The sequence below is a fragment of the Schistocerca nitens genome, chromosome 8, assembly GCF_023898315.1.
Source record: "Schistocerca nitens isolate TAMUIC-IGC-003100 chromosome 8, iqSchNite1.1, whole genome shotgun sequence".
Lineage (NCBI taxonomy): Eukaryota > Metazoa > Arthropoda > Insecta > Orthoptera > Acrididae > Schistocerca > Schistocerca nitens.
The window spans coordinates 367873602-368117394 of record NC_064621.1 but is presented as its reverse complement, the minus strand read 5'-3'; the positions used below and the strand labels follow the sequence as shown (position 1 = coordinate 368117394).

Here is a 243793-nt window from a genome sequence, read left to right as displayed (position 1 = left end):
TGCAAGCCTTTACAAGGTTTTCAGTTATCTATTTTCATTATTCATTACATTGTTACTAATCAAATTTACTGATACAATACACAATATACTTTAACTTCATAGCCTTAAAAAGATTGCATAGAGACACATGGAAATAACCAGTACCTTCTTCTTTATGTCAGCATCATAAGACACACTTTTAAGAGCATCTCATTGCATTCCCACAGAGAAACATATGTATTTCACTCAGTTTCATTCTGTGTTGTTGGATGGAGTTAATACATGGGGAAACTCATCTTTAAGAAAAAAGATTTCATTGTGCAAAAGCTTTCCATATGAATAATATACACTGCTCACCCATTACTGTTTTGTAGCCAAGTGTTCAAGAAGTTTAGTTTCTTAACAACAGCATCAGACTACATTTATTCTGTTGTAAGTCTGCTTCTGCAACAACACAGGTTTTACTGAACCACCAACAAGTCTAGATAAATCACATAAAATGATAAACCCTGACTCTTCTTGAACCAAACCGAAAACAAAGACTTCTAGAGATGGAATCTTCTTGGCCACTTAAGTACTTTAGAGATTTACTGACTACCTCAAACATTAGTGCTGGATAACACTGTAACTTTGTCAGGCTTGGCAGCACTATAATACCAACTGCTCTGTCAACATGCACACATGCTGTAGGCGCACTCATAGCAAGTACAACATTCTGTCACACACAATATAGAGACCACACTGCATTAGGAGAATAGAAATGTCCACGTGCAAAAGAAATATTAACAGAGATTAAATCAGTCCTAAGAAAATAGCGAAGTATTACAGTGTCTTTGTTAATAAGTCCCCTGGAAAGAATATAGTACACATCAGTTACCTGAGGAAAGTGAGATCAAGATGGTCCACACCAGTTGTTAAATCGGCCATGTGGCCTGGTGCTAGCCACACCATGCCTAGTGACCTCACTGAAAGTATACATAGCCATATTGCTTGACCCAATGATATGTCCAGTGGGATTACATGACATTCACTGCATAGGTCCCATGAAGATAAAGAATCCTTAGGGATATGTTACAGGCCGAGGTACACGTTAACAAAAGACTAGAAACTCATACAATCTTAATCTTTAGTCTATATTAACAATAAGCTAGCAGTATGCTGTCTAATGATACTCATTTTTATGTTCATTAACAACAAACAAATAAATTATAAAGAAATCTGCTGCTTTGCAAAAAGTTGCAACTTCTTCAAATATATTATGTAGCTGCTTTTTACATTCCACTGTTAACTTAATATGTACTTGATTACACTGGTATTTTTCAAAGAACATTATTACCTGTGTCTGTAAATACAGAGTCCTGTTTACAGTGCTTAATCCCATGTTATGTAATTTTGCAGTGAACACTGCTAATTGTCATGTAGCTAATAAACTATTCATTTCTTGAATCTACATGTTTCTTCATATCTTAAAATCAGAGTACATAACTCCACTCCAAATACAAAACAAAGAGGAAAGTTCTACATGAAAATTATTTTCATGTTGCATATTGTAATTGTGTAGATCTCTTTGAAAATAATTATAACAGTCTAGATCACAAAGCACATTTATTGAAAAGTGACTGGTTTCGATTATCACATGATCATCTTCAGCTCTACAGCCATTTTGATGGACAATGGCTGTGTATGGAGCAGGAACCACTGAATGGCAATATTGACCTGGAGCAGTTGTTTATCATCATTCAACAGTTCCTGCCCTGTACATAGCCATTGTGCATCAGAATGGGTCTAAGTCTGAAGATGATCATTTGATGATCATAGCCAGTCATCTTTCATTAAATGTGCCTTGTGATCTAGCCTGTTATAATTACTTTCAAGGTTTGTATTTGGATTGCTGATATCTTCGGTAATGCTTTCAAAAATAAAGTGTAGATCTCTGTTCAGCTTAAAATTATTTTTGTTGTCAGCAGCACAAGGTATTGATGAGGAAGTGTATTGGGAATTTTAAAAAAAGTTTTCGCAAGATGTACAGTTATCTGCTTTACATAACATTCTTACTACTCACTTCTGCTGAATAAACTTCTTATTTACTTTAGGTGCATTGCCAAAGAAGTTAATTCAATAAGACAACAGGGAGTAGTAATAAATGAAGTAAGTAGTCTTTTTTCCCACATTTGTTTTCAGTTTTTGCAAACAGACTTCTGGATTTTATTATATTTTTGGTAAGATTAGATTAGATTAGATTTACTTTCATTCCAATTGATCCATAGTGGGGAGGTCCTCCAGGATTTGGAACATGTCAGAAAAACAACAATATATGACAAATATTTACAACTAAAACAAATAAGCTAATGTACCATTCCACAGGTCCCAAGTGGAATGATCGTCATTTTTTAATGAACACCAAGAGACATTTTACAAAAACTAATGCACTGAATTTAAAATAAAAAAGTTTTTTATTTATTTATAAGGTAATAAACATGTAATACAACTACTGTAATACTTATTTACAATTAACACATTACTGCACTGAAATGGTGCAGAAGTTAGATTATACTTACACACACACACACACACACAAATTTTCAATGAACACATTACTGAACTGAAATTGTGCAGAAGTTATGTTGTACTTATATACAAATCAGTTGGTTTTACTCAGAAATTCATCAATGGAGTAGAAGGAGTTGGCCACCAATAAATCCTTTAGGCTTCTCTTAAACTGAATTTCATTGGTTGTTAAGCTTTTTATGGCTGCTGGCAAGTTATTGAAAATGTGTGTTCCTGAATAATGCACGCCTTTTTGTACAAGACTAAGTGACTTTAAATCCTTGTGAAGATTATTCTTACTTCTAGTATTGATTCCATGAATTGAGCTGTTGGTTTGAAAAAGTGATATATTTTTAATGACAAATTTCATTTGTAGTTTTCACTCTGCACTATACCTTATCCAGTTAGATAGAGAGAAGATAGTTTAATCTCTGGTGTTATCCAAGGTTTCCCCCTTGCTTTTGCCCAATTCCTCTCTCATCTGTTGTGAAGACATTGGAGTAGAAGTGGTAAAGAATTATGAGTGTGAATGAATACAATATACGCTGCATGTTCTCACAATCCCTCCTCCCCACCTACCATCCCCTCATGTACCATATTTGTTTAAACATTGTTAATGAGCCATGTCGTAAATCTGTTACATAATACTTTTCTTTTATGAGGTTGATTGGCATGTTTTACTGTCACTTTATGGCAATCATGTTCAAGTGGCATTTTTTTAATCAGTTTCACATCTAAATCACTAACGGTATGATATACAGATAAGTATTCTGCCAATATTGCACTTTTCCTTTCAATCCTTGTTGGAAACTTGACTGTGGTAAGTAATCCAGTGATGAACATAAACAACCTTAGGTGTCCCCAATCAATACTTTTTGACAGAACATTAGGATGAAATTTACATCACCTCTACTGCTAGCTTGTGTGTTTACAGATTCAGTGTTATGGTAAACATTTGAAGAGCTATCCAGTATAATACTCCTTAATCTGCAGGCCCTGAGACAGCCAGTTTCCCATTATCTTTGAATGGTATACCATATATAATGTAAACAAAAATGCATGTGCTGTTAAAGTATTTTTCATCGCTATATACAGACCTATGTAGCTATGAATTGGCAGCAGGTAATACTCTATATGGAATCATAATTAAATAAAAAGGAATGATGCATCATACTAAAATATAAAATGACTCATTCCACTTCATTACACCATTTGTACAAATGAAATATGCAAGATGTAGCTAATTAATATCCTCACCTTCTAACTTGTGAAGGAGATCCTACATGGTGGTGTATCTATTTCATGAAACTCCTCTAACCTCAGACACTTCTCTACATTAAATTACCAATATCATGCCTTCAGTACTAACCACTGAATACATGTCTTTAAGACAAGTGTAGATACTTGCTAACCCGTTATTTTTTGTCCAGCACACTGATGTCTCTCATGATGACTACCTTAATTCCTTAAACTTGATATTGACACTACTGCAATATTAGTAATTTACTTGGCATTTTCCTGAAACATTTCATAGCTCTTTTTATTCTTGGCATGTAAATGGATCATACATGTTTCTCCTTGATTCCATATAGAACTGTAACGACCCAGATGATATCTAATCAGGTGACAGTGCAGTTGTTCTTTCATTTGTTCTGAACAGCACTCCAAAGTGGCACAAAAACAGAAATCTTACTTTAGATATACAGAAATCTGAGACTGTGAATTATATACCTGTATGTAACAAATTTCATAATGGAAGGATCACATAGGCTCAAGCATATGGAAAGCAGGTAATGGACTTCAGATCTTTGGTAAGATACTGGGAAAATGCATTCGGTGTACAAACAAGATTGCTTACAACACATTCAAGTGACCCATTCTAGAATATTGCTCAAATGTGTTGGACCAGTACCAAACATAACAAACAAGGAATGTTGAATGCATAAAAAGAAAGGCAATCTAAATGGTCACAGATTTGTTTGGCTCACAGGAGAGAATCACAGATGTGCTGATGCCACTTACAAAGGTTCAAGAACCAGTATTATGTGAGGGAGCTGTAAATATACTAAAGCTCCTTATATGTTACTCTAATATGGTCTTGAAAAACGAGATTAGACAAGTACAATGTGCACAAAGCTATTTAAGCAGTTACTCTTTCCACCCTCCACATGGGAAGAAAAACCTTAATATATGATACAATGGGAAGTGCGGTACCCTCTGCCATGCACTTCACATTGGTTTGGAGAGTATGGCTGTATATCTTTAATTACTTTCTTTGATTTAGAGTATGTTCACCAGACAGGAATTCTACAATATAGTTTACTGCAAAATATCATGCCTAAATAGCCTACTGCAAGAATGTGTAGACTTGCAATCTAGGTCCAATAACTTAGTTAAATACAGCCTTGGAACTTTACTTGCAGAAGCCTAATAGCCTTGCCACATTTCATTAACCTCATTTTCAATCCCACATATCTCTGGTATAGTAAGGCTATCATGACACACTGCAGTTACAAGTATAATTCCATGATAAGCCATTACATTTAGTATTGGTAATGTAGTTTGCACACTGCCCTACAGCTTATCCTCTGAGTTAGAGAGAAGATAGTTTAATCTCTGATGTTATAACTTAAGTTCTAATACTAGTCTGACTACCACTGGTGAGTCATTTATATACAGAAGTAGTAACAGTAACACGCTTCAGCACTTGTGACAAGAATTTGTGTTTTATCCTCAGGCTGAATAACACCATATGAACCAAAGCACCTTGGTCATGGAACAAATCAGCAAAAGAATGCAAAGGACCCTAAAAAACAAACAGAAAAAATCCAGATTTGTTAAAATATGTAAAATAATGCTTAAGTGCGAAACTCCCTAAACTGCAAGAAAGAGCTCTTGTACAGAATAAAGAGACAATGTCACAAGGAAGTCTCAGTCGCAAGATTTGATAATTTGGTTTTCTTAAAGGAAAATTCAATTGAAAACCTAATAAATTCAGGTTCTTAAATACTGACCAGCAATTCTGTCTTCTAATTTATTTAATAATTTGGGGATAATCACTTAAATTTTTCAGCTTTGCTGTACCCTATTGGAAATGGAAATTGTAAAAAAAGTACACATTGTTCTGTATTATTATTTGGTTGTTACTTCTCTATGCTTACCCTCTGTGCAGCAGGAACACCTATCCACAAGCTATCACTTTTTCTCCTGTTGCAGTAGCTTGTTGTTTCTAAATTACAGATCATGGTTTATTCTACCAAACACTTTTCACAAGTACACAGTGGTACGCTTGGTGACCCATTGATCTCATGTGCCTGTTTCATATAGAAGATTTCAGTGGAGTATTTTAACTCGATACTTCTCCATTACAGATAATATGCTGAATCATCTATATTATGTCTTTCTTCAGGTGGATCTTCTGCTTCAAGGAAAGATACCACTATGGGTTGTGGGCACTCAGCACTAATCGAGCTTAGCCCAAAAAATGCACAAATGCTGATTCATCCATTTTAGTAGATCTGTCAACATAGTGTCAGTTCCACATGTCTTCCCTTACTACCATTTCCATGTATCACACTTCATTTCTTGATTTATATTTGGAAGCACAGGAGTGCATGTAAACAAAACTACATAGGATTTTTACATATCTTCTGTTTTCCAATTTGGTGAAAAAAAAGTACCAAAAAAATTCCATCACATCAATTTTATTGACACACTGAAGTTTTTGTTTGTATTTATCATAACATTCTTAATCGACTTAAAATTTAGTACTCTCTTTTATTTAAATATGACCTTAAAGCTAATACTTTTCACATTAATTCTGTCAATTAAAACTGGACTTGGCAATTAATGAAAAAAACTTTTAATGGTTGAAGAGAGTGGTGGTAGGTGGAGGTGGGTAAAATAGTTTTTGTTAGGAGGAAGGACACATCATTGTTAGTTTATAGTAAGTAATATTATTGGTGAGGTTGAACATGTTTCAACATGTTATCTGTGATACTAGGAATAAAGATAGACACCCTGCTGCTGGATCAGATCACATTTCAACAAGCTAAATAATTTCAGTAGCTCACTGGCCTTCTAATGCCATATTCAGCTTATATCCAGCATTATAACATTATTGTGCCTACCTTTTTATTTCTGGAATATTGCTCACAGAAGTTGTGTAATTTCTTCTGACTGCTGTTGTTATGTTTGTGGTGAATAAACAGTGAAAGATCAACAAATAAATGTGAGTGAGTTTGTGAAGAAAGTTTGTTTTGTGTATTTCAAATTGAAACCTGGAGAATGAGACAAAACATGGGCTCCACGTAAGGTGTGCGGAAGGTGTGAAGCAGATCTTTGTGGTTTAAGGGTAAGAAAAACTCATTTCATTTTGGCATTACTATCACATAGTGTGAACAGAAAAATCATGCAGCCAACTGCTGCTTCTATTCAGTAAATGTGAAAGGATGTAATACAAAAAATAAAAAGAAAGTGTCTTACTACAATCTTGACTCACCTATTTGTCAAGTGTCACATGGCTCTCAAATACCAATTGCACAGCCACCTTCTAATTTAGATAACATTCTGAGTTAGTCTGAGGACTCGGGACACATTAGTTTCCCTGGACAAATCTGGTTCAGTTTTTCCTGTTGATGAGCGACCTTGACTTTTTCTCAGAAGGAGCTCAATCACCTAGTAAGAGATTTGGGTTTTTCAGAAGATAAAACCAAATTGCTGGAATCAAGGCTAAAAGGCAAAAAACCTACTATCATCAAGGACCTCATTTTCATGGTACAGGCATCGAGAGAGAGAATTTACTCAGTTTTTTCTCCAAAGAGAGATATCTGATTTATTGTAATGATGTTCTTGGGCTCATGAAGTGTTCTGAAGTAGAATGTAATTCATCAGAATGGCACATATTCATTGATTCCCTGGAAGCTAGCCTCAAAGCAGTCTTGTTGGATAATGGACATTTATTTGCATCTCTTCCTATAGGTTACTTGGTTCACATGCACAAAAACTGTAATGACTTGTCTAAAATTCTTGAGAAAATCAAATATCAAGAGCATGATGGTTTGTGGGGGTTTCAACCTACTAACCATGTTGTTGGGTCAGCAGGGAGGTAATATGAAATATTCTTGATTTGTTTGCATATGTGTAGTAGAGCCTGACAACGGTACTAGACAAAAACGAACTGGCCACAATAAGAAAGCATAATCAATATTACCATGTTTCCAGCAGAAAAAGTTTTATTGTCACCTCTTCATATTAAACTAGGGCTTATAAAGCAATCTGTCAAATCACTGCAAGGGATGGGGGTTGTTTCAGACATCTCTTTTCCAAGTTCTCAAAACTATCTAAAGTCAAGTAAAAGAGGGAGTTTTGGGTGACTCTGACAAGAAATATTTTATCTGATTCTCTCTTTTTGGAAACAATGGGTGAAAAGCAAAAAGAAGCATGAGACTCTTTCAAGAATGTGGTGCACAACTTTGTGGGGAATACTAATGACCCTGACAACAAAACCGTTGTACCTTCAGTGTACAATGCTCAAGGATGCAAGATGAGCTTAAAAGTTCATTTCTCATACTGCCACACTGACTATTTTCCTGAGAACTTGGGGGCTTACAGTGAAGAACAAGGTGAAAGGTTTCACCATTGTATCCATGATGTCAAGAGACATTACCAATGAAGATGGGATGTTAAGATGTTATCTGTTTACTGTTGGACACTTGATCAAGGAACTAGAGAAGGAATTAAGAATGAGTTTGGAGAAGCACCAAAGAGACGAAGAAAGAGCTTCACAAGAAAAAAGAGAAGATCTAAAATTGTGTATGATTCAGTAATAATTCTTTGCTTAGTTATAATAAAATATGATATGTTTACTTCACTGTAGTAAATAAGTGTTTTTGTCAAAAATTTGTTTTCATTTTGCAAAAAACCTATACCTGATATGATTTTATGGAAGTCATTTTTAGAATCTGTGACTTTTATGACATATAATTCAACATATACATACCACACAACAAGAAAAAAATTGCAGATCTCTGAGAGACACACCAATTGCCATTCACATACATTGATTACTGCAAATATTGCTTTCACTTTTATATTTCATAGCCCCTACAATCTAATAACAGTATGTAGAACCAACTGGGTGGTTATCATCATGTAACTTTAACATGCTGAAAATTGTAAGTTACTTGTTCTTGACAGAATTTTTGTACAATATAATGTAAAAGATCATTTAATATGGCACTGGCTATAGGTACGACATTCTCTTTCAACATTTGAATGCCCAAACTTGAAATTGGTTCTTGGAGTAACAAAGAACATAAACATATGAGGGTCACTCCAAAAGAAATGCACACTATTTTTTTTAAATCCATCTTTTATTCTACATGTTTCAAATTTTTACAGTGTATAGATACATCCTTTAGGAACAATATTTTCATTTCTCCATATAATTTCCATCTCTTTCAACTGCCTTACACCATCTTGGAACCAGCGCCTGTATACGCGCATGGTAAAATTCCAGACCAACCTGTTGGAACCACTGTTTGGCAAAGCCCACAAGGGAGTCATCATCTTCAAACCTTGTTCCATGAAGAGTCATTCAGTTTCCCAAAGAGATGATAGTTACATGGAGCCAGGTCAGGGCTGTAAGACGCTGTTTCAGTGCTGTCCATCTGAGTTTTGTGATCGCTTCCATGGTTTTTTGACTGACATGTGGCCGCGCATTGTCATGCAACAGCAAAACATCCTGCTTTTGCCGATATGGTCGAACATGACTCAGTCGACCTTGAAGTTTCTTCAGTGTTGTCACATATGCATCAGAATTTATGGTGGTTCCACTTGGCATGATGACCACAAGCAAGAGACCTTCGGAATCGAAAAACACCATAGCCATAACTTTTCCAGCAGAAGGTGTGGTTTTGAATTTTTTTTCCTTGGGTGAATTTGCATGATGCCACTCCACTGATTGCCTCTTCATCTCTGTTGAAAAATGATGATGCCATGTTTCATCACCTGTCACAATTCTTCCAAGAAATTCATCTCCACCATTCTTGTACTGTTCCAAAAGTTTCCTGTATACTGTTTTTCTTGTTTCTTTGTGAGTCACTGTCAACATCCTGGGAACCCACCTGGCACAGACCTTTTATAACACCAACACTTTCAGTATTCTGCAAACACTTCCTTCCCCTGTCCCAATGTAGCGTCTGTCAGCAGTCACCAATTTGTTAACTCTCTGCACATTGTTTGGAGTGTGTACAGTATGAGGCCTGCCGCTGTGAGGACAATCCTCAATATTGCCATGCCCGCTTTCATGACGTAACCTGCTTGCCCACCAACTAAATGTACTGCGATCGACAGCAGCATCTCCATACACCTTTTTCAACCTCTTGTGGATGTTTCCCACTGTCTCATTTTCACAACACAGGAATTCTATGACAGCATGTTGCTTCTGGCAAATGTCAAGTGTAGCAGCCATCTTGGAGACATGCTGTGATGGCAGCACTCTCGGGAGGAGGTTGAACTAAGTTTGAAAACAAGCGGGAATGATGTATCTACACTCTGTAAAACATACGCACATGCAGAATGAAAACTGTATTTTTACAAAAATAGTGTGCATTTCTTTTGGAGTGACCCTCGTATATGCCCTTTCAGTGATAAAGATTGCTGTCCACCTCATCATTTCTTTCATTTTATTTTAGTACCTGTCTGGCCTGGAAGATAGATCAGCCCTTTCACAATTCACACTAACATACTCAGTATCATATGTTTTCTTCTAAATATTATACATAAGCCCCAATAGTGAACAGTGATTCGTTCAGATCATAAAATACACTTATTAGTCTACTGCTTATGGCACACGAGAGGTATAAAAAAATTAGTAATATAGTTCACTTGTGTAAAACTGCAGCTAATGAGAAGGACCAATATTCTAAGATTAGCACTTTGTTTCCTGGGAATGAAGAGTTATGTTTACAGAATAAGTGTTAGTACACCTTCCACGAACTCTTTTAATGAATAGTAACATTTCTATATCAGAGTACTGCAGTCTAATCTTTTTAGTTTGTTGATGATTTTCATTCCTATATATTTTATTTTTTCCATTTTTATTACTACACATTCCACTGTGAAATTCATGGACTAGCAGAAAGCCTTCTTCCCTGCCACCCTGGGTCTTCCATAACAAAATATCTGAAGTGAATTTTATACTTACTTCCTTACTAGTTGTATTTCCTTCAAGAGAGCAAGATGGCACAGTGATAAGACATGAGATGTACATTCACAAGAACAGTTGCTCCAATCCCTGACTGAATATCCAGATTAATCTTGTCTGCAGTTTACCTAAATCGCTTAAAACAAATTTCAGGATTGGTTCTTTGAAAAAAAAAAAAAAAAAAAAAAAAGCCCCAGCCAGTTTCCTTCCACATCTGCTTCCAATTCAAGCTAGTGCTCTGTGTCCATCGATGTCATCATCAGTGATGCAATATACACATATGTATTTTGTGACTACTTACTAGGTTCATTTTATCCTTAGTTGATTTCAGTTTCAAATGAATCAAATGACACTGAACTTGTATGGAAACAAATGAATAAAAAAGCATATTCAGTGGCAGTTGAAAATCTGTGTCAGATCATTGTCAAAAAGTGAATTTCCTGCTTATCATGACAGCTGTTTCACAAGAATTCCACACATTTTCAATCATACTGTACATAAATTGCCATGTGTGGATTAAACTACTTAGGTAGGAAGGAAAGGTGGAATGTTAGATTGCAACACATTTTCTATTCTCTGAACAATTCTAACTACTCATTTCATATGAGATCAGTTTATCATAAATTGGCAAAAACTAACGTACCATTATAATACTAATAAGAGACGCCTGTAACTGCAATGAAGGCATGAGGATGGCAGATTTCTTCAGCTTCAACTGTATACCTCAGTACTTTCCATTGGTACACTAGCTTGGCACAAATATTACATTACCAATGTGAATACAGTTTCCAGGGCTCTCGGGTGTCCAGATCAGAACTGCCTGATGATGGTAGAAAGGTTATTCACTGAAATAATGTGGGACTTCAACGTTCGCATCTGGCTGGACACCTGAGAGCACTGGAAACAACACATATGCTGCGAAAGCCCTTGATCACAATGTGAATGCTGTATCACCTTACATTTTTACTGACAACACTTTTATACTTTGCCAGTTACTGCAATAATGACTAGAATCAGTACTTCACTAACAAAAGAAAGGAAGGAAAAGGAATACACAAGATGAATCTCTTAATATAACTGAAGTGTCACATTCATTTTTTCTGTTAGTTACGTAATGTGTTCTGTGAATTCTATGATAAGGGAGAACAATCAGAGATGAAGAATTAGTCAATGTACACATACAAGTAAGACATGAGGTTGTAGCTATGGTGACTTGCTTCTACAATATATGTCAGTGTCTATTATTAAAAGCAGGTATTGCATAGTTGTCAAAGATATTTAGACATGTTAAATGGTCACTAATTGGGCCTTACATAATTCATACATTAGAATGATCCTTTCAAGATGTTGCACATTTTTCAAGCATGCATTCCACTTGCTGTAATCTCATTCCACTTGCTGTAATCTCATTCTACTTATTTAATGAGTAAATGAGTACATTGAAAAAACATGTTGCAATGCTTAATTTTATCCATTGTTTGCACTGCTTCTTCTGTGACTGTATTACTTTTGTAATAATAAAGAACAATTGCCTTCAGTCACAAATCGTGCTTTTTATAAAATCAGTTTGTGCGGGGAACTATGAATGTCGAACAGGCAGCAATATAAGTGTCTGAACTAGCATATTATGTTATGTGGCCTTATTGTTTGTGATGCTTCTTGTAGTTTAGTGTTTCATCCAATTCATTATTATTTGAATCTTTTTTAAAGTATAAGTTATATGATTTAGTGCCTGTAATACCAGTTTTTAAAAAGCCTTTAAATGTAAGTTCAATGAAAATTACAACCCCAGTGTTTGAAAAACTAAAGAGCAAAAGTGAATACAACACATGAAAGTTTGTCATGAAATTTGTTCTAGAGGATGAAATATTATGGGTGCAAGTGCTGCTATGAATGCAAAGGATATAAATGCTACTTATTATTTTGAATGTGAATAAATTCCTTTATGAACATGTGGAAAACATAACAAATGCGAAGGAAGCTTTGGATATCCTGGAAAACGAGCTCATTGTTAAGAATAAAATTAGGTGATGAATCTCTAGGATGTCCTGGACACCATGTTGTTCAGATTTGAAGGTAGTATTCAGAATTACATAACTCATATTGTGCATTTAGTTAACAAACTGCAGACCATGGGCAAACCAGCTGATGGACTAATTGCACCCATTATCCTCAGAGGTTTAACAGATGTTTATCTGCCTTACTGTCATACTCGACTTATTGTGTTAAACTCTTAGCGTAAGATTAGACCTCCTTCGGAAGGCATTTGTCTGGAGCGTAAACCTGTGGATGTGATACGTGGATGATAAATACACTTCACAGTTATTAAAATAATCCGGGCTATAATGCCGCGGTCGAATTGATTTCAAGTTAAAACGTAACGTTTCGTCCCCACGTACGGAGGACATTTTCAAGACGGATCGTAGCTTTTTGAAGTGTCCGATTCACACCATGGCTCACTACTAACTGAAACAAAACTCCGTTTACACTTACTCCTGTGCAGCGGCGTGACGTTACATGCCGTCGTCCGCTGTTGGTATCACCTAACGTTGCCTTATCGCTCTGAGATGGAGGTGTAGAAATTAAGTAAATACTTTATTTAATAGAATTACTTTCTATTTAGACCACAATTACATGGAACTTGTTGTGGCAGAAGTAGTTGGTAATTATATTTTTCGGAAGATTTCACCTTTTTCAGCAAGTCTTTCTTTCAAATGCGAACTGCCCGATTCTTTTGCGTGGCGCTCCTTAAATGGTTCCAGCCCCCAGCCCCGTACTACTGAAGAGGACAAGAACGTGCTTCATCGTCGATACATGATACGCAACATGCAACGCCATCTGTGAGGCGACCTTGTCAACATAGACGTTGACATAAATAAAACTAACTGAGGCTGAATTTACATGTTGCGCTAATAACTGGTGTTACTTCAGTACTTGAGCCAAGCTCGTAACAGTATTTTGTGAAATTGGAACAAAATTGGGTGTTGTTGGGATGTCGGGATAAGAAGACCCATAACGGTGATGGTCCTGATATATCGGGATCGATGGCGCAATTCTACCATCACCCCATGGTAGAAGACCAGTACACATCTTCTTCAACACAGATGTCATTCAGCTTCACGCCCTTCTCCCTCCTCCGGAAAAGTCCTGGGACGTTTAAAAATCTCTTTGGCCTCTCTGTATACCCTTTCATTGTACGCGCTTGTCGATGCCAGTACTTGCTTCCTATCAAAATGATCTTGGTTGTCTTCTGGCTCCCTGGAAGATTGTAGAAGGGAGGGGATCAGCAGTTGCGGAACATGCTTTGCATCTAGATCACCACTTTTATTGTGACAATACCCAAGAATTGGCGGCCAAAGCGGATACCATGAAAGGCTACATAAGAGAGGCCACAGAGATTGTTAAACACCTCAGGAATTTCAATAGGAAAGAGGTGGTCGTGAAACTGAATGACATCCGGATCCCGGGGATGAAGAAAACGTGTACTAGTTTCCACAATGGGGTGATAGCAACAGTGGACGACTGCAACTGATAGTTACACTCTGGTATTCAAAGCATATGACGTCACACCACTGTGCTGTATAGAACACGCATAAACGGAATTTTGCTACAGTCAGTAGCGAGCCAACGAGTGAATCGACATTCAAAGAAGCTACGATCAAGCTTGGAAATGTCCTCCGCGGGTGGGGACGAAACCTTGGGTTTTAATGTGAAATCCATTCGACCACGGCATTATGGGCCGGAATATTTTATTAATTGTGACATACCCAGCCATAAAAGTTTACATTTTGGACGTACATCTCAGACTAGAAGACAGCAGAAGTTTTGAAAAAGTGATGCTGCAGAAGAATTATGAAGATTAGATTAGTAGACCGATAACTGATGAGGAGGTACTGAGTTCCCTTTGGGAGAAAAGAAATTTATGACTCAACCTGACTAAAAGAAAGGATCAGTTGACAGGACACATCCAGAGGCATAAAGGAATTATCATTATGATAATGTGGGGAAGTGTAGAGGATGAAGGGGGGTCTGTAGAAGGAGACTAAGACTTGACTACAGTAAGCTGGTTCAAATGGGTGTAAGTAGGAGTATAGTCCGATTAAAATTACTTGATAGTTGAGGTCTGTCCCTTGCCGCTGGAGTGCTGTCACATCCACTGCCGGCTGCTGCTCGGTTATAGGCGATACACAAACACAACGAGTCACTTTCACAAATATTGTTAATGTGAAACGCAGAGCAATCTTGGTAACGGATGTCGTGAGGTGTGCCGGAAGTTGGAGATACTGTGTCGACAGCTGATTTTTATTGACCAATTACTGAACAGCAGTAGCTCTGAATTTAAACTCGCGTCTGCGACACTACCTAAGCGTTACTGCTGCTGAGTAACTCTTCTAAACAGCAACCCATACGAACAAATCAGTTGCGACTTTACCTGTGGTTAGTCGTCCTTTAGGTACTTAGATTGTTCACGGCTCTGTTTAAAAAGAATAGCTCGATGCTAACATAAGGTCGAGCCGCGAACATCTGCTTCCTTCCCTGCAGCTAATTCGCTCCAAATGGTGACCGTAGCTGATTCTGCTGTCAAATCGTCTATGCATTGGCTAGATTTGCAAATTAATAAAGTACACAGAAATATAAAATAAAAGATAAATGAATAATTAATAAAAAGGTTTCTATTCTAACGTCTGTAATTGACGTTAGATTACAGAGAATTATGTTGAATATCTTTTATCAAGGAAGAACATCTCGAATAAACGAAAAGTGGTCTACAACATTCAGTTAAAATACAGATAGAAAATATCCTTATCATGTGCAGTAAAGTTAACGTTGAGAGCGTTACGAGAATGGTAGCAAAATCTCCAAAGTAAATAATTATCAAAGATATGTGGAAACTGAGTCCATTTTTGATCACAATACATGAAATATTCACCAGCTTTAAATAGTTTAGACTTCAACTCAAAACAGTTCAGACTTCAACTCAAAACACTTCAGACTTCAGCATAATGATTCACAAACTAACACACGTGATACAAAGAATAGTAACTCATATTTGATCTATCCTCAGTCTATTTCAGCTTGTCTGACACTCCACCATGTCTTTGAGCATTGTCTCGCTGCACAGAGGCCATGCGAACGACAGCTCTCTGGGACCTGAGCCCCATAGCGTTCAGCCATGCAATAAATTCATGCAGGCCGCTGGTGGCCGAGCGGTTCTGGCGCTACAGTCTGGAACCGCGCGATCGCTACGGTCGCAGGTTCGAATCCTGCCTCGGGCATGGATGTGTGTGTTGTCCTTAGGTTAGTTAGGTTTAAGTAGTTCTAAGTTCTAGGGGACTTATGACCTCAGCAGTTGAGTCCCATAGTGCTCAGAGCCATTTGAACCATTTTGAATAAATTCATATTACCTCGTGTCAATACTGGGAAACAGAGTTGCTCGTATAAATACGCGTAACGTCACATTTCCTAACCCAACCAAAACATCGTCATATGCAATGTATCCGAGAAAACGGCGATCAGCAATCTGCAGCAGAACTAAAATCACGACCACTTTGTTCACAGCGTTTAATGCTAACCTCTATGAACAAACTCAAGACAGAAACATTTCATATTACGTCTGTTTGCATAGCCATCTTCCGCAGCAAGATTTCAGTCGCTAGCAGTAAAAGCAGATTTTAGTATCTTGCTGTTATTGGTCACCTGAAACCATTCTCACACTGCCTACTCGGGGTGCCGCGTTACCCACGCATCAGCAGTCCTGGTTGGCACTTGGCTGCTGATTACAGGCGATACAAGCAAATCCCAAACGAAAAAAGAATGATAGGAAGAATAATAATAGCCGATACGATGATGAATCCGGCGCGACAAAGTATTAGAAATAAAAAAGTTACGTTTAAACCAATTATCTGAATAAAAAAAAATAAACTGTCTCTTTCGACTAAATTTAGAAACATAAAACGTTTTTCTACATTTGACGAAATTCGAACCTTCGACCTTCTATACACCAATTTATTCACTAACAACTATGCTTTGCCATTACCGTGGGAAACACTCGCGTATTATCTTTATGACTGATGTCTCAGACACAACGAATTAATTAACAACGTTCAAAAAGTATGTTTCAGGCAATGTCGTGCGAAGCCGACGTCTGTGATTATGGTAACTCTATAAATGACGCTGAATCTCGTTTTGCGTGGAATGATTCAGTAGTGTTTGGTTAGTACGGAGTATGAAACGCTTGTATTTCGTTAGCATCGTTCTGTGTAATTATCATACGTGATGAAAGACGAAATAAAAGGTTCAGAACCAGTATTCGGAATCCAAACACATCAAGAAAGAAATCCGCACAGGGAACTGGAAGTCTGTTAATTGTTGTGGCAGTTTGGCAACCGCGAACGGTTTGGGTGTGACACTGAGCGCTCTGATTGGAGGAAACCTACCACAAAGCGCGAAGTGTCAACTATCAAATAATTTTAATGACACCATAGGTACGCAGAGAAGACGAGACTTGCACAAGGTTGTCTAAACGCAACGGGCCACGAACTGTAACCAACAGTTCGACAACGCCACAATGAACGAATTTAAAAATTTATCTTTACTAAGCACTGTAACTGTTTGCAGTAAAATGTGAAACACTGTTACCAGTGACTGGTAACAGCGATTGGTTACAGTTCTTCATCTTCTACTACACAACAATGTTAACACTGTTGTCGTAAGTGAGGGACAAGGTTAAAAATCACGAAAAACATTTTTCCAGATCATTAAACGAGGCTCAAAAACGTACCCGACCCCTTGTTTTGGAAACCTTGCTCTTTCAGGCATAGGAGCAATGTTATAGAAGTCGGTAGAGAGCACCAGCTGTTGACCAGATTTTTTGGTATTTGAGTTGCAGTACAGCACCTGTTCAGACAACCAAAAGATGTGTTTGCCATTCTTTTCTTTCTCGCAGAAGGGATGGCACCAAGTCAATGTGATGTAGGTGTTTCCTCGTACGTATAGCAGTCGTTAAACGTGAGACGTGCTGTAGTGTTCACGAATCGTCTGGAGCAATGATGTTTTTATGTCTGTTTCGGTACAATATGTGGCTTTGTATATAGGTGAATCTCGTCATTCCATGTTCCACTTCTGTCTGATTATTATTTTGAGAACATTGAAAGAATTCTGCAGCTGGTCCATCTTTCTTTGACGCGTTTGTACACTGTTTCATTTCCACAATGTTTTACCCGCACATGTTAAAACTCTGATTCCGAGTTTTGAGATTTAATATCAAGTTCATTATGTCGTGTGCCACTGGATGATTGTTTCGTCCACTGAAGAGGCTTCTTAGTAATTCAAGCGCTAAACTGGAATAAGAGAGAATAATGATCTGACCGTTAAGATGTTCCTCTGCATACTGAAGCGTTTGTTATGTGACCCTAAGCTCAGCTGTCATATCCGTTACTTGCTTGGGCAGCATGAATTTCTCACACCTGTGACAGCACTTATTCCAATAAGAACAACCATCATTTTTCTTTGACGAATGACTATAGATAAGCCTTGGGTTTCGTTTAGGTAGCGAAAGCCTAACTTTGGGTCTAATACTACTTGTGGCTCTAATACACGAATCTGGTAATCTGAATCCTAGTAGAACAGCTTTTGTGCTGACAAATTTCTGTTGTTAAATAGACTATTTTCCATAGGGTCGACAATAAGAGGAGGAAGATTTTTGTTGAGCTAGTATCTTGGCGTGGAATACGAGCCCCTTGGTATTAATGTCTTGCAGTATCTAATACCTTACGAACTGCTACCGTTTTAGTGAATACCTCGCACTGTAGTACAAATATGCGGCCTAGATGTAGGGATGGCTCCTTTGCCTCGACTACGTGAGCAATACGCGGAATATACCATTGTCCACAGATGCTTTGTAGTTGCTTTGTACTGATATTTACTCAGTCAGACCTATGTCCAGAGCTGAGAAAAATAAAATAAACATGCAGAACCGCTTCCAAGCTCACGCACACCATAGCACGAAATATATTTATGGACTTCGCAGTTACGGCAGACTCTGCGGTAAGTGTCTTCGTTCAGGGTTTGCTATCAATGTGAAGTTCGAGTCAGACTCTCACAATGCAGGCAAGAGTCACAAAACAGGCATTTATGACACGAATATTTTATGCTTAGAGAAAACGTATCACCAATGCTTCGAGCTTCAGCTAATCGTGAAGTAATCACTCTCATGCTAATATCGTGATTGGTACCATCGTTGTGAAAGCTTGATATTCACTGTAAAGTGATGCACTCTCCGTTGTCTGATACGCAATCAGATTTTCTAAAGTTACAGTGTTTGCTAATTTGATAGTCCAAATTACAAATCCGTCGACAAAGCGTAACAAAACTAAAAGCAAACTGTTAGTTACTACAATGACCCAGTCCTATGACGGACTTTGCAAAAGTAATATACAAATTCAAGACTTGAATTGAAAGTGCCCACAAATACTAAATACAGTACGAGTATATAGTACTAACATGTTCGTAAGGATTATATTTATTAGTTAATAAGTTTTTACCATATCCTACTCTTATACTGAATAATTACAAAAATGTATGATAATGTTTGAATAGAATGAAATTTAAAATAACACAATGAAAGAGAGCTTCATCGGCGGAACGAGTGTCATACCCCGTGACAACACCTAAGTAAAAAAATAAAAATAAAAATAAAAATAAATGATGTCCTGAAGCTCTTTTCCAGTGTTCGTGAGGGATACATATACAGGGTGTTACAAAAAGGTACAGCCAAACTTTCAGGAAACATTCCTCACACACAAATAAAGAAAAGATGTTATGTGGACATGTGTCCGGAAACGCTTAATTTCCATGTTAGAGCTCATTTTAGTTTCGTCCACCTACGCTCAACGGAGCACGTTATCATGATTTCATACTGGATACTCTACCTGTGCTGCTAGAACATGTGCCTTTACAAGTACGAACAACATGTGGTTCATGCACGATGGAGCTCCTGCACATTTCAGTCGAAGTGTTCGTACACTTCTCAACAACAGATTCGGTGACCGATGGATTGGTAGAGGCGGACCAATTCTATGGCCTCCACGCTCTCCTGACCTCAGCCCTCTTGACTTTCATTTATGGTGGCATTTGAAAGCTCTTGTCTACGCAACCCCAGTACCAAATGTAGAGACTCTTCGTGCTCGTATTGTGGACGGCTGTGATACAATACGCCATTCTCCAGGGCTGCATCAGCGCATCAGGGATTCCATGCGACGGAGGGTGGATGCATGTATCCTCGCTAACGGAGGGCATATTGAACATTTCCTGTAACAAAGTGTTTGAAGTCAAGCTGGTACGTTCTGTTGCTGTGTGTTTCCATTCCATGATTAATGTGATTTGAAGAGAAGTAATAAAATGAGCTTTAACATGGAAAGTAAGCGTTTCCGGACACACGTCCACATAACGTATTTTCTTTCTTTGTGTGTGAGGAATTTTCCTGAAAGTTTGGCCGTACCTTTTTGTAACACCCTGTATACTGTATTTCTATGGGAATAGCCGTAGTGTGAATATTCGCTGTTTTCTCTTCAGTTCTCCAAACTTGCTGCTGCATAAGGAAACTGAGTGGCAGCCACTTGTTGATTCATTTCATCGTCAAATGGTTCAAATGGCTCTGAGCACTATGGGACTTAACATCTATGGTCATCAGTCCCCTAAAACTTAGAACTACTTAAACCTAACTAACCTAAGGACATCACACAACACCCAGTCATCACGGGGCAGAGAAAATCCCTGACCCCGCCGGGAATCGAACCCGGGAACCCGGGCGTGGGAAGCGAGAACGCTACCGCATGACCACGAGATGCGGACAAATTTCACCGTCGTAAAGAAGGGCGCAATCAAACTAGAAAACGTTGTCATTCATTTTTTTAACGTTTATGTGGATACTAAGTTTTTTTATGAATACCAGCAGCTTATTGATTTTTATGTCGGAATACAAGGCCCTAGTCTAAGGCCCTGACTCTCCCATAATCATCTTGTCTAGCATTACTCTATGTCAACCCTCTTACATTTCGTAGCAATGAATATTAGTAAAGGTCATTTCTGTTCGGTTGTGGTCTTTCCGAGGCTTCTACGTGACGTTTAGTTGTGAGCTCTGCGCAGTAATTTTATTCCTCGGTTTCATAACACGAACTCTTGATAAGCTATAGATATGATTCGAGAGAAGGTTGTCTGACGAAGCAGTATGACAAGCACAAATTGTGGGTATTTAGACAACGAACGTGGCCGTTAAAACTGATAGCGTCTTCGATGTACTTAATCAACAAGTTTTCGATTCTAGATAGACCTCTTTTATATCGGTAACAAATCATAAGCATATGCGCGCAGTGATGTACCTGTTCGAATTTTAAAGTTCGAAATCGGAGTATTAAATACTGTGGAAGCTCGCTAATAGATATTCCCGTGCTCTTTTTCGCATCGTATGTACGTTTGAAGTAAAATAGGAGCTGTGAAAGATTTCAGCTTATGACATTCAATTCAACACAGTAACATGTTCGAAATTGGTTTGTGTGAACGTTTCAACACAGATTTAGATATATGAGTCTACTCGCAAGTCCACATTTGAAGTCGATCGCAAAGGACTAACTTGAGAAGAAGTCTGCAATAGAGACGACTTGAACGACAAATGTAACAGTTTCGTTCAGATCTTTATCACATCCTTTAATACCTCTTTCCCAGCACAGAAAAAGTTCAGACACAGATGCAGTACTAATAAACCAAGTACCTGAATAACTAATGGCTTTACAATATCATGTAGGTGGAAGCGGGAGCTGTATCATAATGTAAAGGAAAAGGCAGAACCCGGTAACAGAACTGAACTACAGATAATGCAAAATGCTGGCGAATGTCATCAAAAACGCCGAAACAAGAGAATAGAAAGATTTAAGATTAAAATTAAAACTATTTGATCCATTGTGAAAGAGGTATCACGCCAGAATGTTAGTGCTCAACGTACTACACCAGTCTTGTGAGAGAATGAAACTGTTAGTGATGCACCAGTGTCGTTCAAAATACTTAATAATCACTTCTTGTCATCAGTCGGTAAGTTAAATAAAAGTTCTGTTGGTACAGCAAAATATGTGGAATTCTTGACAGCTGGTATTCTGAGACAGCTACATCACTTGCAGCTACAGAAAATAAACAAAGATGAACTTACATCAATTATTACATCAGCAAAGAGTAAGGGTTCCCATGGCTATGATTGGATTTCGAGTAAGATTATGGTATGTGCACCATAAATTAGTTATCTACTCACCGTATCACTTATGCAACGTATCTTTCAGTTGTGTTGAGTTTATTGAGGGTTTGAAACACTCGTTAGTGAAACCACTTAATAAAAGGGGCGAGAGAGATAGCATAGTTCACTACCAGCGAATTTCTTTGCTACCAATGTTTTCAAACGTTTTTGAGAAAGTAATGTATAGGAGAGTAGTGGAAAAACTAAATAACATAATTTGCTGTCAGTCTCCCAGTTTCGCTTCAGGAAGAGATTTCCGACAGAAAATGCTACTTATTTGTTTGCATGTGAGTCACTAGCATTAAAATAGGAGCAGGGCAGATGGTAGGCGCTTTCTTTGATTTAACGAAAGAATTTTATTTAGTTGATAATACAATATTTTTGCAGAAGCTGGATACTTATGGGGTTACGGATAAGACTAAACAATGTTTCATTTTATATATGGAAAGTAGGAAGCAGTTGGCTGTCTTCCTGTGTCAATAAGCAGGTAAGAGGTTTGAAGCGGACTCCCATGGTTTCTGATAAATAAATAAATCTGTATACTCTTATGCAATACTCTAGAGTTATAGAAACGTATAGTATGGTCAGAAATGTTTATTCTCACAGCATAAAATATAAAAGTCTTCTGTTGTCAAAATTGAGCATTTTTGTAACTACATTAAAAATTTCCATGTCATTTTGATTGTTAGTTAATGTCTCTGTGGAATTTCACTGCATGGACAGCATGCTAATTTTGACATTTCCATAGATGACATAGACCTAAAATGATGGATTTTGCGTATCTTTACATATGTTTAATACGCATCTAGGGTGACACAAGTGGAATAGTTAGTATTTAGGGATATAACATGAACGCTCATTTGAAACATAAAACTTTATATTGACATGTACCCTATTCTGAATGGGTTCAAAATAGAACACATTCAGTGTACATTTGATTTTGGGTTAGTGATGCACATATGTGTGTCTTACCCACCCAACCTCTTTGACGTTTTATTTTTCCTGAAGCTGACTCGTTGCTTTGAACCTCTTTTCTCGGGATGTCCTTGTGCCATAAAGTAGTCCGCTTAATTCTCATTTGTCCATAGTGTGTTGTGAGTGAATTAATGCGAGGAACTGAGTGTATCAGACAGCTGAAATGCCACACACCTACGCTAAAGAAGAATACGTAGACATGGTGTATCCTTACGGCTTCTGCGATGGCAGTGCTCCAGCTGTTATCAAAGAATACAGTTCACACTTTACCGATGGTAGATTGTTTATCAGAGTTTCACCACACTGCGTGAAGCAGGTATTCTTCGAAGTTGTCATTTTTCTTCTGAACATTTAGTTCAACAACTTTGGTGGAAAAGTAACATATTTTAAAACTGGCACAGTTATAATGTGGCGTGTACGATAAGAATGCACACGTGACCCAGAAGTCTGTTGACCTTGGAAAATACACTAATTCACGGAATAACATTTAGAGAGGTAAATGAACTGGTATAGGATTTTTATTGAAACGAAAAGTGAATGTAAAACAGGCTAACAGATGGCGCTGGACAACAACACGTCAGTGAGAAACGTGTATAAAATGAGCAGTAGCGAGACAGGAAGTTAGTTGCTCTAGCGATCGCGGCATGTTGACGTTACGATAACAGGCACTATTAGTGAAGCCTTACTATCAGAATGGAGAATCCGGTACACCAGCTTTACGATCCTGTCGCCATAAGAAGCGTATTCAAACAGATAAGGGTCCTGTGACAAGTGTCGCTTTGAAGAAAGTGATCACGAAGTTCAAAGTCACGTTTGTTTAGACGATTGGCTCCATAGTGTTTGACCAGACACAAGTGATACTGCTGCTGGGACAGCCCGGAAAGAAATGGAGCCTTCAGCGAGTTCATCTCCAGATGGTGAAATCAGCACTTGTGAAGTCGCACGTCGCACCAGCATTCCTAGAACCCTAGAACTGTCATGAACTCCCACCTACAAGCCGACAAAGACGCAATGCGGTGTGGATTTACCACATCATTCGTGATCGAGCCCTTTTTCTTCGAGAAAATGCGGGGTGTTGCTTTTCAAAGTGTCAGAGAGATGGGTGCGAGGTACGACGATATGCTTCAGAATCGCACCGTCCCTAGCCTGCCCAATAAACACCTGCTGGACGTTACGACTTTTATGCAAGGTGGTGCTGCACCGCATATCGCTACACGTGTAAAAGATCTCTTGCGCACATCATCTGATAATAGAGTCGCACTTGCGTCGTGCTTGGCCTCCCAGATCCCCAGACCTCAGTCCATGTGATTGCTGGTTGTGGGGCTGTCTGAAGTCTCAGGTCTGTCGCAACAGTCCGACCTCATTAGCAATGCTAAAAGACAACAACTGAGGTAAATTTCTCAAGATAAGTACTGGCAAGCTGTGCAATACTGTTTACAACATTGTCCCTCATCTACAGGTATTGTTGATAAATAACAACCACCATGCTGAGTATTTGTTACAAAAAACATCGCTTTTGGTAAAAAATCAATTTTTATGCTAATTATGGCGTTTGTGTCATATGAAGGGCCATCTGTTGGTCACTTTGTGCACTTCTTTGGTTTCAATAACACCCCATGTCATTTCATGAATGTGTGTCTCTCTACCTACATTATTCAGTAAGTACTGAATTTTCAAATGTTAAGGGGGGTAGGACGTCAAACGGGCCGACTTGGAGCAGGAGAGTCACCACAGGACATTTTAATTTCTACTGTCTATACTTTTACAAATAAATTCATAAAACTTTGTAACCATGACCAGGAAGGATTGAGGACTCACACTCGTGGCTGTGGAAGTTGAAAAACGTAGCAAAACACCTTTTTTTACATGTGAAATTTCATCATTTTTTCACTTATTACTGGCTGCATTTGTTGCTATAGGTACACTTTTCTTCCTAAGTAAGAGTGATTCTTCGATGAATTTTTCATAGCATACAAACAGTAGTTACAGGTGTATGAAACTCTAGAATTTTCCAAATCTATTAAAAAACTGTGGAAAAAATTAAGATAGTTAACTATAAAACTTGAGTTTTTTTCTAAACATCAAGTTTAAAATGTAACAGCTCATTCATTTTTTCATAAATTAAATAACTTCTAGAGTTTCATAGACCTGTAACTATGGTTTGTATGCTGTGCAAAAGTCATCGAAGAATCTCTCTTACTTAGGAAGAAAAGTGTCCCTATAGCAACAAATGCAGCCAGTAGTAAGTGAAAAAAATGATGAAATTTCACATGTAAAAAGAATGTCTTTTGTTACGTTTTTGAGCTTGCACTGCTATGAGTATGAATCCTGAATCCTTCTTCGTCATGCTGTTAAAGTTTTATGAATTTATTTGTAAAAGTATAGACAGTGGAAATTAAAATGTTATATGGTGCCTCTCCTGCTCCAAGTCGGCCGGTTTGACGTCCTACCCCCCTTAACGGGCTTGTGGGTCAACCTGTGCATTAAATGTCTTCTATCTCAGAAACGTAAGAAGGTTTTTGCTCCTAATGATCGTTCTTGTCGTATCCTCAGATGTTGACCATTCCATTCCCGCTGGGGCACACTGAATAACAGGCAGTTATTTTTGACCAGGCACGATTGGTGTATTTGTGGTGGAAGCAGTCTAGCACGCTGCCTGTCGAATGCCAACTACTTTGAATAAGACTACTAGGACAGACGCGTTACGCGTCAGCAGAGCTCGACACGCGTGGGTTGTCGACCGCGTCAGGTTGACTCCTCGCCTGGTGAACGCTGGCGGGCTCGTGCCAGACGTGGGTCGCGCTGTCTGCCTGCCCGTCACAGTTGGAGTTGGGAGTGACGGTGACGGTGAGACTGTCCTCGTAGGTGGGTGGGTAGGGGTACGGGGGCGGCAGGTCGCCGCTGCGGGGCTTCCCCGCCTCCGACCAGGAGGTCTCCGTGTCCCACCAGAAGAAGTCGCCGTCGTCCGGGCTCTGCTGGGGCGGGCGCCCGCGGTCGCGACCCGCCCTGAAGCAGGCGTCGAGCCGGCAGCGCCGCCGGCCGCGAGCTGCCCTGGCGCCGTCCACCGCCCTCTGCACGGCCGCCAGCAGGAAGCACAGCACGGCGAGCGCCGCCAGCACCAGCAGCGTGTCCTTCAGGTTCTTCAGGTCCGCCGCGTACACCACGGTCACCTCGCCCGTCGCCTGGAACGGAGCCCCTTTGAAGAGGTTAGAGTCGGCCGCGTCCTGGGGCACCGGTCCGAACAGAGAGGAGAAATCGTTGAAGACCGGGGTGTCTTTCTGCCAGCCCACTGCGCTATTTGAAGCCCTATCGGTGTAGGCGGCGGTTTCCGGATCGTCATACACAGAGGGAGGATCTTCCACGAGAAGATCACCTTGATGTAGCTGCTGCTCCGGCGCGAAATCTTCTTGCGTGGTCGCACCTATCCTGAAGCAAGAATAGTAATCTGTAACACACTCATGAAAAAAATCACAACAACGAAAAATAATTCATGTAGAGTTTTGAAATTTCGGGAATACACTGGTCTATGTGACATATTTACACTACTGGCCATTAAAATTGCTACACCAATAAGAAATGCAGATGAGAAACGGGTATTCATTGGACAAATATATTATACTAGAAGTGACATGTGATTACAATTCACGCAATTTGGGTGCACACATCCTGAGAAATCAGTACCAAGAACAACAACCTCTGGACGTAATAACGGCCTTGACACGCCTGGGCATTGAGTCAAACAGAGCTTGGATGGCGTGTACAGCTTCAACACGATACCACAGTTCATCAAGAGTAGTGACTGGCGTGTTGTGACGAGCCAGTTGCTTGGCCAACATTGACCAGACGTTTTCTAATGGTGAGAGATCTGGAGAATGTGCTGGCCAGGGCAGCAGTCGAACATTTTCTGTATCCAGAAAGGCCAGTACAGATGCGGTCGAACATTATCCTGCTGAAATGTGGGGTTTCGCAAGAATCGAATGAAGGGTAAAGCCACGGGTCGTAACATATCTGAAATGTAACGTCCGCTGTTCAAAGTGCCGTCAGTGCGAACAAGAGGTGACCGAGACGTGCAATCAGTGACACCCCATATCATCATTCCGGGTGATACGCCAGTATGGCGATGACGAATACACGCTTCCAATGTCCGTTCACCGCAATGTCGGCAAACACGGATGCGACCACTATGATGCTGTCTGTACACAGAACCTGGAGTCATCCGAAAAAATGACGTTTTGCCATTCGTGCATCCAGGTTCGTCGTTGAGTACACCATCGCAGGCGCTCCTGTCTGTGATGCAGCGTCAAGGGTAACCGCAGCCATGGTCTCCGAGCTGATAGTCCATCCTGCTGCAAACGTCGTCGAACTGTTCGTGCAGATGGTTGTTGTCTTGCAAACCTCCCCATCTATTGACTCAGGGATCGAGACGTGGCTGCACGACCCGTTAACAGCCATGCGGATAAGACACCTGTCATCTCGACTGCTAGTGATACGAGGCCGCTAGGACCCAGCACGGCGTTCCGTATTACCCTCCTGAACCCACCGATTCCATATTCTGCTAACAGTCATTGGATCTCGACCAAAGCGAGCAGCAATGTCGCGATACGATAAACCGCAATCACAATAGACTACAATCCGACCTTATCAAAGTCGGAAACGTGATGGTACGCATTTCTCCTCCTTACACGAGGCATCACAACAACGTTTCACCAGGCAAAACCGGTCAACTGCTGTTTGTGTATGAGAAATCGGTTGGAAACTTTCCTCATGTCAGCACGTTGTAGGTGTCGCCACCGGCGCCAACCTTGTGTGAATGCTCTGAAAAGCTAATCATTTGCGTATCACAGAATCTTTCTCCTGTCGATTAAATTTCGCGTCTGTAGCACGTCATCTTCGTGGTGTAGCAATTTTAATGGCCAGTAGTGTAAATGGTTAACACTGAAAGATTATAGGTTAATGTAAACGCCAGATAAGACATTGCAAATGTGAAATACTGGCACATTATTAACCGATACTAAGATAAAGGAAAGGAAAAGTAAAGGCACCATAGAGGCACTTCTGACGTTGAGGTTGATAATAGAAATAAGACTAGAGAAAAATCGACACACATCCACAGGATTTATCGACCTGGAAAACGCGTTCGACAATGTCAAATGGTGCAAGATGTTCGAAATTCTGAGAGAATTAGGGGTAAGTTACAGGGAAAGAAGGGTAATACAGAAAATGTACAAGTACCAAGAGGAAACAATATGAGTGGAAGACCAAGAACGAAATACTCGGATTAAAAAGGATGTAGTATTTCGTCCCTACTGTTCAATATATACGTCGAAGATGCAATGGCGGAAATAAAGATTCCGGAGTGGGATTAAAATTCAAGGTGAAAGGGCATCAATGATACGATTCGCTGATGATATTGCTATCCTCAGCGTAAGTAAAGAAGAATTACAGGATTAGCCGGTTGGAATGAACATTCCAATAAATACAATATATGGTCTGAGAGTAAACCGAAGATAAAGGAACTAATGATAAGCAGCAGAAATGAGAACAGCGAGAAACTTAACATCCGAATTGATGATCACAAAGTAGAAGAAGTTAAGGAATTCTGCTATCTAGGCAGCAAAATAACCAATGAGGAACGGAGCGAGGAGGACATAAAAAGGAGACTAGCATTGGCAAAAAGGGCTTTCATGGCCAAGAGATGTCTACTAGTCTCAAACATAGATGTTAATCTGAGGAAGACATTTCTGAGAATGTACGTTTGGAGCACAGCATTGTATGACAGTGAAATGTGGACTGTGGGAAAACCGGAAAAGAAGAAAATCGAAGCATTTGACATGTGATGGTAGAGAAGAATGTTGAAAATTAGGTAGACTGATAAGGTAAGGAATGAGGACGTTCTTCGGAGAATCGTCGAGGAAAAGGATATCAGCAAAACACTGACAAGAAGAAGAGACAGGGAGGGAGCTGCAGAGGGTGAAAACTGTAGAGGAAGATAGAGAGTGGAACACGTCCAGCAAATAATTGAGGACGTAGATTAGAAGTCCTGCTCTGAGATGAAGAGCAGAGTAATTCGTGGCGGGCCGCATCAAACCATAAAGCAGTCAGAAGAATGACGAAAAAAAAAAAAAGCTGAATGCCTGTTGCACTTCGTCGGACAATACAGCGACGGTTAATGCTGATCGTGGATGATGCCAGAGTTGTCGTCCGATGATGTCCCATATGTGATCGATTGCAGACAGATCTGGTGATCGAATAGGCCATTGCAACATGTCGGCATTCTATAAAGCACGTTCGGATACAACAGCGGTATGTGGACGAGCGCTATCCTGTCGAAGAACACCCCCTGTAACGCTGCTCATGAATTGTAGCACAACAGGTCGAATCACTAGACTGAGGTACACATTTGCACTTAGGATGCATGTGATCTACATTTACATCTACGTGGTTACTCTGCTATTCATAATTAAATACCTGGCAGAGGGTACAATGAACCACCTCCAAGCTGTCTCTCTACCGTTCCATTATAGGACGGCGCGCGGAAAAAGCGAGCATTAAATTTTTCTGTGCGAGCCCTGATTTCTCTTATTTTATCGTGATGATCATTGCTCACTCCGTAGGTTGGTGCCAACATAATGTTTTCGCAATCGGAGGAGAAACATTATCTACGTGATCGCTCCAGTTGAGGTTATTTGTAATTGTAATCCCTAAGTATTTAGTTGAATTTACAGCCTTCAGATTTGTGTGACTTATCGCGTAATCGAAATTTAGTGGATTTCTTTTAGTACTCGTGTTAATAACTTCACACTTTTATTTATTCAGGGTCAATTGCCACTTTTCGCACCATACAGATATCTTATCTAAATCGATTTGCAATTCGTTTTGGTCATCTGATGACTTTACAAGACAGCAAATGACAGTATCATCTGCAAACAATCTAAGACGGCTACTGAGATTGTCTCCTTTATCGTTAATATGGATCAGGAACAAAAGAGGTCCTATGACACTTCCTTGGGTAGCGCCGGACATTGCTTTTGTTCTAATCGATGACTTTCCGCCTATTATTACGAACTGTGACCTTTCTGACAGGAAATCACGAATCGAGTCGCACAACTGAGTCGATATTCCATAGGCACGCAGTTTGTTTAGAAGACGCTTGTGAGGAACGGTGTCGAGAGCTTTCTGGAAATCTAAAAATATGTAATCAATTTGACCTCCCCTGTCGATAGCACTCTTTACTTCATGAGTATAAAGAGCTAGTTGTGTTTCGCAAGCAGGATATTTTCTGAATCCGTGCTGACTATGTGTCAATAAATCGTTTTCTTCGAGGTAATTTATAATGTTCGAACACAGTATATGTTCCAGAACTCTACTTCAGATCGACGCTAGTGATATGGGCCTGTAATTCAATGGATTACTCCTACTTCTCTTTTTGCGTATTGGTGTACTTGAGCAATTTTCTAGTCTTTAGGTACGGATCTTCCTGTGAGCGAGAGGTTGTATATAATTGCTAAATATGGAGCTATTGTATCAGCATACTCCGAGAGGAACCTGCCTGGTATACAATCTGGACCAGAAGCCTTGCCTTTATGAAGTGATTTAAGCTGCTTTGCAACACCGAGGATATCTACTCCTATGTTTTTCATCCTGGCAGTTGTTCTTGATTGGAATTCAGGAATATTTTCTTCGTCTTCTTTGATGAAGAAGTTTCGGAAAACCGTGTTTAATAACTCTGCTTTGTGGTACTGTCATCAGTGAGTGACTTCACCGTTGTTATCGCGCAGTGAAGGTACTGATTGCGTCTTGCCACTGATGTGCTTTATATACGACCAGAATCTCTCTGGGTTTTCTGACAGATTTCGAGACAGAGTTTCGGCATGGAAATTATTTAAAACATCTCGCATTGAAGTTGGTTGGTTGGTTGGTTGGTTTGGGGAAGGAGACCAGACAACGAGGTCATCGGTCTCATCGGATTAGGGAAGGATGGGGAAGGAAGTCGGCCGTGCCCTTTGAAAGGAACCATCCCGGCATTTGCCTGGAGCGATTTAGGGAAATCACGGAAAACCTAAATCAGGATGGCCGGACGCGGGATTGAACCGTCGTCCTCCCGAATGCGAGTCCAGTGTCTAACCACTGCGGCACCTCGCTCGGTGGTCGCATTGAAGTACGCGGCATATTTCTAATTTCTGTAAAACTATGCCAGTCTTGGGGATTTTGCGTTCTTTTAAATTTGACATGCTTTTTTCGCTGCTTCTGCAACAGAGATCTGACCCGTTTTGTGTGCCATGGGGGATCAGTACCACCACTTATTAATTCATGTGGTATATATCTCTCAATTGCTGTCGATACTATCTCTTTGAAATCATTCCACAACTTTTCTACGTTTACATGATCAGATCGGAAGGAGTGAAGACTGTCTCTTGAAAAGGCGTTAGGAGCGTTTTTATCAGTTTTTTTTTAAATACATATATTTTGCGTTTGTTTTTGATGGCTGTAGGTGTTACGGCATTCAGCCTAGCAGCAACTGCCTTGTGGTCGGTAATACCTGTATTCGTAACGATACTCACTGTTTGTCTAGGAGGTCAAGTATGCTTTCGCAACCATTTACGCTTCAAGTGGGTTGTTCAAATGTGTGTGAAATCTTATGGGACTTAACTGCTAAGGTCATGAGTCCCTAAGATTACACACTACTTAACCTAAATTATCCTAGGGACAAACACTCAGACCAATGCCCATGCCCGAGGGAGGACTCGAACCTCCGCTGGGACCAGCAGGCTTCGAGTGAGCTAATTGTTCAAAATAATTTTCTGAGAAAGCATTCACTACAATTTGGATGACGTTTTATGCCTGCCGCCGGCTTCAAAAGTATAATTTTTCCAGCATATCGAGGGTAGACTGAAGTCACCACCGACTGTAATTGTATGAGTGGGGTACCAATTTGAAATGAGACTCAAGTTTTCTTTGAACTGTTCAGCAACTATATCTTCTAAATTGGGAGGTCGATAAACGATCCAATTGATAGATTAGTCCGATTGTCAAGTATAACCTCTACCCATACTATTTCGGAGGAAATATCTACTTCAATTTCACTACAAGACAAACTACTTCTGACAGCAATAAATACTCCACCACCAACTGTGTTTAATCTATCCTTTCTGAACACTGGTAGATCGTTTGAAAAAAATTCGGCTGAACTTATTTCCGGCTTTAATCGACTTTTTGTTCCTATAACTATTTGAGCTCCGGTGCTTTCTAATAGGGCTTGGAGCTCTGGTTCTTTCCCTACATAGCTATGACAATTTACACCTACAATACCAATAGTTTCTACAATACAACTAATTTACTGTGTTTTACCTGTACCCTTTTAGACGAACGGCCTTTCTGTGGTTCCTTGGGACTCTCTAACCTAAAAAACATCCCAGTCCCTTCCACACAGCCCCCCGCTACCCGTGTAGCTGCTTCCTGTGTGTAGTGGACTCCTGACCTATTAAGCGGAACCCAGAAACCCACCACCCTATGGCGCAAGTCAAGGAATCTGCAGCCTACACGGTCACAGAACCGCCTGAGCCTCTGATTCAGACCCCCCACTCGGCTCTGCACCAAGGGACCACAGTCGGTTCTATCGACGATGCTGCAGATGGTGAGCTCCACCTTAATCTCGCAAGCAAGACTGGCAGTCTTTACCATTTCCGCTAGCCGCCTGAAACCAGACAGAATCTCCTCCGATCCAAAGTGAGACACGTCATTGGTACCGACATGAGCCACCACCTGCAATTGGCTGCACCCTGTACTCTTCATGGCATCCGGAAGCACCATTTCCACATCTGGAATGACTCCCCCCGATATGCACACGGAGTGCACACTGGCTTCCTTCCCCTCCATGGCAGTCATGTTCCTAAGGGGCCCCATTGTGCACCTGACGCTGGAGCTCCCAACTACCAGCAAACCCACCCTCTGTGAATGCCCAGATCTTGCGGGCCAAGAAGCTTCCTCTGGAACAGGGTGGACGACTGCATCCGGCTCAGAGACATTGTCAGCCACAGATAACGTCCAAAACCTGTTCGTCAAACGAACCAGGGAGGCTCAACGATCGGCCTCTCAGAAAGTTTTTCGCTGCCTGCCAGGCTTTGGAATGATCTCCCACTCGACCACAGGTGAGGGGTCAACCTCAGTGCCGGCAATACCCGGGGCGGCCTCAGCACTGGACTGATCAGGGGACACGTGGAACGTCCTCAACGTCCCTCACAGTCCCGTGTCCGACGCCCCACAGTGACGCCCCTTGGCAGCAGCCTCAAGCTGTGTGACGGAAGCCAACACAGCCTGGAGCTGTGAGCGAAGGGTCGCTAACTCAGCTCGCATCTGCACACAGCAATCACAGTTCCTATCCATTACTGCAGTCGCTCCTGTTCGAAGCTCGTAAAAATATGTAAATAACAAATGGTGTACTCAGCTAATTAGCTGCAGGTATTCGAAGTGCTCTCTCACCTACGGTTTAAATGACACTGAGTTACACTAACCTATATGATACGAGGGTCGATAACAATGGCCATACTGTGCACTACGCTGCTATTAAAAAAAGCTTGTGCCTAGTAAGCACTCGAACACACAAGAAATTACAAAAATAATCTAGTAACTACACATGTATTTCTAAATAAGTCGCTCCTGTTGGAAGTTCGTAAAAATATATAACAAACGAATGGTGCACTCGCCTTATTAGCAGCAGGAACATGAGGTGCTCTGCCTCTGGCGGTCTATCCAACACACAGAGACAACGAGAGTGCTCCTGATGCCATACAAAATCGCACCCCAGACTGTGACTCTAGATGTAGACGCAGTGTGTCTAGCATGCAGACAGGGTAGCTGCAGGACCTCAACTGGCCTCCTTCTAGCCAACAAACGACCATCACTGGTACTGAGTCAAAAAAAGCTTTCATCAGAAAACAGAACAGATTTCCACCCTGACCTCCAATGAGCTCTCAATTGACACCACTGAAGTCGCAAATGGTGGTGGTTCGGGGTCAGTGGGATCCACGCTACAGCGCATATGGCTAGGAGCTGTCCATGAAGTAACAGATTTGTAACAGTTCGTTGTGTCACTGTCGTGTCAACTGCTGCTCAAGTTACTGCTGCAGATGCAGTATGATGTGCCAGAGTCGTAAGCCAAACACGATGGTCTTCTCTCTCGGTAGTACCATGTGGTCGTCTCGAACCCGGTCTTCTTGCTACTGTATATCCCTGTGACCACAGCAGTCATGTACAGTGGCTACATTCCTGCCAAGTCTTTCTGCATTGTCGCCGACGGAACCTCCAACTTCGCATAGCCTAACGCAAAACCCTGTTGAAACTCACTGAACTGCTGATATTGGCGTCTTTATCATCTCAAAGGCATTCTTGATTAACATCAACTTACCACGTCCAATCTCAAATGTAACTGACAGTCACGACAGTTACAACGTTTATTTAATGCAAACCTAATTTGTGTCCTCATAGAGGCGCTACCAGCGCCACTCATATGCGACTGGCGCGAAGTTTGAATAGACATCATCTTTCAGATGTAGAAACACGTCTACCAACTTCCATTTGCGTTGATTAACTCCTTCTTGGTACTGCGATTTTTTCCGTCAATGTATAAGAAAGGAAGAGGGAGTACAAAAGGTCAGACGGGAGATACAGGAGTTGGACGAATATATGGAAACACAGTGAGAAATGGCTCAAAATGCTCTGAGCACCTAACTAACCTAAGGACATTACACACGTCCATGCCCTAGGCAGGATTCGAACCTGCGACCGTAGCGGTCGCGCGGTTCCACGCTGATGAGCCTAGAACCACTCGGCCACACCGAGAAACGCGAGGGCTATTTGGAAAGTAAGGAACGATAGGTCACGAAGTGGAAACAACAGTGAAAATCAAAACTGTTCTATTTGCAACAGTTAGCTACATCTTCCAGCTATTTATCTCCACAGTCGGCGATCCGACTTAGACATTGGTCATAGCGTTGTACCAACTTCCCAATACCCTCGTTATAGAAGGGAGTCGCCATTGCTTTCTGCCAATTCTCTACGCTGGCCTACAGCTCGTTGTCTGTGCGAAAATGTTGTCTTCATAGGCAGAGGTTCATGTGAGCAGAGATGAGACTCAGAGGGAGACAATTACGAGCTGTATTGAGGGTAATCAAACATTTCCAACTGAAAAAGATGAAGGAGCATCTTCATTGCCCCTGCAGAATGCGGCTGAGAATTGTCTTGAAGAAGAAAACGCACGACAGTTATGTAATGTTGGCTGCATAGCTTCAGGCGAAATTTCTCACCAGGCCCTCATACTTGGCGGGAGACACTACTGTTCTAGGTATCTTTATGTGCTCTTTCTGTGCTCAGAACTAAAAAGAACGATGTAATGCGATCGACGGGCATACTAGAGACACTGCCAAACACACCAGTGCAAAACTTCATCGGATTTTTACTGTGATTTCCATTTCACGACCGATCGTTCCTTACTTTCCGAATAACCCTCATACATGCTTGAACGTAAATGTAGAAGCTAGCAAAGCCTGCAAACTAAGCTGCTGTATTTGAGCACGACCAGCACCTCTGCAAAGTCCTCAACGTGTTGCAAGTGTCAGTGGTAGACAGAACAGTGTTCTGTGTAATTGTGAGTGCATTATACTGGAGATAAGTGAACTCCAACGTGGGCAAATTGTTGGGACACATATGGCGAATGCTTCCGTAACAAAGGTAGCCGAAGTGTTTGGCGTTCAAGAGGCATCTATCGAAGGTTTATAACACATGCAAGGAAAGCGGGAAAATATCATCACTAAGTCGCAACGTGGATTAAAGTGTGTGTTGAGCTATCGTGACGGACGATCATTGAAGAGGATTGTGACGCACTCGCGAACCCTGTCAGCGGGGAATTACAGGGCGAGCTGGAATTTCAAGATCAGTCCCCAGTGATGCAATGCACAGCAATAGTAACAGTAAATCTGGCCATGGAGCAATGGAGAAAGTAATTTGGTCGGATGCGTCTTGCTTCACACTGTTTGCAACCTCTACCCGAGCTTTTGTCCCAAGGATGAAACATGGTGGGGATTCGTTCATGATTTTGGCAGCCATATCGTAGTTTTCATGGGACCCATGAGTCCTCTGCAAGTTCGCATTATTGCCGAGGATTACGCGACCATTTGGCTGATCAGACCCATACCATGGTACAGTTTTTGTTCCCCTATGATGACGATGTCTTAGAATACGAGGGCCCCCCCTTCACACGGCTCGCATTGTCCAGTACTGCTTTTATTGGCACCACGATGAATTGTTGCCCTGGCTACCACAGTCACCAGCTATCAATATTATTGAGTCTTTGTGGTACACTTTGGAGAGAAGCATGCGTGATAGCTGTCCAACTCCATGATACTTCCCGGAACGTGCTATTATTTTGCATGAAGAATGGTGTAGGATTCTCTTGAAAACTATACAAGACCTATATTTATCCATTTGAGACGACTGTAAGCTGTTTTGAAATCCTGTGGATTCCCTACACTGTATTTTGCATGGTAATGTGATGTGTTTTTGGTGTTTCCGTATTTTTGTCCAACCCCTGTAAGATACTGCCAGAATAGTTTGACAGAGCACTGGAAGACCTAAAGAAAAAAGATGCCTGGAGTAGACGACATATCTTCATAATCAGGGAGATCGTTGGGGTAGCCAGCAATGACAAAGTTAATATGAGACAGGAAAAATAGCCTCTGCACACTGTAATAACTACATTTCCAATGGAAGCAGGTGTGAACATTATCGAATTATCAGTTCAATAAGTAGGAAAATACTGACTCTGATTAATTACAGATGAATGACGAAACTCTTAGAAGCCGACGTAGGGGAAGATCAGTTTTGTTTTCGGAGACATATAGTAACAAGCAAGGCCCTACGACTTATCTTAGCAGATAGGTTAAAGAAAGTGTAACCTACGTTTATAATATTTGTAGACTTAGAAGAAGTTTCTCTCAGCTTTGACTCAAATATGCTCTTTGAAATTTTGAAAGTAGCAGGCGTAAAAGACAGGAAGCTAAAGGTTATATACAGCTTGTACAGAAACCATACTGCAGTTACCAGAGACGAAGGACATGAAAGAGATGAAGTAGTTGAGAATAGAGTGAGACAGGGTTAAAGCCCCTCCCAGTTGTTGTTCAATCAGTATACTGAGCAAGCAGTAACGGAAACCAGGCAGAACTAAGGAAATGGAATTGAACTTCAGGGAGAATAATTAAAAACAATGAGGTTCGGCGGTGACATTATAATTCTGAGACAGCAAAGGACTTGGAAGAGCAGTTTAACGGAAAATGGGCAGTGTCCTGAAACGAGGATGTAAGATTCAAATGGTTCAAATGGCTCTAAACACTATGGGACTTAACATATGAGGTCATCAGTCCCCTAAACTTAAAACTACTTAAACCTAACTAACCTAAGGACATCACACACACCCATGCCCGAGGCAGGATTCGAACCTGCGACCGTAGCAGCAGCACGGTTCCGGACTGCAGCGCCTAGAACCGCACGGCCACTGCGGCCGGCGAGGATGTAAGATGAACATAAAAAAACGATAATGGAATATAGTCGAATTAAGTCACGCTATATTGAGGGAATTAGAGAGGAAATGAGACACTAAACGTAGTAGATTAGTTTTGCTATTTGAGTAGTAGGTAAATGACTGATGATGGGCGAAGTAGATAGGATGCAGACTGGTTTGAGCAGGGAAATCATTTCTGCAAAAGAAGAAACTGTTAAACTGGAGTATAGACTGAAATGTTAGGAAATATTTTCTGAAGGTATGGAGTGCAGCCTTGTACGAAAGTAGAACGTGGATGATAAGTGGTTCAGCCAAGGAGAAATATATGCTTTTAAAGTGGGTGATTTACAAGAATGCTGAAGATTAGATGGGTAGATCGCGTAACTAATAAGAATGTACCGAATCGATGAGGGGAGGAAACATATTTATGGCACAATGGACTAAAAGAAGGATCGGTTTACAGGGCATAGTTTGAGGCATCATGGAATCGTCCGTTTGGTATTGGAAGGAAGTGTGAAAGTGTATTTGGTAAGGGGGGGGGGGGAGGCACTAAAATTGTTGTAAAAATTTAGATGAATACAGTAAGCATATTCAAATTCAGTAGTTATTCGGAGATGAAGAGGCTTGCACAGGATAGACTAACATCGAGAGTTGCATCAAAACATCCTTCGGACTAAAGACTATAAGAACAAGAACAGCGTAAAAATGCAGATTATCACGTTGCAGCGCTGAATGAAATGTTCAACGACTGCCTCCATCTTTCTACAAAGTACTCCTTATCCATTGTCAAGCGGATTGATTGCTACTGGGCTGCTGATACGCCCTTGTAGATTTTAGCTGCCGGCTGTGAAGTCACTGGTGCTCATCGTATCGCCATGTTTAGGCATACGTTGACTCTGTGTTCGATGCGCCCACTTCATCCTTCCGATTGCTGGATCCTACATTGCGCTGAGCTTAAGGCCGCTGTCTCTGTTAAGGGTGTTCTCAGTGATTTTCATTTCCATGGGTTCTTTAATTACACTGGTCAGAAGTCGTCAATGCGAGACCCGTCAGAGGTTTCGTCACATTTGATACGGTGACCGTTTTCTAGAGCAGGCTCGGCTAAAGCGAATTTTTCGGGTATCCTGGGCGATAAAACCCTTTACGCTCCTTCCTAAATTGTTCTACTGTGCACACTGGTTGTCTGACGTGAGAATGGTCACATTCGCAAAGTATTTTGTAGACCTCATAAAACGTGCCGCATCTTTAACTGGTCTCAGTAATAGCTGTCGTGGCCCACAATGTCGGCTTCTGGATTTGACTATAACAGATCCTCTAGAGTCTCCATTCTTTGACATCACTTTCATAATTACGTCTTAAAGGCATATATTGGTCTTGTGTTTACCTGGTTTTGGCTGACTTTCTCTGATATGATGTGCTTCAGGCCGGCCGGAGTGGCCGTGCGGTTCTAGGCGCTACAGTCTGGAACCGCGTAACCGCTGCGGTCGCAGGTTCGAATCCTGCCTCGGGCATGAATGTGTGTGATGTCCTTAGGTTAGTTAGGTTTGAGTAGTTCTAAGTTCTAGGGGACTGATGACCACAGCAGTTAAGTCTCATAGTGCTCAGAGCCATTTGAACCATTTTTTTGATGTGCTTCTGGGATAATGTGCTGTACTCCTAGAAGACGTTAAATTTGTGCTATTTATATGATGTTAAGCAAATGTGTTGAACTATGCATTTGACATCGTGCACAGTACACAGCAAAATGATGTTAATGGCCTAAGAAATAAGAGCATACAGGTATCTCATAATTTTGTATCAGCAGGCATCTAACGTTTTTAAAAAAATTTCGAATTTTTACTATGTCTCTTACTATTTGCATATTTCTGCTTTTGGCATTGTACTCCATAATGGTGTGAAGGCAGAAATTTGAGTTGTAAACAAGAAATGTACGAAAAATGTAACCCCTATTTTTCTCATAGGAAGCTATGCGTCTCTGCAATGTCAAATTTTTTCTCTCCTCTATGGATGTGCAGTTGCGTCAGCCAGGGTAGTCTTTTTCCAGCAGAGCTGGAAAGTAATTTATTGGTTGATCTTAAGAAACTAGGAGAGAATGCGACTCAGGCTGGCAGTTTCTCACAGTTGTACACGTGCAAGGCAGTCCATTGGCTGCAGTACTGCATTAAACTTTTCTTATGAGGGGACTGTACCAGTTTTACAAATACAGATTGCGGCAAATAAAAGTGCCCCGCAGAATAGAGTCCTAGGGTGCAAAGAAACACAGCAGTGGAAAGGAAATACAGTACTAATGTGACTATAGCAGATGTTGAAAGTAACTACCATTCACGTCGCGGCACTTTTTGGCCCTGGTTGCAAGTTGTTGACTGCTGGAATCGCTGCAGTCTCATCTGAAATGTTCTGCTGCAGTTCTTGAAGACTGTGAGCGTTGTTGCGATATACACACAAAGTAATCGCACACTGGGTGGCAAGCTAGGACAGCGACCAGACTGACGTCTGCTAACAACTCTCTCACTCGTGAAAATTATGTAAATGTGCTCCAAGATTCGGCCAGCTGTATGGGCAGTTGCTGCATCCTGTTGGAAGTAACTGTGGTGTGTGGTAATATGCATACCTCCATGACCAGGCGAATCCACTCGTCCGGGCCACTTTTGCTTGCCCCACCCCGTATAATCTCACTGGACAACGCTTAGCGTAGGCCGGCCGCCGTGGCCGAGCGGTTCTAGGCGCTTCAGTCTGGAACCGCGCGACCGATACGGTCGCAGGTTCCAATCCTGCCTCGGGCATGGATGTGTATGATGTCCTCAGGTTAGTTAGGTTTAAGTCGTTCTAAGTTCTAGGGGACTGATGACCTCAGATGGTAAGTCCCGTAGTGCTCAGAGCCACTTGAACCATTTGAGCTTAGCGTAGCCTTCTGATTCGCGAAACTGGTTTAACATGGATTTTGCTGGGAACAGAGAGGAGGTAGCAAATTTTAGAGCACTTACATTTCGGCTTCACTTAAGATTTGTCTGCTCTTCATTGTAGACTTTGGATTGGGACGAGAAATCTGCCTTTTGCTGCTGGTCAGCTGACAATCCTGCACGCAGTGTTCGACTCTGCAACTCTCAATGTCCGTGAGAACTTGCAACCAAGGGTGCCTATATCTGGAGTAAGTCTCCACTACCTCTCTCCTAGCTCTCAGGGAAAGGAAAATATGCAGTCCGACAATTTTCTTTCAAGAAAACGATTGAAAAATTGGTATTAATTTAACAGGGTTGGAACTGGATCTTTTTAATACTGCTTAAAGTCGCCATTTATCTTCCACAATATTAAAAGCATTCCATGCCCCGGGTCGCACGAGTGTCCCACATGCGGTCTCCTATACGGATGAACCACACTTACTTAAAATTTCCACAATAAACCGAAGTCGACTCTTAGCCTTCCCTACTACCATCCTTACGTGCTTGTTGAATTTCATATCGCTTTGCAACGTTGCGCCGACATATTCAATCGGCGTGACTTCGTCAAACAGTACGGTACTAATGCTGTATTCAAGCATCATGGGATTTTTGTTCTATCCCTCTGCATTAACTTACATTTTTTCTGCAGTTGCTGGCCGGAGAGGCCGTGCGGTTTAGGCGCTACAGTTTGGAACCGAGCGACCGCTACAGTCACAGGTTCGAATCCTGCCTCGGGCATGGATGTGTGTGATGTCCTTAGGTTAGTTAGGTTTAATTAGTTCTAAGTTCTAGGCGACTGATGACCTCAGAAGTTAAGTCGCATAGTGCTCAGAGCCATTTGAACCATTTTTTTCTACAGTTAGAGCTACCTGCCATTCATCACACCAACTACAAATTTTGTCAAAAGTCATCTTGCATCCTCCCACTGTCACTCAACGACGACACTCTCCCATACACTGCAGCAACGTCAGCAAACAGTCGCTTAATGCTGCTCAACCTGTCTGCCACGTCATTTATGTGTACAGGGAAAAAGAGTTTGTGCTATCACAGTTCCTGGGAAACTCCTGATGATACCGTTGTATATGATGAATGCTCGCCGTCGAGAAAGAGGGATTGGGTTCTGTTGCTTAAGAAGTCTTTGATTCGCAGGATAATGAATATAACATATAGTTGAACAGGGAAAAAAATCGTACTCAAAGATCAGGAAAGGGCGTTACCTGGGAACTTCGACCACATCCTGGACAACTTGCTTGACAGCATAGGCATGGACGCCCAAAGAGCCCTCGTCCACAAAGAGCTGGCGCAGACCAAGGAAGGCCAACGGCGACAGCTGGTTCAGGGGGTTACCCCTTAGATCGAGCTGGACGAGCGACGGCATCTGCGAGAAGACGTCGTCGCCCACGGAGGTGACGGCACAGTGCGACAGGTTGAGTGTGGTGATGCCCTCCGCCCTCAGGAAGGGCCCAGCCGTGGGCAGCGACAGTGGGTTGCTCGACAGGTCCAGCTCCAGCAGGCTGGCTGGGAACGCGTCCACCGGCACAGATGTCAGCCAGTTGTCCGACAGCACAAGCTGGTGGAGTCGCGCCAGCCCGTGGAATGCGCCATCTGAAACCTGCATCACCTCGCCATACTTAACTGGTCTGTCACGCTACATAATAAGCAAGCGTGGCAAATGAAGGGTTCATTCTCAAATGAAGGGCAAGTCCTGACCACATGTAATGAGTCATGAAAGGATGGCAACAGCATGACTATACGCAAATGTTACAAGTATCAGGTACAGTAGGATGACATTGGCGTACTAGACATGACTGTACGAACGGCGTTCAATAAGTAATGCAACACATTTTTATTGTTTTTTTATTTTTTATTTTATTTATTTATTTATTTATTTTTTTGCAGAAAGCAGGTTGGTTTTATTCATGATTCCAATACACCATATTATTCTCCACGTTCTGGCGAAAAACACTTTTTTTCAACATAATCTCCGTTCGTTGCAGCGACCTTACGGCACCTAGGAGGGCCTGTACGCCCGCATGGTACTACTGTAATGGTCGGAGTCGGAGCCATCGTCTTGCGGCATCAATAATCTCACCATCATCCACGTTCTGCTTCCTGCTAAGTGCATCTTTCATTGGGCCAGACACATGGAAGCGGGAAGATGACAGATGCGAGCTGTAGGGTGGGTGAAGAATAACAGTCCAAGGAATTTTTTTGAGCTTGTCTCTGGTGCGCAGACTTGTGCGAGGCCTTGCGGTGTTATGGACAAGAAGTTCGTTTGCATTTTTTTGGCGACGAACACGTTGAAGGCGGTTCTTCAATTTACCGATGGTAACACAGCTGTGTGCGCGACTCGTTGCGATAATGACAGATTCCTCGCCCAACGACTGACCGTGCTTTTGTTCACTACCATGAATCTGTCTGGAACACTGACTACACATTTTACAAGCACCTGTTAATATCTGCGATGCCCTGGTTTTCCACCAAAAGAAACTCAATGACAGCTCCCTGCTTGGAACACACCTCCGTTACAAACACTTTGAAGGCTATGGACAGCGACACCACCTGTCGGAACTTCTTGGAACTGTAGGATTTGAAGCGGGAATAACTCCCGCCGGAGGTTCGAGTCCTCCCTCGGGCATTGGTGTGTGTGTTGTCCTTCGCGGAAGTTAGTTTAAATAGTATGTAAGTCTAGCGACCGATGACCTCAGCAGTTTGGTCCCATAGGAATTCACACACATTTGAACATTTGAAGCGGGAATATTCTACGATATCCCACAACAAATTCCGCATTTTTTCAAGCGAAACTGGTCGACAAAAAGCATTGCATTATTTATGGAACACCTCTCGTACAATATTATCAGAACCAAAATATTAATAAAGAAAATAAATTGTGCGTATCAGTCCATTATCATTGTGAATATTTCGCAAATGAAGTAGTTTGGATCACTTACTGAAAGTGCTTAAGCGATTAAGACTGTTTTATTTACAAAAATCAAAATACATTAATATAGGATTTGAAACTTCCTGGCAGATTAAAACTGTGTGCCCGACCGAGTTCGAGTCTCGGTCGGGCACACAGTTTTAATCTGCCAGGAAGTTTCATATCAGCGCACACTCCGCTGCAGAGTGAAAATTTCATTCTGGAATATAGGATTTCCTCAGGGTAGCATCTTGGGACCAATGCTGTTCGTGATATACACGAATGACTTCCCAAATAGTGTCAATCATCGAAAATATATCTTCGATTCTAACAGCAATACTGTATTCGCAGACAGAACTGGAAAACTTCTTCTAGAAAAAGCAAATGAATCGTCAAATATATTTACAGTTGGTCAATCTCTGTATCTAAAAGGTAATGTCCTGTCTGACTGACTGACTGACTCATCATAGCCCAGTCCAAACAGCTTGCGGTAGAAACCTGAAACTTGGAGTAGCTGTGGATCTTATACTATAGGCGTCATTTAGAAAGGGATTTTTCGAAATTCCAAGCAAGGGAGTGAAACAAGGGAAGAAGGTGCTTCTTTTAAATGTCGCTATTAAGGAAATTTTGAAGCTAAAACTACGATGATTGGTATATGGCTTCTTGGTCAGAAATAAAGAAACTCGTGTTTCAGCATTTTTGGAAATATAATCCTATAGGGATGAAAGAGGGCTGAAATCATTTTTTGAAGATATGTCATTATTAAAGAACTAATGAGGTATTTTTAAAGCTACATCCATGAACATTGTTATTTGACTTCTCTGTTATAGATGAAAAAATTCTTGTTTCAGTGTTTTTGGAAACTGAACACCTAAGGGGGTGAAATATGGGATGAAATTTTATGCGAAAATATTTTATTATATAAGCGTTTTAAAAGTAAATCTAGAACATTTAAATTTGGCTTCTCAATTAGAAATAAAAAATACATGTGTCAACCACTCTGGGGGTGAAACGAGGGATGAAAGTTTTTATCAAAATATTTCATTGTGCAAGCACTTTTGAAGCTAAATCTATGAAAATTTGTGTTTGGTTTCTCTGCTTGAAACAAAACATACGCAAGTCACTGTTTTTGGAAACTCAACCGCTAAGGGTGTGAAATAGAGGGTGAAACGTTTTATGAAAATATTTCATTGCGAAAGCATTTTTAAAACTAAATCTTTGAAAATTGGTGTTTGGCGTCTCGATTAGAGATGAAAACACAAATGTTCCACTGTTTTCCAAAATTCAACCCCAATGGGGTGAAAGAGGGTCAGACTGATTCACTGACTCTTGATCGCCCAGCCTAAACCACTAAGGATAGAAACTGAAGTTTGGAGAAGGTGTGGACCTTATACTGTAGGCATCGTTCAATAAGTAATTGTCTGAAATTCCACTCCTAAGGGTGTGAAATAAGGGATGAAATGCTTTTTGTAAGTATGTCGCTGTTTGAAATATCTGTTTCATGTCACATCACATTTTAGAACTATAATTTTCTTTTCTTTTCTGGAAACCTTTAGTTCAGTGGATAATACTAACGTCTTACCATCTTTCTGAGCTCCAAACCTCACTCGTCATGGAGGTGTGTTGATTCACATTTTCGGAGTAGCAAATGGAAGTTGCAGTAAGCTAAATATTGTTGTCAATGTCTTGAAGTCAGCTGATAATGTATGTACTGTTACATCATGGTGTGTAGTGTTTGCAGTGATCGGCATTAAGAATCGAACGAACCGAGTCTGATTAGCTTCGTACATTAGTTAATTAAATTCTTCGTGAAACAGCATTTTACTAGGGATGAAACGAATGAGGTTGCGCTGTTTTAAACGGACTGGGTTAGCATCATTTAGTAAAATGCAACTGCCGTATGACATTGTTGGCTGGCATATCCCACAGGGTGAGTTCAGCCACCTGTCGGAAAGGGTGCTCTTCCTCAGCGCACATTGACCCCACTCCCTGGGGATATGTGAGAGTTGTGTCGCATGTCTATTGGGATAGTGTAGGCGAGTGTACTGGATGTGTGTATAGCATAGTGTTATGTTTGTGCGGTGTAATGATTAAAGAGGGGGTAGGGTGAAAACCCAGTGCCGGCACATATCCTACTCCTCTCGAATAACAACAAGTAGGCTGCCGGACCTAACGGCTCCATCCTATGGCTGGATCACCATGAACAGTTTCACAAGCCCTCACTTCAAGTGACACTGTAAAAAGATTTGTAATTTAACCCTGGGTACTGGCGCTAAGACTGTTGACAACTTTTCGCCGTCAGCTCTCCTCCCCTTGCCGGCCAAATATTGGAGTGAAAATTTCATTGGACTCGCCTTACCTACGAGTCCTGCGCTGTCGCACAATCACGCGTTAGTGACCTTGGGTACGGGGGCTGGTATCTAGTTACAAGATAATATTGTGATCAAGACCATTATAATGTGTAATATACGAATTTTTATTCTACTGGCGCTATTCGAGTAAGTTATGTGGCACAGCTTTCGTCGTGTATTGAGATTTAAGACAGACTTGACATATGTCTGGATAATGCTAGCAATGGGACGTAGTCTTCAGCTCTAAGAATCTTTCACACTCGTGTCATTCATAAGTGCCGAGGAGCATGTGAATTTCTCAACAGATATTTGGATATTTCTGCGTCACTCAAAGGGATGTGACAGATGGTATAACCTCACCTGTGTCCCCAGCCTGAAGTCGTTCGGTCATTTATGGCATATGAACTGAAATTGACTCCCCTCTTGTCGGTGATATGTTGACGATGAAAATTGGTACTAGCTCTGGAATTCAAACTAGCAACTACCGGGCCGTGTCCGCATGCGTTGCCACTCTTGTCTGTAGTCGGGTGTCTAAAATTTTCTTACTGGAGCGTTTTCCTAACGACCCATTCGATGTCGGGATGTGTAACCGCAGCCTTCCTCAAACTTACGTTATGCACTTGCCGCGGAAGCTGGTGGACACTGTGCCACAAACAATTCTTTCTTTCCTGTTCTACGCTGGCTAGTTATGAAGTTTTAATGATCACCTCAGAAAAATCGGGTTCCTATCATTAGAGCGGATGATGAAGTTAATCCTTTTGTACATATTCACCCTTCAGTGCGACACATTTGTCAAAGATGGATGACTTAGCAGAGTCTGAATTTCGGCTGTGCAGCCGGCCGCTATGACCGAGCGGTTCTAGGCGCTTCAGTCCGGAACCGCGCGACTGCTACGGTCGTAGGTTCGAATCCCTGCCTCGGGCATTGATGTGTGTGATGTCCTTAGGTTAGTTAGGTTTAAGTAGTTCCAAGGCTAGGGGACTGATGACCTCAGATGATAAATCTCATAGTGCTTAGAGCTTTTGAACTATTTTTTCGTCTGTGCAGGAAAATAATGTTACTTTTATTCTGGAAATGCCTGCCAAGACATGGTTTCTTCATCCCAGGAAAGAAGTAGAAGTAACTGGAACCCATGTCAAGAGAAAAAGGGGCTGAAGAAAAATTTGATAGCCCAAATATGCAGCATGTGTGACTACGTTCCATGCGAAATAAGCTGGGGCGTTTTTGTGGAGCAGAAGGGCCCCCTTGGACTGCTTCCCACGATGCTCCGTCCTGACAGCCTCTCACAATCTCATTATGAGTTTACAATAGTACTCTCCTGTGACGATTTGTCCCTTACGATCATATTCTGTCGGCCATCTCAAAAATTACCCAGCAGATACACCCACTGATTGGTCTGCTCCTTTGTCTCAGGATCAGACTGATACATCCCCAGTACTCTTCCATGGTGATTAGTCCGCTGAAGATGTCAACTTGACTGGTCAGACGCAGCTACAACATTTCTGCTGCTACCTTGGTTCGCTGGGCCTTTTGAATGGGTGTGAGAAGTAGCGGCCCCCAGCCGGCGGTGACTTACATCTTCTTCTGAATAGCCAGCAAAATGTTGAAAATTGCTTCACCAATCCATTTTCACTTTCTCCACTACCGAGACGGTTGTGATAAGCTGGTCTTCGACCACCGAGGCCTCCACTTCTCTTGCGATCCTCTGTTCTTGACAGATGAATGATTCAGCACTTCGTTCTTCATCATTCAGAGTTGTTTGACCACAATGGAAGTCTCCGTCACGTAACCGCTGTGTCATGTAATGGAGCATTGTTGCCGTACACTTACACCTACTCAGCATGGCTTGTTGCAGCGTTGTTCTCCTTGAAATGCAGAAAACGAATCATCGCACGATACTCATCTTTAACGATGGGCTGCACCCTCTTGTTCTGCCTCCTCTAGCAGTGTGCTACGGTACTGTGCCGCGAGGGTTTGAATGTGTACCTGCAAAAAATTTAATTACGTAACTTTATTTTTGACTATTTACGAGTAATCTTCGCTTATACTCATGCAAAGAGAAATCCAGCAAAAAAAAAAAAGAGTAGGCTTCTTCAAAATACAATCATTACAATGTAACTCCACATTTAATATGTATTGTATTACTACTCTTACTTTACAGCAGAAATTGTGGTATGTATTGTCCGTGCTACATGATGAAAACGGAAAAGACATACATAAGCAAATAACAGTTAAAAGTAATATTATAAGCTTTGATTTTCTCCTTAAACTGCCTCAGGATCTATACAGAAACCGATTTTAATTTCTTACAGAAACTGCAAGTCTATTTCTTTTAACTGCCTCAGGATCTATACAGAAATCGATTTTAATTTCTTACAGAAACTGCAAGTCTATTTCTTTTCTGATTCTAGGGATCGCACTGAGATATTAAGTTTAAATATTTCCGTAGCTGATAAATTGATGGAATCCTGCATGCATTCCTAATGGATGGCACGTTTATGCAAGTACGAGGGCATGCTGAAAAGTAATGCCTCAGAATTTTTCACGTGAAAAGTCTTATAGCTCTTTAAATATCACAAACATTATTAACAGTCTCCCTCTTTATTCTTCGTGCCGACCACGGTGGCCACGCGGTTCTAGGCGCTGCAGTCCGGAACCGCGCGACTGATACGGTCGCAGGTTCGAAACCTGCCTCGGGCGTGGATGTGTGTGATGTCCTTAGGTTAGTTAGGTTTAAGTAGTTCTAAGTTCTAGGGGACTGATGACCTCAGATGTTAAGTCCCATAGTGCTCAGAGCCATTTGAACCATTTTTTTATTCTTCGTGTCTACATATTTGCAGCCTTCTGCCACTGGAGGGTTCCGAATTGTGGCGAATAACATTCCGGCACGCAACGTAATCGAGTTTCGAATTCGAAGAGTTCGTCCACACATGGAGTAGATTCACCTTCAGCATGACAATACCTGACCACACACGAGTGCTGCGACGTCTGCAGCAATCTAACCCCTTGAGTTCCCTGTCTTTGATCTTCCTCCTTATAATCCCGACTTGCCCCCATCTGCTTTTCATCAGTTTCCAAAGCTTAAATAACACTTTCGAGTACTTCTCTTTGATAGTGATGAAGCGGTGCAAGCGGAGGGGAATTTGTGGCTCCGTCGACAAAGTCAGACATTCTCCAGTCACGGTATTAACAAACTGGTCAATCGTTGGGAGAAGTGTGTTCGTCGCCAGGACGACTATGTTGAGAAATAAATATGTAGAGTTAAAAATTAAAGGTGTAAAATGTTAATAACGCTTTTTAATTAAAAAGTTTTAAGAGTATTCATATAAGAAATTCGGAAGGATTACTTTTCAGGACGTCGTCGTATAAACTGCATAGCTAGGCACGTATTTTTGCAAAAGCATATTACATCAAGTGTAGCCCACGGAAGTCTGATAGAAGCACCCGAAAACTTACGTAGGGTCAGTGTAATGTCAATATTGTTTGATTAGTTTTGCAATTGTGTCAGAAAGTATATTCGTTGAAGGACTGTAAGGAAATGCAGAAATGAGCAGTATTTCTTTTAATACAGTCATATTGAAGTTAGCGCCAATAATGAAGAGAAATAACCTCAAAGTGTCTCGTTTCAACATTAGTTGTAAATTCTGGAGTATATCATGTCCTTTCAATATCTAGGTCTAGTAATGACATGTACACTTGAACTCAGAAGAATTTAATTTGTTGGGAGAAAGCGCAGTGCATCTGTAAAATAACCTAGTTAGAAGACGCTAGGGCTACTAATTGAGCGTACTGCTGCTAGACTCTTGGAGTCCATCTCAAATCTCCCCAACAAGAATACGTCGAACAAAGCCAGAGACGGGCTTCTACGATCGTAACTATTGAGAAGACTGCTACAATTGTGATGTCTCGACGTTTATACATCAGTAGAGATTGCAATAACCTCATAATCATCGCATGCAACATGTCAAATATAATCTGCTACCTGATCGAAGATTAACGATGGGTCCTGTGGCTACTGAATTTCTTCATGTCGACGCGTCACGGAAATGCTAGGGTACTGAAAACTGCGTGCAAGATGGGCACCGAAAATGTTTTTCAACCATCGCAAAGAGGAAATAATGTCAATCGGATGAGCATCTCTGGGCTGAAATCGAATATATGAAGATGATTTCTTTTACGACATTGTTACTGGTGACGAGACGCTGATATGCCAACAATGGCTTGTGGACCATGAGGATCTCAAAACCACAGTTGTCAACTGGTTCACTTTCCAGATGGAGAACCTCTATGCATATGGGTTGCTGAGAATAGTGCAGTTGTACAAGGCGCTGAATGGTGAGTATGCGGAAAAGTGTAGTAGGTTGGTGAGGATCTGAAATTCCCAACAAAACTAATCCTCAATATAATGAGGACGACGGGCAGCAATTTTTTTATTTTCTTTTTATCAGTCTTGTGACTGGTTTGATGCTGCCAGCCACGAATTCCTCTCCTGTGCCAACCTCTTCATCTCAGAGGAGTACTTGCAACCACGTCCTCAATTATTTCGTGGATGTATTCCAATCTCTCTCTTCCTCTACAGTTTTTACTCTCTACATTTCCCTCTAGTACCATGGAAGTCATTCCCTCATGTCTTAACAGATGTCATATCATCCTAACCCTTCTCTTTATCAGTGTTTTCCACATATTACTTTCCTCTCTTATTCTGCTTAGAACCTCCTCATTCCTTACCTTTTCAGTCCACCTAATTTTCAAAATTCGTCTGTAGCACCACATCTCAAATGCTTCGATTCTCGTCTGCTCCGGTTTTCCCACAGTCCATGTTTCACTATAATACAATGCTGTACTCCATACGTACATTCTTAGAAATTTCTTCCTCAAATTAAGGCTTATGTTTGATACTAGTAGACTTCTCTTAGCCAGGAATGCTGCCCTTTTTGCCATTGCTTGTCCGCTTTTGATGTCCTCCTTGCTCAGTCCCGTCACTGTAATTTTAACTGCCTAAGTAGCAGAATTCCTTAACTTCATCTACTTCGTGACCATCAATCCTGACGTTAAGTTTCTCGCTGTTATTTCCGCTGTATCTCATTACTTTCTTCTTTCTTCGATTTACTCTCAGTTCATATTCTGTACTCATTAGATTTTTCATCGTGTTTAGCAGATCATGCAACTCTTCTTCACTTTCATTCAGGATAGCAATGTCATCATTAATATCGTTTTAACTTGAATTTTAATTCCAGTCCTGAAACTTTCTTTTATTTCCATCACTGCTTCTTCGATGTATAGATTGAACAGTACCGGGGAAAACTACATTCCTGTCTTACACCCTTTTTAATCCGAGCACTTTGTTCTTGGTCGACCACTCTTATTATTCTCTCTTGGCTCTTGTACATACTGTATATTACCCGTCTCTCCCTATATCTCACCTCTATTTTTCCAAGAATTTGGAACATCTTGCACCATTTTACTTTGTTGAAGGCTTTTTCCAGGTCGACAATCCTGTGAAAGCGTCTTGATTTTTCTTTAGTCGTGCTTCCATTATCAACCGCAACGTCAGAATTGCCTCTCTAGAGCCTTAACCTTTTCCAAACCCAAACTTATCGTCATCTAGCACATTCTCAATTTTCTATTCCATTCTTCTGTACATTATTCTTGTCAGCAACTTGGATGCATGAGCTGTTAAGCTGATTGTGCGATAATTCTCGTACTTGTCAGCTCTTTCAGTCTTCGGAATTGTGTGGATGATATTTTTCCGAAAGTCAGATGGTATGTCGCGAGACTCATACATTCTAGACACCAACGTGCATAGTCGTTTTGTTGCCACTAACCCCAATGATTTAAGAAATTCTGATGGAATGTTATCTATCCCTTCTGCCTTAGTTGATCTTAAGTCCTCCAAAGCCCTTTTCAATTCTGATTCCAGTACTGGATCCCCTATTTCTTCTAAATCGACTCTCGTTTCCTGTTCTATCACATCATACAAATCTTCCCCCTCATAGAGGCTTTCAATGTATTCTTTCCACCTATCCGCTCTCTCCTCTGCATTTAGCATTGGAATTCCCATTGCACTCTTAATGTTACCACACTTGCTTTTAATGTCACCGAAGGTTGTTTTGACTTTCCTGTATGCAGAGTCTGTCCTTCCGACAATAATTTCTTTTTCGGTTTCTTCAAATTTTTCATGGAGCCATTTCATTTTAGCTTCGCTGCATTTCCTATTGATTTCATTCCTCAGCAACTTGTATTTCTGTATTCCTGAATTTCCCGTAGCATTTTTGTACTTCCTCCTTTCATCGATCAAATTAAGTATATCTTCTGTTGTGCATTTTCAACTTCTCGCGGCGTAATGAATAGTCCATTAAATTTCGGGCATGCAGCTGCGCAAATAAAATTTCCTCCACTGATATTTCGGCCGCGTATCGTCCGGCCATCTTCGGAGTGACTGCCTCTTCATCTGTACTGCCTATTGGACTATTCTTTATTACTGTATCTACAGCGTTAGAGAACTTCAAACGGATCTCGTCATTCCTTAGTATCTTCGCATCCCACTTCTTTGAGTATGGATTCTTCCTGACGAATCTATTAAACTTCAGCCTACTCTTCATCATTACTGCATTGTGATCGGAGTCTATAACTGCTGTTGGGTACGCCTTAAAATCCAGTATCTGATTTCGGAATCTCTGTCTTGCCATGATGTAATCTTACTGAAATCTTCCCGTATTACCCGGCCTTTTGCAAGTATACCTCCTCATTCTTGAGCAGAGTACTCGCTATTACTAGCTGAAACTTGTTACAGAACTCAATTAGTCTTTCTCCTTTCTCATTCCTTGTCCCAGGCCCACATTCTCCTGTAACCTTTTCTTCTACTCCTTCCCCTACAACTGCATTCCACTCTTCCATGACTATTAGATTTTCGTCTCCCTTTATGTACTGTATTACCCTTTCAATATCCTCATATACTTTCTCATTCTCTTCATCTTCAGCTTGCGACGTCGGCATATATACTTGAACTATCGTTGTCGGTGTTGGTTTGCTGTCGATTCTGATAAGAACAACCGTATCACTGAACTGTTCACAGTAACACACTCTCTGCCCTGCCTTCCTATTCATAACGAATCCTACTCCCGTTATACCACTTTCTGCTGCTGTTGATATTAACCTATACTCATCTAAGCAGAAATCCTTGTTTTCTTTCCATTTCACTTCACTGAACCCTGCTATATCTAGATTGAGCCTTTGTATTTCCCTTTTATGATTTTCTGCTTTCCCGACTACGTTCAAGCTTCTGACATTCCATGCCCCAATTCGTAGAACGTTATCCTTTCGTTGATTATTCAATCTTTTTCCCATGTCAGATCCCCCTTGGCAGTCCCCTCCGGGATTTCCGAATGGGGACTATTCCGAAATCTCTCGCCAATGGAGCGATCATCATGACACTTTTCAATTACAGGCCACATGTCCTCTGGATACACGTTACGTGTCTTTAATGCAGTGGTTTCCATTCCCTTCTGCATCCTCATGCCGTTGATCACTGCTGATTCATCGGCCTTTAGGGACAGTTTCCCACCCCTAGGACAAGAAAGTGCCCCGAATCTCTGTCCGCTCCTCCGCCATTTTTTAAAAGACCGTTGGCAGGACGAGGGTAAGTTCTTATGCCGGAAGACTTTGGCCACCAATGCTGATTATTAATCAAAGTTTATGCAGTGGCGGGATTCGAATACTGGACAGAGGATATTTTGATTACTAATCGAAGACGCTAGCCCCCTTTTTAAAATTAATCAGACTATGTTTTGTAGTTTGCTAGTGTGGCCCACCTGGAATCCGACCCATGGACAGCACGGGGGTTCCCGCATGCTCTACGTGCCAGGGAAGAGGTGAAGGCCAGGGACCCTTAGACCACGGGTAGCCATACAGTTTTAATCATCACCTCTCAAAAATCATGTTGCAACCTTCTCTACATGTTCCTCCTTCAGCGCTAAACATTTCAATATTTTTGCTGTAAAACACGTTCATTTTACGCTGAACATCACATACAAGATGTCAAGTGGATAAAATTCAGCACATTATAAACGTTTATGGTTCGTAAAGTATTTAAAAACATAAAGCACCTTGTCCAAAAGGTCATGTCCATAAACATATTGCTCACAGATGCTTGTTACATCATACAAACACGTTACACAATAGCATATCTGTTTACGTATGCTAGAAAAATACCTGTCCCCAGCATATCTAAACGGATGTTTTATTGTGTACCGTGTTTCTATGGTGTCAGACTCTCAATCATATTTGGTAAGTTAACGTATCCTATTGTAAGTACATGTCTTAAAAAATTACTAAATATAAAGACAACTAAAAATTGGCTTTTTAGAATTTTAGAATTTTTAACACATGGAAATGTTTAATTGTATTTCCCAAAGCAAGCAAAATAATGATAAAATGAAATTTTTTTAATAATTTGATGACTAATTTGTTTTTTATTGATTATTTACTAAAAATTATTTACAAGCTTCCATATCTCGAGATTGATCCATTTATTAGAAAACGTTAAAATTCCAATTTTACATGAGTAAAATAGCTAAATCGTTGTACAAAGGTAGATAAGATCTTCCACCAAATTTACATTCCGATGGTCTTCAATCGCCAAGAAACTTGTTCTTCTTTGTTGAAGGAAGCAGCCCTTTTATTCCTTCTTTCTGATGCCTGCTTTAAATGTTATCTGGATGAACACTACTTATGGACGGTTGCTCGATTCCAGGTGTGCGCCATAAGTCTGGTAGCAGCACTCCTGTTTCTGTGTCTTCGGCCGATCACTTTCAAAGTACATACATGGCGATCCTGTACGTAACCAGTTGCGAATCGAACATGCAGCTTGCACAGTGAGATAAACTGCGCTTAAGCTGACTTAAATGTCTTTTCGTAATACTCTAAATCTAGTTGCTAATATATCGAATACGCTGTCAACAACTCTTTGCGCTCTTGCTTGACGACCAGTAGCTGAATATGTGTTCTTCTAAGGACAAGTTTCTTCTTGAGAATGGTTTCATCAAATCTCTAAACAGGGGAAACGCGCCATTTGCTACAACAATGTATTCAAGATGGAAATTCAGGCTGTTTTCGCCAATGGCTGTTTTCAAAGTAGATAGCCTAAACACACTTCTCTCATTAGCCCTTCATTTGTGCCCACATCTGCATAAATGAATTTACAGTCGGCATCAATTACAGCCAACATTCTTATGCCGTAAACCCCTCTGTAACTGTAAATTTCTGCACGACTTCCAGTTGGCGTTTAATGGCTATATGTTTACCATCCAATGCACCACAAAAGGATGGTGAAACTTCCCCTTTGTATGTCAAGAATGACAGTGCTCGAAAAACTCTTCGTTATTTTATTTTCAAACAGCTGAGCAAAAGTCAACGTGCTCAGACAGTTTTCTCTTTACTTATTCTGATCATCACTAAGCTGGCACACAATATTTTAGTGCACCGCAATCTGACTTTCGTTAATCTCTACAAAAGAATAGCCCTGACTAACCATAACCTATACCTTTCATGAATCACTTACCTCACAAAAATCTTCGTTACTCGAACTACTGCAATACAGCGAGTGCCAATACTGCCAGCTAAATAAAAGATTCTAACTACTGAAGGCGTTAACTACTGATAGGCATAGTTAGCAAATGAAAGATTTTGATAGAGAACAAACAATGTATTTACCTTAACAGTGTTCAAAAGTCATAGTACATACATCAGTTCGTGACATCCAATTTTACAAATTTCCTTTTTCTGACGGACACACGTCCAGATCGTTCGCTCATAGTAAACTCTCAAAACTCTGGCATCTCTCTCCCCACATCAACCACTGCTGGCGGCTCACCTCCAACTGCCCAGTACCTCCATCACTGCCGGCGACTAGCTTCATACTGCCCAACATTACGCGCTGTTCACATCCAACCGCTCAACACTACACTAGCGAATATTTCAACAATGAGTCCAACCAGCCACAGACTGCACACAACACAGTCAGTGATTTTCATACAGGGCGCTACGTGGCGTTACCAAAATAAAAACCTAAACAGCCTACTTACAATGGGAAGTTCCATTCGATCTCAAAACTATCTTGTATTTGTCTCCACTTATTGAAACTTTTCGGAACCTTGTCAATCTATATAAAAACCGAACGCTATACTATTTAAATCTGCAAATCCGTGTAAAATTTCTGTAACGACGCGTTTGTATTTTTCAGAAATGCCCCACTGAAGAAGACAATGTTGGACAATAGGAAGTCATTAGCATCCTTACTGAACGTCGAGAAAATGAAGAACAAGGTACTCAACACATGGATGATGACAGCCTTCTTATTGCTAAGAGCACAGTAAAAGCAACAGGAATGTCGGAGCAAGAGAACCAGTTTGCGACGCCAATAGCAAAGAAACGACGTATCTGAAAACTTTTCAAAGCTGAGAGTGCTATTAAGAAATCACAAAAAATTGCTATGGATAGATCATCGTCTTCAAAAAAAAGTAATGGACAAGCATGAGCTGCATGGCAAACATATTGCTCGCCGACTGAGAACGCTTCCTGCCAGAAGCTCTGCAAACTTGCAAGAAAAATGCCAGAGTGTTATCACCAAAGTAAATCTAAAACACTTGCCGCTGGCTTCACCATTTACCTGTGCATCAGTGTACGGAGGTACATCTTCGCACCTGTAGATGAAGTGGAAGATCTTACCAGTTTGAACCCGTACCTATTCGCGGTTGATGATATGGTATACAGACAACTACAGTAGCTCCTCCAGAAATAAAGACAGAGTTAAGGTTTATAGCAAGTAATGTTTCGTTTACAGAAAACTCTGAGTCAGTTATAAAAACTAAAAGAAAATCTGACGAATCTTTTATTTGCCTTGTCTAAGTTTCATAATAGTAGGTTATGCATAAAGATTTTTTGTTTCTAAATAATAGTGATTAAATAATCAGCCCAAAACTTACATAATTAATTGGGTAGCTCCAAGATACGAAACAGTGAAGGCAGCAGAGCATCAAATAGGTAAAATGATAAGGCCTAGTAGAAATCCTTAAATAACATAAGAGATATTGAACTTAATTGATGAAACGAGAAAATATAAACATGCAGCGCATAAAGCAGGCGGAAGGGAATACAAGCGTCTAAGAAACGAGATTGACAAGAAGTGCAAAATGGCTAATGAGAAATAACAAGGATATAGAAGCACTAAAGGAAAGATACATAGTACCCACAGGAAAATTAAAGAAGCCTTTGAAGAAAAGAGAAGAGCTCAGATGGAAAACTAGTCCTAAGCAACGAAGAGAAAGCTGAAAGGTGGAAGGAGTATACAGAGTGCCTATACAAGGGAGGTGAACTTAAAGCAATATTATAGAAGGGTAAGTGGACGTGAATTAAGATAAGAGGGGAGATATGATACGGTGAGAAGAATTTGACAAGGTTCTGAAAGATCTAAGTCGAGAGAAGGCGACATTCCTTCAGAAGTACTGATAGCTTTGGGAGAACCAGCCACGACAAAACTCTTCCATCTGGTGTACAAGGCGAAATTCCCTCAGACTTCAAGAAGACCGCAGTAATTTCGCTTCCAAAGAAAGCACTTGCTGAAGGTGCGAAAACTGCCGAACTATCAGTTTCATAAGACATGGTTGCAAAATACGAACACGAATTCCTTACAGAAGAACGGAAAAACTGATTGAAGACCTCGAGGAAGGTCAATTTAGATTCTGGAGAGATGTAAGAACACGCGAGGCAATACTGATCCTATGACTTATCCTAGATGATAGGTTAACGAAAGGCAAACGTACTTTTACAGCATTTGTAGACTTAGAAAAAGTCTTTGATATATTGATTGGAATACGAAAGATTATTTACGACATGTACAGAAAACAGACGGCAGTTATAAGTGTCGAGGGGCATGAAAGGGGGCAGTGGTTGAAAAGGGAGTGAGACAGGATTGTAGACTTTCCCCAATGTTATTGAATATATACACTAAACAAGCAGTAAAGAGAACCAAAGTAAAATGTGGAGTAGCAATTGGAGTTCAGAAAGAAGAAATAAAAACTCTGAGGTTTGCCGATGACAGTGTAATTCTCTCAGAGACAGCAAAGGACTTGGAAGAGCAGTTGAGCGAAATGAACAGTGATCTGAAAGGAGGATATAACACAAATATCAAAAAAAGCAAAACAAGTATAACGAAATGTAATTGAATTAAATCAGGCAATGCTAAGGGACTCATAAGGAAACGAGACACTTTAAGTAATAGATGAGTTTTGCTCTTTGGGCAGCAAAATAACTGATAATGGTAGAAGTAGACACGATATAAAATGTAGACTAGCAATGGCAATAAAAGTATTTCTGAAGAAGAGAATTTTTTTAACATCGAATATAGATTTAAGTTTTAGGAAGTTTTTTCTGGAGGTATTTGTGTGGAGTATAGCCATGTATGAAAGTGAAACATGGACGACCAACGGTTTAAAAAAGAGGAGAACAGAAGCTTCCGAAATGTGGTGATACAGAAGAATGCTGAAGATTAGATGGATCGATCACATAACTAATGAATAAGTACTTGCGGGAGCAAGAAATTTGTGGTACAATCTGATCAAAAGAAGGGATCGGTTGATCGGACACATTCTGAGACATCAAGGGATTACCAATTTAGCGTTGGGGGGGGGGGGGGGGGGAGTATGCGGGGGTGGGGGCTAGAAATCGTAATGGCAGGCCAAGAGATGAATACAATAAGCAGATTTAGGAAAATATAGGCTGCAGTAGTTGTTCGAAGTTGAAGAGGCTCACCCAGGATAGAGCAGCATGGAGAGCTGCATCAAACCAGTCTTCGGACTGAAGATCATAATGTCAACAAAACTCACCATTAAGTAGTGTTCTAATCCACTTATAATTGTTTGGAGAACTTCGGGAAAGAATATTGAAATTTTGGTGGCTGCCAAGTGAAATAATAATGCTAGAGACTGAAATCACTCACCGCTTGGTAAATACCGCAGCGTAACCTCTAGTTTTGGTTTGGGAGTTATTGCATTTCTTATAATAGTGTCTCTCAACGTTCATTCGCAGTTGCCTCTTATATTCTGAAAGGTCCCCCATTGACAGTTCATGGAACAAAGTGGTTGATGCACAAACGGCTTCTCTACGACCTACCCAGTCATTTACCCGCACTCTATGTTGGTTTAAAATGGTTCTAACCTCCTCACTTAAAACTACAATAATTTCAGCCACCACTTCATCAAAAGCCCCCTCAGACTGACTATCACATTCCATATTTTTCACCAAGCAACATTTAACACTGTATACTCTACTACATCTAACGACAAACTGGCGGCCAAAGATGAGAAAAAGTTGAATACTATTATTGGCTTCATTTACAAGGTAAGTGGCTGGTAAAATTGGTGGCATCCACTATTGAGCGCCAGAACTGACTACCACTACTGGTCCTATGAACGGCAGCCTAATGATAATGGGTTTGGGGAAGAAGATAATAGAAGGTTTTGAAATGTTATGCTCTAGAAGTTTGCTGAGGATTAGATGGATAGATCGAGTAATTAATGAGGAGGCACTGAATCGCTACTTGAGAGAGCCTCCTTGAAATACGAGTGATCGTAGGACAATGAAATTTTGTGGAAACATTTTTATGTACATTGGGAAAAGAAAGAACGAATAAAGCATTGAAAGAAATACATTTTAATTTCCACATGGGGAGGAAACATTCCCTAATTACGTACGATGTTTACGTTCCAGGTTACAAACTTGTTCAATGCGACGACCATCTGCATCCACAACAGCCTGTAATTGCACTAGCGATTGCTGTACTGCTACCCGAAACAACGGTGGACCATCATCTGTCGTAACACAGCCCGTGCACTGTCTTAACATCGCACATTGCCTCCAGCATTCTCACCCATGGCAACCGTAAATTCTTCAACAACTTGTGGCGCCATTGGCCGTCGGCCTTTCAGGGGCAGTTTCCAAATCACCAGTTAATTCGAACTTTCTAATCATGTTCTTCAATTCCGGTGTCGAAAGAGGACCTACCCATATTCCTTTAATGCGCTGATACTCGAGAAATGCAGCAGCAGTATTGCTGTATTTTTGATAAATCAGCTCTATGAAGAAAGCTCTGCACGCTTTATTCAGACTCATGTTGGCTGTCTTAAACTGTAGTACTCATAGATGCTTGTGTTTCAACCCTACGTCGCCGCACGGCAAGGGCAAGTCATGACACTAACAATACTAACAAGACAACTTCTGCAGCGCACTAGCTGAACATCATTCCTATAACGATGTGTACCCATACCATAAATAGTTTTCTGTCTAAGGTGGCTTCGTTAGTGAAAGATTAATTATTTCCAACCTGTAATTGAGGGAAAATACAGTTACGACATAACTGGACTAAAAGAAAGGCTCGGTTGATAGGATGCATCCTGGAGAATAGGAATAGTAGTTTTGTTGATGGAAGGAGTGTGTGAGGGAGAAATTTGTAGAGGGAGACCTAGGTACGAATACAGTTAGCAGATTCAAATGAATGTAAGTTGCAGTAGTTATTCAGAGATAAAGAGGCTTGGACAGGATACAGTAGCTTGGAGAGCTGCAACAAACTAGTCTTCGGAGTGGAGACCACAAGAAATACAGAGCGTGATTTTTCCCACCGTGTAAAAACTCTAGGGATTCATCAATGAGAAGACACAAAACAAAAAAGGTCTAATGAAGGTCTATTCAATCATACATTGTTACAGAAATTGTGCTGTACCACGCAGCTACAGTTACAGCAGATGTTGAAAATGTTTTCCATGTGCCTCAATGCATGTATGTACGCACTATGGCATGTTTAGTCGCACACATTCACATCAGCCAGGCTGTATCCAAACAGTTTCAAAGGCAGCATTAATAGACTGCTCCAGTGTCTCCACATCTGGAGTGGGCTCCGCTTACAATATACTTTTTGAGATGGCGCCATAACCACAAATCGCACGGGTTGAGATCTGGTGAACGAGGAGGCCATGCAACTAGACCCCTCGTCCGGTCCATTGATCAGGGAGGACACGACTGAGATGTGTCCGGGCGTTAACGGCAAAGTGGTCTGGGGCCAACAGGGAAGGCAAAGTCACCTGCAAGAAACGCCGATAGTTCCGGCCTGTTAGACGACGTGGAAGGAAGACTGGTCCCAAAATACCGTTGTCAATTATCCCTGTCCACATTCCGGTTGCACCGATGCTGATGGTCTGCTGTCACCGTACCGTAGGAGTTCTGTATACTATCCCACGGATGACTGTTATGAAAGTTGAAGATACTAGTCCATGTAAGAGTGGCCTCATGTGTGAATAGGATGGATGACACAAATCACAGAATCGTGGTTCTCTGGTGAAGAAACCAGTGATAAAACTGTTCCCGATGTGGAAAGTCTGTCGCTAGTAAGCCCTCCACACAGTGTAAGTGATAAGGGTAATAACAGACGTCTTGGGAATGTTGCACACGTTCGTCTGGCTTATCCTGCACTGGCGAGCCAACTGCATCATACTGGCACGGTGGTCGCCTTCCACAGTGTTAGCCATATTTTCCTCCAGGTCTTGTGCTCCGAACATTTCGGGTATGTCCTTCGGGATTTTCTGCTTACTGAAACAACCCTGTCTCAAACGGCGAAACATTAATGCAAACATTAAATGCTGTTGTTGTCTTCGGCGGCGATAGGTCTGCTGATACAACCTTGCTAACCGCCGCCTGTTGTCATTTGCCTTTCCATTAAGTAAACACCATGTCGGCAAACTTTCGATTGGATTACTGAACCATTGTGTACAACGCTATATCACATCCACTACAAGGTGTGTCAGCAAGAGAAATGACTCAGACACAACATTACCAATCACTACGGCAGGAGAGGTTGCTAGGGCATGACGTTTGAGGAACAGTACCATACTCTAAGAGGAATCCATGCATAGTATAACTGTGACTGCATGGTACAGCGTGAATTAGACCGCAGTCCCTGTAACAAATTATGACTGAATAAACGTTCTCTAGCATGGAAACTATGCATATCTGGTCATAAGTTCGTTAGACCTATTTTGTTCCGTATCCTCTCATCGATCAACCCTTAGAGTTTGTACACGGTGGAAAACATCCCCTGTGTAGGACACTTCAGTCCTTAGTTTTCGCAGATGTGTAAGTCTCGGCACGAGGGTGGTAGAGGGCACTCTAGTTCGTAAGTTAAGGGGGGGGGGGGGGGGGTAGGACGTCAAACGGGCCCATGGAGCAGGAGAGGCACCACAGGACATTTTAATTTCCACTGTCTATACTTTTCCAAGTAAATTCATAAAACTTTGTCAGCATGACCAGGAAGGATTCAGGATTCACACTCGTAGCAGCAGAAGTTCAAAAACATAACAAAACATTTTTTTTACATGTGAAATTTCATCATTTTTTCACTTACTATTGGCTGCATTTGTTGCTATAGGTACACTTTTCTTCATAAGTAAGAGAGACTGTTCGGTGAATTTTGCACAGCAAACAAACCATACTTACAAGTGTCTGAAACTCTAGAATCTATTTAATTTATGAAAAAATGAATGAGCTGTTACGTTTTATACTTTATGTTTAGAAAAAAATCAAATTTTATAATTAGGTTCCTCAATTTTTGCCACAGTTTTTAATAGATTTGGAAAATTCTAGAGTTTCATACACCTGTAAGTATGGTCTGTATGCTGTGCAAAATTCATCAAAGAATGTCTCTTACTTGTGAAGAAAAATGTACCTATAACAACAAATGCAGCCAATAGTAAGCGAAAAAATGATGAAATCTCACATGTAAAAAAATTTATTTTGTTATGTTTTTAAACTTCCACTGATATGAGTGTGAATCCCGAATGCTTCCTGGTCATGCTGACTAAGTTTCATGAATTTATTTGTAAAAGTATAGACAGTGGAAATTAAAATGTCCTGTGGTGCCTCTCGCCTCTCCTGCTCCAAGTCCGCCCGTTTGACGTCCTACCCCCCTTAATGGAATGGGCTATTGTATGGAGGAATGAGATAGGGAATGGTAACGATTCTGTCAGACATGAGCAAATAAGTGTGAATAGTGAGGTTGTAAGGCGAGGTACCTGCGTGATGCGTCCGCGCGAAACGTCGAGCGTCTGCAGCTGCGGCAGGTCGGCGAAGGTGCGGCTGTCGACGGCGCGCAGCCGGTGGTGGGAGACGTCGAGCGTGGAGAGCGTGGGCGCCAAGCCCTGGGGCAGGCGGTCCGCCAGCAGGTCTGCGCAGGACGCCGACAGCCCGTCCGGCGAGCAGCGGCAGCCCGGCGGGCAGAGGCCGGCGCCGGCAGCCGCGCACACCCACGCCGCCAGCAGCGCCGCCACAAGCCTGCAACGCAGCGCGCGCCCGCTCTTAAAGAGTAAACAAGGTAAGAACAGGTAGGACATTGAATCCAGTCTCATGAACCATATATTAAATTCTCTTTAGTGCTCGAGCGCCAATTGAGTAGTGGTGAACGTCAAAAGTCAAACGATGTAGCTGTAAACATTCTACGAATTGCGCTACAGACCAACAATGGGAAAGACAGAGTGAAAGCTAATTGTATAAGGACACCGTCTGACATGAGAGATGTATGTGGTTGTCTTTATCTTCTGATCATACATGAAAAAAAAACTTTCTGAATTTCTCATTACTGGAATTGTTGCAAAATGTCTAACTACTGATTAGTAGACAGTTATGGATTGTACTCGACCGAAACCTTGCAAATTATACACTGGAGCGCCAGAGACACTGGTATAGGCATCCGTATTCAAATACAGAGATACGTAAACAGGCAGAATATGGCGCTGTGGTCGACAACGCCTATATAAGGCAGCAAGTGTCTGGCGCAGTTCTGAGATCGGTTACTGCTGCTACAATGGCAGGTTATCAATATTTAAGTGAGTTTAAACGTGGGCGCACGAGCGATGGGACACAGCATTTCTGAGGTAGCGATGAAATGGGGTTTTTCCCGTACGACCATTTCACGAGTGTACCGTGAATATCAGGAATCCGGTAAAACATCAAATCTCCGGCATCGCTGCGGCTGGAAAAATATCCTGGAAGAACGGGACCAATGACGACTGAAGAGAATCGCTCAACGTGACGGAAGTGCAACCCTTCCACAAATTGGTGCAGATTTCAATGCTGGAGCATCAACAAGAGTAAGTTTGCGAACTATTCAACGAAACACTATCGATATGGGCTTTCGGAGCCGGGGGATCACTCGTGTACCCTTGATGACTGCATGACACAAAGCTTTACGCCTCGCCTGGGCCCGTCAGCACCGACATTGGACTGTTACTGACTGGAAACATGTTGCCAGGTCGTACGAGTCTCGTTTCATATTGTGTTGAGCGGATGGAGAGCCAGCCGTTATGGCCCAGCGATTCTAGGCGCTTCTGCCTGGAACCGCGCGACCGCTACGTCGCAGGTTCGAATCCTGCCTTTGGCATGGATGTGTGTGATGTCTTTAGGTTAGTTACGTTTAAGTAGTTCTAAGTTCTAGGGGACTGATGACCTCAGATGTGAAGTCCCATAGTGCTCAGAGCCATTTGAACCATTTTTGATCGAATGGACGTGTACAGGAATGGACACAACATCAACATCATGAATCTATGGACCCTGCATGTCAGCAGGGGACTGTTCAAGCTGTTGGAGGCTCTGTAGTGGTGTGGCGAGTTTGCGGTTGGACTGATGTGGGACCCCTGATACCTCTAGATACAACTTTAGCAAGTGACACGAACGTAAGCATCGTGTCTGATTACCTGCATCCATTCATGCCAATTGTTCATTCCCACGGTCTTGGGCAATTTCAACAGGATAATGCGACACCCCACACCTCCAGAATTGGTACTGAGTGGCTCAAGGAACACTCTTCTGTGTTTAGACAGTTCCGCTGGTCACAAAATTCCCCAGATATGAACATTATTGAGCATATCTGGGATGCCTTACAACGTGCTGTTCAGAAGTGATCTTCATCCTCTCGTACTCTTATGGATTTTGGCCAGGCCTGCAGGGTTCATGCCCTCATCTCGTGGTCGTGCGGTAGCGTTCTCGCTTCCCACGCCCGGGTTCCCGGGTTCGATTCCCGGCGGGGTCAGGGATTTTCTCTGCCTCGTGATGGCTGGGTGTTGTGTGCTGTCCTTAGGTTAGTTAGGTTTAAGTAGTTCTAAGTTCTAGGGGACTTATGACCACATCAGTTGAGTCCCATAGTGCTCAGAGCCATTTTTTTGCAGGGTTCATGGTGTCAGTTCCCTCCAGCACTACAACAGACGTTAGTCAAGTTCATGCCACGTCGTGTTGCCACACTTCTTTGTGCACGCGGGGGCCCCACGATATAAGGCAGGTGTACCAGTTGCTTTCGCTCTTCAGTGCAAATTTATGTTAGGGCGCATGAGGAAAGCCTCTTGAAACTGGAGCTCATTATGCGATGTTTGGATACAATTGTTCAGCTCAGCAGTTCCGTTAACGCTATTGGCGGGAAGCAGGCTAAGCGTCGGCACCAGGGCTAAATTCTTTGTTCACCATCGCACTATCACCAAAAACACATACGAGTAAATATCACAGACTACACATTTATACTCAGAACACAATTCTCATACATAGCGAGGAAAAGATGCCAAACCGTCCAACGAACGAAAGCAACGCACACACACACATTTATACATACACAGAGAACAAATACCACACCCATTCGACAACTGGAACAATAGTTACTATTTGGCAACACAATTCAAAAAGCAACAGAAGATAAGGTGTGTTCATATACTCAGTACTGTGCTAGCGAAATTCGAAGTCTGGAAGCAGAAGAATAGCAGTAAAAAGTAGCAAAGCAAGCACACATCTAGAGCAGCAATCACAAATCTTGTAAGATAAAATTTGGACTATCATTACGTTATTTAAAATCAGAAAATGTAAAAACTCTTTCTAACTTGAAAGAACAGTGTCTAGAACACAAAGCAAAACACTACACTCATTAAAATGTATATACTGGAGGCTACTGATGATACTTTTCAAAAAATTTAAGCATAACGCGTATGGCACGATGAAATTGGTTTTATTCAGTTCCGCATAGACCTGCAGCCTCAAACGTTTTTCCTCTGGGGCTCCCTTCTCGAGGAAAAATAGTATCAGGCCCGACTACCTAATTTATTAACAAAAATAATTTTTCCATATTTCCTTTGCCTTATTCTCTGTTTTACCAAATTCAGTTCAGAAGGATTTTACACAACAGCAGCCAAAACTACATGAATTATTATAACGAAGATACGGAACAAACTGTCAATCTTTATTATGTTTTCATTTCTTCAGGAACTATGAAATGAACAATGGTTACAATTCAGCAAACAAGGATCACAAGCTGAATAAAAATTTAAATCACGAAGTTCAGTGTGATGGATGAACCTGGTTTTGAGACGGAAGTTTCTTAAGGCATGGTGTAATAGGAGAAAGAGCCACTCGAATTTGTTGGCTTACATTTAGCTTTGAATGGTAATTCGACCTTATAACTACCAAAGCTGAAAAGCCACTCACGCACAAGTATGTTGTTGCAAAAGGAACAAGATCTTCCTTGCACTCTGGCTCATCATTGGGAATTCTTTGCCAACACGTATCTAAAACTCTAATAAAGACACTTCATTAAATTTACTGCCAATGAAGTATCACAAGTGAGATCAGTATACTGTTCTCGCTCTTTTATACTCTATTTAGACGTGACTGTCCTGGAGAATTTCTGAATGGATTTCTAATCCAACGGAATGTATCAAAAGCGTCGCTGAAATACTTTCCGAAGTGAACTTTTAGTGTCGCAAGGTGATGTAGAAGGCAGGCTTTTATCTCCGTTGGGAATATCGAATTTTCCGTGTCCTCTAATAGTGACACTACAGTGGGAAACATATCTAGCATTCCATTTTGTATTCGGTTTTGTCACAGCTCGAATGCTTTATGAACTTTTTCATTCCAACATAGTACAGTTGCTTGATTACCTTGAAGTGAACTGTCCTTAACACTTAATATTTGGTTTCTCGAAATTATAAGCCAGGTAAGCCATTTTCAATAGAAAATACCCGTTGCCGAAACAGTCTCGTTTAAGGCACAGAATTCCTCATTCCTCAGTTAAAATATTCTTTTTAGTTCTTTATCCCTTGAAGGCCATCGAGCACTACTAAAAAAGAGCAATGAAGTGTGTTCACCACCTATCTCCTCACATAGCAGTTTAATGAGTGTTGAATTCATAGGTTTTTCCTTAGTAATATTGTCAGATCTTACAGGAGAAATGCTGCCCAACCCTTCTGAGTGTTCTTTAGGTAGGAATAATAAATTCATGAACAGAAAAACAGGTTTCATTAATTACAACACATAAGGCTACTCTCCACTTATAGCTCAAGGATTCAACTGAAGCGTTAGCCTCCTTACACAATTACAGTTTGTAATAAGAAAGGACGTTGGAAAACTTCGTAGCACGGCGTCAGAGAGTTGTCGAATAGAACAACAGAAAATCAGTTTTAAATGTGAGAGTAAATGTGGGGTTGGAGAAACGAATTGCACGTGGAACGCAGCGCTCCTGGTGGCCAGGTGCTGAACTACTCGAGAGCGATTGACTTCCACGACACTACACCGTCATTACGCAGCACTGCACATCGCGCGAGCGCGTGGCGGCTAATGCGTAGTGTGCTATAATATTAACTGTTTCTATAACCGTTTGCAGCATTTCATGAAGGAGCGGGTTAAGTTCTTTAGCGGGCGGAGCCTCACGATGTATTATGCCATGAGTCCGTGCTGCATCATGAGCTACTGCTTCGACTCTCGCTTGCAATCCACCACGAATTCCAGACACTGAACGAACTCCATCTGTGTATACTCCAATGCACTTATTGTATGACGTTCCGTTTCGATTGAAAAAAGTAGTGGAACCGATGACCTCAGAAGTTTGGTCCCTTAGGAATTCATACACACTTGAACATTTAAAAAAAAGTATTGATCATGTCAGAAAGTCTTCGAGCTGTAGCTGTTTTCAGTATCAGCTCACAGAAAAGCAATTACTCTCCAATGTTAAACTCATTAACGAAACGAACGTAAGCAATCAAATGAGTATCTTTATCATTTTATGAATATCAGTCGCTTCGTCTACTTGAAGTGCAAAGCAGTTGTTACGCAGTTTATCGATTAACTGCTCGAGTAAATCATCAGAAGTCTAAAATTCTTCTACGCTTTGTTTAATTAGACATTGGAATACTTTTCAACTTTTGAGCATTTGAATCAATCACTGCTATTAAAACCAGAGTTTCTACAACCGTGTGTGGTTTCTTGCATTTAGCAAACCTATGCTAAAGCTGTTAAGAGACTAAAAGGCCTTAGAAGTCATATTTGTAGTTTTAGCAGAATTCTTGTGGGTAGACAAAAAAACATTTAATTGCTGACAAAAACTGTTTTCCCGTTAATTCAGGATGTTTGGTTTCAAGATCTCTCTTTAACTTGCAAGGTTTCATGTTGTCAGCATTTAATGTAGTTGAACAAATTATAAACTACTAACGATCTTCACAACTGATTGTAGTTCTCATGAAGTCTACAAATAAACAGTGCCCATCTCGTTTTCGACTTTAAAGTATCTCTCTCTCCCCTCCGCCAGTTGATTGACCACTGTCAGCTTCATGTCTGACACTAACCAGTCATACTGCACTCAAGTCTTTCTCAGGAAATCTGAAAGACTGTGTGGTACTACGCGCGATAGTTAAACGACGTCTACATTATAAGGTTCACACCTTCTTCTAATGTCAAGTTTCTATACTTAGCGGTTTGGGCTGGACGAGGATAAGTCAGTCAGTCAGTCAGTCAGGACACTGCCATTTATACATAGAGATGTACTTACGAACATATTTTAAATACAAATTATAAGAGACGAAGGATTTTATTTTTTGTATGTTGGGTTTTTTAGCCATAATGTTTCACGATGTTACATATTTATAAGATCACGACAAATATTACTTATTTCAAATACTTTGTAGTAGAAGAAATAAAAAGTTGTATTCTTATGTCTGAGTAGCAAAATATTTCTTGCTATTTTTCTCTCGTTTTTACCTTTGTAGCTTATCACTGTGTATCTAGATTTTAACATTTAAAATAAGTAAAAGGTAAGACTGAAAAATTTCACGCTGTTAGAAAATCAGAACTTCAAACCTTATGGGGTCTACAAATTTTTTATTGGGCAGCAGTTTCTTTGGCATTATTGGCAGCTGTTTCTAAATTTTCATCAGTTCGACAGCTGACCAATTTTTTTTAAAAATCTGTTATAGCAGCTAATATCGACCTGCATGTTCACATTAATTGACTCAAAAATTTTACTTACAAAGATTACATCTCTCAATATATCATTATATAAATAAATTGAGCAAATAGATGACAATGTACATATTTTGTCTGTTGGACAGTGTGCATCGTATTTTGTTTTGATCAGAACTATAAATATTGGTTATTTCACATAAAGCATCATAAACCTCTGGTGAATTATTATGCAACGTTCTTATGGATCTATTTACTTGTCTATAATATCCAAGAGAATGGTTTTTAAAGTTAAAATGGTAGATTTAGCTTCAACAATCGCTTTTGCAAACTATAGTTTTTACCATACATGTGTGAATCTTTGTTGTAGACCTGCCCACTTATATTATGTGCATAAGAATTGTGTTTTGGTAGTTCTTCTGTAATAAAAGAAGTCGAAACCGGCGCCAGTAGCATCAAAAGTTGGACAAAAGCTAAGAAATGCTCCCTTATTTCCAAGTGTCGTAATTGTTTGGTGAGATTAATGATTCCAATAACAACACTAATTCTTTCGATATGTGAATAATCAGGAATACAGTAAAGTATAACTGGAAACTAGTTTTTGGCATAATTTTAAAATGTGGTTTTGGATTTGTGTTGCAAGTACAGAAAATATTTCATTTTCTATTTTGTCTCTGAGATATGTCGGCACAGTCGTGAGACTTGTACCATTCAACACAAGTCTTATGTTTTTGGTAATACTTGATTGAATTTTTCTACCAGTTCCAACGCATTTAAAAAAAATTGCCATTGTTCTAGTCATACAATTTTTTGTTCTTTCCACAAAGCGCCATGTTTTGTGGACTCAAAAACTGAATCACTTATGTAATCCTTTTAATAAAATTCTCAGCATATACACGTATTTGATGCGCGTTGTCGACATTGGTTTTCGTTTTTTAAAGACTTATTCACCTAAATCCATTTTTTATAATCACTGAAATACACCGAACTTCTGTCATGTCTGTTTAAAATTAAATGCTGCCAGACACTAATTCCCTCACAAAATTTGTTGTATTTTGTTTCGAAAAGATTACAACGTAAGCAGAAAACACCGTTTTTCGAATCTGACTAGAGTAGCCATTCTCGTGATACTTCTCGCCATGTCCTAAATGCATTTCATAATGGTAAGCTGAAAACCTTCGATCTGAAGTGTCACACGGATAAAAATGCTTTCTAACTTGTTTGGGTAGCTTTTCTATCAAATACCGCACCACTTCGGGATTGAAAACTGCAGGCCAAAGTCCTGGATCATCTTTAGAAATATTTGGCTTCGATCTTGGTATCCTTGGTGACGGTGGTGTTGGCGGTGACGCTTGTATGCTTATACAAGCTGCAGACATCATTTCAATGTCGTCGACTTCTAATTTGTCATCTTCGTCAATAGACAGGAAGCCTGCAATACTAAAAAAACAATTTTTCTCTTTACTCTTTAAATGAATCTGTGTTCTGAAATTGATAGAACGAGAAAATAGTGGCTCAATACGAAGTGGCATCGTGGGACGGCGGGTGAATTATCGTCGCCTTTTACAAGAGCCCGAAAACTATATTTGCGGTCAGCCAGAAAGCGATGGGGAACATACCGATCACAGTCTGCAAGTCAACGTTACTCCTGTGCTCACTGAGAGAAAATGTTCTCACTTGATATTTACTCAGTGGGATCAGGGACTAGGACTATAAATAAACGCTTTGACTTCTAACTGACAGATACATTCAGTAATAGTTCACATGCACAATATAAAATAATATTCCTCATAATAATAATAATGCCCCTATCAGAAACAGCACTACTAACAGTTCGGAGGTGACCTCTACGGTAACTTCCAAGTAAAATGGTCTATCATCCTGACTTCTAATCATCAAATTTTATCGCTCGCTTTAAAACTGGAAAATAATCTCGCTACTTGCCATGCGAGTTTGTCAGTATTACGGGTGGCACACAAACAGTTACCTCCATGAAATCTAAGCGATCCAGGACGTTGTATAGTCCTCGCGCGTTTTACCGACAACGCGTTTGGTACCTATCCATCTGTGACGTCATCCGAATCACAGAGCGCACAAGCGTTTGACTGACGAGGACAGACTGATATCTCGCTGTAAAGTCTCTCTTCTTACTGCCTCTCTGGCTGTATTTATACACTATGTAATCAAAAGTACCCGGACACTCCCCAAATCATACGTTTTCCATATTAGGTGCATTGTGCTGTCACCTGCTGCCAGGTACTCCACATCAGCGATCTTGTGAGAGAGCATAAGGGGGCGCTCCGGCGAAAGTCATGGACTTCGAAGTGGTCAGGTGATTGGCTGTCACTTGTGTGATACGTCTGTACGCGAGACTGCCGCACTCCTAAACAGTCCGATGTGAAAGTGAAGTGGAACGTGTAGGGATACGTACAGCACAAAGGCGTATAGGCCGACCTCGTGTGTTGACTGACAGAAACCGCCGACAGTTGAAGGTCGTGATGTGTAATAGGCAGACACCTAATCACACCTTCACATATCCACACCAACACACAGGAATTCAAAACTGCATCAGGATCCACTGCAAGTATTATGACAGTTAGGCGGGAGGTGAGATAATTTGGATTTCATGGTCCACACATAAGCCACACATCACGGTGTAAGGAGCGTAAACATTGGACGATTGAACAGTAGAAAAACGTTGTGTGGAGTGACGGATCACGGTAAACAATGTAGCGATCCAATGGCAGAGTGTGGGTATGGCGAATGCCCGGTGAATGTTATCTTCCAGCGTGCGCAGTGCCAACAGTAAAATTCGTAGCCGGTAGTGTTATCGTGTGGTCGTGTTTTTCGTGGAGAGGGCCTGCACCCCTTGTTGTTTAGCATGACACTATAACAGCACAGGCCTACATTGATGTTTTAAGCACCTTCTTGCTTCCCACTGTTGAAGATCAATTCGGGGATAGCGCCTGCATCTTTCAATACGATCGAGCACCTATTCATATTGCACGGCCCTTGGTGACGTGGTTACACGACAATAACATCCCTGTAATGGACTGACCTGCACAAAGTCCTGATCTGAATCCTACAGAACACCTTTTGGATGTTTTAGAACGCCGGCTTCGTGCCAGGCCTCACCGACAGACATCGATACCTCTCCTCAGCGCAACACTCAGTGGAGAATGGGCTGCCATTCGCCAAGAAACCTTGCAGCACCTGATTGAACGTATGCCTGCGAGAGTGGAAGCTGTAATCAAGGCTATGGGTGAGCCAACACTATAGTGAATTCCAGCGTTACCAATGGAGGGCACCACGAGCTTGTAAGTCATTTTCAGCCAGGTGTCCGGATACTTTTGATCATATAGTGTATATGGGCGCAGCGGAGCACCGAACGGAACAAATGCTCCAAGCTGAGGTAGCAGCATGTAAATGGATCTTTTGTGGACACGTATTAATTTATATCACTGTCGTTTAAAAGTTCAAAATCTTCTTAATTTTTGTGTAATTAGATTTAAGTTTGCTTTAGTCACTGAAAAAGTTTTAGCTGGACTGCATTTAAACTTTACCGGCTGGAATATTTAGAACGAAACCGACAGTGGAACATGACCTCTGAACTGCCTCTTTAAGATTCCTTGTAATGATTGTTACTGACAGTAAAGTACTGAAACTTTGTAAAGACGTGTTATTTCACCAATGTAGTTGAGTGTTATAATTAGAACTTCCTATAACAAATACAAATGATAGTTAATCTATTATGAATGGGGATGTTTTCGTTCCAAATTGAGATTTTAGTAAAAAACTTGAAAACTAATAGAGGTAGCTTAATGCAGTCACATAATTAATGTTTTTATATCAAACTGAGGCTACATATGAATTTTCATCTAATATTCAGCGCATTCAATACATCGTAAAAACATTGATTTTGATCAAAATATTGCCTCGATCAAGTTGAAACTTGTAACTTTTCCTTGTGATGTACAACTACACATTCTGAACAATTTTCAACTTTTTAGCCACAATATCTAGCGTCTCTTACTTTTTCTTAAAATAATATATTTAGCGAAACACATTCATTTGATCATTGTGAGACTTCACAGTGTTAAAATTAATATGCGTTGAAGTATACACTTACAAAGTTTCGAGAAGTTATTTTAATTTTTAATTTCTCTCTTGGTTTATGGCGCAACATTTCGCATGATAAGCACAGGCGCGTTATGATGACATGGCGCCAGTAGTAACGAACCCCGGGTAAGCCCCGGCACACTCGCTCGCCCCTGCATCTCTCACAATGATATAGCGCTTGTTCCGTCACAAAACATTCTAGTACAATTTACGAAAAAACCACTATAGCTCCTATCTGAAATTTAATACAGCGATATAAATTGTTAGATAAATTATCAGTGAGTATTTTAAGAGAGGCAAAGAAAACGTCAATAACGAACGGCACCCATAACTGTATGCGTGACCGACCGAGGTTGACCTATTGGAAAAAGGACTCCACTTGCATTTGAGAGACCTGGGTTCATTCCCCGGGCCAGCCACCAAATTTTGGTTTTCCGTGGTTTTCTATGCCATTTTAAGCAAATGTCGGGATGAGTCAATGAAACGCCTACGCACATTCCCTTCTCTTTCAATGAACAAAACTTCGTTTCTAATGACCTTCGTTGTCGACCGGATGTAAAAATTCCTTCCTTCCTTCGTTCGGTATGCTACACTGGATAGTGGTTTTTGCACTCCATTATAACTTTTGATAATTCATTTGCAAGAAATTAGCTCTCAACATTAAATTTTAATCTCTAAAATGACAGTACATCCTTAACGGAATCGGGTAGGATACACAAACTTGCATTTTCAGCTTGGAACATAAATTGTTATACCTCACGACGTTCTCAGTGCATTTTAGTGAATATTTTACTATACATGTATATACATCTCAAGCAACGTAGGTGCGATTTTTCATGGTTCTATGGTTCCAACTTCAAAATCTAAAAAATAATTAGTTAATAAATGAAGACTACCGAAAACAACGAGCTTTGTCATTCTTTTGTTTTTTTGTTTTTTTTTCAAAAATTAGTTCCGTATCCCATGAGATGTAGGATTTTATGATGTTCAATATTGTTAATCGACCACTGTGATAACGTGAATGGTCCACTGTCTGTAATCCAATTTCGATTAGGCATGCAGAGAAATAACTTTTGATGTCTCTCGCTACAGGGAATAAATGTGCTCTGTCCAATATTTTGTATTAAGTTTTAGATTCCTTGTGGATTGACAAACAATGTTGAAGCAAGCAACATTCCGTTTAGTAATACAGGCGCCGTAAGTGATCCATTTCAGTATTAATACTTTATTGTTTATTTTCAATGATGAGTACTTCCGCTGAGGATGAAAGGTAGATACCTTCAGATTCTAGCAGTTTTAAGAAAAGGCAAGTATGAGGGCGAATGAGTACAGTCATAAAGAAACTAAGAACTCAGTCGCACGAACTGGAAAAAGACTGGAACTGTAATTATACTTTTTTTGAGTAATAAGTGCTGAAGAAAAATTTAATTTTAAACAAAAATTTTGTGGTATGGTAGACTGGAATGAGCGATCGTTCTAACTGACAGGGTTCATTACAACACGTCTACTTCACAGAAGGCGATCAAGGAACAATGAAGATGAAGCATAGCTCTTAAACAGTTTTCTTCAGCTACTGAATAAGAGCGAAAAATAACGGCATTGTACATGAAATTCCTACACGTATAAAAGTCTTCATGGCAGTACATGGAATAACAAGGCGACGACTAATGACAGTCCAGAAAAAGAAAGTTCAGGAAGAACTACGAATGGCAGTTTACGATCACATTCATTCATTTAAGGAAAGATCAATTCATTACTCCAATGACGCCTCCAAGAAGTTGTATCTCTCAGAGAAACTTTTGGCGAAAAAATTGCATGAAATGTTACATGAAAGATAACTCATTTTTGACACTTGGTATGAAATGCATTGAACAGTATTCAACACCAAGTTCAGTACAGCTTTTGGATATCCAAGGAATGATACTTTCTCATTCTGTGATAAGTATGTTGCAGAGATGAAAGTGCTCAGTGCAATGTTATCTGAAAATTGATATGATGACATAAAGAAACAAGTTTTGAAAGAAATTAATAAGATCCCCATTGACCAGAAACTACACAAATCCTAGGCTGAAACATTTTATTCTAGAAAGGGAAATGCTCGTTTAAGAATCCAGGAGTCAAATTAAACAAAATCAATCTACAGTGATTACCAAGAAGTCGTAAGCTTAGAAACCATTAGTACTAATGGCGTATATTACAAAAAGCAGTTGTTTGTTTAGTCTTTCAATATACATCAGTTTTCAAATACAATTTCATTGTTCTACACTTAGGCTGAAGATATTGGAAGAAAAGGGGCCAAAAGATTGTTTCCCGAAATCACTTACATAATTATTTCACAAGAAAGTCAAACATCTTGAACTTATTTGTGAATCGTTTTAAGACAGAAAAGAATTACACTGCACCAAGGTATCTTAATTATCTTGTGAATGAACTGAAATTTTGGAGACAATGGAATTAACTTCTCTTATCAGAGGACTGTTTTCATGGAGTGTGGATAGAATATGGGACAGACTAACACGTAAGCAGTAGGAGAGCTTCCAATGGACTGGATGTGGATCATGGTTTAAGCTAGATGTAAATTTAAGCCTTTTGATGTAATGGTGATCAGTCAAGATATGATACAAAATTGGGGATCATTTCTGAAGACAAAATATTCCCTAATAATGTCCATCAGAGAGGTAGTCACCACAATGAATAGTGATAGGAGCTTAAGAGTTTCACGGCGACTTCAAGAGCAGCAGAGGTAAAATAAAAATATATAATAAAATATTATTTTAGAGTAATTTTGAATAATGCTAATAATAATAATAATTTGTCATTACAGGTCCTCAAGCAACATCAAAACAACTTTAACACATAAAGTTAAAATAGCAAAGAGAACTGCTTACCAAGCAGTATCTATATTGTGAAACTACCTGGCAGATTAAAACTGTGTGCCAGACCGACACTCGAACTCGGGACCTTTGCTTTTCGCGGGCAAGCGCTCTACCAACTGAGCTACCCAAGCACAACTGAGGACCGCTCCCCACAGCTTCACTTCCACCACTATTGTTTCCAAATCACACACACACACACACAGCCAGAGACTGTGGGAATGCGTATTTGAGCTGCGTTTGTGTGAGTGTCTGAGTGGATGTTGTCTAATGCTGATTTGGCCGAAAGCTTTGTTTGACAGTCTTTTTGTTGTGCCTATCTGCGACAAAGAATTTACGCTTTATTATTTCAAACACTGTTTACATTACAAAATAACTTGACACAATGTATAACAAAAATAAAGATTAAGTCGCAGTCCCTTCTATTTTGATACATACAAACAGAACGTTTTTGCCTTGTAACGCATGACATTACTTAAAATATTATCACAATAAAATTACAATTTAAAATTTTAAGGAATCAGTTTATACTAAATTTAATGTACACTAAAGAGCCAAAGAAACTTGTACACTTGCCTGATATAGTATAGGGCTCCCGCGAGCACGCAGAAGTGTGGCAACATGAAGTGCCATAGACTCGACTACTGTCTGATGTAGTGCTGGAGGGAATTGATACCATGAATCCTGTAGGGCTGTCCATAAATCCGTAACAGTACGAGGGAACGAAGATCACTTCTGAACAGCACGTTGCAAGGCAAAGGCATCCCAGATATACTCTATAATGTTCATGTCTGGGGAGTCTGGTGGCCAGCGGAAGTGTTCAAACTCAGAAGAGTGTTCCTGGAGCGACTCAGTACCAATTCTGGAGGTGTTGGGTGTCGCATTGTCCTGATGGAATTCCCCAAGTCCGTCGGAATGCACAATGGACATGAATGGATGCATGTGATCAGGCACGATGCTTACGTACGACTCATTTGTCAGAGTCGTTTCTAGACGTATCAGCAGTCCCACATCACTCCAACCGCACACGCCCCACACCACTACAGAGATTCCAACAGCTTGAATAGTCCCCTGCTGACATGCAGGGTCCACGGATTCGCGAGATTGTCTCTCCACACGTCCATTCACTCGGTACAGTTTGAAACGAGACTCGTCCGACCAGGCATCCTGTTTCCAATTATCAACTGTCCAGTGTCGGTGTTGACGGGTCCAGGCGAGGCGTAAAGCTTTGCGTCGTGCGCTCATCAAGGGTACACGAGTAGGCCTTCGGTTCCGAAAGCCCATACCGATGATGTTTCGTTGAATGGTTCGCACGCTGACACTTGTTGATGGCCCAACACCGAAATCTGTAGCAATTTGTGGAAGGGTTACACATCTGTCACGTTGGACGATTCTCTTCAGTCGACGTTGGTCCCGTTCTTGCAGGATCTTTTTCCAGCCGCAGCGATGTCGGAGATCTGATGTTTCATTGGAAGAATCCTAAGGAAATGCAATCAGAACACAAAGGAAGTAGGTTACAGTACACTTGTTCGTCCATTGCTTGAATATTGCTCAGCAGTGTGGGATCCGTACCAGATAGTGTTGACAGAAGAGATAGAGAAGATCCAACGGAGAGCAGCGCGCTTCGTTACAGGATCATTTAGTAATCGCGAAAGCGTTATGAAGATGATAGATAAATTCCAGTGGAAGACTTTGCAGGAGAGACGCTCAGTAGCTCGGCACGGGCTTTTGTTGAAGTTTCGAGAACATACCTTCACCGAGGAGTCAAGCAGTATATTGCTCCCCCCCCCCCTACGTATATCTCGCGAAGAGACCACGAGGATAAAATCAGAGAGATTAGAGCCCACACAGAGGCATACCGACAATCTTTCTTTTCACGAACAATACGAGACTGGAATAGAAGGGAGAACCGATAGAGGTACTCAAAGTACCCTCCGCCACACACCGTCAGGTGGCTTGCGGTGTATGGATGTAGATGTAGATGTTTTACCAGATCCCTAATATTCATGGTACACTCATGAAACGACCCTACGGGAAAATCCCCACTTCATCGCTATGTCGGAAATTCTGTGTCCGATCGCTCGAGCGCCGACTACAACACGACGTTCTAGCTCTTTTAAATCTTGACAACGTGCCATTGGAGCAGCAACAACCGATCTAACAACTGCACCCGACTCGTCTTATAAAGGCGTTGCCGACCGCAGCGCCGTATTCTGCCTGTTTATATATCTCTGTATTTGAATAAGGATGCCTATACCAGTTTCTATGGCGCTTCAGTATATGTAACATGTCCTTTCAAATTCATTGATGTTGTTTATTAGTATCCATTAAAATCGGTTTCAAACTTAAAAATTGCTCTCCTGAACAACTTGATAATATGGACAAAGCACGGTCCCTTCTTGTGCTTTTCAAATATTAATCATAAAAATCTATTCTTCTTTACGTCCCATTTTCTCAAAACGTATAAAAGTTATTTTTATGAACGTTTAATGTGGTTTTTATGGTATATTCCTCAGAAGTGACGGACGAATTGTGTGTTATGCTCATATAGTTAATCTGTTACAATATTTATTATTTAATAAAAAATTATTTGAAAATTTTATACTATTTATCTGTCTGAAACACGTAATAATACCTAAGTATGAACTTCGGGATTACGCTTTAAAAAACGCAGTACGGTGTATAGGCCAATTTGTAAGCGATAAAGTGTCTTACTAACTCATTAAATTCAGTTTAAAGCTTTTAGGCCTAAGGCTTTCAGACAGAAATCTTCTACGTTGCTTTGCAGATGACATAATGAATCTGAATAAAGTTAGTAATTAAAACGTTCTCGTACACAAAGGGAACAATGGTTTAAGGCTTTACTCATAAAGTACTCAAATGTAAACAGACGTAAGAAGCAGATTTATCCACAACGCGTAATGTAAGCACGTGAAAAGTCGGCCTACTACATCACGGGAGTGTCTGGATGCAGAATTACAATAGCTAAGTCGCTACGGGTGGGGGAGGGGGGGGGGGGGAGAACGTAGAAACACCGATGATTAGGGGTTTCTTGTTGAGCACTGCCAACTAACAGGCACACGTTACTGATCAACTGCTACAAATTTCAGTCGGTAACACATTTTTGTATAACGTTCATTGTAGAGCCGATCGCTTTCAAGTACGGTTCACATTTGTAGTGAAGAACGTGAAATTAAATTAATGTTGTTGTGCAACGCAATAAATAGGAGAAAAATGGTTACTAGTGATCGCTGAGGCCTCGCAATGGGGCCGACATGAAGAGATGGTTCGACGGGATTTTGCAGCCCCGTGCGATAATTTCCAGCACAGCTGGAGAAGCTCCTCACAAACACAGACATCAACTTTATAGTATTTTATTCGCATTATCATTCCTCAAAGAAGTCTTACTTTCACATACAGTAGCCCATTATCTCACTCTGAGCATTTGTTTTTATACGTCTGAATACGCCCAAGTACATGAAACGGAAGTGAAGTGTGTAACACATCTCGAGTTCTCCAGAATTATTGTTGCAACAAGTAAAGCGATATCGCCTGAGATATAATACACCCAACAATGGATTTTCACAGGGAAGTGGACACGTTTGGTGATAAATTCCAGCGTCTCCTATGATTTTTGATGAATTTGAAGAAGAGAGTTCCGAGACTGTTGAGAATGATTTTGTTAATTTACTTCCCAAAAGTTTCGATTCATACATGAAGTAAGAAATTCGGCTTGTGGAAATTTTTAATGGATGCAATAGCACAAAAGTATGACATAACACTACCATTACAATAATTGTAGCAGATTTCCAGTTGTTCCTAAAGTCATATACAGAAAAATTCTTTGCATTCGTGCCCTGCATACGACGAAGATCCAATTGCTGTGTAGAACGCGTATTTTCGAGAAATGAAGTTTAGATGCTATGATTTGACAAATGCTCTGAATTTCATGAAACCAGAATTGCTAATCCGATTCAATTTAGAGCTCTCCTCAAAATTTTGCAACTACATTAAAGAAACCTACCACTTTGATTATGGTAGTAGAAATGATTTGCACGTTATGAAAGTACTAAATGTTCAGTGCGGACTTTCGCGAGGGAAAATGCTCCGATTAACGATACTTCAAAGCACCAGGCTGTCGCGGGGTGTGAAAAACTGATTTCTCATAGAATACTGCCATAAGGCCCAGTAGACCACCAGCTATAGTATTTTTTTTTAAACCTTATGGGACTTAACTGCTAAGGTCATCAGTCCCTAAGCTTACACACTACTTAACCTAAATTACCCTAAGGACAAACACACACACCCATACCCGAGGGAGGACTCGAGCCTCTGCCGGGACCAGCCGCACAGTCCACGATTGCAGCCCCCCAGACCGCACGGCTAATCCCGTGCGGCTGCTATAGTATAAATTGCACACAAAGTAACAGGGTTTTGTGAAAGCACATATAGATCGTTCTTATTCAGGTGTATTGCTTGCTATTAATTTATATCTCAACTGACATTCACACAACAGAATAAGACTTCACCATACTGTTATAACGCCGCAACTGTCATATCTCTGAAGTTGCTAGCAGTGGCAAATATATCAAAACTAAAGAGGCTGAAGCTTATATTCCCATAGACAAGCAATTAAACTGCGCGAGTCACCACAAAGTCATTCTATTAATCAGTAAATAACTAACCTTTCACACACTGCATACAATAACAAACTAACAAGTACAAAGTATTTCCCCAATTTTCTTTAGTAAAAAAATGTATCATCAGTACCGTCCACATAATGAAAGTGTAAACCGCCATTGTTCCTATGTTTTAATTGAGAAAAATCACACTAGAGATGCCTATAAAATCAACAGGATCCAGATAATTTGGTTTTGTAGTTTCTATCTGCCTGAATATTTGTGTCGACAGGCACTAACAGAAAACTATTAAACCAAAACTAAGCACGGCAGTGCTTCGAGGCCAACTTAAGAAACAGCGTTTATTTAGTCAAATTCCGATGGTTGCAAGCTGAGACCTAAAATCTGACTCAAGAAACAGTGTTCGTTTAGTCAAATTTCGATAGTTGCAAGCTGAGATCTAAAATTGTCGGTGCATGTGAACTTGTCAAGTTGAAAGTGGTTTTCATACAACAAAATAACATGAATTAAGTCGCACACACAGTTCCCATCGAAACCTTCGTAAATTTGAAGAAAGTGGTCAAAGCGATGTATATCGATCGGGGTGTGGCGAGTTATGTTTCCGCGATTTTTACTAAGTTTGGGAATTTTTTGGTTTTAAATTAAAAGCTGTGGTTACCGTACCACTGGTGAAAAACAATACAGGTCTTAACAGTGATCAGAAAAAACCACAATTCTCGTACACTTTGTTCAGGTTTAGTCAGTCCGGCGGCGACTGTATTTACACAGAGTGCAACTTCACTCTTTCATCACATTTTACTGAATAATACGATCTGATTGTTGTGACTGGCTATCAAAGCTGTGCGCATTGTAAACGTACAAAACAGGCGACCAGCAGGTCCAGTGTCGGAAACTTTGCGCCGACTATAAGTGTTGCTACCGTGTTAAATTTATAGTGCAGCAGCCGATCAGTGCAAGGCGGATACATTCGTGATTTATCAGCACAGGAAGACAGACAAGAAAGCATTCCCAACAAATAGATCATCACCTTCTCGTGTTGCACACTAATATATATATAGGTGGCGCAAGAGAAGATGTCTGATTACTCTGGGGAGTGCTGGGGTGAAGGGAGTAACTAGATGGGCGCCTGTGACCTGCAAGTAAAGAAGTGCCACGAGGAGGTGCTGACGTAATCCAGGTTCAGCGCTGTCAACTCACACTAGGGGCCGGAGTGGCCGAGCGGTTCTAGGCGCTACAGTCTGGAACCGCGCGACCGCTACGGTCGCAGGTTCGAATCCTGACTCAGGCATGGATGTGTGTGAGTCCTTAGGTTAGTTAGGTTTAAGTATGTCTAAGTCTAGGGGACTGATGATCTCAGATATTAAGTCCCATAGTGCTTATAGCCATTTGAACCCTTTTTTGATCTAAAGAGTTTTCAATTAGGCTGTTGAACATAACCCCCGGAGTCTCTCAGTCAACAAAGCTATGACGAACACTTTCTATAAGTTAGCTAATACGTAATGTCGAAAGAGAGTTAAGGAAGCGTTTTTAGGAGTTTTTACAGTAAATAGTATGTATGAAACACTTTGAAAGAGACATTGAAAACTATTACAAACCAGCAAAACGTGGTTGTAGGTTTCGTGGACGTCCATCTCTTGTGCTATGTATTTATTTCCATTCTTCACGCGCACTTAGTGTATTACCTTCTCCTCTTATCATTCTTTCAAAGGCAATCACATAATACGAACAAGTTGCTTTCGCAACTAAAGTAACCATCTACATCTACTGTGATAATTACGCTTTCTTCAATGTAAATTGTGGATCAGTCACAACATTATGTCTACCTACATCATAACCGGTATGTCCACCATTGGCACGGATAACAGCGTCGTGACATGGAAGCAATGAGCCCTCGGAAGGTCACTGGAGGGAGTTCGCACAACATCTGCGCATACAAATCACGTAATTCTCGACCCCACCTCCAATTACATCCCAGATCTATTCGATCGGGTTCAGGTCTGGAGAGCTGGGAGAGGGTGGGGGGAGGAGGGGGGGGGGCAACAGTTCAGTTGGAACTCGCCACAGTGTTCCTCAAACCACTCCATTACGCTCCTGACCTTGTGACATAGCGCGTCACATGCCATTGTCATCGGAAAAACATGATGGTCATGAAAGTGTGTACGTGGTCTGCGACCAGTGTACGATACCCCTTCGCCGTCATGGTGTCTTGCACAATACTGAGTGTTCCCCAGAACATAATGGAGCCGCAGCCAGCTCTTGTCTCCGTACTGTAGTACAGGTGAGAAGGATCTTTCCTCTGGAAGACGACGGATTCACACCATCCCGGGGGCAAGATGAAGAAGGTATAGGGGATCACCAGATCTGCAACGCTCTGCCACTGCGCCAACGCCCAGTGCCGATGGTCACGTGCCCATTTCAGTCGTAGTTGCCGATATCGTGGTGTTAACATAGGCATATGCACTAGTCGTCGGCTGCGCGTTTCCATCGTTACTATGCACTGTGTGTTGAGACGCGCTGGTACTCTACCCAGCATTAATGTCTGATGTCAGGTCAGCCGCAGTTCACCGCCTGTCCTGTTTTACGAGTCTGCCCAGCCTACGACTTCTGGTCTCTGTAATGAGGGTGGCCGCCCAACCCCACGACATCTGGATGTGGTTTCACCTTGGTTTCGCCACGTGTTGAAGACACTCGCCTCAGCACTCCTCGAACACCCGATAAATCGTGCAGTTTCCGAAATGCTCGGGCCGAGCCTCTGGGCCGTCACAATCTGCCCTCGGTCAAACTCAGATAGATGGCGCACCTTCCCCATTCTGCACAAGGATAGCACGTTCACTGATACTACATGCGCCGTGTGTGTCTGACTAGCAAACATTCCTCGCCAGGTGACACTGCTATCGCCTGCATGGGTTTATATGGATAGTAGGTCGGTGGTTATAGTGTTCTGGCTGATCAGTGTGTAGCTACAGAGGAACTGAATTGCACTGCAAGATTCTTATTGAAGAATAAACAGCAATCAAAAAATGTCGCAGAGTTTATTTTAAGTGCCTTCGAAAATTTCGAGGGTCAGTGAATGAGGACTTTCTCCAATCGATGGAAAGGAATATCAAATGTGTGTTTAAATCCGTGTTAGAACGATCATCATCGAGCAATATGCACGCAAGGTGTAATGTCGTTCGGCTAATTCCTAATGGAGTGTTCTTCAAGTCTTTGGAATTAGCCCTTGTTCTTTGGCAGGTCGCATTTGTTGTAGTATCACGTACTAGATAATGGTGAACATCTGTGTTGTGTCCTGGCACTAGTTATAAATGACCACCATGACTGCAGAAACTCCTGTGTAGCACTCCCTATGTCTCCACGCTAATTTCGAAACAGCGATGATATCAGCAGACGAATAGTTGCTAATAAAAGGAGAGTCTTTTGAGTGACCCAATTTGTAGTTGAACTGCAATCTAGCGTTTGCCTTTAATGCTATATATCATACTTTGTGGGTGTAAACCATAGACGTCAATCGTCAGTGGTCGACAACCGACATAGTTTATTATACAAATACGATTAAAATCGATGTAATAATGACTAATTCACCTTCTGAGTGAGGCAAACGGCTACTTGTTAATCTAGAAAGATGGGAAAAGGAAGTTCCATGCCAACACCCGTCAATGACACTTCGTTCAATGTGGAATACTAAGATGTAAGTTATAGTTACGGTTTTCTTAATTGTTCAGAATTACAGGAAACCATTGACTAAAACAAAATAAACAGATAAATACTATTTTGCTAAATGTTAGCTTGATGATGGAATGATGTATGTCAGTGTGTTAACACATTGTATGTTTCGTAAAAACAAGTATATTGATCAGCGACATATAAGCTTAACGTTGATGTAGTTTCATCAAATGAGTAGTACGAATAAGATAAATTAGTGGTAAAATATTAAATACGGGATTTTAGCGTCTTGTACAAGGTCTACCCGGGATAATTTTTTTGAATCCTCCACTATGGACGGTTGTCACCGAGATGGTCATTCACATGTCATGGCGTATGTTTGTATTTCTCTCGTGCAAGTAAATCGGTTCCACCTAATGTTTTAGGACAATGCACCCGATTTTTCTGGATGTGATGTCGAGCTGGGCCAAACTGTGGTGGGTTCCTAGGCTTTTCCGGGCCTGTCAAGCCTTCTTAGAATTCCTTAATAATACGTGGACGATGAGATGGTATTAATCCGTTTTCCAGCTGAGATTCCATTCCTAAAGGCTACGATAGGTTGCTTTTTCCTTTTATCTGGTGTCCGCATCAACGAAGGCAAATTCCGGTTGATGAAATTACAAGGTTTTGATAACGCTGTCATTTCGTGGGCGACGTTGGTCGATAGATAAAAATCTTTTGCAATCATAATTGATCGTTTCCCGCTCCAAATGGCTACACTTAATTGAAAGTCGGTTACGGAAGAGGTACAAGGTACAATCCTGGAACGTGAACGGCGTTCCCTTAACATCCTTCAGAAGGTTTCGATCTACGTGATGTGCAATGCATACTACATCGCTCAGTTCTTTCCCCTTCCCGCGATGATGGCTAGGAAAGCATCACATTTTTTCGATTGCGGTGCGAGGTGGTTGCGCCTGCGCGTTCTCTCGGGTGTCTGGGACTTTCCGATATTCAAAGAAAAGCGTTTGTTTTATTTGTTAGGAGCATCGCGTTGACTAGCTCTCATGCAACCCACGCATTCACGCCTCGGTTACTTTACTGTCTGTGCCCGACCGGTCTTGATCCACCTGTCGATGTTGGTCGACTGAATTTCCAATTTATATTGCCGTCAGTTATTTGGGGTCTGATGTCCTACAGAGGCAGCATCTCACTACCACATTTTTAGTAAGTCGCCTGTTGAACAGGCATCGCCGCAAACTTGTTGTAAGACGGTGTGATTGCGTCTTAGCCTTCCTCTCCTACCAGTGGCGGTGGTGTCCTCGTGGTAGCAAGTGGTAATTAATCTGTTATGCACCAATGGCAGCCTATTTCGACCGTACTATGTCACAGATCAGTGCAGTCGCTGTCCCGCCACTGAGACGCTACAAAGCAGATTCACCTGGCTTGGTCACTAAGCGAACTGCCATTGGCTTAAAAATCAATTAGCTATTCTAAATCGCTGAGACTGCCTTTTCGGCTGATATCCTGTTGCGTCCTGACTCATCCTACTCTTCGAGAGAAAAGTAAAATACCATTGCATGGTTGTGGGCCACTATGTCCATTAAATTGTAGAGGGAGGGGACGATACGGACCCATTCGCGTTCCACCAATATATGGCCACTGCATATTGGAAGTGTTTACGACTGTCTCGGACTTATACGCTAGTATGTTGAACCTTGTATTTCGTCGCAAGATATCGGTTGAGTTAGCTGGTCCCTGTGGTAATTCTTCTAATGGTCGTTTTTTGGGTATAATGTTTCACAATTTATTTCATTTTATGATCCCTTTGGCATCCGTACCATGATCTTAAGCCTTTCTTCTGCTAATAAAGTTATTTTATCTTTTCATCCATTGAGTAGGAACAGCTATACCGCAGAGTACCACAACATTATCTCAAAATAGAAACCCTCATCGGCGAAGATCCTGCAACATGCTATCAGTAGCAATACTGTGTGATAAGAATATAATTTCTTTCTTCTCCAGTGCAAAGACTACATGTTATTTATAACCAAGCTTTGTGATAAGCGTAAAATCTGTTCTCAGAGCGTTTTGAGAGCTTGTTGCAGATAAGGCGTATTCCATTTTAGGTCAGTGGCAAGGGAAAAAATTTTAACATTATTTATTAGTGTTAATGGAAACTCTAGTTATTCTTCGCGTTTCTTTCTAAGTAAGTACGGTTAAGCATTCCAGTCTTTGTGGTGACCATGTAAGCATATCTCACCGATTGACATAGCTCTAATAGAATGTCCAACTATATCTTATTTTCTGTTTCAACAATTTCTTACCTTTTAAGTAACCATCACAGTTTCATAATACATGTGAACGGCCTTTAGCAGGAATCTGTATCCAGAAGATAGGCCATTTATGATAGATATCTGCATTACAAGAAGGCGATCCGACAATAAGGTCACGTTGGAACATATCTTAAACCGCAGCCTTATGAGCAGGCGAAAGTCTCCGATCCAGAGCCCGAACAGACAAATCGGATGACTTATCGACAGGAACGGGTACCTCATACAACCCCACGTAGAACTGATGTAGTGTTTGCAATATGTCCTCTTGCGCCGTCACAACACTGCCGTCCTCGGTCTTGGGAGACATGATTCACGCACGTCGACGAGTCTGATGTAGTGTCAGATGGCGTAGAGAAGTCAATTCATTCGCTGCCAAAGAAATGGTTTGGATCTCATCCTTAACACTCCCATTTCACGCTGCTTCAACCGTAACAACTGCGCTTTTAAAAGCCTGTTGTCTACAATCTGTAGGGGAGCCTGATGAGCACTTTCATAAAGGGCACGTAAGATAGAGTAGTCCTCCGAAATTGCCGCGTTCTATCAGCGCAGAATCGTATCATCGTTTGTCAGTGCCTCGGATTTGTCAACTGAACCCAACATTCCTAAATGAAGGCGTATCCCGCAGTTGAACAGGGACTACGGCCCCACACTTCCTGGTTCACCTCATCTAGAAAGAGATCCTCTAAATTCACACATTCGGCATCCAAGGCGATCGAAACGATTTGACCACATGACGTGTGTGATTTAAACTGTCTCTGCACAGAGGTCCGTGAAGCTGGCGGGAACGACATCGACAGCTAAAATCCTATCACGCATCCAAACAGATAAATAAAATCTATCAAGCTATAGCAGAAAAATAGGTAAATTTTACAAGAATCAGGTATTTACAGATCCAAACATCTTGCAGACTCAGGGAACGAACTAAATCTTGCAATTTCCGACAGAAATTAAAATTGGAAGACTGGTCTACACAACGCAACACAGTTAAAATCACCACCTATCAAAATACTCTGCGGACTGTTCCGTAACAGGTAAACCACCTCTCCCTTATTAAATGGTGAATGGTTCAACGTGCGTTCGGCACCGCACGGTGCACAAAAGAGACTCAAAGTCAGGTGAAGAAAAGTACATCCTATTCTTCTACCATTATCAAGAAATACATTGACTTCATAGGGAACGGCCTCACTAAATAAATAATTTAGTCCACGTAGAATAATCGGGAGCCTCACTAAACACAATGCAAAAACAAGGTAGAGGAAAACGAGTGAAATGAACTTCTTCTAGGAATATAGTATTGTAGTAGTACATCATAGAGAAACTGACGCAACTAAGTGAGCCGCAGATCCGGATCCATCCTATTAACGCTCAAAGAAAGAAATGTATAAGCCTGCATACTTAAACAAGTAACAAAATTCGATCTGCTGATCAACTTAATTACGTCTTCGATGTGTATCAAGATTCATTGCCAAGTCCACTGAAGAGTCAGAGTATGTAGGGCTTGCATCGCAGCTCATGGAATCTTCATGTCTCTTCTTTTTAGGAGCCACCACGCGCTGAAGTTGGACGCTTTGTTTACAGTAATCACAAGGCAATACAGTAACGGCAGTCGGGGAATTAGGTTGTTCTTGAACATTAACCAAAGTAGGTGACAAACAGGGAGCCTCGAAGGCCTACTCAGCAGGAGGGGATCAATGCAATCCAGATCGACGAACAAGAGAGTAGTCTATCACAACATCTGCGACTATAGATAGGATTTCCTGGCCACCAATCGCCTGCATGGTGGTAACAACAGTTGATCGTTGATGGGTGACATCAATGGAACAGGAAATTTTAGGCACGCCTCAGTTTGCTACTGTTGAATCATTGGAACATCAGAAGGTTCAACGGCTTTTCCAACCTTGGGTGGTTCTGGAGGGGTTACCTCAATTGCGGGAGGTATACTAATAGAAACACTAGAAACTTCAGCAGTTGTTTCGCCCCATAGACCCTATCAGGAATGTAAGACTCAGTACACGGTACATTAATCGGCGATGTTACTTCAGCGAAGGGGCCGGCCGCGGTGGTCTAGCGGTTCTAGGCGCTCAGTCAGGAACCGCGCGACTGCTACGGTCGCAGGTTCGAATCCTGCCTCGGGCATGGATGTGTGTGATGTCCATAGGTTAGTTAGGTTTAAGTAGTTCTAAGTTATAGGGGACTTATGACCACAGATGTTGAGTCCCATAGTGCTCAGAGCCATTTGAATTTTTCAGCGAAGGGTGGATAAGGAGTAGACGTATCCGACTTCTCATGATCCTGCGTACGATGTCTCTTATGTTGGACTGCAGACACTGTCGGCTTGGCTTGGCAACAACAATTTCAAGATAAAGGCAGGAAGTCGGGAGCAGTAAGCTGCGCGTCCCTCTACTATTCCATTGCACCCGGAGAAGACATGACACCAACCTGTTGAGCAATACAAACGCGAACAACTAACATCAGTTTTCGATTCTGTTCAAATGAGGACTTCAATACTTATACTCGACATGGGTAATTAGACCTAAGGTGGACATTTTCACTGCATAGAAAGCACGTCCTGATTTGCCAACTATACGTTATATGAATTCAGTAACCACAGACTTGTAGATGAGAACGAATATTACGTATGTTAATGATAATGATGATGGTGATGATGATTGGTTTGTGGGGCGCTCAACTGCGCGGTTATCAGCGGCTGTGCAAATTCCCAATCCTTATTCATTCCAGTCTCCGTGAATGATGATGATGGAATGATGAGAACAACACAAACACCCAGTCCCCGGGCGGAGAAAATCCCCAACCCCGCCGGGAATCGAATCCGGGACCCTGTGATCCAGAGGCAGCAACGCCAGACACTAGACCACGAGCCGCGGACTTTAACGTTTGACTACCATCTCTACTGAACGTATTCCACTATAACATTGCAACCAGTGTTGACTGGACTACCCCTACATCACCACAATAGATCAAACCTCCTTAGTCGGCCGGGTGGCCGAGCGGTTCTAAGCGCTACAGTCTGGAACCGCGCGACTGCTACGGTCGCAGGTTCGAATCCTGCCTCGGGCATGGATGTGTGTCATGTCCTTAGGTTAGTTAGGTTTAAGTAGTTCTAAGTTTTAGGGGACTGATAACCATAGAAGTCAAGTCCCATAGTGCTCAGAGCCATTTGAACCAAACCTCCTTAAGTAAACTCTCGTCAACTTCTGGTGGGAGACTGAACTCACGGACATTGATATAATCCAGTTCCACATTAGCAACAAGCACCATACTAATGGAATCATCACGATGGTAGGGAGCCTGAGAACTATAACGCAAAAGCAATCTATCTACTTGCAGAGGATCGCAAAAGGTAGTGAAAAAGGCATCTTTATTAGAATCAAAATAGGCAGTATGAACCTGATCAGGTGTTACAAGAATACATCAACGAGCCAGGCATGAATCTTCAAAGATGCGGACTGCACCGATGGCGTGGATTTGTCAAAACTAAAGTTGACTGTACCTTTTCTTGGAACCCATGGCCGACATTATGAGTGACTTCGATGCTAACACCGGACACATACAGTAACTGACGCTATGGACCAAATCACTGTGAGACATACTCGAAGACAAAAACAAGACTGAAGGAAAGCTGTCCAGGCGCGCGCAACGCTGTGCTGAGGCGATAATCTAAAAACTTTCCCGCTCGGCGCTCGAGGTGGCTATAGCAATTTGACCACGAGCAGCGGACAGTTTGAAGAATGTGATGTAAGAAATCCATCACCTTCAATTGCTTTTTACTGTTTGGCTTGTTATCACAGTTCTTGAATATTGTACCCACTAATGCAAATGTATGTAATCACAATATGAATAACAGTACTAAGAGCAGATAGCATTAACACTGTCAGTGTTGCTACAGCTGCTAATAATAATAACAATAAAAATAAAAATAGAAGACACAAAATATATTTATGGGTATATAAAGTGATATTTTCTGACATAGTGAGCTTTGAGAGACAAACGTTTGGACAAACTGCTCTGGTTAAGGGCTTTCGGAAATGAGGGAGACCGTTATTTCAGTAGATGTCATCAACTGCCTTTTGAAGTCAGAGACGTTATTCATTTCTCTGATATAGGGAAGGACTTCATTCCACAGTCTGATTCCTGTTACTGAAAACAAGATACAGAAGACACCTGAATGATAGAGTGAGACAGAGTAGTTTTTACTTTAATAAGAACGAATGGTTCCGCTGCGTTTTTCAGACTGCAGAAATTTCTCTTTCTCAGAACTCGCTTTGTCAGAAATTATCACTTCTGTATATCATAAATTCACTTTGTCATAGTCAGCATGCTTATTCACATAAACTCTCAGGAATTATCCGAATGGGATTCAAATCGGTAGATGTGATGTACATCTACAGAAAAACCAAAATGATTACAATTCCAGGAAAAATGGGTGAGTTATTCAGTGGAAAAAGCTTCACAAACAGAGCAAGTCAATGTGTTGGTCCACCTCTGGCTCTTAGCAAGTAGTTATTGGGCTTGGCACTGACTGACAGAGTTGTTGAATGGCCTCCTGAGGGATACCGCGTCAAATTCTGTCAAATTGCTGCCTTAGATCGTCAAAGTCCCGAAATGGCAGGAGGGGCCATGACCATAGCACTCCAAACTTTTCCAGTTGGGAGAGATCCGGCAACCTTACTGGTCGAGGTAGGGTCTGGCAAGCACGAAGCAGCAGAAATTCTCGCCATGTGCGGGCGGGCATTATTTTTCTGAAATGTAAGCCCTGGATGACTTGCCATGAAGAGCAACAAAACGGAGCGTAGAATATCGTCGACCTACATCTGTGTTGTAATAGTGCGATGGATGACAACCGCAGGGATCCTGCTATGAAAAAAAAAACGCTACCCCAAACCACCACTCCTGATTGTCGGGTCATATGATGGACGACCAACAGGACTGGAATCTCACTGACTGGAGTATAACTGTCTTCAGTGATGAGTCCCGCTGCGATCTGAAACTCGACGACATCACTGAAGCCAGTTCTATTCCAGCCAATGAGATTCCAGGCCTTTACTGAAGACAATTCTACTCGAGTCAATGACATTCCAGGCTGAAGACATGTTTGCAGACGCCCCAGACAGCGATGGGGTACCAACCTGACTGTCACCTGCTGTACGGCACGACAACCAGGAGTTATGGTCTAGGGTGCCATTTCTTTCATTAGCAGAAGTCCTTTTGGTTGTCATCCGCAGCACCTTTACAGCACAGCCGTATGTCGAAGATATTCTACGCCCCGTTTCGTTGCCCTTCACGGCAAGCGATTGTAGGCTTATATTTTAGCAAGATAATGCCCGCCCACACACGGCGAAAGTTTCTACTACTTGTCTTTGTGCTTGTCAAAGCATTCCTTGGCCAGCAAGGTTGCCGAATCTCTCACTAATGAGAACGTTTGGAACATTATGGGCAGATGGTTCAAAAATGGCTCTAAGCACTATGGGACTCAACATCTTAGGTCATCAGTCCCCTAGAACTTAGAACTAATTAAACCTAACTAACCTAAGCACATCACACACATCCATGCCCGAGGCAGGATTCGAACTGCGACCGTAGCAGTCACGCGGTTCCAGACTGAAGCGCCTAGAATCGCACGGCCACCGCGGCCGGCTATGTGCAGATGGGCAGGGCCCTTGAAGCAGCTCGAGATTTTGACGATCTAAGATGCCAATACACAGAATTTGGCACGATAACCCACAGGAGCATATCCAACAACCCTATCAATCAATACTAAGCCGAACAACTGCTTTCACAAGGGCCAGAGTTGGACCGTGATACTGACTTTCTCAATTTGCGAAGCCTTTTCTCTTGAACAAAATTTCCAATTTTTCTGAGATTGTAATCACTTGTTTGTCTGTACATGTACATCACATCTACAGATATACGTCCCAGTTAGGTAATTCCTTCGTGTTTTTTTTTTTTTTTTTTTTTTTTTTTTTTTTGTCTTAGGGCAGGAGGGATGACCAAGAATGCCACTGCGCTCAACACGATACGCGGTCTGACCGCGAGGAGGTGAAAGAGAGGGAAGCTGCGAAAGCGCCGCATTTGAATGGCAGTGCAGTCGCGTTGGTTTTATATTTCACATTTCTCAACAATAGAGACCATAACAGTGTTATTTAATTATATTTGGCGCTCTTAAAACATACTATAATTTTTTTCTGATGTAAACCGTCGACCTACGGACATACAAAGATCATTTCACCGATTTTCGCACTCAGTTTGCTACTTGATCGTGACCTATATAGTTTCATAAACCAAAAATGACCTTTTTTTACACACATTTGTTGATTGAAATGTCGTAGCACTTTTGCAACCCTGCTGTGGAGACGTGCAAATGTAGATGTTCTAGACAGTTTTAATGTTAAAGTTATTTGACTTTAAAACGGGAATTACCTTTCAGATCAGTTACAGCTGCACATGTACAGGGGCGCTTTCGACTGTAACGGCAAACGGCCCCGAAAACAGCTTGGAAACACATGTAACATAGTCGGTGTCCTCGAAACGTTTATAGCACTATCCTCGTAATTCTTTCGCGGCCACAATGAATTCTTCAAGCCTCGCGTTTTCTTTAACTCCAGTGAGCGTAGTGAACTGGACTGTCTTTGTCAGAACGTGTCCCTTCTACTACGCGAGTTTCTCTTTAAATGCATCCCCATCAAATCAGAAAGAAGTTACCTTGCAATGTCTTACTGCGAACAGTGTGTCCTTTTAAAATGCGAAGTTTGCAATCAATTTTGGAAGTTCTGATTTTCGTTCCTGCACGCCTTTTTCCTGCATAAACTCAAAAATAGCGCTACGTACTTTGCAATCATGTATGAAGTCTCGTTCAGTTTCTTTGAAAACTGTTGCAACTGACAATTGAATAATGCGTGCGACCTGAGAAATTTTAACACCAATTTCTTCACGTGCTCCACGCCTACAAATTTAGTACAGAATGTTTTCTTGATGTTCAGAACAGTGATCTGTCAACCATTGTAAATTTTTGCTCTTTGATTACCAACTAAATCTTTTAATTCATTCTGCATGGTATTGTAATGTTTCATTGCAAATATGCAGTACCCGTCGCTTATGCAAATTGAGAATTCTCATCCCTCTCTTCTTTCTTTCCCATTCATTTTAAAGAACTGCGACTGTAGATCTCTAGATTGATTCTTTTTGTGCAAACAGCCTCATATGCAACATCAAGGAGATTGTAGCACAAAGAGCGCGGTGGTCCCGTGGTTAGCGTGAGTGGCTGCGGAACGAGAGGTCCTTGGTTCAAGTCTTGCCTCGAGTGAGAATTTTACTTTCTTTATTTTCGCAAAGTTATGATCTGTCCGTTCGTTCATTGACGTCTCTGTTCACTGTAAGAAGTTTACTGTCTGTGTTTTGCGACCGCACCGCAAAACCGTGCGATTAGTAGACGAAAGGACGTGCCTCTCCAATGGGAACCGAAAACATTTGATCGCAAGGTCATAGCTCAACCGATTCCTCCACAGGAAAACATCTGATATATTCTATACGACACTGGTGACGGCATGTGCGTCACATGACAGGAATATGTTGTCGACCCACCTAACTTGTACACTTAGCGAATGGGTAAAAAGATTCTTCTACCTTGCCCGATTTAGGTTTTCTTGTGGATGTGATAATCACTCCGAAAAAAGTGATGAAAACATAAGAGTTTGTCACATAAACTGAAAATAAAAATTTAAACTTTTCATTCGAGGGAAGACTTGAACCTAGGACCTCTCGTCAGGTAGCTACTCTCGCTAACCACGGGACCACGGCGCTCCGTGACACCCATTGTCCTTGATGTTGCCTATCTTCGCATGGACTACTCAGTTTGTATATTTTACTAATTTTTTTCATAGTTCCACACAACTTCTTCCGGTTTTCTCGATTGATCTCTGTTCAGTTTCTCAAGGCCTATCCACTGTGCCAACTTATAACTAAATCTGAGGGGGGTGCGATGGGGAGGTTCCCTTGTTAGCGCATGGCCACAGCAGCTAACACATGCGCTGACACGTGAGTCAATCTATAACGCACCCGTCGCTAAGTCTCGTCAACACCTAAACACAGCCTGAAATCATTTCTAATGAAAATTCATCGCATTTCACGACGCAGTTTGTGTTTGCACCTCTCTCTTCCTCCCTTTCTCTCCCCCACATCTCTCCTCTCTCTGCCCCCTCTCTCTTTCTCTCTCTCTCTCTCTCTCTCTCTCTCTCTGTGTGTGTGTGTGTGTGTGTGTGTGTGTGTGTGTGTGTGTGTGTGTGTCTGTGTGTGTGCGCGTGTGTGTTTCTCTCTTTCTCTCTCTCTCTCCCTCTCTCTCTCTCTCTCTGTGTGTGTGTGTTTCAGTAACGAGGATTGTCTTCTGTTTTTTCTGTCATTTACCAACGCATTTTACTGCATGGCTATGACTAATAAGTCCTCACAGAACAAACCGAACAGAGATATGCTCAAAACACTCGTTCAGTTGGCAAAAAATGATAAACAACCAGCGGTAATTGACAAGACGTGAAACAATGAACATGGGAAAGCTGGTGTAATGTTTATAAATGATCTTACAGATAACGAGAAATAATAGCGTGCGATGAAAAAATTACATTTGTTTCTTTGAAGTCGAAATTAGAGAGAGGGGATCAACTGCGTTGTATTGAGAAATCGAGGAACAACTTGGAGGCCCTTTTGGGTGATCTTATAAAAGAATATAAACATAGTATTGGATGAATTACAATTCTCATAGAGACATGATGCCAGTAGGACCCGTCGTGTTATTGTAGGAGACAATATGTGGAGTGCCTGCAGTTATCAAGCTGTATCTCAAAAAAGATTTGCTAGTATCTCACAAAAATGTGTGATAGTTCTGACTGATGTCAAGGTACACGAGATATTTCCCATCGACCTACCACAGTTCAGGGTCTACATTCAGACCTTAACTCTCACAGTTCTGGTTTAGAGTACCTTCGGTACCGTTTAACGGTATGTTGTTACTTGCAGCCTATTTTGATGTAATTATGAGGTGAAACATATTTTGGTATATATGTTGGAACACTTTGGCCACGTGTCGGTATTGCAAAACCTCGTTTTCCCGCAGTCTGCCTTCCGTCGGTGCATCTACCCATTGGCCTCTACCTATTTGAGTCTTTGGACACTGTTGAACACTCCACGATAATTAGAAGAAATTGTCTTTATTCTATTGCCAAAAGACCACCGTTTATGCTATATCTAAACCATGTGGCCACATATTATAACAAGTAGTTATCTTCGATTATTATTATTATCATCATTATTATTACGAGGGCTGTTTGGAAGTAAGTTCCGATAGGGTGCGAAATAGATACCATAGTGATAATTCGATGAAGCTCTGTACAAATGTATTGGGCAATGTCTCTAGCATGCCTGTCGACCGCAGCATGTCGCTCTTTTTAGCTCGCCAAGTACGAGGGCCTGGTGAGAGATTTCGCCTGATGTGATGCACCCCCTTAACACAACTGTCATGTATTTCCTTTCTCGTGACTCTGCAGGGGCAATGAAGCTGTTCCTATAGTGTCTTCGATGCGAAGTGTTTCATTACCCACGATACAATCCGTAATTGGCTCCGCTTCACTTTCATCTCTGCTCACATGAACCGTTGACCACGAAGACGACATTTTGGCGCGGACAACGACCTGCAGACCAACGTAGAGAATCGGTGGAAAGCGCAGGCGGCTGCTTTTCGTGACGAGGACATGGGAAAGATGCTACAACGCTACGATAAATGTCTAATACGGGGCGGCGACTATGTGGAGAAGTAGCTGGAAGCTGCAGATGACTGTCAAAAGTAAAACGTTTTTGATTTTCACAACAGTTTCTGTTTCGTGATTGATCAGAACTTACTTTCCGAACGGCCCTCGTATTTGTTAAGATAGTGGAACGATGACATGTTAAGTTTATGTTATTATACTGGAAACTGTACTTGTTAAAATGGCATTCTCCATGGAAAGATATTACGAGTAAGTAGCGCAACCCATTTTTTTCTGCTAGGAGGTTGGATTTATTCAGGATTCCAATACATCATATTATTCTCTACTCTTTTGGATACAAAACCATATTTTTTCAACATACTATCCGTTCAATGCGATGACTTACGCCACCTTACTGTATGCCCGCATGGTACCACTCTACTGGTCGATGTCGGAGCCAACGTCTTGCTGCATGAGTAATCTCCCCATCAGCCACGTACTGCTTCCCGTGGAGTCACTCTGAAGTCGTTTCTTCAGTTTCCTGAGGGTAGTACAGTACACTTCAGAGCTGATCGTTTCACCATGAGGGGGGATATCAAACAGAATATGCCCTTCATTGTCCCAGAAGACCATCGCCATGACTTTATCAGTTAAGGATGCGGCTTTCAATTTTTCGGCGGAGGAGAGGTGGTGTGGTGCCAACCCATGGACTGCCGTTTCGTTCCAAGATCCAGGTAGCGAACCCATGTTTCATTGCTTGTAACAATGTTCAACAGAAAATTGTCACGGTCAACCACGTAATGACAAAGCATTCCGCACAGATGATCCTGCGTTGCTCTTTATGGTCTTCTGTTAGGCAGTGAGGAACCCAGCGGGCAAACATCTTTGACTACCCCAACTGATGGACGAGTGTGCCAGCACTACCAACAGTGACGTCCTGTTGTGCAGAGAGGTGCTGGACTGTGGACTGTCGATCACCTCGAATGAGAGTGTGCACACGTTCCAACATTGCAGGAGTGACAGCTGAATGCGGCCGGCCCGCACGGCGGGAGATCGGACGGATTGCGAGACTTTGTTGCGATGGCAGTCTCTTCGGCCAACGACTCAACGCACATTTGTTCACTGCCGTGTCTCCGTAGACATTTTGCTAGCACCTATGGATATCTGCGGTGTGCTGGTTTTCCGGCAAAGAAATTCGATGCAGGTCTCTCCTTAGAACGCACCTCCATTGCAGAGACCAATTTCAAACTATAGGGCCCAAAGCAGAAATATTCCACAATTTCCTACAACAAATTTCGAATTTTTTTAACTTAAATCGGCCGAGAAAAAGAACATCTTGCTATCCGGGTTCATGGTTAAATATCGCAGTTGCAAGTTGCCCCCATATGGCTATGACAGGTAACAAAAATTTGATTTTCCGTGTTTTGTGTAAATTAAAAGTTTAAAATGTTGTCATAACGTACTGTTAAGAACGTTTGATCTTATTCGAACGGTTTAACACAATAAGACAAGTATTACAGTTGGAAACTGTGCATATGTCTTTAGGCAGCATAACTCACTGTGCGAACATCGCCAGGTTATAGTCATTTAGTGTTTGAGAATGAGAGAATTTACTTATAGTTACTTGCAATTAACTTTACACGTAATTCCAAATCTTTACGAAACTTTTTCTCGCGGGCACCCTCGTTGCCCCCCAGCAAATTATGAAAGGACAAAAGTTTATCGCTCACTACATTTTCGCTATTCGCGCAGTAAAAACTGTCGCATCTCGCTTGCCGATTTAGTTTATCACTTCTTTACTAGTAACTGTAATCGTAACACATCTTGCAAACAGCATACAGCTATGCTACTGAATGTACGTGGAACATTGCATAATTCTACGACCCAGGAGATATGACGTCATAAACATTGAGAAGCGTCAAAATCTAGCTTTTGCCTCAAACGGAAAGCAAAGTACCAACACTGTACTTATCCAGTGTTTTATATAATTAGTGCACTTAGAGACTTTCAACAAACTTTAAAGATAATTTCTAACTTTTTCTCGCCCATATCCGTAAAATCAAATATTTACCACTTTACGTCACTTGTAAAGTAATCAGACATTTAAAGTCGTTTCATACATATGGAAATTTGATTCTTTAAAGAATCTGGGGGGTTACTGGTTAATCCCTAATAAGTTTTTCTTCATTTCAATAATAAGTTCTTATCCAGTCTATATAAGGTTAGGCTTTTCAAACTTAAGTCCTCCGAGTAAAACATGTAGCATCCCGCATCAAAGTTTATGCAACACCTCGATGAAACTCTACTGCTGATTGTTCAGATCACAAATTGCACACTGTATCTTCAACTTTATCACCTATTTCTGTCATTCTACTTCGTAAGTTTGAGCAGTGCACTGGTAAACAGTGAGTACTGTCAGCTATATAGTGATGAGCTAAAATATTACGCCGGCCGGGGTGACCGAGCGGCTCTAGGTGCTCCAGTCTGGAACCGCGCGACCGCTACGGTCGCAGGTTCGAATCCTGCCTCGAGCATGGATGTGTGTGATGTCCTTAGGTTAGTTAGGTTTCAGTAGTTCTAAGTTCTAGGGGACTGATGACCTCAGAAGTTTAGTCCCATAGTGCTCAGAGCCATTGGAACCAATATATTACGAAGACCTACTTAATAGCTTGTTTGTCCGTCGATAGAATGAAACACATCATAGACACTGTGTTTCAGGAATCCGACAATTTGTTGGTAGGTTTGAGGGGATATGTGGCATTGGATGTCTATACACAGGTCATGTAATTCGCGTAAATAACCAGCCGCTGATTTGAGGAAGCGGTGATGGCACCCGACAGCGACCCGTATGGGTACAGTAGCATTTACATGAGGCGAATTTTGTTGCTAGGACGTCAACCTGAGTTCACTGCAATGCTCCTCAAACCACTGCAACAGGGTTCTGACTCAGAGGCACCCCCAATTATACTGATGAAAGATGACACCGCCGTCGGTGTTGGCATCAAGAATGAAGGGATGAAGGTAAATCGCAGCTGTCAGCGTGTTTTGGATTGCTACCACAGGTCCCATGCAAGCGCAGGAGAAGGTCTCCACAGCGTAATACTGCTCCCACCAACGTGCGTCCGTGCCGAGCAGCAAGTTTTGAGCCGCCGTTCACATCGACGACAGCGTTTCTGAAGACGACCATCGACCTAGTGTAGCAAAACTGTGATTCCTCCGAAGAGTCGACACGTTTCCATCGATAGACGGTTGAATCCCGATGGTCCTGTGCCCATTGTAACCGTAAATGATGACGTCGGGTCAACATGTGAACACGTATGGGTAGTTTCCTGCGGAGCTCAACAATGTTCAAGCTCAACAATGTACGACGAACAGTATGCTCCGAAACAATTATACGTGCACCAGCATTGTGCTGTTTCGGCAGAGATGTCACAGATTATCATCTATTCTACCCAACGTTCAGTGAAGAGTCGTGGACAACTGCGTAACAAAAATTTGACATTTGTCAAACTTGCTTATCTCAATGGATTTCTCGATTTGCAGCCCATATCTTCGCTATGGTGATCCCCCGTCAGAGGGCGGCATCCAAAATGTCGTGATGGGCGGTGGTCATAATGTTTTGGCTCATCGGTGTGTACTTAACAGGTGCTTTCTACTTTTCCCTCCCCCACTACATGATATGTGTAGCCGTTCTATGTTGCGTTTCCGGATGTCACCCCTGTACCTGGATCAGACTAACAGAGTGACTTGATAGTTAGCTGTCCACAGGGCAGATATCATAGCAACAACGAATCAGAGCACGAGTTTGGTCACACCTTCTGTCTTGTGGAGAGTTGTCATATCGCTCTGCTACCTCAACTCCCGGTTACCGGTCTCATGCGGACAACAGCGGCCTGTTACATAATTTTTCACGTGTTTTCCAATACATTTTGCTTCTCAGTGCGGTATGCTTGAGCACAACACTGCACATTAACTGGGAACGTATCAAGGTACTTAATGCAGAACTGCTGCTACCGGAGCCATATTGCGCTCACACGTAACGGCAAACCGACAACATCCCCCTTCAACTGTCAGTTCAAAATGTTCAAATGTGTGTGAAATCTTATGGGACTTAACTGCTAAGGTCATCAGTCCCTAAGCTCACACACTTCTTAACCTAAATTATCCGAAGGGTAAACACACACACCCATGCCCGAGGGTGGACTCCAACCTCCGCCGGGACCGACTGTCAGTCACTTTCTTATTCTGATCCAGGTATACATTTGTGGCCAGAGTAACTGGTTACACTGGCTTATCTCTCACGTAATGTACGGGCGAAATGGGGGCTTTTTGTCTGCTAAACTGCAGTATTTTACATTAACTGAATGCATATTTAGCCGTATGTAGCTAATAAAATTGAGCGTCTGGTCTCACGCCATTTACTGGACATCACACCATTCTTTTGGAGATATTTTTACACTGTGTGTAGTTTGAAATGGTTACGATTCATTACGACATAGCATGGGTGTGTGTGTTGTTCTTAGCACAGTTTAGTTTAAATTACTTTAAGTAGTGTGTAAGTATAGGGAGCGATGACCTCTGCAGTTTGGTCCCGTAAGAACTCACACACATTTTCATTCATTACGACATCCACGTCATTACGTGCGAATGACGAGATTCAGTTGAACGAAGATACATATAGGGTACTGCAATGTTAAGAAAGCGTCCCAGCATTCGTTGAAGCGAATCAAGGAAACTACAAAAAACACATAACACGGCGAGAATTTGAGTCACGGATTTCTCAAACGTAGCATGAATGTCTTAACCACTCGAACTTTTCACTACAAGCAATATGGTCTGAAAGATGTCCAAGAAACTTAAGTGCTGTTGCGTCATATAACCGTGTAGCGAACACAAAATGCAGAGATGAGGTCCAGGTTTAATTCCCACTCTGTGCTAGTAGGTTATAATGTTGTACATAAATCTTCGGAACAACCAAATACAAGGTCAGATACTGATAAAAGCACATTTGTTTACTATAAATCAGTGGTTACTCTGATGGTACAGTTTGAGAGCCCTGGAACTTTCATGGAACACCTTGTTTATTTCGAAGGTTAAACAAATTTTTAAAACTCAGAAAAACTTGTTTTATTCAGTGAAAATCTCAATTTTAAATCAGAACTAATAACATAGAAATCATAACAAAATATTTAAAAAATTATATCGTCAAAATGTCCGAAAAACACCACGTTATTTATAGTTTTCCACGATGCAGTTATTCACTTCCGGCGGAACGCCGCAGAACCAAGTTTGACAAAATCTGTTGTTAATGAATCGAAGAGCGAAATAAAAACTTTTTATATAATCAAAACATGTTGAATCGTGGTCGGAATATCACAGCAGTTCACTATGGATTTTACAAAGCAGAAACCTCAGCGCTGACTAAAATATTTTATGGAAGTCATGCAGTCGTACGGAAAGGAGTTCTTCAGTAAATATTAAATAATATGGCCCCCTTAAGCGCTGTTTCTTTGCTCTCACATTTCGCTAGATGCGGTGTCAACGTGAGATTGATTTTTGCTGGCAATTGTGACATCGTAAATAAATTCTCGGACAAGGAAAGTGTATAAAAGACGGTCTCTTACCTTGCTGTGGCAGTCCTCAGAACCATTCTACGATTCGCAGCCTCGGCTAAGCATCAAACAACTGGTGCGCTCAAGACAAAGCTGCGTTATCTCCCGTTATCGCCTCAGGATACTCCCAGGTGCGAAGCCGGCTTCTTGCGTGGACCCGGGCTCCACTCGTTCCTGGCACAGATTTCACCGAGCCTAGGAATCAGAATTTTCGTACAATAATGCGTTCCTTCGCACTACAATTGCCAACCTGAAAAATTGAAAACCACCACGTATGATAGTGCGTCTGACATAACTCGCAAACCACGACTGCACCCACTTTACTTTTGTCCCATCTAATGAAAATCTTGCTAAACTTATTCGGCAAATGGACTACCTATTTCACGTCCGTAACAGAAAAACATACAAACCAGAGTTAAGTAAACTCGTAAACACCAATCAGTCGCGATGGAAATGTGTAATATTAAGCTTATCACATCTCATACAATTCAGTTTTGACAACACAGGCGCCATCCTTCGGTAAACGTATCAACTACTTGCTCTTTGTACAGCGTACACTTTCATTGATTAGATGTATCTTCTCTGCGTTTATTAACTGAAAACGACGATAGATTTTAACTTGTCACAGTAGGTGTTAACTTTTTATCTCGCAACTTAGTTATCTTATGAAATTCACATTCGAAATTATCCAGTAAATTGCTACCATTTGACCCTATATTCAGTAGAAATACTTTGACTGTCACAGACACTATGGTGCAGACAAACCGTAGAATTCACGTTTCTCCAACGAAACAGTCGCCTTCACATAATTTCTGTGTGAGTTGGAACCCGAAGTGGAAAGCAGAAAAATTTTCAATGACTGTGAAAATTGGAGAATAGTGCTGTGAACTTAAGATATGAATAGATGAGAAAAGGTTGTGTTATTTTGTCACCCTAGGAGATCTCCATAGATAAGAATCGTTAACTGACTCCAACCGACATTCCGCATCTGTTATTTTGTTACGAATTTTAAACAGTCATTTAAATGTACCTCTTCCTCTACCCTTCCGTATTTCCATAATTTACACGATTGTGAGTAACTCGAATGTTTGATCATTTGTACAGTAATAATGCGTATTTCGAATTTTCATATGTCAGACTTCCACACGTGCTGTTACAATTAATACAGGTTAATGCGGTCTTTTGTGGCTGTAATAGAAGTCATACGGAGACCAGACGCGTTTCCCTTAATTTTTTATCATTACTCACGGATTTTTGTTTCTTACTTGTACGTCATTCATAGTGTTGTTCTACACGTATGTGGTAGACTTTATCGTACTGCACTTTCACTACCACTAAATACATTCACGTTTGCTTGTTGTGAAGCTCCTGTGCAATCTCGTCATATCGCGTAGATCGTGTACTTTGTTTGGATATTGGTGGATGCGTTGTGTGTGTGTGTGTGTGTGTGTGTGTGTGTGTGTGAATATAGTGTTAGCGAAAGTGCTGTGTGCTAAAATGTACTAAAACGTGATGAACTACGTAAGAAACAAAAAACTGCGAGTAACGGTAACAATTAAATACTGTTTATAGTAGTGACAGCGCAGGAACTGTTCATGATCCTGACAAACAGTGTTGTAAGAAAAGCCATAATTTAAAGTGACCACTGAAGATGTTTTAACATAAAGCGAAACGCATTTGGTCTTAAGAGACTTTTATTACAGTCGTAAAAGACGGTATTAACCTATATAACCTGTGTAACTGCAACTGCGAAAAAGAGGCTGTAAAACAAAGGAGACGACATATACGTGCTGTTTTTTTCTGCACGGTGTCGATACTTTCATTAAGTGATAGACACAAAATTTGATAGCGGCAAGACCCTAAGTGAGACCAAGTGAGTTTGTCTTGTATTATTCCACATTTTCTAAGATGATAAATTACAAAAACTCCATAACGAGGGACGTGGAAATATTAAAACCCACCGAGCAGTTGAATTTTCTTAATTTTGAGTCATAATCTTATGAAACGGATCAAACGAATCCTCAATCATAACATCCTCCTAGATGTTTTGTTTTCAAAGGGAAAACTCATCATTTCGTCACAAAACTGGGAGTACGGAACTATTCAGTGAGCAATGGTTAATTAGAGTGTTAAAGTAAAAAAAAAAAAAACGAGTTTTCATGAAACTTGCTGGAGAAAGAAAATCTGCGAATCACTAGCGAACTGACGAACTGTCAGTTCTGTTATAAGAAAGACTGAAATATAGATGATGTACTTCGTGGAGACTTACATGTTTCTCAAGTATCTTTGTCTGCCTATGAAATCTTTACGTTCAGAAATCAGGAAGGTTAACACAAAAAGTAACGTCTCATTATTTCTCTGTGTAATCGTAACTGAAAAGTACAAGCTAACCCTTCTTTTAATGAGGAGACGTAAATAGCCTTGATTCAAGTTCTTCAGGTGTCGTGCCACTCTAATCCGTAGTGTATCCGTGATGTTTCGATAGGCATGTTTTCTCCTTCCACTTTCTGCCGAAGGTTTGAAGTCCGTCTCATTATACAGAGTATTATGTCCAGTAAACATGGCTCTTAAAGGCATGCCTTAAGAGTTATGAACACTCGTTGATCTTCACTACTGTAGAGCACATATCTTTTACTGCAAGATATTTGCTATTACGAACGACCTACAGAATTCACTAAACAAATGAAGAAACATTCCTCTATTATTGTACTTGGATACTACAAGCAGCAAAGATCAACCTGTCAGAATTCAATTCTGCCCATCACTTGAAAAAGTGTGGTGAAGATGCAGTTTTCACAACAAATATACTGTTTATACAAGAGGGTCGTTTTACGCGATATGCGGTTGTCAATCTTCATAATCAACATGTGTGGACTGATGCAGATCCACACGCAGATGAAGAAGCAAGGCTTGAGTGCCGATTTTCATTTAATATGTGGGCAGGAACTATTGGCGATAGACTAATAGGAGTTTGCATACTGCCAAAAAGTTTGACTGTGGAAGGTATCTTCAGTTCTATCAAACGACTTGCTTCTCCTGCTGGTGGGGGGTACCATCCCAAGAACAGCTTGAGATGTGGTTCAGCCCATTTTCTCCGAAATGTCTTCTCACAGACATTAAATAGGCTATGGAGTGATCGGCGAGGTCCAGTAGGTTGGCCGGCGCGCTCATCCTATCTCAACCCTTGTGGCAACACTTTAAATCTTTGGTGTGTGCAAGCCACATTGGTGATATACAAACAATACAGGAACTCGTCATCAGTGTTGGCCAGCGCATTCGTGACCAACCCGGAGTTTCTCGGAGAGTGCGTGATTCCCTAAGGCGTCGAACAAAAGTATGCCTTACTATGAATGAGCAGAATGTTGAGCACCTCCTTTAGAGATGGTTCACAAGTTCAGGTCGTATATACGAGGTGCATTCAAGTTCTAAGGCCTCCGATTTTTTTTCTAATTAACTACTCACCCGAAATCGATGAAACTGGCGTTACTTCTCGACGTAATCGCCCTGACGTACACATTTTTCACAACGCTGACGCCATGATTCCATGGCAGCGGCGAAGGCTTCTTTAGGAGTATGTTTCGACCACTAGAAAATCGCTGAGGCAATAGCAGCACGGCTGGTGAATGTGCGGCCACGGAGAGTGTCTTTCATTGTTGGAAAAAGCCAAAAGTCACTAGGAGCCAGGTCAGGTGAGTAGGGAGCATGAGGAATCACTTCAAAGTTGTTATCACGAAGAAACTGTTGCGTAACGTTAGCTCGATGTGCGGGTACGTTGTCTTGGTGAAACAGCATACGTGCAGCCCTTCCCGGACGTTTTTGTTGCAGTGCAGGAAGGAATTTGTTCTTCAAAACATTTTCGTAGGATGCACCTGTTACCGTAGTGCCCTTTGGAACGCAATGGGTAAGGATTACGCCCTCGCTGTCCCAGAACATGGACACCATCATTTTTTCAACACTGGCAGTAACCCGAAATTTTTTTGGTGGCGGTGAATCTGTGTGCTTCCATTGAGCTGACTGGCGCTTTGTTTCTGGATTGAAAAATGGCATCCACGTCTCATCCATTGTCACAACCGACGAAAAGAAAGTCCCATTCGTGCTGTCGCTGCGCGTCAACATTGCTTGGCAACATGCCACACGGGCAGCCATGTGGTCGTCCGTCAGCATTCGTGGCACCCACCTGGATGACACTTTTCGCAATTTCAGGTCGTCATGCAGGATTGTGTGCACAGAACCCACAGAAATGCCAACTCTGGAGGCGATCTGTTCAACAGTCATTCGGCGATCCCCCAAAACAATTCTCTCCACTTTCTCGATCATGTCGTCAGACCGGCTTGTGCGAGCCCGAGGTTGTTTCGGTTTGTTGTCACACGATGTTCTGCCTTCATTAAACTGTCGCACCCACGAACGCACTTTCGACACATCCATAACTCCATCACCACATGTCTCCTTCAACTGTCGATGAATTTCAAATGGTTTCACACCACGCAAATTCAGAAAACGAATGACTGCACGCTGTTCAAGTAAGGAACACGACGCCATTTTAAGTATTTAAAACAGTTCTCATTCTCGCCGCTGGCGGTAAAATTCCATCTGCCGTACGGTGCTGCCATTTCTGGGACGTATTGACAATGAACGCGGCCTCATTTTGAAACAATGCGCACGTTTCTATCTCTTTCCAATCCGGAGAAAAAAAATCGGAGGCCTTAGAACGTGAATGCACCTCGTAGTAGCAACCAGTTTATATTGGAAATCCTGCTGTTTCACAGTAACAGAATATGTGTTCTCATTTGTTTACTACGTTCTATACGTCTTTCGTAACAGCAGAAAGCTTGCGGTAGAAGAGATGTGTTTCACAGTGTCGAAGATGTACAACTGCTCATAGTTCTGAAGGTTGGCATTTTAGAGCCCATTTTTACTGGTCATATTTTCTTAGTTTGGTCCGTACTACAGATTCTCGAAATATGGAATTCTTTTTAAGAGCGACAGGGGTAGATAGTGTCCCACAACATGCTCTCGGTAACCATCTAACCTCGCCCGCTGTTTACGTGGCGAGCAACTCGCACGCGCTCTCCGCCACGGCCTCACGTTACGCAGAATTTTGTCGTTCCGATTTATATAACATCCAGTCACATTATATGACGACACTCTACGGTCGACGTCAACGTGCAATAACCACTCACAGACGGCAGGTAGCAGCACTAGCAGATGAGGGTATATAAAGCACGCCGGGGACGTTTCTTCAATGCGAAAACTGAGCCATTTATCTGACATCGAAATGGGCATGATAACTTCTTTCGGCCCAAGGATGGAAGCATTTATGAAACGGCTAAGTTTGTAAATTGTTCGCGTGCCACCGTAGTTAAAGTACATCGTACACGGCAAAATGGTGCTGTTCAAAAAAATGGTTCAAATGACTCTGAGAACTATGGGACTTAACATTTGAGGTCATCAGTCCCCTAGAACTTAGAAGTACTTAAACCTAACTAACCTAAGGACATCACACACATCCATGCCCGAGGCAGGATTCGAACCTGCGACCGTAGTGGTCGCGCGGTTCCAGACTGAAGCGCCTAGAACCGCTCGGCCACAGTGGCCGGCGCTCTGTTCAAAACCAGCGTCGAGGCACTATGGTGCAGCACGGGTCATAGATGGCAGGGGTAAACGAAGGCTGCGGACATGTGTAAGGGCGAATACACATGCAACTGTTGAACGTCTGACAGCCCGGTTGAACCCAGTTGATACCAGTAATGCCACATTAACGAACGTCAGCGAATGTTCGTGCGTATGGGCCTTCGCAGCGGGCGCCTGGTTCATGCACCCATGCTGGCTGCTGTCATCTGTGACGAAGGCTGGAATTTACGCGCCATTATCGCAACTGGACGTCCACTGAGTGGTGACACGTGGTCTTTGCAGATGAATCACGTTTTATGCTCCATCGGATAGATACCTATTGACGCGTACGGTGTGGAGGGAGAGAGGGAGGGAGCGTTACGTTCGAGGGATATTTTCGTGGTATTTCCTGGATGATCACGTTATTCTGGGAGGCACAATGGATCAAAACAAGTACGCGTCTATCTTTGTGGAGCACATCCATTCCTGCATGCTGTTTGTTTTTCCTCAGCACGATGGCATCTACCAGCAGGGCAATGCAACATGTCACCCAGCTTGCAGTATGCGTGCGCGGTTTGAAGAGCACTAGGATGAGTTAACTGTACTCGTCTAGCCATCAAGTCCTCCGGATTAAAACCCAAGCATGAATCTGTGGGATCACCTTAGTCTGACTGGTCGCGTCATGGTTCCTCAACCGAGAAACCTAGCACAGATGGCCATAGCGCTGGAGTCGTCATGGCTCCACATCCCTGTCAACAACTTCCAGTACTTCACTGACTCCCTTCCTGCACGCCTCGCAGCGGTACGTGCCGCTAATGTTGGCTGTTAAGGCTATTGACAGGTGGTCAGATAAATGTGACCGGGCAGTGTTGCTCTCTATAACTGCTGCCAAGTACCAATGATAGCGAATCCTCTACCCAGATTAGATAGATCCAGTGTAACACCTGCATCAGTTGTCTCTTTAAGAATGTGTAACACAGACTTTTCTAAGAAGTTATGAGCATGTCGTGTAGTCTCAACAACTGTCCACTCCAGTCCCATCACAAAGAGACGGAGCAAGGTAAAATTATAACCAAGTTACAATCACGGGTTCGGCCTGTTCATGCAAGTGTGGTAGGCGGCAAGAACCGGAGCCAATTGATTAAAAATGGAAGAACTTAATCTGCTCGCTTATACATTAAAAATGAAATGAAATGATCGTATGGCATTGTTGGCCGGGAGACCTCGTGCGGGGTGTTCGGCCGCCGAAATTGCTGACGCCACTTCGGCGACTTGCTAGTCAATGATGCTAAAAGACACACAACACCCACTCATCTCGAGGCAGAGAAAATCGCTGGCCCCGGTGGGAATCGAACCCGGGACCCCGTGCGCGGAGAGCGAGAACGCTACCGCAAGACCACAAGCCACGGACACTTCAAAAATAATTTTCCCAAACTAACTGGAGCCAAAGATAGCTTGTCTTAAGTAGAGGTCTATCGAATGACTGGGGTGAAGCAATTTTCGTGATTACCAATTATGTGGCTCCCATGTTTCTCCTCTATACCGCCGGATTCGACTGCCAAAAGTCCACGAAATTTCGGCGGACCACCGTTCTGTCATCATAAGGTGGCACTGACGCTGAACTTCCGACGGTCAGATCCGGCAGCAAAGCCGAGAACTCTGAAAGTACCACATACGCATGGAAAGCCTCAGATCACATATTAACAATCATTTAATCCATAAAATTCTCAAAATGGAGTAAATACGCGCCACGGGTCGTTAGTTTCAAATTCAATCCAAGACAACGGCGGCACTGAGGGACCCTAACGCTTCCCGCGGTCACAGAGTTCGTACCACCCCTATGACCACCATCCTCCACATAGGTAGATCAAACTTCCCCTCAGCAGAAAGCGTAGTGAGCATCCGCATAACCGCCCTTAGTTAAGTTGGCTACAAGCCGATTACTCTCGAAGGAAGCACACAGTTGTACGGCATCAGAGATACCAGAACTGCTGAGAGAAGTCCTCTCGGAATCAGTTCGTTGCTGTTCTTGGTAGGCATCACTTCCTGACTAGCGCTGGTATAGCAGTTGCCGCGTTTTTGGCGACGTATGTGTTAGTTTCCAGCATATTGGAAGTAACCAAGCGCAGTGTGCTTCAGCTTTAGCGAAGACGTTCGCGGTAGAAAGCTCGTAGCCGTAGCACATCCGTCGGTAATTAAACTGCACTTGCGCAGTTTCCACCTCGAGGATTAGCTTGACACGGTATCTACCAAGCTATAGCGGTAAACTTGGTCGCGTTGACGCTGTCTGCGTGCTCGAAACTCATGATTACTCATCTCTCATTACTTTTGTTCTGGAATCAAAATTCTCAAGGTTCTTCTCTCTTATTCTGATCAGTACTCGCTCTATCTAGAGCATGCACAAGTGATTAATATTTCCAATGTGCCTTTATGTCTTTTCGTGTACATTTGGCTTGCCCACGGGAAACGCGCTGTTCGCTGTCAATCCGAAATTGTGGGTTGGCTAATTCTTAGTTTATATGACGAGACTGTCTCGCATTTCCTTGTTCCGTTAATAATATGTCAGAATTAATTACTATTGTCCGTCTGTTACAGGTCTGTAGTCTCCCATTGCTCCCTTCATTAGCCAGTTCATTTATTTATTTCAGAAGTTGAATTCCCTGCAATAAAAGAAGAGAGCTAAAAATTTCACGGACCAGAGAGGAGAAAATTATCCCTTGACGTCAGTTGAATGTGATGGCAGGAGAAGTAGCAATAGTGGGCAGAACTCCTTTGTTTCTTGCACTTCATTTTCGCCAAATTCCTAAACTTCTACAAATACTGTCCGTAAACCACTCAATGTGCAGATAAAAGACGTCTTTTCTAAATGGAAAGTGCGTTCTTTCGCTAAGATGGCCTTATCCAGAGGTGATTTTTCTTCCCGGCCCAGTATTACACTACGTACATGTTCAACGCAACATACTGGCATGCAGCGCTTCTGTCCAATGTATGACTTGCTGTACTCGCTAATAATTCGATATACGTCAGATGCTCTGAGGTCTAAGCTATCCTTCAGGCTTCCCAGAAGATTTCTTATTTTTGCAGGTGTCCAGAAGGCAGTTGACTCCCTTTTCCTTCTTTTTGCCCTCCATCTCTGTGTCCTCAGTGACTTCTTAACGTCTTCCCTCTTATAGTAACTAGAAGGAGAGACTATTTCCTTGCCATCAAGCTCCATAGGTAAGTTACCTTCCTCAAATCTAGTCTTCCCCCTGCGTATCTGCTACATCAGAAAAAATAGTACAAATGGTACAAATGGCTCTGAGCACTACGGGACTTAACTTCTGAGGTCATCAGTCCCCTAGAACTTAGGACTTCTTAAACCTAACCAACCTAAGGACATCACACACACCAATACCCGATGCAGGATTTGAACCTGCGACCGTAGCGGTCGAGCGGTTCCAGACTGTAGCGCCTAGAACCGCTCGGCCATCCGGGCCGGCAGAAAAAATAGTCACTGTCCTTGGTGCTGACGGATAGTCGCTGGTAGACACACAGGAGGTGGCCAAAAATGTGGAAACACTACAAACACAACTTATTACAATGCGTAATACGGTATAGAAAAATCGTTGGCATTCAGAAGAGCTTCCAGATTTCTCGGAAAGTATAAACGTATGTGCTGTCTGGTTTATAAGGGTTGCAAAACATTGACAAGGTCAGGTAATGATGATGGAGGTGGATAGCAATCATACACAAAGGCTCAATAATATTGAGGTCTGGCGATTCTGGTGGCCAGGATAGATGTGATAACTCATCCTCGTGTTCACAAAGCCAGTCCTGGACGATGCGAGCAATGTGAACAGGGGCCCTGCCCTCTTCTAACACAGCATAATCACTAGGGGGACAAACATTGTACTGTGGGATAAACAATATCAGCCAAATGTTAACATAATGCTTAGTAGTAATGCGACCTAGCGCAGTCACCATGGGGCCTATGGAATACCACGATATGATTACCCAAATCATCACTGAACTCCCGCCGCATCACTCTTGGGATTTAAACTCGTTTAGGAATTGGGTACAGTGTGCTACAAGTCTCATCCAACATACTGCTATTGCTCCATAGTCCAGGTTTCATGGCTTCGGCACCACGTTTTACTGTTGAGGGAATTTACATCACTGATGACTGATTTTGGACTCCTAGCTCGCTCTATGATCCCCTTATTACGGAGCTACCTCCGAGTTTTTGATGCAGAAATTGTTGGCGAGTGCGAAGTTCAGTTCTGTAACGAATTTTGCAACTGTTGTCCTCCTATTTTTCATCACAATCCTCTTCAGTTATCTCCTGTCACTATCACCCAACACAACTTTCGTCCGGGTCGTGACTTATCGGCTGATATTTTTCCGTTTTCCGTGTATACGGTATAGATCCTCGATACGGTGGCTCTTGAAACACTAAAGTCTTCGGCTCCCCTGGGTTGCGGAAGCACCCACCAAAATCACACCAACAATTTGCCAACGTTCGAATTTACTTAGTTCCGACAAATAACAATCAAGAACTCAGTGCCCAAAGTGACATCTCTGTTGGTAAGACTAGTCCACAGATAGCGTATTCACTCACGACTACACTGAACATTGCTGTGACCACGACTGACCATTGCGGACATAGCACAGGTGCCGTTCGTGGTTAAATGGAGCAACGCAACCTGCAGACTTGGCTAGCATCTGCGTTCTTGTTCAAGCACGGATTTCTCGTGGTGTTTCGATATTGTCGTCCAACCCCGATAGATATGTGTCAAAAGGTCACCGATGTGCAAAACTACGTTATTTTCAGCACACACATGCGACAGCAAAGACCTTGCCGCAATGGATAGACCGGTTCCCGTGAAATCACCGAAGTCAAGCGCTGTTGGGCGTGGTCGGCGGTTGGATGGGTGACCATCCAGGCCGCCATGCGCTGTTGCCATTTTTCGGGGTGCACTCAGCGACGTGATGCCAATTGAGGAGTTACTCGATCGAATAGTAGCGGCTTCGTTCAAGAATACCATCATAACGACCGGGAGAGCGGTGTGCTGACCTCACGCCCTCCTGTCCGCACCCACCACTGAGGATGACACGGCGGTCGGATGGTCCCGGTAGGCCACTCGTGGCCATAAGACTGAGTGTACACACACGCTACACGACCCGCGGAGTAACCGCGTGGTCTTGGGCGCCTTGCCAAGGTTCGCGCGGCTCCCTACGTCAGAGGTTCCAGTCCTCCCTCGGGCATGAGTGTATGTGTTGTCCTTAACATTAGTTTAAGTTAGATTAAGTAGTGTGTAACCCTAGGGACCGATGACCTCAGCAGTTTGGTTCCATAGGAATTTACCACCACCACCATCACGTGCTACACGTGTAAGGAAAACAAGCAACAGACTGATCAGTATAAATATTGGTGAGCCAAAACATTATGACCACTTCTTTAATAGCTCCTTTTCTCTATCTTTGGAACGAAATACATCACTGATTCTGAGTATCAGGGATCCAACAGTTTGTCGGTAAGTTTGTGGAGGTATATGGCTTTAGATTTCTACGCATGGGTCATATAATTCGTGTAAATAACGGACAGATCATTTGCATACTATAATGACTCCTCTTCTTACTAGGCTAATTACTGTTTAGCTCTACAGGGCCATTATACTGAAATGTTTCCCCACACCACCTAGTATTGTCTTTCTATGTGTGTGAGTAACTGTATGTTCACTGTTGTGGGTAAATACATACAGCGTACACAGGGCGGTGTGTGAAACTGATGGCGATTACACGCTTCCGCTGTTAAAGAAATCTGCTCCAGATGCTGCAGATACCGTGTTGAGCTGAAAGTGGTAACCAAAGTACGGAGCAATATTCTTCAGGGCTCTGTTGCATAGCAATCAGATTGCTTTCAGTTCTGAGAAATGTCCAGTTACTTTTGTGGATTTGAATGATCCATGAAGTGACTTCTTTTCCGAAGAAAACATCGAACTATTTCACTAGAACTGAACGCTCCCGTCGGAACTGTTCTCAACTGGTGTTTATTAGTAAATCACAATAGCAGTACATCGCTGGGTGTATAATAAGACGTACCTTCTTGAAATGAACAATATTTTATTGTTCTATTAACTGATTTCCTTCCATATGTACTTATATTTTACAATGTGAATCAAAAAACTCGCAATGGCGTCGATTTTTTACATCACAAGAATGGCTCTCCTCCCCTAAAAAATTACTCTTAACAAGAACAAAAGAACTCTATATCCTAAGAATAATTATGTGAGCGCTGACCGCCACAGAGTAATAAACAATATCTTTGCCTCTCTCTCGCACTGTCACAGCAAGTTACGCTGCATGATACATCATAATACGCTAGGATGGCGCCGAATAGCTACCCAGATGGGTTCCACAGAATTTACTTCAGGTGAATTTGGTCGCAGAGACATCAACATGAATTCACTATAATGCTCCTCAAACTACTGCCGCACGGTTCTGGCTCAGAGACAGGGACAATAATACTGCTGAAAGGCATAAAGTACGAAGGGATGCAGATGGTTCGCAGCTGTCAGCGTGTCTTCGATTCTACCGCAGGTCCCAAGCAAGCGCGTAGCACAATACTGCTCCCATCAGCCTGCGTCCGTGCTGCTCTGCACGTTTACAGCCGCCGTTCACCTCGGTGACGGCGTTCCTGGAGACCACCATCGACCTAATGTAGCAAAAATGTGATTCACCCGAAGAGCCGACACGTTTCCATTGATGGATGGGCGAATGCCGATGGTCTCGTGCCCACTGCAGTCGTAATTGACGATGTCGTAGGGTCAACTTGTCAACACGTAGCGGGGGTCTGCTGCAGAGCTCCATGTTCAACAATGTACGATGAACAGTGTGCTCCAAAACACTTTTGCGTGCACCAGCACTGTGCTCTTTCTGCAGAGATGACACGGATCACTATCTATCCTATTTTACAGAAAAGATATGCCTCCGAGCCCCACGTTTGTGAAGAGCCGTGGACCTCCAACCATTTAGCACTTAGTGCTAATTTCACTGTCTTTCTACCTCTTTCCGTAGATGCTCACGACAGTAGTATGTGGACATTTGATCAGTTTCGTCGTTTTCGAGATACTCGTTCACAGGCTCTGCGTAATAATAATTTGCCCTTTCTTATAATTGCTTATCTCAATGGAATTCCGAAACTGCAGGTCATATCTTCGCTAGGGTGATCCCGACGTCCGTGTCTGCTCTGCTTATATACTTTCGTTACCGTCTCACGTACCTGCAACGCCACCAGGCGGCATCAAAAATAACGCGATGGGAATTGGTCATTATATACCTTACAAAAAAGCAGATAAAAATTCACTTGACGCCTTCCTGAGAGACAATCTCCACTCATTCCAAATTAATTATATAAGTGTAGACCAGATGTGGCTTATATTCGAATAAATAGTATCAGCAGCAAATGAGAGATTTATACCAAATAAACTAACAAACGAGGGAACTGATCCACCTTGGTACACAAAATGGGTTAGAAGACTGTTTCAGAAACAACGAAACAAACATGCCAAATTTAAACAGACGCAAAATCCCTATGATTTGCGATCCTTTACAGAAGCTCGAAATTTAGCGCTGAGTTCAATGCGAGACGCCTATAACAGTTTCCACAACGAAACTTTGTCTCGAAACCTGGCAGAAAGTCCAAAGAGATTCTGGTAGTATGTGAAGTATATTAGCGGCAACAAACAATCAATGCCTTCTCTGCGCGATAACAACGGAGATACTACCGAAGATAGTGCAGCCAAAGCAGAGTTACTAAACACAGCCTTCCGAAATGTCTTCACAAAAGAAGACGAAGTAAATATTCCAGAATTCGAATCGAGAACAGCTGCCAACGTGAGTAAAGTAGAAGTAAATATCCTCGGAGTAGTGAAGCAACTCAAATCACGTAATAAAAGCAAATCTTCTGGTCCAGACTGTATACCTTAGGTTCGTTTCCGAGTATGCTGATGCATTAGCTCCATACTTAACACTCATATACAACCGTTCGCTCGACGAAAGATCCGTATCCAAAGACTGGAAAGTTGCACAGGTCACACCAATATTCAAGAAAGGTAGTAGGAGCAATCCACTAAATTACAGGCCCATATCGTTAACGTCGATATGCAGCCGGATTTTAGAACATACATTGTGTTCGAACATTATGAATTCTCTCGAAGGAAACGGTCTATTGACACACAGTCAACATGGATTTAGAAAACATCGTTCCTGTGAAACACAACTAGCTCTTTATTCACATGAAGTGCTGAGTGCTATTGACAAGGGATTTCAGATCGATTCCGTATTCCCGGATTTCCGGAACGCTTTTGACACTGTTCCACACAAGCGGCTCGTAGTGAAATTGCGTGCTTATGGAATATCGTCTCAGTTATGTGACTGGATTTGCAATTTCCTGTCAGAGAGGTCACAGTTCGCAGTAACTGGCGTAAAGTCATCGAATAAAACAGAAGTGATTTCAGGCGTTCCCCAAGGTAGTGTTATAGGCCCTTGGCTGTTCCTTATCTATATAAACGATTTGGGAGACAATCTGAGCAGCCGTCTTCGGTTGTTTGCAGATGACGCTGTCGTTTATCGATTACTAAAGCCACCAGAAGATCACAAAAAACTACAAAACGATTTAGAAAAAAAATATCTGAATGGTGCGAAAAGTGGCAGTTGACCCTAAATAACGAAAAGTGTGAGGTCATCCACATGAGTGCTAAAAGGAATCCATTAAACGTCGGTTACACGATAAATCAGTCTAATCTAAAAGCCGTAAATTCAACTAAATACCTTGGTATTACAATTACGAACAACTTAAATTGGAAAGAACGCATAGAAAATGTTGTGGGGAAAGCTAACCAAAGGCTGCGTTTTATTGGCAGAACACGTAGAAAATGTAACAGACCTAATAAGGAGCCTGCCTACACTACACATTCCGTCCTGTTTTAGAATATTGCTGCATGGTGTGGGATCCTTGCCAGATAGTACTGACGAAGTGCATCGAAAAAGTTCAAAGGAAGGCAGCACGTTTTGTATTATAGCGAAATATGGGAGAGAGTGTCACAGAAATGATACAGGATTTGGGCTCGAAATCATTAAAAGAAAGGCGTTTTTCGTTGCGACTGAATCTTCTCACGAAATTCCAATCACCAACTTTCTCCTCCGAATGCGAAAATATTTTGTTGACACCGACCTACATAGGGAGGAACGATCACTACGATAAAATAAGGGAAATCAGAGCTCGTACGGAAAGATATAGGTGGTCATTCTTTCCGCGCGCTATACGAGATTGCAGTAATAGGGAATTGTGAAGGTGGTTCGATGAAATCTCTGCCAGGCACTTAAATGTGATTTGCAGAGTATCCATGTATATGTAGATGTAGATTATATTTGGCTTATCAGCGTATGTCTTCGAGGTCAGACCGATGCTAGCGCGGGGTTCAATACAAGTAAGTACTTTATCGAAACTGCAGCTTCCTGTGCGATGTTTCTGCCAGAGCAGTTCTGCAGTGGCGTCAGTACAGACTGTGCGTATGCGGTAGGACGGATTTACGACGTTCCACAGAGAATCATTCATATGACATTTCTGCTTAGGGTAAAAGCTTTCTCCATGTCATCTGCCCACGTTGCAATAGGACGAAGTGCGGCCGTCTCCTATCTCTTAGAATCCAGTAAACAGCTGCCGATTGGCCTGGATACATATCCCGCCGACGTTCACATTTCACGAGAGGCGTTCAATAAGTAATGAAACTCATATTTTTCTCGGCCATTTTTGTTTAAAACAAGTTATAATATTATTTGCAACATACTTCGACATTCTCGCATCATCTCACATACCGGGTGATCAAAAAGTCAGTATAAATTTGAAAACTTAATAAACCACGGAATAATGTAGATGGAGAGGTAAAAATTGACACACATGCTTGGAATGACATGGGGTTTTATTATAACCGAAAAAAGAAAACACCTCATATTGCTAGACGCGTGAAAGATCTCTTGCTCGCGTCATTTGGTGGTGATTGAGTGCTCAGCCGCCACTTTCATCATGCTTGGCCTCCCAGGTCCCCAGACCTCAGTCCGTGCAATTATTGGCTTTGGGGTTACCTGAAGTCGCAAGTGTATCGTGATCGACCGACATCTCTATGGATGCTGAAAGACAACATCCGGACATGCTTTACAGTGCTGTTCACATCATTATTCGTCGACTACAGCTATTGTTGAGGAATAATGGTGGACATATTGAGCATTTCATGTAAAGTACATCATCTTTGCTTTGTCTTACCTTCTTATGCTAATTATTACTATTCTGATCAGATGAAGCGCCATCTGTCGGACATTTTTTGAACGTTTGTATTCTTTTGGTTCTAATAAAACCCCATGTCAAACCAAGCATGTGTGTCAATTTGTAAATCTGTATCTTCATTATTCCATGATTTATTCAGTTTTCAAATTTATACTGACTTTTTGATCACCCGCTATATATATATATATATATATATATATATATATATATATATATCCATTATCCCTGTAATGACAGTGCTACGAACAGTGTTCAAAATGGCGTCTGCAAATGAGGGGCGTTCGAAGCAAACAAATGCAAGTGAATTTATTTTGGCGGAAAAATAGACCATCGCAAAAATTCACAGTCGTTTACAGAATGCCTAGTATACGGAACTGTGAATTAAAGCACGGTAAGTCACTTGGCGAAGCTTCCGTCATCGACAGAACAAGGAAAAGAAAAACTGTTTGATCACACACGCAGAGATTGGCCGCACACAGCTGTGACGCCTTCATTGTTTCGAAGACTAGACACTCTCGTTCGAGGTACAGACAAATAACAGTCAAGCAACTCAGTGTTCGCATCTCTGGTGGTAATTCTGACACACTAATCCATCAGTCAGCGTATCGAAAATTTGTGTCCACTGGGTTCCTCGAAGCCCTCCCACGCACAGACCGGCCGCACTCAGCTCTGACGCATTCATTGTTTCGAAGACTGAAGCTCTTGTTTGAGGTGACATACAAATAAGAATCAAGCTACGCATTGCTCATTTTGGCACCTCTGTTGGTAATTCTGACACACTAATCAATTAGTTAGCGTATCCTTGAAGCCAAATTGTAGAGCCTAAAGAGTACGGAACATCTGTAGTGAATTGCTTGCAAGTTATGAGGCTTATGGTGACACTTACTGTCAAACAGTCACAGGTGATGAAACATGGATTCACCAGTTTGATCGTGAAACATAACGACAACCCATAGAGTCGCATCAAACAACATCTCCTTCCTTACTTTCTTACTCACTGGTCATACCGGCCTCGAGAGTCCATTACCGCAGCAACGTATTTTCGCCATCTGTTCCTGTCTTGGGCTATTTCCTTCCATTCACCTTCAATACCTAGGCTCCTCAAATCAGCCTTCACATTGTCCTCCCATCTACGCCTCGGTCTCCCCACGGGACGTTTTCCCTCTAAGTGCCCTACCAGTACTCTGCGCGCTGCCCTGCCCTCATCCATTCGAGCTACGTGACCCACCCATCGTACCCTACGTGATTTAATAATATTATGTCAGGGCTTGAATAGAGTTCGTGAACCTCTTCGTTATGCAGTTTTCGCCACTCTCCGCTAACGTCATCCCTTTTTGCTCCGAAAATTTTCCTCAAAATTTTGCTTTCAAATACTCGAAACGGCTTTTCATTTTGCACAGTGAGGGACCAAGTCTCACACCCATACAGCATAACTGGTAGAATAATAGTTTTGTATATTCTAATCTTTAATTTCCTAGACAATATCCGTGATGAAAGTAATCTATTCAGTGAGAAGTAGCACGCATTTCCCGCCCGTAATCTCTTCTTCAGTTCGGATTCAATCTCATTTCTCGAAGTGGTGTCCACGCCTAGATACTTAAATGTGTTCACTTTTTCAAACTGCATGTCTCCAACTCTTAACATTTCCTGATCTACTGCTGTTGGCACTCTAGTAGTAACCAGGTATTTAATTTTGTCTTCACTTATCCTTAAACCTACATCTTCACTAGCCTTGATTAACGCATTCGCACTTGCTGTTACAGATTCTTTCCCATCGCTAATGATGTTTAGATCATCTGCATACCCTAATATCTTAATATTTCCATTTAACTCCACACCCTCTGAATTTTCTGGTGCCATTCGTACAATATATTCTAGGACTAAATTAAAAAGTAGCGGAGACAGGGCATCTCCCTGCTTAAGTCCGTTCCTTATTACAAATTCTTCTGACTCCAATTTCCCCACGCGTACTCTACCTTTTGTGTTTTTCAAACTCGCTTCTAAAAGTCTAACATACTTGTTTGGTATTCCAACTTCCAAAAGAATTCCGTACAATTTTGACTGCAATACTGAATCATATGCTTTGTAAAATCTATGAAAAGATTATGAACTGATTTATTGTATTCCCATTTCTTTTCCAAAATTTGACGCAGGGTGAATATTTGGTCTATGGTTGATCTGTTCCTCCGAAAGCCGGCTTGGTAATCCCCCACAATTTCCTCTGCATATGGTGTAAGCTTGCTTAGCAGAATATTCGAGAAAATTTTGGAACATACTGGTAATAGCGATATCCCTCTATAATTACTACAATCCATTTTGTCGCCTTTCTTAAAAATTGGGGTCAGAATCGACTCCTGCCACTCTTCAGGTATCATCTCTGAGTTCCATACTTTAGTTATCACTTAGTGAACTACTTCCACCAATTTCTGTCCCACATTTTTAACTAATTCTGCAGTTATGCAATCTGATCCTGGTGCTTTATGGTTTTTCAATTTGTTGATTGCATCTCTTACTTCCTTTAACGTTGGCTCAGGTATCTGGGATTCAGCTGTATGTATTTCGTACGCCTGCTCATTTCCTGCTTCCTGGTGTACATTTAATAGATGCTCAAAATACGCCCTCCATTTAATATAGCACTGGGGTCTGTCAGTATTCCCCCAGCACCATCTCCTTCCAGGAAGATATTCAAAACAGTACCCTTAGCTGGTAAAGTCATGGCTCCAGTCATATAGGGCTGTGAAGCGGTTATTATGTTCGATGTAATTCCCCATGGCCAGACAATCAACTCCAAAGAATCTTATGAGATTCTTAGAAAAGTGAAGAAACGATACAGCGTGTTCGGGCCACAGAAAAGGGAATGAACTCTTTCTTCTTGACAATAACGCAAGGCCACACACAAGCCCGCACACCGGAAACGTCTATGGACTATTCTTCCTCATCTGCTCTACTGCCGGGGTCACACACCCGCTGGATTCCATTTCTTTAGCCCACTGAAGGATGGATCCCATGGGAAGCTCTACATCATTGCTTTTCAACTGTGGGTTGCGACAAAGTCATGCTCTGGGGATCAAGGACACAGGAGTGACTTCAGTTTAACCACTGTAAATGGTGCAAACAGAATTTGCAGCGTGGCTGACAAGAAACGGTTCGTGGCGATCATCCGGTCACGCGGAAGTGACAACGTTTCGTGAGAGTACATCGCAAAGTCGTTCACGTTCAGTTGTGGTACTTACTTACTTACTTGTGATAATGAATATGAATTCAGTTTAAGCCTTTTCAACTTTTCAAACACGCATAGGCTTGCAGCGGTGAGAAGTAACACAAGTCTACCGAACTCTTCCGACATCTGCGGAACGGAAGTAGGGTGGCGATGCTCACCAAGACCTACTGTATTCATCAGTTCACCTCTTAAAGGTGTGCGAAGAGAGGGAAGGACCACGCCAATTTCCAGCTGGGGACGTCAATGTGGAGGCAGCATCTTCTGCAGTACTGACAACTTACAAAATTAGAATTAAAAACTTCAAACAGTCAGGATCGCTGTAGTACAGCATTTTATTTTGATTACCGGTTTCAGCAAATTATGTTGCCATCTTCGGATCTTTCAGCACCATAATTTACTGAAAGCGATAACCAAAATAAATGCTCTACTGCAGCTATCTTGTCTGTTTGAAATTTTTGCTTCAATTTCCATATTAATCTAGATGGTTCCCATAGTTGAAAAGTGTGAAGAATAGACACTGACAACTTAGTTTGCGTGCCGAACATCTCCTACGGTGAAAATATCACACAGAACTAGAACAAACCGTGAAACCGCATTTAAAAGATACTGTAAGTAGACTGTTTAGGTTTTTATGTTGTTAACGTCACCTTACGCTCTGTATGAAAATCACTGGCTGTGTTGTGTGCAGTCAGTGGCTGGTTGGCATTGTTGGAATATTAGCCATTGTAGTGTTGAGCAGTTGGATGTGAACAGCGCGTAGCGTTGCGCAGTTGGAGGTGAGCCGCCAGCAGTGGTGGATGTGGAGAGAGAGATGACAGAATTTTGAGAGCGGACGATCTGGACGTGTGTCCATCAGAAAGAGTAAATTTGTAATACTGGATATCATGAACTGATGTATTTAGATGATGACTTTTGACCATTATTAAGGTAAATACATTGTTTGTTCTCTATCAAAATCTTTCATTTGCTAACTATGCCTATCAGTAGTTAGTGCCTTCAGTAGTTAGAATTTTTTATTTAGCTGGCAGTATTGGCGCTCGCTGTATTGCAGTAGTTCGAGTAACGATGATTTTTGTGAGGTAAGTGATTCATGAAAGGTATAGGTATTGTTAGTCAGGGCCATTCTTTTCGTAGGGATTATTGAAAGTCAGATTGCGTTGCGCTAAAAATGTTGTGTGTCGGTTTAGTGTTGATCAGAATAAGTAAAGAGAGAAATGTCTGAGTACGTTCAGTTTTGCTTAGCTGTTTGAAAATCATGATGCTATATGAGGAATTTGATTATGCTACATATTTATTATGATGAAATATTGAAGAAGTGTCGACGAATATGTATATGTGTAATAAAGTAAGGAATAATGAGTAGTGATTAGGGACTGTGGTTTGTGAAAAAGGATGTTGGAAACCAAGAATCGTACTTTAAGAGTTATGAAATGTGTGTACATGCGCGAATGTATCAAAATGCCGCCGAAATTTTTTTGGACACTATTATATTTATAGGATTTTGTTTCTACACATTTGTAACCCAAATTCTCGACCTGTGAGATTTTTTTATGAGACTGTCACTGTAGCGCAAACTGCTGTCGTAAATATTTCGGTAAGGAATCTAAGTGAGCTTGACGTAATGCGTTATGGGCGCCCAGCTGTGCCAGTCGCCTGGAGAAAAAGCCATTAGGTGAAAAAAAAGAGGCCATAAACCTCGTTATTGACATTTCTTTGTAGCAAGCATTTCAAATAAGACACGCTCATACTTGAAACATATGATTACAGTTTTGAGCACATACTTTCTGATTTTTACTGAAATGCCTAATGAAATGATGAGAAATATTTTATGTCTATACACTTGATTATGACTACTGTCTTTCTAGTTGAGAGATTTCTTTACTGCCTTATGAAATGCCATATGGCTAGTGAATGTTGTTTTATGCTTTGCTTTGTATATATATTTGCCTATTTTGTTTAATATCTAGTTTCTAGCTGCACTGCAGCAATGGTTAACATAAAATTTAATAGATGTACTAATGTAAATATTTTCTGTCTACAGATCCATTAAACAATAATTTTAGGATCTACTTTCTTAAAAAAAGGGAACACAAACAGACATTTCCCTTCACAGGAATTGCACAAATAATTTTTTAACGATCTGGTAACTTTGTCTGCTAGAGTAAGTTATCTTGATGCATCACTCTAGTGTTAAGATGTGACTTAGGTATTAGACATTTCCTATCTTTACTGTAATATTTTTTCTGCTTGAGCTATGTCATATTTAGGTATAAGTTATTGCATTTGCTGCTGCTGTTTGCCTGGCATAGTGCTACTGAATTTCACTTTGTATTACTCTGTTAAGCCAGTTTTACTATTGATTTATTTTTCTTGTTGCTGCACATTGGCTCATATTAGTTGTAATGTTGCATTTGCTTTGCTAATTTAGATATACTGCTGCTAGCTTTGCCAATTTGCATTTTTTTGTCATTGCTGTTTGTGTTAATTGTTTTGTGCTGCTGCATTGCCTCATCCCTTAGTTTATACATCTGAGCTCAGTACATTTAAGTTAGCTTAAGAGCAGTAGACTATATAAGAGAATGAGTTGCGATGAATTGGAAGAAATGCATTGAGAAGTTATACGAAAAAGGTTTTTTTTTTAAAAAAAAGGGGGGGGTACTGTACAATGGAGCATAATTATTTTGGAACAGGATATGAATAAATTACAGAAAGGAGGTATAGATAGTACTTTTTGGAAATAATGATGAACGAAGGGAGATCTCCAAGAAGTAAAGAAAGTTTTGTTTGCAAATTACTGCAGTAAAACAAACCCTGTCCTTTCCTTTTGTGTTATTCCACTATGTGTTTGTGTACCCTTGTGTATTTGTCTTCTTTCTGTCTTTATGTGTTTAGCTGATAAGAGTTATGTTGTAGAATTTTTCTGATAATATGTTATTTACTTCGTAAAGATGTTTACACATTATTTATTCTGTTTTGTTTTAATGCTCATGTGTGAAGTTGATGTTCCGAAAGTTATTCTGATCTTTTATGTATTTACTTATGTCACAATTCCTGTAACACTGATGTATATGTCTATTTCTATTCATTTGTAAATCCTGTATTACTACAAATGTTATCTGTATTATTATGTTTTGATGACGTTTTCTGTATCTTTGCAATTGTATTCTACTGTTATAAAATTGTAATGGACACCAGTTCATCAAATTAAGTAACTTGTAAGCATTCATTTCACTGCACACATCTCTGTTGGTCATAGTATATGCATAATATGTGAGAAGTTGGGACTGTTAGTGTTTGCACATGTGTTAATAATTCAGCAAGGGACTGGTTAACAGCACTGCCCGGTTCTAAAGACAATTCCAAAAACTTTGTGAGTGCACAAGTGGTGGTTTATGGACTTGCTATATTGTCTGAAAGACTCTTCGATGGTGATTGGGCAGCTGCACAGTCGCAACAGATGGCTGCTGGCCATCTCTACAAGGACTGCAGTGGGTCTGCACCTTCGATGGCCCACCAATACCATTATTTCTACCAGGACTACAGTGGGTCTGCTCTGTAATAGCCTACCTACCAATATTCTTCAAAACTTCGACTGACTCTGCTGTGGGTTTGCTCTGTTGTGGCCCATTACCTGTCTGCATGTCAAGAGTCAGCACTGTCTTTCCGTCGGAAGGACAACACTAATTCTTCAAGGCTGCATGGAAATCCACTACTTTGTGTGTATTTTCTTTTACTAATGAGACTTTGTGAAAAAAACTGTAATTACTATTGTGATAAATGATCAGGACTGTCTCTATGAGAACAATTTTTGCTTTTGATCAACAGTGTATCAATAAGTGTGTACATTTGATATCTTTGTTATTGTAATTATGAAAAATTGTATCAAATCATTATTGACCACTGCCCAAAACAATTTGTAAAATTTTTTTCTGTGGAGCATGGGGGCTATGTAAGTAAGCTGTTTAGGTTTTTATGTTGGTAACGTCACCTAACGCTCTGTAAGAAAATCACTGGCTGTGCTGTGTGCAGTCCGTGGCTGGTTGACATTGTTGGAATATTAGCCATTGTAGAGTTGGGCAGTTGGATGTGAACAGCGCATAGCTTTGCGTTGTTGGAGGTGAGCCGCCAACAGGGGTGGATGTGGAGAGAGAGATGACAGAATTTTGAGAGCGGACGATCTGGACGTGTGTCCATCAGAAAGAGTAAATTTGTAATACTGGATATCATGAACTGATGTATTTAGATGATGACTTTTGACCATTATTAAGGTAAATACATTGTTTGTTCTCTATCAAAATCTTTCATTTGCTAACTATGACTATCAGTAGTTAGTGCCTTCAGTAGTTAGAATTTTTTATTTAGCTGGCAGTATTGGTGCTCGCTGTATTGCAGTAGTTCGAGTAACGATGATTTTTGTGAGATAAGTGATTCATGAAAGGTATAGGTTATTGTTGGTCAGAGCCATTCTTTTTGTAGGTATTATTGAAAGTCAGATTGCGTTGCGCTAAAATTGTTGTGCGTCAGTTTAATGTTGATCAGAATAAGTAAAGAAAGAAATGTCTGAGTACGTTCAGTTTCGCTCAGTTGTTTGAAAATCAAATAACGTAAGGGGTTTATCAGCACAGTCATTCAGAAGTTTTTCTAAGGGGACGTTTCAATGCTCGCGTTGAAAAGTCATACAGAATGGCTTTAACAACAGACACAGATACACAGAGATCACGTGCAAGACTGCGCACCACAGTTACTAGAATGCATTTCAGTAACCTTCCTTGAACCAATCAATAGATTGCTAGGACTGGCAGCAGCGAAGGAAGGCTCGAAATACAGCAATTTTTACCCGAGCACGTCTAGGACACGCGGGCACATCTCAGATTGAACTGACGCAATGTGTTGACGTTGTTCCCGTTTTCGTAGCTCTGTGGCTTGATCGTGATTTTAACTAAATCGTCGTTGCTTATCGCCTGGTCCATTTCTCGTTTCTTTCGTGTCGTTAATTGTGTTTCCCGTGGAGTGAATCATTGTTATTTTGATAACGCCTTGTAAAACTGCTGAAAAATATCTTCTAAAAAACTAGTATAGTAATTTGGAATAAAATATACCAATTCAGCAGCAGTAGTATTAGTGCTTGCTACGACGAGAGTAACAGCTTGAGAGGCATCACATGACGTATTTCGAAGGCATCAAACACACATGGTCCGCAGTGTCCTTTTGTAAGGAGCTGGTCTTGTAGCGGTTCTAAAAAAAAAAAAAAAAGCAGCTTTTTCTATAAAAATATAGTTTTTAATCTATTTTTACAATTTCATATAAAAACTGTACATCCTTATTCTCCTCCTCCCCCTCTTACTAGATGCATTAAGTACGTTGGTTGTTCCTGTGGTGGTAGTGGCGATGACTATGCTGAGCTATCTGGTAACGCTTCTGTAAAATAACGAAAATGAATTAGCTCTACGCATCACACGCACACATACACACGCACGCACGCACGCACGCGCACACACACACACACACACACACACACACACACACAAGGTATCAGCTATGTACTCAAATCCACCACCAATTTTCTGCGTATTAGCAAACCCCGCCACATATATCTCGTCACAACTAGTCAGACAATATCAGTTTTATAATGAAACTCACATTGTAATCGGTGCTCTTAACTGTGAAAAGCACTAACCAGTACCGCAAATAAGCGGTATAGAACAAGGGGTACGCAGAATCTGTGTGTGCGCGCGTGCGCACGCGCGTACACGTGCGCGCGTCCGCCCGCGAGCGTGTGTTGATAGGGATCTAAAATGCACTGAGAAGTGCTAAAGCGCTGTTTACTAAATTCGACTGGAACGATCACACACACATTTACTGTACCTATCTGACTATTTATTCAAATTCCGTCTGCGACTCAAAGCCCTCCGCTTATAAACACTGTAACGCACTTACCATCGGTAGACTCCATCTCCATCTCCTCCTACCCCTCTTCCATCTCAAGCTCTTCAATTATCTCCGCTCAGAGCTCCTCATCTGTGGTAATATCAAAAAGGATGTATATATAGTTAAATTTATTGAAACAATTGCGTGAATCGAAATGCCTAGAAGTATTTTTAACTTCATGGAAAGCATGCGAGATCAAATTGCATTGGTAACATTAAGAGGGCGACGGGGATTCCACTGTTAAGAGGAGAGACCAGATAGGTGGAAAGAGTACACTGAAGGCCTCTATGAGGGGGAAGATTTGTCTGATATGATAGAAGAAAAAACAGGAGTCGATTTAGAAGAGGTATCGGGTCCAGTATTAGAATCAGAATTTAAGAGAGTTTTGGAGACCTTAAGATCAAATGAGGCAGAGGGGTTAGATAACATTCCACTAGAATTTCCAAAACAATTGCCAGAAGTGGCAACAAATCGAATATTCACTTTGGTGTGTAGAAGTTATGAATGTGGCGACATTACCATTTAACTTTCGGAAAAATATCGTCCTTATAATTCCGAAGACTGTAGGAGCTGTAAAGTGCGAGAATTATTGCACAAGCAGCTTAACAGCTCTTGCATCCAAGTTTCTGACAAGAATAATATACAGAAGAATGGAAAAGAGAATTGAGACTGTGTTAAATGACAATCATTTCCGCTCTAGGACAGGTAAAGGCCCCAGAGAGGAAAATTCTGACGTTGCGATTCATAATGGAGGCAAGACTAAAGAAAAATCAAGGCACTTTCATAGGATCTGTCGATCTGTAAAAAGCGTTAGACAGTGTCAACTGATATGACGAGGCTATATCTTCTACAGTGAATGAAAGCAGAAAGTTGTAACAAATCTTACTTTACTTTCCGAAACTAAAAGTTTACCATGACGTCAGTTGTAAGTTGCCGGTTCAAGTTGTTGCCGGTTGGGTCTCCCTGGGCAGATAGACCGCTCGCTTCCTCGTTCGTTTCCTGAAGTGAGGTGAAATACCGATAAGAAAGTAACAAAATGCGCTTTCCGTTTCAACAGGTGCAATTCATTTACAGTTGCGCGACACGATTTTTCATCGAGAATACCACCATTACGAAGGATATCGATTACAACATTTCCCTCCAAGATCGCCGGAGCCCCCGGTCATCATCAGACATTACAATGCAATGAATTGCTGATCGAGCTATCCATCTCTGTCTCTCGCCACCTTTGCACTTGCTTGTACTAGATGCTGTTCGTTCTCCTGATAGCACTTTCTAATACGAATGTTCTGACAATGCGTCTTGAGTATTTTCCAGGATATCCTTTCTGAGATGTTTTTTTATAAAATTCTTATATTGAATTAGGTACCCAGTTAATTTAGTTTCTCTACTCTGTAGGATGTGAATCTATGTGCCTTTCTCTTCAAATTCTTCTCCATATACGCATCTCTATTGATTCAAATACACTGTAAGAGGAAAAAAGACACCCCCCGAAGGAATTACCCGAAAGGGGGCAGAAATAGGTGGATATGATGCTCATGTACAGACAAGCGACTGATTACAATTTCAGAAAAATTAGATGGCTTCTTCAAGGGAAGGAGCTTCACAAATTGAGACAGTCAGCATTCGTCGATCCACCTCTGGTCTTTATGCAAGTCGCTATTCATCTTAACATTGATTGACAGAGCTGTAGGACGTACTCCTCAGCGATAAAGTGCTAAATTCTATCCAACTGGCGCATTAGATCGTCAAAACCCCGAGCTCGTTAGAGGGTCCTGCCCATAATGCTCCAGACGTTCTCAACTGGCGAGAGATTCGACGAACTTGCTGGCCAAGGTATTGTTTGGCAAGCACGAAGACTCCCAGTAGAACTTTCACCGTGTGTGGGCGGAGATTATCTTGCTGAAACGCAAGCCCAGGATGGCTTGCCATGAAGAGCAACAGAACGGGGCATAAAATATCGTCGACTCACCGCAGTGCTGTAAGGGTGCCTCGTATGATAACCAAAGGGATCCTACCATGAAAAAAATGACACCCCAGACCATCACTCCTGGTTTTCGGGCCTAATGGCAGCCGACAGTTAGGTTGGTATCCCATCGCTTTCCTTGGCGTCTCCAGACACCTCTTCGTTGATCATTGGGGCTCATTTCGAAGTAGAACTCATCACTACTCTGCTCCATAAGATGAGATTCCAGGCCCAAGACGTGTCTGGAGACACCCGGACAGCGGTGGGATACCAACCTGACCGTTGCCAGCAATACGACCCGACAACCACAGTGAAGGTCCGGTATGCAATTTGTTTTGATAGCAGGACCCCTTTTAATGTTACATTTCAGCAAGATAATGCCCGCCCGCACATGGCGAGAGTCGCTACTGCTTGTCTTCGTGCCTGCTAAAGCCTACCTTGGTCCGCAAGATCGCCGGATTTCTCCCCAACTGAGAACGTATGAAGCTTTATACGCAGGGCCCTCCAACCATTTCGGGATTTTGAAGATCTAACGCTTCAGTTCGACAGGATTTGACACGATGTCCCTCAGCAGGACATCTAACAACTCTGTGTATCAATGCCAAGCCGAATAACTGTTTGCATAAGGGCCAAAGATGGACCGACACGTGGTTGACTTGCTCTATTTGTGAAGTTCTTTCTCTTGAATAAATCGCCCAATTTTTCTGAACTTATGTAATCATTTTTTTTCTGAACTTACATCGTATCTACTGATTTCCGTCGCATTCGGATAATTCGAGATGCGTCGTTTTTTGTCTCAGAGTGTGTTTTCTCTGCTTGCTTCCTCAGAGCGCACCATTCACAACCATTGTTTAAAGCGCTAAAAATAATTTCTGTCTTGTTACTTTATTAAGGTGGTTCTTTGTTCATAAATTAAACTTATTCCTGAAGGCTTGTTTGGTCATTGCAATAACTTTTTTTAATATCCATTACATTTGTGCTGCCATCTTTTATTCGTACTCCCCAAGTAGTAAAATTCATTTACTTGGGTTAGTATTGTATTTTCTATCTTAATGTAGCCCTTACTTGGGTGTTAAAATTATTTTAGTCTTGTTAGTGCTTATTTTCAATTCGTGGTGCTTCAAGGTATCAGCCAATTTTTTTAAACATATAGTTTATGGCTTTATCAGAATCTGCTAAGACTGCAATGTCACCACCAAATGAATACGATAAATTTATTTACCTTTAGGTTGGATCACTTTGATGCCGTTTTTCGTGATTTGAATTGCACTATTAGGAATTTTTGGTAAGGTGTTACGGGATCAAACTGCTGAGGGTATCGGTCCCTAAGCTTACAGACTACTTAATCTAAGTTAACCTAACTTACGCTAAGGACAGGCTACGCAGCGCGACATTGCACTATTAAATAAACGTGAAGAGAGGGAATTTATTTTGTGGAGGTTTGTGAACGACTCTTGCTGTGTGCCTCACCCATTCACAACTTGTCTGAACTGCGACGCAGCAAAACTGCAGCAGAGGGTATAGTAATTAACTCTTTAAATGTCGCAGAAGTTCAGGAGGAGTTTGACTATCGCCTGCTGGTTTGTTACGCGCCCGGTAGAGTGCGCATCGATCATTTCTTAGAGGTAAGTGAAACATAGGTCCTAATTGTATTTGCAAAAAGTACTCCAAGTTTATATGAGCATGAAAATTCGGACGGTTCTTTTGAAAATAAAAGCTCCGTGGTCCTATGCATAAGTTAAAATTCACCCCATATTTTTGTCTTCATTCGTGCAGAAGAGACGCCCTATAACATACTCGGATGGCACTTAAAGGTAATGAACAAACGAAGCTGTGGTTTAAAAAGGCTTACTAATGGCAGATTTTTTTGTCTTCTTAGAAAAAGAAAAACCAGCATATGTATCCGGAATGCGGATATATTGAACGACACAGTCAAGTCTCATAATGATATGAAACAATAGATTGCTTTCTGGTTGCTCAAGAACATCTTTGCTGCAGTCACCTGGAAGTTGCGTCCATGGAGGTATAAGGAGGGGAGATGCCCTGACGTCACAAACTTGAAGCCGACAGAAACCGAGCTCCGCCATTGCAGTTTGGTCAGAAGACATGTTTCCGATTGTGCTACTGTCTAGAGCTGCTGAAGGTTTTTTCATTTTAAAATGCCCGTTTGCGTTGTTTACGGGTGTACTAACCGTTGGAATAGTGCTACCAAGTCAAAAGGAATCACGTTCCATGCGTAAGTGGCCCCGTTCGTAAAATATTGTCGTTTATATTCGTGAGATGTGCGGCCTTGTTTACGTTTTGTGAAACTGTTTTCTTCTTATTTTATTTCCGATTTCCGATCAATGAAGCTCGTAGGGCTCTGTGCGTTCATATGCTTATTTTTCTTGACAAAGCACAAACGATGTTTGTATTTACAAATGAAATTTTGTATAAGTGTGTAAACGAGTAAGAAATATCATCCGGTATGTAAACTAGCATAGCTTTCGGGTTCTGCTTTCAGTTTACATCGACACAAATACAGTAAAAGGTGATTTGAGTTTGAAAAGAGCTTTGTGCACTGTTATTTTTCATCATTCGAAGTTCGTATCCAAAAGAAACACTTAAGTTAACGAGACCAAATCAGTTGTATTGCTGGGGCAAAAACGCATTAAAAACAAAACGAAAACACCTGAAAAATCTATTCTGACGTTGTGTTATGCATGTAAACGTTGTAACACTCATCATCTGAAATTATTTCGCAGACATAACGTTAAATGTGGTGCTACAGAAGAATGCTGAAGATAAGGTGGGTAGATCACGTAACTAATGAGGAGGTATTGAATAGGATTGGGGAGAAGAGAAGTTTGTGGCACAACTTGACTAGAAGAAGGGATCGGTTGGTAGGACATGTTTTGAGGTATCAAGGGATCACAAATTTAGCATTGGAGGGCAGCGTGGAGGGTAAAAATCGTAGAGGGAGACCAAGAGATGAATACACTTAGCAGATTCAGAAGGATGTAGGTTGCAGTAGGTACTGGGAGATGAAGAAGCTTGCACAGGATAGAGTAGCATGGAGAGCTGCATCAAACCAGTCTCAGGACTGAAGACAACAACAACAACAACGTTAAATATGAAGAACACGCAATTCTAACAAGAGCTCTGTCACTGTTTTGACCAATCAAACATGGCGGCCCACCGGCTTCAAACAGACGTACAGCAGACGGCCATAGTGCCATCTCCCCTCCTTATACCTCCATGGTTGCGTCACTGGATGATAATTTACGTTATCTGTGAGACACGTCAGCAGTGACTAACTGTTTTCTCTCTGTCAAAGGCTATGTATAATGAAGTATTGCACTAGAGAAGAAATGTCATTGCAGTTAGGTGAAATAATAATGAAAATAACGCAAGTTAATGTCATTTTTTTGTCATCTAGAATGAAGTAGAAAAAACATTTTGCTTTTAAATGAAGTAACTGACTGAAACGTCGAATGTTTAAAAGATGTAACCGTGGAGCCATTGCTTCCTAGTCACCATTTAATGTGTACAACTTAGTGTGCAATTTGTCTGACATTCTTTGAGTTTAGTGGTATCTTTGCAGTTTTGCATCGGAGTTCAGTTCGTTCTTAGCTGTTCAGTAGTGTGAATGCCTTCTGTATTTGTTCTGTAATTCTGTGAATGAACAGTGGCGGCAATTCACGTGCTACCAACGCGAATGTCATTCCTGCTACCTACCTGTCTGGAATCCGCATACCTTTGGAGAGATATTTAAACGATACGTAGATTTCTCGTTGCTCAAGAAGATCTTTGCTACTGTCACTTGCAATCCGCGTCACTGGGTGATAATATACATTATCTGCGAACACGTCAGCAGTGACAAACTGCTTTTCTTCTGTTCCAGGTTATGAATAATGAAGCATTGTAGCAGTGATGAAATGCCATTGCAGTTAGCTCCAATAATAATGAAAATAGTACAACTTAATGGCAATTGTTTTGTATTCTAGAAAGGGAGCAGAACAAAAATTGAATCTATCATTTCAAAAAGGTCACGAGTTACAAAAGCAAAATTTTACTGAGAAGGCGAAAACCTCCTACAGCATAAACGATACGTGTGTTTATCGTTATTTCGACGTCAATGGTCATTGAGTCTTCATCGACAGTGTAGCACTGTGTATTTTTGTTTTAAATTTATAGCTCGATATGAAAGTAAATATAGAAAATGATGACTCATGACCTTTTTTGCAACGCAATGCAATTCGTCATAATAAATGAAAATTATTCTTTAAAACACATGTTGATTTTATTAAAAAATCAGTAAATATGGTAAACTACAAACTCAAGTAAAGCTATTATTATTTTATTCACATTTTGTCCTATAACTGCGCTTCTGATGACAATCCTGAAGCATGACACAATAAAACAAGTTAATCCTGAAAAAATATATATTTTAGTTAATAGTCGCAATTTATTTATTTTGGCTACTGGCTATCGGTTACCATCACGACACACCTACTTGTGAAGCTGCGAGCCAGGCGATGTTATGTAGGTGGTACTGTGTACAGAAACCTGCAGCCATGAGGCAAAATAAATAAACTGGGACTATAGACTAAAATATGTTTTTTCATTATTGCACTGTTTCACTGGCAATATGTCGGGAATATGTAACAAATTAATCTTCTTGATCAACATTTTCATTGTTTATTGTCTCCGGTGTTCGCCATTCTTGCAATTGCTTACAAAATACTATGTTCATGTCAGTAATCCCTATCTTGTGTATGTTATACAGGCTGTTTCAAAAAGGACTTTACGACTTTGAAAATTGATATAAATTAATTCATAGTACCAATTGAGGTGAATGAAGTGTCGATTTGTAGGGAAATACATCAAGTTTTGTCTCGCGTAATTCGCTAGTGCCGAATCGCACCGTAAGGAGCGCTAGCGGCAGATGCCTTAAAGATGGCTGCCTTCACTAGACGCGACCGTGCTATCTGTGTGTTTTGGTTTGAAGAATGGAAGTCGGCGACAACAGTTCAGCGTTTTTTCCGTACCAAGTACGCTAAAGATCCGTCTAGTAGGGCTACAATTTATGAGTGGCATACATGTTTTGTAGAAACAGTGTGCTTCGTAAGATATGGAAAATCATCATGTCCTCCAAGTACATCTGACGCCGACGTTGAGCGAGCGAGACAACGTTTTGTCAACAGCCCTACGAAATCGATCCAGCGTGCATCTCGCGAACTGCAAATTCAACTTATGACTGTTTAACGTGTGTTGAGAAATTGTTTGCGTTTGAAACTGTACGGATTGGCGGTCGTACGAGCAGTAAAACACGCTGATAAAGTTGCTCGCAAAAACGTCTGTGCGGATATGTTAAATCGATTACATGAGGATGAACATTTCTTGGACATCATCTTTTCTGACGAGACGAATTTTGGCAAGGTTAACACACATAGCTGTAGGATTTTGGGCAGTAAAAATCCACATCAAACATGTTCGTGATAGCCCTAAACTGAACTTTTTTGTGCATTGAGCAAGAACGAAGTGTACGACCTCTTTTTTTTTGTGAGAGAACCATCAATGGGATAGTGTACCAGGATATGTTACAGCAATTTTTGATGGCTCAGATCGGTGAGGATGACCAAGAAAGAAATGTTTATTTCATGCAAGATGGTGCACCACCCCACTACCTGGCTCACATCCGAGATTTGCTCAGTGACCGCTTTCCAGATCAAGGGATGTGATGCGCCAGTTGCATGGCCCCCCATGTTCCTCGACCTGACACCATTCGATTTTTTAATGCGAATTCATCAAAGATATTGTGTTCGCACCTCCTGTGACGGCTTCTCTACCTGAACTTAGAGCAAGAATTTACGCCGCCATTGAGCAAGTTACACCTGCAATGCTACAGCGAGTTTGGGATAAAACTGACTTCCGATTGGATGTGTACAGGATAAGTGACGGAAGCTGCGTACAGCATCTTTAGTTCAAGGTTAAAAAACATGATGTCTTCCCCTACAAAATAACACTAAACCCAGCTCTGTATCGTCTTTCAATAAATTTATATGAATTTTTAAAGTTGTAAAGTATTTTTTGGAACCCTGTACAGTGTAATGTATGATTTTGAATCATCAGTGCAGGGAAACCTATAGGAATTGATTAATTGGTAGGGTCATCTGAAATTGTCACATTCTGTTGTAATTAGCAGATAATGGAATCGTGTTTTAACGAGTTGCTCATTTTCAGTTATCAGCCACAATACTTCAAAGATTAGCCTATCTTATGTACAGCTATTGTTCATCCGTATGATCTATGTATGTAACGATATTAACTAATTTTCGGAATAGTTGTGAAATTTTTCTGGATTATCGTTAGTCAGAAACTATAAGCAAACGACTAAAACTTATTTTCTATTTAAATGTCAGTACTTCTGTTAGTACTGATATAAATGTGTTTATTTAAACGTCAAAAACATGACAGGAATGCTGTACCTAACTTATTTATTTTGTAATTAACGAAACTGTTAAAAGCCTTGTTTGATTTAGATATATGATGTGAATTCCTGAAGTAACACTGTAATCTGGTGGAACTGTAAGAGCCGGCCGAGGTGGCCGTGCGGTTAAAGGCGCTGCAGTCTGGAACCGCAAGACCGCTACGGTCGCAGGTTCGAATCCTGCCTCGGGCATGGATGTTTGTGATGTCCTTAGGTTAGTTAGGTTTAACTAGTTCTAAGTTCTAGGGGACTAATGACCTCAGCAGTTGAGTCCCATAGTGCTCAGAGCCATTTGAACCATTTTTTTGGAACTGTAAGTCTAAAAAGGATATTCTACGTATGTCTAATCAACAGGATTTTATGTAATATCGAAAATCTACAGTCACAACAAAGAGAACATTGTTAAGAATTATATAAAAGAATGCATGCTAGCTCACTGGCGCCTCAATGTTGGTTTTGGAGGTTTTGTGACGCAACATCCATGTCACTGGGTGCAATAAATCTATGGCGAGAAGTATTTAGGTGGACCTGTTTCTTTTTTCGCTTTACATGCTGATTATACCTGAAATGTAAATCTAGTTTTCGGCAATATCTCTGGGAGAACGAGCAGATCTCAACTGAACTATTCTACATTACTGAGTCACACCACCCAAAAAGATTGCTCCAGTTGCATCGAGATTCTAACTGTAATAACTTATCACAATGACATTTTAGTTTAGAGAAGAATGGATTACTTTGGAAAGTTATTGGAATATTTAAAGAGATTTGACAGGCCACACTCGATGCAATTCCACACGCTATGTGGAGTTATGGCTCGTGTTTCGTTTTCATATTACAGAGGCCACCAGAAATATGTATACACTTTTTGTCAGGCTGTATCGAGATACCGATATTGTCGTTCGATTTGAGTTACGAGTGTACTGTAGTATGATCTTTAACTCAACAGATGTTAGTACTTCCTTTTCAGTATTGAGAACACAAGGTGGCTGGAGCACCCTTGAGTTTCGAGCAACGAAAATGTATTGTGAAGTGGTTTTTCTAGTTTGATAATGCCGTTGAACTACAACGTCAGTGGAGGCGGGAATTTAAAACCGAACCGCAAACCCGCCTAATCATTAAAGTCATCACTGACAAGTTTGAATTACATAGAACGATTTGTGATATTCACAAAGGAAGATCAGGAAGACAGCGAACAGCTACAACTCCTGCTTCGTCGGCTCTCATGTTGGAAACGTTTGTTAATTCCTCACAGAAGTCTGCTACGCAATGTCCACGTGAAGTGGGGGTCAGCAGAACAAGTGTACGAAGAATTCTGAAAGCTGTAAAGTGGAAAGCTTACATTCCACGATTACTGCACGTGATTAATGATGATGATCCTGATCGCGCAATGCAATTTTGGGAATGATATCAGCAAATGGTAACCAATGAAGAACAATTTGCGATGAAGGTGGTATGAAATGACGAGGCACAATTTCAACCCAATGGAACCGTGAATCGGCATAACAGTGTGTACTGGGCACTGGAAAATCTACATGTTTATGTGGATAAAGCGGTCAATCTATCAGGGGTTCATGTGAGGTGTGGAGTATTATCTAGGGGCTTAGTAGGTCCCTTTTTCTTTGATGCTACTGTCACTGGAGACGTGTACCTGGAAATGCTACGTACGTCAATTTTGGTGTGCTTTATGGAACTGGTGAAGAGGTCTTCTACCAACAGGACGGGTCGCCACCACACTACCACCTAGCCGTACTAGCTTTCCTAGATGACAATTTTCCGGGCGTTGGATTTGACGAAAAGTACCCATTTAGTTCCCTCCACGGTCGCCTATTGACTTTTACTTGACGGGAACTGTGAAAGATAACATCTATCGACGTAAGCCGCGCTCGTTGGAGGAACTTCGCCAGGAGATTACAGCGACATGTGCGGCGATTTCCACAGTAACATTGACTGACGTGTATAGCCGCCAACAGTGAACATTTTGAACATTTTAAGTAACCATGTGTTATACTGAAGGTTGTACAACAGGTGTGATCAATTATTAAATGTAAAATAAACACAGAAGTAATACTTTTCGTTCCTTGAAGTGTGTATACATTTTTCTGCCGGACTCTGTAGTTTATGAAGTCGGTTACAGTTACATTTTAAGTTATCATTGCATCAGTTGTTACTTTCACTTTAAACCTAGAGACAATCGCAAACCCAGTGCCAGAGTTAGCCGTATAATATATGCATCACTTTTTCTTATCGTCATTAATAGTTTCATTCACGAAACATTCAATTATTGGTTTTGTTCATACATTGTCGAAAAATAGCGTGTATCTTAGCAAGTAGTGAATGTGAAATGGGATTTTGATGTTGATATAACTATAATGAGTGAGACAGGGTTGTAGCCTCTCCCCGATGTTATTCAATCTGTATATTGAGCAAGCAGTAAAGGAAACAAAAGAAAAATTCGGAGTAGGTATTAAAATTCATGGAGAAGAAGTAAAAACTTTGAGGTTCGCCGATGACATTGTAATTCTGTCAGAGACAGCAAAGGACTTGGAAGAGCAGTTGAACGGAATGGACAGTGTCTTGAAAGGAGGATATAAGATGAACATCAACAAAAGCAAAACGAGGATAATGGAATGTAGTCAAATTAAATCGGGTGATGCTGAGGGGCTAGAGTAGGAAATGAGACACTTAAAGTAGTAAAGGAGTTTTGCTATTTAGGGAGTAAAATAACTGATGATGGTCGAAGTAGAGAGGATATAAAATGTAGACTGGCAATGGCAAAGAAAGCGTTTCTGAAGAAGACAAATTTTTTAACATCTAGTGTAGATTTAAGTGTCAGGAAGTCGTTTCTGAAAGTATTTGTATGGAGTGTAGCCATGTATGGAAGTGAAACATGGACGATAACCAGTTTGGACAAGAAGAGAATAGAAGCTTTCGAAATGTGGTGCTACAGAAGAATGCTGAAGATAAAATGGGTAGATCACGTAACTAATGAGGAGGTATTGAATAGGATTGGGGAGAAGAGAAGTTTGTGGCACAACTTGACTAGAAGAAGGGATCAGTTGGTAGGACATGTTTTTAGGCATCAAGGGATCACAAATTTAGCATTGGAGGGCAGCGTGGAGGGTAAAAATCGTAGAGGGAGACCAAGAGATCAATACACTAAGCAGATTCAGAAGGATGTAGGTTGCAGTAGGTACTGGGAGATGAAGAAGCTTGCACAGGATAGAGTAGCATGGAGAGCTGCATCAAACCAGTCTCAGGACTGAAGACCACAACAACAACAACAACATAACTATAATATACTGTGTTCCAAATATCACCAATCTGAAGACATTTACTACGAAACGATTTGAATCTGCCTCAGAAATGGAAGAAAGAAGAAGAAATGTGCCAGCAATAAGGAACAGAGATGTAACAGCTAATATTTTGTGAGGCTGCCAAAGTGCCTTGGCAGGACAGCAAAATCCGAGGTCTCACATAAAGCAGAACATGAGCAGTCATATGCATTTCGCTTTACACGTACAAATTTGTAAATTTCATTGTTCTCCCTATTGTTATTTTTGCAAATTCTTCTGAAACAAAAGGAAACAAACTAATCTGTTGCTGATGACTCTTCCTCACCCTATCATGCATTTTGTTTTAGAGCAGTGTTTAATTAACGTGGTTTGCTGACTGTTCTATTTTTATTGATGTAAGCATCACTATTTCCAATAACGTAACTGTCCAAGGCTATAATGTGGCTTAATTCATGTGATGCAAAAGAAACGATGCCACTATTGTCGTTTGCTCACGAAACGAACGGTGGAGCAGTACCCTTGTTACACGTTATAAGAAATTCTGATGAATGCTGTCACCGATGCCTTCGTGCTTTCTTGTTGCTTCGTCGTATCGCACCAGTAGGAACACGGGTGTCGCACTGATAACCGTTGCGCCGCACGTAGCGTATCGCTTACCTTATCGCCTCAGTGGGAGCGGTGCCTAAGTAGGCATTGCGTGGCTGTTTCACGTGGCAACCACAGCCAACCACTTAAGGCGATTTTGTGTACATCTCTATGGCAACGCATCAGTGTTGCTACAGCTCTACAGAAGACGATTGTTTCTGTCCCGTAGTGTTGGTAACACCAGCAGCTTTTCGCGCTTCGCGGATCAAAACTGGTCAACAGCTGTGACAGGGCTCTTATTCCGCCATATGACGTATCCCGCCAGTAGGGAGGAAAACGCTACAGATGTCGTCGCCGATCCACAATGCTTATACGGTAGTCAATTATTAGCTAAAGCCGATGACAATATAAAATAGAGACCTCAGATAATCTTTATTCATTTATTAACTACACAGTGACACATAAACTATCTTATTTTAATTTCGACTGAAACAAATGACGCTCGTACTGCGAAACGATCATTTCCGGACGAAAAAGAAGGTGTACGAACTGTTATTCGAAGTGCATCGTATGGTCACGGCTAGGACAAATTTATCTACTGCTGAGGCGTCTTGCCAAAATGTCCGTGTCGGGTAGAGCTTTGTCCGACGGCAGTACGTACTGTATTCTCGACAAAGCGATCCGTGGACCCGGACGTAACAGAAACTGATGTAATCATTTGACTGGGTAAGCGACATTCCGGTTGAGAGTAGTGTGCATTCTTCCCTTGCAGTCAAACCACAGAAAGTAATCACGAAACATGCCTATGAGATCAGCCACGGCGATTTGCTTGTAATATCATTAAATTTTCTGACACTGAACAGGAGAAAGGAGTTATCATCATAACCATCATTTTCTTTGGGCCTTTGTCCTGCTTCTACGCGAGGTTCGTCTTGTTCCTATAGATTTGGCTGTGTGAGTGTCAGAGGGTGGCCGGATGCCCTTCCTATCGCCACCCTGAACCCCCTGGGACGGAATTGGTGTACCCCAGCTGTCTGTGTCTAGTATAGGCCATGGAATAGTGCGAACGTTTTACGTATGTCAGCGAGTCGTGTAACTGAGCCGACACGTGGGGACCAACCCGGTATTCATGTAGCGGGATGTGGAAAACCGCCTAAAAACCTCATCCAGACTGGCCAGAATACCGGACCTCGTCGTTAATCCGCCGGTCGGATTCGATCTGGGGCCTGCGCGCCTACCCGAGTCCAGGAAGCAGCGCATTAGCGCTCTCGGTTAACCTGGCGGGTTTATCATAGGTCACAAATAAAAAAAAAAACACATTGTACACTGAATGCTACCCCGTTTGCCCCGTTACTTACCTTCTTTTCTGAGAAACAAGGGATAGAAGGTCGATTTGTAAATCTCACTGTGATTGGTGAACAGGTAGATATTGTTCGCAGAAATAATTTATTATAGAAAAAATTATCTTTGGTAAGGGGAATATCTACTCTATGTAGAATGTTATTGTACTAACTTCAAAGCGGAACTCCGCATAAATTCGTCTGACTAAAGAAAGTAGTGGCGGGTAAATTTGATTGATTTAGAAAATATTTCAGTAGAATAGCTTATAATTACTTCCGAATTTTAGCTAGAATATGATAGCACACACAACATTACTGCTCAAAACACGCGGTACAAGAAATAACAACACATGAGAACTTGAAACGAAAGAAAGTCTAGATTCCTCTAAATACATTGATTTTGTCATCTGGCTGGGGATGTGACGAATTTAAATGCTCTACCATTCAGATGTATCAGTAGCCGTACCGAGCTGCGAAGCCTACTCTTCACGAAGGTACAGAGGTAGTATCTTCACATGGTAGACACGATTTATGAAGTCATGAAACATTCCGTGAAACCTCCACCTCAAACCTCGCAATACGAACCAGAAAAACTGGACTATACGGCATCCGTCAATAACCGACGCAACCGGATTGCGAACGTGCACACCCTTTACTCAGCCACGTGGCACCTTACCAAATCGTGGCGTACCATTCACTGACCAGCGCACCGAGCGAGGTGGCGCAGTGGTTAAACACTGGACTCGCTTTCGGGAGGACGACGGTTCAATCCCGCGTCCGGCCATCCTGATTTAGGTTTTCCGAGATTTTCTTTAATCGCTCCAGGCAAATGCCGGGATGGTTCCTTTCAAAGGGCACGGCCGACTTCCTTCCCCGTCCTTCCCTAATCCGATGAGACCGATGACCTCGCTGTCTGGTCTCCTTCCCCAAAAAACAAAAAAAAAAAAACAAAAAAAAAACTGACCAACGCGAGCAACAGCCAATACTACACTCGACTCGCTGTTGTGTCTTTCAAACACGTCGTTCCACAGTTCGCCTCGAAATGAACTGTAATCCGATTTGTTCGTGGGACCGGTGGTCTGAGAGTCCTTCCGAAAGTTTGCAGGTGTGCCAAAGATAACTATTTTTGCAGAAATCACTCATAGTTTAGTACAGAAAGTATCTTCCACAATTAATAAAAAGTTGCGGTATGTTATGCCATGGTTGAATAGATTTCACATTATTGTATCTTTGCAGTGAACCTGGGAGTTAATAACGCGCGAAGTAATTTCAGCACTGAAAGATGCAACTGTGACAGACAACTTTCAGTTCATTCTGACGAAACATGGTTTACAATACACTGCACTGCGATTAAATGTTGTTACGTGATAGTTCACGAGCAGTCGGTATGAATGTGTACCTTACACGTTTTAAAACGCCGCGTATAAAAACGGGATTTTCCACTGCTCACACTTCGGGTTCTATTGGTCATAAAAAATGTAGGGTCAAGAGTTTTGGATAGCCGTTGGGCTAGGGAGCATTTGTATACCCAACAGAAGGGTCGTCTTAGTGTCACTGTCCTACAGAACAGGGCAAGTATTAATATTACACATTTCCTCCTGCTTAGGCAAATGGAACAAATCGACTGGATGTTTTTGCATTTGATGTAGTCTGCGGTGGGCCTGGTGAGACTTATGGAGGCATCATTATTCCGCGGGCAATTGCTCGGAAAACCACACAAAAAGATTTTTCTACTATCTTTTCTCCTTCAGCAACGGACCAAAACCTAGAAAAGATTCCAAGACGGCTACGCACAGTAAATGGCTGAAATTTTTGCGCTATATTTCTAAGACGCCGATCTCAAATAACCATGAAAATTTTCTCGATATGTTAATCGATTTCCAGGACATAGAGGTTCATAGTTACCCTACATGGACAAATAAAACACGCACATAAAATCCGGTGCAAGGCGAAAACGTAGTCTATACACTGAAGAGCCAAAGAGACTGCACACCTGCCTAATATCGTCTAGGGCTCCCGCGGACATGCAGAAGTGTCGCAACACGACGCGGCATGGACTCGAATGATGTCTGAAGTAGTGCTGGAGGGAACTGACACCATGAATCCTGCAGGGTTGTCCATAAATCGTAAGAGTACGAGGGGATGAAGATCTCTTCTGAACAGCACGTTGCAAGGCATCCCAGATATGTTCTATAATGTTCATGTCTCGGGAGTTTGGTGGGCAGCGGAAGTGTTTAAACTCAGAAGAGTGTTCCTGGAGTCACTCTGTAGCAATTCGGGACTCGTGAGGTGTCGCAGTGTCCTGCTGGAATTGTCCAAGTCCGTCGGAATGCACAATGGACATGAATGGATGCAAGGGATCAGACAGGATGTTTACGTACGTGTCACCTGCCAAAGTCGTATCTAGACGTACCAGGGGTCCCATATAACTCCAACTGTACACGTCCCACACTATTACAGAGCCCCCACCAGCTTCAACAGTCTCCTGCTGACACGCAGGGCCCATGGATTCACAAGCTCGTCTCCATACCCACACACGTCCAACCGCTCGATACAATTTGCAACGAGACTCGTCCGACCAGGCAACACGTTTCCAGTCACCAACAGTCCAATATCGGTGTTGACGGACCCAGGCAAGGCGTAAAGCTTTGCGTCGTACAGTCATCAAGGGAACACGAGTGGGCCTTTCCTCCGAAAGCCCATATCGAGATGTTTCGGAGAATGGTTCGCACGTTGACACTTGTTGATGGTCCAGCATTGAAAACTGCAGTTATTTGCGGAAGGGTTGCACTTCTGTCACACTGAACGATTCTCTTCAGTCGTTGTTTTCCCCGTTGTTGCAGGATCTTTTTCCCGCCCCAGCGATGTCGGAGATATGATGTTTTACCGGATTCCTGATATTCAAGGTACGCTCGTTATATGGTCGTACGGACAAATCCCCACTTCATCGCTACTTCGGAGATGCTGTATTGCATCGCTGGTGTGCCGACTATAACACCAGGTTCAGACTCACTTAAATCTTGATAACCTGCCATTGTAGCAGCAGTAACTGATATAACAACTGCGCCAGACACTTGTTGTCATATCTAGGCGTTGCGTACTGCAGCGTCGTATTTTGTCTGTTTCCATACCTCTGTGTTTGAATACGCATATCCATATCAGTTTCTTTGGCGCTTCAGTGTAAAATGATGTAGGACGGAGAAATAAGCTGCAAAGTGTCTCCATTACCATCTGGGAACCACACGTTGCATACAGCAGTACACATGCAAAATTTTTTTGCACGTAAAATCTGGTCTGAGATGTAAAATTAGTTTTGCATTAGTTCAATTACACAAAGGAAAACTAAACTTCACTGACCAATACATTTTTTTCACATGAGCTACATGCCTTGCTGCATGAGGGAAAAGAAGGGAACTAGCGGAAAAATGCTCTTACCGGAGCATAAAAAATGCTAATAAGTTCCTGTTTATTTAAAAGACTCTGACTGGAAATTGGGCTACCAGTTGCCTCATTCTGCCTGCCTCAGCAACTTTAAGAATTTTCCGAAAAAGTTGACTTAGGAATGTATTCGTGCTTTCTTCTGCTGAGATAGAAGAAGACAGTGGTAATGGCAAAGCGACAGAAAAGTAATAAATGCTGGAAGGAGATCGAGACAGTGACGTTGAGAGGAGGCTGTAGAACTAGGACAGAAAATGGGAACTGTGTATGTGACACAGTATTTAATGACAGAGAGACACAAAGGGATAGTGACAATCAGTTGGGTTGAATGAGTGAGTCGGAAAGGGCACCTGGGAATGGTCGGATATGTGCGACTTACAGTGGTGGGTCTGAGTGAATTACAGTTCGGAGAGCTTGTGGGAGTTTGGGGTGAGTCGCATGTTAAAAAAAGCGCGAATATGTTCGCATAATAAAATTTTTGGAAAAAATCTTTAAAGGTGCAGAGGAAGGAAGAATGAGACAGATGGTACCTCACTTTTCAGTCCGAGTTTTGTAAATAAACGGGTACATATTCGCATTTATCGGAGCGTTTTTCCGATGGTATTTGCATTGGTCATTGTTTAACTGTGGTAGGTGGAGCACTGAATATTGATAGATGAAATACAGAAGCTGCAAAGAAAAGCAACGTGTATTTCAAAGGTCTAGTTAGTAAACGCCAAACCGTTAAGGAGATTATTATCCAAGCCCAGTGGCAGACGCTGCAAGAGAGGCTTTACTGCTAACGTTCCGAGAGTGTACGTTCCTAGAAGAATCAACCAATGTACTTGTCCTCCTGTATCTCGCGAAAATACCATGAATATGAAATTAGAGATGCGATCACACACGATTTACAACCAACCGTTCTTCCCGGCGGACCGTTTGGAGCTGGAAGAGGAAAGGAGGCACGAAGTAACCTTCATAACACACCGTAAGGTACATTGCGTTGCGTAGGCGCAAATAGAGATGATTATGGAGACTGTCGTGCGATAGCAATCCACTTGTCAGATACATGATTATACACTGTTACAGTTCGCCCCAGACACGAGTTATATGACTGAAACAATCGATCTTCAATTATACCGGTTTTTCTCATCTCCTTTGTAACCTGTCTATTAAAACCGCACAAAACAGTCGGTTTCAAAATAACCGATTTCCGGTCTTTTATTGCTATTATTTTGGGCAATAAAAGATTCCCTCACACTTTGCCTTGTGCCATCAAGGCACCTATAATCAAGCTCTCAAATAAAATAGGCGAATAAAAGCAAACTTAGTGCGTCCACCGTTCGGGATATGTAAATAGGAAAAATATTTCTAGCTGTCAATGTGCGTGTCCAAATCGCTGATCGGAAGTGTGATCCGTTATTAGAAATTACGAGTACCTTATATATGTGACCAACATGTGGCGAAAAATCTTTAGTAAATACGGCTGCTACGATTTTGGCGGTTGCTTCGTGTATAGGTGACAAATTTCGGCATAAGTTCAACTGCAACAAAAATGTAACAAAATCCTCTGATCGTCCTTGGAGTGGATCCAAAAATATCAACAGCGGCCATGCGGCGTAATTTAATGGAAGAGTAGGCCGCAAAACTTGACGTAAGCGTTTCTCCATATTATCGAAATAGCAATTCTACCTGAGAGTAACAAAGCATTTTCGGGAGCGTTATCGAGTGCGTGAGGGTGTTGCAGTAAGATATCTTGTAATTGTTGTCTATCGTCATGCTTAGAAGCTCGGCTTTGACTTACCTTTTCATTAATTGTTGTGCTGCATCGAAGCTGAAATCATCTAGTGGATCATTAATACTGTGAAAATACGTATCCGTTAAAAATGTTGTTTGCCAAAGGGTGTTTTTGAATGCAGAAATAAGCTAAATACCGATAATGTCTTGTTCTCCTGACAAAATCGTGTTTTTAAACTCCATAGAGAGTTTTTGTTTGCCATTCTTAAGCATTAGATATGAGTTCTTAAACTCAATAATCGCATCATATGTAACAAGGAAATCCATGCCTATTATTAATCAGTGGTGGGGAGGGGAACAATCCAGATGATGTTCCAATAGAATGTGATACCTGCAACTGAAAGTGATAAATGCGCTTGGCGCTTGACATCGACTCCTTTGCTGGAAACGGCTCATCTTACTTTAGTTTTGCTTAGCGGAAATGTTGCGCAAGAATCATCATGGCTGCATTTATTAAAGACTGTTTCATTAATCACCGAGACAGGTGAACCTGAATCAATAACTGCTGTAACAAGTGAGTTCCTATTAGAATCTCGATTACAGGATGAGAAATGGTTTTCTACGTTTGGTGTTCTTCCTGTAACAACGTGTCTCTTATGTGTCAAATGTTATTACGTTTTCACTAATTGTATGAAGAGGTTGTGAATTGTGTCCTGTTTTGCTAGAAGACGCAACGGGTGTATTTTTTAGTCATGCTCTGTTCGGCTGTAAATTACAGTTGGTATCGGTGTAGTTTTCTTGCGGATAAAGTGAACATCGGGTTTATTTAAAACAAATTGCTGTTGCTGAGGTTGACTCTGGTTTTGAAAGATTATTGTTTCCATAACTGCGTTGAAAATTATGATTATAATTTTTACGTTTATTATTATGAGAGTTGTTCTGATACTTCGCATCTCGGTGCGAGTGCCACGAGTGGTTTCTCTGCACGAAATCAGTGCTTTGCGTTGACATATTAATAGCAGTGGTGTGGCCACAAGATTCGGCGGTGGAACGCTGAACTCAGGTTGACCTTGGATGCCGTATTGTTGATACGTGTGTTCGAGCGCTTGGTTATGTTGGTGGACATGAGGCTGCAAACCTTGATTGTTATTACTATGTTGGTACTGTTACTGGTATGGCTGGAATAGATCGCCGTGAGGCCGCTGTTTCTGGAAATTTCCTTTATAATTACTGTCATTACGAAAACGCTTATTACCTCTATTATTAAAGTGGTCTGGTTGGACATTACTTCGGTTCATACTGTTATTCTGATTACCCTAAGAAAAATTCTTATTAACGAATGAATAATCAGACTGCTGAATTTCAAGTAGTTGTAGCAAACCGCGAAACACGGAAATACTTTCCTTTTGTTGGCTAGTTAAAAGTGATACTCTGGGAGATCGCGGCAAGTTAAGAGATGCAAAGTGGTACTAATGCAGATTGGCTGTAAGATTCTGTATGGTGCTGAATTTGTTGAAACATATGTTCAAAGAATTGCGTTATTGTCGAAAAGTTGGAATTTTCAAAATTCAATAGGCTAATTAATTGGTCTTTTATGCCTCCTTGCGTTGTCTCAGACCAATAGGCGGATAAAAACGCATTCTAGAACTTTTCTACCAAACAACTTTGACTAGAAATCGACCTCATACGAGTAGCCGGCTCGCTTTTAAAAAAAATTGCAGATAAATTATAATTTATGGGTGACTAGCCAATCACGCGGTAATGAAAATAAGAACTGCTATAACCAGTATAAGGGATGTATTTCTGATTTATTGTTTCTAAAGAATTAAATTTGCGAAGTGAGAGAAAATGCTCATAGTCAAAACCACCTCTTCTTACATGTACAGATTCTCTACGGTTTAAATGCGTACTTGTTGATGAGTGTTCAGTGTTTACCTCTCTGACACGCTGTAATCTACCGATATTATGTGCCAAAGAGGAATTGTCAAAATGTGTTTCTTCTGGCTGAATTACTGTTCCTTTTATTCAACGTCGAGAAATTCTTAATAGAAGCAACGTCTTGATGTCAACTGTTCATTTTCTCATGTAACTGGTTGTGTGTGCCAAGCTGCTTAATGGCGTGTCGAATTGATTGATATTTTATTGAATGGTTAAATGGTATATGTGATGTGTCATTAGATTAAGTATCATTGTGATTTTCCGTAGCTTCCACTCTTGTAGCCATGTCATCATATTTCTCAGTGAGCGATTACATTTGAGCTGTACTGTTGGAATCAACAGTGTCAATATGTTTTTGTAACTTACGTGTGCTTTTTGTAAGTTTCTTAATGTCAGATTTAAATGCGTCGGAATCATTTTCGAGTTCTAGCTGCTGATTCTATTTGTGATGGTCTGTAAATCTTTTGAGTGTTCGTTTTCCGTGATTTGAAGACGAGTATTTGTTTCTGTTTTGTGTACACTCAGATCGGCTTGGATCTCTGTATTCGTATCTTGCACGGTTTTAATTTCACTGGATACTGCGTTTATGTTGTTATCTACATAAGATTTAATCTGACGAAGAAAGTTCGTACAATCTTCCTTTCGTTCTGAATTTAATATTTGACGAATCTGACTGTTTCGTCCTGTTGTTGTGTAAACTGCTGGTAACGAGTGTTACATGCTTCAGTGTGTTGCGTGGACGCTCACTAAGTTTCTTTTCTTATTCTGTGAAACGTTCATTCATTTGTTGTGAGACTGATTGAATATCGTCACGTAACTGTTTGAGGGTGTCACTGCATTGCTGAGGGACTGATTTAATCCAGTCACGTAACTGTTTTACTATGCTGTCTTGTTTCTTAGTTAACTATTCTGCTGTGGTTCCTTGTTTCTCAGCTATTTGAGTAAAACGTTGATTATTCTGAACATCACTGTGTGATGTACTTTGAATATTTTTTTGCACGAGATTGCATAGTCATAGAAACATCATTGCTTAGCTTCGGAGTAGAATAGGATGTAATGTTGTAATGTTATGTGAGCCTCACTGCCCCTTTTTTTTAACTAATTTGTGTCTGATTTTATTCTGAGAAGCTCAGTAATATATGTAAATGCCGTAAATGTAAATTTGATTCAAAAAGTACTTGAAGTGAAGTGAAGCGCAGCTGGACAGCAACAAACTCTTTAGCGCGCAATTCCCGCAACGATAGTAGTTGTGAATCTTTGAGTATGGACTCTGAATAAAACAATTGATTTATTAGAAAAAAAGAGAACTGTTAATCTGTATCTTGTGGAAAGAGGACGTGTAGCTAGACCGTCGCTCAGAACGTATTGTTACATTTAATGAAAATTTATATTTTAGTGATAAAACCGAGTAAAGTATGCGTAAGAGTTGCCAAACATTTATGTATACAAATTTTCTGGTACTTAAAAATATAAATATCTTGTTTTTGGAAAAGGAGGTGAACTTCATTGTCGTCGCCGTATATCAATCGACAGAATTGTAAGTGTACAAAGTTCACTAAAATACAGGAAAAGAAATGCATTCTCTACAGTTTTCATTCAATAAATAACAACCTCTCATAATTTCTTAATTACAGTAACTGGATTATGTTCGTGTACTATAGTATGGTGCTGAACTCCAGTAACCAGTTTTGATGTAGCAGGACGTGTAGTTTGAAGGAAGTTTGTGTGCTAAGCAATCTCCTTTTCTCACGAAAAGCAGATTGCTGTTTGATCTTATTTACTTACAACAGTGGTCCCTTAGGTATGTAAAGCTACGAAAACTTGGGCTCAAAGCTATCCGCAATACGGCCAAGTAACTAACAGAGTCGTATTTTAAACCTTAAAGAACAATAACTTCGTCCAAATTGCAATACGTCAACAACTGGTGCAGAAGCTGATCATTCAAGGAGGCAGCAACCAAAATTCAGGTACCAGTTGCGACTTAAAGTGAAAATCTCAATCAAAAATCGATTTCTCTTTCACTCTCTCCCTCCAAACACATATATAAATATTCAATTATTATTATTTAAAAAAAGAATATTTTATAATGTGTCCGGAATCTTAAGTTGTGTGCGCCACTGTGTCGTCTGTGGGTACCTCTGTTGCAGTTTCATTACTATTGCAATTTACACTGTTTGTGTGTGTTTGTTCAGCATCTAGGTTTTGCACACTTAAAGTGTGTGTTTTAGCGGCTTCCGATTAAGCGGAATGTGCCGTCTGATCTTACGCATAACTGGGCAGTGTCACATTTGAGAAAATCTGTTCATTAGGCACTAATGATGGGCGTTCATTGTCTGCTGTACGCTGAACAACAGGCAATGAAGTATTATCAGTTTCTGTTTCCATGGCAGTAAAGTTATTCTGTGCATTCGACATATTATTAGTTTTTGTTACATTAGCACGCGACTGACCGTTCACAGTTTTGCGCGACATACTTAGTCAACAAATTCAGTGGACAAACAATCACCAAGACACAGACAATACAATAGAGCATAAAATGTGTCGTTGATCTGTTGAAAAAAAAATAGTGCAAATTAGTAAATGCGTAGCGCCAAAATTTCTAACTACACTTATTGCTATGCAAGTGAGAGCAGGACCTAAGTCTGACTATTTTATAACCAAAAGGTTCTCAGACAGTTACGATTCTGACAATGTTCTACATCTACATCTACATGGATACTCTGAAAATCACATTTAAGTGCCTGGCAGAGGGTTCATCGAATGTTAGCGCCGAGTGTAACGTTTATGTGTGAAGTGATGTTTATGTCTAAAAATGAACAGTTATATCAAGTGGTGTGCTGACTGCTTATCTGATTACATGTATCTGTATATTTACCTGACTTTGTTTGAAACAATCTGTGTACTAGCAAGAAAGCAATACCAGTAAACCCAAATTAATTAAAACCTGTGTGCGATTATGACACATTATAGATAAGTACATTCAGATCTACTCGATCTTACTACGGCCCTGTAAATCTGAACAAGTGCAAAAGTGGTCCCTGTGTGAAAATCCATAAACTGTGTGAAATAAATTTCTTACGTCGTATTGGTGTCGCCTAGGATAGCGCGTTGTTCTGCTCTCAGTACTACTAAACTAACTACAGTTGCAAAAGCCAAAATTCAGTCCGGAACCGCGCTGCTGCTACGGTCGCAGGTTCGAATCCTGCCTCGGGCATGGATGTGTGTGATGTTCTTAGGTTAGTTAGGTTTAAGTAGTTCTATGTCTAAGGGACTGATGACCTCAGATGTTATGCCCCATAGTGCTTGGAGTCATTTGAACCATTTCTGAAAAGCCAAAATGCAAGATTTTTGACTGAGACAAGTTTTGAATCTGTTTAAATAAAAACGACTTGGAATTGGGAGACGGAACATGACTGAGGAGAATGACTGAGTTATCTTACTTGAAAATCTTACTATATTGTGAAACTGACGAGCCATAATTAATCTATATCATAAAAATTACCTTTACGGAAACAAATTATCTTTACAAAAAATACAACAAAAAACTTGGGGTTGTATACAAAACTGGACTCATTCAAATTCGTTCTACAGCAAAAGCGCATAAATACATGAATGTTGATTACTTATTGTAGATCGATGTAACAATATGTCGAAAGATTCTTCATCAAAATTTCATAATAATATTTGTAGCATTTTGTTAATTAATTTTGCTTCAAATCTTATTCCTTCCGTAAATCATTAATACACAACACTGAATTTATTACGCTGGATATTTAATACTAAGCGACTGCCTACTCCAGAGCATCGCAACAGACACTGTCAGCCTCGGGCAATGTTTGAAATAGGGACATAAACTGAAAATCTTTCCGAAACTTTTCGTCGCCGAAACCCCTAAAAAAATAATGTGAAGTGAAATATTTATCTCTTACTACATTTTCTCTATTCATGCAGTCAAACTTTAGCATTAAGCATGAAGTTTTAATTTGTTAATTCTTTATTACTAACACTGTTCGCAATAAATTCTACAGACAGTATCAATACTGCAAAATTATATCACTGTACGACACGTAATTCAGGAAGGATGACGTCATAAACTTTGACAGACGTAATAAACTAGTTTTCCTTACAACGGGGCGGCTCGAGTCATAAGAGGCACAGGTGGTGGGGTTTTGAAAGGGGGGCGTTAGTAACGATTATTCCCCGAGTCTCTAAGTACCGATTCGTTTTCGGCTTTGCCATTGCAGAGATCGATCGCCGTCCACCAAAACTGCCGTGTGTTCTTGTAGTGGCTGATGTGACCCTATACAGTGCCGATCCGATTTGGAATTACTTTGATATGACAAAGAGTTAAATTCGTGCAATCTCAGCCGTTACCGTTAACGCCAGTGTGGCCATGATGATTGTTCATCAGTACGTAGAAGAGAAAAATCCGTTCAGGAAAAGCGCAGTCATTGACGTGGTTGTGTCTACAACTTTCCCAGATAACAAAAGAAGTATTTTTGTTTATTGGCTACGTCAGGAACGACGCTCAGTAAAGAAAGTATTGAGTTACGAATGCACTATAACGATTACGCTTCGCGACGATACAAAATTTAGTCGTTACTTTTACAGACCTATCTCACGCAAATTTCTAACTGGCGAGAAACTGTTTGTGGTCGACTGCCTAAAGACCCCCGTAAACGATCAAACAAATTGCACAAATTCATTAGTGTGTCAAATTATTTGACAGTGTGTGGCTTTATCTGACCTATTTGTCAGACATAGGCCGTGTCTGACGTGTTCAAAACACCTTTTGACTGAAGGCTGATTTGACAATATGGCGGACGTTGGCTGGCGAGAAATTTTTCTTATTACAAATTGTCTTGGTGTCTCGTGGGTTTCCGCAATTGTGGAAAGTACAATCGAAGTTAAAAACAAAAGAATACTTGCAGTTACCAAGCGGGAGTGCAATTAAAAAATAAAAATAAAAACGAATCTCTCTCCCGTAATTTTACAAGCGACTTATATTTTCCCACGCTGTGGTATATTAATGAAGTTCATTAGATGACCAAGCAAAAGAGAATAGTATTTCACATAGCTGTGTTTTCTTTTTCCAAGTGAGTGTAAAACAACTGTAATAAGTTACTGAAAGTTTGACCGTCCATTCGGAGAAAATTGATGCAGTCATCAGGTTCTGACTATAATACTTACTTTCGCATGTTTTCATGGGTGTATTTATTTCTTTATTTGAACCATTACCAGGATCAACGTTTTTTTATATAAGTATACAGTACTAAAGTTAATGCAAGAAATGCTGTCTCTGCCTTCGCAGCCATTCCCAGTGTCCAAGTTAAATTTACGAGAGCTATTCGGAAAGTAGGGTCCGATCGTCGCGAAATAGAAGCCACTGTGAAAATCAAAAATGTTTTATTTGCAACTCTTAGCTACACCTTCCAGCTACTTCTCTACATAGTTGCCGCTCCGACTTATCTCTCGCAGCATTGTAACAACTTTCCAATACCCTCGTCATAGAAAGCAGCCGTTTGTGGTTTCTGCCAATACTCTGCGCTTGTCTACAGCTCGTTGTCTATGCCAATACGTCTTCATAGCCAGCGGTTCGCGTGGGCAAAGATGAAATGCAGGGGGAGCCAATTACGGGCTGTGTTATGGGTGATCAATCACTTCGCATCGCAATCGCCGCAGGAGCATCTTCATTTCTCGGAGGCATGCGGTCGAGAATTATCATGAAGAAGGAAACGCATGACAGTTATATGGGCTGCATACTATCAGGCGAAACGTCTCACCAGCCTTCATACTTCCCTAGGCATCTTGAAGTGCTCACTGTGCGGTCGGAACTGAAAAGAGGGACATGGAGCAATCGACGGGCATACTAGAGACACGGTCCAACACCTCTGTGCAGAGCTTAACAGTGGTTTCCATTTTGCGCACGATCGGACCTAACTTTCCGAATATCCCTCGTAAGAAGTTTTGTTGATACTTCTTATTTGACAAATCTGTGAATATCAAACAGTGAATTTGACAAAAAAGTTTGATAGTTTACAGGTTCCTTAAGAACAAGTCGGAGAGTTCGCTCTTAACGGAAACTCTCACTGTACCACTGGTTTATCCAGTCTAGTTTGTACACTGAAGTGAGTGCAAAAAAATGGTTCAAATGGCTCTGAGCACTATGGGACTTAACTGCTGAGGTCATCAGTCCCCTAGAACTTAGAACTACTTAAACCTAACTAACCTAAGGACATCACACACATCCATGCCCGAGGCAGGATTCGAACCTGCGACCGTAGCGGTCGCGCGGTTCCAGACTGTAGCGCTAGAACCGCTCGGCCACCCCGGCCGGCGAAGTGAGTGCAGTCACGCTGTTACCCTGGCAGCAGGTTTTTGAAGGAGGGTCCAACAGAACAGCTGAAATTAATCAGCTCCAGCAATCTCATTAGCACAGCTGTCGATGCCAGGCAGTGATAAAGTACTGCCGATAACTACTTGTACGTGGTACATATTAGATGTATTCACAACTGCAAATATGGACAACCATCAGCTGCGGGATGGGATGACGAGAATGAAAATTTGTGCCGGACCGGAACTCGAACCTGGATTTCTTGCTTATCACGAACAGTCGCGTAACCTTTTGGCTATCCGGGAATGACTCACGTAAAGACCCAAACTTCCGTATGTCGTAAACCATGCGTCTGCAACCTGTACTCGTCGATGCGTTGCGTATATTCCCGTACAGGTCGCTAGCCCGGTATCGGCGGATAAATGCGACATTGCGGTGCCAATGTTATTCTGAATTTCGATGCAAAGTTTCTTTGGACATGCATGCATGTCCAAAGGAACTTTGAATTGTAATTCTGAGTAAGACAGGAACTGAAATATCGTAACTACGCACAGTATGGGCTCTGCAATAGAGGAGATAGATACCGCATTAAACTGTTACCAGCCAACGTACTTACAGATAATAGAAAGGTAATTAAAGTATCACAATAATGTGAAGTGGAACCACATCACAAAATCAATCATCCGGCAGAATGCTGCAGTATTATTTGAAGGTGATTGCCCGATTCTAGCTTCGCGAAGTCCGAGTTATCGGATGGAAACTGCGAATCTCAAGATTCTACAGCTATTTCTAAAATTCCGACTTGGCGGTATGATAAGAGGTCAGTCTGTTTCCCGTTTACACGCATGAAGTGAAGCTGAAAGGCGACGGTCTGTAGGGTGTGCCTAATGGTCTCTATACGAATATTGTTCCAGTTTTTTCGAGTGTCCTCTATAAATAATGCTGAATGGGTGGCAATAGTAGAGGCTTTAATGGTTATACAATCACGGCTGGATAAAATTGTGTTCCTTAAAGATTCGATTCGTGGAGTGAAACTTCTGAAAGGCGAGAACTCGAGCAAGAGTGGCAATTACTCCTTCACTGAAACAACAGAGAAGAATGATAATAAAGTAATATATTAAAATCCATTTCATTATAACTAAATAGATAAGGTTGATCAGTTGGCAAAAGGAGCAGTTAAAATCTGAATTTTCCTTATGATTAATCTTATAACTAGCTGCAGTGCCTGGCATTTTAATATCTGCCACAGAATGTGATTGGCCCTTTGACTTGTTGTAACTCATAGCGAATGCAAGCCGCATAGGAAACTGCAATGGCTTTAAATCGAAGGGCATATTTGAATCACTGGGTGTCAACAGTATGTGACGAAGGAATATGTCTTCAATTATATCAATGCTTGGTGTCTGTTCTTTTGGATATATGCAAATGAACAACACACATTCATAAACTGATTTTCCTCGATGACAAAGAATCCACAACCTTCAGCGCGGATGCACATTTACATTCGACCTCCAGTGGAAATCTAAAATGCGAGTCGGCTTAGGAGCGGACCGAAATACACCGCGCATTTACGGTAAACGATGTGTACGTGTGGAGCAGTGGTTAACGCAACTGCCCACTAAGGAGGAGATCCCTGGTTCGATTTCCACTGTGGCATGAATTTTCAATCGTCACCTCTGATACCGCATAAAGTCCCGGTGTAGCTGATATTCGTTCCTTCTACATCTACATCTACATCTCCATGGTCACTCCGCAATTCACACTTAAGTGCCTGCCAGAGGGTTCATCGAACCATTTTCATACTCCGTCTCTACCATTTCACTCTCGAATGGCGCGTGGGAAAAAGGAACACCCAAATCTTTCCGTTCGAGCTCTGATTTCTCTTTTTTTTTTATTTAATGATCATTTCTCCCTACGTAGGTGGGTGTCAAGAAAATATTTACGCATTCGGAAGAGAAAGTTGGTGATGGAAATTTCGTAAATAGATCTCGCCGCAAAGAAAACCGCCTTTGTTTCAGTGACTGCCACCGCAACTCGCGTATCATATCAATGACACCCTCACCCCTAGCTGCCCATCCTCGCACTTTTTCGATGCTCTCCGTCAATCATACCTGGATAGGATCCCATACCGCGCAGCAATATTCCAGCAGAGGACGGATAAGTGTAAAGTAGGCTCTCTCTTTAGTGGGTTTGTCGCATCTTCTAAGTGTTCTGCCAACAAAGCGCAGTCTTTGTTTCGCCTTCCCCACAATATTATCTATGTGGTCTTTCCAATTTAAGTTGCTCGTAACTGTAATTCCCTCTTCTTTTCTTTTTTCGCCCTCCACCTTCAATTTGCACAATATGTCATCATCTGTATGAAAAGATGATAATTTGCGCCATCTGTTGTTACAGTTTGCAACAAACATCTTTATGTTTTTCGATAATTCGTCTTCTATTGTTTTAGCTCAGTTTTCGCTGTTTCGCCTAGGACTGCGTCTGAGCACGACTTGATCATTTTACGTTACACAGTTCGGGAAATCATGGGTTCTGTTCGATCTTTTAACCTGCCCGTGATCTAGCGACGTTTGTTGGGACTATATCTAAGACCTGCCTTAATAATATAAATAACAGTGAAAAACAGACTAAAATATCTTGTAGGGAATATGTCATATGCAAAACGGGAACTAATCAATGAATAAGAGTTTACAGTCATGTTCCTGTCAAATTCTCGACGTTTCGCTTGTTCCGCAATGTAGAGACTGCTGATGGTACTATCTGCAAGACGGGTATTGCCGCTGTAATTTATCCTCGCAATAGGAATTAGTCAGTTTACCACGATATATTTCGTTTGTTAGGTATTTAATTTTCCATTTATTTTCTTCATTGTTTCATCTGACTATAGAAATTTGGATTAAGTGACCAATAACTTCGAAGTAAATCGGTCAAGTACTTTTCGAGATGTTTGCCAACAACATTTCTCCTTTATATAGTTTATACATTTATTTATATATTTTGTTTATTAAAAATATGTATAGCATACGTCCGGCCAAAGGTTCATTACGGGTTCGTATAGAAATCTGAAATAATTGGCCAAGAACTTTAAGAGATTTTTGATAACAACTTTTCCCCTTTATATATGACACACATCTACTGTATGTTTAAAGTCAGATTACAAAATCTTACGTAGCCTGTGGTCTTCCTCTTGTCTTGAAGGTAAAGTGTGCAAACTTTCACCATGATCGGAATAAAACTCTAATTTGTATGAATTAGAACAAACAAACAAACGGTCACTCTTCTTTGTCTATACAGAATCACCACTGGAATGCACTGGGTTTCGACAGGTGAGGGCAACATGTGAAGATGTAATCTGCTGTTTTATCAGCAACCTGATTTAAAGGCTGTAACTTACCTCCACTATCTGAGTAATGAACTTTGACAGTTTCGTCATCACAGACTAAGCGTTTGGTAAATTCCACTGTGAGATTGAGATAACAAGTCGGTGGCAGATACAAATCATCTATTGTTCTCCTACAACAAGAACAAAGCGGTGATAGAAGAATAGATGACACCACTGAGAATTATTGCAGATCTGCTTCCCTGAGAACATTGGTTTAGTCTTCAAAATGGGCAATCTGCGAATTCTTTCGGAAATTATCAAGTTCTTATTGAGAAGTAATACGTGTACATGAATTAGCCCAAGTAACAACTGCTGACTTAACGGCATTGAGCTGTAAATCTGTTAAAATGTTATACAGTCAATAAATGGTTTTTAAGTACAATTATGAAAATTTCTCATACATGCCAGATGTAATTTATTATAAGATTTACAGTTTCGTATCCGTCTGCGGTATTTAGGGAATGTCAGGACTTCGAATCACTGAATATTAATTTAACTTTTGGCAGAAGTGAATTTTCGTAGTGATATACATCCGACCCATGAGCCAATGGTTATAATTTACCGATGATATTCGCAGGTAAAGAAGTGATTTTCATATCAGTGTTAGTCAATTCGAATGAGCAGAGCAGTTCTCGATTTAAAGAATGATGTTTGTTCGTCGGTTGTTCAGCTTTTCTTAATTTCCTTCAGCCATCTCGTAAATATTTCCATTCTCGTCCAAACCTTCGCAGTAGTGCCGTAGCATGTTTTGGAATTTAAAACTGTTTCTAAGTGTAAGCTTTTCTCTACCTCGTATATACAGGGTGATAATTATTGAACTACACGATAAAAAACGTAAAACAGTTACAAAATACGGCTTACATGCGCTTTGGTTCAAATGGCTCTGAGCACTATGAGACTGAGGTCATCAGTCCCCGAGAACTTAGAACTACTTAAACCCAACTAACCTATGGACATCACACACATCCATGCCCGAGGCAGGATTCGAACCTGCGACCGTAGCCGTCGCGCGGTTCCAAACTGAAGCGCCTAGAACCACATGGCCACACCGGTCAGCCTTACATACGCTTTATTCAACATGTAAACGCCACTAAGATATTCGAATTTAGGTTATGACATGTTCGATATGCCTCCCAACATTGGCGATGATGTGGCGCAGACGAATAGCGAAATTGTGCATGTCCCGCTGAAATGTTGGAACATTGATGCTGTCGATGAGCTTCTGAGTGGCTGTTTTCAGCTCAGTATTGGTTTCGGATTTACTGTTGTAAACATTGTCTTTAAAGTAGCCCCACAAAAAGGAGCAGACGTGTTCAGAACCGGAGAATACGGTGGCCAATCGAGGCCTATGCCACTGGTTCTGCGTACCACAGAACCAGAATAGGATCTCCATAATGCTCCTCCAGGACGTCAACCACTCTCCTGTTTCGATGGGGTCAAGCTCCGTCTTTCATGAACCACATCTTGTCGAAATCAGGGCTACTTTGGACAATGGGGATGAAATCATGTTCCAGAATCTTCGTGTACCGTCCGATAATCACGTAACTCAGAATACGTCTGTACCGTGAGAGAGAACACTTGCTTTACGTGTGCAGCTGTTTATAGTGGACATAAAAGACAGGAAATGGAACTTAAGTGAACATGAGTAACCTTATCAGCTATCTCAGGAGGGGTAAAAGTGTTTAAACTACGTGCCTCATAGCCTGTTGCGCTGTAATGAAATATTCTGCATCAAACGCAGACACTTTTTGTAGAACAAATCTCTGCTGCCTACATCAGCATCAAGACACCCTATTTGCTGAAAATTTCGGAAAGAAGAGTGATATTAACTTCGACGCGAATTTCAGTAAGAAACTACACGCATACTGATAAATTAAGGATAATTACAACATGCGGTGCCACGCAACGTGGCACTAAACAAAACTGGCGCTAGTAGCTTAGACACATAGGGAACACACACGACACAGATCTGTAAGTCCACGTATTGGTGATAAGTTGAGAAAACCGTCCCGAAACACATGTGCTACAAAACGCCACTGTTTCCTGAGCATGTACCCCGACATCAATATGGGATATGATCACCGTGCACACGTACACAGGTCGCCAAACGGGTTGGCATACTCTGGATCAGGTGGTCGAGCAGCTGCTGCGGTATAGCCTCCCATTCTTGCACCAGTGCCTGTCGAAGCTTCTGAAGTGTGGTAGTGGTTTGAAGACGTGCAGCGATACGTCGATCGAGAGTATCCCGGACGTGCTCGATGGAGTTTAGGTCTGGAGAACAGGCAGGCCACTCCATTTGCCTGATATCTTCTGTTTCAAGGTACCCATCCACGACGGCAGCTCTGTGGGGCCGTGCGTTATCATCCATCAGGAGGAAGGTGGGACCCACTGCACCCCTGAAAAGGCGGACATACTGGTGCAAAATGATGTCCCGATACACCTGACCTGTTACAGTTCCTCTGTCAAAGACTTGCAGGGGTGTACGTGCAAGAATCATAATACCACCCCACACCATCAAACCACAACCTCCATACAGGTCCCTTTCAAGGTCATTAAGGGGTTGGTATCTGGTTCCTGGTTCACGCCAGATGAAAACCTAGCCAGAATTGTTGTTCAGACTATACCTGGACTCGTTCGCGAACATAACCTAGGACCACTGTTCCAATGACCATATACTGTGTTCTTCACACCAGGCTTTACGGACTCTGCTGTGACCAGAGGTCAGTGGAATGAACCTTGCAGGTCTCCGGGCCAATAAACCATGTCTGTTCAGTGGTCTGTAGACTGTGTGTCTGGAGACAACTGTTCCAATGGCTGCTGTAAGATCCCGAGCAAGGCTACCTGCAGTACTCCGTGGTCGCCTGCGGGCACTGATGGTGAGATATCGGTCTTCTTGTGGTGTTGTACACTGTGGACATCCCGTACTGTAGCACCTGGACACGTTTCCCGTCTGCTGTAATCGTTGCCATAATCTTGAGATCACACTTTGTGGCAAACGGAGGGCCCGTGCTACGACCTGCTGTGTTTGACCAGCCTCCAGTCGCCCTAGTATTTTACCCCTCATAACGTCATTTTCAACACACAGTCACCATTAGCACGTCTGAAAACGTCTGCACACTTACTCGCTGCACCGAACTCTGACATGCACCAACAGACCTCTGCGTATGTGGACTGCTGCCAGCGGCAACGTGCGACGACCGCAGGTCAAATGCACGGCATGGTCATATCCCGAGGCGATTCAAACCCGAAAACCGCCCTCCAGAGCGTTGTTTCACCATGTGCATTGTCCTTAATTTATGAGCATGAGTGTAGTTGAAATGTTACCAGTTGGTGAAAGCATCATAGGATCGTATACTGACCAGCAGAGCAAAAGTCACACTAGTTCGTTCACCCAGAAAAATGCCTGGGAAGGAATTGAACAGCAAACTCACATAACTGTATTCAGAAAGGCAAGTGAATCACAGCAATACAGAAGAAGCCCACGGCACGCAAAGTTCAAAAATGTAAATAAATCAACCAAACAAAAAATTCAGAATAATTTGTAAGGCATTTACAGTGATGTGACAAAACTCATGGAGTAGTGATGTGCACATATATGGATGGCGGTAGTATCACGTGCACAAGGTATAAAAGGGCAGTCTATTGGCGGAGCTACCATTTGTACTCAGGTGATTTGTATGTAAAGGTTTCTGATGTCATTATGGCCGGACGATGGGAATTGGCAGACTCAGAACGTGGCGTGGTAAAGGGAGCAAGACGCATTGGACATTCCACTTTGGAAATCTCCCACCGTCGCACGTTCGAGTCCTCCCTCTGGCGTGGATGTGTGTGTTGTCCTTAGCGTATGTCAGTTTAAGTTGGGTTAAGTGGCGTGTAAGCCTAGGGGGCGATGACCTCAGCAGTTCTGTCCCAAAGGAACTTACCACAAATTTCCAGTTTTTTTTCAGTTTTGTCAGCTCGTATTAAGGAAAGCACTGGATTCCGAAAACGGGCTTGTCATCTTACGTAATTTTCTTCCTGCTTTCTTCTAAACGTATACCAAAAACAAAGTTACATCAACGACTCGCGTTATATTACAGGACTAAACACGCATTTAGGACCAGAAAAAGTCTGAAAATGCCTTCCGGGGACAGTACTATTCACGAAAGCACTGCAACATTTACTATTTAAAACTGTTGCTTGCAAATGACAGAAGTTAGGAACAAGGAGCAATCGTTTAGTAAGGTTTGGTGCATCCAATATGGCGGCGGCGGCTTCAAAACAACGGACAGCGTAAGTCTGTAGCGCCATCTCCCTTATTATACCTTCACGGAAACTAGGTATGAAATAGAATGTTGTAGTGAGTCTGCAGCGACTAGTACTCAAGGTAATTGGGATGTAGAAGCTGTAAACTGAAATAAGGACGTTTGCAAGGTAGCAGCCAACTTTCCGTATGTTTGAAAAAAAGCCTTGATTCTCTTGCATCATCCTTTCATCCTTTGCACTCCACTTCACTGTATATGTGCGCCTTGAGTCCGCCCGTTTAGCTGGGTGGAAACGTGCTCGCCTTCCAAGCAAGTGGGCCCGGGTTCGATTCCCGGCCTGGTTGGAGATTTTCTCCGCTCGGGGACTGGCTGTTGTGTTGTCCTCATCATCATTTCATCCTCATCACCGGCGCGCAGGTCGCCCAATGTGGCGTCGAATGAAATAAGACTTGCATTTGGCGGCCGAACTTCCCCGAATAGGGGCCTTCCGGTCAACGATGCCATACGCCCATTTCCATTTTTGCTGCTTCAACATTCACGCCATATGATCAGCTATCGACTGACATATTTATAAATAGATGAAGCTGTCACCGTGGAGGACCGATTTCAACATAACGGGGTCCATATATCACTTACAGTCTAGAAAGAATCGCTGCGGAGGTAACAGACACCTACCTATCAAAGCGGTGGGAGTATAAAGACAGTGTAGTCCTCGACACGACTGTACCCATACTTAATTCATCCAGTATTTGAGAATGAGAGCACTTAGTGACTTCCAACAAAAATTAAACATAATTTGAAACCCTTACGATACTCTTTCTCTCTGACAAGCCCTTCAAACTAATGAAAGGAAAAAAAGCTAATCTCCCCCCACATTCTCGATGTTCAGGCAGTAAAACTGTCACACGAAGCACGACGCTTTAATTTCTTAATTCTTTACTACTAACTCTATTCGCAACACCTTTCTTAGACATTATCGACATACACTATGTGATCAAAAGTATCCGTACGCCCCCAAAAACATACGTTTTTCATATTAGGCGCATTGTACTGCCACCTACTGCCAGGTACTCCATATCAGCGACCTCAGCGGTCATTAGACATCGTGAGGGGGCAGAATGGGGCGCTCCGCGGAACTCACAGACTTTGGATGTGGTCAAGTGATTGGGGGTCACTTGTGTCATATGTCTGCACACAAGATTTACACACTCCTAAACATCCCTAGGTTCACTGGTTCCGATGTGATAGTGAAGTGGAAACGTGAAGGGACAAAAGCGTACAGGCCGACCTCGTCTGTTGACTGACAGAGCCCGCTGACAGTTGAAGAGGGTCGTAATGTGTAACAGGCAGACATCTATCGAGGCCATAACACAGGAATTTCGAACTGGATCAAGATCCACTGCATCTGCTATAACAGTCAGGAGGGAGGTGACAAAACTTGGATTTCATGGTTAAGCGGCTGCTCATAAGCCGCACATCACGCAGGTAAACGCCAAACGACGCCTCGCTGGTGTAGGGAGCGTAAACATTGGACGATTGAACGGCGAAAAAAACGTTATGTGGAGTGACAAATCACGATACACAATGTTGCGATACGATGGCAGGGAGTGGATATGGCGAATGCCCGGTGAACGTCATCTGCCAACGTGTGTATTGCCAACAGTAAAATTCGGAGGTGGTGGTGTTATTGTGTGGTCGTATTCTTCATGGAGGGGGCTTGCACCCAATGTTGTTTTGCGTGGCACTACCACACCACAGGCCTACATTGATGTTTTGAGCATCTTGTTGCTTCCCACTGTTGAAGAGCAATTCAGGGATGGTGATTACATCTTTCAACTCTATCGAGCACCTGTTCATAATGCACAGCCTGTGGCGGAGTGGTTCCACGACAGTAACATCCCTGTAATGGACTGACCTGCACCGAGTCCTGGCCTGAATCGTATAAATCACCTTTGGGGTGTTTTGGAACGGCGACATCGTGCCAGGCCTCACCGACCGACATCGATACCTCTGCTCAGAGCAACACTCCGTGAAGAATGGGCTGCCATTCCCGAGAAACTATCCAGCACCTGATTGAATGTTTGCCTGCGAGGTGGAATCTGTCATCAAGTCTAGGGTGAGCCAACATCATATTGCATTCCAGCGTTACCGATGGAGGGGGTCAAGGACTTGTCAGTCATTTTCAGCCAGGTGTCCGATTACTTTTGATCACTTAGTGTAAGTCGCTGAATGTAGTTACAAAAATATGTTGTACGACACATATTTCACGAGATACGACCTCATAAACAATGAGCTGCGTGAAAATGAAACCACAGGTCGAAACTCCCTAGAGATACATGTAAAATGTTGTTGTTGTGGTCTTCAGTCCAGAGACTGGTTTGTTGCAGCTCTCCATGCTCCTCTATCGTGTGCAAGCTTCTTCATCTCCCAGTACCTACTGCAACCTACATCCTTCTGAATCTGCTTAGTATATTCATCTCTAGGCCTCTCTCTACGATTTTTACCCTCCACGCTGCCCTCCTATACTAAATTGGTGATCCCATGATGCCTCACAATATGTCCTACCAAGCGATCCCTTCTTCTAGTCAAGTTGTGCCACAAATTTCCCTTCTCCACATTTTTGTTCAATACTTACTCATTAGTTATGTGATCTACCCATCTAATCTTCAGCATTCTTCTGTAGCACCACATTTCGAAAGCTTCTATTCTCTTCTTGTCCAAACTATATACGTCCACGTTTCAATTCCATACATGGCCACACTCAGTGCAAATACTTTCAGAAACGATTTCCTTACGCTTAAATCTATACTCGATGTTAACAAATTTCTCTTCTTCAGAAACGCTTTTCTTGCCATTGCTAGTCTACATTTTATGTCCTCTCTACTTCGACCATCATCAGTTATTTTGCTCCCCAAATAGCAAAACTCATTTACCACTTTAAGCGTCTCATTTCCTAATCTAATACCCTCAGCATCACCCGATTTAAATCGACTACATTCCATTATTCTTGTTTTGCTTTTGTTGACGTTCATCTTATATCAACCTTTCAAGACACTGTCCATTCCGTTCAACTGCTCTTCCAAGTCCTTTGCTGTCTCTGACAGAATTACAATGTCATCGGCGAACCTCAAAGTTTTTATTTCTTCTCCACGGATTTTAATTCCAACTCCGATTTTTTCTTTTGTTTCCTTTACTGCTTGCTCAATATACAGATCTAATAACATCGGGGATAGGCTACAACCCTGTCTCACTCCATCCCAACTACTTCCCTTTCATGCCCCTCAACTCTTATAACTGCCATCTGGTTTCTGTACAAACTATAAATAGCTTTTCGCTCCCTATATTTTACCCCTGCCAGCTTCAGAATTTGAGAGAGAGTATTCCAGTCAGAGTTGTCAAAAGCTTTCACTAAGTCTGCAAATGCTAGAAATGTTGGTTTGCCTTTCCTTAATCTATTTTCTAAGATACGTCGAAGGGTCAGTATTGCCTCACGTGTTTCAACATTTCTACGGAATCGAAACCGATCTTCCCCGAGGTCGGCTCCTACCAATTTTTCCATTCGTCTGTAAAGAATTCGTATTAGTACACTACTGGCCATTAAAATTGCTACACCACGAAGATGACGTGCTGCAGACGCGAAATTTAACCGACAGGAAGAAGATTCTGTGATATGCAAATGATTAGCTTTTCAGAGCATTCACACAAGGTTGGCAAATGTGGCGACATCTACAACGTGCTGACATGAGGAAAGTTTCCAACCGATTTCTCATACACAAACAGCAGTTGACCAGCGTTGCCTGGTGAAACGTTGTTGTGATGCCTTTGTAAGGAGGAGAAATGCGTACCATCACGTTTCCGACTTTGATAAAGGTTGGATCGTAGCCTATCGTGATTGCGGTTTATCGTATTGCGACATTGCTGCTCGCGTTGGTCGAGATCCAATGAGTGTTAGCAGAATATGGAATCGGTGGGTTCAGAAGGGTAATACCGAACGCCGTGTGGGTCCCAACGGCATTGTATCACTATCAGTCGAGATGACAGGCATCTTATCCTCCTGGCTGTAACGGATCGTGCAGCCACGTCTCGATCCCTGAGTCAACAGATGGAGACGTTTGCAAGACAACAACCATCTGCACGAACAGTTCGACGACGTTTGCAGCAGCATGGACTATCGGCTCGGAGACCATGGCTGCGGTTACCCTTGACGCTGCATGACAGACAGGAGCACCTGCGTCGGTGTACGACTGGGTGCACGAATGGCTAAACGTCATTTTTTCGGATGAATCCAGGTTCTGTTTACAGCATCATCATGGTCGCATCCGTGTTTTGGCGACATTGCGGTGAGCGCACGTTGGAAGCGTGTATTCGTCATCGCCATACTGGCGTATCACCCGGCTTGATGGTATGGGGAGCCATTGGTTACACGTCTCGGTCACCTCTTGTTCGCATTGACGGCACTTTGAACAGTGGACATTACATTTCAGATGTGTGACGACCTGTGGCTCTACCCTTCATTCGATCCCTGCGAAACCCTTACATTTCAGCAGGATAATACACGACCGCATGTTGCAGGTCTTGTAGGGCCTTTCTGGATACAGAAAATGTTCGACTGATGCCCTGACCAGCACATTCTCCTGATCTCTCACCAATTTAAAACGTCTGGTCAATGGTGGCCGAGCAACTGGCTCGTCACAATACGCCAGTCACTACTCGTGATGAACTGTGGTATCGTGTTGAAGCTGCATGGGCAGATGTACCTGTACACGCCATCCAATCTCTGTTTGACTCAATGCCGAGGCGCATCAAGGCCGTAATTACGGCCAGAGGTGGTTGTTCTGGGTACTGATGTCTCAGGATCTATGCACCCAAATTGCGTGCAAATGTAATCACATGTCAGTTCTAGTATAATATATTTGTCCAATGAATACCCGTTTATCATCTGCAATTCTTCTTGGTGTAGCAATTTTAATGGCCAGTAGTGTATTTTGCAGCCGTGGCTTATTAAACTGATAGTTCGGTAATTTTCACATCTGTCGACCCCTGCTTTCTTTGGGATTGGAATTATTATATTCTTCTTGAAGTCTGAGGGTATTTCGCCTGTCTCATACATCTTGCTCTCCAGATGGTTGAGTTTTGTCAGGACTGGCTCTCCCAAGGCTATCAGTAGTTCTAATGGAATGTTGTCTACTCCCGGGGCCTTGTTTCGGCTTAGGTCTTTCAGTGCTCTGTCAAAGTCTTCGCGCAGTATCATACCTCCCATTTCATCTTCATCTACATCCTCTTCCATTTACATAATGTTGCCCTCAAGTACATCACCCTTGTACAGACCCTCTATATACTCCTTCCACAATTCTTTGCTGAGAACTGGGTTTCCATCTGAGCTCTTGATATTCATACAAGTGGTTCTCATTTCTCCAAAAGTCTCTTAAATTTTCTGTAGGCAGTATCTGTCTTACCCCTAGTGAGATATGCCTCTACATCCTTACATTTACCCTCTAGCCATCCTTGCTTAGGCATTTTGCACTTCCTGTCGATCTCATGTTTGAGACGTTTGTATTCCTTTTTCCCTGCCTCATTTACTGCATTTTTATATTTTCTCCTTTCATCAATTTAATTCAATATATATTCTGTTACCCACGGATTTCTACTAACCCTCGTCTTTTTACCTACATGATCCTCTGCTGCCTTCACTATTTCATCCCTCAAAGCTACCCATTCTTCTTCTACTGTATTTCTTTTCCCCATTCCTGTCAATCGCTCCCTAATGCCCTCCCTCAAACTCTCTACAATCTCTGGTTCTTTCAGATTATCCAGATCCCATCTCCTTAAATTCCCACCTTTTTGCAGTTTCTTCAGTTTTAATCTACAGTTCATAACCAATAGATTGTGGTCAGAGTCCACATCTGCCCATGGAAATGTCTTACAATTTAAAATCTGGTTTCTAAATCTCTGTCTTACCATTATATAATCTATCTGAAACCTTCGAGTATCTCCAAGCCTCTTCCATGTAACAACCTTCTTTTATGATTCTTGAACCAAGTGTTAGCTATGATTAAGTTATGCTCTGTGCAAAATTCTACCAGGCGGCTTCCTCTTTCATTTCTTGCCCCCATTCCACATTCACCTACTACGTTTCCTTCTCTTCCTTTTCCTACTATCGATTTCCAGTCACCCATGACTATTAAATTTTCGTCTCCCTTCACTATCTGAATAATTTCTTTTATTTCATCAAACATTTCATCAATCTCTTCATCATCTGGGGACCTAGTTGGCAAATAAAATTGTACTACCGTGGTAGGAGTGGGCTTTGTGTCTATCTTGGCCACAACAATGCGTTCACTATGCTGTTTGTAGTAACTTAAGCGCACTCCTATTTTTTTTATTCATTATTATACCTACTCCTGCATTACCCCTGCTTGATTTCGTATTTATAATCCTGTAATCGCCTGGCCAGAAGACTTGTTCCTCCTGCCACCGAACTCCACTAATTCACACTGTATCTAATTTTATCCCATCCATTTCCCTTTTTAAATTTCTTAACCTACCTGCACGATTAAGGGACCTGACATTCCACGCTCCCATCCATAGAACGCCAGTTTTCTTTCTTCTGATAACGATGTCCTCTTGAGTAGTCCCCGCCCGGATATCCGAATGGGGGATTATTTTGCCTTCCGAATATTTTACCCAAGAGGACGCCATCATCATTTAACCATACAGTAAAGCTACATGCCCTCAGGAAAAATTACGGCTGTAGTTTCCCCTTGCTTTCAGCCGTTCGCAGAACCAGCACAGAAAGGCGGTTTTGGTTAGTGTTTCAAGGCCAGATCAGTCAATCATCCATACTGTTGCCCCTGCAACTGTTGAAAAGGCTGCTGCCCCTCTTCAGGAACCACACGTTTATCTGGCCTCTCAACAGATACCCCTCCGTTGTGGTTGCACCTACGGTACGGATATCTGTATATCGCTGAGGCACGCAAGCCTTCTAACCAACGGCAAGGTCCATGGTTCATGGGGATGACATGTAAAATATGTGTGCAAATATCTGTGAAATATTTTAAATATATACGTGAAATAAATTCACTTGTGCATACGCGGCAAAGCATCGGGTGAAACGTTCATTCCAAACACCTGGAACGACTTGAGTCAAGTTTGATACACATATTGGTTACGATCTGCAAAGAAACACTGTTTGTGTAAGAACCACCAGCCTCCTATTGATGGGGGTGATAACAGGGAGAGAGATTAGAGAGGAGGAAATTGTCAGAGATGGAGAAGATTCACACAGATATGTGGAGGAGGAGATGAACAAAGAGAGGGCAGGAGGAAATGGACAGCGAAAGGAAAGAGAAAAGAATGACAGAGAGGGGAGAAGGAGATGAACAGTAAAAGGAAAAAGGAAAGAGGAGGAGCCGGGCATACAGAGGAGTGACGAGGAGGTGAACAGTGAGAGGCTGGAGGAGGAGACGACAGGGACAGGAGAACGAGGGGAGAGATTGGGAGGGGGGAGAAGGAGTTGACAAAGACACGGGGACGAGGATATGGAATTAGAGGGAGTGGGGAGATGGATAGAGGGGGAAGGAGCGGTTTGACAAAGGGAGTGGGGGGGAGGGGGAGAGCAGACAGACAGACAGGTGGACTAATAGAAGAGAATAATAAGTAAATACTCGGGCAACGCCTGGTACTCAGCTAGTATGAAAAAAAAACCTCTGTTGTATACATGTAAACGCCTTAAAATACAAGTTTCTCCATTGATTATGTAACGACGTGTTTCGGTTTTATTTCGGATGTTGTTTGTTTCATACTTGCATTAACGATAACGACACTGTTATCGTGGAGTACTTACTAAGGTAATCTGAGGACACTTCATCTTTTCCGTCGTAGCTGCGTCAAGTTTTTCCTGCTGTTTCTGCGGTTCTGAGAATTGATAAATATACTTCTCGCGAGTGTACGTCCAATAGTTACAGATAAGGATATCGCAGAAGATAACAGTTCTCGATTTCTTGCAGTGAGGCACCTTCTGGGTAATAAAACGAGAAAACGTCCCACAGTCTCCATCCGTTTCACTACCGAGACAAGGGGGAAGGAGGAGTAGGAATTACCGTCGCTTCGACGATGAGAAACGACGCAGAAGCTCGGGTTGCGGAAGAAAATCAGTATATCATTAGCGAAGGAAACGTCCCGACATTCAACTTAATCGAATAGGAAAACTACGGTAAACATTGTATCAGTATGGTCAGAAGAGGATCGGAACCGCTGTCCTCCAGAATGCTAGTCTAAATTCTTATCACTATGTTGTTTCCCCCGACCTTTATCGAAGACTAATAACTTTCCCATTTACAAATAAAATCACACACGTCATTTCTAGCAGAGCAATGAACGAACATGCCGCTAACACACTGTTCGGCTTTTGCAGGTAGTGACAGAATGAAGCCTACAAAGGGAGCAACGTTTATGTGTAGTGTACCGTCAACTATAGTGTCATTAGAGACAAACTAATGCACGATCTGGACCAAAAAATGTGCAAGTAATTGGCTGTGAGTTTTGAAAGGAATATAGTGTCATCTGCCCCAATTAATTTAGGAAACCCATGGAAAATCTAATACAGAGCCACTATCCAAGAATTTTAGTTGCTCACTCCAACACACTTTCGGTCTATGCTCCTTGTCCCACTATCCAAGAATTTTAGTTGCTCACTCCAACACACTTTCGGTCTATGCTCCTTGTCCTCAATGGGGTCCGGCAAAAAGATGTCATATCAGAAATAAGACAACGCACGCTCTTTCTGTTCCACATACGACTATGTTTGCCAGCAGGTCCATTCAGCTTGACTACTCTCAGTTTTAATCTGTGTGCAGGTAATTGTTATTGCAACATCTGCTAATATACTGATACTACTTGCGGAGTTATTCACGATTGTTTGAGATCATGTTAAGTTTGTGACTTCACACTGTTACGCAACATTTCTTCTTGCTTCCACGCAATTGTTGTTGTTGTGTACCGAGTTTCGATGAATTCGGCTCATTGGGTTAGGAGGAGATGTGGAACACACACACACACACACACACACACACACACACACACACACACACACACACACTCACACATCCATCCCGGCTGAGCATATCAGAATATAATTACTTTGTTTACAAGCACCGATGTAATATTTTGTATGATTGGTGTGTGTGTGTGTGTGTGTGTGTGTGTGTGTCTGTGTGTTACTGTATAAGAGGCGATTAAAAAGTTTACGTTTGGAGGCCGTACAGTCCCCTTGGCTACATGTCGGTGCTTGTATACCCGAATCGGAGTCGCTCTGGGTTACATATACGCTGCAGCAACGCACTCAAACGGCAGCTTTTTAATCGGTTCTTACATATGTCGTTTTATTTGTAGCATTTCTTGTATCAAAGGCTGGCTGAATGTATCATTTGCGAAGGCCGCAAAAGAAAGGAAAGGTATGTGTACCATTCTTTATATTGTGAATTAGTGAGAAAAGTCTGATAAGATATACGAAACGGACTGAAGACCGTAAACTTGTCTGATGAAATCTATGTTATTGTAAATCCTAAACAAACCATTCTTTCTGTGCTGGGTGAAACAATCGACACAGAAAATTTGTTTAAATGATAGTATTAACTTTCAATATGTAATTGTATAGCATACGTGCAGACCTGAAAATAATTGCTAAGCCATTGATTGAAGCTGTTCTGTTTGCTTGGGAATGCCGTGTTTGAGAAATATAGCTTAGTAAAGGAGGAGTCTCACTGAGGACGGAAACATTTCGTTAGATAAATAGTTTTTGTTCATTTTCTATAGTTTATTAGATATTCCAGTATCTCTGAGTTCACACTGATTGAATGTTCATTTATAATTTATGGCAGTGTCCAATAATTGTGGCTATTGGTGGTGTGTAACATGTGATACACCTCTTGATGTGTCCTGCGCGCGCTACATGTAAAATCAGTCTTCTACTCAGTGTGTACTTGAAGAAAAAAGTCTTAATGTTAAAACATTCTAAAATGTTTTATTGTCGTTTTTTATTAGTAAGTGCTTGTTGTATCTCGAGTAGACCAGAAAGTAATACAGATTTTTTACGGCTTTATCCAAGCTCCAATCGGAGAAACAGACACAACTGTACAGATCTAACAAGGAACGGAATCACCTACAGGGTGTTCGGAAATTCCCGTTACAAACTTCTAGGCCTTGTAGAGAGGACTGAGTTAACAATATTTTTAATGGGAACCTATATCCGGTTCTGCAGCCGTTTGGAAACACGTTTGCAACAGCGTAGTTACGGTGAGGGATGCTTACGTCGGATCGGCTGATGTCATTTGACGTCTGTCCTACCTCTCTGACCTAGGTCGAACTTCATTCACGTGTGCGTGAATGTTAGAGCAACACGGTTAAGTACACGATTGTAGAACACACCGACATGACGCTTCTGTATGTCGAAGCTGACGGTAATGGAAGAGCTGCTCACTGCCTTCAGCAAGGTCGTTATCTACAACGTCCGACTCGATCGCATACCCTTTCCGCCATAATTACGCAACGGCTTTGAGAAAGCGGTAACTTACCTTCAGTAGGCGTGACTGAGCCTCTCCAAGGAGAGGCCGCACACCCGAATCGTAAGAGGCTGTACTGTAAACAACAGTGTTTCTGACAACTGATTAAATTTCAGTTTGTTTTCTTTGGTTATTAACGAGTGGCATTGTAGACCAAGTGATGTACTGGTTCATGCCTAATAAATTATTTGTAAGAGTGGTCGCGTTACCAGCACGTTTTCAAACGGCTATAGTCCTGTTTCGGACATGTGTTCCACTTTAAAAACGGTATCTACTCAGTCCTCGAATTTGTAACGAGAATTTCCGAACACACTGTGTAAATCGGGACTGACACTTAAGAGGAGTTTTAGTCTACCTCGAAGGCACGTAACACAGCACTTACCGCGGCGGAGTGGCGTATTTTGTTTTATGGATTCCTCTTTATTGTGTCTATTTTAATTCTTCGTTTGATTCTTTTTATACTGCTGCCCAACTAGATTTACGCACTGCTCCCTAAATTCACCCAGGTTAACGAAAGTGTAATGGCGAGGCTTATATTTGTCTGTGTATTGCAGTTTGGGAACTGTAATGGGGTGTGTGTATCACAAGTGGATGGGCAGGATAGCGAATTTCGTGACCCACAGCGGTGTTAAATTGGAAGCAGGGAGGCGCACGTCTGGTCTACGCCCAAGAGTTTGCCAGTGGTCAGCCGGTTGGGGGGTGTTCACTGGATGTGCGTAGCGTAGAGCGTGTAGTACTGGCTGGGCACGGCCCCGTGCACGGGGGCCGGCCGCTCGTAGAAGCGGATGCACGGCTGCGTGGGCACCGGCTCCGAGCACGAGAGGCACGTGCAGCGCTCGGGCTGGGCGGCGCGCGGCGGCAGCGACGCCGGCGACTCGTCCTCGTCGTACAGCCTGCGGTAGCCCTGGCTGCTGCCACTGGGAGCTTTTGCCGGCTGGCGCTGCAGCTGCTGGTAGGCGGGCAGGCTCGCCACGTGCCGGAAGGCCCTGTCCAGCGTGTCGCGCGGACCCTGCGCCGCCTTGGTGGCAGACCGCCGCCGCACCACCAGCACGGTCGCCCAGTACGCCAGCGCCGCCGTCAGGCACGCGGTGCAGCCCAGCACCACCGAGTACAGCACCAGCTTCCAGGACGGGTGGCCCACCCAGCGAGGGGGCACTTCCACCTCTGAGGCACCTGCGGGCAGGCAGCAGCAGCCAATAAGACAGGTCGTCTTTTCACGACATTGATTTGTCCCTATATGGTGTTAGGGGTGTTGACTGAGGACTGAGCACTGAAATTACATCGAAATTTACTTCATTTGCAAACTAATAACTATAGCTACTAGGAGTACTATGTTTTTAAGTTCATTAGTATCTCCAGATACATGTGGCAAGAGCAAGCCGTTAATGCTCATTTTCACCTGGTCGTGTTGCCAGGTATTGAAGTGTAGATGCGTGGGCGCAAGGCGATTAACCTATCCTGACAGTTTGAAAGCTTACCGTCTTACCTCCTTGCCTAGGTACGCCAGACGAAAGTTGATGTCAAGCCCTGAATCAAAATTGCGCAACGGATAACTGGGGAGACGAGCTTGAGAGCGCTACCTAGAGAGCGTGTCCTTTCTGTATGTTACTAGGCAAGGGGCTGGAGGGCTCACACGCTGATATGCGGGTCCCTGCAGTCTATAGCTTTTATTTTAAATAAATTCCTTTAACTTGACTTCTTTGTGATTTTTAAGGTATGTTAAAGATTGATGACAGTTGATTTCCTATTTATTTTAAGCATTATCACACGACTTTACACCGATAGCAGCAATTGTTTCAGTTTAGAGATATTACAAATTTTCAACTTATAGCTCGGGTATATTATATAATAATCTGCACGCACATTTCTACAGGTAAGACGGAATTGCGTTGGCCAAATGTATATCAGCAAAGTCTCCCAACATTTTACATAGGACATCCACTATGTGAGGAGGATAACGGGCAAACTGGGGACCAGATACATTAACACAGGGGGTCAAATTTCCTAAATTAACGAGATCATTCATTTCCTTACACAATTCGAAGCTGGAAATAAAAGAACAAGTACAAATATTGAAATACCTCCCTTCCATGCGTGAACATTGAGACATACGCACTGAGGGCACGTCTGCTCACTTCCCCGTCTTCTGTAACACTCTTCGAATATGGCGGGCACCCGGAGGTCTTCCTGAGTCCCGGTGGAGGGGGTGGTCGACTCACTTGGTCGTGACCAACCTCTCCACCCCAAATCTTGTGACACTGGAAAGTCTTTGACTTTTACCTGCCTGTGTTGTCTCTCTGATCCCATAGCCAGGAGTAATGTTGGCACTACTATACTACAGAACTACTTCCCAACAAATATTTGGCCACGCTTTACGGAAAGGTGTGAGGAGGATTAGGAAAGTTCATGTGCAGATTCACATCCACGTACAAGAAATGCGTAATACACGACACATATAAATACGTATTTTGAAGCCTGACACATTTCTTTCCACCCGTCCACATGGGTTCTGTTGCACCCGCGGCCGGCCGCGCCGTGTAATAAAATTGGCTGCGGAGCCGCCTCTGTTTCTATTTCCCGGTGCGAGCGAGCAGCGAAACCTGCTGCTTATAGAGCGGAAACTACTGTACTGTTTCAAGTTAAGACCGTGCAAAAAACATCAGACAGTAAATTATGGACCGTGTTTGTGGTAAGACAGTTCGATGCAGAGAAAAAACTAGCAACAAACTGATATGTGGGCATATTAAGGTACCAATGGTCCGAGTATGTGAATTTATACCCCTAGCACGCTTACACATGATATATACTGAGGTGACAAAAGTCATAGGACACCTAATATCGTGTCGGACCTCGTTTTGCCCGACATAGAACACCATCTCGGTGTCGCACGGACACACCAAGTCGTTAGAGCTCCCCTGCAGAAATTTTGAGCCATGCTGCCTCTATAGCAGTCCATAATCGCGAAAGTGTTGTAAGTAGGCTGTTTAGGTTTTTATGTTGGTAACGCCACGTAGTGTATGAAAATCACTGACTGTGCTGTGTGCAGTCTGTGGCTGATTTGCATTCTTGGAATATTTGCTATTGTAGTGTTGGGCAGCTGGATATGAACAGCCCGTAGCGTTGCGCAGTTGGAGGTGAGCCGCCAGCAGTGGTGGATGTGGGGAGTGAGATGGCGGAGTTTTGAGAGCGGACGATCTGGACGTGTGTCCGCCAGAAAAAGGAAATTTGTAAGACTGGATGTCATGAACTGATATATATATATATATATATAATGACTTTTGAACATTATTAAGGTAAATACATGGTTTGTTCTCTATCAAAATCTTTCATTTGCTGACTATGCCTATCAGTAGTCAGTGCCTTCCGTAGTTAGAATACTTTATTTAGTTGGCAGTATTGGCGCTCGCTGCATTGCAGTAGTTCGAATAACGAAGATTTTTGTGAGGTAAGTGATTCATGAAAGGTTTAGGTTATTGTTAGCCAGGGCCATTGTTTTGTAGGGATTATTGAAAGTCAGATTGCGTTGCGCTAAAAATATTGTGTGTCAGTTTATTGATGATCAGAATAAGTAAAGAGAGAAATGTCTGAGCACGTTTAGTTTTGCTCATCTGTTAGAAAATCAAATAACGTAGAGGTTTACCAGCAGAGTAATTTATAATTTTCAAAAGGGGACGTTTCAGTGTTGTCGGTACAGGATTTTGTGCATTAACCTACCCCTCGATTATGTCTCATAAATGTTCGATGGGACCCATGTTTGGAGGTCTTTGTGGCCACATCATACGCTCGAACTGTCCAGAATATTCCTCAAACCAGTCACGAATAATTCTCGAACAATGACACGGCGCAATGTTATCAATAAAAATTCTGTCGTTGTTTGGTAATATGAAGACTATGAACGGCTGCAAATGGTCTCCAAGAGGCCGAAGATAGCCATTTCCAGTCAATGATCGGTTCAGTTTGACCAGAGGATCCAGTCCGTTCCATGTAGTCCCGCTCCACACCATGACGGGCTGCCACCGGCTTGTGCAGTGCCTTGTTGACAACTTGTGTCTATGCTTTCGTGAGGTCAGTGCCACATACGAAGCCTACCATCAACTCTTATCGGGACTCGTCTGACCAGGCCACAGTTCTCTAGTCGTCTAGGGTCCAATCGATATGGTCACGAGCGCAGGGGAGGGGGGAGGGGGGGGGCGCTGCAGGCGAAGTTGTGCTGTTAGTGAAGGCACTCGCGTCGCTCCTCTACTGCAAGCGCCCATTAAAACCAAATTTCCTACCGCATATGTTCATCGTAAATTGCCACATTGATTTCTGCAGTTATTTCGCGCAGTATTGCTCGTCTGTTAGCACTGACAACTCTACGTATACGCCTGTGCTCTCGGTCGTTACGTGAAGGTCGTCGACCACTGCGTTGACCGTAGTGAGAAGTAATGCCCGAAATATGGTATTCTCGATACACTCTTGACGCTATTGATCTCGGACTATTGATTAGCCTAAGGATATCCGAAATGTAATGTTCCATAGGTCTAGCTCCAACTACCATTCTGCGTTCAAAGTCTGTTAATTCGCGTCGTGCGGCCATAATCACGTGGGAAGCCTTTTCACATGAATCCCACCTGAGTACAAATGACAACTTCGACAACGCGCTGCCTTTTTATACCTTGTGTATATGATATTACTGCTATCTGATATGTGCATATCGCTGTCCCTAGACTTTCCTCGCCGCAGTATAAAGTTCACTTAATATCCTATCATTCTAAAGAAGTTTAAATCCTATTAAACTTAGGAAATAGAAAATCTTAAAATTAACAACATATATGTGATAATAACATAAATATAACATGATAGTAAAGAGTTTAGATTTATAGAATGCCACCATCGTCTATCTAATTGAGCCTCTCTGTTCTGAGCAGCCACTGCCTGATACGTTACTGCTCGCCATCTGCCGTATCTGTCTGTCAGAATACCGGGACGAAAAAGCGCTATTTTACACTAGTTCCCGGTTGTAAATAGAGTATCTAATTGTGTACAGTCATAGCGAGTAATAGCTGATATTTTCAGTTTGACAAAATATAGTGAGGAACAACTAGTTTTTCGCTCTTGTCTCCAGTTGTGGTTATGGTGTTTGACTGTGTATTGTGGGAACGAGTTCCAGGACACTCGTCTCTGATAGCCAAAGACAGGACGCAGGAATCGGGTGATACTTGAAAGGAAAATAATCTAGTGCTAGGGAATACTTGTTGATTCGGCAAGGTAAGAAGCTTAAGTTATTCGGAAAATAAATGAGCTCTGAGTTTAATTTTGAAGTTATTGCACCCCTAGTCACTTTCTAAAATCACAACTTCTCCTTTTCGTTCCAGAGTCATCTCTAAGCGTCTTAGGATACTTTCTCCTCGTCACTCTGCTGAAGTTTACTTAGTGGTCCCCACCTGACGCTAAAAATATTGTCGTCAACGTCCTGATTACGCCTTACAGGCCACACATTTACCCAAGCGGTGATAGGCTCTGTACTGGGCCGCGACAATATCTGTCTGACACAGTATCTGTCTGTCTACTCTCTCGCTGTCATCTTATCTGCTAACATTACTAGTGCCATCTGTATCTGTCTAGGATTCTCTGTGGATTGGTTTGTTTTCTGTTCTCGCTGCCGCTTTTTACTTTCGTCGCTTCAAGTAGTCGTTATGCAGCCCCGTCTACAAAGCCTGATCGCTAAGTGATTGTATTATGTCGTTGTGTGACGATACTTATAGTGCTTCCTGTCACCAACGGTCTCAGTACAGATGTGAGTGCTCTTAGGTCCCTCTCTCTCCACAAGCACAATCAGCCTCTTGACCAAAGTTTGTACGGTGCAAAATCGTTAAAAAATTAACTATGCACTGGCTGGGACTGTCATGTTTCAGCCTCAGTCACTCGCTGATGGGAAGGAGTACATATACCCTGCGGGCCTTTACACTGTTGCCCCACTCCCTTTGCCAATAATTCATTTTCCAGGTGTTTAGCTCTCTCAGGTCTTTATTTCCTCCCCTAAGAGGTCTCTCAGTGTGTCTGGTCTGCTCGTTTGCAGTCAATATGTTGCCGCACCTTACTTAATAGTTATATCTATCATGTCCTTTCCTTCTCCCGGTGGTTACCATCGAACTACAGCACGCCCAGTCGGGGAACAATACCTAGCAATATCAAAAGAATGTAGCGACTACAAATGACTATATTTACGATGGTGTGCTGCAAAATAATTCCTCTGAATTTTCTATGTGGAAACTATTGAAGTTTTTTAAATAAAACAAACGTTATTAACATTCTACATCTTTATTCTTCTAATCTGCATACTTATTTCTCGACGTAGCCACTCTGGTGACCAACACATTTCTCCCAACAACTGACCAGTTGGTTGATACTGTCACTGTACAATGTCTGATTTTGTTGACGGAGCCACAGCTACATCTTTGTTTACACCACTTCATCACCGCTATAGTCAAACCCTCGAAGGTGATCAGTGCCAGTGGAAACAGGCGTCGGATTGTTGCAGTTATCGCGGCACTCGCCTGTGTTCTGGCCTTCTCTTGCTGAAGCAGAGGGTGCTCTGTGTGTGGACTAACTCTTCGAACTCAAAACTCGATTACAGAACGCTGTTTCCCACACGCCGCACAGCGATATATCAGTAATAATTACAGAATGCGTAAAAGAAACTACAAACTTTAGGTCGTTGCGCAAAGGCAGCGAATCGGAAGCCGGTGCATGCGTCATGATGTGTAAGTGAAAGGTTTTGTGTCATAAGCGAATATCGTGACCCCATGCAGTAGACAGTTTGTGTTCGAGTCCTCCCTCGGGCATGGGTGTGTGTCCAGAATGAGATTTTCACTCTGCAGCGGAGTGTGCGCTGATATGAAACTCCCCGGCAGATTAAAACTGTGTGCCCGACCGAGACTCGAACTCGGGACCTTTGCCTTTCGCGGGCAAGTGCTCTACCAACTTTTTTTTTATTTTTTATTTTTTTTTTTTTTTGTTTTTAGCGCCTTTAACCGCACGGCCACTTTTTTTTTTTTTAATAAAGTAAGAAAATTACCTCTTCCACTTCAGGCGTTGGCCCCTATCACCCATACTACCCCCAAAAACCTATCTAGCCTAAAAACAAAAACAAAGCTAGTGCCACCGCCACTTTCATCCTAAAGCTAACTAGGACGGCCGTTCGCCGCCACTTCAGGTTCCGCCAACGAAACAAAAATTAAATATGCCTCTGAACTTTGTATAAAAAAATAAAATAAAAGAAGAAAGGAAAGGGTATAATGCTTTATTAAATTTTATTTGTTGTTCATTTTGTTCTTATTTTGTTCTTGTGTATTTATTTGGATTTGAACGCAGGTCTCCTGCCCACGTTTTTTTTTTTTTTTTTTTTTTTTTTCCAATGTGCGAACAGTCACAGTTAACCAAGCCTGGAAAACTAAAACAGAATGAAGACGCCATCGAAGATATGAAACATAAATAGCATGAAAAGAAAGCTACCACGTCGTAGTGAGGCTTCCCAGCGACTGCGCCCACTGATAAGATTGTTCAATATATGGTCGTTTGCAGTTCGTTCTGACCTCATCTGCCACTGCCTGGAACATTCCAGCTACACGGCGGGCTGTGAAAGGCACTCCATAGGTAGTTTGCGAAGCACTGTCGATATCTGGTATGCCCGGAAATAGCATGATGTCTTTCTTGCAAATAGAACCAGAAGTCAAGGAAATCCTTGTGTCCGTCACGACAGAGGTAATGGACTGCATGTCCACGTATCCAGGTGACAGAGTTGGTTCGAGTCTTGGGGTAAAATGTCTCATCCGGAAACAATAACGTGCGTGCAGATATATGCTCCGGCCTAACTCGCAAGAGATAAGCCAGCATCTGCCGCACTAGGTGCCAAACCGGTTCCGCCTCTCCACAGCTGAGGCGGTGCTCGTCAGAATCTACGGTATTACAACCCACACAATTGGGAGATTCCGCCATGTGGATATTGTAGAGACGTTCTTGCGTCACGAGCTTCCCATTAACGACGACGTACCATTGAGAAACAACATCGGAATCAAGCATGGCATCGTGTACAGTCTTCCACACCACGCGCCACCGTACGCCAGGATATTTTAGTTCGACCACATTTAGGGGGCGGCGTTGCAGCATGTCATGATATAGGCGGCGAGTTGTGGCCATTTGTGGTGTCGTGAGCGCGACATTGCAATAACTTTTTTCTAAATAGAAACGTCCTGTATAAAATAGGGGCGCTGGGATGTCCTGTAGTGGCACCGGCGGTCTTAGTGAAGCAGGTCGTAGCGCCGTCAGAAGCAGACTCGTGAGGCTCGTAGGACAACGGCGCAGCAGACATAAATGTGAGCTAACATAGAGGGCAATGGCCCTATCATGGACGTTAACTAGGCCGAGACCACCTTTTTCCTTGGGGAGGGTAAGAGATACGTATCTGATCTTCAGTAACATACCAGCGGTGACGAAGTATCCCAGCGCTGCCATAATGCTATGAGCAAAGGGCTTCGGAATGGGTAGCGTTTGGGCGACATGCGGTATGCGGGACGCATGGTAGACATTGGCATAATACGCCCGCTGAACGATGTTGAGGGATCGCAAGCGCTGATTTGCAATTCCGGCCCGAATTTGGTTAAGAAGGCGTCGATAATTGAGCGTCGTCGCGCGTCGCATGTCGTTCATGAAATCTAAGCCCAAGCAGCGTACAGTATCACTGAAGCGTAAGGGGGCAATGTGTTCCTGCGGTAGCCCAATCCCGATGCTCAAGGCGACGGACTTGTCAACGTTGATTTCGCTACCAGAAGCTGTACCGTAGGTTGCAATTCAGTCCAAAGCCGCGGCCATATCGTCAGCTCCTCGTATGACGATCATCAAATCATCCGCATATGCGGTGCAGCGATAGATGGAGCCGCCGAACTGTATCCCAGTGAGCCTGTCTCGGAGACCACACAACAAGGGTTCTAAGGCCAATGCAAAGAACAATGTTGATAATGGACATCCCTGTCGTACTGATCGGCGGATCGGCATGGGTGCCGTCAGTCTTCCATTGACAAGAACTCGAGAAGTTGCACCATGTAGTAGGCGTGTCAACACTGTGATAAAGGGGTCGGGGTATTCCATGCGCCGTAGAACGGCCGTGAGGAAAGTGTGGCCCACACGGTCAAAAGCCTGGCTAAAGTCGATAGACGCGAGGGCAGCCGGCAAACGTCTCACCCGTGCAAGGGAGATGAGATCTCTGTAACGACATAACGCAGTTCTGATGTTGTTGGGTCCCCCCAAGGACGTCTGATCGCCGGACAAGACGTGCAATAGTGTGCCGCGAATACGTTCTGATAGCAGCCTCGAAAAGATCTTGAAGTCGCTGTTCAATAACGTTAAGGGACGATAGTCGCGGACATGATTCCGTCCCTTCGGCTTATGGATGGGGACAATCAGACCTTCCAAGAATGGCGCAGGCAATGTTATACCCGGGGACATCAATTCCTGGCAAATTTCAATCAAACACGGTAGCAACAGTTGTTTAAAGGCTCGATAGAACTCTAATGGTAACCCATCGATTCCTGGTGATTTATGGGGAGCACCTTTACCAATGGCGTCGAGCACTTCCTCTTCTGTCACTTCTCCCAGTAAAGTCGGTACCATGTCTGGTGGAACTGTACCGTGGACATGTGCTGAAACGGTGTCTACCGTCGCCATTTCAGGGAGCACTGCTGAATAAAGTTGAGCATAATGCCCATAGAAGGCTTCTGCTATATCTGCTTGTTCTACCACATGTCGACCGTCGTCGGTTATCATGTCGGTTACCAGTGCCCTACGGCGCCTCCTGCGTTCCATGAGCACGTGGTGCATAGATGGCCTTTCTGATTGTATCATGTCTGGAGCACGCGACCGTATAACAGCGCCTTGTAAATGATGGCGTGCTAAGGAGACGAGCTGCGCTTTCGCGCGATTGACTGTGATCTGCCTGTCAGGTGAGGGCTCCATAGCAAGACATTCCCGGAGGACGGTGTAATAAAAGTTTTCCGTGCTCCTCCTCCATGCCGCTGCGTCCCGGCCGTAAGCCATGAAGGTGCGTCTAAGAGCAGGCTTCGCACATTCAATCCACCAACTGAGGGTCGATCGGTAACGACCACGACGCCGTAAGGACGCGTTCCACGACTCTTCGACAGCACCTTTACATGCCGGCTCGTCCAGATGGGCGACGTTCAGTTTCCAGGGGGGCCTACTGCGCCACACACGTGCAGGTTTGAGGGCAATGGTGCAAATATAGGCTGTGTGGTCGGTGAATGCAGTGGGCCAGAGCTCTGCTCCTCTCGTCGCCGTCGAAAGGGTGCTTGTGACGTAAATCCTGTCCAACCGACTTGATGAATGGCTTGTATAATGGGTGTAACCAGGAGCCGGGCCATGGATGTGGCGCCACGTGTCAATCAGGTGGAGGTCACGCACTAGCATTTCCAATTCCGCACACGGGACGTGATGTGGCTGCTGATCAGATGGAGATAATGTACAGTTAAAATCTCCTCCGATCACCATATCGTCTATGTGGCCCATAAATAGACGCGTAATATCTTCCGAAAAAAAGCGGGCCCGATCTCTCCGTCTCCCTGATCCTGAAGGGGCATATACATTGATGAGTCGTACACCGTTGACAGTTACTGCCATGGCTCTTGCACTCGGTAAGTACAGTACGTCCGTAGCCGCCAAACCGTCCCGTAGCAGAACAGCCACACCACAGTCGGTAGAAGAGGCGTGGGAGATGTGGGCGGTATATCCGTAGAAGTCAGGGAAACTAGCGACACATACTTCCTGTAAGAGGGCCACGTCGATGTCCGCCGCACCAAGCATGCGTTGTAGCATTGTCAGTTTGTGTGGTGCCCTTATCGCGTTGATATTGATTGTGGCAAGGCGAAAGGTGTGATGCCTAGCCTCTTCACCTAGGGTAGACGCCATGGCAATAAAAGCTAACCGCAAGAGACGCCGGACCCACCAAACCCGTTACAAATTATGAGTCGTTCACGCTAGTAGTGGCATCCCCAATGCCGCCCCCTCCCCTGTCACCCGTGCCCTCTTCAGGAAGTTCCTCAACATCGTCCGACCACAGTGGGTGCAACACGATGCTGTGTGGCTGATCGGCACCTAAATCTCTCTCACGTACGTCGTCTTTGGTAGAGGTAGACGGATCGCCATCCATCGACGCGACCCGCCGCGTCTGTGGTGCAAGAAGTAACTCGGCACTCGTAGTATGGGCAAGTGAACCGTCTACACCACTTAGATCCTCAGCAGGCGCAGCATCCATGCTGTCTGATGAGATGTCACCTTCTTGACCGGCCGTGTGTAGGAGGCAATCGTCAGAAGGCGTCCGCCGACGTCGCTTGCGTCGTCGGGGCGAACGTTGCTTTCGAACGTGGACATCCGTATCCGAATGTGGGAGGCAATCCAGCGTCGTATCACCTTCAGCTAGGAAAGCCGCGGTCGGGACAATGTTCGCGTCCACGTCCATCGCGTTCTGAATGGTATGTGGCGTCTGGAGTCCGTGGGACTGTTGCTGCTGTTGTTGCTGTGGAGGGGGAGACATATGGGTTGGCACCGAGGGTCCTTCCTCTTCCTCCCTTGGTACTTCTGGCGGCGATGGATGTGTCTGATCGCCCGTTTCGTCCTCAACTATGGTGCGCATCGTCGTCTGAGCGTACGTGAGGGGCAGGATTGTCGTCCCCGTCGGGGAAACGGAGTCTCCCACTGGTATCTGCGTAATTCTACGTTGTAAGCAGCTCGATCGAACATGGCCTTCCTGCCCACATCCGGAACAGGTACGCGGTTGACCGTCGTACATGATGATTGCACGACAGCCACCGATGTTCAAATAGGACGGCACATGTTTCTTGAGCTCAAGTTTAATTTGGCGCACACCATTGTAGACCTTATACGTCGAGAAAGTTTGCCACTTTTCTGCAACGTGGCTGATAACATTGCCATATGGTCGGAAGGCGTCCTTGACAACTTCCTCTGGGACCTCGAAGGGGAGCTCAAAAACCCTTACAGTCCTTAGGCCCATGCCTGCATGATCCACCGTCACTGCACCGATATGCCCGTCAGAATGTTTGAATCGGAGAGAGTTCGAGTATTTAGAAACCACTGTCGCGCAGACCTCTGCACTGGTCATTTTAACATAAACCACGCTCGCCGTTATAGAAAAATGTATTCCGACGACAGTCGCCGGATCTAAACGTAGATCGTCGCGTATGAACTGTTCTATTTCATAGGCTCGAGGACGCGCGTGATCGGGTTGGAAAGTAATTTTGATCGTATCGTGGCGCCATGTGTGGGCCATAATCGCACTGAACTTGGAAGAAATACAACTCGCGCCGCGAGAAGGTAAACACAAGCAAGCGCTCACGGTCGCGCACGGCGGGGCGCTGCGGACGTCCTCGCCCCACCGCAGCCGAAAGCAGACTGATCAACTGAGCTACCGAAGCACGACTCACGCCCGGTACTCACAGCTTTAATTCTGCCAAAATCTCGTCTCCTACCTTCCAAACTTTACAGAAGCTCTTCTGCGAACCTCCGCTGCGGAGTGAAAATCTCATTCTGGAAACATCCCCAAGGCTGTGGCTAAGCCATGTCTCCGCTATATCCTTTCTTTCAGGAGTGCTAGTTCTGCAGGTTCGCAGAAGAGCTTCTGTAAAGTTTGGAATGTAGGAGACGAGATACTGGCAGAATTAAAGCTGTGAGTACCGGGCGTGAGTCGTGCTTCGGTAGCTCAGTTGGTAGAGCACTTGCCCGCGAAAGGCAAAGGTCCCGAGTTCGAGTCTCGGTCGGGCACACAGTTTTAATCTGCCAGGAAGTTTCATGGGTGTGTGTGTTTGTCCTTAGGATAATTTAGTTTAAGTAGTGTGTAAGCTTAGGGACTGATGACCTCAGCAGTCAAGTCCAATAAGATTTCACACACTTTTGAACATTTTGTGTATTAGAATTTAGCTATGGTCGATCTGTCATCATAGTGTGGAGAAGATTTCGTCGGCGATATAATCAAGCACCTGTATATGCCAGCAGGGTTGACAGATACCGAGGGAGGTAACGTAGTTGTTAGCACCCTGGACTAGCATTCGGGAGGACAACGGTTCAGAATCCGCGTCCAGCCATCCTGATTTAGGGTTTCCGTGATTTCCCTAAATCACCAGGTAAATGCCAGGATGGTTCCTTTGAAAGGGCACAGTCGACTTCCTCCTCCATCCTTCCCTAAACCGATGGGACCTAAGACATCGCTGTTTAGTTCCCTCCACCAAATCAACCAACAAAGGTTTCCAGATGGCATCGGCAGTTCGAAGAAACAAAGGTTGTACAGTTCGTTTTTGTTTACTGAGCTCTGAGTAAACAAACATTTATATGGACGTGCTTGAGCAATGGCTGGTAACATAGCTTAAAGTGAATTCTACAGATTACGTGGTTCAGCAAAATGGTGCCCCCTCTCATTGGGGTATTGAGGTTCGCGCATTTTAAAATCAACATCTTCTAAGTCGTTGTGTCGGTTGTACTGGACTTGACGACGCTGCCTTCTGCTCTTGGCAACCGAGATCTCCTGACCTCACATCCACTGCCAGAAACAATGCTAGGACTCATAAGGCGCGTTTTTATGCTTTCGCATCGGTGACTCCACTTATGCTTGAGAATGTGTGTCGTGAAATGGATTATCGCTTAGATGCTATCCATGTAGCAAAGGGGAATCATACAAGGCACCTTTAAAATGCGTATAACAATTTCAAGTTTCGTTTGTATTCCCTATAATTCTTGTCGATGTATTGCTATCCATGAAATAGTTACAGCCGTTTTTAATCGCTGCAATCATTTAGAGCTGGCCTGTGGTGTAGCTTAGGAATGCGAAGCATGCGGTTGCGTCGAAGTACGCAACCAGGCAAGTGATTGTCTGGAGTACGTTTGATATACTCATATATGACACGAGTGCAATAAGTCGCGAGTATTTTTTATAATCATTTGATCTTCATTGGAAGTTTATATTATGATGACATCAGGTATATCAAAATTCGTGATACCACAACCTATTAAACATGGACGGAGTTTCTCTGGGTTTCCCGCCTCCATGGCTGAGTGATGAGCGCAGTAGAATGCTATGCGAAGGGTCCGGGTTCGATTCCCGGACTAAAACTACTAAAATCCGCCCGAACAGGCCACGAAGGCTCAACGATACTGACCGGCCGCCGTGTCATCCTCAGCCCACAGGCGTCATTGGATGCGGATATAGATGGACATGTGGTCAGCACACCGCTCCCCTGCCCGTATGTCAGTTTACGAGACCGGAACCGCTACTTTTGAATCAAGTAGCTCCTCAGTTTGCCTCACAATGGCTGAGTGCACCCCGCTTGCCAACAACGCTCGGCAGACTGGATGGTCACCCATCCAAGTGCTAGCCCAACCCAGCAGCGCTTAACTTCGGTGGACGGGCCGCAATTTTTCCGCTCGGTGACAGGGTATTGTGTTATCTTCGTCATCATTTCATCCTCATCGACGCGAAAATCGCCGAAGAGCGTCAACTACAAAGACTTGCACCAGACGGCCGGTCTAACCGACGGAAGGCCTCAGCCAAATGCGCATTTCTTTTAATTTCTGTGGATTTAATTGAAATTTCTCATCGACGTGTGCACGCTTACCATGTCTGTTCAGCGACTCTTTGAGGTATTTAAATTCTGAGTATATAGTTGTGCGACTGCAAATGACAGAAGCGCCGAACTTAACTCACACTAGCCGGCCGCGGTGGCCGAGCGGTTCTAGACCCTTCAGTCCGGAACCGCGCGACTGCTACTGTCGCAGGTTCGAATCCTGCCTCGGGCATGGATGCGTGTGATGTCCTTAGGTTAGTTAGGTTTAAGTAGTTCTAAGTTCTAGGGGACTGATGACTCCAGATGTTAAGTCCCATAGTGCTCAGAGCCATTTGAACCATTTAACTCACACTGAATTAACTTTGAGAGAGCCGTAGCTCAACTAATGGACTACTCAGGTACAACGGTAGAGAGATCGAAACGTGTAATTAATGGACTACTCAGACAGAAAGATAGAAATGCGTAACAGTGCAAATCGAAGTGTGTGATTTCAAGCGGACGAAACCAAAGAAAAACCTGGAAAGGCAATCAAACTTTATGAAGGAAAAAATAAAAAGTCTGAGGATTATCGAAGACAGTTATTCAGTCCGAAATGGCAAAGGACTGGGAAGAGTTGTTGAACGGACTGTATAGTATCTTGAAAAGGGTTATGAATCTGTCAGAGACAGTACATGAATATAGTCGAATTAAATCAGCCGAACTGAAAGAATTAAATTAGGGAATGAGATGCTAAAAATAGTTGATGTGTGTTATTACGTGCATCGAAAAATAACTGACGATGGCAGAAGCAGAGGCAATATAAACTGCAGACTGCCAATAGCAAACAAGGTGTTTTTGAAAAAATGAATCGTTAGGAATCTTTTGTCTGGATGTAGCATTGTCCAAGTGAGATGTAGACGATACGCAGCTCAGACAAAAAGAGAAGAGAAGCTTACGAAGTTTGTTATAAAAGGATGTTGAAGATTACATGGCCAGATCGGATAACTAGGTTGAGGTTGTGAACGGAATTGGAGAAAAAAGAAACTTATGGCACAGTTTGACTAAAAGAAAGGATTTGTCATTAGGATATACTCTGAGGCCTCAAAAAATCGTCATTTTCGTACTAGAGAGAAGTGTGGGGCCAAGGTCTAAATATAGTACGCACGTTAAAATGGATGTAGCTTGCAGTAGTTACGTAGAGATGAAGAGATTTTCAAAGAGTAAATAGAGTAGCTTGGAGAGCTACATCAAATCAATACTCGGACTGAAGGCCACGACAACGACTTATAGATAACTGGAGCACAAACACTACAGCCGCCTAGGTCTACCCCGTCCAGTGAGCTAGAGCAACACGCCTTTCTGGTTTCTGATGTCGTGGGGGGCTGTCTTCTGGCAAACTCGTGGTCGGGACGAAAGTGCTGCCGCTTGAAACTGGTCAAACTCTGAACAGACCGAAGCACCTAGTCCGATGTACCATTAGGAGGAACATGACGCCTGAATTGCTCAGTTAACCCCTGGCAACGAAAAGTGCTTACCCGTTTGTAGCTGATCTGCGACCCACTGGGTCTGGCTATCTGAATCATAGGCGACGTCGACGTTCTTCGGCACCGCATAATCCTCGCCAATGCTGTCCTCGTCGTAAGGGTAGTCGTTGTCCAGGAGGGCCAGGTACCTCGCTGTACACACAAAATATCAAATACTTGTTATCTGTATTCGGCGTCGCTTCTGTGATCGGTAATAGCGAAGGAGACATTTAAGCCGAGTGACGAGTATGTCACTCGTCAGGAACTCGCATCAAGACAGCGCTATAACTCAAAAGATTTAAATATTTTCCAATGTAAATACATTTAGTTGTAAACTAGTGAACCCGGTAATGCTTCGCATGCATGGGAATGGGATACACATCCCAACCTCCTTCTCTTCCCTCTCTCAGTTCTTCATCTCCTTGCCCCCTCTCAGTTCACCTACTCCTCCTCCTCCTTATGCCTCACCGCCTCCTCCCCCCTCATTCTCTACGTCTATAAGGTGAAGCGTCGCTTAGCACTGACTGCAGAAATGCTTGGCTTATGAGGCTCTTCTCGACCACTGTAAACCACTCTTAACTCTCCACGCACAATCACTACGCTAGTTAGGTTGCTGGTAGCACTTTAGACCTAAAGAGTGATTCCTTCTGCTGATTTCATACGATTTTGCACGACCGTTCTCTGCAGTGACCGGCGGCCCTTAACCGTCAGTAGATGAGGTCTGCCTGATCATGTTTTTTCTGTGCTTGTCCCTTCGCGTTTCCAATTCAATCACACCACCAACAGTCGACCAGGGCATCTGTAGAAGGGTTTAGGTGTCCCTCATGGATTTTTTATTCAGGTGACACCCAATTACTACCGGTAGTCCACGTTCGAAGTCACTGAGCTCTCGCGACTGACCCTTTCTGCTGTTATTCCCTCTCCGCTGATAACAAAATACTCCCCACTTTCTTTTATACTGGCAGGTTCCGCTTTACATAGCAATGTCTGAGTGCTTTTGATCAAATACACTACTGGCCATTAAAATTGCTACACCAAGAAGAAATGCAGATGATAAACGGGTGTACATTGGACAACTATATTATACTAGAACTGACATGTGATTACATTTCCACGCAATTTGGGTGCATAGATCCTGAGAAATCCGTACCCAGAACAACCACCTCTGGCCGTAATAACGGCCTTGATACGCCTGGGCATTGAGTCAAACAGAGCCTGGATGGCGTGTACAAGTACAGCTGCCCATGCAGCTTCAACACGATACCACAGTTCATCAAGAGTAGTGATTGGCGTATTATGACGGGCCAGTTTCTCGGCCACCATTGACCAGACGTTTTCATTGGTGAGAGATCTGGAGAATGTGCTGGCCAGGGCAGCAGTCGAACATTTTATGTATCCAGAAAGGCCCGTGCAGGACCTGCAACATGCGGTCCTGCATTATCCTGCTGAAATGTAGGATTTCGCAGGGATCGAATGAAGGGCAGAGGCACGGGTCGTAACACATCTGAAATGTAACGTCCACTGTTCAAAGTGCCGTCAATGCGAACAAGAGGTGACCGAGACGTGTAACCAATGGCACCCCATACCATCACGCCGGGTGATACGAGAATATGGCGATGACGAATACACGCTTCCAATGTGCGTTCACCGCTATGTCGCCAAACACGGATGCGACCATCATGATGCTGTAAACAGAACCTGGATTCATCCGAAAAAATGACGTTTCGCCATTCGTGCACCCACGTTCGTCGTTGAGTACACCATCGCAGGCGCTTCTGTCTGTAATGCAGCGTCAAGGGTAACCGCAGCTATGGTCTCCGAGCTGATAGTCCATGCTGCTGCTAACGTCCTCGAACTGTTCGTGCAGATGGTTGTTGGCTTGCAAACGTCCCCAAGTGTTGACTCAGGGATCGAGACGTCGCTGCAGGATCCGTTACAGCCATGCGGATAAGATGCCTGTCATCTCCACTGCTAGTGACACGAGGCCGTTGGGATCCAGCACGGCGTTCCGTATTACCCTCCTGAACGCACCGATCCCATATTCTCCTAACAGTCATTGGATCTCGACCAACGCGAGCAGCAATGTCGCGATACGATAAACAGCAATCGCGATAGGCTACAATCCGACCTTTATCAAAGTCGGAAACGTGATGTTACGCATTTCTCCTCCTTACACGAGGCATCACAACAACGTTTCACCAGGCAACGCCGGTCAACTCCTGTTTGTGTATGAGAAATCGGTTGGAAACTTTCCTCATGTCAACACGTTGTAGGTGTCCCCACCGGCACCAACATTGTGTGAATGCTCTGAAAAGCTAATTATTTGCATATCACAGCATCTTCTTCATGTCGGTTAACTTTCGCGTCTGTAGCACGTCATCTTCGTGGTGTAGCAATTTTAATGGCCAGTAGTGTAGTGTGTGCACGCAAGAAGATACGATTTTAAATCCACTCAGGAGCCGTGTTGGCGAGAGCATCTCTGCCACAATGGCTAGTACAGTAATTCGGTTTGTCACGTGACTGACAAGCCAGCAGGACTTGTACTGGCCCCAGGAGTGGCAGTCGAACAAAGTCTATGCAATGCGTGCGATGCTGGTGTACTGTATTCATTGAGTGAGTCCGACTAATTGCTGGGAGCACTGCAATTATGAGGACAGCAGTCACTGGCTTTTTCCATTTCACCATTTCAACGGTGTACTACGTATAACTCGTTGAAATTCCCTACTAAATTCCCTCTACCTTGACACACTGATTATATGAGTCTACCACAGCGGATTACAACAGCAAATAGAAGGGCCAAAGTGCAGCAGGCAGGTAGCCGAACTGTAATGAGGAGCCAAAAGTCACAGGAATGACTGTCCCATTTGAAGATGTGGCGTATATGATATTCGAATTTTGTGGTTAGAGCGTAATATGGTTTGTCCACGGTTAACAGACTGTGAGGTGGATTTTTAATATTCCATAGACGATGTTTCCGCAAGCGTAGATCGTCGTACGGGACGACCACAAGTGTTTGACGAGAGGACGTTACATCGCCTCTGCAGATCCGTACTGGCGATCGACGGTCTACTTTTGATTAGAAAGCGCACTGTTTGAATCTGGGGCGTGAGGAACCTGTTTCTATCAAGGCAACGCATCGACTTTGGCAACTGACGACCGATCACGCATCCAGTGACATCCGATGACTACCCAGTCTTGGGAGAGCCAGCCTCGAAAAAGCCCTTGCATCTGGTGAACAAGATGTATGAGACGGGGGAAATACCCTCAGATTTCAAGAAAAATATCATAATCTCAATTCCAAAGAAAGTAGGTGCTGACGAGTGTGAAAATTACTGAACTATCAGCTTAATAAGCCACGACTGCAAAATGTTAACACGAATTCCTTACTGACAAATGGAAAACTGGTAGACGTCGACCTAGGGGAAGCTCAGTTTGCATTCCAGAGAAATATAGAAACACATGAGGCAATACTGATTCTACGATTTCTCCTAGAAGGTAGGTTAAGAAAGGCACCCACACGTTTATAGCATTTGTAGATCTAGAGAAAATTTTTGACGAGGTTGATTGGAATAACCTCTAAATTTTAATGGTGGCAGGGGTAAAATAGAGGGAGAGAAAGGCTATTTACAATTTGTACAGAAACCAGATGTCAGTTATAAGAGTTGATGGGCGCGAAAGGGAAGCAGTGGTTGGAAAGGGAATTAGACAGGGTTGTAGCCTATCCCCGATGGTATTCAGTTTGTATATTGAGCAAGCAGTAAAGGAAACAAAAGAAAAATTTGGAGCAGGTATTAAAGTCCAGGGATAAGAAATAAAAACTTTGATGTTTGCGATGACATTGTAATTCAGTGACAGCGAAGGACTCTGAACGGCAGTGAAACAGAATGTACGGTGTAAGATAAACATCAACAAAAGCAAAACAAGTAAATTAGTATGTACTCGAATTAAATCAGGTGATGCTGAAGGAATTAGATTAGAAAATGAGATGTTTAAAGTAGTAGATGAGTTTTGCTATATGATAAGCAAAATAACTGACGATCGTCGAAGTAGAGAGGATACAAAATGTAGGCAAGGCATCGAAAGCTTTTCTGAAGAAGAGAATTTTTTTAACACTGAGTGTAGATTTAAGTGTCATGAAGCCTTTTCTGAAAGTATTTGTTTGGAGTGTAACCACGTATGGAAGTGAACCATAGACGATAAACAGTTTAGGCAAAAAGAGAATAGAAGCTTTTGAAATGAGGAGCTACAGAAGAATGCTGAAGATTAGATTGACGGATCACGTAGCTCATGAGGAGGTACTGAACAGACTATGGAAGAAAAGAAATTTGTGGCACAACCTGAGTGGAAGAAGTGATCAGTTTGTAGGACACATTCTGAGACATCAAGGGATCACCAGTTTAGTACTGGAGGGAGGCATGTGGGGGGGGGGGGGTAAATATCATAGAGGGAGACCAAGAGATGAATATATAGTAAGCAGATTCAGAAGAATGTAGATTGCAATAGATACTTGGAGATGAAGAGGCTTGCACAGGATAGAGCAGCTTGGAGAGCTGCGTCGAACCACTCTTTGGACTGAAGACAACAACAACAACAACAACAACAACAACAACAGCAACATGTAATACTGGACAACAACAACCGATGCCCTCATCTGTGACCGGCCAGTAGATGCAGAAACCCACTGTCCGCGTTCTCTTACAGCAGTCCTCCACGCGATCTGTTTCTTCAGAAGGGTATGCACCACTCTATCGCTTCTGAACTGGGTCAGCATGGGTTTACCGAACTGTGCTGGGATCAGGGTGCTTCAGTGGGTCTCAGGTCTCTAATGTTCGCGTTAGAGACATCGTGGAACAACTTGTGGATCAAACTTCCTCAAAGATGCATGACATTTGAGTGGTGATTGTAGGCTCGTTGATCAGGATTGTTTCCCGTTCAAAGACGTCTCCAGCGAGAGACAAGATAGCACCTGCCCTATATCGCCGCTTAAAAAATTGGAAATCAGTGTCGCCTCCTACTAGCTAGACAGACATGTCAGTTCACTATTAATTTCAAGAAAGCCGAGAACTGTAATGAATTTGTCTCTATACAAGTGTACTCAAACTCAGAGCCATTTCTCGTCAAATCTCAAAACTATTCCGTGTTTCATCGTGGAAGTAACACGAGTTGCTACCCTTCCCTCTTCCATTCCCCCACCCCATACATCGAAATCGCCGCATTTGTTAGGGTGACAGTTTCGTACATGCTACTACCTAGTTGTCTCTAACTGAAGTGCTCATAAGTACATGTATATTTACATTAAAGCATGACAAAGCAGTTTGAGCCTTAACTAGTATTAGTACACGTCACAGATCATTATGTCTATCATTTGCGAAACATTATAACACACAAGACAAAAGATTATTCGCCACCTTAGAAGAACACGCTAGTATCGTTGGAGGGCTATAAACTGTATAGGACAACAACCAGGTGGCCATGGGACCATCTGCTCCTGCATACGTACTCACAACGGAGTGTTCTGTATGTGCTAGTCGGTTGTATGGGATTAGTGAAGTAATACGGCTCGACTTGGAGGCCTGACAGAATGGCAAAAATAGAATACCGTGTTTGGACGTGTCCAGGACCACCCGTGGAATGAAGTTGCCCGATTTGTTGGTGTATCAACCTGGATTGTCCAAAGTGTCTACAAGGAATGCTGTACCACTCGCAATCGTGAAATATGGCGTAAGAACGCTGGTTGTAAAAAGAACCTAGTCGACAGCGTTCAGAGACAAGTGTCTCACCTTGTCGGTGACTATCGGTTCCAAAACCGGCCCGAATTGCTGCTGTCAGTGAATGTAGGCCCATCTCAACCAGTTTTCGAGTGAATACTGCGAAGGCAACTGCATGTAATAGGTATTTGTGGCAGGGCTCCTAGCAAAAGGACATTGCTTACAGTGGCAAAAACAATCTGCACGTCTTCAATGACAGAAACATTACAGAAACTTTTCAAAAGCTGGCTTGAGGCGTGTAGTGTGGTCTTACGAATCGCAGTTTTGCCTCTTTTCAGGTGAAGCAAGGCGCCGAGTGCATAGGCGGCCCATTGAGGTGTTAAATATACAGTGTGCGGGTGGCTTAGTTCGTGCCAGATATGTTTCTGTAATGTTTTAGCATTGGTTTTATTGCCGTGACTTGGGTCCATTCATTCGGGCAACCGTAAACAAGAACGAAAATAATTTCAGTGTTCTTCAAGTGTTGTCATTTCTTCTACATTTTCACGATAACTGTGCTTTGGATGCTCCAGTCTTCCAAGACGATGATGGCTGTTTTCATAGGCCATAGTTTACTAGCTTGGGCAATATTTAGGCTTTCATTCGCATTTCGGCTCACCAGTTAATCACCGTAACTTAATCGTAAGGAAATATCTGGGGCTGCCTGGAGCAGCGGGTGCAGCGTAGGTGTGCCAGTCCGCGTTAGTGTGAGATTTCATTTGGATGACTAACTTTTTGTCCCACAGGCCCATATCGTTAACGTCGATATGCAGTATGAATTACTTCGAAGAAAACGGTCTATTGACACACAGTCAAAATGGGATTAGAAAACATCGTTCTTGTGAAACACAACTAGCCCTTTATTGACATGAAGTGCTGAGTGCTAATGACAAGGGATTTCAGATCGAGTACGTATTTCTGGATTTCCGGAAGGCTTTTGACACTGTTCCACACAAGCAGCTCGTAGTAAAATTGCGTGCTTATGGAATATCGTCTCAGCCATGTGACTGGATCTGTGATTTCCTGCCAGAGAGGTCACAGTTCGTAGTAATTGACGGGAAGCCATCAAGTAAAACAGAAGTGATTTCTGGCGTTCCCCACGGTAGTGTTATAGGCCCTTTGCTGTTCCTTGTTAGGAGACAATCTGAGCAGCCGTCTTCAGTTGTTTGCAGATGACGCTGTCGTTTAGCGACTAATAAAGTCATCAGAAGATCAAAACAAACTGCAAAACGATTTAGAAAAGATATCGGAATGGTGAGAAAAGTGGCAGTTGACCTTAAATAACGAAAAGTGAGAGGTCATCCACATGAGTGCCAAAAGGAACTCGTTAAACTTCGGTTACACGATAAATCAGTCTAATCTAAAAGCCGTAAATTCAACTAAATACCTGGGTATTATAATTATGAACTACTTACATTGGAAGGAACATATTGAAAATGTTGTGGGGACGGCAAACCGAAGACTGCGTTTTATTTCCAGCACACTTAGAAAATGTAACAGACCTACTAAGGAGACTGCCTACGCTACGCTTGTACGTCCTCTTTTAGAATACTGCTGCGCGGTGTGGGATCCTTACCAGATAGGAGTGACGGAGTACATCGAAAAAGTTCAGAGAAAGGCAGCATGTTTTGTATTATCGCGAAATATGGGAGAGAGTCTCACAGAAATGATACAGGATTTGGACTGGACACCATTAAAAGAAAGACGTTTTTCGTTCCGACAGAATCTTCTCACGAAATTCCAATCACCAGCTTTCTCCTCCGAATGCGAAAATATTTTGTTGACACCGACCTACATAGGGAGAAACGATCACCACGATAAAATAAGGGAAATCAGAGCTCGTACGGAAAGATATAGGTGTGCATTCTTTCCGCCCGCTATAGGAAATTGGAATAATAGGGAATTGTGAAGGTGGTTCGATGAACCTTCTACCAGGCACATAAATGTGATTTGCAGAGTATCCATGTAGATGTAGATGTAGATGTAGACGTGTATAGTTGTGTGATGTTCTACACTTTGCAGAGCTCTAAAGAGATCGTATGCATCAGGACATGTGCTCACCTCCTCCGCCGTCATCCTGATTTTCAGGCAGCGTAATGTCTCCTGTGCTGTTCATTAATTCGAACACATCTACTTCGACGCCGTTGGCTTGCAGGGAGGCCAAAGCGTCCTCGGAGAGAGCGTCGGCGTCCACGCTGAGCCAGCTGAGGTTGGTGAACGGCTGCACGGCCTCCGGAGACAGCTGCGAGAAGGAGTTGAAGGAGATATCGAGGCTCCGCAGCGAAGGCAGCTGCGTGAAGCTGTCCGGCGTGAAGCGGCGCAGACTGCACACGGCGAGGTTCAGCTCGCGCAGAGACGAGGAGCGCAGGAACGGCCCGATGGAGGGCAGCACCAGCGGGTTGCTGGAGAGGTCCAGCGCCTCCAGCGCCGCGTTGGCTGCGATCGAGTTCGGGAGTAGGAACGTCAGCTCGTTGTTGGAAAGGCTCAGGGAGCGCAGCCGCGGCAGCGTCGACAAAGCATCCTCCGCAACCTGTACGTGAGTAAAAGTGTGGCACTGTTTACACAGAAAGGCCTGTTTTTTTTTTTCTTGAAACAGCTTTATCAGGTACTGACCAGCTCCTTGCCGTTTCCCTGGGTACTTAACAGGGTGACAGTTATTGAACTATATGAAATAAAACCGACGTAACTTCTGAACGGTGAGGACGTTCAGATTGCACAGTTTGTCGCAGGACATGGCGGGATTTAGTATCCGCATGCATTGTTCGGCTTAGCGACGAAGCCCCCTTTCATTTCGATGGGTTCATCAAAAAACAAAATTGGCGACTGAGAATCCGCATTTCGCGATCGAGAAGTCTCTTCGTCCTCAACGGATGACTGTGTGGTGTGCAATGTCCAATCATGGAATAACTAGTGTGAATTCCTTGATGGTACAGTGACAATCAAACGGTACCGCAAGTCTCTAGAGGAACGGAAGGTTCCAAATGATTGGAAAAGAGCACAGGTAGTCCCAGTCTTCAAGAAGGGTCGTCGAGTAGATGCGAAAAACTATAGACCTATATCTCTGACGTCGATCTGTTGTAGAATTTTAGAACATGTTTTTTGCTCGCGTATCATGTCGTTTCTGGAAACCCAGAATCTACTCTGTAGGAATCAACATGGATTCCGGAAACAGCGATCGTGTGAGACCCAACTCGCTTTATTTGTTCATGAGACCCAGAAAATATTAGATACAGGCTCCCAGGTAGATGCTATTTTCCTTGACTTCCGGAAGGCGTTCGGTACAGTTCCGCACTGTCGCCTGATAAACAAAGTAAGAGCGTACGGAATATCAGACCAGCTGTGTGGCTGGATTGAAGAGTTTTTAGCAAACAGAACACAGCATTTTGTTCTCAATGGAGAGACGTCTACAGACGTTAAAGTAACCTCTGGCGTGCCATGGGGAGTGGTATGGGACCATTGCTTTTCACAATATATATAAATGACCAAGTAGATAGTGTCGGTAGTTCCATGCGGCTTTTCGCGGATGATGCTGTAGTATACACAGAAGTTGCAGCATTAGAAAACTGTAGCGAAATGCAGGAAGATCTGCAGCGGATAGGCACTTGGTGCCGGGAGTGGCCACTGACCCTTAACATAGACAAATGTAATGTATTGCGAATACATAGAAAGAAGGATCCTTTATTGTATGATTATATGATAGCGGAACAAACACTGGTAGCAGTTACTTCTGTAAAATATCTGGGAATATGCGTGCGGAACGATTTGAAGTGGAATGATCATATAAAATTAATTGTTGGTAAGGCGGGTGCCAGGTTGAGATTCATTGGGAGAGTCCTTAGAAAATGTAGTCCATCAACAAAGGAGGTGGCATACAAAACACTCGTTCGACCTATACTTGAGTATTGCTCATCAGTGTGGGATCCGTACCAGATCGGGTAGACGGATGAGATAGAGAAGATCCAAAGAAGAGTGGCGCGTTTCGTCACAGGGTTATTTGGTAAGCGTGATAGCTTTACGGAGATGTTTAGCAAACTCAAGTGGCAGACTCTGCAAGAGAGGCGCTCTGCATCGCGGTGTAGCTTGCTGTACAGGTTTCGAGAGGATGAGGTATCTAATATGTTGCTTCCCCCTACTTACACCTCCCGAGGAGATCACGAATGTAAAATTAGAGAGATTCGATCGCGCACGGAGGCTTTCCGGCAGTCGTTCGTCCCGCGAACCATACGCGACTGGAACAGGAAAGGGAGGTAAAGACAGTGGCACGTAAAGTGCCCTCCGCCACACACCGTTGGGTGGCTTGCGGAGTATAAATGTAGATGTAGATGGAGATGTAGATTTTGGAAGATGATTTCATCTCTATTTTCCAAAGTGATTTCGACAAGATGTGGTTCATGCAAGATGGAGCTCGACCCCACCGAAGCAAGAGAGTGTTTGATGTCCTGGAAGAGCACTTTGGGGACCACATTCTGACTCCGGGGTGCCCAGAGGCCACTGGCAAGGATTTTTGTTGGCCACCATATTCTCCAGGTTTGAACACATGTGACTCGTTTTTGTGGGGTATAGTAAAGACAAAGTGTACAGCAGTAACCCCAAAACCATTTCTGAGCTGAAAACAGCCATTCAGAAGGTCAGCGATGTTCCGACACTTCAGTGGGTCACGCAGAACTTCCTTATTCGTCTTCACATCATCGCCAGTGATGGGAGGCATATGGAACATGTCATAACTTAAATCCGAATATCTGTAGTGACATTTACATGTTGAATAAAGTGTGTGCACGCCATAGTTTGTGTCTAATTTACGTCTTTTTCACTTAGTTCAGTAACAGTTTGTCACCCTGTACAAATGAATTCCCCTCCCTGAACATGAAGTCATTTCTGAGATCCACCCATCCTATCAACTATAAACTACCGTACTTCTTTCATTCCAGACTATAACCCAACATTTATAACTGCAGCATCCTGTCACCTATATGCACTTTCTCGATCCTTCTCAGTATTACTCCCAAATCCTTCTCCTTATCACCTCAGTCCCATTTATACTGATAAGTCAAGACATTAGGACCACTGGATGCGGCCTGTTGGAGTTGAGGGCACAAGACGCGGTAACGGTAGTATGCAAGCGGAGCAAATACGTACATGAGATCACTCTAGCGAAGATATGGGTTGCATATGAGGAAATCCATTGATATGAGTGACTTTGCCAAAGGTGAGATTATTCTTATGCCGAACCTGTGAACGAATATCTCGAAAACTCGAAGCTGGTCGGATTTTCACGTGCTACTGCCGTGAGCATTTGTGAAAAGAGGTAGAAGGACAGTGAAACTATCACTATGCGCTAAATGGTTGGACGTTCATAACTCTTCACAGAACGTGGGGTTCGGAGGCTTGTCTGCTCGATAAAGTAGGATAGATGGCGATCTGTGACATCTCTGCCGAAAGAGCACAATGCTGGTGCACGCACAAGTTTTTAGGAGCACACCGTTAATTGTACGTTGTTGACCATGGAGCTCCGCAGCAGACCACCCCTATGTGTTCACATGTTGAGCCGATGACATCGTCAATTATGATTGCAGTGGGTACGGGACCATAAGGATTCGACCTTCGATCAGTGGAAACGAGTCGGCTCTTCAGGTGAGTCACATTTCTGCTACACTAGGTCGACGGTCTTCTCCACAAATGCCGTCAATGAGGTGAGTGGCGGCTCGAAAGGTGCCGCGCGACGGACTCAGACTGATGGGAGAAGTATTATGCTATGGGAGTGACTCTTCTGCCCTTCCATGGGGCCTGCGGTAGTAATCGAAGGCGCGACACCTGAGGTGATGTAAACGGCGGCGTCAATGGACGATGGATGACGTGAATCGAGTAGTTTGGAATAATGAATCACGCTATACCCTTTGGAAAACCGAAGGAAGTGGATTGGTTTGGCAAATTCTTGGATAGAGAATGTTACGGGCAATAATCTGTAGTGCCAACTGTGAAGTACGCTGCAGGTGGTATTGTGCGGGATGTTTTCTGCAGAACAGCTCGTAGACGATGACTGTATCAACATAGCAATGCACTCTCTCAGACACTAACATCTTTGAGGCAGTGGTTTGTGGACAACAACATTCCTGAAGTCGTCTGGTTGCCCAGAGTCACGACCTGAACCAAATGGGACGCCTTTGGGATGGGTTAGTACGTCGAATTCGCTGCAGGCCCCAGCGTCCAACATCAGTACTTCCTCTGGTTTCAGCTCCTGAGGAAGAATCTACTGTGTTTCTTCTTCAGACATGCACAGGCCTCGATGAAAGCGTCCCCAGCAGAGTTCAAGTCATCGTACAAGCGAAGGGCTGCTGCGCCACATGTTAGTGTCCACGAACAGGTGTCCCGATCCTTACGATCAGATACTGCAGGGTGCTGCCAACTCTTGTAAAAACAGTGCTTCTAATCTAGCTGGTATCGAGTAGAACTGAGCTCAGGTGACATGTGTGGTCACGTCATTCCAGCTAATTCAACTCTATGTCACGAGTTCGTCAACCGTAGAGCCTGCGAGTTGTGGTGTGCCATCTCTCGGCAATCCACGGCCAGATGTTTTCAATGGGTGACAGATCTGGAGAATGGGCTGGCCAGTGTATCGGTTGCACATGCTCTGCATCGAGATAGGTCAGGACAACATGGCGTCTTTTGTTAGCTAGTAGAAAGATAATGCCATGAAAAGATCCTATGAGCATGTGTCCAGAAATGGACAACAAATTGTCCTGGAATACAGTACAAAACTAAGTGTTCTAAGTGACCTTCACTGGATGCCATGCACATTGCATCATAGATTGCCGCACTCTTTCGCACGTTTCGGCCTTTCTCCGAATAGCGTCAGAAGCGTCGTGAACACGCTGCTGAAGGGTCTGCACATCAGGAACTGCTTCAGCCTACACAACGCTTTCCAAACCCCCTGTAGATAAAAATCAAAAGGGTTTAAGTGCGATAATCTAGCATTCCATGGTAAAGGGCCTTCGCGTTCTATCGAGCATCCGGGGAAGATGGTGTTGAGGTGTCGGCGAACTGTAATGTGGAAGTGGGGTGGTGCTCTATCATGCAGAAACCACATAACCTGTAGTATTGCCAAAGGTACATTCTCAACTAGCCCAGGTAGCGTATTTCACAGAGAGTCCAGGTACGTTCCACCGTCGAGGGGCTGTGGATTAATAACCGGTGCAAGTATTTGGTCGCCAAGAATCCCTGCCCACACTTTGATGCTGGAGAGATGCCTCAACTACTACCCGAGGACTGTCTGTTGCCCATAGATAACGATTATGCAGCTTGATGAAGCTAGTTCTATTAAACGTAATGACGACGGATGACAGAATTCTCATAACTGTGATTGTCTGGTGCAAAAACCATCGACAAAACCCTTCCAGTTGAGGGAAATCCGGCTGGCCGATATGGCCGAGCGGTTCTAGGTGCTTCAGTCCGTAACCGCGCGACTGCTACGGTGCCTCGGGCATGGATGTGTGTGATGTCCTTAGGTTAGTTAGGTTTAAGTAGTTCTGAGTTCTAGGGGACTGATGACATCAGATGTGAAGTCCCATAGTGCTCAGAGCCAGTTGAACCATTTCTTGAACGAAAACTGATGCACCACAAAGGAATTAGCCGAAAGAGTCGGATATCGATAGATGTGTTATACAAGTACAGAAAAACAAATGATTACAATTTCAGGAAAATTGGATGAGTTGTTCGATAGAAACTAAGCAGGTCAATAACGCTTTCGTCCATCTCTGGCCCTTATGCAAGCAGTTATTTGGCTTGGTATTGATTGGTAATGTTGTTGGATATCGTCCTTAGGGATATGGTGCCAAATTCTGTCCAATTCGGGCATTAGATCGTCATTGTCCTGAGCTGGTTGGAGGGCCCTGCGCGTAATGCTCCAAACGTTCTCAACTGAGGAGATATCCGACAACATTGCTGGCCAAGGTTGGGCATGGCAATTACGAAGACAAGCAGTAGAGACACTCGTCGTATGCGGGCAGGCATTGTCTTTTCTAAGTGTAAGCCCAGGATGGCTTGCCATGAAGAGTAACAAAACGGGGCATAGGATATGGCCGCTGTACCGCTGTGCCGTAAGCGTGCCATGGATGACAAAGGGATCGTGCCATGAAATAAAGAGCCACGCCAGACCATCAATCATGGTTGTCGGGCCGAATGACGGGCGGCAGTCTGGTTGGTATTTCACCGCTGTAAGGAGAATCTCCAGAGACGTCTTCGGCCAGGAATCTGATTGACGAATACAATTACCTTCAGTGATGACTCCTGCTTCGAACTGAGTTTGAATCATATATGTGGCGCGAAAAGAATTCACAGAAAACATGCTTGTTGCACCTAAAACCCGAATGAGGCTAGATTTTTGAAAGTGAATTTTCAATTCTGTCGTAATAATGCGCGGCGAGAGTTTCTACTGCTTGCATTTCTGTTAGCCAAGCCCTGCCTTGGTTAGCAGAGTCGCCGGATCTCTCCCCATGTGATTACATTTGGAACATTATGTGCAGGACCAGCAGTGAAGGAAACAAAAGAAAAATTCGGAGTAGGTATTAAAATCCATGGAGAAGAAATAAAAACTTTGAGGTTCGCCGATGACATTGCAATTCTGTCAGAGACAGCAAAGGACTTGGAAGAGCAGTTGAACGGAATGGACACTGTCTTGAAAGGAGGATATAAGATGAACATTAACAAAAGCAAAACGAGGATAATGGAATGTAGTCGAATTAAGTCGGGTGATGCTGAGGGAATTAGATTAGGAAATGAGACACTTAAAGTAGTAAAGGAGTTTTGCTATTTGGGAGCAAAATAACTGATGATGGCCGAAGTAGAGAGGGTATAAAATGTAGACTGGCAATGGCAAGGAAAGCGTTTCTGAAGAAGAGAAATTTGTTAACATCGAGTATAGATTTAGCCGGCCGCGGTGGCCGAGCGGATCTAGGCGCTTCAGTCCGGAACCGGGCGACTGCTACAGTCGCAAGTTCGAATCATCCCTCGGGCATGGACGTGTGTGATGTCCTTAGGTTAGTTAGGTTTAAGTAGTTCTGAGTACTAGGGGATTGATGAGCTCAGATGTTAAGTCCCATAGTGCTCAGAGCCATTTGAACCATTTTTTGGGTATAGATTTAAGTATGAGGAAGTCGTTTCAGAAAGTATTTGTTGGAGAGTAGCCATGTATGGAAGTGAAACGTGGACGATAAATAGTTTGGACAAGAAGAGAATAGAAGTTTTCGAAATGTGGTGCTACCAAAGAATGGTGAAGATTAGATGGGTAGATGACATAACTAATGAGGAGGTATTGAATACGACTAGAAGAAGGGATCGGTTGATAGGACATGTTCTGTTCTAAGGCATCAAGGGATCACTAATTTAGTATCGGAGGGCAGCGTGGAGGGTAAGAATCGTAGAGGAAGGCCAAGAGATGAATACACTAAGCAGATTCAGAAGGATGTAGCTTGCAGTAGGTACTGGGAGATGAAGAAGCTTGCACAGGATAGAGCAGCATGGAGAGCTGCATCAAACCAATCTCAGGACTGAAGACCACTACAACAACATGTGCAGGACCCTCCAGCCAGCTAGGGATTTTGACGATCTGACACACCAGCTGGACAGAATTTGGCAGGCAGTCCCTCTGGAGGACATTCGACAACTTTACCAAAAAATACCGTAAGAGTTCTGGCAATACGTGTCCATCCGCACACAAGAAGAAGGTCAATGGTCGGTTAGCCTTAACTTTATGAAGATAGAACAGATACCATCTTCATATCAGTTACACTATGTCGGCGCCTGCTGCGCAAACACTGTCTCCACGTACACGTACACCTCAGTTACTCTACCACACAGACATTTGGGGTTACACACGTCTGGTCTGAGACATTCCTAGGAGGGCGGTGAAGTGGGGAGGGGGGGGGGGGGGGGGGTCCACTGGGACAAAACCGCACTATAAACCTGGGTTCGGTGTGGGGCGGTGGTGGGGCGAGTGGACTGCTGTGGCCTGTTGTGGGGTTGTGAACCACTGAGGGCTATGCCGGGACGAAGTCTCTCCGTCGTTTCTAGGTCCCCGGTTCAATACACAGTATACAACTGTAACTAAATACGGTATATACAGGATGTCCCTCTTACGAGTCGTCGGGTTAAATTTCTCTGACATTTCGGCAGATACCTGCAATTTCATTTTTGCAACGTGTAACTGGAATCAGGCCAAAAAAATACTGTCCTTCACTTTATCATGTGACGAAGAGCGTCAGTTTGTTTTCCGTTACGAGCAACATTATTTTAAAGCGGAATTTAGTGTGCCCATTCGACAGAGCGGTCCCAGATTAGTCTGGTGCTATATTAGTTTTATCCATATGTATTAACAGTAACACTGAAACACGAGGAATGAGAAGCGACTCGGTAGCGCCCTGTCCCGCGCTTTCTGCTACCGCCATGCGGCAGCGCTGCTCAGTCGCTGCTGTAGTGCTAGATATTCATTGTGATTTAACGTTCACGTTAATACATATGGATGAAACGAACATCGCTGTAGACTAGTTTGGGGCCCCTCTATCGAATGAGCGCGTAAAATTCCCGTTTTAAAAATCGTTTTTCTTGTAAGGGGAAATAAACCGACGCTTTTGGACCACCACTTGAAAGATGTGATGACATTATTTGTGCTGACCAAAATGGAAAACCACTTTTGTTGAAAAAGTTGATTACTATATGAACGCACAACAAATTAAATTTCTATGGGACTCGATGGGACATGCGGTAGCCATTTTGTGTGAAACAAGGCTCGTGTCTATCTGCATAAAATTCTGTGTCTCGTGCCTCTTATACAGTGCTGTACGAGACTTTTACAAATGGACTTTCTTGGGAAAGTTATACCTTGAGAATTAAGAGATAACAGAAAACTGGGCAGCATTTTATGCAAATGTATGAAAAATTCTGCAGGTTGCTGCAGTTTTTCTTTAAATGCGACAAGTAGGCTGAGACAACGTTTTCCTTTTCAGATATACGCTTTATCACGCGGCTTAGGCGTGACCACAGATAACACTTGTAATCTGTTGAGCCCAAGTGAGATAAAAAGCGGCCAAACGGGAAAAGTTTAACCTTGTCTCAATCCGTCTAATATATTTCTTGAAATCTGTAAGATTTAAGAACGGCAAAGTAATAACACCATTCTGTTAAAAAAAAAACTAGCAAGGAACACTGAAGAAAATTTTTTTTGGCAATAAACTTAAGCGCAGTTCTCAACATAACGCTTAGAATAATTAAGTTTTACCGCTTTTTCTTATGTAAAACTGCCGGCCGGTGTGGCCGAGCGGTTCTAGGCGCTTCAGTCTGGAACCGCGTGACCGCTACGGTCGCAGGTTCGAATCCTGCCTCGGGCATGGATGTGTGTGCTGTTCTTAGGTTAGTTAGGTTTAAGTAGTTCTAAGTTCTAGGGGACTGATGACCTCAAATGTTAAGTCCCATAGTGTCAGAGCCACTTTTTTATATGTAAAACTGTCAAATCCTTTGTTCAGAGATGTTTATTTCGTTTCTGTGTTATTTTCCTTTGAAGGATTTGTGTTAGAACTGGAACTGCCGAGAGTAAGACGTATCAGCGTATCAGCATTCCTGGTTGTAACCTGTGACGAATGGCAGAAAACCACGATGAAAGAAATGTTTTTGAACTTGCATATAGTATCCAGTAGTACACACAAAATGAATAATATTCCTTGTTCTATGGTACAATTATTTAATGATGATGACAGACGATCGATCAATTTGATAATGACATTCCGCTATGGTTTAAAATTGTCTTATGCGGATTAAATCATTAAAACAGGTACGGACATCTGGGCTAACAGTAATGTCATCTCTCTTGTGTTGTTGTTAGTGTCTCTTTAATGGGTTGAAAGTAGCAGAATAAACGACCGAAGAAGTATTGTGTAGCAGCGGCTGACGTCTTTGCAACTTTTCCCTGTACTATGAGACTAGAAGGTGGGAAGACTTTTACGTGCATTACTGCCGTTCCTCACTAAGTCACAAATGGCTCCGTTAGTTAAACCATACCATATGCGGACATCATGGAAGAATACCGAAGAAGTATGTCGTGTATGGATTTCTTGAAGGTACACTACGTGATCAAAAGTATGCGGACATCCACAGAAACATACGTCTTTCATATTAGGAGCATTGTGCTGCCACCTACTGCCAGGTACTCCACATCAGCGACCTCAGTAGTCATTAGACATGGTGAGAGAACAGAATGGGGCGCTCTGCGGAACTCACGAACTTCGAACGTTGTCATGTGATTAGGTGCAACTTGTCATACGTCTGTACGCGAGATCTGCACACTCCTAAACATCCCTAGGTCCACTGACTGTTTCCGATATGATAGTAAAGTGGAAACGTGAAGGGACACGTACAGCACAAAAGCGTACAGGCCGACGTCGTCTGTTGACTGACAGAGATCGCCGACATTTAAAGAGGGTCGTAATGTGTAATAGGCAGACATCCATCCAGACCATCACACAGCAATTTCAAACTGCATCACGATCCACTGCAAGTACTATGACAGTTAGGCGGGAGGTGAGAAAACCTGGATTTCATGTTCGAGCGGCTGTTCATAAGCACGCCGGTATATGCAAAACGACGCCTCACTTGGTGTAAGGAGCGTAAACATTGGACGATTGAACAGTGGAAAAACGTTGAGTGGGGTGACGAATCACGGTACACAATGTGGCGATCAAACGGAAGGGTGTGGATATGGCGAATGCCCGGTGAAAGTTATCTGCCAGCGTGTGTAGTGCCAACAGTAAAATTTGGAGGCGGTGGTGTTATGGTGAGGCCGTGTTTTTCATGGAGAGGGCTTGCACCCCTTGTTGTTTTGCGTGGCACTATCGTAGCACAAGCCTACATTGATGTTATAAGCATCTTCTTGCTTCCCACTGTTGAAGAGCAATTCAGGGATGGCGATTGCATCTTTCAATACGGTCAAGCACCTATTCATAATGCACGACCTGTGGCGGAAGGTTACACGACAATAACATCCCTGTAATGTACTGGCCTGAATCCCATAGAGCACCTTCGGGAAGGTTTGGGACGGCGACTTCTTGCCAGGCCTCACCGACCGACATCGATACCTCTTCTCAGTGCAGCAATTTTCGAAGAATGGGCTCCTATTTCCAAAGAAACCTTCCAGCAGCTGACTAGACGTATGTTTGCAAGAGCAGAAGCTGTCATCAATGCTAAGGGTAGGCCAACACCATATTTAATTCCAGAATTACCGATGGAGGGCACCACGAACTTGTAAGTCATTTTCAGCCAGGTGTACGGATACTTTTGATCACATAGTGTAGTTGGGCCTAACCAGTTAGAAGTAGTTTCAGATACGGGAGTTGTTTAAGGCAAACGGCTTTCACACCTAGTCAGTCTGTACACACTGTGGACGACAGTATTTTAATTGGCCACCGTGTATGCTAGATGACAACTTGACACGTTACTTTCGTATCAAGATACTGTTCTTAAGATCACTCATATGTGCTAAAACCGCTTTACTGTCATAAAAGAACAAAATGTGATCAGGCCAATTGTGATTGTTTGTGGCAGCATGCCGATGCACTCTGTCATAAAGCAGCATCCGTGAGGCAACAGCTTGTCGATGATAAAATTCCTGAAATGGACTAACCTGCACAGAGTTCCTACCTGAACCAATGGAGGACCTTTGGGATAATTTTGAACGCTAACTTCACCACAGACCCCAATGTTAAACATTACTACCCTCTCTGGTTTCGACTTGATTCGGTACTGTAAACACCTATTCCTCTCTCTCTCTCTCTCTCTCTCTCTCCATCCATCCATCCATCCATCCATCCATCTCTTACTAGGTCTCCCTAGTTCTCTCCGACCGTTGATTCATTATCTGTTTTCTGTCGTTCTGCCAACATGATACTTCCATTTCATTCTGTTCTCTCCTATCTTGTCATTAACTGAAAAGATTTTTATATCTCATCTTATTGTTTCATTCCTTATTTTATCAATTTCATTACACCCCCTTACATATTTCATGTACTTCATCTCTAGTGATTGTAAACGTGATTTTTCTTTTTCTGTTACTGTCCATGATTCTTAACCATATACAAGAGTAGGTACAGCCATAACTTTATAGAATTTCATTTGTGTTTCTTTTCTTGTTTTTCTTCCTGGAGTTCTTCCAATTGTTCCGCAAATAGCTTGACACTTAATAACCTTCTCTCAATGTCTTTGTCATAGTTAAAACTAATATCACATCCCAGATAACTGAAGTGGATTACTTGTCCTAATATTATCTAATCTTCATTATTCTCGATCTGACTGGATGGTTTCCTTTGAATACCATTACATTTGTTTTACTTGCAGGTATAGTTTAATTGTAATATACTGCTGTTTGGCTCGATTTAGATACTGCTCTTTCTCAATTATGTCCTATTTCATGTATAATGATCTGGCCATCAGCGTATAACAGAGTATTTAATGATACACTAGATCCTATTTTAATCCCTAAGAGAATTTCATCTTTCCCCTTCATAACTAGATCGTCGATTTATGAATTAGTGAATAAAATAGGTGACAGATTGCACATTTGCCAAACATTTTCATTTATTAAAATTTCACATGACACTCATTTTCGAACCAGAACTTACAACTGTTTTTTATTTACCTATAGACGCCTTATTATATTAAGATGTTTCGGAAAACTTTTTATTTCCAGTATTTTCCACAAAAGAGATCTTTTTACCTTATCAAAGGCTTTCTCAAAATCAATAAACGCTAAATGCATTTCCCGACGTTTTTCAATGATTTCTCTTCTTTTAACTATGTTATCACTACACGAACGTCCCTTTCTGAAGCGCGATTGTTCTTCTAAGATTACTGCATCAGCGAGGAAGAATTTGCTGCCATTCCACCACAGACTTTCAGAAACATCATTGAAAGAGTCAGCAGCGAGTCCCAGGGTATTTTTGATCATATAGTGGACATTTAACTGACAGAGGCCCATTTGCATACGCCCACAGAGGGCGACGGTGTAACATTACGACGATAGGGATAAGAAGTTGAAAATGGCACATTGCTGAATTCAGCTGATTGTGTGATATAAATAACAGCAACTGTATAGCAGCCAAGGTGGAAAATGGAACTGTCTTTTAACAAGATTGTGAGTGTGGCACCCCACATGAAGAAACTTATTAGAAAGTCTAAAGGCATGTGCAAATAGTGACCGCCGTGGTTACTTGACCACTCATACACCAAAAGTTTTACAGCCCTCTGCTGTATCTCTGTTGGGTATTTAGTAGTATACTATTTGGTTGTAAAGTTCCATCAGCATATGCTAGATGCCATGTGGTGCAGATTTTCTTGTGCAACAGTTGGCGAACCAGTTGCGACTTATGATTGTAAACTAAAAATTCTATTAAAATGTGGTTGTGCAAAATCCACCGGCATCATTTAACTGCAAAGCCATCGGCTTTTTCAACTATATCATGTACATTACTTGATTAGTTCTCAAAACGGGTCACTGATTAGTTTTTTGTTGTCATGTATATATCTCCCAGTACATTACGATTTCTGAGGTCACGTGCAGCTTTCTTGGTTTCAGGGTTATTTTGACTATTGGTCATTGTTATCTCAGGATAATTTATTAACAAATGTTGATGCCAATGACAATTGGAACTAAGGAATACAAACATTAACCACCGGTGTATAGACAGAGACAATTGTTAATGTATCTACAACTAAGGACAAACAAATGTCAGTCACATATTGCTCAAATTGCAAGTTTTGATGCATACAGTGAATCAGGTATAACATATAATGTCAAATATCTCCAGGAAGAAGGAATGAACTTTGTTTGGCGACAAGAGCCAGATATTTACTAAATAAATGAAGAAAAGTTAACCTAAGTTCTAACTGCACCAGATATTTTGAAACGAGAATTGAGGTTTAAGATGGGTGAAACTGCTGTTATTGCCCGCAACGAAATTTGGAGCTATCTGCATGGTATTGCACACATGATGATCGATCACACTAAATACACGTACCGTACCAGCGTACCAGGTTTTTTTTTTCTTTTATGAGGCTTCATAAAGCACTTAAGAAGAATTGAGATTAATGCCTTTATTTCTGAGTAGCCAAAGCTTCATTGTGTTTTTGAAACTTTGACCACAATGTGAATGGTAGTTGACAGTTGTTGTAGAAGTAAAGGCCAGCCAATAGACCCGCAAATCCATGCTAACTTTGACCATCTACAATTTTTCCCATTATTTTCTAAGCATTTTAGAAAATGCACTGTACTGTTTAGTATGTCGTCCTTTCACAAAAGCACCTATGTTCACCAAAATAAATATCATAGAACTTAGAAAAAACAGTCGTGATAGTCACATCTGTATTTGAAAACCGGTCAAAGTATACCCGGTTTATGGCACTGTAGTGGGGTGCAGTGCTTTGCTACAGACATGCATTATACACGGTGTTCGGAAATTCCCGTTACAGATTTCTAGGAATTGTAGAGGGGAGAGAGTACGTAATATTTTGAATAGGAATCCATAATGGCAGACGACATCCGAGGTCAGTGCAGAGCGTCAAAATTGTAGGTGCCGGTGCCTTTGATATACAAGGTCGATCCGTGACGATGTTACAAATTTTCAAGGATGATGGAGACAGATAAACGTAAGAATCTGAGGTAAGGGTACTTGGCTCGGAAACGAACGAGTCGTTAAGTTACAATCAACAGTCATTCTGATACCTCTGACAGTGAAATACATGTATCTGTACTGTTGTTGCTTAGAACATAGGGCATGCAACTTTCAGAGGTTTCACATGTGCTCTAAAATGGATGTTTTAGGAGTTATGAGCACTTGTTCATCTTCGCCAGTGTGAAACACATTTCCTCTACTGAACGAGTGCCCATCACTCCTCAAGCATGCATTTTAGACCGCATGAATATTGGACATTCTTTTCTTGTTTTGGTCCGTACTACTAACTCTGAAAGTTGCATATTCTGCACAGAAAAGTTTTCGTTTATAAATTTCAACTTGGTCGTTTCCAATACAGGGACCCTCACCTCAAATTGATACATTTGTGCTTCACCATCATCAGAGAATCACCCTGTATACATGGTGAACATTAATACAACCGACAAACTACAGAGACAGATTCCTCACTGGAAATGGATGAAGAAAGATCCTCTGAACATGTGTCCGGAAATGGACAGTGTGCGTGCAAACACAACAAATTGCCCCGGAACACAGTACAGAGCTACATCACATCTGCGTCACAACAGGTGTTCAAAGTGGCCTCCACAGGATGCAATGCACATTGCATCATAGATTGCCACTCTCTTTCGCACGTTTCGGCCTCTCTCCGAATAGCGTCAAAAGCGTCGTGAACATTCTGCTGAAGGGTCTGCACATCAGGAACTGGTTCAGCATACAAAATGCTTTCCAAACCCCCCGGAGATAAAAATAAAAAAGGTTTAAGTGCGATAATCTAGCATTCCGCGGTAAAGGGCCTTCGCGTTCTATCGAGCGTCCGGGGAAGATGGTGTTGAGGTGTCGGCGAACAGTTATATGGAAGTGGGGGTGGTGCTCTATCATGCAGAAACCACATAACCTGTAGTATTGCCAAAGGTACATTCTCAACTAGCCCAGGTAGCGTATTTCACAGAGAGTCCAGGTACGTTCCACCGTCGAGGGACTGTGGATTAATAACCGGTGCAAGTATTTGGTCGCCAAGAATCCCTGCCCACACTTTGATGCTGGAGAGACGCCTCAACTACTACCCGAGGACTGTCTGTTGCCCATAGATAACGATTATGCAGCCTGATGAAGCCAGTTCTATTAAACGTAATGCCGCCTCTCGACCGTTTCCATCTGCTTGGCCGTACACAAACACCATCTCGGCTCGTCCCCGACATGAATACCGGACGACTCTGCTGATTACAGTACGCTGTGTCAACCACACAGCATGCAACACACGAGGAACACATGGCATGTTGTCAGCGGAGCTTTCATTCATAAGCGCCACCTACTGCAGCCACAATGCATTTCCACACACATGTTAATAGGACTTTTTTCCTCAATTTACAGTCGGTAATGCGTCCCTGCAGTTTGTCGGTCTTATTAATGTTCATCATGTATACATACATTTACAAGCCCCGGCGCCTATAACTTTGATGCTCTTTAGCATTGATGGAAGACGTTTTTGGACATGGATTCCTACTCAAAATACAGGATGTCCCAAAAAGAGTCCTGGCCATTAAAGTTGCTACACCAAGAAGAAATGCAGATGATAAACTGATATTCATTGGACAAATATACTATACTAGAACTGACATGTGATTACATTTTTACGCAGTTTGGGTGCATAGAACGTAAGAAATCAGTACCCAGTACAACCACCTCTGGCCGTAATAACGGTCCTGATACGCCTGGGCATTGAGTCAAGCAGAGCAGGGATGGCGTGTACAGGTACAGCTGTCCATGCAGCTTCAACACGATACCACAGTTCATCAAGAGTAGTGACTGGCGTATTGCGACAAGCCAGTTGCTCGGCCACCATTGACCAGACGTTTTCAATTCGTGAGAGATCTGGAGACTGTGCTGGAAAGGGCAGCAGTCGAACATTTTCTGTATCCAGAATGGCCCGTACAGGACCTGCAACATGCAATCGTGCATTATCCTGCTGAAATGTAGGGTTTCGCAGGGATCGAATGAGGGGAAGAGCCACGGGTCGTAACACATCTGAAATGTAACGTCCACTGCTCAAAGTGCCGTCAATGCGAACAAGAGGTGACCGAGACGTGTAACTAGCCACACCCCATACCATCACGTCGGGTGATACGCCAGTATGGCGATGATGAATACACGCTTCCAATTGCGTTCACCGCGATGTCGCCAAACACGGATGCGATCATCATGATGCTGTAAACAGAACCTGGATTCATCCGAAATCATTTGCATATCACAGCACCGTCTTGCTGTCGGTTAAATTTCGCTTCTGTAGCACGTCATGTTCGTGGTGTAGCAATTTTAAACAGTAGTGTATTTATTGGGGACAAGGGCTTAACACTCAGAAAAAACAGAAGTTTATAAAAATCCATCATAAATGTTCAATACTTCCTGCATTGGCGGCATGGACGACATCTAGCCGATAGCCGAATTCATCCAAAACTGAGTGTAAGGTGTCTTCTGTCACTGAAGATACAGCAGCTGATATTCTTGTTTTTAGTTCATCAATATCACGAGGTAAGGGAGCAAGGTAAACACATTGTTTAACATGTCTCCACAGGAAGATCTGCGATCACTGATTGAGTACGACTAAATTCAATAACACAATACGATTTCTGTTGCGCGGACGCGATATTGCATGAGACTGGCTGCACGCAGCATGTCAGCACTCGTAGCGACATCTAGCGGATTTTTTCTGAAACTCTAGACCATGCCGATTACATCCAGCGCTGTTTCAGTTACCTAGTGACATGTGTCAATATTATTACAAGTTAAAATCGGGTCATTCTGCCCGCTCCAGGTGAGCACCCGTAGCGACATCTAGCGGATTTTTTCTGAAACTCTAGACCATGCCGATTACATCCAGCGCTGTTTCAGTTACCCAGTGACATTTGTGTCAATATTATTACACGTTAAAATCGTGTCATTATGCACGCACCAGTCAGCACCGGTCGCGACATCTAGCGGATTTTTTCTGAAACTTAGACCATGCCGATTACATCTAGCGCTGTTTCAGTTACCTAGTGACATTTGTGTCAATATTATTACAAGTTAAAATCGGGTCATTCTGCCAGCTCCAGGTGAGCACCCGTAGCGACATCTAGCGGAATTTTTCTGAAACTCTAGACCATGCCGATCACATTCAGCGCTGTTTCAGTTACCAAGTGACATTTGTGTCAATAGTATTACACGTTAAAATCGTGTCATTATGCACGCTCCAGGTAAGCACCCGTAGCGACATCTAGCGGATTTTTTCTGAAACTCTAGACCATGCCGATTACATCCAGCGCTGTTTCAGTTACCCAGTGATATTTGTGTCAATATTATTACACGTTAAAATCGTGTCATTATGCACGCTCCAGATCAGCACCCGTAGCAACATCTAGCGGATTTTTTTCTGAAACTCTAGACCATGCCGATTACATCCAGCTCTGTTTCAGTTACCCAGTGACATTTGTGTCAATATTATTACACGTTAAAATCGTGACATTATGCACGCACCAGTCAGCACCGGTCGCGACATCTAGCGGATTTTTTCTGAAACTTAGACCATGCCGATTACATCTAGCGCTGTTTTAGTTACCAAGTGACATTTGTCTCAATGTTATTACGAGTTAAAATCGGGTCATTCTTTTTGGGACACCCTGTATGTACTCACTCCCTAGCAGTTTGTAACGGGAATTTCCGAACTCCGCGCATGCTGTATACTCACTTCAGAAATTCGGCCGTCCGAGAGGTCGAGCTGCTGCAGCATCGGCAGCGCCGCGAAGGTGTCGTTGCGCAGTTCGCGCAGCTGGTGCGCCCTGACGCTGAGCGCCAGCAGGCCCGCGGGCAGCGCCGACGGCTGCGGCGTCACCCCCAGGCACTCGGCTGAAAGGCCGTCCTGCGAGCACCAGCAGCCGGGCGCGCACAGCCACTGCTCGTCGCCGGCGGCCGCCGCGGAAGGCGCCGCCGCCCCAGGCCGCAGCGGGAGGCAGCACTGCGCCACCAGCAGCGTCACCAGGCACGCCCTGGAACACGCGCCATTCCACACACTCAGCTAACACGTCCATATTACTTTTCAATAAATTTGTTAGGCGCACATCCATCCATTCGCTACTGTTTATTTCAGCCGGTGAGATACACCGAGCTGACAACAGTCATGAGATACCCCCTACCACACTACTGGCCATTAAAATTGCTACACCACGAAGATGACGTGCTACAGACGCGAAATTTAACCGACAGGAAGAAGATGCTGTGATATGCAAATCATAAGTTTTTCAGAGCATTCACATAAGGTTGGCATCGGTGGCGACACCTACAACGTGCTGACATGAGGAAAGTTACCAACCGATTTCTCATACACAAACAGCAGTTGACCGGCGTTGCCTGGTGAAACGTTGTTGTGATGCCTCGTGTGAGGAGGAGAAATCGCGATTGCGGTTTATCGTATCGCGACATTGCTGCTCGCGTTGGTCGAGATCCAATGACTGTTTCAGAATATGGAATCGGTGCGTTCAGGATGGTAATACGGAACGCCGTGCTGGATCCCAACGTCCTCGTATCACTAGCACTAGAGATGACAGACATCTTATCCGCATGGCTGTAACGGAGCGTGCGGCCTCGTCTCGATCCCGGAGTCAACAGATGGGGACGTTTGCAAGACAACGACCATCTGCACGAACAGTTCGACGACGTTTGCAGCAGCACGGACTATCAGCTCGGAGACCGTGGGTGCGGTTACCTTTGACGCTGCATCACAGACAGGAGTGCCTGCGATGGTGTACTCAACGACGAACTTGGGTGCACGAATGGCAAAACGTCATTTTTTCGGATGAATCCAGGTTCTGTTTACAGCATCATAATGGTCTCATTCGTGTTTGGCGACATGGCGGTGAACGCACATTGGAATTGTGTATTCGTCATCGCCATACTGGCGTATCACCCGGCGTGATGGTATGGGGTGCCACTGGTTACACGTCTCCGTCACCTCTTGTTCGCACTGACGGCACTTTGAACAGTGGACGTTACATTTCAGATGTGTTGCCACCCGTGGCTCTTCCCTTCATTCGATCTCTGCGAAATCCTACATTTCAACAGGATAATGCACGACCGCGTGTTTCAGGTCCTGTACGGGCCTTCTGGATACAGAAAATGTTCGACTGCTGCCCTGGCCATCACGTTCTCCAGATCTCTCACCAACTGAAAACGTCTGGTCAATGGTGGCCTAGCAACTGGCTCGTCACAATACGCCAGTCACTACTCTTGATGAACTGTGGTATCGTGTTGAAGCTGCATGGACAGCTGTACCTGTACACACCATCCCTGCTCTGTTTGACTCTATGCCCAGGCGTATCAAGGCCGTTATTACGGCCAGATGTGGTTGTTCGGAGTACTGATTTCTCAGGATCTATGCTCCGAAATTGCGTGAAAATGTTATCATATGTGAGTTCTAGTATAATATATTTATCCATTGAATACCCGTTTATCATCTGCATTTCTTCTTGGTGTAGCAATTTTTATGGCCCATGTGTTCGCCTGCCTGCTCGTGGATTACATATGCTGCACACATCTCCACCTCCACCCTCCTTCTGCCCATCTCCACCTCCACCCTCTCCCTGTCCATCTACTGCCCTCCCTCCCCCTGTCCATTTCTCCTCCCCCTCTCTCTGTAAACAAGTCCTCCCCCTTCTTTAGTCTATTTTGTCCTCCCCTCCCTCCCCTCTCCTTCCATCAAATACTGTCATGTCAGCACATTCCACAAGTCGAAGGCTGATGTGAAATAGTTTGTAGTGATCCTCCTGTTCTATCATCTTAATTTCTTATCGCTGAGGAGCAGACCACTGTACCTAACTGACAAAGATCGCATTTATTATGTTATGCACAGACTACACTTGTTGTCCTATTTCATGATACTACGTCATAGGAAAGTTCCCTACAAGTTTTGATAAGTGGCTTTGCAAGTTTCAAAATATGGCCCTGTCTTTTGACGACATTGACTTGGAAGCTTGCGTTCTTTACACCGTCAAGGCACCATAAACCCTATTATGTGGCATAATTTTTAATATGATACGCCTAACCGTTCCTGTGAAAAAGGGGTCATAACAGATAGACGGACAGGCAGTCAGATAACAAATGACAATTTTTTTCGCAAATTAACGATTTTCGAATTTTTTGCTTTAGTTGTACCGTAAGCCCTGATTTTTACCCAATTGCATGATTCTAGATCAACGGGAACTACCCTATAGATTTTGATGACTGAGTTTGCGAGTATGAAAATATATATAAATGGCGGTATCTTTTCACTGCTTTGACTTAGGAGCTGCAATGTCTTATAGCACCAAGGGACAGTAGACCTTAGCATGTTGCTTAAATTTCAACTGCATACGCATATCTGTTCTTGAGAAAAAGTCTTTTTAACAGTCGGGCAATGAGACAGACGAACGGACAAGAAAGCGATCCTATAATGGTTCCTTTTCTCTGGTTTAGGAGCGGAATCCTAAAATTGGTGGTGATACGTAATGGCTACTGGGAGCGTCAAAGATGTCTGAAAGTTTTTATGTAGAGATATCAACAAAGGATGAGCAGAAGACGTGCAGATGTAGCTTTAGGACCCCGAGAAAGCTCGAATAATTGGCTTGTAGGAGGTGGAAGCATCATAACGGTAGATCGCACAGACAGTTGGCTGTAATTTAATGGCCGCAAAACGAATTGTAACGATATGGACTCAGGACAACTGTGAGACAGGAAGAATAGTTTCCTTCCAAAAGACTGCAAGATTGTGTGACAGACAAATAGACCGACAACTACCGCAGAAATCTGGTCAGAGGTTACAGGCATAGGGTACGTACAGAAGGTTCGGAAATTTCCATTACAAACTAATAGGACTTTTAGAAGGGAGTGAGTACATAATATTTTGATCAGGAATCTATGTCCGGAGACGTGCCGTTTCCGTACTGCAGCCGTTGAAAACGTATTTGCTAGGCAGGTATGAAACAGAATAGCCATGGTGGGGGGATGGTTACATCGGATCGGTTAAAGTCATTTGACGTCTGCCCTACCTCTCTGACCTGGTTCTAGCCTCATTCAGGTGTCTGTGAGTGTTAGAGCAATATGGTTGAGTACGTGTTTGCAGAATACACTGACATGATCCTTCTGAAGCTGGAAGAGCTGATCGTCGCCTTTATCAAGATCGTTCTCCACAACGTCTAACTCCGTTGCATACCCTCCTCGCCACAGTTACGCAACGGCTTCGAGAAATGGTACCTTCACCGTCGACAGGCATGACTCTGATGTTCCAAGGAGACCCCTCACATCCGTATTGGAAGAGGCCGTACTGTATTACGTCGAAAGGAACTCATCGACGACTACACGATCAATTTCTTTGACCATTAATGAGTGGAATCGAAAAACAAGTGATGTACTGGGTCGCGCCCAATCAGTCACTTGTAAAAGTGTTCACGTTACCAACATGTTTTCAAATGGTTGTAGCACGGAAACGGTGTGTTTCCGGACATGGGTTACAGTTCAAAATATTATCTACTCACTCCCCTCTACAACTCCTAGAAGTGTGTAACAGAAATTTCCGAACACCCTGTAATATTTACGGAGTGAGCATGGCCTACTCCGAATTTTTCAACATCAGTCCGAGCTAGTCACGTGATTTTGGGACAACGCTGCTTGTCTATAGTTTGCAGTAATAGCGAAACTTGTATATTACACATATTCACCTTGTTTTATATACGTTTCTGCACGCTTTACTTTTGGTAACAGGTTTGGTGCAGTATTGTCATTGCTACTGACGTAAAGAGAAGTACGTGAGACGAAGACGAGTTACTTTTCATAGGTATGTACAACAAATGTATAATTTTGTAAATTTCATACTGATATAAGCCACTTTATATGCTGAGAAACATCGAAGCGCGGTATTATAATGTCTTATATTGTAGAGAAAATTTCTGCGGATTTATGGCCATGTTTTTACGAGACAAGTGCTAAATAAGGTTGCAAGTGTGTTTGAGTAAACTGCCAGTCAGTGTGTACGTCCTGGTGTTATGTTAATGTGCAGATAAAATTTATACATGACACTCCATTAATTTTCTCTACTTTATGCAGGTGCTCAGATCCTTGTGCGTATCTAAGTCTGTATGGACAGTTTCCTACACAATGTCCTTGAAGGTAAACTAATTAGAACAGATTCGTTAATATGAATCAGTGCAACAGAAAATGTAAAAAAAGGTATTGTTGGGTGCCACTTCTTTTATTACCCCAGAATTCAAGCATTGATGTTGAATTTTTATTTTTTTTGTCTGTAGTGTATGGTTTTTCTTTTCTGACGAACTGGCAAAAAAATGTTGTAGATAATTTACTTGCCTATAAAAACAGAAGGTTAAAAAATTGAAAATAATGATGGACAAGCATGTTATGCAAACCGCTTACCGTATTTAGTATAGCAGTTTCATAGTTTCAAATGAGTTGTTTCTTTTTTGTGGCCTTTCGGCGTCGTCTACAGTGTTATTGTAACGAAATTAATTAGAACAGAGATTCGAAAATATGAATAAGTGCAATAGAAAAACTAAATGAATACTGCTGGCTGTTATTTCCTATACCATTACCGAAAAATCGTAAATAAAGTGGAATCTGTGGGGGAAAAGCAAAATACCGTTACTCTTCACATCTTTAAGCCAATTTCAGTTCCAGGTATCAAACTGTTAAAACGCTTATACAAAATTTTACGGTACTTCTGAAGAGGATTTATTTCTAGCAGCAAAGTAATAACAACATTACTGAAACTTCGAAAAGACAATATTACATGTCTCCGCATGAGTCTCTCTTGAGAGGCGTTCACTCAGGCGAACCAGTCAACAAATACAAGCTTAATATTGTAGAAGAAAACTTAATAAAATGAAGACACCTCTTTTCTACCCAGAAGTCACGGAAAGCTACAATAAAACCAGTGAATATTGGCAACACAGTATGAAAACGCAATGAGAAACAGCAGCTTACCTGGTTGACATGCTGAGAGTCTGCATCACCTGCATTCTTGCAGAAATTTACTGCTGCGTGCAGTTCAAGTTACTGTGCTGTCCTAAGAGGTGCGGTGTTATTTGTTCGCTTAACTTATCTTCACTTGATAAGATAAGAAAAAACAGCTCTCAAAGGCTGATTGTTCACTTTGTTACGCCTCGATGGCAGTTCAGAGTAGGATGGAAATCTAAATCTAAATCTGAATCTATTCTCTACAAACCACTGTGAAGCGCATGGAGGAAGGTACTGATCTTTTCATGCCTTATTAGAATTTCCTCGTGTTCCGCTCGCGTGCAGAACGCGTGAAGAACGATTAAGTGCTTCTGTTTGCTTAAATACGCTTGTGTAAGCTGCAGTTAGTCTTCTTAGTCTTCTCCTCCCTTCCTTCAGTCCCTAAGAGGGCGATACGAAGTGACTGTAGTACATGTCTCACTTACTGCTGGTTATTGCAACTTTCTAAGTAGAGTTTCGCGGAACGGCTTTCATCAGTCTTGAAGCATCTGGCACACTTCAGGTTTTTAACATCTCCATAACGCTCTCCCACAGGTGAAACGAAGCTATGACAATTTATACGTTTCTTTACTCCTGATGTTCCTATTTGGTACGGATCGTACACATTTGAGTAATATTCTACGATGGGTTGCACATTTTTTTTTTAAAAAAAGAATCTCTTTCGTAGACAGAGTGTAGTTTTCCAGTATCAGAGTCTGTCACATTGTTAACCTGCGTCTGGACCTATGTGATCACTCAGTTTTCCTACAAAGCGTTACGCCAAGCTATTTGTATGAGTTGATTCCAGTTGCGATTCATTGATACTAAGTTTTGTGAAACAGACAGTTTTACATTTACGAATATTTGAGATGAGTTGCCAATCGTCGCGCAACTTTGAAATCTTATCTAGATCTGTCTTATCCGTCAGTACTTTACTCTAGATTAATACGACATCTGCGAAAACAGTGACGTCATTCTATCTGTACGGCATTTGACTAATATTTAATTCTGCATCTGACTAATATTTAATACTGCATCTGACTAAAGGACTACTATCCTGGAACGCAAGAGGGATCCACTAAAAAAGCTTCCCATCAAACAGCTAAGCGCAGTGGGATACATAATCCTACCTATAGAAATAATTAAACATCAAAGTCCAACTCATAATGTTATACATTTCACAACTGAGAGCAACGCAGTCCAAACTCCTAACCACTGAAGAAACAGTTAATCATTAATGACCACCAGAAACGATTCAGGATAAAACTATGAAGTACAACTGAATTGATCCAACATTATTGAACAAAAACAAATACCAGATAGTGTTCCTGGATGCCTGAAACTCTCCTCTATATCGGTTTCAATCGTTCCCTGCCAACCACGTATGAATAGTCATAACATACATATAAGACAAGAGGATAATTTACCACATATGTGTAACATTTGTAACAGAGCGAACTTCGTTAGAACAGCACGGTGATAGAAGAGATATTTTATGATAAGTGGCCGTGCTATGGACAAAGTCAATTCTAACCATATAAGGCACACAGCGAAACAGAGACATTCAGATACACAGGGAATTGTTGTTGTTGTTGTTGTGGTCTTCAGTCCTGAGACTGGTTTGATGCAGCTCTCCATGCTACTCTATCCCGTGCAAGCTTCTTCATCTCCCAGTACCTACTGCAACCTACATCCTTCTGAATCTGCTTAGTGTATTCATCTCTTGGTCTCCCTCTACGATTTTTACCCTCCACGCTGCCCTCCAATACTAAATTGGTGATCCCTTGATGCCTCAGAACATGTCCTACCAACCGATCCCTTCTTCTGGTCAAGTTGTGCCACAAACTTCTCTTCACCCCAATCTTATTCAATACTTCCTCATTAGTTATGTGATCTACCCATCTAATCTTCAGCATTCTTCTGTAGCACCACATTTCGAAAGCTTCTATTCTCTTCTTGTCCACACTATTTATCGTCCATATTTCACTTCCATACATGGCTACACTCCATATAAATATTTTCAGAAATGACTTCCTGACACTTAAATCTATACTCGATGTTAACAAATTTCTCTTCTTCAGAAACACTTTCCTTCCCATTGCCAGTCTACATTTTATATCCTCTATACTTCGACCATCATCAGTTATTTTGCTCCCCAAATAACAAAACTCCTTTACTACTTTAAGTGTCTCATTTCCTAATCTAATTCCCTCAGCATCACCTGACTTAATTCGACTACATTCTATTATCCTCGTTTTGCTTTTGTTGATGTTCATCTTATATCCTCCTTTCAAGACGCTATCCATTCCATTCAACTGCTCTTCCAAGTCCTTTGCTGTCTCTGACAGAATTACAATGTCATCGGCGAACCTCAAAGTTTTTATTTCTTCTCCATGGATTTTAATACCTACTCCGAATTTTTCTTTTATTTCCTTCACTGCTTGCTCAATGTACAGATTGAATAACATCGGGGAGAGGCTACAACGCTGTCTTACTCCCTTCCCAACCACTGCTTCCCTTTCACGTCCCTCGACTCTTATAACTGCCATCTGGTTTCTGTACAAATTGTAAATAGCCTTTCGCTCCTTGTATTTTACCCCTGCCACCTTTAGAATTTGAAAGAGAGTATTCCAGTCAACATTGTCAAAAGCTTTCTGTAAGTCTACAAATGCTAGAAACGTAGGTTTGCCTTTCCTTAATCTTTCTTCTAAGATAAGTCGTAAGGTCAGTATTGCCTCACGTGTTCCAGTATTTCTACGGAATCCAAACCGATCTTCCCCGAGGTCGGCTTCTACTAGTTTTGCCATTCGTCTGTAAAGAATTCGTGTTAGTATTTTGCAGCTGTGGCTTATTAAACTGATTGTTCGGTAATTTTCACATCTGTCAACACCTGCTTTCTTTGGGATTGGAATTATTATATTCTTCTTGAAGTCTGAGGGTATTTCACCTGTCGCGTACATCTTGCTCACCAGATGGTAGAGTTTTGTCAGGACTGGCTCTCCCAAGGCCGTCAGTAGTTCCAATGGAATGTTGTCTACTCCGGGGGGCCTTCTTTCGACTCAGGTCTTTCAGTGCTCTGTCAAACTCTTCACGCTGTATCGTATCTCCCATTTCATCTTCATCTACAGCCTCTTCCATTTCCATAATATTGTCCTCAAGTACATCGCCCTTGTATAGACCTCTATATACTCCTTCCACCTTTCTGCTTTCCCTTCTTTGCTTAGAACTGGGTTTCCATCTGAGCTCTTGATGTTCATACAAGTGGTTCTCTTATCTCCAAAGGTCTCTTTAATTTTCCTGTAGGCAGTATCTATCTTACCCCTAGTGAGATAAGCCTCTACATCCTTACATTTGTTCTCTAGCCATCCCTGCTTAGCCATTTTGCACTTCCTGTCGATCTCATTTTTGAGACTTTGTATTCCTTTTTGCCTGCTTCATTTACTGCATTTTTATATTTTCTCCTTTCATCAATTAAATTCAATATTTCTTCTGTTACCCAAGGATTTCTACTAGCCCTCGTCTTTTTACCTACTTGATCCTCTGCTGCCTTCACTACTTCATCCCTCAAAGCTACCCATTCTTCTTCTACTGTATTTCTTTCCCCCATTCCTGTCAATTGTTCGCTTATGCTCTCCCTGAAACTCTGTACAACCTCTGGTTCTTTCAGTTTATCCAGGTCCCATTTCCATAAATTCCCACCTTTTTGCAGTTTCTTCAGTTTTAATCTACAGGTCATAACCAATAGATTGTGGTCAGAGTCCACATCTGCCCCTGGAATTGTAGCACTTCAGCCCGCATCTCGTGGTCGTGCGGTAGCGTTCTCGCTTCCCACGCCCGGGTTCCCGGGTTCGATTCCCGGCGGGGTCAGGGATTTTCTCTGCCTCGTGATGGCTGGGTGTTGTGTGCTGTCCTTAGGTTAGTTAGGTTTAAGTAGTTCTACGTTCTAGGGGACTTATGACCACAGCAGTTGAGTCCCATAGTGCTCAGAGCCATTTGCACCATTTTTTTGTAGCACTTCAAATAAAGTTAATGTAGGTATCATTTGATAAGGAATATTTATCCTAAAATTCCGTATAGGCTAACATACAAAGAATATAAATGGAACAATACGTGAGTGATAACCGAACAAATATCACATCGAGTCATAAGAATACTTACGCTTAACGTACGAGCCAGCTCCAGGGATCTCACAAAATTTATTCCTCGACAGGACGTAACGTTGCAGACTGCAGAGAGGTTTTGGTAAAGTAAGCGTTGATCAGACGTGCTTTCATAATTAACATTTTTGGCGTGTGTCTCCTTTAGAACGGGTAAAAAGGGTTCTATGCAAGAGCAACAAAATTTGGTAACAAATGAATCGATAGCCAGGACGAAAAGCTGCCCAATAAGACGCTAAGACACACTCAGACCTAAATCTGCAGTAAAGAAGAGGGCACCTGGAGATGTACTCCTGCTGTACAATGCTTTGCTGCAACGCCTGCCTGTAGATTCTTCATCGGCTGGGAGGACACTCAAAACTTTCATTGTGAGCATAATGTATGAAAATCATCCATAGTCGTGGCTAATAAACAAAGAGCCCAATCTAACCGTTACCTTCATTCACGCAGCGACTGGCACTCAGAAATACTATCGTCTCATAATGGTTCAAATGCCTCTGAGCACAATGGGACTTAACAGCCGAAGTCATCAGTCCCCTAGACTTAGAACTACTTAAACCTAACTAACCTAAGGACATCACACACATCCATGCCCGAGGCAGGATTAAAACTTGCCACCGTAGCAGCAGCGCGGTTCCATACCGAAGCGCCTAGAACCGCTCGGCCACAGCGGCCTGCTATCGTCTCATACACATATGAGTCTCTCGGTATCACACACTACCTGGGAATTCAGTGCATTAATGCACCCGAGTAAAATTTCGCCTCCTATTCGTTTTCGATAGAGTACAACTATCACTTAGGAAAATCACCCTCAGTAAATATTAATACAATGAGTATATTATTGTTTTTCAAAACATGTGCGGTGGAGAGCTATTAATGACTATAGAATAAGACATTACATTGTTCTGTACAGGGTAATTCTATAAATTTAGTTATTGCCTAGAATTAATCAGTTAGTGGAACCAAAAATAATTCTGTTGCACTCTGTTCACGTAAATGCAGCTTATAAACCTAATCCGTTTATTTTTTACTGTAAGTGCTCCACTTAGCTGGATAGTGTGAAAATACATCCATCGCCACATAAATCAGCTTCTCGACATGCATGCAACACACAAAATAATTTCCCAGTGAATGGCTAACAGCGGCAGCGCGACCAAATCCAATATGTTTTCACCCTACGTAGTCACTGTCTGTAACTAAACTATAGTTCATAAGAGGCTGAATACACTGATCTCCTGTCCTAGCATGTCGGCTCTTGCAAAACGGATCAGTTATTTCACGTTGAGGTACCTATCATATTCGCGCCTGGTTGAGAGCAACTCATTACGTTTATTAGAAAAATTCAAATTTACGTAGTGCCAAACAACTTATTCTACACTACTCTAGACACATAAAATTTATTGGAGAAGATTGGTAAGTGAGTAGAAAAAAATGAAAAAATTTTTTTTCTTCAGTCTCTTTTTAAAAGTACTCTCAAAACAACCCTCATACGCATTGTATTCACTTGATATAAAGTTAGCTTATGGTCAACGAGGTTGCTGTTAGGTATCACTGTCGACATTGTCTCTATGATCGATAATAGATTACGATATTATATCACAAACTTCCGCAAGCTTCGTAATACTACCACAGTCGTGAAAGCAGCGCCCCAAGCAGCTAGCAAGCTACACTTCTGAATACGATATAGGATAAGTACGAATACTGAAGTTTATAATGATTTCTGACGTAGTTTTTACAATAGGGAATGTATGTGTCTGTGTAGTGCCATAAAAATTGACAATAACTAAAAATGACACCACATTTGTCATTTCTTAGTTTCCTCCGGATCCTGGGAGGAACGAAACGATACATTGCAGGAGAATTTATTTACGATTCTCCTGTAACTTACAGATATTTATTGAATAATGTCATTTTCCTTTAATAACAAACAATTACTAGTAAATACCAGAATGCCCGTTCTTTTGTTGGAAGACGTCGTATATCCCACCAAGCAAAGGAGGGTTTTGTTCACCATACTTTCAAATTAGTGGATGTGGAATGTAGGAAATCTATATGGAATGTAAGATCTACATGATTTAACGTATCAAATAAGCCAAGATAACTGTAGCTGAAGGGAAAACCACAGAGACATGATAATAAAATGCCAAAAGCAATAAAACTCTTTCCCAACACATAAGAAACCAGTTCCACAATTGCTGCTAAATCTGAGCCACAAACTGCATGAATGTTCAACACATTGGCTTTCCAAGGATAAGTAATTACATTTATAAAAATATTCGTGTGCTCGAAAGTCGAGTAAAGTGTAAGAACGGGGAAGTCATTACACTCCATAAAATGGTTTTATGTGTCAAGGAAGGTTCCTATGATAATAATAAGAGACAACAATAGAAACATATGCTTCTCACGCTGGAAATATGTTTTTATATTCTCTTGCTTTCATCGGAATAAGCTTCAATATATATATATATATATATATATATATATATTCGAAGGTATTTCATCACGAAAAAGTTGTGGCTTATATCATTCAGCCAGTTTGCTTCGGCTGTTTTTAAATGTATTTCTTGATAATTCATGTCTCTTGGTAATTTACTAACGCATGGAACGCAAAATATAACAAGTATTTCGTTAATTAAGTAGACAACAATTAAAAACAAACATCATCAAAAATGGTTCAAATGGCTCTGAGCACTATGGGACTTAACAGCTATGGTCATCAGTCCTCTAGAACTTAGAACTACTTAAACCTAACTAACCTAAGGACATCACACAACACCCAGCCATCACGAGGCAGAGAAAATCCCTGACCCCGCCGGGAATCGAACCCGGGAACACAAACATCATCCTTACGACGTATGTGACTGTCTGCTTTCTTACCGCTTGGAGCGCTAGTGCCGCTTCAGCTGTCAACCTGTAACAACTTTCACACCAGAGAGTGTCGAAACTGTATATATTAGACTGTTGTACAACGCCTGCTTAAATGCATGATAACAGCCAACCTGAGGGACAGGTATAAGACGAAGAACATGTGCTTTCTAGATTTTTTATTAGTACTTTTGATAATGCTGACTTTGATACTTGGTTTGTCAAACCCAGCACTCCAGGCTTTTCTTTGCGTGAAGTGCAGCCGTTCCTCTACAATGCTTAATGTGTGTAACTACAAAGTCGTAATCCATACAGCGTCCAATATGATTCAGTATTAAGTCCTGTAGATTTATCATTGTTGGTCAATCATGTGTCATTAGTTCCTCTAACTCTAAATACCACATGTATACGCAAAACCAATTAGCTTGAGAATAGCCATCAATCCAACACTCATGCGACTCTGATTGGGCTTTCTGTGTTCAACAACAATAAACGTAAGAAATCACTCTTACATTTATCCATAAAAGGAGGAAACATACATTTTTATTCCTCAGCGAGGAACCTAAAATGGACTGAACACACAGCTAAAACTTGAAAGAAAGAATCAAGCAGCCTGTCTCCACGCACTAAAAAAAGAAAAAGATAATTCTGTAGTACTTTTACTTGTCTCTACCTTAGATATATCAAAAATTGTTCAAAATCATCCTCTTACTATTATTATTACTGTTATCATTGTTTTTTATAGTATGTCAATCAATTACAATTACACACATCCAAAAAGGTTTTGCATCACATCGGTTCCGCGAGTTCCGGAACCAGTACAGAAAATTGGAACAGAGATCAACATAAACATCATTTCCACCCTTTTTATTGCTCATGAAAACCACACATTGCATGTTGTACCACCATGCAGCGAGACTTTCAGAGATGGTGGTCCAGATTGCTGTACACGCCGGTACCTCTGATACCCAGTAGCACGTCCTCTTGCATTGATGCAAGTCTGTATTCGTCGTGGCATGTTATCCACAAGTTCATCAAGGCACTGTTGGTCCAGACTGTCCCACTCCTCAACGGCGATTCTGCGTGGATCCCTCAGAGACGATGGTGGGTCACGTCGTCCATAAATAGTCCTTTTCAATCTATCCCAGGCATTTCCGATAGGGTTCAGGTCTGGAGAAAATGCTGCCACTCTAGTCGAACGATGTCATTATCCTGAAGGATGTTATTCACAAGATGTGGACGATGGGGGCGCGAATTGTCGTTCATGAAGACGAATGCCTCGCTAATAAGCTGCCGATATGGTTGCACTATCGGTCGGCGGATGGCATTCACGTATCGTACAGCCGTTTCGGCGGCTTCCACGACCACCAGCGGCGTAGTCGGCCCCACATAATGCCACCCCAAAACAGCAGGGAACCTTCACCTTGCTGCACTCGCCGGACGGTGTGTCTAAGGCGTTCAGCCTGACCAGGTTGCCTCCAAACACGTCTCCGAAGATTGTCTGGTGGATGGTATATGCGACATTCATCATCCTGAGCGGTCCTTTCGGCATGTTGTTGGGCCCATCTGTACCGCGCTGCATGGTGTTGTGGTTGCAAAGATGGACCTCGCCGAGGACGTCGCGGGTGAAGTTGTGCATCATGCAGCCTATTGCATACAGTTTGAGTCGTAACGCGGCGTCCTGTGGCTGCACGAAAAGCATTATTCAACATGATGGCGTTGCTGTCACGGTTCCTCCGAGCCATAATTCGTAGGTCGCTGTCATCCACTGCAGTAGTAACCCTTGGTGGCCTGAGCGAGGCATGTCATCGACAGTTCCTGTCCCTCTGTATCTCCTGAATTTCTGAACAACATCGCTTTGGTTCATTCGGAGGGGCCTGGACACTTCCCTTGTTGAGAGCCCTTCCTGGCACAAAGTAACAATGCGGACGCGATCGAACCGCGGTATTGACCGTCTAGGCATGGTTGAACTACAGGCAACTCAAGCCGTGTACCTCCTTCCTGGTGGAATGACCGAAACTGATCGGCTGTCAGCTCCCTCCGTCTAACAGGCGCTGCTCATGCATGGTTGTTTACATCTTTGGGCGGGTTTAGTGACATCTCTGAACATTCAAAGGGACTGTGTCTGTGATACAATATCCACAGTCAACGTGTATCTTCCGGGGTTGTGGGAAGCGGGGTGATTCAAAACTTTTTTGATGTGTATATTTAATGAAACTGAAATGCATACAGCACTATTTTTGTAAGACTACAGTCAGACGTAAGACTAGTTACGACGACCCTATTCCGATCAGATTAAACACACAAATAGGTGTTATAAAGCAGAAGGAAAAGAAATGTTTTCGGTGCGAAGACTAGAAAGTTATTTGCGGAAAAATACTAGACAGTCATTTGCTTATACAGTAGTGGAATCGGTATTAAGAAATGGATATTTATAGGAAAATTAACATTGTCCGCTGCAATACTTGTGCACAGTATATAAACAGTAGTATGAGATCGAGTATACCAACAAATGCAGTCAAATGGTACCGCATTTGATGTCAGTAGTACAGTATGTAACAAGACGTCAACGATTCAGGTGGTAGAGGGTGGAACTCAGTATAAAAGCAGTAGGCTCCTGATGGTGTTATTGTGTGCGTGTGTGCCTCTACTGCTGATAGGAAACGGACACCATTAGTGACAGTGTGTTTCGTGTTCATTATCTACGATTGTGACAATGCCACGCGGAAAATAGTTATCATGAGATGAAAAAGCAAAAATCGATGCATACAAGGAAATGGGACTCTCTAATCGTCAGATCGCCAAGACGGTGAACCGTTCAAGTACAGTCATTGATAATTTCATTAGACTGGGCGCTTGATATGGACAGAACAGAAGATATGGGCAGGGCAGAAAATAATTTGAGGCACCGAAAAGATTCTTTTTGCGCAAAGCAAGGGCCGCGAACCGTTATTCTTCTCAACTTGTTACCGATTTACAGTTATCACTGACTGCCAGACTTGTGCAACAAATTTTGTCAAATGAAAAACAACTTACATTCAGTAAACTGCTGTAGAAACCTGCTCTAGCACTCGAACTTAAACAGGCTACATTGTAGTTTGCTGAAAAACATATGCCGTGGACTTCAGAATGGGTTAAATTGATCTTCAGTGATGAGAAGAAGTTCAGTTTAAATGGACTGGATGGATTTCAGTATTATTGGCATTATCTGGGAACAGAGCAGCAGGTATGAATGAGCAAACATTTTGGTGGTGGAAGTCTTCTGACTTGGGCAGCTTTCTGCGCTAAAGGTAAATCATGCATTGCTTGGCTGAACACTGCAACGAACTCTGGCTTGTACACTGAGATACTAGAGACAGAATTGATTAGCATGTAAGAGGACCTGTGGAACGAAAGTGTAATATTTCACCAAGCATCTGCACATGTTCTGCTGAGACCGTAATGCGATTTGAAGATTAAGATATCGATGTTTCGCCCTGACGTGCAAGTAGCCCAGATATGAACCCCATGGAAAACATTTGGGAATTACTTGCAAGCTTGTTTATCGCAATGGAAGGCAAATTGAGGCCGTATGTGAGCTGAAAATTGCGGTGCGAGAAGAGTGGGAAGCTATTTCTCTGCCCCAAATTTTTGAGATAATTAGGAAGAACAATGCTTGGACAAAGTATTAACAATGCAATAGCACAACATGATAGCGAATGCCTTTGTACCAATTTACGCCCAGAAAAGCAAACACTTTATTTTGTTATTCGTGTTACGAAAGAATTTATGCAATTCTGACATGACTGTTTATATCTTATATGTACCTGCTACTTTCGTAATAAATTCGATTCAGTGTGCTACAGACCTTGAACTATTACTGTCGTAAGAACTCTGCCTTCATACTGATTTCCACGACTGGAGAATACCTTTGCTGCCTTTCAGTGACTGATTAGCTATTTGCACATATCAATTTTCAAAGTTTATTTTGTTGTTATAGCTAGGTAAAATCTATTTGAGTTATTTATTTCTATATTAAATATTACATCCACTGACTGGCATACAAGGGCCCCAGTTACTTGAAAAGAGCAAATCAGGCGTGATCAGACTGTACCTCTCATAAATTACTACGAATAACTTGCTAAATTAAGTGGTGAATGCTGTTTCCTCAACTGGTCCTGTACAAATTCTACCTCCGACGAGGCTACTCGTTTACCCTTACTGCGGTGGGTCTCATTCATAATAGAACAGATTTTTCTCATAAAAAAGTTGCCGGAAAATTGCGAACGAGAAAAAATTCGTAACACAAAGGCAAAGTAAAGTTTCCCGTGCTCTGGCACGGCAAGCTGTGAGGAGGAGGAGATTGAGCTTCGAGCCAAGAGGGGTTGGGATCGGCAAACCGTCGCCAACTCCAGTAACTTGTCAGCAAGGATGGTCAGCTATCGGCAGCCAGTGACACGAAGGAATCATCTAGTGGAGCATCTAGACAAGGCGCTTTTTCCGTAGCTCTTTCTCTTATCACTAAAGCCTGGTGTGTACTGTAGCTTGCGTACTGATGTCATTGTCGTTCCAACAGCAAAGCTGTAATTTACAGTGTTAAACTCCTCTGCTTTTAATTTAACTGTAGATCCCCGCCGACACTTAATTATGGAGGAGTCCCAAAAATAGTCTTCTTTTCTTGATTTAATTCTCTCGTTTGTACATCTTGTGTAGCATATTAAGCTCTACCTATGTTTACGTTCTGCCTTTGTCAGTACTTTCCCATATTCACAACTCCCATAGACATACTTATCGCCCAAGGCTGCACATTCACAGATTTATACGACGCCTGAGGTGATATTAAAGGTCAGGATAATAAGCAAAGCTTTAGATGATGTTTTTTTATTATTAACTTCCATCAAAAATAAAAATGTAACTTCTCATCCTCTGAGCTAAGGCAGCTCCTTCCACAATGGTACCTTGTTCGGCCTTGTAACTCCGTGTCTTTGGGACTTTATAAGAAACATTTGGCTCTAAGGGTTATGACTGTCGAGGGAGACGAGAGTGGAGGAGTCCGCTTTCGCTTTCATTCCCACCGAAAACTAACAAAGTGGACAATTATCGCTATAGCGATGCTTTAATTAATAAAAATATATTGACAGAGAGCTTTAAATGAAACAGTAAATAAAGACCATTACATTTATTAGTTATTCAGCACAATAACACAATGCGAATATCATATTGTTTCAATGGCAACTGACCAACGTACAGAAGTGTGATTTGCTGTCCTATCCCCGCTACATATGAAAAATTATTAGTCTAGACTTCGAAATATTTTAAAATCCAAAACTGCCTACAAACAATCAAAGTGCATACATGTTTGCATAGTTGTTCGACGGGTAACACTCATTTCACAACACTTCCTACTAACATGACGTCATTTTGACGTCTCGCAATATTGACGACCGCATGATCGGCTATCGGCTTTGTGACAAAGAAGAATTTGAATGCTATTGCCCCTCGATTCATTAGCAGCGATTTAAACTAGGAAATTGCTAAATATCTATTTCATCCTTCATACTTGCATTATATTCATAAGAAAGTCTCAGGATATCTTAACAACGTTAACGTGTAAAAATATATATATTTACATATGGCGAGATGTGAACCTTCATTTTTCGACAGCCGTAACCAGGACGTTATCCATTACTCTAGTACTTAATCGTGTGATATTTATCTACTGTTCAAAATGGTTCAAATGGCTCTGAGCACTATGGGACTCAACTGCTGTGGTTATCAGTCCCCTAGAACTTAGAACTACTTAAACCTAACTAACCTAAGGACATCACACACATCCATGCCCGAGGCAGGATTCGAACCTGCGACCGTAGCAGTCGCACGGTTCCGGACTGCGCGCCTAGAACCGCGAGACCACCGCGGCCGGCATTTATCTACTGTCCTGGTTATCATAGCATCTCTTGAAGCCTCATTTCGTTGATGCGTTATCAACTGATATTTGGTGATACTGGTCATGTGTTTGTGATAAATTTTCTGTGCTCCGTTACCTTGAAACGGCATGTTGTAAATTATAATACAAGCATGTTTCATGACTAATTAGTAAATTATTGATTATGGCAACTCACTCCTGATAGAGCATTCTTATATAAACGCATTAACCGTCAACAAATCATTATATGTCGTTTAATTGTACCGATAATTACAATCAGTCCTTCCTAGAATGACTTGTTTTTATAAATCTCCGATTCGCGTGCGTGAAGTCTTGTGAGTGGCTCGTATCGAACTCTAACAATTGTCGATAGCAGTTCCTGCCGTCGTCGATACTGCGCATGACGTCAAAAAGACGTCATGTTTGCAGGAAGTAATATGAAATGAGTGTTATTCCATGTTCCTTGTGTTGTCCGAGGACTGCTGCGCCAGAGATGCAGCGTGGCAATTGTGTAAGTCAATTTTAGTCGCTGACTCTAATACGATAGTAAAAGAAAAATAATTTTCACTTACTCTTCAAATATTTGCTTGTATAGATGCAAACTTCTGTTGTGAGCTAGAGAGCCGCCATTTCTATGTGTTGAGATTATGGTAAATAAAGCTAATTGTGCTGTGGTGAGCATTACGACATATATTGATTTTCATTTAATATTAAATAACACTACTATCAACTACAATGTGTGTTGCAGTTGCGCTAGAGTGGTCGTCAATCTAATTTGCTATATTTTTTAAACAATTTGAGACTATTGGTAATAGAATTTTAGTAACTTTCATTTCTGTGTACGTAACCATTTATTTGCTTCTTTCGCTTTCGTCAAACAGCGAATTTCATGTTTGAATTGATTACGTGCACATACAACAGAATCTAATAGAAAAAGATAAGACAGTGTGAATAATTCTGTGTCCCAACATATAACAAATTAGTAGTTTTTTTCTAAGTCAACACACGCCCGTTTCACTTCTCACCTTCCGATACTCACTAGCATGACCAACCGAAACCGTGCCCAGAAAAAGACTTTTTATGTTTCATTCCTTTTCATTATGGCGAGAGTTGAACGCACTGATAACTTAGTCACATTTTGATAGTGCAGTTTTGACTCCTTAGCGTATCTTACTTGATTCCTTGTGTCTCTTTTTATTTGAGCTTTAGTGTGGCCTTCTTGTAATGCGTTATTATTTTCCTACTTTATTTCCGACATTTTAGTATTTTCTTTTACGTTTTTTTTTTGTTGGCTTATTTTGCCTTGTGTGAGGTATTTTCACAACCATGACCCTTGCCTCAATACGTAAGGGTTGGGTGGTGTGTTGCTTGCTTAATTTCGTTTGCTGGCTCTGCGGTACAGTTCTGTTCTGTATCTTGCATGGGGGCTTAATTAAAATAAATGCAAATAATTTTAATTTTTTACTTCAGTAGCTGTCTGTTCGGTTACGAAGTCTCGTAACGGTTGGCCCTGACTAGTATTATTACGCAATCTGACTGCATAGAACAACAACAAAGAATGAAATGGAAATTTTCATTAACACAATTAATTAATTAAGTCCCCAGCAACTATAAAACCTACGAAACCAAAGCACAAGTGTAACTGTTCTGTGTGTGGAAGTATGACTCAACGTACGCATCTGGCACGGTTCTTCTTCAACAACACAAGAAATTTTAAATATCATTTATACTGAATTAATTAAAGAAAATAGAAATACCATAATTACTCAAGAAAACCAGAATTACACTCTAATACAAGAACACAAGCCAGATGCTTTGTTGACTGAACCTGTAATGACGCATTATTCAGGACATTGAAATAATGAGAAAGAAAAGAAAAGTAGTTTGTTACCTTAATTTATATTGATGAAAAGCACTCTAGACATTACAATCTCTCCACACCGACTCGCTACTATCACATCTCAACAAGAACTTTTCAGTATCACATCTCAGCAAGCACTGCCTACTAGCTCATCTCAACAAACACTCCTCACTACGACATCTCAGCACTGACTACCACGAGTTCTCCCAAAGCACTGCCCACTACGAGTTCTCAATAATCACTGCCTGTGGAGGCGGCGGAACAATGCTCTCTAGCGCGATCTCTGGCGCTGTGGCTCAGTGTAGCCACCTTTCATATGCCCTTCCTCCACGGGCTAGAATTTGATGGTATTTTTGCCAGCATTGGTGGTGAAAATACCACCAAATTCGTAAAAAAAAATACAGACAAAAATAAAAGATAATATTCATGCGTAAATATCATATAACTAGATAAAATTTTGGCTTTGCACTGACCTTTCAATAACCTAATATATAAAATACAGTAAGCAATACAAATTCTTTCATACATGTGACTTTACATAACAGTTTACACAAGTATTATGTGGTTAAACAGTTCAATCAATAGCGTCAGCAATGACGAATATGTGCAGGTAAGAGTCTCATAACTTTTCACAAACAGTAATACACAAAAAATCAGTTTATACAAATATTCACATAAACGCTTTCCATAGCTCAAGAATAAGCAGTTGACAGTTCCAGCAGTAGCACCCAGCAATGGTCAACAGGTGCAAAAACCAACAAGTGACATTTTTTCAGTAGAAACAGTCCATCAGTGTCACCCAGTAATGTTGAATAGGTGCAGACACCAACAAGTAACACCATTTCAGTATAAGCAGTTCCATTAGTGGCACCAGCAATGTTGAACAGGTGCAGACACCCACAAGTAACATCTTTTCAGTAGAAGCAGTCCATCAGTGGCACCCAGTAATGTTGAATAGGTGCAGACACCAACAAGTAACACCATTTCAGTATAAGCAGTTCCATTAGTCGCACCAGCAATGTTGAGCAGGTGCACACAGCAACAGGCGACATCTTTTCAGTAGAAGCAGTCCATCAGTGGCACCCAGCAATGTTGAGCAGGTGCAGACATCAACAAGTAACACCATTTCGGTAGAAGCAGTCCATCAGTGGCACCCAGCAATGTTGAGCAGGTGCAGACATCAACAAGTAACACCATTTCGGTAGAAGCAGTCCATCAGTGGCACCCAGTAATGTTGACCAGGTGCTGACCGCAGTCCATAAAATTCACTATCACTAATCACACAGTTCATCAGCAGAAATTAAACATGTCCAGGTGGCATCCACCATATTGAAAAGTGCAGCACCATCATTAATCAGACAGTTCAGGCATGAACAATAGTTTGAATACACATACAATGCTTTTACACTAAACATACAAATCATAACAAACACACAAATGATATCAGATAATTGTCCTATTAACTATTACAATACACAAATACCAGTAAACCTATAATATTTATGGGTGTCAGTGCAAGCCACAACAACAAGTAAAATAATATTTAGGAGATAGGTTGGGATCACTTCTCTGGGATTATAAAAGGAAAACACACAAAACACACTCACTCATCTTTCATCCACATTTAGTGCTACTGTGTAGTTGAATAGTGTTAACTGTGTAAATGCAATTCTGTCAAAATTTTATGTTCATCATGTGTATCAAGTAGTAGTGGCAGCAATGTATAACAGTCAATAATAGTTAGTCAACGTCATAGTCATCATGTCAAGACCAATGTTTGCCAAGCCAGATCAAAATGTACGGTTGCTGAACAACTGTCAGTGAGCCAAGATATGCAAATACTTCCTCTCTTCAAAAAAAGTATATACTGCTTAGTGATTGTTAAGTGTGTATGTAGACAATCTTCCTTCTACTTGAGTGTTCTAGTCTGCCATCTTTATCCTCCTTGTTCCATATAGACCAACAAAAAAAAAATATGCTCCTCACTTACTTTACCTCTTATCCACCAAAACTCCAATAATCATCAGCATCACATAATCTCAATACTTCAATAATACCTCATTTACCTTACCTCTTGTCCACGAAATTCCAATAATCATCAACTTCACATAATCTCAATACCTCAATAATACGTCGATACATATAAACCTCAGCACCAATATCATTTCACTTCCATAACAACTCTTTCCTCTAGTCAGTCTCCTCGAACAAGTACAGACAAAATCCTAGTGCAACTTCAATTCAGCATCCCATACAATCCGAAGACACAGTGTCCACACACAACCTCTGTGTAATCCATCTGACACAAATTTTCTACTCACTATAAATTATAAGATACATTTTGGTTCCTTGTCCATCATTAAATAAAAGAAATGCATACATGACCTCTAACAGACTTAGTTCGAATAACTCTCAGTAATTAAGTACGATTACGAAGTGTTAATGATCGTGATATTTCAGTGTGTACACCACTTCAAAAATTATGGCAAACAGAAGCAAACATATGGAGTATTCCTTGTGTCAAGTGTCACTTCCCATTTCAATTACTCACGAAAAATGCAGTGTAATAACTGTCAATGGTCTAACCTAGTGTTGGTATGTCATGTCGTTAGCTTCCTTCCTATTAGCATAAATTTATACAGCTTCCATAAAACCTCCAGCTCATGTGACTTCTATGCAGTTTCTTGTACCAATGTCGTTCGTAGAATTATAGCAGTTCATTTTCTTATCTTAAAAATATAAGGCACTGAGCGTAAGCAAAACATGCAATAGCGAGTAAATATACCAGTAGAGAACAGAATGTCAACAAATGGATACAGCACAATTCCTACAACGAGGCTCTGCCAAGCAAACAATCTATAATTAACACCATAGTGTGGCCTAAACTCCATGTACGTACACCTCATATCAGCATTTCTATACGCCAAATTAAAGAGTAGTTATGACAACAAAACAGAAATGTGTAAATATGCAATCCATACGCAAAGCAGCAAGTACATATCTTATATAATAAACAGGTCATTAGCATTATAGCATAGGCAAATAAATGTTCATATGTAATCTTAATAAATAACATGAAGGCGCAAGCAGATAAATCACAATGTATAACCTACATACATAACCACAGTCAGCACAGTTAATCAGTTGACAATTACAATTTAAATAAATAAGCACAGCAGGCACATAATAAAAAAATATGACATCAGTGAAAAGGCAGTGCAGCCAAGCGATGCATAATATACGCAAGTAACAACGCTGTTCATTAATCAATAATTGTCAAAATCAGCAAATGTACACAAGCACGTCGCTTCATAAGTAAATTCATAGAACATGAAATTTAGCACAAAGTATGAATCACGTAATCGCGAGCAGCAAATTATGTCTAAAGTACGTACCTAAGTGGAAATAAGTTACCTGAAAAATAAATTCAATTAATAGTTACCCATTTTAGTTTCTTAGTTTCATCTTCGAAATTACATTCCTCCTGAAATTTTCTCCATACCAAGTCGTCTTAACGTCGGACACGCACAGAATTTACCTAAAGGTCTTAAATATTTTACACAACCGTATCCTGAAAAATACTGAACGTTAATAACATAATTTATAAAGTCACCATAGCTTTATACAGAATTTAGTCGGAAAAATTAGACTGTGTATTTGTTTACGGCTGTCAGTGCATTCACACTGTGCGCTCGATCAGCTGTAGGCGCGTGACGTATGAAGTAATTGTTTGCGGTCAACGACTGCCTTTTGCGGCGCGCAGACTTCACTGTTGCTTTGAGTATCTGCCGCCGCCGGAACACGGCGCGGTATCCTTGCATTCTCCACCTGTTTACGTATAACTGTTGGTTTCTCAAAAGTATGTCATTCCACAAAAATTTTTACGTTCAATATATGATGTATTCCCTTAGAGCGCCGAGATTTAAGAGTTTCTACTTCCACAGTATTATCATGTATAATTTTGCGAATCCTATATGGACCGTTATAAAGCAGAAAAAATTTGCGACACAAGCCTTTTCCTTTATGAGACAAACGATGAGACTTAATTAACACCTTTTGACCAACTGACAAAAATTTTAAACGACCAGGACGTTTAGCTGATTTCTCTCTTCTAGCAGCCGCAGATGCAATATTTTGTAGAGCCAGGTTGACAACTTCAGAATGCCGCAGTTTCCGTGAAGGCGGAAAAGGAACGATTTCAGAAATGCGATTTGTTGGTACTTTATTTTTTAATATCAATAGAGGCGGTAAAGAAGTTGAGTCATTAGGAAGTTCATTCAGAATGTTTTGAAAAATATGAAGATACTGATCCCAAGTTCTGTGATTCTGATGACAATAAAGACGGCACAATTTATTGATTTCCTTCATCCATCTCTCTGAAGCATTAGATTGAGGGTGAAAAAGTGAAATAAAAATTGGTTTAATCTTCCGACGCCGTAGAGTACGAAGCCAAATTTTAGAGCGAAACTGTGATCCCATCATCTGATATAACCTTATCAACATGACCCACTTCTTTAAGAAAATGTTTGATGAAAGCATTAGATACTGAACGAGCTGTTGCTTTGCGTAAAGGTATAAAACACACGTATTTTGATGTCAATTCCACTGCTACGAAAATGTACGCAAAACCATTAGTAGAACGAACCACTGGACCGAACAAATCGACTGCAGCCATGTCCTTTAATTTCGCTGGAATGATAGGAAACAATGGTGCTCTGTGAGAAACAGTTGGCGGCTTAGCCTTTTGACATAATTTGCATTTGGCAAGAACAGTTCGAATACGTTTTTCCATATTACTGAAGTAGCAATTTTCTCGTAATTTATGAAAGCATTTTCTGGGACCAAAGTGCGCATAACTAAAATGTGTGTACCAAATCAATTTATTGACCCACTCATCAGGAATACAAACTAACCAAATAGAGTTGTCGACCGATTTTCGTTTGAAAAGAATGTCATTGCGAACTAAATAATGCTGTCTAATCGCTACGCTTTCCTTTCTCCTCCACTTCTCCTTAATGTCCTTCCAGATTGGATCCTTATTTTGCTCCTTAACGATGTCCTGGAGCGAAGACGAAATAAAGTTCTCAAACGCAACACCTTGAATGTACATCAAACAATAATGGTTTTCTTTGCAGTCCTCTTCAGCACTTTGTTTCAAACCGATAGGTGCACGTGATAAAGCATCAGCAACAATATTTGAAGATCCCTGTATGTAAACAATACTAAAATCAAATTCCTGTAGGTACAACGCCCATCGTGACAATCTGCCATGAGTTAATTTTGTCGACATAAGAAATTCCGAAGCTCGATGATCAGTGTAAACCTTAGTATGTCTACCGAACAAAAATGTGCGAAATTTTGTGAAAGCCCAAACAACAGCCAAAGCTTCAAGTTCCGTAATCGAATAATTCTTTTCGGATTTAGAGAGAACACGACTTCCAAATGCAATAGTCTTCTGTACTACAACGCCGTTTTCTTCTATCTCTTGAAATAAATGTGCACCTAGGCCTTTGTATGATGAGTCCGTCGCCAAACAAAAGTCTTTACATAAATCCGGATGCGAAAGAAGTGGAGCAGCAACTAAAGCATCACGGAGTTGTTCAAATTCTGACTGAGCTTCCTCATCCCAACACCAATTAGATTTCTTTCCAGATAGTTCACATAAACGAGGTGTGGCCAAATCGTCCAATCTAACAAAGCGTCGAAGAAAATTACAGACACCAAGGAAACTACGAACATCACGTTTTGTGGTAGGAACAGCATAATTACGAATAGCGTCTAATTTTTCTGGATCAGGAAGAATACCTTCTGTAGAAATAATGTGACCGAGAAATTTCACCTGTGAACGACCAAATTCAGATTTTTCCAAGTTCACTGTAATGCCAACTCTTGCAAAAATACTTAATAATGAATCCAAAATTTTGTTGTGCTCACTCCAAGAATGTTTAGCAATAAGAATATCATCAACATATGAAGTAATATTGTCACGAAGATAAACAGGTAAAATTTCATTTAAGCTACGAATGAATGCTGCAGAAGATACAGTAAGTCCAAACGGTAATTTCCGAAACTGGTAACAGTTACCAAAGGCTAAAAAGGCAGTGTATTTTCTACAATCAAGGTGGAGTTCTATTTGCCAAAAACTTGCGCGCATATCAATCGTGGATAAAACTTTAATTCCATGGAAATGTTGAAGAAGTTCATCTAAATTTTGTGGGCGGTCAGTTTCAGGAATGATGATATTATTTATCTGTCTGGAATCCAGAACCAAACGAATTGACCCATCCTTTTTAAGAACAACGTGTAGTGGGCTGGTATAAGGACTGACAGCTGGCTCAATAATGCCCTGATCTAACATGTATTGAAGTTCATTCTTAACCTTGTCTCTGTAAGCCAAAGGAATAGCGTACGTTTTTCCGCGAAATGGTGTGTGTTCTTTTACTTTAAATAAACATTGTAAGCCTTGTATAGTTCCTGTGTGATGACTAAACACTGTAGCATGTGAAGTCAAAATATGGTGCAGCTCTTCTCTTGCAACGTCATCTGGCACTTCAGCTTTCTTAACCTTTTCATTAATTAATTCTTCGCTACTAATTACATCCTCCATCGCGTCTCTGTATCTATTGTCATTGTCATGAATAAACACACTGTCGTCATAATGCTCAACGAAAACATCAGAAGTAAGAAACCTTAAACATTTTGTATCTGATTCAGATCTTGCTAAACACTCGAAAAATTTCAAACATTTCGGCATTCCGGCAACAGTCAAATTCACACTTCCTTCTTTAAAGTTAAAAATTGCCTTATGTGTGTTAAGAAACTCCATACCTAATATAATCTGTGTACTGAGTAATGGAACAATAATAAAATTAGCAGAAAATTCGTATCCTTGACAAATGAAATTTAGGTTGGTCTGTTGTTTAACTTCCACACCTTTTCCAGAAATCGCTCCTCGAATTGTAGTTTTAGAAATAGGTAACACAGGACAGGCAATAGTTCTTTCACATATACGAAAAACTGATTCACTAATGACGTTCAATGGGCTCCCAGAATCTAAAACTGCAGTGAACTTATTCTTACCCACACATACTTCAATAACAGGATGTAAAAATGCGTCTACATTATTTTCCTTTTCGCCTAGCAAAATGTCTCTCATATCTTCCAGGCGTACGTAGTGTAAAGTTGTAGTGTCATTACTTTCTGAACCGTCTATATTGCTGCCAGAAGCCGAAGCTGCAAGTCATGGTCGATTGTTTGCGTCACGTCTTTGATTATTCCCGTCATTTCGCGGATCAATTTCTACTGTTTCCACTTGTCTCTCTGAATTTCTGTCACGCGGAGGGTGCCAATTAGGTCCTTCCTGTCTGTTAGATACAAATTCTTGGTTGTGTCTGTTATTAAAATTTCTGTTTTCCTGTCTGTCTGCATAACTACTTCTTGTGTAATTTCGACTGTCACTTCTGAAATTATTGTTGTATCTACTACCCTGGTTATTTCTGTAGTAAGAATTTCTGTTATTGTGTGAATAATTTCTATCTTGATGATACCGATTACTGTTTCCGTATGGTTGATCATTCCGGTAGGAATTACCGTTATTATAATTGTCTGTGTAATTTCTGTTAGAACGTCTGTTATTGTCATAAGGCTGGTATCTATTGTCCTGTCTGTTACGTCTGTCATTCTCAAAATTACCCATATAACGCCCGTTCCGATCACTATCCCTTTTCTCTGAAAATCTATCGTAATTACTGTTACTGAAAAAGTTACAAGAAGTCCCGTCGTCGTTGTCATACTCAAGTTCTTGTAACAAAGTCTTAAAGGTCTCAATGTCATCTTTACATCTTCCGGCTAAAGCAATTTGTCTTATGGATTGTGGCAGCTTAGTTAAACAAATGCGAATTAATTCAGTCGGGCTATAAGGGTTGGACAGGAACTGATTCTTTCGAATCATGTCTTCAAAGTATTCTGCCGGTGTGCGGAACTCAGACTGTTTAAAATTACGCTGCATAATCAGACTATGTTTGACTCTGTCTTGTGTGTTTTCGGACCAATATGCCGATAGAAATGCATGATAAAAATCATTCAGATTATTACAATCTCTAATGAGTGCACGCATCCGCGTCGCCGGTTCGTTTTCTAAATATCCACACATAAATTCCAGTTTGTGACTTAGTGGCCAATTTGGTGGGAGTGCATACATAAATTGATCTAACCATGCACATGGATGTATGTCATTCTTAGAATTGCGGAAGATCTTAAATTTCCGAACAGTCAAAAAGTGTTTATAGTCAAAGTTTTCGCCTCGTGGCGACAAAGACCTACCGCGTCTGTCCCAGTTTGAATGTCGATTATTGTCAAGTTCGCGCGCCTGGCGCTCTCTTGTTGCGTCCCGTAAATGAAACAAATTATCTTCATCAAAGCCCTCTGCTATCTGTGATTCTAAATTTCTTCTGCTGTCTTTTCCTACGATTTCGCCTTCAATTTGTTTGACTTGCATTCGTAATGCCTCAACTTCCCTTTTAACGCGTTCATTAAATTTTCCCTGATTTTCAACATGCTTATTTATGTTCTGGTACTCTTCGGTTTCTGCAAATGGTAATGGAGCTGTATCATCCGAATCTCTGTCCCCATGTAAACTAAGATTTGTCAATTTATCTGAAATTTCCTCAACTCTTTCCGATAAGTCACCTATTTTTTCTCTCTGTTTATTTACGTCTTCCGTAAGTGTCGCGACTCGGGTTTCAGTGTTGACACATTTGGTAGTTAACTGTTCATATTTTTGTGTTAGATTATTTATTCTGTCATTTGGTACGGATTCCTCGATTCTCTCAAATATTTCTTCCTTATCGTGTGCACATTGTAAATTTAACTCTGAAAATTTCTGTACTATCACGCGATCTCTCTCCTCCTGTTCTCTATCCTGTTCCCTTTGTCTAATCTCTACTGCAATTAATCTATTATTGTGAGAATTCAAAATCGGTTGTACTTCTTCTCTGATTTCTTTTTTTAATTCATCTTTCATATTT

The 243793-nt window shown here is 42.2% G+C and overlaps 2 protein-coding genes across 3 annotated transcripts; both read right to left on the bottom strand.

The window, feature by feature from the left end:
• Positions 1 to 22385: 22385 nt before the first annotated feature.
• Positions 22386 to 102300, bottom strand: LOC126198616 (uncharacterized). Its single transcript, XM_049935070.1, has 4 exons — positions 102037 to 102300; positions 62867 to 63125; positions 41699 to 42093; positions 22386 to 26417 (listed from the first exon to the last, which is right to left on the bottom strand). Exons 1-4 carry the CDS (start codon positions 102060 to 102062, stop codon positions 25694 to 25696), a joined length of 1404 nt encoding a protein of 467 aa, XP_049791027.1. The 5' UTR covers positions 102063 to 102300; the 3' UTR covers positions 22386 to 25693.
• A 69512-nt stretch (positions 102301 to 171812) lies between these two features.
• On the bottom strand, positions 171813 to 220059 carry LOC126198615 (uncharacterized). 2 transcript variants are annotated; one of them, XM_049935068.1, is made up of 5 exons: positions 219968 to 220058; positions 214692 to 214989; positions 196302 to 196770; positions 188506 to 188646; positions 171813 to 173543 (listed from the first exon to the last, which is right to left on the bottom strand). In XM_049935068.1, exons 1-5 carry the CDS (start codon positions 220000 to 220002, stop codon positions 173074 to 173076), a joined length of 1413 nt encoding a protein of 470 aa, XP_049791025.1. In that variant the 5' UTR covers positions 220003 to 220058; the 3' UTR covers positions 171813 to 173073. The 2 variants fall into 2 exon arrangements, with proteins under 2 accessions (XP_049791025.1, XP_049791026.1); XM_049935069.1 differs by lacking the exon at positions 188506 to 188646 and having other exon boundaries at positions 219968 to 220059.
• Between the last annotated feature and the right edge of the window lie 23734 nt (positions 220060 to 243793).

Coding starts and splice junctions, on each gene's coding strand:
- LOC126198616 (XM_049935070.1), bottom strand. CDS start 102,062: ATGGTTCTGAGGACTGCCACAGCAAG. Junction 63,126..102,036: donor CTGAGGACTGCCACAGCAAG/GTAAGAGACCGT, acceptor GCTGCGTTGCAG/GCTTGTGGCGGCGCTGCTGG. Junction 26,418..41,698: donor GATGTGGTCGAAGTTCCCAG/GTAACGCCCTTT, acceptor TTCTTGCTTCAG/GATAGGTGCGACCACGCAAG.
- LOC126198615 (XM_049935068.1), bottom strand. CDS start 220,002: ATGCAGGTGATGCAGACTCTCAGCATGTCAACCAG. Junction 214,990..219,967: donor ACTCTCAGCATGTCAACCAG/GTAAGCTGCTGT, acceptor CGCGTGTTCCAG/GGCGTGCCTGGTGACGCTGC. Junction 188,647..196,301: donor TCAGGATGACGGCGGAGGAG/GTGAGCACATGT, acceptor TTGTGTGTACAG/CGAGGTACCTGGCCCTCCTG.